The sequence below is a fragment of the Grampus griseus genome (genome assembly GCF_964374135.1).
Source record: "Grampus griseus genome assembly, chromosome: 13".
NCBI lineage: Eukaryota > Metazoa > Chordata > Mammalia > Artiodactyla > Delphinidae > Grampus > Grampus griseus.
The window spans coordinates 87151641-87439998 of NC_139007.1; the positions used below are offsets into that span (position 1 = coordinate 87151641).

At 49.2% G+C, this 288358-nt stretch overlaps 1 protein-coding gene across 2 annotated transcripts; it reads left to right on the forward strand.

The window, feature by feature from the left end:
* The first annotated feature begins 35274 nt into the window (after positions 1-35274).
* SMOC2 (SPARC related modular calcium binding 2) lies at positions 35275-189434 on the forward strand. 2 transcript variants are annotated; one of them, XM_082668606.1, is made up of 13 exons: positions 35275-35480; positions 80378-80549; positions 89940-90046; positions 91017-91116; positions 105818-105865; positions 108751-108801; positions 110037-110111; positions 138786-138972; positions 145679-145761; positions 176989-177088; positions 178876-179150; positions 185446-185483; positions 187891-189434. In XM_082668606.1, exons 1-13 carry the CDS (start codon positions 35397-35399, stop codon positions 187906-187908), a joined length of 1338 nt encoding a protein of 445 aa, XP_082524732.1. In that variant the 5' UTR covers positions 35275-35396; the 3' UTR covers positions 187909-189434. The 2 variants fall into 2 exon arrangements, with proteins under 2 accessions (XP_082524732.1, XP_082524733.1); XM_082668607.1 differs by lacking the exons at positions 176989-177088; positions 178876-179150.
* Positions 189435-288358: the final 98924 nt, after the last annotated feature.

Sequence of the window (288358 nt, forward strand, 5' to 3'; positions counted from 1 at the left end):
CCAGCGTTCGGCCGGCTTTGCCAGCAGAATCCTCACCTCAGTCAGACGCTCTCAGAGGCTGGCCGGGCAGGCTTTCAGGGACCCTCTGCCTCCGGCTGGCGGCGTTTCCAGAAAGCTGTCTGCTGGGCGCACCCCTGGGCTGATTCCGGCTCTGAGGGGAGCCCTGTGCTCCACAGGCTTCTGGTCTCTTCTATCGAGGGGCGGGGTGAGGCCGGGAGAAAAGACGGGTGTGACTGAAAACCAGGTGAGCTTTCTGCAGACCTTCCTTCTGCTTCGTGGGTTCCCAGAATCTAAACGTAGTTCTGTGGATGCGAACACATAATTCAGCGCAGGCCGGAGGAAGTACGGGGCGCGCAGAGACGGGGCCCCTCACTCCTGCACCCGTGGAGACGGCCCTGTTGGGCTCATCTACGGGGGCTTCCAGGCCTCGCTTCGCAGCCTTTCTGGAGCAGGGCGGCCTGAAGCGGTTTTTGTCCGGCTTTAACTTGTGAAGCCTATGTTTATAAAACAGCACAAGTGCAGGCATAGTTTGGTCTGAGCCACACCAGGCCTGGTTGCTTCTGCTCTTCTCCCTGCCCACCCGTCCCATCCCTGCAACCAGCACGTTTGGGGGAGGGGGGAGGGGGAGGGGAGGGGGAGGGGGGAGGGGGAGGGGAGGGGGGAGGGGTAAGATGGAGGGGGAAGAGGGAGGGTCCCGCCCACAGCACCTGGAATTTAAGTGTCATTTTAAGTGTTCCCGTTCCGAGTTCGGATTCAGAGCTTACGTCAGGGTGACACGGTACAGAGGTTGGCTGTGTTCCCGAGCGTTTCTTCTTTCGTGGACGAATGCTCAGGAAGGGGGTGCCGCTGTGATGGACATCGGGGTGTGCCACCGTGTCCCCAGGGCCGGTGGGACAGGAAGGTGTCGAGCAGACTTCAGCCGCTTCCCTTTCTGCTCTCCGTGGCTCGCAGGGCCCTCGGCAGCGAGAGGAGCTGGTGGGCACGGCAGGCAGGGGACCCGGAGGCGCGGTGGGACGTTTCCCAGCACCGGCCGAGCCCGCGCTTTCCCTTGAGGCGCGCTGGCATCACGGCCGCCCCGCAGGGTTCTCAGAGCTTGTGGTCTGCACAGCCCCTGAGGGGCTCGCCAGCCGGGAGGTCCCGAGGAGAGCGTGTGGGTGAGCCCGGACTCCAGACGGCGCAGCCCCGCTTTCTCTGTTCCATTTGTTTCTACTTCTAGGCTGGATTCCTTTGGAGAAAACAGTCTGATTCTGAGGCTAAAGATGTGCAGGAAACCCCCCTCTAGATTTCAGATGACGCTGTGTACTTGCTGTGCTAAAGTAAACGCTGTCTGCTGCATGTCAGCTGCACACGCGCCAAGTGACCGCGCGTCCTCTGACAGCTGTGGGCCTCGAGGGGGTGTCCAGCCCGAGGTTGCAGGGCTGTCAGAGAATTGATGTGGCCTCGGGGCACTTTGCCCAAGAAGTGAGTTTTGAGTTAAAAAACCCCAAACTTGAAAGCCATACTAACCTAAAATATTACCGTAGACCATGACAGAGAAACACAAACATGGGCACCTTCAACCATACCCTCCTCTTTAAAAGTGCCCGTCACAGGTGGGCTTTGTTGGCAACGCAAATCGAAAACAGTTTTGGTCTCTGCCCTTGAAACAACATTGAATAATATTCTGTTCTTTAAAATGTTCTAATCTCCTATAATAGCATGCCATTGGATGCATCTGAAAAGTCAGCTGTCGCCAGCAGTTATCACACAGTAACATTCTTTCTGAGGGCTTCCCGCCCTCTGCTGTGCATTTTGTGACGGGTGTGGGTGACACACTGGCCTCCGGTCCCCCAGCAGCAGAGTCTGGGCCGCCCATCGGGCCGAGGCTGCTCGTCTGGCCCGGCAGTGCTGGGCATTGGCCCCTGGCCCGTGAGTGGCCGGTCTGCAAACCCCGGCCCGCTCAGCCCTGCTGGGGCAGCTCTTGGGGCATCTTCTGCCCTGGCTCCCGTGGGCTGGGGTTTGAGGCCCCCTTACTGCCCCACACCCCCATTTGGCTCTCCCTGAACCCCTGGTTCGAGGAAGACACACAGGCATGAAAGCCGGGGGCACAGAGCCCCTCACTGTTGGCACAAACGCACAGCAGGCAGAAGAGTGGGCACAGACAGCACAGCCCCGGCCCAGGCCTGCCGGACGGCCGGTCCTGGCAGCACCGCGCCCGCTCTCTGAGGCTGAGGACTGCACGTCCCACTTCAGAGTGTAATCGGAGTGACTCTGGGGTCCCGGGTGTGTGGGGCTGGGCTGTGCGGGGGCCGCGCTCACCGCCGGGCTCTCGCTCCTTCTGCACGGGCACCTCAGCCGGGCGCCCCGCCAGACACACTGCCAGATGCACTGCTGGACACACTGCCGGACGCCATCCACAGCGTGCGATCCCAGGATGAGAAGAGGCTTGGGGGTGTCTGCGTGCCTCCCTGGCCCGCGGGGAGCTGAGGCCCCGGGGGGTGTGTGGAGAACTGATCCGGGCGCAGGGTCCTCTCCTGACCTGAGAGCCTGTTCCCCACCCGGTAGTCGGGGCCACAGACCATGAGTCGGGGGACCCTGGGGTACTCACTGGGCAGCTATCGGCCTCTGACCTCACTGGTCACTTCAGCAGGATCCTCCGGAGCCGGAGGTCTGAGCTGACCCTCTGGTGGGGGTTGAAGCCAGCTGACAGAGTGCTCTGCCCACCCCGCCCCAGTCCACCAGCCTCCCCCCTCTCTGGGGCTGGGATTAAAGACTCTGCTGTCAGGCCCTCCCTGTCACCGGCCTTGCGTCTGGTTACAAACCTAGCATGTTCGCTTAGGGAAATGAGGGCGTGGGGAGTACAGCAGGAAGGAGGGAACTCCTGTAATCCGGACACGGAAATTTCTGAACACTTCAGAACGTTTCCTACACCGCGTGCACGCCTGCACGTGCACACGGCAGGCCCACACACGCGAGCACACTTGTGTTCTGTGGCCAAATGGGCTGAATTCAAGCCTCAGGGGAAAGTGCACTTTCTCTACTCCGGTCTGCAGTTTGAAGATGGGGTGATCATAACGGTAATGACGCCAGGGCGCTGTTGAAAATGTGGGAGAGAAAAGCAACGCGAAGCGAGCCCCCGGGCTGCCTGCTTTCATGGTGAACATGCTGCAGTCACACCTGCGGGACAGCACGGGACCGCCTGCCCCAGCGCTGTTTGAAGGTCGCCCGGACGGCTGCCCTGACGTGTATCTCTTCCTAATCTTCTGTGTGAGTAGAGCTTGGGGGCTTCCCTGAAAGTCCCCCTCAGGGACAGCGTGGGTGTCTCCGGCCACTCCCGAGGGCGCATGGGCAGGGACACCCGAGGTTGTCATCCGTCCGGCCCAGTGGCCTCAGCAAGAAGTGGACTTCAGGCCAGGCTCCAGGGTGTGGCCTTGCTCCGACAACAGGGCCTTCAGCTGCGGGGGTGTGCACTGACCCGGTCCTCCTCTGTCCAGGGGGAGAACGGCCTGCAACACGTCCTCACTCTCTCGGCCCCGTCCACCCGCTCCCGTCTCCTTCTCACCAGAACCACAACTCTGTGCACGGGCCACCAGCTTGCGACACCTGGCTGTGCTGGTGATGAGATCGAGGCTGGGCTTGGTGCCCCCGTGCAGGAGGCGTGAGGGTCTCCGTCCGACAGCCAAGCTGCGGGAGAGGTGCCTGGGGACCCCAGCTGGCTGTGCTGGCCGGGGTGCTCGGGGGGCTCTGAGTCAGCAGGCCGGGCCCCTCGGGCTTAAGGTCCAGGCGGCGCACACTTGGATGGAACCCGAGTTCTCCACATGCCATCTCCTCCTGCCCAGCCACCAGCACAGCGTCCCTGTCCCTGGAAGAAAAGCAGGAATGGTTACCCAGTGAGGACTCAGCTAACGCCCTGGGCTGCACAGGGGGGTCGACACTAGGCCCTCCCCTGCCAACCTGACCCCCCAAATGCACTTGCCCCTCCTTTCAGCTGCTCATCCTTCACTGCCCCCGTGGGCCGCAGTCCCACAGGAGAGGACGGCATGGCCAGGTCCTGCAGAGACTTTGGGCGAGGGGCTTGGGATGCAGCCCTGGGCCCTGGAACAGAGCAGCTGTGTGAGTTTGTGTTTCCTGAGGTCCTCGTCGGGAGCACAACTGGCAAAGCAGCTGCCCCAGGTCTGCTTCAGAATCTGAGTTTGGAGGGTTCCTCCTTGTCAACGTGCATGTGTGGGGCGGTGTGACATGTGAGCGTGTGTGCATGTGCACGGGGCGCTGTGCGCCTGTCACCTCTGAGCTGGGACCTCTCCACAAAGGACCATCCAGGTGACTGTCAGAAAGGCACACGTCAGGCCGGTCTCCGCCCTGCATCCCACGGGCTCTGCTGGGAAACTGGAACAGGGAACACACGCGCCACATCTGTAATCCCCTGTAATCACTGCAGACTTGGTTTGGGGCCAAACTTGGACATTTTTGATGTTTTGTGTTTGTGCATTCTAGGCAAATCACGAGGTTCTGCTTTGAAGAGAAAAGGATTAAAAGGCCATTAAGGGGCCTCTTTAACGTTAAATAACTTTAATATTTCAAGGAGGTAAATGCAAATAAATTGGAATCAGACGTGAGGCTCCCATCGGATCTACCTTAAACATTCAAGGGCTGAGCACGCGGTCAAAAACGTGCCGAGGTCCCAAGCCCCCCAGGTGAGCCCTGCGTCTACATCCTATGTCCTCTGTCGTCAGGAGGACATACGTGTTCTCTACAGTTCCATACAGGTTTTCGACGTGACTCTGGGGACAGTGAAGCCACACTACGTCTCTCCCGGAACAGCCCTCCTGGTGGCACCAGCAGCAGCCACGTGAAGGACGGACCTACTTCCAACTGAAGCCCATCCCAAGGGATGAGATGCTCTCCCTTCCTCATGGAAACCGAATTTTCAGTTTTGTTGCAAACTGAACATTTTTTCTTTGAGTGAACCTACTTTGCAGTATTATTGTTCAGTCATTAAAAAAAATATGTGAAAAATCTTAGGTGGAGGGCTTCCCTGGTGGCGCAGTGGTTAAGAATCTGCCTGCCAGTGCAGGGGACACGGGTTCGAGCCCTGGTCTGGGAAGATCCCACATGCTGTGGAGCAACTGAGCCCGTGTGCCACAACTACTGAGCCTGCGCTCTAGAGCCCATGAGCCACAACTAGTGAGCCCTCGTGCCACAACTACTGAAGCCTGTGTGCCTAGAGCCCGTGCTCTGTAACGAGAGAAGTCACTGCAATGAGAAGTCCCTGCACTGCAACAAAGAGTAGCCCCCGCTCGCCGCAACTAGAAAAAGCCCGCGTGCAGCAACGAAGACCCAATGCAGCCAAAACTAAATAAATAAAAGAGATAAATTTTAAAAAATTATTTAAAAATTCTTAGGTGGGAAGGAGGGCGTCTCTGACGATAAGTAGCTCATGTTCCATATGGTGCATCTGGTCTTCGTGGCCACAGTCAGGGCTCCTCACTGTGGCCCACTCAGAACACCTGGGTCTTTGTCAGACTCTGGGGTCTCAGCTGCCTGCCCACTCCCCACCTGCTGTCAGAGTCTCGGGGGCTGGGGTCCAGAAATGGCATTTTTAACACGTCTCCTAGGCGATGGACCCAGTAACATTTAAGAACCGCTGCCCTAATGGGTGTTTTTTAGGGTTAACTCTTCCTGAGGAAGGAAGGAAGTTTGAGGTCCAAAATATCTTTGAGTCCTTGAAAATTATCACAAATTCTTTCATTCAAAAAATATTTACTCTGTGCCAGACGCTGGTGGGTGAATTCTGAGATGACCTGGGGGGGTCCCCCTCTCGGATAAGCCCCTCCACTTGGGTGAGGGCAGGACCTGCAGACATGACATGTGACAGACATGACTCCCGTGGTTATGTCCTCAATCAGGAGACTCAGTCCACAGGGCAATCTCGCGGGGGTCTGACCTGATCTGACAGCCCCTCAAGGGAGGATCTGGAGGTCAGAGTGGAGAATGCTGGGAAGACCCACCCAACTGGCCCGGAAGGAAGCCCAGGTCCCTGTGTGAACCCCCAATGGGGTCCCATGACAGGGAGCGTGCAACCCCAGGACGTGAAACCAGCCAGATAAAGACCCAGGTTCTGCCAGCACCTGAGGGGTGCGGACCAGAACCTCCATCCTCTGAGGAGACCTGAGCCCAGCGACCCCTTGACCTCATCCTGGTGACACCTGGTGGGAGGACCTGACGTCACCAGCCTCCTGATCACAGAAACCGTGAGATGCTGCTGGTGCTCATTACGCGGGGCAGGTAACTCGAGCTCAGGCTCCAGGTGAGGAGACAGAAGCCTGCGTCCTCACGGGGCTTGCAATCTAGCAGGAAGACACAGCAGAAAAGATGCCATGGTGGATCTTAAAAAGGTTGTGAAGAAAATAAACTCAGGTAAAAATACAGGGAGTAGCCGGGGTGCAGGTGACCACGTGAGATTTGGAGATGAGAAAGTGTCTGGAATGGTGACACCCGCTGGGGACACAAGGGTGAGGGCAGTGTGCCTGGCGGGGCCGTGACAGGGGCATGGGGGTGTGGGTGGGAGTGCAGGCTGGCCCCTGGCCCGGGCCGTAGGAGGCCGCCGTGCAGGCTGCAACCTCTCTGGTTCACTTGGCCCCGGGGCTTTAAGCATCTAAGAGTGGTGACTTACAAATTGCCCGCGTTTGTCATGTTTAGTGCTCAGAAGGGACTGGTGTTTGTGAGGAAAAGTACAGGCTGTTGCCGTGAAGGTTTCTCCCTGTCTCGTCCTTACCTGTTTCCTCATCCGTCAGACGAGGCGTCTCAGCGGTTCCAAGGCGCCTTGCTCTCCCCAGATGCTGTGGTTTGAGTGCCGCCTGCAAACCAGGAGCACAGCCGCCCAGAGGGAGGGGCCCAAACGTTCCCAGGGCAGGTGCCGGCCTCACCTTCCTCTTTGCCTCTGCTTGCCCGGCGAGGACGTGTGTCCATTGGAGCCCTGCCTGAAGGACAGCGTGGACGCGCAGGGGCCCTGAGGCCATCCTGTCCTCCTGTCTTGGCTCCGGGAACCTGGAGAAAGTGACGTGGGCTGGGTCGAGCCATGGGCCCCAGGGCCCCTGCAGCTGCCCAAGGGTCCCCCAGCTCTGCTGCCTGGGCAGGCCAAGGCCCTGGGGCTCCATTTCCTGGGTCCTTGTGTGTCCTCATGAGAAGCAGGGAGTATGGGGCCCGGACAGAGCACCTGTCCCTCGGGCCGGCAGGTGGAGGGGCCCGGGGCTGGCTGGGCGTGTGGACATGCGGCCCTCGGACGGGACGTAGCATTGGGGGATCCATTTCCTCCACTGACAGAAAGGAAAGTGAAGGGCCGGCCTCGTGCTGTGTCCTGGCCAGAAGCAGTTAGAAGTTTTAAACTCTGGGTTTAACCTGCACATGCCAGGCAGGCTCCATCACTCCCTTCCCTGCCCCGACTCCAGAGACCCTGTCCCTCCAAATGTGGCCAGATCTGGGGAGAGGGCCGTTTCAGATGTAACTAGATAGCACAGGTCCTGCTGGGGTGGGGAGGCCTGACCCAAGGTGGCCAGAGTCCTGATGAGGTGAAGAGGTTCGCCTGCGGTGGTAGGGCAGAGGTGCGGGCCTGGCAGCCCCAGACCCAGAGAGAGGCAGACCCCACCCCCGGGTCTTGGGACGGGGTCCCACTGCTGCACCCGCTCTCGGGCTGGGAAGGAGAGGGCCCCCCGCTGCAGGGGAGCCGGGCAGCCTGACACCCCCTCCGTCAGCTCCACTTTGAGTTGCTGTCCACACCATTCGGCACGTGGTCCCTGGTTTGCCCTCATGACGATTCTAGATCTCTTTCTTCTTCTCCACCTGCCAACATCTTACATCCTCAGAGCCTCGTCCGCTCAGTTGTGAATCTGATCCAAGCTCTGCAGGAGGTATTTCTTCTTTGGCTCCCACCACGACGTGGCCTCTCACTTTCAGGCTGGAGTCTAGTTTAGTCGTTACGAGGGTCCTCACCCCTCGCTCCAAGCCCTACCGTCCCGCAAACGCACGGGCCTTCCGGGCACTGGTGGGTGTGCTGGTGCCGCCCCGGCTCCAGGTCCGAGGGCCTAGCTGGGCTGCTCATTCGAGTGCCTGGCGGAGCCTCCAGAGCCAGAGCGCAGCCATCGGGAGGTCTGGGATGGGCCTGGAGGGCGAGTCCCCAGGACCAGGGCCGTCACCTCTCAGAGGGACTTCACCCCGAGCCCTGCGGGGGCGGCAGGCTCTGGACTTGCACCGCTGTCATCTAAGCCCCCTGAGACCTCAGGCAAGTCGCCTCCCCTGTGAGTTTGCCCGGCTGCCCGTCGAAGTACCTCAAATGACGGACAAAGGAAACAACAGAAACGTCCCCTCCCGCGGATCTGGAGGCTTCGAGTCCGAGATGTGGGTGTGGGTGGGCCCAGGAGGGTGCCCCGGGCCGTGCTGGGTCCTGCTAGGTTGGCATCCACACCCTCCAGCGTCCACGGGGCGCGCTCCCTGTGTCTGCATAAGAACCCTGGTTGTGTAGGATTAGGGCCCTAACGGCCTTGTTCTGACGTGATGTCTCAGAAGGCCCTGGGCCCAGGTAAGCTCACAGTGCCAGGAGCAGGCTGGGGTCAGAACCCCCGTGCTTCCTATCAGTTCATCCCGCAACGCCCTCCAGTCATCAGTTTCTTCCTCTGAAAAGATAAATAAACTAACGCACAAGACAGTTCCAAGCATTTCTTGAGACAGTGGATATACACTCTTTACTTCTGTTCTGAACCCAGGAATATAAGCGATTCTCTCAGAGACGCACTCAGGTCTGGAAGCTGGTCATTGGCACAGAGACTCTGAGGCCACATGGCTGGGTTTCTACCGCGAACATCCAAAGCTTTAGGCCACACGCCTGATGGAGCCGAGAGCAGAAGGAACTGGAAGGAACTCTTTTAATCTGAGGTCCGATAACTGGACTTGCAATTTCCTCCTCAGGGGCTTAAGAAATTCTTGACAACATGGTTATTCCCAGACAGTACAGCCGTGGAAATAAAAATGCAATCAGGGGCTAGGACATGAATATAAAGATAAACAGATCAGCGGGAACACATGTGTCATCATGCTGAAATGAATCTATTGAAAAACGAGAGGCCTGCGAGGAGACGAGGAATGTAAAGAGACCTTGTTGTATAAATGACACATGAAAGGTCCTTCAAATAGAGCTTGCGGACCGCCTGCGTGGGAAAATTTCCCAGTGGTCTTTCCGGTCCTGTTGAGATCAGGCCCCGGATATTTCCTGTTAAATAAAAACCCTGGGATGTGGAACAGATTCAGTTGAGCAAACAGAAGACATTGCTGAAGCTGATAACTGGTTCCTGGGGGGCCGTGTCTCCGAGTGGATGGAATTTTGGATGGAGGAGAGCAGACCCAGCCAGGACGCATTGCTGCCAGAGGACCATAGACTGCGCGACGGACCGTGACCTGCTTCTCCAGTCTCCCCAGTCGCCTCCCAGCAAAGCCGGGTGCCTTCTGAGTGTGTCTGATGGCAGTAACCTGGGCAACCAGATATGCAGAGGACGCAGAGGGGCAAACGTGTTCTCACTACGCCCGTGGGTGAAGGCGGCAGCCTTGCAGCTCGCAAACAGATGTGTCCTCGTTAGGCCGGTGCAGATGCATCATCGTACGGGCACGCGCTCCCCGAGTTTCATCCAAGAGCAGAAGTGGACGTGTTAATCCATCTTCATGTTCACATCTTACGTCTCTTGTGGTCAATGAAATGCGTTTTCCAGGTGACTGACTGGGGTCAGAAGAGTCAGCTGGGGAACAGAGGGAATCCATCGTCCTTCTGCAATGCATTCAAGATGTTACAGGAAATGAGTACATGCTGATTCGCCTACTCAAAACAGCTGATACTCCACTTTATGCTTTAACCTAGGAACCGACTCCCAGACTTTCTGTGGAGTGCCGTGTTATGTATCCCCAGAGAGAGAGAGCAGGACCCCCTACCCCCCGCCTTGGAATCCCTTTCTCTATGTGAAGCCAAGGCGGGTGTGCCTTTCCAGTTCGCTCATGGTGGGCCACCTTTTGGTCCACGTTTTAGTCACAACTCACCCAGCACGCTCTCAGAGTCCTTCTGAGCTCCATGAGCTGTGGCGTGGAATGTACTCTCTGCTCAGTGGGCCCTTATCCATGAATTCGGCCGGATCTAACTTTGTGTTTTTTCCACCATTATCCACATGTTCCCTGGATTTCTATCTGTATAATTAGAAAAATCAGGGAGGGAGGGAGGAGGGAAGGAGGAAGAGAAAGAGAGAGAGGGGCCAGTGAGTGACAGGAGCCGTGGTGACTGGTGGCCAGGGTGCAGAGCACTCAGGCTCCTGAGGCCACACCAGAGATGTGGACCTTTATTCTGTTAGCACTGGACAAGTGTTTGACCAGGGGACTGACATTAGGAGACTTGTGTCCTGCTGTGTGGACAGACCGGGGTCATGGGTACAGAGCACGGGCACAGGTAGAAGCAGCTGGCTAAGATGTAGTCTCGACAATCCTGTGGCTCAGGGCAATGTGGCAGTGAAGGTGTGAGTGCTGGTTAATGCCTGGATCAAGTTTCAAGGCCGAGCTAAGAGAGCATCCTAACTGATGGGGTGTGAGATATAAGACAAAGCAAGGAATCATGAGTAACTCTGAGATTCTTGACTTAAACAACGGGAAGGATGGAGCCGTCCGCAGATGATGGAGCTGTCCACGGATGATGGAGCTGTCCACAGATGATGGAGCTGTCCACAGATGATGGAGCTGTCCCAGATGATGGTGCTGTCCACAGATGATGGAGCTGTCCCCAATGATGGAGCTGTCCACGGATGATGGAGCTGTCCACGGATGATGGAGCTGTCTGCGGATGATGAAACTGTCCACAGATGATGGAGCTGTCCACAGATGATGGAGCTGTCCCCAATGATGGAGCTGTCCACAGATGATGGAGCTGTCCACGGATGATGGTGCTGTTCACAGATGATGGAGCTGTCCACGGATGATGGAGCTGTCCATGGATGATGGAACTGTCCTCAGATGATGGAGCTGTCCACGGATGATGGAGCTGTCCCCGGATGATGGAGCTGTCCCCGATGATGGAGCTGTCCATGGATGAGGTGGGTTAAACCATGGGAGGAGCAGCATGGGGGCTGAGGGGGATCACAGGTTGGGTCTGCGGTGCCGATAGACACACAGGGAGAAATATCCCTGGGCAACTGGGTGTGTCAAGAAAGAGGGAGGGACGCCTGCTTCCCGTCTGGTGCCTTTTGCACGTGATGAAATTTTCTTATTCTGTGTTCATTATTACTTGCATAATTTTAAAAACTTAGAGTTGCAAGAAAACAGGGCTATGTAATCCACTGTTTGTTTTCTCGGTTGTACAATGAATTCCTGGCACCCGGAGAACTTCATTGCGACACCTACTGTGTGTGAATGCCTTAGCTCTGCTTGATTTCAGAGGAAACTGAAAAGGTAAACTAGTGACTATAGACCGTGAGTGGCTAGTGAGGTTGATTGGGGCTGGGAGTCGGCCTCAGAGTCAGAGAAACTCTGTGGGGCTTGGGATGAGGGGCCCTGGGGAGCACCTAGGCCTCGGGGAGGAGACCCCAGGATGATGGGGCAGAAGGACCTCGTGGTGCTCCCCTGGATCCTTCGGAGGGGAGAGGCCCTCACTCTGCTCCCTGGAGGTGAGGTCGTGTGGGGATGTAAATTTGCTCACAGTGAGTCAGGCTAGACGTCCAAGACTAAGGTCCGCAGGGTGGCTTCTGGTGGGGCCCTCCTTCCGGCTTGCAAAGGCCGCCTGCTGGCTGTGTCCTCACGTGGCCTCTCCTCTGTGTGCAGAGAGGTCCTGGGGGGGGCTCAGGGTCTCCCTTCTTCTCACGGGGACACCAGTCCTACTGGACCGGGGCCCCACCCTCATGACGTCACTTAACCTACTTGCCTCCTGAAGACCCAGCTCCAAATACAGCCACGATGGGGGCGGGGCTTCAATGCGAGAATTTTGGGGGCCCAGTTCAGCCCATAACAAAGGCGCTAGGCGTGAGCAGGACCCCTGCTGTGGTGCAGTGTCCGGAGCCCAAGGGCCTGGGTTTGACTCTGTGTGAAGCAGGCAAAGTTTTCTCCATAAAAGGCTAGCTCTGTCTTTCACATCATGATTCTGTTTTGAGGATGAAATAAATTTCAATGCAGACAGAATGCTCAAAACCACTGCTAATGCCCACAGGCCGCCGACACCAGCAGCAATAACCCAGCAGTACCGAGTGTGCAGTGGGCTATGTGTGTCCGTCCTCTGCCCCTCGCCCCACCTCCATCCTCCTCGGGTCACAGCCGGTCCTGGTCACAGACACGACACAGCCAGGCCTCTGCTGAGCTGCAGGGGAGGGCGGTGCACACGGGAAGCATCGTTCAGACCAGGAAGCCTGGAGAGCTGAGGTGGGCAGAGCGGCCTTCCTCGCACTGGGAAGCTGGGGGAAGGGGACCCGGGTTCCCTCACAGGCATCCCTCCGGCTGGCGGGCCTGGCTGGGTCGGGGTTTGAGCTGGGCCTTCTCTCCCCAAGTGGGGGTCTCTGGAGAGCATCAGCCCTTAAACCTGGGGAAAACAGGATCCACCTGGCTTTTCTTTCTAGTTATATTATAAACATATGCCTGCCTTTCCTAATCTGCTCAGAAAACTGCTTCCCCTTCCCACGGAGAGGGCTAGGGGTGTGATCTTTGTGTGAAGAAGCAGGAAGAGGGGGTACACAGGGTCCCAGGGACCCCAGGGGAGAGCAGCGCCCGGCCAGCCCCACCCGGGCTGGGCAGTGCGATTTCACGGTGATTCAGGTCTCTCTATTGTAGGCACTGCTCCTGATTTTACCTGAAGGTTCTCTTTTACGTCCAGAAAATATTAAACACTAAACGATTCACTGAGAAAACTGAACCATAATTACGGAATGAATCATATGCAATTTAATAAAGACTTAACTCAAATATTTATGAGAAAAGCTAAAAATAGGCTCTAGCTGCCGTGTGGTTCTGATATTCAGCCAGGAGCGCGAACGGAGAAACCTCCCCGCAACTCTCGCTTCTGTGTCTCCTGGGGGAGGAACCAGCGATCCCAAGGGTGCCGACCTGTCCCCCTCACAAGTCTGGGAAGATGCTCACACGATTCTCCAGCCCTCAGCAGCGGCTGTGTGAGGTTCAGACCGCGAGGTGCCTGCCGTGCCACACACTGCCTTTCTCTGTCTCGGTCCTTCTGTCTCTGCATTAAATAGCGAGCAGTTCCTCCTTATGAAACGTCTGTTTCAGAATGATTCCTTCTATGTGCGCAGTGAGACGAGATTTTGTGGTTTTCCTGGATTCTGACAGAAAGATAAATGATACTTGAAACAGCCTGGACTCTGGAAAATGCAGGGAACTACACTAGGAGCATCTTCAGGGCTAATCCCAAGCCAGGTGCTGGACAATTGGGCCAAAATGTGACTCCTGGGTCACTGCTCACAAAGGCCACCCGCCCTCTAAGCGACACGGCGCCTCTGCTCGGCTCCAAAGCAGAATCCCACAGATGGGCGGCTCCCACGACAGACAATATTCCCCCCACATCCTGGAGGCGGGATGTCCGAGACGTCCAAGACTAAGGTCCACAGGGGTGGTTTCTGGTGGGGCCCTCCTTCCGGCCTGCAGAGGCTGCCTGCCGGCTGTGTCCTCACGTGGCCTGTCCTCTGTGTGCAGAGAGAGAGAGAGATCCTCGGTGGGGGGGGCTCAGGGTCTCCCTTCTTCTCACGGGGACACCAGTCCTATTGGACTGGGGCCCCACCCTCATGACCTCACTTAACCTACTTACCTCCTGAAGACCCAGCTCCAAATACAGCCACGATGGGGGCGGGGCTTCAATGCGAGAATTTTGGGGGCCCAGTTCAGCCCATAACAAAGGCGCTAGGCGTGAGCAGGACCCCTGCTGTGGTGTGTCTCCTTGGACTTCCCTCCCCCAACCTGGGCCAAGGACTCCGTCCTTTACTGGGGTTACCCTCCTTGGGCTGTGCAGCCGACCACCCCCAGCCCCGCCCCGGCCTGCCAGCTGATCTCTGTGTGCGGAAGGCAAAGGAAGGCCCAGAGAAGCGTCCTGAGTGCCGCTGCGTGGTCAGATGGGCTGCCCTCTGTCCCCACACGCGGGCGGCTGTGCTGACGAGGCTGCCTTAGGGGACGGCCTGTCCCTCCTGACTTTACACACGAGAGCCTTTCAGCGTCCAGTTCAGCTCTTCCTTCTGGCATTTTCTTCCTCGGAAACGCGAAAAGGCTCTGATATTTGAGGAACACCACCAGTATTTTGGGGAGAGGAAGAACGGATCTGTAGCCCTTTGGTAGATATAAATAAAGCCCGTGTCCGCAAATAAACCAGGCCAGTCACTGGGAGAGCCCAGACCTGCTCCAGAAGCAAATGAAACCTAAATAATTTGTCTCCACCACTTAGAAATTATGTTGGAGGGCAAAGAAGACTATTTTCTAAAATGCTCTCTCTCATGACTCAAAACTAAAACACAATTGTTGTTCAGTCTCAGGCACTCACACAAAATCGCCTCTTCGGAGGAAAAAAAAACAAGACTAAACGGTGTCAGCCAGAAAGTTTTCAGAAAGTCATGAGTCACGTGTATGGGGTCATAATGAGAGTCTGTGCGTAAACCTGAGTGCGCCACAGTATCCTGTCTCGTGTGCGACGTCACACGTGCGCAGAGCGTAGAGATTCTGTGAAACTACTGCTCGCTCAGGGCTTGTGTGTATCTTGGCCCGCGGCACCTTCTGCTCCTGGCTTTGCCAGGTCCCGCCTGTTGCCTGAAGACCCAGCTCCAGGTTCAGCTCCTTCAGGACGCTTCGCAGGTTCATCACCCTCACCGGACCCGTTCATACCCACACACCCTCAGCGACAGGCTGGCTTTCTACCGTCTCATCTTGCAGCTGCTGACATATTGTCTTGTAAATGTTTTCTCACACGTCCACAGGCGTTCTGAGCTTTAATCAGACTCAGACTCATCTCTGGGGTCCTTGTGTCTTTCCCACAGAGCTGATGACGCGCTCTGAAGACAAGGGCTCCCGATGCCTAAACCAGCTGCGGGCGGCGTCCAGATGTGCCGCCAGCTCCCCGGGGCAGCTCCTGCGAGGTGAGAACAAGTAACAGTGGCGGCAACAGCGTCCCAAGAGGGAAAGAGGGGCTTTTCCAGGAGATGCCCCAGTGAGCCCAGTGGGCAGAGCGATGGGACCGCGGTGGCTTCTGCAGGCGGGGCTGGGTTGGTTGGTGCTGAGAGAAGGGCGCTGTGGGTGTGAGCCCCCAGGCGAAGGTCAGGAGGTCCTGGGGCTTGGACGGGGGGCCGTAAAAGCCTAATAGTGAACTGTAGTCAGAAGCCAAGGCGGGGCCATGCCTCCTGCCCTGACACATGCCTCGTCCTTCCACTGTGGGCTCTGGTGAGCCCGGGCCAGACCCAGCCGACCTCTGGAGGTCAGGGAAACATAAACTCAGCAGGGAGGAGGGAGCTGAGGGGCTGCGCCCTGCCCGGGACTTTGGGGGATCACGTTTCGTCTTCACAAGCTGCTTCAGGAGGGTGCAGCCTCCTTACTTTATACGGGGGGAGACTGGTGTCGCCTGCAGCGTCCAATCTGGAGGGCGTTTTGCGTGGCTTCAAACTGCTGCCCGAAGCTGCCTGCGAGGGGTCAGGGCTGCCCTTCATGATGATGGCCCTGGCCCCCGCTCTGCCCTAATTCTCTGTGATCACCTCAGGGACCCAGGGTGGACCGAGGGAGGCGTTTGGCCGATGGAAGCAGCTCCGGGATGGCATGGTTCGATGCACACGGTGGGCCTCCAAGTCAGATGCCTCGGCCTGCCTCTCCTCCCCGTGCTGAGAACCGGACCCAGATACCCTCGCTCACATCTGGCCCCATTCCCGGCCCCCTAGCTGTTCCTGGCAGCCCACCAGATGGCTCAGCAGCACCCCCTCAGAGACCTCAGTTTGGGGTTACACGGCAAGGCCCTAGCGAAGAAGAAACACATCTTTATAATAAAAGCACAAATGGTTTTCTGGCACGTGACCTCTTCCTTAGATATTTATCAGGTATGTTAAAAGTTGGCTTGAAACAACATGTGATTTACCAGGAGGCTTCCTTACAGCCGGAGGAAAGGAAGAACTCACAGGACGGGTCTGAGATGACTTTGCCCACAGCCCACGTCGCCGGCGAGCGAGCGACCGAGCTCACTCTCACACGTGCCCACGTCCGGTGTCACGTATCCTCCCGTGACGTCTGTTCAGCTTCGGAAGATGCCGGGGTCTGGTCCCTGCAATCTGCGTGGACTGCGGGCCCCGAGCCTGTCTCCAGTGTCAGGAAGTACGCTTGGCTGGAAGGATGGAGGGCAGGGCTTTCTCCACGTGGAGAAGCTGAGCTGGCCAGGAGGACGTCAAGTGTCCTTAAGAGAAAGAAATCAACTTAAGTGCCCATGGGAGTCAAACATGCTAACACGTAGTTGCACCATTTGGGTAGATTTCTCCGTTTCCTCTCATCTTCCCCTGCCCCACCCCAGTGTATCTTTAGAGGAAGAGATGTTAGGCCTCTGCTGAGGATTAACTCAACACTGACTTTGGAAAGGTTCTATAAAAACGCGGAGACTGGGTGTTGCCAAAGACACTCAGCGAATTTTCCCTGGGACCATGTTAGAATTTCAGGCAGCAGGAGGCACCGTGGCTGGTGCAGAAACGGTAGCCTGAGAGTGTTCTGTTACCCTGGTGCACACGTGGGGCAGGCTGCAGTGTGGACAGCAGGTCTGGCAGGCCGAGGGCCAGTGCCCCGTGGCTCCACCCCCGAGCTCAGCTCTGTGGGCTCAGGGAGCCCCGGTGTACAAGGAGCTCTCATGAATCCCGTCTTTCTCCTCCTAAATTCCGCTCCATCTCGCAAAGCAAACTTTCTTTAAGATGCGTCAAAAGCTGCACACATTCCAGGTGGGCCAAAGAAGCGGCAGAATTGGCATGAAACGAGCCACAAATTTTCATTTGTTGATGAAAGGCAAGATTATGCACCTGGCCCTTGCCGTGCAGCGGAGCCAGCGAAGAGCTGGTTTCCTCCGGCCTTTTCTAAATACATTTGCTGTGCTGGGCTCGAACAGAAACGCTATTCACATCTGGCTGAGCAGACCTCACTTCCACCTTCTCTGGATGTGCTCTGAGCCTGGGCTGCGGGCAATCCGGTCCCAGGGAGTCCTTGCCGACTCCGACCAGATTGCTAATATTTTAGAGAGAATAAACATCTTCTAAAGTCTTTTGTCGCCTACAACCAAGACGTGCCCGGGAGCCTTCCGAGAGGATGTGAGAGGAAGGAAAGGCATCCACATGGAGGAGAGACCGGAGAAAGAGCCGGACAGCTGCAGGAAGCATCAGGCTCAGGTCCCGAGGAAGGTGACCTTCATTGCCGGGGGCTCCCCCTGAGCTCAGCTGGAGCCCCACTTGGATGCTGCCCAGGGATATTTGGTGTAGCCTGGGGACCAGGTGAAAGTGCCCCGCCGCTGCGTTCAAGGACCAGCTCACAAGATTCCTGAAGCTTAACCCTGGGCTCTGCAAGCTGACGGCCTCCTTGGCATCCAAGTCATGAATGTGTTCCCCTTTAGAGGCGGAGGAGATGCAGCAGGAGCTCAGGGGCGACCTTGCAGGCACCTGGCATTTGTATTCCAGTGTATCTGCAAGACTGATGCTCTAAAGAGAAAAAAGTGGGAAAAACCTGGTCAGACTGACACAAATTCTGTGGTACGGCAGAGAGAATGAATTTTGCCTGCATTTTCTCCCCTTTACAACAAACTCCCAATGTCCGGGGAAAACACTGGGGCTGTGATGCAATGCGACAGTCACAGGACAAGGAAGAGTCAGACGCCTCCTTGGTTCTAAGAACTGGGCTGTCTTAGTCATTTTAGGCTGATAAAACAAAAATAACCATAGACAGGGGGCTTAAACAACAGACATTTATTTCTTGCAGTTCCAGAGGCTGGAAGCCCAAGATGAAGGTGCCAGCAGATTCCATGTCTGGTGCGGCCTCCCTGCCTCCTGGGTCCCGGACAGCTGTTCTCTTGCAGTGTCCTCGCATGAAGGAAGGGGTGAGGAGGCTCTTATAAGGGCACTAATCTCATTCATGGGGGTCCCACCCTCCTGACCTCATCACCCCCCAGAGGCCCCACCTCCTGACACCGTCACATTGGGGGTTGGGGTTCAACATGTGAAGTCTGGAGGGACTCAGACATTCAGTCCATAACAAGGCTGATGTGATATTCACGGTGGCACATTTCTCATGAGGCCTTTGGGGAAATGAATCCTTGGAGTAACATGGTGTGCTTGGCTTCATAATTTAAGATGAACAGTGACGACCTGGAGTGAAGTCCCTCCCAACCCCACAGCCTCCAGCCCACATCGGGGCTCAGAGGGACCCTCCCCTCCTGTGGCAGGAGGGACACAAAAGCCCATGAGACCCCAAGGCAATAGGATTCCAAACAGAAAAAGACAGGGAAGGGCCAGCATCCTTAAAGTTAACTTCAGCACGAGAGTCAGAGCTGTTCGTGCACACCTGGCCCACGCGTCTCCCTCTGCCTGGAACGTCCTTCCTCACTTTATCCACCAGGAAACTCCTGCTCGTCCTGATGTATTCACTCGCTGTCACCTCAGGCCACGTTCACCCCACACCCACAGGGGCGTGGATGCCCTCTTACAAGCACACACACAAACGTACAGGGCGTCGACTCCCGTGCACCCGCCGGACACCATCCGTCCTGGACATCTTCTGCCCTGGAATTCCCTAAAACTCGGAGGCTGAGGTTGTGTGTCTTTGCTAATGATTCCCTTCTACTTTACTAATCCATCTTACAAACACTTTCTGAGTGTCTGCAGCATGTGATTCCAAGAGCTGGGACCATCAGGGGCCGCACAGGCAGAACCCCCTCCCAGCCCAGAGCTGGCCTCCCTGTGCGTCCGCTGGGCCCCCCGGCGTGGGCGGGGCTTCTCAGGGGGCGTTCTGCACCGCAGTCCCCATGGGGATGCTTGTTCCAGACGAAGATGCCTTGCTCAGTCCAGATCAGCTGAACCAGAGCCAACTCTGTGGATGGTTCCCAGGGCCCTGGAACGCTGGCCAGCCGTCCAGATGGACCGGACACAGGCTGAAAGCTGGGAGCTGCTCCTCTATGGGCTCAGAGAAGGGAAGGATACTAAGGAAGATGCATTTTCACAAAATACCTCCTCCCAGAGGTGGGACAGCATCACAGGGGTAGCTGAGGACCGGAGGAGCAGACCGCTGTGTGTGGGGCTGTGGCAGGTGCCCAGGGGCGGGCAAGCCCAGAAAGCAACCGGCTTGAGTCCCAGAGTCTCCAGCCACGTGAGCCCCTCGAGAGGAGCGACCACGGATCGCTCCCCCAAATCTGATACACAATTAGCTTACTTTTTGGTTTTGAATGGGTAATATACATGCATGGTACAAGTATTAAAGAGGCCCAGTGGAAATGACACCTTTATTCTTTAAGCCGATGATTTCTGGGGTTTCTGGTTACTAAGCAACCCACCCCACCCTAACTAAGACTTCCCTTAACTAAAGCTCCTCTCCCCTCTGAGAGCATCCCCAAGATACAGAGTGAACCAAGCCGTTTCCAGGACGACGTGTACCGGATGCTACCGTCTGCTGAAAACTACGGCGAGTATGTGGGGGGAAACTGACCCGCTGGGAGACGGGGCAGAGGGAGAACAAGGCGATCTGTCGCTGGGGCTGACGCTCATGCAAAACACTGGGACTTTGGATCTTGTACCATGCAATCTACAAGACACCAGAGCTGAAACGAGAAAATAATGACATGTGAAAAAGGACAGAGGCACCACGGTAAACAGTGAGAATCGGCCTCCGCCATTCCTTTACCTCCCTAGAGATGCAGTACTGTGCATGGTGCCTGCAGGCCTCTCTCCATGCGGTGCACCCCAGGGTGGGCCTCCAACCTGGGCCTCAGCTGATGGAGAGGGAACCGACTCAGAGGAAGGAGCACCAGGCGGGGGACACAGTCTGTGCGGTGGGACAGACAGAGGAGCTGGCGGACAGGACAGTTCAAGTTCCCTACAGCGGCTGGACATAGGGTGTGGCGTGGGGCACCCGCCGGCGACCTTAAAGTGAAAAAAGGCAGGGGAAATACAGGGGGGAGTGAGCTTGATGCGTGGGGCCTGGAGAGGGTCCGGGAGGAGACGGCTGGCGCTGAGCTGACTCTGTGTCTTTAGAGCATCAGGCGTCAGCAGTCAAGTTAATGAAGGAAATTTTCAAAGTTTCTGGAAGCAGGAATCTCAGATTCGATCCTGTGCCCTGCAGAGCCAGGGAGGGAGACTGGGGGCAGGTGAACTGTCACATCTCCCCTCCGCCTCAATCGGTTTTCCAGCATGTCCACTGTCTGCTCCTCCCAGCGGCGGTGACTGGCCCCCCTCCTCCTCCCCGTGCGCACTGCCTGCACCCTGTCACTGTCTTTATCTTTTATCCCTCTTGATGGTGTACTGTTATCTCAGCTGGTTTTAACTGGCGTTTCCCTGCTGGCGGATGGCACAGGACATCTTTCCGTGTGCTTATTTGCACGGGTCTATCATATCCTCTTGGGTGAAACATCAGCTCGTGTCTTTTGCTTATCTCTTCACTGGATTTTTTAAACGGTTCTTTTGACAGTTCTTTGCATATTCTGGTTACAAGTCTTTTCCTTTGTTGGATATGTGATTTGTAAATATTTTGGGGGGTTCGAGTTAACTCTTTTGCTCCATGATGAATTACCACCAGTGCGACATCCTATTCATTATACATTTCAACAAACATTCACAGACTAAACAAAATTTCAGTTGATAAATGGACACGAGTGATTGAAAGTCTGTACGAATCGCACACGTACAGCATGTGGCTGGCTGAAATTGTCTATCACGTAGCGTGTAGATGTGAACAGCCCCGTGCTGGTTGTTGAACAGCGTGTAGATGTGAACAGCCCCGTGCTGGTTGTTGAGCAGCGTGTAGATGTGAAAAGCCCCGTGCTGGTTGTTGAGCAGCGTGTAGATGTGAAAAGCCCCGTGCTGGTTGGTTGTTGAGCAGCTCTCAGGCAAGGCTTGGCTCCCCAGATTTTGGAGTAAACATGGCGCTTTCGGACAAGACACAGAGATTGCACTGGGACCAGAAACCCAAACCCTGAAGGGAAATGTGAATGAAAGGGCAGTGGTAAATTATGAGCATATACATAGCGTTCAAAGTGTGATGAACTTGTACACAACCAAGATCCAGAGAAAGACACCCTCCCAGCCCCCAGCGAGCCCTGCCCCAGGAGAGGACGGCATTGCCGAGTCTCTGGCCAGCACTGCCCTGTGCTTCTCTAAATACGACCTTAGGCCACGCAGCTTAGTTTCATGGCCTTCACTTTTTTTTTTTTCTTTTTTTCTTTGCGGTACGCGGGTCTCTCACTGCTGTGGCCTCTCCCGTTGCAGAGCACAGGCTCTGGACGCGCAGGCTCAGCGGCCATGGCTCAGGCCCAGCCGCTCCACGGTATGTGGCATCTTCCCGGACCGGGGCACGAACCCGCGTCCCCTGCATCGGCAGGCGGACTCTCAACCACTGCGCCACCAGGGAAGCCCGGTCTTCACTTTTATACACTTAAAACAATGTATGTTAGTACTTACATTGACTGTTCTTTGCTACTACAGCCAAACCTACTTTCGAGTTATGAAATAATGCAGAGTGGGTGCTACCATCAATAATGAGCTAGTCGAAACTTCAATTCTCCTTTTTACCTGGTCAAGGCTTTCATTGCCTGTACCTCTGACGGGACCCATAGGGATCCTCCCTTGATGAAATCATTTTATTCCCTGTCCTCCCTGTCGACCCTATTAAGAAGCAGGAAACATCAGAACGAGATAAAAGCAGAGGATGCAGACAGTTCACGGAGTGAACTGTCCACTCCGACTTCTAAGGACGGGATTGTCTTATCGGCTCCAGCGTTCCTTTGCAGGCGGGATCTCCCTTGGGGCAAGTGCCTCGTGCAGTGCCAAAAACATCGTGGTCCTTTTATTGTGTTTGTTTACGGTGCTGTTGATAAAACTCTGTTCCGTCAGAGAGCCCTTCCTCAAGAACCACTTTCACCATGTGCCAGTCTACACTTTTACTGTCGTTGTCACTTCCACCTCAAGGACGTATGGTGACCGGGATGGTGAACTTTACAGGTCCACTTGGCTGGGCCATGGAGCCCAGGGCTTGGGCAAACAGCAATCTAGATGTTGTTGGATGTCGTTGTGAAGCTATTTCTAGATGAGATTAACATTTAAATCAGTCGACTTTGAATAAAGCAGAGGACCTGCCATAACATGGGTGGGCCACGTCCAAGCAGTTGAAGACACTAAGAGAAAAGACTGAGGTCCCCAAGGAGGAAGGAATTCTCCTCCAGACTCAGCTGCAGCATCTGCTCTTCCTAGGTCTCTGCCTGCTGGTCTGCCCTGCAGAGTTCAGATGTGCCAACGCCCACGATCATGTCAGCCAATTCCTCCAAATCAATCGATCTCTCTCTCTCTCTCTCCCCATATATATATATATATATATATATATATATATATATATATATATATATATGAATGTATGTATATGTTCTGTTTCTCTGGAGAATCCCAATTAACACAGGCAGACCTCAGAGATAGGACAGGTTCAGTTCCAGACCACGGCATTAAAGCCAATATCACGATAAAGCAGGTCACAAGAACTTTTTGGTTTCCCAGGTCATATAGAAGTTATGTTTACACTATACTGTAGTCTACTACGTGTACAATAGCATTATGTATAAAAAACAATTTTTATACCTCAATATAAAAATACTTTATTGCTAAAGAATGCTAACGGTCACGTGAGCCTTCAGAGAGTCGGCATCTGTGCTGCGGGAGGGTCTGGCCTCGACGTTGAGGCTGCTGCCTGGTCAGGGTCGCGGTTGCCGAAGGCTGGGGCAGCCGCGGCAATTGCGTACAGTAGGACAAGAGTGGAGTTTGCTGCACAGGTTGACCCTCCCTTTCTAGAACACTTAGGGGGCACTGTAGGTCTGTTAGTGGGTCTAATTTCAATATAGTCAGGTCTCAGGGAACAGGGAGGCCCGGGGAGAGGGAGAGATGGGGGAACGGCTGGTCAGAACACACACAACGTTATCGGTTATGTTCACCATCTTATATAGGCACCGTGCATGGCGCCCCGAAGCGATTACAACAGGAACATCAAGTATCACTGACCATGGATCACTATAACAAATATGACAATGAAAGTGGTTGAAATAGTGCGAGAATTACCAAAATGTGACACAGAGATACAAAGTTAGCAAATGTGTTTGGAAAAATGGCCCCGATAGACTTGCTTGAGGCAGGGTTGCCGCAAACCTCCAATTCGTAAAAATGCAGTATCTGCAAAGCGCCATAAGTAAGCACGATGAAACGAGGTCTGCCCGCACAGTGACTCTCTACTGCCTGCTGCAAAAATACAGGATTGTCTTCCTGAGATGTAAGGCTCACCACAGTTGGGTCTGACCTTGGACAAGGAACTTGATTTACCGCTAGCCTTGCATGAATTCTTCTATCTGGTCATGGAACCACGATCAGCTCATACTTTCATGAACCGTTTTCCTGCTGATGGGAATACCTCTCTTTTCTTATCTAAAAACTAAAAATAGAGCTACCATATGATCCAGCAATCCCACTCCTGGACATATATCCCGAAAAGACAAAATCTGTAATTCAAAAAGATACATGCACCCCAGTGTTCATAGCAGCCCTATTCACAATAGCCAAGACGCGGAAGCAGCCTAAGTGTCCCTTGACAGATGAATGGATAAAGAAGATGTGGTACAAATATACAATGGAATATTGCTCAGCCATAAAAAAGAATGAAATAATGCCATTTGCAGCAACATGGATGGACCTAGAGATTATCACTAAGTGAAGTAAGTCAGACAAATATCCCATGCTATCACTTATATGCGGAATCTAAAAAAAATGATACAAATGGCTTATTTACAAAACAGAATTAGACTCACAGACACAGAAAACAAACTTACAGTTACCCAAGGGGAACGTGTGGGGGGGATAAATTGGGGTCTGGGATTAACAGACACACACACACTACATATAAAATAGATACACATCAAGGACCTACCGTACAGCACAGGGAACTATATTCACTATCTTGTAATAACCTATAATGGAAAAGAATCTGAAAAAGAATATGTGTGTGTGTGTGTGTGTGTGTGTGTATCTATATATCTATATATATATCTATATATCTATATAAAACTGAATCACTTTGCTGTACACCTGAAACTAACACAACATTGTAAATCAACTATACTTCAATAAAAAATAAAGTAAAAAAAAAATCCTCTGCACCCTTTAAAGTTACTTCAAGTTCCATGCCCTCTGTTACTGTATCTAACTTAATCCACAATGGTACTTACCTTCCATTCCTCCCTTTTTTAAAAAAAATAATAAATTTATTTATTTTATTTATTTATTTTTGGCTGTGCTGGGTCTTTGTTGCTGCACACGGGCTTTGTCTAATTGTGGTGAGCCGGGGCTACTCTTTGTTGCGGGCGCAGGCTTCTCACTGCGGTGGCTTCTCTTGTTGCAGAGCACGGGCTCTAGGCATGCGGGCTTCAGTAGTTGTGGCTCATGGGCTCTAGAGCGCAGGCTCAGTAGTTGTGGCACACGGGCTCAGTAGTTGTGGCTCACAGGCTTATTTGCTCCGCTGCATGCGGGATCTTCCCGGACCAGGGCTCGAACCCGTGTCTCCTTCATTGACAGGTAGATTCTTAACAACTGTGCCACCAGGGAAGCCCCAGTACTCCCTTTATAATCCAATAATCACTCCCAGAGAAACCTCGTGTGTGCCTGGTGGGGACACGAAGACACAGTGTCTGTCATAGCCTCCCAGCATAGAAGAAAGCTTGTGCTATAATGAGGTGGGATGGAGTGGCAGGGGACAGGGGACAAAAAGATGAGCTGCTGGGGGGCAGGAGGGGTGTGAGGGGCTGGCCTTCGGCCCAGGCCTGGAGAAGCAGGGGGCCAGCTGGGAACCAGAACAGCAGATGTGTTAGTCAGAGACATTCTGGGGAAATCCAGCTGGGTGTCAAGTTCGATGAGTGCCTAGACAACTTGGAAACACGCAAAGGACCTGATCTTCCATCTGGTCAGCCAAAGACCCTTCTCCCAGGGACACGGACGCCTGAGGAGCTCAGCCCAGGCTGACAGTGAGACCAGGCAGGCCCACAAGAAGAACTGTCCCTTTGAGCAGGGATGCAGACAAGAAATGAGGGCCAGAAACTGAACCCTGGAGGGACATGGAAATTCTAGACGGATGCCCAACTGCAGATGCGATTGTATTTGTGACTGTACATCACTTGCACAGGCAGCTCTGAGCTGAAGGAACGTCGTGTGCTCCGGATGCCTGTGTGCTGAGCCCACGAGCGGGGGCCAGGTGCAGCGTGGGCACGGCTGTCCCTGTCACAGCCAGCACCCAGCAGAGCAGTCACTGGTCCTGTGCAAGATTTAACAACCTGGGGAGCAGCCGTGCCCTGTCAGCCATCACGAGCTGGGACCCCTATTCTCCTTTCCTTTCCTCTCCCTGCGAGAGACCAACTGACCAGTCATTTTATCCTCCCAGTGTCTCAGTCAGCCTCTGTTTCTAACCAGGCGCTTTTTATCCTGCCCCCGATTCTGTGGAAAGTTATTTAAAATCCTTCCCCCCCACCGACACTTGTGCCCAGCAAGGTTGCCCTCTCATTTCCTTGTCGTAATCCTGTGCAGTGGGAATCCTTGCAAGGGGTCCTGTGGGGTGGGGACAGCCCTGGATAGGGACAGAGGCAATGACACTCTGGGACTACCCAGCATGCTGGACATGTGACATTCTCAGAGCAACCTGGTGGAGACACAAGTGTATGTGTGTGTGTGTGTGTGTGTGTGTGCGCGCGCGCATACAGGCATGTGTGCATGTTTGTGTGTCTATATGTGTGTGCGCGTGTGTATGCGTGTGCGTGTGTAACTCTCTTATCTCTCATTACCCTTGCATGGCTGGGCAGCCCGAGACCAGCCTGACTGGTGCTTCCCTGTATAAAATCTCCTTTTCCTTATGGCTGTCTGAGGGGCTGTGTCCTTGTTTGTCTGCTCTGCTGGCTCCTGGGGAAAGGCCTGAATTTTCAGACTATTTTCCTTCATTTTTCGAGCCCTTGGAGGTCCTTGCAATCTCAGAACGTGTTTGGGGGTCCCCAGGAGAGTGTGCAGAGCGCCTGTCCTGTTAGCAGTTTGGAGGGGTCCCTTTTGTCCACTCTGTTTCCTGGGAAGGATGTTCAGCACCAAGGGCTGGGGGAGCAGGTGGGCGAGCCACTCTCTCTGTAGCTGGGCATTTGTTTCCATTTCCTTATTTAAATTTAAAATGTATTTAAAATTAAATTTTATTTAAATGACAGAATCACTGCTTTCCTCAGCAACCCCATCCCAAGATCCTGGTTTCTAAGGAATCTTTGAAGATCCCAGCATCCCCCACTTCTCCTTCCTGCCCACCCACTGCCCACAGTGTGGCCCCAAGGGCACCCCTCCACCCCACACTCTCCTCAACAGGTCGGGGTGGGGCACAGCTGGAGGGAAACCAGGAAGGAGGTTACCTCTGCTGCTACTTTTACGAAAGTATCTTTGGTGGCGACAGTCTTCTTGTCCCTCTGACTGTGAAGGACCTAGTTTTGTGTCCGTAAATATACTAGCAAGCAAGTCAGACTTGGGTAGATCAATTAACGCCGTTTGGGCAGCAGGATGCCTGTTGTGAGCGCACCGGAGGGACGTTGGGCAAGGAGTGCAGCAGTTACAGGAGGAGGCGCTGGGGTCAGCCTGCCCCTGGGGCGCCCTGTAGAGGCTGGGGCGCCCTGTAGAGGCTGGGGCTCACTCCTGAGGGCTGAGGAGGCCGGAAGAGGGGGCCTCCATCCTGTTCACTTCTCCAACTTGGTCTGGGGGCTGGGGAAGCGGGAGCATCCTTTCAGCTCCTGGCCTCAGAGTACCTGCCTTTCTGCAAATCTTGGTGGGCTGAGGTTCCCGGGAAGCCTCCTTCCTGGAGGAGCCCCGCAGAATGTGCTCCCTGGTTGCTGTGGTGAAGGCGGGGGGGGGGGCTCTCTATTGCGACTACCCCAGATTCCCACCCAGTGGGGGACAGAGGAAGGAGGTTTGCCTCCCTAGCCAGCTCACCTCCTGGCCCTGGGATGGAGGGGACAGCGTTTGCTCTCAGGACCAGTTAGGAAGTCCAGGTGGGTCCTGCCCTCAGCTCCCCCACTGCCATCCCCCGACCCACCTCCTGGGGGCCAGGCGAGGCCTCTGTGCCCGGGCCGTGGGGCAGGAGCAGAGGTGGTCAGCCTTAGCCGTGTGACCCTGCCCGCCATCCCCTGCTGTGGACAGTGTCAGGCACACAGCAGTCCCCAAGCCCTGGTCCCGCTGCCTTGAGGAGGAATAGGTTCGCTCTTCTGCGGGAGAGGATGGGCTTCTTGGGCCTGTGAGATTTCAGCTAGGCCAGAGCTTTCTCTGCAGACTCCAGCCTCCCGAAGCTCCTCTGGCCTTGCCCTCTGCCATCAGTCAGGTCATTATCACATGGGCATTTGCCTTCCCACTTTTGCAATCTTCCCCCACGTCGCCTCCTTTTCTGCTCTCTTTTCCCTTGTAAATTTGTGGCTTCAGAAACTCTACTGCCCTCTCTTTGGAGGGATTTCTGTAGAGAGGAAGGAAGTCCCGACCACGGTCGCTGAGTGAACTGGGGCTGTGGAGTGGGATGCTCTTTTGTTGGTTTCTTTTTTTTCTCTTTGCTCTAACGGGTATGTATTTCTCTTATTTTGACCAAAATTGATAAACCTACATATAAAACAAACCCATCATTAGCTATCGCCATTGTTCCAACAGCAGAGGGCAGACACCCGATTTTATACATCTGGGCATCTCTGACGGGGATGGATCCTAAACCATTTGTAAGACTGTGTTGTGTCATGACTTAACTGGAAACATTTTTTCCCTTCATAGTGGTAGAAAAAATAACAGCATGCTTCCAATTGACTGTGTTTTCTATGTTCCAATATTTTATAGGTGGAAAATAAATTAGGAATGTAAAAAAATACTGAAGAGTTATAAAATAACCTGACAAATTCTTAAAATGACAAAACAATTCTACAAATAAATAAAGGACTAGAAACAGCCCCTGATGATCCCCATCACCAACACTAAATAATAAACAAAAAAATAAAATTTGAGGACATTCTGTTTTGGCTGAATCTTTTCAGGCATGCTTTCATGTTGACCAGCATTCCAAATGATGTTCTTCAAAAGCTCCAGCACTTACAAACTCTCCCTTAATTAAACATTAAGTGGATGGTTAAGAGATTGTAATATTAGTTGCATTGTCTGATTAAAGCAGATTTCTTTAGTATCCTTGAACCTCCTTCTAGATAACAGATTCAATCTGAATAGTCAAGATTCTCTCCTAGTAAATCAAGATGTGTTTCCATGGAAATAGTTTCCATGGATATATATATATATATATATATATATATATATATATATATATATATATATATAATCTTATCTCCCTCTCTCTCTCTCTCTCTCTCTCTCTATATATATATATATATATATATATATAGAGAGAGAGAGAGAGAGAGAGAGAGAGAGAGAGGTCTCCTGTGAAACTAAATGATGCATATCTTCTTATGTTGCACATCTTCTTATGTTGAACATCTCATAACCAAGAACCCATGTTAAGCAGCTTACCATCTGTTTTCTTCTAGGAGTTTTAGGGTTTCAGGTTTTATCTTCAAGTCTTTAATCCATTTGGAGTTAATTTTTGTGGAAAGTGTAAGATAGGGGGCCAGAGTCATTCTTTTTCATGTGGCTGTCCAGCTTTCCCAACACCATTTGTTGAAGAGACCGTCTTTTCCCCATTGTATATTTTTAGATCCTTTGTCATAAATTAATTGACCATATATGCATAGGTTTATTTCTGGGCTCTTTATTCTGTTCCATTAATCTACGTGTCTGTTTGTATGCAATACCATACTGTTTTAATTACTATAGGTTTGTAATATAATTTGGAATCAAGAAGTATGATGCCTCCAGCTTCATTCTTCTTTCTCAATATTGCTTTGGCTGTTTGGGGTCTTTTATGGGTCTGTGCAGATTTTAGAATTGTTCTATTTCTGTGAAAAATACCATTGGAATTTTGATAGGGATTGCATTGAATCTGTACATTGCTTTGGATAGTATGGACTTTTTAATAATATGAATTCTTCCAGTTAATAAACACAAAATATCTTTCCACTTATTTGTGCTTTCTTCAATTTCTTTCATTAATGTCTTGTTTTCAACATATAGATCTTTCACCTCCTTGGTTAAGTCTGTGTCTAGGTATTTTATTCTTTTTGATACAATTGTAATGAGAATGTTTTCTTAATTCTCTTTCTGATAGTTTGATATTAGTGTAAACAAAGGCAACAGGTTTTTGCATATTGATTTTGTATTCTGCAACATTACTGAATCATTGATTAGTTCTAATAGCTTTTGATGGAATCTTTAGGGTTTTCTATATATAATATTATGTCATCCGCAAATAGTGGCAACTTACTTCTTCCTTTCCAATATGGATGATTTTTATTTCTTTTTCTTGCCTAATTGCTGTGGCTAAGACTTCCAGTACTGTGTTGAATAAAAGTGGTGAGAGTAGACATCTTTGTCTTGTTCCTGATCTTAGACGAAAAGCTTTTGGCTTTTCACCACTGAGTATGATGTTAGCTGTGGGCTTGTCATATATGACCTTTATTATGTTGAGGTATGTTCCCTCTATACCTACTTTGTTGAGAGTTTTTACCATAAATGGGTGTTGAATTTTGTCAAAGCATTTTCTGCATCTATTGAGACGATCATATAATTTTTATCTTTCATTTTGTTAAAATGGTGTATCATGTTGATTGATTTAGGGATGTTGAACCATCCTTGCATCCCTGGAATAAATCCCACTTGATCATGATGCATGACCCTTTTAATGTATGGTTGAATTAGGTTTGCTAACATTTTGTTTTGGATTTTTGCATCTATGTTCATCAGGGATATTCGCCTGTAATTTCCTTTCCTGGTGGCATCCTTGTCTGGTTTCATATCAGGATGATGCTTGCCTGGTAAAATGAGTTTGGAAGTGTTCCCTCCTATTCTAATTTTTGGAAGAGTTTGATGAGGATTGGTATTAATTCTTCTCTGAACGTTTGGTAGAATTCACCAGTGAAGCCAGCTGGTCCTGGACTTTTGTTTGCTGGGAAGTTTTTATTTACTGGTTAAATGCCCTTGCTAGTAAGATTTTCTATTTCTTCATGATTCAGCTTTTGTAGGTTGTATGTTTCTAGGAATTTATCCATTTCTTCTAGGTTGTCCAATTTGGCATATAATTGGTCATAGTAATCTCTTATGACACGTTGTATTTCTATGGTATCAGCTGTAACTTCTCTTTTATTTCTGATTTTATTATTTGAGTGCTCTGTCTTTCCTCTTGGTGGGACTAGCTAAAGGTTTGCCAATTTAGTTTATCTTTTCAGAGAACCAGCTCTTAATTTCGTCGACCGTTTCTATTGTCTCTTTAGACTCTATTTCATTGATTTCTACTCTTTGTTATTTCCTTCCTTCTACTGACTTTGGGTGGCTGCATTTTAATATTCAGCTTAGAGCGGGGAGAGGAGGGTTTTAATGGAATACCATCCTGGCATGTGCACTAGGCTAAGGAAGGGTGAGGGGTTTCCGAAGGTAATTGAAATGTTTCTTAATTGGAGTATCTTCTTACACTGCTTTCTGTTGGTATAGCTCACATCTGTGTGGTCCACAGGCCATGGAGTGTTCCTGGCAAGTCATATTTCTGTTGCCATTTAAAACCTTTTTCCTTCCCCTTAAAGGCAGGTCTCACAAAAAGAAAAGATGCCTCCATTGTGGTTAATAAGGAGGGAGACTCCAAAGGTAGTTTGGGTCATCTGAGTTAGGAGTTCGGCTGCTACACGTTTGACTAGCTCTGCATCTCTCCACTGTCACACACCTGCCGTCATTAGTCTTGGTAGTGATGGGCTCTTTCAATTATTATTACTTTAGCTCTGTAGCTGTTATATTCTATACATTTCATATACTAATACATGTGATTTCATGAATGAAAAGGCAAAAACCGCTTCTGGACGTTCTGGATACAAACAGATTTCAAGGAGCCTGTGCTGGCTCTCGGTAGCTGTGCCGTGTTTGACCTGATGGAAGGTTGGTTCCTTAGACTGGGTTTGTCTCTGGCCGCAGAAATACATCCTTTCGGAATGATGCAGTCGTGTCCTGTCAACTTTAGAGGGAACATGCTCGCCGTAAAAGTAGCAATTTTGTATTTGGTTTTGCGAAACAGAACTTTCTTCGAAAACGTTAAACCTGACCTTGGAAAACACTGCAGTGGGACTGAAGCATCACCAGTGAATCAAAAACAACTGCAAAGTGCTTTTTTGTTACCTGTTTGGTGGTGGATCTGAAGCAACATGCCAAGCAGCGCCAGGCGGTGATGGCGTCTCTGTGGCTCGAAGGTGTGGACGGTGTGGAGGAAGGATCCGGCACTGCGGGGTCAAAGCTGGGCTAGGGTCCTTCTCCTACCACTTACTACTCCTGTAAACCTGGGCTGGCCCTGTAATCGCCTTGGCCTTATTTTTATCTTCCGTAATATATGGGCTTTGCTGACTTTCCATCGAGTTAATTAGATGACTTGTATCAAACACCCAGCACATTCCAATCTATTAAAAATTTCCATAAAGTGTCTGAAAACTGTTGTCACAATACATATCGTAAGGCATCGTGAGACGGCAGAAGAAATTTGTCCACATGATTTTATTGAGAACAGAGACAGATTGAAGTTATCTGTTACTTAAATGTCTACAAATAGGGACAAGAGGCTTGGGTCAGGCTAAGGGTCCACCCAGTCTGTGCCTTAACAGAACCTATCCCGCTGACTTAGTCTCACGGTCACGGTGAAGGCCAGCTCCCCGAGCACTGTCGAACTGTGTCAGACCACAGTCAGCTCTGTCTGTCTGTGACCCCCTCTTTAGCCCTCGGGTTTCTGGAGCTGGGGGCTTGGGCTAAAAGCCCAGGACTGATGTGAGGGTCATGGGCTGAAGAGAACAAACTTAAGGGAAGACACAGCTCATCCAGGTGAAGAGGCAAAGAAGAGGCCAGAGACTCCAGAAACCACCGGAAATGGCCAATTCTCTTGTACAGAGGTAAACTCTGGGGGTAATTCTGAGAGTTGACAGGACACACAAGGACACAGAGGGGACAATTATCCAGAATTCACCCAGGGGAAAGAGAGTGAACCTCAAAGACTCTTCTTGCCAGAGTTAAGCAGAAACTGGGAGAACATATTAATAAGTGATTGACGGTGATTGGTGGGTGGGGTGACATCCGGGGCACACACACTGGCCAGGGCTTGCTCATGCCCACTCAGCTGACCCTCAGGATGAGTGACTCCCGGGTAAGTTCTGTGAGACACCGAATCAGTAGGGACATTTGGTTAAAGATCTCATGCTTTGCCTATTGAGGTGGGAGAATGAGCTGAGAAAAATTTTCTGGCCAAACACGAATTAGCCAGAAATAATAATTAAATTATATCATGCCTACAGCAAGAAAAAGAATCCTTCTGCAATTTTAGCATAGTAAAATAAATAAAAAAGTAAGCCAGTACGCCTTATACAGCATTTTGCTAATGGCCTAAGAGGGAAAGTCAGTTCAGAAATGCGAGGACGGCTGGAGTAGTGGGTCATTAGTTTCTCTTTATCATAAGGTTCATCAGTGACAAAAATTTAAATTCTGAATCCATCACCCACGATTTAGAATGGGCCCTTATCTTCACACTTCCAGGAGAAGGGAACTTCTTCAACAGGCTTGTCTGTCCTGTAGGGACTGTTTGGAAAACACTGAGCTGATTATTTCCTGTCTTAATTTTGAACTAAGTGAATGTATTCTTTCTAACACTGCACCCATCTGGTATCCATGCCAGTAATAACTTTCCTGGAGACGTAAGAATGACAGACAGACATAACTATTTCCCAGTGTTTTTAATAAATGTATTATTTTTCTGCGTAAAAATGGAAACTGCTTGTCTCCCAACTCTACTTCCAGCTTCTCTCAGAAGCTAGCACTTGGCATCCAGGCCCCTGTGAGCACCTCCGGCCTGAACTGACAGTCTTTGGATCTTTGGACGATACATTTCATTTATCTTTCTGGACTTCCTGAAGTTTTGTTGTGAATACGTGAGACATGTGTTGAGCTTCTTGAATCAAAACCTAGAGAGCCATGGGGGTTTCTTCTGCCCCCTCCCCTGCTTCTCCCTACCTCAAAGGAGGTGCAGTAGAAAAGCCAGAATGGCAAGTTTTGGCATCTGGGGTCTGGTCCTGCCTTTGTTGCTCATGTGCTCTGGCTAAGACATTTGCCCTCCTTTGCTTTGTTCTTCATCTTGAAGTTGTGAGGGTGAATGAATGAACATGCGTTCAATCTTCTGACTTCTATAGAAAAGTGCACAATAGCAAATAAGTATTTCAGCCATCGGCTTGTAGTTCTCTCAATAAAGCAGAAAGGAAAAACAAAATTTTAGCGGCGAATGCTTTGAAAGGTTTCACATGCAAATTTTCCTCTTTGGATGATCTTAGAATTAGCGGTATGCAGTATTTCCTTTGTATTTTTACCTCGATTTTTGATGAACGTTTCCTACCAGTGTTCCTTGGTTACTTTGCCATTTACAGCTGCTCTGCTCACCTGTTTCTCAGACCCAAGAGCAGTCCCAGTTTTATTATAATTTCCTTCTCAAGCCAGGAGGAATGTGTTTAAGTACTTAATAGATCTTCTGGGCTCTGGAATTTGAAGGAGAATTCCCAGAGCCGCCCTCTCTCAAGAGGAGATACTTTCCTTCCCCATCTTTCCATGGCTCTATGTGTGTCGCTTTCCTCCTGAAAATACCAAGATCTCTACCTCCCTCCCCTGTGTGGGACCCAGGGGTTGGAACAGCCCTGCCTTTGTCTCAACAGCCAGGCCCCAAATCTGCGGATACAGCCCTGCCCACCCCCCAACTCATTGCCAAAGCTTCGGATTAAACATGGGGTTAAAAAATCCGATTTGGATTTTCTGTTTTGTTCTTTTTCTCAGTGCCCCTGACAAGTCAATTGAAGCATTGTTCTTGCAAATCTTCACTCCTCTGGTTTTCTGTGGGAGCTAGAATTAGGGCTCTTTCCTGTAAAGCCGTAAGCCAAGGAGAAACTATTTCAGCAATGTTGTCTGCAATGGATACTGTCCAGAGCGCAGAATTCTCTTGGTTTCCCACCAGTCTCCACCGACGAGTCTGCAACCTCTACACCCCCCGTGCTTGCTTCAGAAACACCTGAAACGCTTTCAAAGCAGGCACGTTCCCGCCAGCCACACTTGCCCCAGGTCACTGCTACGTGCAAGTCAGACCCGAGATCTTTAGGTCCCTAAAAGCCCCCGAGTGGATTCACCTGCAGAAAAATGCTGTAGGTGCGCCACGCTCCTTGAACCTTTTGGGTGGTGTTGCGTGTTGTGCTGACAGCTGCCCTTACTGGAGAGCCAGCTAATCACTCAGCAAATTTGAGAGGCGACAACCTGGGCTGGACGAGGTAGCATGAGAGCCCAGAGTTCCAGGAGACCGAGGATGGCTGGGGACTGACCTAGGCTTCGAGTTAACTCTGTGGGATGCACCGGTCACTAGAGCCGTTCTTGCGCGGACCGGGTCAGGGCCCTGGGATGGGAGGAGGGCGATGCGCATCTTGTGGTCGTGCCGGGGATCCTCCCAGGGTGCGCGCGCGTTGGCGTGGGCACGCGTGTGCGTGTGTACACGCGTGTGCGTGTGTGTGCGCGCGTCTGCGCGCGTGCAGGGAAGGAGGCAGGCGCACGCAGCACCCGCGGGATACAGCACAGCCCTGGGGGCCCCCTCTCCATCTCCTGCTGCCGCAGACCCGCGCCGGGGCGGCCCCTCGGCAGAGCGGGCGTCCAACCTCAGCGAGCGGGGCGCGGCGGCGGGCGCGGGGGGTGGGGCTGGGGGGCGGGGGGGAGGGAGGAGGGCGGGCGGGCGGGCGGGAGGAGGATCCGGGAAGCTCGGCAGTTATTTGACAGGAGCCAGGGAAGCCGCAGAGGACGCGGAGGACCGCCGGGTGCCGGGAGGGCAGCTGGTTGAGTCCGGGCCTCCCGGAGCGCTGGGGAAGAGGACCCCGAGCAGCCCCTCCGCCGGCTCCCCGGCCGCCGTGCCAGCGCGCAGGGCGCGGCCGCTGCTCCGAGCGCCGCCCTCGCCCTCCGGGGCCGAGAGCCCCGCCGGCCCCGCGCCCGGTCACCATGCTGCTCCCCCGGCTCTGCTGGCTGCCGCTGCTCGCGGGGCTGCTCCCGCAGGCGCCCGCGCAGAAGTTCTCGGCGCTCACGGTGAGTCCCAGCCCGCGGGGACCTGGCGGTGGCGCCGTGCCGCCTCCTGCCGGGATCCGGCGGGGTCCCCGCGGTCCCCTCAGGCCGAAGCGCCCAGGCACGGGGAGCAGGTGACCCTCGGGGAGGTGGCGCCTCCTTCCGCCCGCGCGGCCGAAACAGGTGGGGCCTGGGCGGTTCGGCGGCGTGTGCGCGCGCGGGGCTGCTGGGGTCCCCCCGGCACGGGTGACGGGCCGGGGGTGCGATCGGGGATCCCGTGCCGCCCCAGCCACGGGGGGTGGGCAGGGCCTCGCGCGGAAACCAGGTCTCGGGACGAGGGCGCCGCCCGGCGGATTGTCCGAGGGCGGCCCCAGCGGGGCCTCGGCACCCACCCGGCCCGGTGTGTCCCGGGCTCGGCTCTCGGCGCGCGGCCGCGCGGACCGCGTGGCGCTTGCCTGCCGAGGGGGCCCTGCTCGTGGGCCCTGCAAGTTTCGCCTGACCCTCCCGGAGACCCTCCCTACGTGAACTTGGAGGAAGCAGATGACACGACAAGTGAACATTGTCTTCCTTCCTGCTTAGAGCAGGCAGAAATTGGGGGCCCCCGGGGGCTCCGCGTCCTGCGCTCCCCGGCCCCGGGGCCCCGCGCCGGGTGTACCGAGCGCCAGGGTCACCGCGCCGACCGCGGCGGCTTTTGCTTTCTTAGCTGCGACTTCTCGGCGGGGCCCGGCCGCCCGGCGCGCAGTGCCAAGCGCGGAGCTCCGCGCAGGGGCCGAGCCAAGCCGCCGGCCGCCGGCTGGTCCCTGGTGTCCCAGCCCCCGGCTCGGGCAGACCTCGTGGGCTTGCAGTGTTTGCAAACCCATAATTAATGCAATCTGCAGAAACGAAAACATTCCACTTAAATGTGTTTTTGAACAAGTGCTTGAGAAAACACGAAGGGAGAGAGAACACCTCTGGTGGGGAGATGCTTTTAAGTGGCCGGGGACTCGTCCTGAAGGCGTTTATTGTATCGAAAATACCGACGGGTGAGATGGGCTGCAGTCGGGTTCTGCTTTTCAGCAACGCTCAAGCAACCCCCGAGTCTCTTTTTCATTTTTTTTTTTCTTTCCTTTCGAGCAGTACCAGGAGGGAGTTAGTGAGTTCACGGTTCATACCTAAAATTCTTCTGGGGTCCCTGCCTTGTGTCTCACAAATGACTTGTAGATTAGAAACTGCTAACTGGAGCTTGAAGGAGGTTTTCACACGCTCAGCTTTCCCTGTAGAGCCTTTATCTCCGCAGAGGGGCGGTGGAGCAAGCCTTGCTCGATGTATCCGTGTGTCTATCCATCTATACACACACAGGCGCTTAGACGCCCTCCCCCGCCATAGCGCATGCAAGGCCGCAGAGAAACAGACCAAGTCTCAAAATGAGACCCCACGTTTCTTCCAGAGATGAAGCAGCAGGTTGTCCATGGTGGCCACAGATGTCCTGAAAGTGCCCAGGGTACACGTCATCTGGGTGCTCCCCTGGGGGAACCTCCTGGGTTGGAAAAGCAGAATAGGGCGTTAGTTATTGGAATAACTGAAATCTCTACAGGTTTTCTTCTCTTTTCTGCCCTCCACTCTTCTTCGTTAAGCATTTACTTTAAGCCCCTCGTACTTTGCCTTCCCAAGGCTGCTCTCAGGAGTTCCCGGGTGGCAGTGATGCCAGCTACAGGTGGGATTCTTGTGCAGAAATGGTACATATGTGGCCCCCTTTGACTGTACTTCCTGAGGAAACCTTTTGCCTTACAACTGCTTTTGCAGATAAAGCGCTGTGCTGCCTTCGCGCCCAGGAGAAAAGCTTAAAGCCACGACATATTTTGGCAAACTCCCCCCGCCCCCCGCTATCTAAGACATCAAGAAGTTTTGCTGATGGGCCGTGAGGGAATGTCGGAGGTGCTGGATTTTCTGTGGTGCTCATCTCTTTTCAGATCGTTTCCCAGTATTGGGGGATCTCTTGTTTCCAGAGCAATGGCTTTCTCTCGGCAAGATTTACATCTGATCTTTAATAAATCAGAGAGACAGTGCCCGTCCCTGGGAGACTGGGAGTGACCACTAGAAGTCGTCTGGACGTGTGGCCCGAGGCGAGTTACTTAGCTTTCTTCATTTTCAGTGTTCCTATCTGTAAAGTGGGGATGAAGCGATACCCTGCGTTTAGCGCGTTGCCGGGATTAAAGGTAAGGCGTTTGTGCACGAACCCGGCATGTGTCTGCTCTGTAATTCACCTTATTCCTGACAGCAGCCATGCCGCTGGGCCCGATGCCATGGTTTTCACAGGTGTCTGTGTCACTCAGGTGTGGGGACACTGGCCTCACGGGGGTTCTGTCTGTCAGGGGCGTGTGTGTAGAGCACAGGGCTTTGCTCTGGGTGAGTACGAGCTTTACTGAGGTGGATGGTGTCCGCGTGGACGGGCAAGTGAGGAAACTCGCCCGTCTGCCCCCTTCTGTACCACCCTTTCTTCTCACGTAGAGGCAGGAAGAGGCACTGCCTCTGGGGGTTAGAAGCTTGTTGCTGGCTCCCCTGCATGACGCCTTTGTTTTCCTCTCCCTATAGAGAAAGGTCTTAGTTTGGGGACAGTGTTGCCGGATGTGTCAGTGGGTTTGATCACCTCTGCTACTTGCTGTTTAAGACTAAGAGAAACTGCTTTGCTTGATAATTGTCTTTTTTTGCCACCAAAGTTATTCTTCAGAAATGGCACCTTTGTGTGTTTTCCTAGGACTTTCTGAGGGTTTGCCTAATCGCCTGGTCATCCGTGAGCCCCGTGTTGTTTCCAATCAGCAGACGGTGCTGTGAAGTGTATCGACCCTTCCCGAATCTTGGTCCCCCTCTGTTTCTTCCTTCTTCTTCTAAGGCCGGATCATGTCCATTTTTTCATGAGAATGGTTGACTTTTTAAAAAATTTCTGCTCATGGCCGAGACTAGGGAATACCTGCCAGTGTAAGTGGTCTGGTTACACATCATTCTACTCCTCAAAGATGATCGCATCATAGGGGCGGTTATACGGACTTAGACAGCCAGTAACCCTGGCCCTGGGTGTTTCCTTCCGGGCTGTGAGGCACAATGTGCCCCGTGACCCCTTCCCCGGAGTGTTTGCGGGGGGCAAGTGGATTGATTTTAGAGCTGCCTGAGGGGAACTCTGCCCACACTGAGGACGCAGAGGCCGACGGCCCCCCTTCTCATGTGGCTTCTGGCCACCGTGTCGATGCTCCCCCGGTTCCTGTCCACCACTGAGCTTTCTTTGCTCCCAGGGCACATTGTGTGTGTTTTCTCGTTGATCTCCCAGCAGCCTAACCAGCAGGGCTCTGCCGTGTCCATATTCCAGAGGCCCTGTTGGAGCCCCGGACACTGCCCTGATCCAGATGCTTAGAAATTCAACCCGAGGTTGTTTTTCTTCCCTAGGCAGGGTGGAGGGCTTCCCTGCACTGTTTGCTGCTGGGTCTCCTGTGAGAATGGTCCAGCTCGACCCTGCCCCTTCCCTCCCAGCCTGGCTGGCCTCCAGCACACGGCGAGGGCAAAGGACTTGTCGGTCGGGGAGACGTGTACCGACAGAGTTGAAGTGGCTGTTTTCCACCCCTGTGTGTATCTGTTTGCTTTGAAAGAGAAGGAAGGAGTTGGGAAGGCAGGATTTGCTCCCATATACATGTGACAGTGTGTCATTATTGGCACGAGAGGGTCTAATGTTGATGCTGCTGGGATGTTGGCGTGGCCCCGCCAGCTCCGGGCGACTGTGGACCATCCTGCTTGACGCTGTTCTCACTCACTGCCCGGGCTCTCAGGGAACGGTTATGGTTTCTTTCTTCTCCCGCTGCAAATGCGCTGAGTACATTTGCTGCTCTGGGAAGGCTGCGTTTCATTCATCAGCAGAAGACGGACCACGGAGGTGGTTAAGGGAAAGGAAACTAAACATCATCAAAATTTTCCAACCTAGAAGCCCATTTACATGGCGACTACAAACCCAAACATCTGGAGGAGTAACTTTAATTTTGATTTGAAATCAAGACCATAAATAAAAGTATAAGCAACTTCAGGCTATAACAAGACTGTGCAGTAAACGGGCATTGATCTAACCAACACAGGTCGCGATGGTTCAGAACAGAGCAGATTTCTAAGTAATTCTATATCAAAATAAGCCTTCCTGAGAGTCTAGGAATTTAGAATGAGGCTGTTATTAAGACTGGCAGTGGAACACTGGCTTAGAGGGCACGGGTAACGTTTCATATGTTTGAATTAAAAGGTACACTATTCCGCACATACGAGTCATAGACGCAGAGTGATGAACTTCCAGGTAGATTTTGGAATTGGAGAAGAAAAATTAAGAGATAATTTTCTGAGTTCATTTATAGGAAACTAGAACGGTCACCTTTATGTTTCCCCAGTTGACGGTGTTGGTCATGGCACAAGATCCCCCTATTAATATCTGTCTCTCTCTAGAGCTTAAGTAACACTTAGTATATTGAGTATTTAACTGAAGCCCCAGAGAGGAAAGTTTCAGAAAATGAAATCTTAGTTTCATACGGGCTAAGAAGAAGTTACTCTAAAGGGATAATCACAGGCATTCTTGTGTGGGTCTGTAGTCCCAGGCCGAAGACCAAAGAGCAAGGGTTTGTAGTAAGACGCAAATAAAGAGGCCAGTGAGATGGCCCCTCACGTTTATAGTGTCGTGATTGAGAAACAAGAAATTATAACCGCAAACTTGTACTAGCTGTCCAGATTTCATGAGAATTCTCAACAGGGAGGCCCTCTCGGGATGTCTAGTAACACTGTAATTATATTCAGGTTTTTATTACGTATGGCATACTGTGGGATATTAACCAATTAAACTGGCAGTTAAGGGAAGGTGCAATGTCAGTACAGTAAGTGAACTTTTTCTTCCTTCAACACGTATCTTCCCTCTTTTTACTTTCTTCTTTTCCCTGGTCATCTTTTTTCTTTATCTTTTAGGCCTCTGCCCAAATTACAATGAACTTCCTTTGCTTCTCCTGTGACCATTAATGTTACTGTTTCTTTTTTAGCGCTAGCTGAGATCCGTAAGAGGTTTTCTAGTTTCTTCCCCTCATACGCTTGCCCCTAAGAGCATCTGTAGGCCCCTCTACCGCGCTCCGGCCTGGTGCTGTGGGCAGGCCACTGCAGTCACTTTATCCCCAGCATCGTGTTACCGGCCCTGTCCATCAGCAAGCCCACGCCGACGGCAGAGTTTTAAAATGTTTTCGTCGGGGGGTAAGCCAACTCTTAGCATTTGAGGTTGCTGGCAAAGAGTCTTCCAATAATAGTGAAGTCCCAGAAAGCATGACGAGTTTAGATGCACACGGTCGTCTGTGGTGTTTGGTCCCTGGTCCAGAACACTTCAGGATGCACGGCAGAATCTATTAGGTCCATTTCATTTGGGATGTTCTCACATCTGTTGGGTTTTAGTCACAGCTGAAAGAACAAGTTCGTCACCTTGTTAGCCCCCAAATGCTCTAGTCTAGAGGTGGAGCTTGCCCGAGGTGGGTTGTTTTGTGTATTTATCTTTGACTCTGTTCCGTATAATCAAGGCTCCAGGAGCAAATGGGTCCAGCCTACCTACGAGATGACAGCATGGCAGACACGAGATTTCCTTCCTGGGATTAAGAAAAGCTGTCTCATTTCCCATGGCTTTGCCTGTCCTGGTCAGGTCTATCCCATACCAGCCCCCAGCGGACTGAAAAAGACCGACCCTTCCCTAGCCCAGGCCACGGTGGCTTGTGGGGTGGGGCCTCGGGGCCTCGGGGCCTCGGAAGAGGGTGGCACTGGCTCTTGTCTGATCCAGACGTGAGTGCTGACTGCTGGGCAGTGGACGCCTTACTCCTGCCAGGGAGACACATTTCTCCGTTTCAATGAAAAGTGCATAAGAAATGTTTTTTTATTACTCTGAGGAATGATGAAAAAGTACATTGCCCAGTGGGAAGACTGTTGATTTTAATTTCTTAGGGCACCTTGTCCGTTGAGGACGGTGAGATGTGTGGTTGCCATGGTTACCTCTGGCGTGGCTGACCCGTCTCGTGACAACTCTGAGCGTGTTAGGTGTTGTCGCTCTGACGCATAACTCACGACTGAACCCTAGTGTTGAGGTTTTGACGTGTAATTGCTCTTTTCTCCCTTTCTTTGCTCATGTCTAAGTGCTTCTGGGGCCCAACTTCATCTTCTGAAGAACCTGGCGTAGACTTGCCTTTTCCTCCTCGTATCTGGTTAACTGTTTCTGGTTACTCACATAACTAACTCAGGCACACGTTCATCTCTCTTCACATGAACTCCATCCACATAATTGCACTTTCCTTGCGCTACGATAATTTTTCTTATAACGTTGAGAAAAAGAGACAAATGCAAAGACACATCACAGAGCCGCTCTGGGTCACTTCCTCAGTTTCGGACGTCACTGTGGGGTCGTTCCCTACATGACACATCAGAGTCACATAAAGAGACGTCATAAGATACAGTCACGCCATTGATGAGAAACACTCTTAAGTATGGAGCAGAGAGTACAAAATAAAATAATTCCGTTTATGCTTATCATTCTAAAAAACAATTCAAGAGGTCTGAACGAAGGTATCTAGCGGAATCTAGCGCATTGTCTGTTTTCAGTTGTCTATCAATTCATTCCGCAGAGGACTTGGGTCTGTGTCATCAAGACTTAAAAAAAAAAGTACATTTAAAATTAATTTAAAAACTTGACCTTTGAAAGACAGAAGTGACTGTCCTGCGGTTTTGTGGTGGCTGCAGGCTTAAGACGGCCGAGTGAGTGGCATTTGGGAATTTCATGGCCAGCCTTGGGGTCAGGGTTCTGGGCAGCATGGCGCCCGGAGCCCTTCCTGTGACGTGACATCAGCTTTATACAGCAGGAGATACATGTGAAGGTTTCCCTCACTCCTTCTCAGAGATCAGCCACTTAAGTGTTTGCTGCCCCTGTTTTAAGGGACTGTCACCTTCTTCACAGGGAGGTGGCCGAGTCGGGGGCAGACAGACGGGGCTCAGTTCCTGTCATGTCCACCGCTGGTCAGGGCTCTGCTCTCAGGGCCGGGCCCGTCTGTGCCAGAGGGCCAGGAGCTGTCGGCCAGGCCACTGTGGCTGTTGCGTTGCACGTGCTTGTGTCAGAGGAGGAGGAGAGGAAGGTCCGTTTCTCCCGTGGCACCAAACTGACCGTGACATCAGGGCCCTCGCCAAGGAAAGTCTAGGCCAGGAAGACCTTTGTCCTTGGGAAACAGATACGTGGAAAGTTTTAAACATTAAAAAGAGAGATAAGGAGAAATTCTGGTGCCCTGCACTAATGCCGTTGACTATGGAATAAAACCTGTCATCGGGAGGTTCTCCTTGGACCTGGGTACCCTGGAGGACCTTGCTTTTAATACAGGCTGAGAAGCACATAATCTTTAAAATTGTCATCTACTGATGAATCAACAGTTCACATCATCTGCTTTCCTTGGGCCACGTACTTAGGTATTTAAGGAAGATCACTAGGCCTTTGAAGCCCAGATGCCCTCCGTGCCTCTTCTGTATCTTCCTGTCCCGACCCTTTCCTCCCAGGCCCGGTTCCGTCTTCCCGTGTTGGAGGGACTCGGAAAGTGAGGTGCGTTACGGACATCCATGCCCACCTGCTCCCACTTCCCACCCTCCCTTCTAAGGCATCCCCGCAGGTTCCCCCTCTGCTTTCTGAACCAAGCTCCGCTCTGAGCCCTGGTTGGTCCACACCCTTTGACGAGCCCTCAGGATGAGACACGAGATCTCAACAGAGGAGCATAACCTTGCTTGATGACACTGGGGTGTGGTTGGCCCACTTGCCCAAGTCACTTTCTGAATCTGAGGTTCCGTTAAGCCAGTTCCCCCCCCACCCCCGCAGCACTGTTTCTTTGAATGTTTTGAACCCGTAAGTGGTGTATACATTATTCCTGTTAAAACTAGATTTGCGTCCTGACCCCGTTACCAGGTTGGAACTGGCCCCTCAGGCTCTCGTAAATCTGAGCACTCCTCCACCTTCCTGTAAATGGGTTGGCCTGGGGACATTGAGGGATGGGCTGGGACTCACTCCCAGGAGATGAGACCCAGGGCCTTTTGTCTCTGCTGCAAAGATTCCCTGCACCAGGAAATATCCCCAGGGGATTTGGGTACGTGCTCCGGAAAGAATCGGTGACTTAGAAATCATCAAACACTAACTTGGACTCCCAAGTACGCGTCCTGTGACTCTTACTCAGGCCCGGTATGGACACTTTGTGAAGGAAGGTGTTGGACCCGCTGCGAGTACTCAGGCAGTGCTGGTCTCCACCCGTGCTGCACCGCACAGGGCTGCCGTCTCCTGGGCACACCGACTTGCTCTCCCAGCACCGGCGTGAGAACATCCCGCACGCGGACCGAAACTTCAGTGTAACGCAGTAAACGGTCTTTACAGCCTGCACTTTTCTCTTGTAAAGTAGAGAGAGCCGGTTTCCGGTGCTGCTAACAGCCCTGCCAAGCCGCCCTGTTCCTTTCGTGGGTGCGTGTGTTTTAAATTTTTGCAAACACCTCAGGGCAAGGAAAGTGAGTAACAGCTCTGACCTGAACGTACACGTCGACTAAGCTTGTAGCTTTGCAGGATCCACACATGATGGGCTCGTGCTCATCAGGTCTTCATTCTTCAGAGGTTTATCTTTTGGAGGGAGTTGCCAAAGCGAGATCTTTCTTTTCACTCGGAGATATAATCCAGGTGGAGTCACGAATCCCTTTCTCTGCGCCCGTGGCATCTCTCCGCCGTTTACACCCGGCTTGAGACGCAGGTGCGGCTCCAGCTGAAGCGCCTCTTCGTACTGTTCCGTCGCCGGCCACACGAGGGCGCCCGAGAGCAGCCTGCTCCGCCGGGGCGGGCGGGCAAGGGTCCGCGGGTGGGCTCGGGCTCCACCCCCCGCAAAGCTTCTGCCACTTGGCGACTTGGGTCGTCACCTAGCCTGGGTTCAGGCGCCACGTTCAACTTTACAGTTTTAGAGGTTTGACTCATGATGCAGGGACACTAAATTAGGGAATTAACAACCAAGGGACGTTTTTATTTGAGGTTTCCAGCAACTTTCTTTGGAAGTCTGGGATATGCAGGTTAAATTCAGGGCGATTACTCAAATACCAGGTAAGAGTGCTGTGTACCCGAGGCAGGATTTGGGCTTTAATAAATGAAGCCAGGAGAGATGCCCCAGTGGGCTGTCTGCTGGGCCCGGCTGCCGGCAGATGCAGCTTCCTTTCTGCCGCAAGATCTGGTCACTTAGTGAATGGATTTTATTTAGAGCAGTGGCTTCCCTTACTTGCAGGCTAAATTAATATTGTATTTCAGCGTTCTTTGGGGGTGGACGTTCTTAGACATGTCCATTTTATGATGGATTTTAACCCGAAAGAACATTAACTGCAGAAAATCAACAGTCTGTGCTCAGGCTTTCAAACCCTGTCTTCCAGCCGAGCCTTTTCCCAATAAAATCTGCAAACTCGCTTTGTTGGGGGAAGGCTCAGGGGAGGTGCGCCCCAGCCCCCGCTTCCCTCAGACACTTTCTTACCAACCTCTGGCCAGAAACCAGTTACATTTCTTTGCATCCGAAGATCTGAAGGTGGTTTAAAAAGTCCTAATTGGCCCCATTCAAATCCTCACCAACGTTCCCTGCCCTCGCCTCCTTTCTGCCGCCGTTTTCTTCCCTTGTTCGTTTTTTACATGACAGAGGAAGGCCAGCCTCACTGCCTGCAGCCGCGGCTGCAGGTCGTACCGCAGACGTTGGGTGGAGGGGCCATGCCCGTGTTCTGAGGTCCCTTCGCAGCTGTGACCTTTTCAGAACCTGGCTTATTTCCAGGCTCAGCCCGGCCTCGCCGTGGTCCCCGTGTCTATGAGGGGGACTCGGGGAGCCGGCAGGTGATGCTGGGTCCCAGAGGCTTCCTGAGACTCCGGGGGGCCTGGACGCCCGGCATCGCCCCTCTGCCCCCAGATGGCAGCGCAGTGGCGTGGACACGCCCCGGACGCTCTGTCCTGTCCCTGAGTGTGGAATCCTCGGTGTGGGCACACGTGCAGTGTCCCCCGAGTGCTGAGGTCAGGAAGTGGGCTGTGGGCTTAGGCCTGGGGAGGGGCCCCCTCAGGCCTTTCTTCCTGGGGACTGTTGCCACGTCAGCCCTGGTGCTCTTCTTATCCAACCCCCTAATTTAACACAAAAGGGTACAAGAATTTCATTGGCCAAGACATGGTAGAGAGTTAGTTAACCTCTGTGTCCCTCCTTCTCTGTGTGTCTCTGTCTCTCTCTGTCTCTCTCCAGCCCTCGGGCTTTCTGCAGTCTTGCACTGTGTGCACGTGGTCACTCCCAGCTGGCCTCGCCCTTCGTCCGCGCTGTGACCCTGCCAGGCTGCCTCCTGCCCACACCAGGGAGCTTGGCTCTCCGGTCAGGGCAGGGAGGACAGACAGGCCCGAGGACTGGGGCTCAGTGAAGTGGAGGGTCTGAGAAAATATGTAAATTAACCCAGAACTTGACTCAAAACCAAATTCTAACTTTTTAAAAAAAAATTACAAATGGTGTTTTTTTTCACTTTTTCTCCTTTAATACTACTTTCTGGGTTTTCCAGTTTCACTGAGCGCTCAGAACAGCCCTCTGTACCTTTGCAGCAGTGAGATCCAAGCTCGTAGGACTCAGCATCCCTCGCTGTCTCGGAACTCCCAAGGTAGAGCAGGGGACGGGGGTTGGAGGTCTGCCAGTGGGGCACCCAGCTGTGCCTGAGGTCGGGTGCAGGTAACTGACTCATCCTTCAGCCCAGCGCTCCATCAGTTTGCTTTTGGGATTCCCTTAACGCACATCCTGGGGAGTGGAGGGGCTTTGATGGAGAAAAGGTAAGCAAGAGCACCGTGAAACGTGTAAGTAAAATCATCGAATGGCACTCGGGCTGTGTCTGGACGTGCTTGGAGGAGTGATGGACCTGACCTCTCAGCTGGGTGCCCGTCGCTGGCAAACAGGTCACTGTCCAGCGTCATGCGGCCTTTTGTCCAGCAGACACAGCAATGGACAAGGGTTGGGGCCAATGTCCAGATGTCACTGTCAGAAATGTGGCCCAGAAGGTGGCTCTCAGCTGAGCCCTGAGGGTCTGGGAGGCAGCCAGGGGTGTGGGAGGGGGCTGGGAGCATCCTGTGCAGAGGACCACCCAGCAGACGGGTGGGGGCCTCATTTGGGGCCCTGGAAGGATGCAGGGGGTGAGCGGAGCATGAAGGGCCCTGAGGAGGGCTGGGCAGCCAAGAGGAGGCTTCCCAGGTGTCAGAGCAGAGGTGCAGGCAGGCTCCTGGAGCAGCCCTGATGCTGGGCGGGGGCCAGGCTGGTGGTGCAGGTGTGATGCTGGGTGAGGAGGCCCTCGGCCTTTCCAGCTGTTCCGCTGACTCGTCTTCACTGCAAGGCCATGTTCTCTCCTCCACCCACACCCTGGACGGGAACGGGGCAGCTGGCTTGGGGCTGGAATGTGAGTTTCCCTTAAAATGTGAAAGAAGTACACGGCGAACTTTGTGACAGGCGGCAGTCTCCCCCTGAGAAGGAGTGGCAGTGCCGGGAGTCTGTCAGCCCTGGAAGGTCCGACGGGCGTCCCACCCAGCGGAGGGACCCAGGGCAGTGGCCATGCTTCCTCCCGGTGACGTCCTCCTTGTGCTGACCTCCGTCGGGTTGGCCTCGTTTGAACTGGCAGCAAAGCCGTGCAGCCTGGTGCCAGATCAAGGTGAGATGGGAGAGAAGCCCCATCACCTTTTCAGGACAGTGCCTTAGAGTCTCGGGCGACAGGTGCAGTTGGTCAGAGGAGGGGTGAGGCTTCTTCTCCTGGGAGAAGAGCAGAGATTAGGTCCCCTGAGAGTGGTGGGAACGGCTGGGCCCTGGGGAGGAGCTGGCGAGAAGCAGAGGGGGCTTTAACAGCCCACGTGGGGACCAGGCAGGGAGCTCATCACGAGGTCAGGTTAACGAGCGCTGTCTTCACAGTTGTGCCTGCAAGATGTGCGCTCAGGGAAATAAAAGTGAAACTGAGGCAACAGGACTTGTAAGAAGACCTGGCCAGGGGCACGATTACGCACGTGAACGTAACGTGGCTACTTCTCCACGTCATGCTGGAATTGTTTCATCTGGGCAAACGGTACGAAATTCGGAAGAGTGGTGCCCCTCCTGGACGGCCTCGGTCTCCTGAGGTTTCCCGTCGCTCAGCCCCACTTGCGAGCTGTGGTAACCTGGGCTCTCCCGTGGGCTGTCGAGGGGGGTAGATGCTTAAGTACTTTGAACCAAAGCACGCGAGGCTTCGGGTTAACTGCATCCCAGGAACCAAAACCTCAGAGCAAACGCAGCCACCGCGTGGCCGCCGCTCCACGGCCTGTCTTTCAGGGAAGCCGCGTCCTGGGTGAGCCTGGAGGCCTGGGGACCATGACAGGCGGTGACAGTGGCCCTCCTGTGGGACTCGCTAAATGACAGTGATTCATTCCCTGTGTTTGCCTCTGAATTATGAAGTGACCCGGAGACACCGTTTGTAGAGATGCAGGATGCTGGATTCCAGTCTCACGTATGTGGTTGAAATCATCCTCTCACAGCATTGCGGTGGCCGAGGACACGTCTCCCAGCCGCCTCGGAGAGCCCTGCGGGACGGGGGGTGGGATGGCAGTCTGGCCTCTGCTCCCGGAGCCCGAATTCCCTCAGGGTCTTGCCGGGACTCCGTCTGGACAGTAGGCCCGGCGGAGGGAAGGCGCTGGCTTTTCCAGAAGCTTTGGTTTTCCAGAAGCTCTCTCCTTCTCTTCCCTTTAGTCTAAGAGGAGCATCCCTGGTCTGTTTCGTCTCTCATTGTAGCTGTTCCTGGCTCCCTTGCCTCGGGTTTGCTGTCCTTCTCTGTAGACACTGTAGGTCCTGTCATGAGACACACTCGGATGTGGGATTTAGGACAACTCGGGCCTCTAGGACTTGTTTGGAAAAGACTGGAGGGACCTTGTGATGATGAGATCCTGCATGTGTGTCCCAAAGACAAGGACGTCGCGGCTCTGGTGCAGGAGGACGCCTCGCTGCGGCCCCGTCTCTGGTCCTCAGAGGTGACTAGTGGTCACGGCAGGAGGACTTGGCCGGCCTCCCCAGGGGGCGGTGGTCTCACGGTGCCCACCCATCCTGGGGGTCTGGGGCTCAGGGGCCACCACTCCGGCTGTGGTTCCTGGATTTGCGGATTCTGGAGCGTTGGGTGAACCACAGGCTCAGCCTCCAGTGCTGCAGGAGGCGGACTGTCCTTTTCTGTCACCACATGGGTGACCCAGGCTGCCCTGGTCACCTTGTCCCCCCTGGGGCTCTGGCAGAGAGTCCGGCTCCTGGGAGGGAAGCAAGGCCCCGGGCTGGACCAGCACCCCCAGGAGCCCTCCCCCGCCTGGCTCTTCTCGGCGTGGAGGTACCGCGTGCCGTCCCTTCTGCTGCAGCCTCGCCTGACGCCTGCAGCGAGCCTGTGCTTTGCGGGCCTTTGCTCCCTTCTGCCCCTCGCTCTCCACAAACACCAGCTCTTTCCCCAGGAGGCCTTCCTGACCCTGTGGTGGGCCAGGCCAACTCCACATGCAGGAGCAGAAAGCTAGGGGTCTTCAGTTGTATATTGTGTATACAATGTTGTATATTGTATGCATTCCCCATACACAATATACAACTGTGTATACAGTGTTGTGTATTGTATGCATTCCCCAATATACAACTGTTGTGTATTCTTATTACCCTTCTCCTCTTATAACTAAGAGCTCATTTGTTGGGTGTAGCTTGGGGGTCAGCACGATGCAGCAGTTTAACTTAGGGAGCTTGTGAAGGGCTCCCGCTGCTGTGGTTGGTAGCGTGGAGGTCAGGGTGGAGGTGACGTTTCCTGCGTCCAAGACCTCGTTCGCAGTGACACCCCCCTGCCCCGTGCCCCATTTTGCAGATAAGGAACTTGGGACACGGGTGATTAAGCCAACCTGCCTGGGCCGGGTTGGCTCCTGGCACGAGGGCTCATGTAAGAAGGTGCTCTCAGCTCAGGTTCTGTTGAGTGAGGCACTCAGGCGAGAGGCTTGAGCCTGGCCAGCCACGGCCAGAGTGTGTGTGGCTGATTCCACTGGGTCCTCGGACGAGGACTCTGGGTCATGGGTGGGAAGCTTGCTGCGGCGTCTGCAGGGAACATTCCCCAAAGGGATCCTTGGAAGATAAGTTCTTGGAATTAGTCACATGTCGGACGACCCCAGGGAGGGCCGTGGGCGCCGTGGACCCGTGGCTGGGCCCTGGGTCGGGGTGTTTGCTGCCTGGGTGTTTGCCTAGGGGGTGTCTTGGCGGGAGCAGCCCCGAGTCTCCCGGGCTGTTCCTCCCAGTCCTTTCGTTTCCTGGTGTCTGAGTCACACGTAGCTTTCAAATAGCAGGTGTTTGGCTTTTATTGTCCTGATTGATCCATGTTTCTCTCACTGAGATTTTAAACTGTTTAGAGACCCTTTGAAGATACCTTTTAATTAATTGTAAATAAGATAAAATTCACTCTGGTTTACTGATAGCACAGAAGATTTTCTCAGGTGCACTTAACGTGCCTCATACTTACAAGGCTACACCAATGCGGTGCGTGCTTGAGACGCGTACAGTGAAACACCCTAGGGCTCCTCAAATGGAATAACCCCTAAACTCCAGTCCCCCAAGCAGTTTCTTAGGAAGAAATGACGGGATCTCCTTCTCAGGAGACTGGGGAATTAGAGGGAGCTTCTGGGGATCTGTTCATCAGCCCCTTCCTTTTATAAGGAGAGCCCTGAGGCCCCTGGCGGCTGGGGGCAGCCAGGTGTGCAGCCCAGGTGTCTGGACTCCGCATCCCCCGATTTCTGACACCCGCCTCTGCTGGCTGAATGTTTAACGTGAAACTTAATGCCAGATTTTAACAAAAATGATTTCAGCATCTAAATCTTCCTCGTGTCCTACATTCATTATTATAAAGAACTGATTTTGGTGGAAACGTGGTAATAGACAGTGACACTACTGCTTGAAATTAACAGATGCAAGATTTTGTGAATGTCATTGTGGCTCTTCTTTGGAGAAACGTTGGGTACGTGACAAAGTAGTGACCTGTGCCCTGGAGGACGTAAGGAGGGGCTGGAGGAGCCCCTCGGACCCTGGTTCCGACTCTACGAGCCCTGCACGTGTCCCCAAGATGCCTTACGCGGTGTGTGGTTGAAAGGATAAGGAAAACCTAATTGCATCCCCGATGGTGTTGAGCCCACTGTGAATTTCAAAGAATTTCTTGTAAGATCTTAGGCGCTTTTTAGAGAAGACCTAAGAGCAAGGTATGCAGGGTAACTTGCGGGTGTGTCTCCCCTTCACTGGAGGCAAAGGAAGGGTTGATCTGGTGGCTTTTCATTTGGCTGTTGTGCTCCACGTCTAATGCTTCCTTTCGATATTTAGTAAGAGCCTGATGTTGAGTTTCAGTGCAATTGAAAGCATTTTGGATGTTAACTAAAATCTTTGCTGTAGTAGCACCTTTCATGCAGTAGAATCTGCACCTTTAATTCCACAGAATCCATCTTTACATGGAGACCTACAGTTCTCATCGTTAAATTAGCAAATAATAGACACGTCCAATGGGAAGCTTGGCAAGAGGTGTTGGAAACACGCCCCCTCCCATGACGTCGGCTCTGCGCATGTGTATAGGGTGCTCAGGCCGTCCTGCTGTTTTCTAGGTGCTGGTACTTGAAGCTGTGATGTTCCAGGTCCAGGACGTGATAGGCATTGAGATGACACATTGGTTTCTCAGAAGGGTGGTCCCGTTGGCCACCACCCACCCCTGCTTTCTCTCGCCTGGGCACGGCTTCCCTTACAGGCGGTCCCATGGCAGGTTTTGTCCAGCTGCCCAAGAGGCCTGAGCTGTGCCCTGCCCACACCCACTCATCCTCTGATTCCCCCCTTCACTGTAGGCCTGAGTGACACGGGTCCCCAGAGCCCATCAGGGTAGCCTGCTTCTTGGGTAACCTAGGGATCCAGTGCCCTGAAGTGTAGTGAAGTTCGTGCTGATCGACCTACGATAGGTTGTCCTCGGGGAAGCTTGGCTTTGCCGTGAGTCAGGAACGCACTGATGTCTGCGGATTGAACGGTCCTTCCTCTGCGAGACGTGCTCCCTCTGTCCCAGGCCTTGCCCAGGTGGCCTTGGTTCGAAGGTTTGGGGCTCCTCAAGCTAGGGCTGGGCCCTGTCCTCCCTCCCAGCGGGTCCGTCGTGGCCCAGGCCTCGCCTGCCCCGTCCAGTCATGGTGCTGGACACACATGAGGCTCCCACTGGGGCTCTGATGACCGACTCCAGTGCCCACCAGGGATGGTAGGGGAGAGGAGTGCACGGTGGGCTCAGAGGACATGGGGGGAAAAGGCTCACTGAAGAGGCACCAGTGTGGGACAGACCTGAGCTCAGGTGCTCCCCGGCTGTCTTGTGCACTCAGGCTGTGGTGTCCTGACACTGCGAGGCACTGAGAACAGGAAGTACCCTTGGAGAAGGGCCAGGTGGGTGATGGGGAAGTAGGAGAAACTGATCTTCCTGCAGTAGCCTGATTCAGATGACCTCGTTGCAGGTTACCTGTAATAGTACAAAGCCGCTGGTACAAAGGTCCCCATGTTCATCTGAGGGTGCTCTTTGAGTCCCATTCCTGCGGAAAACAGACGTGGGACCCCAGGGACATGTGCTTCTGAGTCCTTGTGTCCTCAGGGGGTCACCACCGCCCTCCCCGTCTACCCAGGCCTCAGGTTCTCTGCCTTAAAATACTCCACTGACCCAAACCAGAAAACAGAAAATATCAAAATGCAGGGGGAAATGACCTGCATAATATTAAATAACGCGCCCCTTTTCTCCCCCTATATTTACCGTAAGGATAATCTCATCTTAGCACGTGGACACGTTCGTCGTGAAGACATCAAGCTGAGGTGCTTTTGCAGTTCTCGGCAGAGTGAAACAGGGTCAGTGGTTGCGGTGGCGGTCTGTTGACCGTTCTGCGTTCTAGCAGACGGGAAGAGTGTTCCCTAGTGATCTAAAGGGAAAAGCCGTGATTTCGAGTGGTTGAGAGGTTCCTAAAGTCCGGTAGTTTGATTTTTCCATTTGATGCACGTAGAGGGTTAAAGGCATCTGATATCAGAATATGAAGGGACGTGAGGACTTGGGGAAGGAACGTGGCCCCAGAAGGAGGTAAATCTGATGAAATGAAGTGAGGCGTCTGGACAGGCACGAAGAAGATTAATGTCCTGCTGGGTAATACCCTGCACTCTGGGAAAGCACCGAGCTGAAAACTTTTGTCTTTCCTAACACTTTTCAGACGACCTCAGGACACGGCAGAGGGCCAGGCGGGGCCCCAGGGCGTGTGCTCAGATGGCATCACCCGACGGGGTGGCACGAGGGTGGGGACGGAGACTTCCCCTGGTGGGGCCGGCGAAACAGGGCTGGGATTGGGCTCTGCCGTGCGGCAGTTTATCCCTGGTGTTTAAAATCTGCTTCACGTTGATAACAGCTCTGGGAGCTGGCCCTGCAGTTAATTCCTTCCTAGACAATTAACTGTCATATGTCCAAAATCCACCCACAGGGCCGCTGTCTGGGGCCGTCTGGGTGTGTTATTGTCATTGTGGAGCAATAGACAGGTTCTCCAAGAAGGAAACCAACACTTGGGGGTGATTAGCACGTGACTGGCTCAGACATAATCAGTTCTGTGAATATTCCGTTCCCACTGTTTTCTAACCTACCTGTTCCATGTAAGGTTCAGAAACCCAAGTGCCAGATACCACTGGCACGATGTACCCACCAGCCACAAGTAGACGGCCCTGCAGATATCCTGTATCCAATGTGTAACAGACTGTTACACGTTGATTATTGAACTTGTAAGTAGTCATATGTTGCAGGTTTCCAGATTTCCCTCCGGACCGTACTAGTTAACTTTATTCTACCATCATAGAAAAGGTATCTCTGGGATAACTTTGTGTTAAAGAAAATCGTTTGGGAAAAGAATAAAGAGCATGAAAGTACCAGAGAGTGAAATTGCAGATAAGCTGCCCAGAAGCCTGAAGTCCCTTCAAGCTAATCCCAAGGTGGATTAGCTGCCGTCGTGCGGTCAGGTCACCCGGACCCCAAGGGTGCTATGATCTGCATAGACGGGACCAGTGCTCTGAGGAGGGCGAGGGCTCCCCAGCCCACAGGAAAGCCCGGCCCGAAGCGTGGGCTGCTTATGTCTGGAAGATGCCCTCCCCATCACTGCATTTATCAGCGCTAGCTGCCCACCCCCATCACAGGAAGGGAACCCACTAGCTTGCCAGTGTCTTGCCGCTTCATTTATTCTGCAAAAAAGTAAGCTATTTGCCAAAGCTTCAACATGCTCATTCTTTTCTATTTTTAATAAAAATGATTTTCCCCATGGGTTTATATACTTTCTACTCAGGAACAAGCGGGCATAAATCCGGCAGCTCTCACTTTGCAGAGTCTTTGTTAAAAAATTCTTTTGGTTCCAGACCGAAGGCCAGCTTGCTCTTAACTTCCGGACACTTCTGAGTCCCCCCGCAGAAGTGCTGGGCTCCCCGTGGAGAGGTGTGCTCCAGTTGTCAAGGTGCAGACGCTGCTGGGCCGTCAGCTGAAAGAGGGTTTGTGGCCAGTGCCACCTGGGGCAGAGGGTCCCTCGGCTGCCGGTGGACCGGTGACCTCATGGCTCTGTGAGCTGTAAAAACCGCACTCGTTTCTCACCTCGACATTCTCTGCTCAAAGGACATGTTTTGTGAAGCCTGATGTGAAATGAGATGAAGTTGGGGTCCTTGGGAAAGTGGGGTGTCCCCCGAAGCCAGCCGCCTGGGCTGAATTCGGGGCCTGTGGTGTTGGTGGGGAGGGGCTGAAAGGACCTCTGGGCAGCGTCGGAGGGAAGGGTGAACGTGACCGTGGCTGGGTCGCCGCCTGCTGGATCTGTGAACCAGGAGGCCACTTTTCTCATTCAGAGTCAGGGAACCAAGGTCTGGAGGAGAAAGCACGTTTTCGGGTCCTGTGCACACGCCCTGCGTGTGCTTCCGGCCGTTGTCCCAAGGATGGACTCTTCACCCCTGGATGCGGGCGCACATGCCCTGTTCACCCCTGTGTGGGTGAGGCTCCTACAACCCCCTGCGGCTGCAGCCTTCCGTCCTGAGCCAAAGGTTCAAACCGAATAGGACTTATGTCTCGTCCGCGCGTCTCATGGCAGGTGAACTAGGCTTAGCTCACCTTGTTGTGAACAGTTGAGTCTTACTGTCAGATGCCCCCCTCCTGAGTTTATCCGGACCTTTCCTGTGGACCAGGGCTGCTTTTCCTTTTGATCTGCTGAGCATGGTATTATTCTTATTTAGACTTTGCTTAAATTCAATGTGACGCCTGTTATGTGAAAGGGTTTACTGTGTCTGTGATGAAACTACGGCAGAAGGTTGTAAGCTAGTCTGTGTTTCTGACGAAGCGCCACTAATTATGTTTTTTTGTCGTTTAATGGATGCATTTCATTGGTAATTATTCCTGAAAACCACTCCAGGAAGCTGGTAGGTTTGCAGCCTTTGACATTCCCTGGCTTAACTAAGACACTCCCTGAATCAGTATCAACAACACAGAAGAAAATGAGGAGCTGGAAACAAAGTGCTTGGAATACTGACCCGTGTTTGTCTCCAGGCAGATAAATGAGAAGCTCTGGGGCTTTCACGTCCCAGGGGCTGAGAGCAGATACGGAACGTGTGAGGTCAGGGCCCTGCGGGTCCTGCCGTGATTCTGGGAGCCGAGGTCCTGCAGGGAGGGACGCCACTAAAATCACTGAGCGTTGGTGCTGATAATGGAGTTTTCTAACCGCAAAGCTCATGTCTGCATCACAGGCTACATGTTTCCCAAGCGCTGTATTAATATTTTAACAAGTCAAGCAGTTTTATTGATGATTCTGCTCTCCCGTGTCTCAGAAGGAAACCGTCGTCAATAGAGAGCTGTAACAATCAAGTCTTAGAAGTTAGCGTTTTGTGCTGATTGCATGATGCAGGTCCGGCTGCCCTTCCCGGTGGCCCTGCTCATCCCTGGGCTCGGGCTTCCGCTGCTCCAGGACCAGAGCAGGGCCAGGGCAGCCCCCAGGCCTCCCAGGGGCCGCGCTTCCTCTCCCTAACTGTGGGCTGGCTCTTCTGCGGCCGACTGCTAGAAGGATCTTATCCCGGGGTAAGAGCTGTGTCTTCCAGGGTTGGTCTCTGCTTACGTCCTGCCTTATTCTCTCAGAAATCCCAGAGCAGTGCATTCCCCAGTGAGGCACATTTGGCAAGACCGACAGCAGGCAGGTTTTGCGAGGGGTAATTGAGCGTGTTTTGTAAACAGGTCCTGGGTCACTAGTTTATATAAACATGAAGATTTGGTTGGTTGAGCGTAGAAGAGCAGTAGGATTCTAAGGGTCAGGATTTGAACACAGAAGCAATTTTCTAGACCTTTCTTTTTGTAAACCGTGTCCTGAAATCAATAAACTAGCAATTCAGAGCATACGCAAGTTCAGACCGGTACCAAAAGCCAAATCGCATGCCTTTGTGGTAAAAATAAGCAGGGCATTTGGTCCCTACTGGCTTCGCTGGTCACTGCAGATGACATTTCAAAGACAAAGACCGTTTACCACATTTGAATGTTGCCAAGATTCCCAATTTGCAGTCTCATTAGAAATGCTTTCTCATCTCTTCAAGAAAATTGAATGGAAATTTCCAGTTCATTCAATGAAATTGTGCTTATGTCTCTTCTCCTTGTCTTTGGGATGGAGGACTAAATTAGAAACAATAATTTTCTCTGCGCTTGATCTGTTCATAGGAAATACATACGGAATTTTAAATGTATTCATTTTCTCAAAATTGGCCTTTCTCAGTGACCGTGTGTGTGATTTCGTGCAGAATCTCTCATAGTGCGAGTCAAGGCTGACCACCCACTGTGCCAGGCAGAACTGTGGGTTTGCACCCACTCTCGGTCCCGAGTGAAGGTCTGCAGGGTAGAGACATGCTCTGTTTGAAGCAGAATCTCCAATGACCCTTAAGGCCACCAAAGTTTGAGAATCACCGACTTACATTAGTTCTGTGGAAAGTCTTCTAGATGTATGGCATCTTTTCTTTTTCAAGAAAAATGATCTGCCTGTTAACCTGTTTTGCCATATCTGTATAGTTTATTGTTTAAAAAAAATCCGATTTTTAAACTTGGCCACCTGTGGCATGACTTTATTTTACGTTGAACAGGGATGGCCAAACTTGGAAAGATGTTTCTATTCCAGTATCCGATAAAGTGTTTCTCTGACCTTTTATTTCTTAATGAAGCCATAGTTGTTGCATCTGAGGACACAGAGGCCAAGACCCTGAAAATTAGCGAGAAGTCTGAATTTTCTCTTCCGTGGCCGTTTGAGGCACTTCCGGGATAATTTTTACCAAAATATCAAAAAAGAAAAATACCAAATGTGAGATGCTGAGAGTTCATCATATATACATTCTGTTGTATCTACTTTATTTTATAATAATACTGTGATTTCCACTTTACAAATCATCCTTAAAAACCTTGAAGATATGTGATGCATGTTGTAGGGTGGACCACAGACTCCCACCTTGGATCCTGGGTGTGGGCTGTTCAGGGTAACCCTGCCTCCTGTTTGTGGGCAAGGAAGTTTCCACATCAAGGTGATTTTGCCTTCGGGCATCTTGATTTGCTACTAACAGTATAAGCCTTTTGCCAAACAGATATCATCATAGATCTCGTCGCTCATGAGACAGCAGACATACAGGCATCCTGCCCTCCAAGGTTTGAATGAGGCCAGGCTGCAAAAGGAGGTCACTGTCCTAGGAACAAAGCCATTTTTCCACATTCCATTTTTCACAGCTACTGTAGGGTCAGTGGAGAAGTCCTCACAGCTTATTCAGAAGGCCAGGACCGGAGTGTGTGTTGTGTGTTGGGAAGCGGTTCCCTCGCCCCTGCTCTGCCCCGGACGGTCTCCTCTGTCCTGTGAGCATCACGGGCAGGCGGGCGGGTGACCTCAGGGCACCTGGGCAGGCAGTGACTCGTGCACCCAGACAGGCTTCAACTCCCCCCCGGCTCTTGCCCAAGACGGCAGGACTCTCTGTCTTCTGGCGGAAACGTGCTTTGGCGTGTGGGGTTGTCAGTCCAATCTCGACACCTCAACGTGACTATAGTCCAGGTGCTGCCAGGTTCTGGGGGGCGGGGCAGGGGCCAAGGATGGCGGCCTGCTGAGCAGGTGCCGGGGGGGGGGCGGTGTCCGAGATGTGAAGTCCTGCGCTCTCACCTGGACAGTGAGATCGCGGGTTCAGAGGTCAGGGCCCACAGTCACAGCGATGTGATTCCTTGCTGACCGACTGGGCTCCTGTCCTGCATCACGGCCCTTCTTGATATTTGGGTCCCTTTAGTGAGTCTGGGGGCTCAGCACCGACCCTTCCCGCCTCCTCTCCCAGGTGGAGAGGACGGCCTAGGCCTCTCGCGCTTCTCTCGAAGGAGAATGCTACGTAGACCCCGAGTCTCCCTGAAGCGGCCCCCAGACGCCGGCTGGCTGGATTGCGCAACCTTTGGAAGTTCGCGGAGCTGTGCGGTAGGGGCCACGTGGCGGGCCCAGGACCCTGGCGCTCAGGGGACAGCAGGGCAGCTGGGAGATGGGTGTGGCATGTCCAGCCCCGCCCCCTGGGAACTGGGCGGTGGGGGCCGTGCCCGGCTGATGGTCCTTCATCAGTTCATGCTGTAGGTAGGGAGTGTCCTGTAACGGGGTGAGTGCACCCCAGTGAGTGTGTGTGTCTGTGTCTGAGCACCACACACACTTACAGTCCAGGCCTCGTCAGGATCGGGGTGCCGCGTGTGCCCCCCGCACCACGTCCACACCCCTGGATTGGCTGAGGCCTCCTTCCCACGCACGGGTGCTTAGCAGCATGGGGAGGGGCGGCAGGTGGCCGGGAGGAGGGCGGCCCGGCTGGGCCACTGTGCCGCCCTTCCTGAGCGTTGGCTCTGTGCATCTGTGCCCAGGGGAGGGTGATGCTAACGGCCCCCTGGGCCCCGGTCCTGAGTTGGGGGGGCTTTGGGGCGCCTTGGATGAGTGCACAGCTTCCTTGTCACCAAACATCCTGCTGGCCGCCGTGGCCGCCACCCGCTCCTGGATTGTGTCCCAGCTCTGCCTGGTCTTTTGTGTCCTCCCCTCCTGTGCTGAGCTCTCTCTGTCTGTCTGCCTGGTGCTGGGCGGGGCCCTCTGGCCTCCCCACACCCTCCCTCCTGGTAAAGCCGCACCACACGTGCCGTTTAATACCACCTGCACTCCAGGTGTTTCCAAGTGTCTCTGTCCAGCCAAATTCCAGACGTAGTCCCACTGTCTCCCTGGTCTCTGCGTGGCTGAGGCCGCCGTGCACAGTCACACAGGCTGCGCACTGCACAAGTCTGCGGGCGTCATGCGTACGTGTGACAAAGCATGTGACCAGCCTGGGGTCACGGCCCAGAAAGCATTAGTTATTGGCGCCGTTGTTGGATTTAGAAAACGTGGAGCAAGTGACCGGGTATCAGCTACGCAGCTCAGCTCCGGGGCATCTTAACTCTCAGCACTTAGCCATGGTTGCATCTGAAGAGGCTCAGGCTGTGGAGTGCGGCTTCTTAAGTTGCTGGGATGTATTAAAGTGTTACTTTTAAATGATAGAAAACTAGCTTCTAGCCATAGGACTAAGGATTCAGATACATCTTTAAAGAAAAGAGAATGTAGGATAGATGTAACTGTAATTTCAGATTCGCTTACTTTATGTTGAGTCGACACTCATGGTACAGAATTTCATCCGATAGTTTCCCGTGTAAGAAACCCCAGAGAGACTGGAATCAGAAAGGTCACATCCTGGCTCTGTCGCTGGGTGACTTTGGCCTGTTAGCCTCTTCAGCTCTTGGTCAGCACCGTGAACGTGATGCTGCTCTGGGCAGGTTCCGGGGAAGCTCCAGGGATGGCCCCCGGGAAAGCCTTTTCGCCCCTCCAGACGTGGATGACGGTCACTCGTTTACTTGTTTATTCCTGAGACGTCTGTGAAACGACTGCCACGTGCCCAGCGCACGCAGAATTGCTGGATGGATAGGCTCTGCCCATCCGGCTCCAGCCTGTGACTCTCAGGGGAGTGCCCGCTGTCCCACCCACCAGTCGGATGTGCAAACCAGTGGCCAGTCCTGTAAGAGATCCAGGGAAGCCTTGGGGAGAGGAGACGAGGAGCCTGCTGGGAAGGGTATGGGCAGGAGGCTGAGGTTACGTGGGGGGCGGGGAGAACCCCGGGAGGCTCCCAGACCCGCCGCACACAGCCACCCGGGCTGGGAGGCTCGGCGCGGGAAGGACAGTGGCCGGGCCGGGAGGAGGTGAAGATACGCCTCAGAGGTGCTGCAGTTCAGGTCCAGGCCACCACAATAAGGCGAATATCACGACAAAGTGAGGCACATATAGAAGTGATGTTTACCCTACACTGTAGCCTATTAAGTGTGAAGTAGTACATCTAAAAAGGCAACATGTGCACTCTCATGAAAATACTTTATTGCTAAAAAAATACGAACCATCGTCTGAGCCTTCAGGGAGTTGCAGTAGCAGCATCAACGATCACTGATCACAGAAACACAACAAATATGATGCTGACGACAAAGTTTGAAATATTTCGAGAATTACCAAACTGACGCAGAGACACAAAGTGAGAAAATGTTGTTGGAAGAATGGCGCTGATAGCCTTTCCTGATGCAGGGTTTCCTCAAACCCTCAATTTATCAAAATTGCGGCATCCACACGGCACAGTAAACCACAGTCTGCCTGTACCGACCAGAGGGGTGAGGCGCAGGCAGGAGAGAGGGGGGGTGGGCTTGGAGAGGGTGGGGGCAAAGGGGTCGGGGCGTTGGTCCCTCCAGGCACGTAGAGGTCATCCATGGTGGGGCTGGGGCCCTTGACCAGGTGGACAGGTGGGAGGAGGGGAGGTTTGGGACAGGGTGACCTTGAGGTGTCAGGATGTGATGACTGTTGTCTGCTGAGTGACCGTGCACATTGACCCTTCACAGGTTTGGTGTCCTTAAACCTCCTGCCAGTGCCCTGGAGAAGGGATTGTTGTTTCAGTTTTATGGATGCAAGACACACAGGTGGGAAGTCCAGGAATTTAAGTATTTCTGATCCAAACTGTTTTGTTTTGTTTTTAGCTGTCCTAAACTGTGCAGAGGGCAGCTGCAAGTACATGAGAGTTTTGACTACATTTCAGAATCGGGGGAGTCAACACAGACACGGTGGTGATAGTCACGGTGGAAATTTGTTTTCGATCCCTGGTTTTCGTTACATGTGATCAGTCACTCATTAGACGAGAAGTGACATCTAAGCTTGTCCGAGGGGCATAGAACACGTTTTCTGTGTCTTGTTAGGTGTTTGGGGTATTTACTTTCTGCTATTGTTTTTCATAATTCATTCTTTTTTCTTTCTTTACTATTGACGTGTCTATTTGGGTGATGGGCATATAGTTATACATTTTCAGTAGGTTTTAAGTGTTTTATAAGTTAAAAATAAAATACATAAAACGTAATTTTTTAAAACGTAGCTCAGGTCCACTATAGAAATTTGAAAATAAAAGAGCACATGAGCAAAGTACCAGTTTCCTGTAATACTGTTGCCTAGAAATTAAACAGTGATACAACTTTGCAGTACTGACGTTTTGCAATCTTTCCTCTAGGCTGGTGTGTGTGTGTGTGTGTGTGTGTGTGTGTGCGTGTGTGCTGGATATGGTATATATGTATATGTGTGTGTGTATGTAAACGTGGGATCGTGTTCTACATTTTCATTTTAAATAATTTTGTTTAAAAATATGTTCTGCCTCTTTTATATGATTTTTAATGGATTAACACATTTCTGTTGTATGGATTTAGAGTAACTTGTTTATCCAAACCTCTATCGTTGAATATTTCATTTCCTTCCGATTTATTTTGCTATTAAAATAGTATTGCAGTGAGCAGTGCTGTGCATGCATAGTTCTGTGCTCTTCTGGTGTTTTGCATCACATATACTTTGGATGTGGGATTCCTGGGCTTCAGGATTGTAAAGGTCTCTAATACAGAGCGTAGAACTAGCCAGGGTTTCTGTGAGATGGAACGTTTGGCACCGATGGGCCGGACCGAAGCAAAGCACTCCTGAAAGTTCGGCATCAGCAGCTTGATTTCCCTCGGTTTTGATCTAAGAATCTATGTTCATTATAGACTTCTGTTTGCAATAACACTGACGACTCCAGACCTTTAACCAGAGTTGCATTAAATTAGATGCGTGTCGAGTCTCAGTTAAGGTTGGTTCACTTTAAAGGCTCCGGGCTCGGCAGTTTCATTTTCCTGTGATTCTGCACTTTTCGAATCCTCGTGTGGCCTAGGAGCAGATGAGCCCAGATCCTGGAAGGACCGTCTTTCCTGTGGACGCTCCAGCTCCACGGCGGAACGGAATCGCTCGGCTCGATGGCCAGACCTCAAGCACATGTGTGACCGCCTCTGAGATCACTGACCACAGCCCACCCTGCCCTTCCCCCGCCAAGCCTCCAAGTCACTGCTCGTCACCTTTTCAATTTGCGGAGCCTGGAAATGCATACTTTGGGCTTGTCACACGATCCTTATTATTAGACGTGTGCTTAGCTGGACTTCCAGTCATCTGTTTCTCTCCCCTGGAAAGTTTGACCAGTTGGTATTTTTCTAACTTCCTTTTTCTGCTGCGAGAACGGACAAGCACGTTTGGAAGCTTTGGGCTTTCTTCTGGGATACCTCGAGGCCCGAAAGGAAGAAGGTGATGGGACAAGAAGTGATGAAGAGTGGTTTTTCATATTGTCTGTGAGTCCTGGCTGTTTGAGGTTGGGTGGCAGCTGGTGGAAGTGTGTGTGTGTGTGAAGGTGTTGGGAGGGAACTCGGGGAAAGTACTTTCCTGTGTTGTTCTAAAGACTTATCTCCAAATATACTTGCCTTTTTGGGATCTACTCCCAATGAAACCCAGAACACACACCAGAGCTACCTGACAGTCTCCAGCATTGCATGTTCTGCAACGCGCCCCACCCCAGGTGGACCTTCTCAGGACGCAGTGACCATGTGTTACTGCTCCAGCTTCTCCCATTTTCTCCCCAGAATAACTGAGCACGTGGGAACGCGTGAGTCTTTGCTGAGTGGATCTCAGGCCTGCCATGCCTTTGATGGCCTGTAAGACCTGCGAAGCAAAGTGGGGCCCTCGACAGCGGCCGCATGCCCACCCATTGATGGATATTGGGGTGACGTCCAAGAGTCACCCACCACAGTTCCTGGCCTCCGGGGTTCAGGCCAGTTGGGAGCACAGGGACAAGGGTAGAGGCCAGAGCACCAGTTGTACCGATGTGCTGGAGAGATGGGTTGTGTGGGATAAAGGATATTGTAGCTGGGGACGTGACCGTGGCTAGGGTAGCCTGAGTCTGAGTGAGTCCCCAGAGAAGTGCAGGATCTTCCCTTGCAGAAGCGGCCAGCATGGCATCGTGACGTGGTGGGAAAGTGGTTTTAAAATGAGTGTTTCTGAAGGAGGGTCGAGGGCCATGTGCTGAATGGGGTCTCCTAGTCCGGTGCTGCGACTGGCAAGGCAGACGGGGAAGGGGGTTCACCTGAGGCAGAGAGCTTTTCCTCGACACCCCGCCCCACTGGAGTTTCAGGTGCTGCCATGTTGAGCGTGTCTCTGTCCATCTGAGCCCAGAGACGGGTGTCAGGAGCATCTGAGGAAGTGCAGTGTCTGGTTTTGAGCAGCCCTGGTTTATAAATGGTGTTGCCGTTAATTTGCAGTTTAAGATACAATACTTGACTTATCCTGGCAATACTATTATGTATAGCTGATCATTTATAGACATATTAAAATGTATTTATCGACTGCATTTTAAGACACCTCTCTTCCATAGGGTGAAGAGTCAATAAATTAAAAGTGCTCGTGGTTTCCGTGTATTAGCAATAAAGTTCGAAAGGCAATGCGACTCTTCATCAAATTCAAGAGTACTCCGCATAATAGAATGATTTTCTAATATTCTGAGCGATCCGAAGCCCACACGACTGAGCCCCAGAACACGTGGACAGTTGGGGCAAGAGTGAGGAAGCTCCTTCCTGATTATTCTGGGCGGCTCCTGCCTCGGATGTATCATAACTGACCTTCTTACTTCTTCCTTTCTCTATGTGCCTGTAGTTCTTTCTTTTTCTTTTAAATTGAAGTACAGTTGATTTACAATGTTGTGTTAGTTTTAGGTGTACAGCAAAGTGATTCAGGTATATATATATATATATATACACATACACATACACGTATATCTATTATTATTATTTATTTTTCTTGCGGTACACGGACCTCTCCCTCCTGTGGCCTCTCCCGTTGCGGAGCACAGCCTCCGGACCCGCAGGCTCAGTGGCCACGGCTCACGGGCCCAGCCGCTCCGCGGCATGTGGGATCCTCCCGGACCAGGGCACGAACCCACGTCCCCCGCATCGGCAGGTGGACTCTCAACCACTGCGCCACCAGGGAAGCCCCGTATATCTATTCGTTTTTAGATTCTTTTCCCTGATAGGTTATTACAGAACACTGAGTAGAGTTCCCTGTGCTATACAGTAGGTCCTTGTTGATTATCTGTTTTACGTATGGTAGTGTGTATCTGCTAATCCCAACCTCCTAATTTATCCCCTCCCCTTGATCTCCTTACTTCTTCCTGTGGGTGCTATTGTTTTGGCAGCTCTGGTCCAGCCGTTTCTGGCTCACTCACTGTGGACTGGACTCATCCAATGAGTGAAAGGGTTTCATTCCCAAAGTCCCTGAAACCAACCGAATTGCAGAACTCAAGCATCCGGTGTCTTGATCCTCAACCGCATGGGACAGGATTCATAGATTTTACGCCCCGTCACCTTCTGTTTGTGTTCTGTGTGATGGGAGGCCTGCAGTCCCCCAGTCTCTGTGCCATGGAGCAAAAGAGAGGGGGAAAAAAAAGACAACTTAAGGAAAAGAACTGCACTGTGTCTTTGCTCCTTATTCAAAGACTAGCAGTGAGCAGTGTCGCTGAGATCACAGTTTGATTGGCATACTGTTAGGCTTAAAGGGCTGTTCTCTATCAAGTTCATCCCCGAGTTGCGCCCGTGGCTTCCTTCCCCAGAGCGGTATTGGCTGCGAGCACATCCAAACCCATCGTGATTCACCATGAATCAGGAACAGCGTTTTGGAGGCTGATCCATGAAAACCTATCTGATTCCCTGTTGAGCTCGTTCAGATTCTATTGTGGTTCTGCACTGTTTTACAAAAACAACAGTCCTGGTTCCAACTCTCTGCCATCCAAATCCACAGCTTGTAACATTTCATTACAGAGTCAAGGTCCAGGGTGAGACCTCAGCCTACACAGAGCTGCCTTTTCCTGGAAAAGAAGCATAAACAAAGGCATTGATTCCACCACCCCGCAGGGTGCGTCCGTGTGTGTAGGGCCTCGTCCAGGGCGGCTCTGTGCCCTGAGGTCCTGGCCAGCTTTGGATGTGGCTGTGACCAGGCCAGGGAGGTGCAGGTACTGGAGAGTGAGTGTTTGTCTTTTTAGTGTTTAGGTCACTCATTCATTCATTCATTCATTTTTGGTTTACCCTTTTTGTACCACATAGGAGCAGATAGAAGGTGGGCAGCTGGGGCTGGGGACTGAGAAGGTCAGAGGACGCTGCCGGCCAGGGCATGGGGCCCTTAGACAACTCCCTGCCGCTGCTGCCCCCGCCGTGTGGGCACGTTCCCCCTGCAGGAGGCATCATGCTTGTGCTGGGCTGTGAGGAGACTGTAGGTGGCATCCGCCTTGTCCCTGAGCAGCAGTCTCTGTCCCGGATGCATCCTGTCCCCTCTCCTGGGCACGCCTGCCCTTCTCTCCACCTCAGCTGCTCACTGATTTCTGCCACGCGTAGCAGACTCATTGCCATTTGTCTCTGCCTTTTCCTTTCCTGCCGGTGGAGCAGTCTGAGATCAAGGTGTCTGCAGGGTTCGTTCCTTCGGTGGCCGTGAGGGAGAATCTGACCCAGGTCTCCCTCCGGCTCTGGTGGTTCATTGGCATCTTTGATCTTCTCAGGCCTGTAGGTGTATCACCCCATCTCTGCCTCCATCTTTATATGGCATCTCCCCGTGCTCATGTCTGTGTCCAAATTTCCCCATTTTATAAGGACACCAGTCATACTGGATTAAAGGCTCATTCATCTTCCTTCAGCGTGACTCAATTTAACTTAGCTGATTGCATCTGGAATGACCTTATTTCCAAATAAGGTCGTGTCTTGAGGGGATGGGAATTAGCATCTCACATATAAATTTTCCGGGGAACACAATTCAACCTACAGTGTCAGTGGGTTTGAGGTCCACTCTCATTGAGTATAACCTCATCTTAAATTGATTCTATGTGCAAAACCCTTGTTTCCAAACAAGGTCATATTCACAGGTACTAGGGGTTCAGATTGAACATATTTTTTGGGGGGCACCTTTCAATCCACAATAATACCTACACCACGTACTCCCTTCCCTCAGCTTTCAAACTCTCAGCCTTGCCGAGGCGACAGTCTTAGCTTTCTGAATGTTCTTGTAGGGGGAGGAAATAAGGTTCTCAACCAAGTCATCCCAGCCCCTCCCAGTAAAACTCTGTTTTAGAGTAAAAAATATTGGGGGGTGGCGCCGGGAACCAGGAGAGCTTCCTTTGAAGGCCATGGTAACGTGTATAGAGGTAACTGCTGTGGACCAGAAGGAGATGGGCTCCAGGGTGGAGGGTGACCCCTTTCCAGGGCTGATGCCCCGCAGAGAGCTTCCTTCATGCCACCTCCTCTACGGTTCATGGGGGGGGCACTCTGGTGAACTTGATGGAACCCGAGAAATCACTCGATGCAAGCCCCCATTTTATAAAAGCTGAAATCAGCTTTGAATTAGGGAGAACTGTCACCTGGGTCACCAGGCACTGGCCCGGGAGCTTTGAGACTGCAGGTCGGTAAGCACGGATGCCAGGCTGTACAGGGCTGGTCCTGCCTCACTTCACCCCACATCCACGGTTCTCAGTGCCATGTGTTGTGGCCACGGCTTCACTGTGACCGTGGCAGCAGGGTCTGGGCTGAGGCTGTATTTGGGATTTGAACTCCCTGCTCAGACTGAGTAGGTGGGACATGGTGGGGAGCCTGCTGCCTCGGCTTGGGCATGTTCACGGGCCACTTAGAGTGGGGAGCACGCCTTCCCTTACGAAGGGTGACCCTGTGTGATTCTGGGCAGTTGACCTCTGACAACAGGACATATTTCTGGATCATCGTGTATAATTTACAGTGGGTCGGCCCAATCCATCGCATCTCTTTCTCCTATCAGGCCATCCTTATCGTGTTTCTGCGTAATGCAGGGCTTTTCATCTGAGTCCAGTTGAAGCTGGATGAGTCTGAATTCCAAAGAGGCCAGAGACAGACAATACTGGACAGAAAATTGACTTTATTAAAATCACAAGTGAACTTGTGCACGTGAAGTTATGGATGCCCAGATAATGTAGAAAAGCTATTTCCAGAATGTTTGAAGGGTGGGATGAGAGTAAAGGGCGAGAACTGGGAAAGGATGCTCCTGAGACCCGGACAGGCTGAGAAGGTTCTGGAAGGTGGAGGCTCCTCTGGTTTAGAGTCTTGTGATGAGATCGTCCACAGCACCTGTCTTTCAAAACAAGGTCAGTTAACCCTAAAACACTCACGGACGACTTCCGCCAGAGTCAGGCCGAGCTCCAAGTGACTATCTAAAGATCAACATTATTATTACTAATAACAATAAAATGCTTAATGAAAACTTAAGCCAAAACATTAATTCTGTACTTGCATTAAACTATCTGCACATAGGAGCTGCAGGAATGTTTTAATCTTATCAGATGGACATAGATGCAGAAGAGCTGTTTGCATTGACTTAATTGTAATTTTATTTTGTTAGGAAATTGAGACACTGCTTTTAACCATTTTAGGGCCGCCCACTCATCCTCCCTCAGTTCTCTTTCTTTGATGAACCTAATTTCCTCACTTTAGAAGCGAGTCTTCTAATTTATTGAATACCTTTTAATTAATCAATCTCTTTGAATTTTAAGTAGTTTTGAATTTGCTTCTGGAATTACCAGTGAATTTATTTAAACAAAATAATGTCTCCCCCATTTTTTTACTTGCACGTGAAAAATGACAGGTTGTATTTGAAGAGAACATTTCTTGCAGAGGCAAAAATAAGGAGCCTTCCCTATCTAACCCGAAAAACTCAACTGTACTTAAAATGAAAGCTTCAATCTGCTGTTCAGGGGAGAATACTCTTGGCCTGGAGCCAATCCTCTTAAAGGTACACACACACACACACACACACACACACGCACCCGCATGCGCGTGCGTGCGTGATGTTTATTTTTAATTCACAAGACTTTCATTTTCCCTACTCTGCATCCCTTTTAGTTCACCTTATATTTTAGAGGCAAGAACTATCAGAGGCGTCAAGGGAGACCCTCATCCCCACGACCAGCAGCGGCGCCAGTGGTCAGGTTCTCCAGCGACTGGCCCATCAAATGCGGTTAATCCGAACCTGGCATGTTCCCCCTTCTGGGTTGTCAAGCCCGTGACACAGGCCACTGATGGGGATGAAACCACATGGCTGAAGTGCAAGCCTGGACATCAGTTACACGTTTCATTGTAACCGCAGTGTGGGATGATGTTACTAAACAGCAAAGTTGGTTTATCTAAATGAACTTTTCTCTTGGTTACGAGGTGACCATGGTGGCTGTGGGGTCAGTGACACTTTGAGGGATAACATTGTCTCGTAGGACAAAACGTGGACAGTGCGAGAGGCAGCCGTGTGTTCTGGCCTTCCCTCCTCCCTACATGAAACAGTGTCCTAACGGCATCATCTTTCTCTGGTTCAGTGTCGCCACCTGCACAGTGAGGGGAGGTTTCTTGATTTGCTTGTTGAGGGCTTGTTAGTTTCCAATGAGATTATTTAGGAGAAAATACTCTGTGTTTTGGCATGAAATCTTCCTGAGTCCTTCATAACTTTGCGTGAAGGTAGTTTTGAAGGAAGACTTCACAGATTTGAACAAAAACTAAACCAGTGGGAGATTTGGATGTGCTCAGAAGTGACCTCTTTGAAGGACAACGGGCTTGAACTTTCATCCTTATTGGTACAGATTTGTTACAAATCCAATTCCCTTTACTTCATAATCTTACCTTGTGCAAGAAGTCGTGTAGCTTTGCACAGTGACGGGGGGAAATGTTTGGTGAATGGTGTACAAACTTGAAAGTAAGTGACAGGTTTCCAGAACCAAAGGAAAAGTCCTGTTCAGAAAATGGCATTCAAAATATGAAGGCCAAGGTATCTGCCGCGTGGACCCCGTTACGATAAGATTTGGTCCTGTATTAGTGTTACAGTTTAACCTGATAATAGTTTGATATATTAATATCAAATTTCCAGGTATAATAAATCCTGGCTCATTAAAGTTAGCTTTAGATGAGCAAGTTGCCAATGTGGATATAATTTATTTTCAAAAAAATATATAAATCCTAGTTTCCTTTTTCTGGTTAAACGGCAGCTAAGGAAATCTATTTCAACCGGCTCTTTCATCAGACGTGTCTTCTGGTTTTAAGCTGTCTTTGTGCTGCTGCTGTTTCCGCTGGTTCTTGCCCCTCTGTGTTTTCTGACGAGAACTGAAGGAATTGGATCCTGTGCAGTAGCCCCTTTCTGGAATTTTGCATGTCAACAGCATGTGGACTCAGTAACTTCAGAGTATTAGGAGTGTGCAATCATTCTCATGCCTTTGGAACAATCCTAAATTAAAGTTTTGTTTCTGTTTCCATTATAAACCTCATTGTTTTCTTGGTTTGAGTTTATTCCAGTCATGTTGGTTGAAATCTTGGCGAGTTTGTTCAATAGTTATACCAGATGTTATTAAGAGTAGCTTTTCCACTTAAGCGTTCTGAGTGAATTTATTCTTTGTGAAACGGTCAACTCCGGGGTCTGGAACCGGGCAGCTGGACAGCAGGGAGTAAGGCACCAGGGTAATCCTGTCTCTCGTTCTAATTAGGAGATTTTAGGGGTACAGAGTGCTAATTCACTTAGAAATACATAAAAATAGTGGGTCTCTTCATTTCTTCCCTCTACTCTTTTTCTGAATTGAACACCTAGAGAACATTTCTCTGGATTTTCCTTGAAGCACTTTGCAAGGGTCAGAGAACCCATCTGAATCCTTTTGGTCAGTGACCACGTCCTCACTGTCAGAAAGGTGGGAAAACCTTATGAGTACACCGGAGATTAGCAGTGCCTCTGACGTGTTCTGCTCAGAGCTCAACAGATCTTCCCGGGGAAGACATAAATGGACAAATGTAGCTTCCTGACACTGATGTTCGGTGATTCTTTCCCCCAAAGGCGGTGGAGCTCCAGGCTGGAGCAGCCCTTCCCGGGACAGAGCCCGCAGGGGTGGAGGAGAGGGGTCAGCCCCGCCAGAATGGGGGCACTGGTTCCGGGACCCCCAAATCAGCAGCCGGCGTGTGTGTGTGTGTGAGCCGGGCCTGCGTGTGTGACACAGGCTCCCGTCAGGCAGGGAGGGATTTCTGTTGCTCTGAATGGACCCCGGAATCCAGGATGCTGCAGTGAAGGGAAGGACCAGCGCTGCCCCCTGTTTTCCTGGCCCCTCTTTCTGCAGGTTCCCGTCCCTGGAAGGGAGCCCACGGCTGCGATCTTGGCTGCAGTGACCTCGGGGAAGCAGCCAGGCCCTTTTCTCTGTCTGGCATCTGCTGGTGGCCTCGCCCTTCCGGGCTGTCTTCACCTGACCCTAGGCGCATGGCTGGGGTCCCTCCCAGGGCTCTGAGTTCTCCTCTGAAAACCGCCCGTTTGTCATCCTGTCTCCTGGGAACGTTTAATTCTCTGGAAAGCATGGGATGCTTTGAGCACCTCGTGGAGAGCGGTGCAGACATTTGTGATGGGCTAAGGTGGCCGTCGGGAACACCAGTTTGGAAAAGGCCGAGGGTCCTCCTGGGACAGAGGGTGGTCTCTTCCCCCTTGATCCCCGACCTCACCCCGGCGTCCCCGCACCCATTATTCATGGCAGGGGTCAGCCTCCCCGAGGACAGGGCCCCTCTCACGTCACCCTTCCCCTCCCCCTGCCCCCTCCGTCACCCCCTCCCCAGTTTGGGCTTTTCCTGGGCAATAATTTGTCCCCCCAGGGGGAGGGGAGCTCAGGCCTGTGTGAGGGTCACACATCCCCACCCCCCGACTGCCGGCCTGCCCCCCCCACCGCTCTTTACCACCATCTTCTTGTACCTCTCAGGTCCCTCAAAATCCTCTCTCTTCCCTCCAAGTTTCTCCTCCTCCTGTCCTTATTTATCTTTCCTCTCTAATTAAAGGTGTGAATTCCAGGATGACTTTTTCAAAAAAACGATTCTTTTCTCAGCATTTTGTATTTGCCTCATTAATACTGTAGCCTGGAATGCATATTGACTTGTCCTTCTGCCACTGGTCACTTAAAAATTGGGGTTTAGGAAGTGAACTACCCTTCCTCACTGCTTCCAGAGCAGCGTCTAAGGGCCGCCGGTGATGACAGGCGTGTGCTCACACTGCCCGGCGCCGGGCTCCAGGGGGTGCTGAGAGCGTGCACGCAGCCAGTGCGGCCTAGCAGCTGCATTTTAAATTCCTTTTCACTTGAATTAATTTCAGGGCAAGCAGCTGTGTGTGACTGGCGGTCTCCGCGTGGACGGTGCCCCACGTTCCGAGGTTCGGGTTGAACTGAACGTAGGGCAAGTTGTGAGCTACCTGACGCTGGACTTCAAGTCCTACCAGCGAAATACCTTGTGTCTGGATGACGCACACAGATGAGGGTGAGAGCTGTCCCCCCTGCGTTAGCACCTGGGAGAGGGCGATGCAGACACCCGCCGAGGGCGTCGGGTGATGGACCCCAGGAGCGCCGGCAGCCCGTTCCTGCCAGTCTCCGAGACTGTGCTCGTGCACTTCAGTGACGATGACAGCTTTGAGCAGTGATGTACCAGCATCGGGAGATGCAGATGGTCCGTTTCAGAAACCTGGGAAGAGAATTCCCCTTGAAGGCCCCATGCCTTGGCTATCTCCTAACGTAAACAGGGCCTCTTAAAAACGTGAAGAATCTGTTGTAACGTGTAAGCCGAGGTGATGGGGGAATAGGCCACTTTCCACTCGTGCAGATGCTGACGTGAACCACCCGCAGGCCCGGAGGGGGTGGAAACCTGCGAAAGAGACGAGAGGGCAGAAGGGGGCGTGCCCACGGCGCCCCTCCAGCCCCTCTTCCGTGCGCCTTTCCAAGGCTGCTTTTCAGAACTGGGTCCTGTGCGTGGGTGCAGGTTGAAGCCTTTGGAGCGGGTGCCCTGGGGCAGGAAGACACAGCCCTGACCCCCGGGTCGTGTTCACAGCCGTGCATGACTGGAGTGAACAGCAGGGACCCGGGCCCGAAGCCCTGGACTTGGTTTTAGCTTGTCCTGGACGAGCTGGGTGACCTCCACGGCGAGCCTCCAGCTCTTCTTTGGTCAAATGAGGCAGCGGGGCTGGTGTCCTCTGGGACCCTCCGTGTCTTTATCGGTGCCCTGACGACACTCCATGCTAAAGGGGCATCCTCTGCCCTTGCCCCCAGGGCGTGTGGACCAAAGGCACCCGGCTCTTATCTCCACAGAGAAAGGGAGTCAGACTTCCTGCCATGGGTTTCTTTCTCCTTGGGGCTGTGGCTGTGTGGACGGATGGAGGGGCACATGGGGGAGGGAGGGTCTTCTCTGTGCCTCCTCGTTCCCTGGGGACCCCTCTCTGCCTGGCCCAGCACGGAGCGTGCACGTCCCTCAGTGCTGGACGGTGAGGTAGTCCAGCCTCCAGATACAGAGGGCTCTCAGGGCTCATTCCCTTCTGCTCCTTCACTCAGCAGACCCTTGTTAGGAACCTGCTTTGTGCTTGGACCCGTGGGGAAACCCTGCAGGAACCAGACCAGTGACCGTCCTGATTCTCATGACCCCGGTCTGCAGCTAAACATCCTTGCTTTCGACACCGTGCTTGGGTATACGTTTCACCCCAGAAAGGGCAAGATCATGAACACAGGAAGAAAGATGAGGTTGGGGTGTGGTTAAGGATGCAGACGATGTTTCGGATGCTGTGCAGGTCTCATCAGAGCTTGGATGTAGACTTGGAACTGAACTCTGCCTGGTCTCTGTTGGGAGATCAGAGGCCCCTGGCCTTATGCGATGTGTTCATTCTCACTTTTAAAGTGTAGAAATGGCGTGAGCGCGCTGGAGACTGGGTGGCGCGTCCCGGTTCCTCGCCCAGGGAGCAGTTTCTCTCTACCTGCTTGGCCAGCAGACGAGACCGTCTCACTGCGACATTTTCACCTGTTGTTTCCAGCGGGGTTTGTCCTTCTCGTTCCCGCTTTACTCCTTTCGTTCTGTCCTCAGTGGCAACGGTTCCACCCTGTAGCTCGTCTCCTGAGGTTTGGCTGAGAAGCCAACTATCTGGTGTCCCTGCTTTCGGATGAATTGCCCCTGCTTTGCAGGTCTCTTTAATATTCTCTAACATGTACTTTAGTGTAATTTGCTCTAAATGCTTTGAAATGAGAAGGAGCCTTAAAAAAGACACCCTGGCTGAATGCCTTTGGAAACGTCACCTCATCAAGGAGCGCGTTGATCTTCCAAGGGAAGGATAGCAGGGAGGGGCTGGGGACCGCGCGCGGTGCGTTTCACTGCTCCAGAGACGGGGAGGCTGTCAGGGGATTTATGAGCGACGTGTCGTGACAGAACACAAAGGATTGGCCACGTCCGGACACACGGAGGCGCCAGCTCTGCGTCTCTCTCCCTGTCATCCGGCCACGTGTCAGCGATGCCACCTGCAGGCCCCTCTCCAAGGGCTGGTGCGCAGAGCACGGTAGGGCCCCAGGCATCCCCACGCCCTGTCCGTGTGCACAGATGTACCAGGCACCGTATCTGGGGTGGAGACTAGCGACCCTGGGGCTGACCCCCAGCCGACGGTGACGTGGCCAACTGCAGTGTGTAGAGTGGAGGCTTTGGAACATGGAGTCAGACACGAGCTTAATACTTATTTTCCTGGTTGATTTACGCTTTTGTTTTTAGACACAGACAGGGCGTCTGTATGATCTCTGTGTACTTCAGCCCGGGGGTGTTTGAAACAGACCTGAGAGCGGCGCCCGCGCAGGGGGTGGCGATGGGGGACGGGCCTTTCAGGTGGTAGGGCAGGTGTGTCCCTCCCAACACACTTAGAGTGAGAATGCCAGCGTTTCGATGTCTGTCCTGAAGTTTCAATATCTGTCGTGGCCTCTGCTGTTTACTAGTCCCGAATCCCTACACCTATTAGTTCAAACATCTTCTTTTCCCTGCCACGTGCCCCGGTAACTCCATAGCGGTCCCACCTGGTCATGTTATGACAGCTCCTCAGACAATGAACATTTATTGAGCACCGACTGTAGACCAGACGCGGTGATGGGGCGCGAGGCCTCGTGGATGAGCACACGCCGTCTCTACCCTGAAGGAGTTGTGGTCCCAGGTGCTCTAACGCGGTCGGTCGAGGGGCCACTGTAATGTTCTCCCATATCCCAATGTGCGTTGTCTCACAGAGCTGTAGCCTGAGAAAGACATGGAGCTGTTAAACATCCATTTTGCCTATTCCCTGGTTCTTTTGGGGGTCCTGGGTGAGAACGGGCACTTAATTGTAGGTAAACTCATGAAGATAGTGCCTGCCCCAAGTCCTGTGAACCTTCCTTACGCATCTTCAAGTCATCAAAAGGGTGGTGACACCTTCAGAACTGGCATGGCTTGTATGAGCAGAGGTTCAGCTCCACTGCAGAGTTTAAGGCATTTGTAGAATCCACTTTCTGCAGACGAATCGCCTCCGAACCGTAAAAGTAACGGTTGAATGTCGTCACGTAATTTTCACGTGAGGCTCAAAGATAATTCTTGCACCGAGGTAGCGCTATCCACGTGATATTTTATTCAGAAGACTTTTAGAATAACGAAGTTCTGACTCTCCGATAAACTTAAGTTTGGAGCAATCAAAACCCCGGAGTTTCTTGAATTACCTCCCAGATGTACCAACAAGGAGAAAAAAGATCTGCTTTCATCATTGAAATTAACATTGATGTGGAGACAGGGAAGGAAAGTGAATAAAAAAGAAAGGTTTGGGGGAAAGAGCCGAGGTTTGCAGAGCAGGAGGTACAGCCGAGCATCTGCCCCTGGTTGTGGGACCAGGAACCAAAGGCCGCCGTGCGAACAGTGACCGGGGGCCAGAGCACCAGAGAGAGGCTGGGTCTGGGACCCGAAGCGAGCAAAGACTCCCTGAAAACACTTATAAAAAGTCTCATGTCCACTCAAACAAAATGCGAAGGCAGCCCAGAGATAAAGAAAACAGTCGCAACGGCCTGTGTGCCCCGGGGGGTCACTCCCTGCCAGGCTGCTGGCGCTGCATTTCTCTGGGTTTTCTCAGTCCTGGGAGGGCTGTCTTTGTGCCCTACACGCGGTGGACGACTCTCCTGTGTCCGGTCCTCCGTGGGGTCCCTGCAGCCTTTGCTGCGGCCCGTCTGCCGGGCCCCCTCTCCGGGCACGGGCACCCGCTTCCCATGGACCCTGCGTGTGGAGCCCACCTCCCTCGCTCTGTGCATCGTCCTGCAAAACCTGCTTCTTGGTCCTGACCACCTAACTGAGCTCCCTTTCTACTTCATGCTCCGCAGTTTCGTTTTGAAAATGACCATAGATGGGAGGGTCGCTTAATGCTCCTACCGTGGACTCGAAACCTTTATGGCCGTGTAAAGGTTTACCAGCGCGAATTCGCCCTGTGTTTGAATACCTGCTTGGGAGAGCTTATTTCAAGTGACATCTGCGTGCCTTCTCCAAGCATGCTCTCCTGCACTATTTCATTTCACTTTCCCAACAGGCAACAGTGCTACCACCTCCATTTCACAAATGAAGAAGCCAAGGATTATTGGGCTAAAAGGACGACCGTCCCAGGTCACACAGCCAGCTGCCCGTCTCCAAAGTCAAGGCCATTTCTTTGACCACTGAGCCCTGCGGTGCAGACCACCTGCCACACATGCTGGCATTTTCCAGCACAGACTGTTGGCCACTCTCTGTCTCTTTATTGGGTTTATAGCTTTAATCTAGTCATAAAACCTAAACAAATTCATCCCAATAGTTTGCCCTTGGTTTTTAAATTCCTACAGATGTCCCATAAATACAACGAAAAGGCCCAAAGAGGCCCAAAGTGATGGTGGTGACACACGTTATCACTACGTTGCTATCTCACTGCGTTACTTCACTCAGGGTCTTAAACTTGCTAAGACAGAGCCCCCTTTGCAGGCCCACAGTCTGTTGTCTTCACTTCACGTTGCTGGCTTGTTTTTCAAGTCGGGAAGGCAGGGGCGGGGACAGGCACCTAAGGGAGAGCCGATCCCACCGTCTCTGTTGGGGTCCGATCCTCCTGGTGCCACGCCTGCCTTGCAAAGGAGGCAGCTCCCTTGGGGGACAGACGCCCTTCCCACCCGCGCTTGTCTTCATCCTGTTCTCCACAGTGTAAACCCCGTTATTTTAGTTATTCTCACAGCTACCTCAAAGTCGGCAGAGAAAGTATCATTGCTCCCGTTTTACAGACGAACAGACCGAGTCGACACCACACTCTTGTAATTTTGACGTTTGCTAAACGTCCTGAGTAGCATCGAGCAGCGGCAGAATCCAGTTTTCATTGGTTTACAGTTAGCACCATGAACGCTGCAATTGGGCCGAGTTAATTACAAGGGACTGGAGAACCGTACTAAGTGGGTTGCTTTCTGTAAGACTCCGTCCGCTGGCGTCATCTGTGTGTAACAAGGGGAACACAGGGTTGGGAGAGTTCTGGCGGCAGGAAGGGGACCAGCTACCCGGACCCCTGGCACCCCTGAGCCTCCCCGGTCCTCAGGGTGCCTCCCAGCTCGTTGGTCTGTAGGCCAGTCGCCAGACTGACCCCACAGCAGACCTGCCTGACGTCACTGTTCCTGATTTGCTTCTGGTGATCTGTGCCCTGGGATTCCAGGCCACATCCCGTCTCATTCCTGGGCTTTTCCAGTCTTCTCAGATGGTCTCTCTGAGGAGCGTTTTCACAGCCCACACCAGATTCAGCAGGCTCTCGCGCAGGGCTCTCGGACACTGTTCTGCCTCGTGTGACCCGGTGATCGTGCGTCGTCCTGCACCGCATGATAGTTATTCGTTGGCCCAGATGCTGTCGTGATGCTTTGTGGCGCTGTGTTTGCTGCCCTCCGGAACTTAAGCTCTGTGAGGACAGGACCGCCTTTGAACCCTACCCCACGCCCCTCCTGGAGTCCAGGAAAAAGCCTGGCAGAGGGCTGTCCCTCAACACTTACTGAGCAAGTTCAGTTCAAGCTGGACCTGACTTTTGATCTACCTTAGAGATACCATGTCCTTAAAGAGTGTGAAAAAGAGGCAGACAATTAAAATACTGCAGGGGAGCGTTTGTAAAACACGCACGATTGGCTTTTGTTGGTTCCAGCAAACGAATGAATGAGTGAGTGAATTGATGAGTGAGGGAATGAATGAATGGGTGAATGAGTGAATGAATGGGTGAATGAGGGGCAGCAGCTGTGTTTCACTCAAACGTCTCAGCTTCAGGCTCGAGGCTCTAGAACACCATCTCCACGTTTGTGTCGTAGGTTCGGGTTCTCTGTTCCACTAGAAAGCAGGGAACTCTTTCCTGAAATCAGCGAAAGCTTAGCCTCTAAAGTGGAGAAGTTGCCCTTTAGCAGGTGTGTTTATAACCGTGTCCCCGGTGTCCCCACCTTCCCCCCGTGGTACAGGTCACTCACTCTCTCGAACCCCCCAGACTCACCCACGCCCCAGACGCCCTCGCGGCTCTAACCCATCTCACCCCCAGCGTATGAGCCTCGTGCTCGCGTCTCGCTAACACACTTACTTGGAAGCTACGTGCATTTCCCGGCGGCTCATTATTTAGAAGGTTCTCGCTTTGGGGAATCTTACAGCTGCCGGATTATGTAATTCAGAAGTGTTTTTCTTAATGTGAACCCATACCATGTGTTATCCCATATTCTAATCAGATATCAGTATCACAGTGAAGAAATTCATCCGTATTAAGAGTGTTTTAACCCATTTCTTACATGTTTTCATTTTGTTCCTGCTTAAACCCATGCATTTATTAAGCAGAAGACGGATCACATCTTTAATCCGTTTGCACTTGACCTACTGTTTCCACTGCAGGAGTCGCATGACCTCCAGGCAGGCACTGCACATGCACCCCCTTAGCTTCCTTCTGCCCCTCCCCCGCAAGGCACCTGTGCAGACAGCCCTGCTTCGTGAAAGCAAAGGAGACGGGGCCCTGGGACGCTGAGGTCGTTGTTTTAATAGTGTTGTTCAAGGTGTAATTGATTTCCTTCTAAATTTGACAAAGTGCCTTTTATCTGAACTAGTTTGAAGACCCTCAACCCAGTTCTTTAGTGAACACTGAATTCTTTAGAATAGGACTATTTTATTTTCCCTCCAGGGCTTTGTTTAGCAAAGAATCCAGCTCCCTTAAAAGCTCATTTTCCTCTGTACACTGTCTCCCCTTAATTGCTGTTAAAAACGGGGAGGGGCAGAAACCTGCAGAAAGTGTGAATCCCCTCATTTCTGAGAAGGAGCAGTTCCACTGTTTGTTCTACATCATTAAATTACTGAGAGTTATGGTCACATTGCAAGCGCCTGAATGCTCAGCTTTTTTAAAAAAAAAATAGAGGCTGCGTCTCTGCATTTAGAGGAAACGATAATTACGCCGTCTTTCCTAAGTCATCCGCATTTCCTCGCTTGGGGTCTCAGGAATACAAACAGACCACCTCTTAAACACAAACATTAGCAGAATTTAGGTTATTTCAGGTTGTCATCTAAAGTGGAAGGGAGCTGCTTCTGGGCGGGCTCCTGTGTGCACTGGGCCTGCGGAGGTCCCGAGATGTTGCACGGTCAAGTTTGCTCCCCTGGTGGCCTCTGTCTCTCTCTCTCTTTCTTTCTCTTGCACAAAACCGCTCTGTTCCAGGCCAGCTGCGAGTCATAAGAACAAGTCTACGAAAACTCAAATGCTTGTGAGGAGAGGAACGAGGTGAGGCAGTGACTTTGTAAGGGAGCAGCGTTTCGCGCGGATGGAGTTCCTCAGGTGCGGTGCTCTGGGCGCTCCTGTCTCCTGGGAGCTGCCGCTGCCTGGGGTGTACCATCGTGGCCGGAGAGTTGATTCTCATGAATCAGTTTCGGGGAAAGAGAAACAAGGGGTTGAAACCCCTCAGTGACAGAATTCAATCAAATGTGCTTATGGCCTTGCTTTACCCATTTTTAGTAAAAGAACACTTCTGTTGTTGCTGCGAAATCTTGGGAAGGTAATGATCTGTTTTCACTTTTGCCTCTTGGTTAAAACAAGCACAGATCATTTTAGCAAGTGAACTTCTTAGGGAAAATGAGAGCCTGCAGAATGTCTCTCCTGTGTCCCGGGGCCCCACTGAACAAAGAACCGTCCCCCCTCAGGCGCCCATGACCTGCCTCCTGGCTGGAGCCTTTCTCCAGAAATCCGGGAAATGGCCAGGGACCTCAGCTCCCAACCAAACACGCCGAGGGACTGTCCCTCACACCCTCCCTGCCACGGTGCACTTGCAGCCCTTCCTCCCCAGGACCCCAGGTGGGGCTGTGAGGACCCCGCCTGGACCCCGGGAGCGATGTGGCTCCCTGGACAACTGTCCCCCCATGGGGCCTTCCTCCCCCTGTGGCTTCATCTCAGCTTCGGTAGGTCTTTCCACATCGCCAGCTAGGACACTCAGAGACACAAGGGGAGAGTGTGGGTATCTCTTTAAGGAGTGAAGCACCCTGAGTTTGAGAACGTCCTTTCTGTCTCTTCCTGATGAGGGAACAAGTTGATGAGGTCCCTGCAATTTTGCTAAAGTCCATTCCCTCTCTTCCTCCAGCTCAGACTGGGACAGGGGAGGGGCTGCTGTGAGTAGAGCTCTGCCCCTGTAAATATCACCAGGGCAAACATGCCAAATAAACCTGTTCAGACACACCCAGAGCCCAGGGCTCTACACACTGCTGTGGAGTATTGAGTAGCAGCCACAGCTCGGGGTTTTCTCTCTTTCCTTTAATAAATCGCTGTGAAGGGCAGGTGACATTCCAGCGACCAAAGGCTCGCGATGGCGCCACTCCCCAGAGCTTGAAGCTTTATTGGATTCATCTTCGTGTTTGTTGCTTCGTCTGGGTTGAGGAGGCCTACACACGACAGAGGGTGGGACGCACGGCGGGTTGGGAAGCCCGGGGGGTGGGCAGGGCGCACCATCAGCGGTCCAAAGAGGACAGGTGTGGGAGCAGGTGGCCGGATCTAAGCCCCACTGGGAGATGCTGCGAACTCTGAAGCCCTGTGTCCGGGCCGTCAGAGGATGGGGACCCCAGAGCGGTCAACGGGGACTGCACGGAGGGGACCCTGGGGCAGGGGCTCCGTGCTCACACCACCCCAGCAGCCCTGGGTCCTGGGACGGAGGTGAGATTGTGTGGAACTGTCCGACAGGGAGAGACTGCCCCCCAGTTCCAGGCCGGCAGGGCACTTCTGATGCCCACGACTTCCAAGGTGATCGCAAAACCTGGTGAATGCAGGAGTCAACCAGGCACTGAATTCACAAACTCAAAGAAAAACATTGCTATTCAGAGTGTTAAAGGTACGCAGAACACGTGCACCCCCGTGCAGACCTGGACGGCGTCCCAGGCCAGTGGTGGGGCCTTCAGGGGTCCAGCCACCAGATGCCGGGCAGAGAAGTTACCCGTTATCCAGATGTGTGAAACGGATGGAGGTCGGAGTTTTCAGAGCTTCCCACATGTGTCTGGGACATCCCCTGGCACTAAGTGGCCTTAGATAGCCTTATGCTTTCCATCGAACACTCTTTGAGATGTCTGGCTTCTTTTTTCTTTGCTCCTCCAAGTTTTTGAGAGTCGACCAAGACAAGGACAAGGACTGCAGCTTGGACTGCGGGGGTCCCACCCAGAAACCCCTCTGCGCCTCGGACGGGAGGACCTTCCTGTCTCGCTGTGAATTTCAGCGCGCCAAGTGCAAAGACCCCCGGCTAGAGATTGCTTACCGTGGAAACTGCAAAGGTAAGTTGCTTTCGATCATTTGTTCAAGAATCAGTCACTGAAGTGTACACCCATGTGCTTTATTTTCATTTGGGTAAGGTTTTCTACGTAAAATGTCAAGGGTTTATGTTGAGAGCACGTAGCGAGAAGAGTCATTTCTGAATCATTTTTTTCTTGTTGAATGCTCTCTTTTCTTAGAATGTTTTATGACATCATGACACAAATTTATCCAAGGGTTTCACAGAATGTTTCCAAAGTGTCTTAAAATTATTCTCACCAGTTTTTTTTTATTGGTTCTTCCAACTCCTTCTCATTTCACCTTTCAGCCTGTGGGGAGTGTGTAATAGCACCTGTGCCGTTTTCAGTGATTTTTTTTGGGGGGGGGGTGCTGATTTCACACTTGTAATATTCAATTTTCCTGATCTAAGAAGAAGATTTGGAGTTAACAAGCACGCTTAGAGCAAAACATTGAAATGCTTCCCACGTTAATGAAGGGCTTGACTCAGCAAAACACGCTGATGTTTCAAGCACAGATAGAGTCAATTTCAGAAAGAGATTTAACCTTCTTTTTCTTATTATCTAGGAAAAAAAGCCACACAGGCTAAAACACCCTTGAGACAGTGTTCTGCGGTGTTTAGCTGTTAGCGCCAACAATCTGCCCAAAGAAAGAAGAGCTACTGTCTCAACTCCGTGCTTGGCCAGGTTTTGAGTAATTTGCTCTTCCTTTCATAATGCGACACATCCTAAGTAAACAGGTTGGGGCCACTGCTCTACGTGACAAAGACAGAGTTTTGCCGGTCCTTGGACGTGGGCGCCACTCCCGCTGACACCCTGCAGGACACTCTGCCCACAGGCGTCGGGGCAGCCCAGCACTCACCCCCCACGCGCGTCTGATTTGTGTGCCCTAAACACGTCCCTCGGAGAAAAGTTTGGATGTAACTTTATGCCTTGATTGTTGTAACACACCTCGGGTATCTGTGCTGAGAAATGAGAAGTGACCTAAGAATGAATTCAAGTATCAGGTGATCCACCTTTTAGAGAACCTTCTAGAAACAATGGCCTGTGCTGACTTAACTTGTGAGAACAGGTGCTGTGGAGGTGGCAGTAAAGTTTGAGTTTTACGATCCTCTTTGGTGACGTTCCTTTAGAGAACCCCCGCAAATGCCCTTTAGGAGGATAATTCCCGTCAAACACTCTGTCGGAGGACGATGAGGAAGCCGCTGTATGAAGCCTCTGTGTTGGCCATAGTCTCCGTGGGCGTCTGTGGTGGGTTCATTAGACAGAGGCCAGAGGCCGTCCATCTGTCTGGGTGGACATTGACACCAGAGGCCTCTGTGTCCCACAGTTGAGGTCGCTCTCCCGGGCCTCCCACTTCGAGCTCTGCAGAGTCCACGGTGGGTTGCTTTTGCACAGGGACGGTAAACTGGAGTTAAGCGCAGATGGCCTTTTGGGGATGTCACTGTTAGCTTATTTGTGTTTGGATCCAGCCTCATTTTTTTCTGGAAAATTCCCTTGGTTGGGATTCTCACACCTCACTGAAGAAGTTTCAGACCATAAATTTGTGACACAAAAAGTGTGATAAGGGATGGGACTTCCCTGGCGTTCCAGTGGTTGGGACTTCGCCTTCCAATGCAGGGGGTGCAGGTTCCATCCCTGCTTGGGGAGCTGGGGTCCCACGTGCCTCATGGCCAAAAAACCAAGGCATAGGCCAGAAACAATATTGTAACAAACTCAATAAAAGACTTTAAAAATGGTCCACATCAAAAAAAAATCTTTAAAAAATGTGATAAGGAAGAAGTAGGTAAAAACTAAACTTATTTCCTAAAAACAAGTTTAGTTTAAATCAAAAGGATTAAAATAAAAAGAATGCGAAGGTACCTGTAAACGTCGAGGTCAAGGTTATCTGGTGCTTCGGTTGCCAAGGGTAGCAAATATTAAAGTTACTTTAAAGAGACATTGTTAGTTGTACGACATAGTTTGAGATAACTGGGCATCAGGTACCTCTGACACTGTAGGTTTGGGGGAGTCGGAGCTCTGAAGCGTCTGCTTTCAGTCCTCTCCTGTGGGTGATCTGAGTCTGGTCCACGCTGGGGCTGCCCGGAGAAGGGCTTCCCGGTCTGCAGACCGTCTTTTCCCACAGACGCAGCCTTTCCCTGGAGCCGAGCTCTGAACGGGAGCGGACCCTCCTCAGGGGCGGCTCCTTCATTCCAGCTGATTTACTTTGCCTCGTTTCCCCACCCTGTCCCTGTGTGTCCAGCATTTAACACCCCCCAGCCTGCCCCGGGACCACGTGGCAGGAAGGGTTCACGGTGAATGGGAGGGGACCCTGGTGCTGATGGACCAGAGACAGGTGTCCTGACTCCCCGGGCAGGTGCTGCTGTTACATCCCTCTGTCCCCAAGGGCACAACCACTGCCAATTCCGCGCCACACCCAGGTCGAGAGCTTTCTGCTGTGAAGGTGAGAGCGGGGGAAGGAGATTGAAATGGCACTCCCACTGCACGGAATACGCATATTCATCCGCCTTTGCTCTAAATTATTCCCGGTTTTGAAATTGGCTGGTGTATCGTAGTATCAACTTGGCAAGTGTGAAGCTGCATATATATATATATTTTTTTGCGGTACGCGGGCCTCACCCGTTGCGGGCTCTGGACGCGCAGGCTCGGCGGCCATGGCTCACGGGCCCAGCTGCTCTGCGGCATGTGGGATCTTCCCGGACCGAGGCACGAACCCGTGACCCCTGCATCGGCAGGCGGACCCTCAACCACTGCGCCACCAGGGAAGCCCTGCTCTTAACTATTGACCTTGAACAGAAGTACACTGGTTTACACTGATGGATTTTTCTCATATTTTCTTAGAAATTTGTGGAGTTTGTGTTTTTAGAACTCAGCAAACCCATTAATATTTTTCTTTTGATCTGAGACCATTGGGCCTTTCTTTTCAAGAAAAATCTCTGACATTGAATAAAAAAGCCAAAAAAAAAAAAAAAGGGAGAAGACGGAAAAGAAGAAGAAGAAGAAGAAGAAAAGTCTAGATGCCGGTGGTTCTTGGAACTATTTTGAGATTTCTGGAAACAGAATTATAAAGGATATCTGACAGAAACAACTTCCTGGAGATTTCCGAGACCTGGCTTTTTAGTGACCAGTGAATAAGAAAAGAAACATGGTTACAAAGTGCTTCCTGATACCCGTCGTCCCCTTTCTCATTCGCAGCCCGAGTCTTATGGCCACCGTCCCGCTCGTCATTGCAGAGCGACCCCCCGGCAGCGTTGGGGTCTCTGTGGGTCACAGCGTGGCCGGCATACGAGTGCACAGGGGTCCACAATGTCGAGGAGACAGACCCCTGCCCCTCGACGGGGGTTATTATTAATATCGCGATTATGGCGAGTTTCCAGAGCCCTTGTTCTCTCCTTGTGAATACCCTGGGCTTTCACTCTGGACACATAGTGACCACTGGCCTAGAAGCCTTGGCGTGCCTTCCGGGCCCTCTCTCCCTGCTGGGCTGCTGTGACCAGGCGTTACCTTAGCGCTCGCTGGGCAGGCCTGGCCCTCAGGACCGCGTGACCGTCCTCTTCCCTGTGTGTGACCCAGGCCACTTGCAGGGGGATCCTGCTGACCTGGGATCGATGTGCACTCCGCTGAGTCCTGCATGGAGAGAGCTCAGGCTCCCAGCACTGCATTTCCGGAAATTCCGAGGAAGGCGTAAACCACACATGTGGTCAGCAGGGCTGTCGCCCCTGAAAGTACCGAGGTTTTCAAGCAGAATTTCTGCGAGGCCGGAGGGTGCTCGTCACCTCCAGTCGGTGCAGTACCGCCCTCTCTGAGGTGCTCTGTGTACTTTAATTTTATTAAAACGCATGATATAAAACCTGACGGCGGTGGGGCCTGCGGCCCAGCCGCAGTACCTCTGATGCTACTGGCGTGGCCAGGCAGGCAGCTGGCCGTGGATCTCCACGTGGGGCAGAGATGGGGTCGGGAGGGCGAGGTCTCTGTTCTCTTTAGCAACCCTGTATCCTCCAAGGTTAGTTCATCAGAGGAGCTGGGGCAAGCGCAGCGCGGCCTCAGTCAGTCTGCCCTGTGAACGTTTGTAGCCAGACTTCACACAAAAGGACCCTGGGATGGCTTGCACGGGGACCTGGGGTGATGCGTTGATGACACTGTGGCGATCAGTTGTCATAGAGCTGCTTCTGATCAGTTGTTCCCCGGATAAATGTTGTAAGAAACGTTGGAATGCTTTTATATGTTCTTGCAGTCAGCTGTACTTTATCTTACTCTTTTTCCTTTAGGACTTGGCCACCCCGATTATGTACCCTGGCTTTTCCTGTTCTAATTTGTTTCTGTCTTGATGCGTTTACAATGATAATACTTACAATGAAAACTCAGTTTCTTTCTCCTCGGCTCTAAGATGCTCCCTCTGGTCAAGGGACGGTTTGGACCCTTGCCGTGGCTCTGCCTGAGCTGGGCCGCTGCAGGTGGGTGGACGGGGAGCCTTCCTTGGAGTCCCGCTGGTCCTTTATCAGAGCACAGCCTTCTGTATCATTTATGCCAAAGAACATTGCAGCACAGAATTCCTCATTTTCCTCGGAGGCTGCCCTTCAAAATTACGGGTGGGTACAGTATTCCAACTTTTGAAACACAGGGTCTGCCTTCATTCGATGCCAATAAAACTAAAGGCCTGTCGCCCTCGGGCTATCGTTTCTGCAGCCACTACTAAGGGAGAGCTGGCTTCCTCGTCAGCTTTGTTTGTTCAGACCCCAGCCTTGTCTGAGCAGCCCCCGTGCTGGCCACGGGGACCCAGCAATGAGAACTGTGTCCCCAGAGAGTTGACACCACCGTGCTCAAAACCATCACCATGTAGTCGCCCTGCTAGGTCCAGGGTCAGTAGGTCTGTTGACCTGAAAAATACCCAGTGTGGCCCTTTATTGTACGTTTCATAGTGGGACTCTGAAATAATTCCATATCCGCAAGGGTTTCTGCCTCAGTAAGAAGCTTGCTGAGTGGCTCTGTCTCTGGGGTGAGGACTCACACAGGAAGAGTTAAAGGACACGCAATCCACTTTCTTCTGGGTAATGTTTCCATGTCATCCTGTGTGTGATGGACAGAGGACCCCACAAGAAGAGCTCCCGGGCTCAGGGGCAGTCAGGGTCGGGACCGCCTGTACACATCAGTGCTCCATGACCTTGTTCTGGCTGGGCCTCCTCGGGGCCTGTTAACTCTTCTCCAAAATCTTCTGCATAAAATGTGCAGCAAATCTGTCTCTTCCAATAATTGCTTAAACCTGTTGTGAGTGATGTTAGCAAAGTAGGAAATGATTTGCTTCCTGTTTAAATGAAAACCATCATTAGAAACAACCACTATAAAACATGGCCGTTTATTTCTAGTTTAGAGCAAGCAGTGCATCTCGATAGTTTCCGTGACTAACGTATCTTGACGCATAGACACGTTTTGTGATCCCCTTGGAAAAGGAATCTCTTTCACTTTGCAGTTGAGAGAAAACAATTAACAACTAGGTAAATAAATTGCTTACAAAACTCATTATTACTAACAAAAAACTCATCCCAAAATTTTTATTAAAAACCTGTTGTTAGCAATGCCTTGCTAAACACAGGGAAGAAATTATTTGTAAAGTCTCTGCTCTTTCAGATAACAACAACTTTCTAAAAAATACGATCAAATTTGCATCAAAGCAAAAGTTTTTCTTTGGTCTAGTAAAATGATTGAAATCCTTGATTAGAAGGAGCTTAATGCTTTGATTTAATTAAAATATTATAATTTTCAGTTAAGCTGGATTTTCCTATGAGGTAAAAATTGGTCATACTTTAAAAATTACTATGAACCAAAAAGTTACGTGATACCACTTCATACCCACTAGGATGGCTATCACAATTAAAAATGAAAAACACAGGAAATCATTATTGGTGGGAATGTGGATACATTGGAACGCTTGTCCATTTTGGGGCAGGAATGTAAAATGGTTCATACACTGTGAAAAACAGTTTGGTGTTTTCTCTGTGAATTGGACACAGAATTATCATAGGACCGAGAAATTCCCCTCCAGGTATATATATCCCTAAGACTTGAAAACGGAGGTTCAAACAAAAGTCTGTACGTGAGTGCCCGGAGCAGCGTTACTCATAATCACCAAAAGGTGGAAAGAGCCCAAATGTCCATCAGTACTAGAGCAGATACACACGCTGCGGTGTGTCCGTACGATGGACATTCCTCAGCCCTAAGGAGGAAAGAAATGCTGGCACAGGTAACGCCGTGGATGGACATTGAAAACACACTGTCACACGCTTTGATTCCTTTTATATGAAATGTCCAAAACAGGCAAATGCACAGGGACGGAGAGCAGAGTGCTGTCGCCGGGGAGGGAGGGCGATCGGCTTCCCTGTGGAGATGAGAATGTCCTGGAGCCAGGTAGAAGCGGTGGTTACACAACATTTCGGATGCACTAAACGCCACTGAATTGTACACTTTTATGTTTTGTGTAGTGGCCCCACAGTAAGGGCAAATTATCGTGCCCACGTTTTGAGGCTTTAATTCTCAAACAGTTAAAAATAAATTGTCCAGAGTAAAATCTCAACAAGGCCCCTGAACAGTTAAGCACCTGCTTAATTTTTTTTTTTTTTTTTTGCGGTACGCGGGCCTCTCACTGCTGTGGCCTCTCCCATTGCGGAGCACAGGCTCCGGATGCGCAGGCTCAGCGGCCATGACTCACGGGCCCAGCCGCTCCGCGGCATGTGGGATCTTCCCGGACCGGGGCACGAACCCGTGTCCCCTGCATCGGCAGGCGGACTCTCCACCACTGCGCCACCAGGGAAGCCCCCTGCTTAATTTTTAATCTCACCACAGGAAGCGTAAAGAGAGAAAATATAATTGGGGAAGCAATGTATCACCTGTAAATTCAGCTCCAAGACTGTTGAACCTTTCTGTTCCACTTAAAAGTGACGGACAAATTGGAAAAACTGAGAATAATATAGTTCTGAGGCTCTGCTTCATAGTTTGATTTCTACAAAGAAGGGCATTGAGTTTAGCCTCCAGAGTGTATCTGTGAACCACATATGGTTTACAGCGATGTTAAGGGCACAGGGGAGCGTTCCAGCCGCTCAGGATGAGCTGTCCCGGACCGCGGCCGGGGGACACAGCACAAGGGCGTGTTAACGACAGTGCGCTGTACATGCAGAAACTTTCTGAAAGGGTCAGCCTCGTGTTAAGTGCCCTAACCAGACTAAAATAAAAAACAAAGTAGAAAGAACACTAGGAGATGTTACTAATTGGGGGCGAACTCCCTAGCGTGTTTCTGTATTTCCGTAGGATGGATGTGGAGGACGCTCTTGGACCTCTTCTCAGGAGCGAGGGCCCTGCCCCTGACTCACGCTTTCCGGGATCGGGGAGTAACAGGCAGGTTGGTGTGAGGCACAGAGCGCTCCTGCCTAGTCGGCGGCTACAGACTTGCTCTCAGGGATGCTTGACACGGTCCCTGCAGTTCCTGCTGCAAAGTCTTCCTGGTTTCCTGTGGCTGAGTCCTCAGCCACGTGCCAGACGTAAACCTGAACGTGCCGTCCGTGTGAGAGGTTTGAGAGCTCTCCCGCCAGTGGCAAATGTGGAGTCTTTTCCAGAAGACTGGAGCCCGGAACGGGGCCCGTAGGTGGTTTGGGAAATGTCTGCGTTTTTGGCGTGTTCCACAATAGTTCAAATGTTAGAAGTAATTTGTAACCCCGTCCGTACCCTCGTGGGGACCTCGCAAGCTGAGAACTCATGTCACTTTTCCTTTTAGACACAGTCAAACCACAGGTTATGCTAAAAAAATGAGGACAGAAGTCCAGCAGAGCAGTGATTTCTCCTCAGCTAAAACACAGGCTACATTAAAACCACATGTTGCCGAGTGCTGGCAAAAATGCAGATCAAGACGTGAGGCCTGAGCCTGCCTGGACGTGTTCCGCCTGACGCGCAGGCCCATCTTGCGGGAGGCGGCGGCCACGGGGCTTCCACAGGGTCCAAGATAAGGGTTTCCGGCAGCAGAGTCAGTATTTAGACATGGTCGCTGCAGGACAGGCAGCCCCGAGCCCTGGAGCTCGCGCCCAGATGGCATTTCGTTGTAGCTAAGACATTTTACTACCAAGCAATCAGAAAGTCACCATCTAAAAATGCTGGGCAGTGGACACGTTTGAAGCAGCATCTCAGTGTCCAGAGGGCCTTCCAAATCCAGACAACTTGTAATTTAGATCTGGAAACACTTAAGAAAACTGGGGCAAGCCATTCTTTGCAACTTCTAAAATTCCAAGGGGCTACATCAGATGACGGGTCTAAAGAACTAAGGCATGTGCCTGGGGTGCCGCCCGAGGGCGTGAGGCTAGCGGTGGCAGCCCTGGGGACGCGCTTCCCCACGGTGGACGCAGATTCTGCAGAACATGTTTTATTGGCCTTTGGTCGTGAGAAGAGGGGCCCCTGTCGGGGGCTGGCCCACCTGTGTAACTCCTCCCGGGTCCTGAGACAAGCAGCAGGAGTGAACAGGCTCTGGTACCGCTTCAGATGGAGCAGGCTGGCGGCTCCCCGGCCCTGCCTTCCCACCATCGCAGGTCTCCACGGTGGGTCTTGGTGTCTGTTTCCTCATTCCTGCCATCCAGAGCTGGGTTAGATGGGCTTGACTGGTTCAGTCTTTCCCTTCTCTACTAGTTGATGGTGTCCCAGGGGATCTCTTCCTAAGGAACAGTAGGAACATCGTGCTTTGTATCAAATCATCATGTTGTATTTTCACGTGAATGGGTGGAAATTTGTGCTCAGCGCGAGGACTGATAAAGGTATTTGACCTTTAATCTGATTTACTGTTGGACTTGCCTCTTGAGGTGAGAAGCGCAGGAGCCTGGTATCACTCTGACATCCTAAGAAACTCAGATGCAGAGGAAAGAGGCTGCCGGGTGGACAAGGGTGGACCACAGATGGGACGGGTCCCTGGGCTGCAGCCGAGGGCAGGAAGGCACGTGCCCCCAGGGTGCCCGCCTGCCCCCCTCCCTCCAGGGCGGTGCCTTTGTGCTGAGTTTCACCGTGGCTCCTGGACCCGGTACCCACTTGGCGCATGGCCTGGCCCCTGTGCTCCGAAGGACCTCCTAGGATCTGAGAGTCTGTCTGTGACCGGCGGGGCTACTGCCCATCTTGCATTGTCTGGGAAGCAGAGTCCACATTTCTCCACAGGCAAGCGGAGTGGCCTTTCAGAGCCGCGGCTTCTGGGAGAAGAGCGTCCCTTCCCGCCGAGGCCCGGCCTCCCCACGGGGATCCTGCTTGCTGGCCGGGCGCCCGCCGGGCAGCCAGCCTCCGCGCCGGGCCCCTCTGGCCCCAGCCCCTCGCGCGGGCGGTGCCTCTGCAGTGCACCCCGCGGCCTGACTGCCGCCCTCGCCCTGTGCCTCCCCGCAGACGTGTCCAGGTGCGTGGCCGAGAGGAAGTACACCCAGGAACAAGCCCGGAAGGAGCTGCAGCAGGTGTTCGTCCCCGAGTGCAGCGACGACGGCACCTACAGCCAGGTGTGCAACCCGGGGCGGGGCGGCGGGCCTCTCACGGGGCAGGGGTCTTCCTTCCTATCTCACAGTGGTTCCTCCCGAGGGGGTCGCTGTCACAAACAGGGCGAGTCCTTCCCCGGCGCACGTGCTCTTGTCACGGCCGTGCCGTCCCCCCTCACTGCTGGGAGACGGACCGCACGGCTTCCTCTAGGCCGGCTCACGGCTGAGCCTCCAACTCCGATTCGCTGTTAGTTGCGGAGGAGAACACGCCAAGGTCACATCTGGTTTCTGGGGTCACCTCGTTAGTCAGTGGTGGCGTCTGATCACCCAGTGCTCTATCTGGAGTGTGTCAATATTGTTATTGCCAATACTATGATTTCTTATTAAGGGAAACAAATTCCTGAAATACTACGCTAACTGACATAGCTTTTGGTAGGAAAAAAAAACCACACACAAGACAGGATCTGCTGTGAGCCATCCAATAATGATGTGAGCTCTGTGTATTTTCACAACAATCATTTGACCTTTGAAAGACTCAGGAAGGAGAGAGAGAGACAGAGAGAAGCTGGAGCCGTGGGTGGTGTCCACGCTGGCTGGCGGCGGTGGGGGGAGCTGGGGCAGTGAAGGGACATCCCGCCGGCAGCCGGACCGCAGTCTCCTGTCTGTCCTGACTCCTGGGTGACTGGGTTTCCCTCTTGTTAAGATGTGGGCTCAGGCCCCATCGCAAAGATGAAGGAGTAGATACTGAACGGTTACGGGCTGGCGCCCACCGGCGTTCACTGTACAACACCTCTGGTCCCTTTTGTCCCTAAGATCCCAGGTTCCAGAGCATTCCAGGTTGTTTGCCGGGTGTTCAAACGCAAGGACTCAGGAAGCACCAGGCCTCCTGGACCTGCGTTGGAACTGAGGCTGGGCTGCAGGTGGTGGAGGGGGCCTCACGGAGGGCGGGCGCCACTCGCACTGACTGCCCCGTCCCATGCCGTCCCTCCTGCAGGTCCAGTGCCACAGCTACACGGGGTACTGCTGGTGCGTCACACCCAACGGGAGACCCATCAGCGGCACCGCCGTGGCCCACAAGACGCCCAGGTGTCCCGGTAGGTCCAACTGAATTTACGAGGTGAAACTGCTGCTGACATTATTGGCTGCTTTCTGATCATCTTACAAATGTTTGCTCATAACTGAAAAGAAATTCAGTTTAGGTGGAATTATGAGGAATGTTGGGAATGGATTTGAGTCACTGGACAAAGCCCAAAGTATTATGAAAACTTTTTTTTTTTTTTTTTGCGGTACGCGGGCCTCTCACTGTTGTGGCCTCTCCCGTTGCGGAGCACAGGCTCCGGACGTGCAGGCTCAGCGGCCATGGCTCACGGGCCCAGCCGCTCCACGGCATGTGGGATCCTCCTGGACTGGGGCACGAACCCGTGTCCCCTGCATCGGCAGGCGGACTCCCAGCCACTGAGCCACCAGGGAAGCCCGAAAACTTTGTTTCTAAGAGAGCTTAGGAATGGAGGATCTGGGTCTGAACCACAGTAGGTTATGGCAATTCGGGGCTCTTAATGGTTAGAAATAACCACAGGGACCGTGGTCATCAGTGGAAAAGACCAAATGCTTTCATTGGCCGAGAAAAGCAAACATTTCTGCGTTTGTATGTATATATTTGCAAAGAAAAAGTGGCTCATTCCTCACAGATCCCTTTCCAGGTGGTTTATTTGTGTTCTTTTATTACTCATAAGAGGGCCTCGTGTACTGAAGGTAATAATATTGGCAGGAGAAGAATCTATAAAATGGTCTGTTTTCCATTAATATTTTACCAAAAATGTTATAAAAGATTCAGATCATTTTTATTTGAAAATGGTCTGCAGCTTGAGTTTTGATTAATTGGTGAGGGAGACCTGTCAGACCATTTATGAAGAAATTTCATGATCTTTGTGTCACAATCACTAGATTAAGCTTACTAGGGAAAAACATACTGTTATGTAACAATACAAAACATCTTCCTGAATTTTCATGCAAAATATTGAAACGTGTATTGACAGTTTACTTTCAGACTCCTTTTCTGTTTCAAGAACAGGCATCTTATAATTAGAAATTCTGTTCGTGATTCAGACATTTATACCAGGAGCCAAGGCACAGGTCAGAACTCATAACTGCCTCAGAATGATGATGTACGTACGTAATTAGCAGTAACACAAAACCTAATTTTAAGTGACTGGTCATCACTTAAAAGCCAGGGGGTGTGCATAATGTGGAATTAAAATATACTTATTTTTAAAACTGTTTTGTCATCCAAGATCTAAAAATTGCTGTAAATATATTTTTAGTGAGCTTACATTTGCACCTAATAATTCTTTTACAAACCCATGGAGTAAATGAAAGAGAAACAAATTAGCATAATGAGTTGGCCTCTGTGTGTGTCCCTCACTCTGAAAGTTACTTGCAAATGCTTATTTCAACCAAGTAACAGCATTTTGAGTCAATCTGAGCCTTATTTTACGAAGGAGACAGCAGAGGAGATACCTATTTCCATGATTTTAGTGACACCTTTTGAGAAATTAAGTAGTGTCTGAAAGAACTTTCTTAGAAAACCATGAGCAAAGTTGGCTGGATTTCTTATAACTTCCCTGTAACACTTCGTTTCTAGAATCAAACCACTGCACTGTTCACTCACATTATTTTTTCCAACCAGGTAGCAGCAATATTTTGCTGTATAGAAATGCTCCATTTTTTTCACTGCCCATGTGGATTTTTTTGTTTCAAGTGATGGGTTATGGAAGGAAGAGTATTCTTCCCCTTTGCTTAGAATCTGGTGTTTATTGCATGGAAAATGCCAGCGGGGGTGGGGAGGGCGTGTCTCTGAGGATACTTGTGGTGTGGGCAGGGCAGGCTCCCTCCCAGACCGAGACCGGGCTCCCTGTAGGAGTGCCTCCCTTTTCACCCCTGTGGCTTGCTTTTGCAGCTTGGCCAGAGTTATGGGAAAATTCTGTGAATCCCCAGCTGTATTCATGCTTTTATTCTGCAGAGATATGGGTGGGGGAGAGCAGGTGCCTGTGCTCGGAACACGTGTGGAAACTGTGGCTTGCAGGGCGTTGTTGAGAGAATCTTGGTATTTAAAGGGAGAGTGTTGGGAGAACTGAGTGCGCGGCACACACAGTGTTTATGATAGACTTTTGTAACACAATGTAACGTAACTTCTTCCCAGATATTGACACACCCTCCCCAATCTCGTGCAAGAGTGTGGCAATGAGCATCACCTTGGAGAGATTGTGGTTGATAACGTGCATGTCAGCTGGTCAGTTTCCATCTGCAAACCCCCAGGGGCATCCTCCTCCCTTCCCTGGGACCCTGGCTGACACCTGCTGGGGCTGATAGCTTTGTCTACGGGAGTGATTTCCATCTAGCTTATTACAAATGATTAACCTCAGCAGTCAGCAGTGGTCTTTGGCTCCTGGGTCGCACGGAGCTGACCATACAAGCACATTCTATAGAAATTTGAAAATCAGAAAAAGATATTAAAACTTAGCAATAAACAGTAACAGTCACTTAGAATGCATGTGTGTGTTTATTATGAACTGGTGCAGACACACGTTGCAACAGCCCCTGGGGAGCGCGGGGGGCGTCCGCTCACAGCTGATTTCAGTGGAACAGAGGGGGCCCCAGCATCCACGTCCCCCCGCCCACTCCTCCCAGAAAGACCTTCAAAGGGAAGGATTCTTTTATTTCACAGTCACGTGTTTTTAAGCCATTAACGCAAAGCACCACACTCCTGTGGATCAGTGAGAAGAATGGGATAATGAGGCCATCTAGCAGAAAAAGACGAAAGTCTTGAACAGGCAGCATTTTATAAGTGAGGAAATCCTAGGGACCAGGGCACATAGGAAGAGGCGCTTGTGCTCATCGGTAGCAGGGACATGCAAACCAGCCTCCCAGGGAGACTCCCTGACACCCAGGGTAGGGGCAGCAGCGGTGAACCCCGGGGGCCCCCGACGTGCCATCCGCTTGCCCCTGCAGACGGGCCCGCTTTGGAGCGGGAGGCGTGTGAGAGAGTGTGCATGGCATGCTGGTGGTGATGACCAGATCCTGGAAGTCAACGAGCGTCCACTGGTGTCTGAGGGAGAGATCACGTGCTCGCCTGGCCCACGGGCAGGACAGGAACGGCGAGAACACAGAGGAGCTGCTGCAGCGAAACGCGGCTCCAGCGAGTGTGTCTGCGTGAGGGGGCGGAGCCCGGAACACCGCAGCCCATTTAAGATTCAAAAACCAGACAAAACTCAGCTTCAGCTTCAGACTCTCAGGGCGGCGGTGAGGTGTGGAAGGGGGGGAACTTTGTGACGGGAGAGAGGGCGGGGCCTGGGGGCTCCTCCCCCTGCCGGGGCACTGTTTCCCTGGACCTAGTGTGATAAGTCACTGGGCTGTGCGTTTGTGTTGGTGCACGTCGTGTGTGAGTGTGGTGTTTCACAGGTTCAGAACGTTAAAGTTGCAAAGCCCATGGAAGGGGTAACACACTGATTTAAATTCTCCCCGAGGTTATAAGTTATCTGACATCCTTTCCCGAGGATTTTGACAGAGGGAAGGTGTTGGATGTCTAGGAAGCGGCAGAAGGGGAGGTGGGGTCAGGACGGCCGCTTCCCTGCAGGGCAGGGATGGCAGGAAAGAGACTGTAGGAGGGTTTGGGGAAGACCGGTGTCAGGGTCAGCATCTGCCAGGGGATGTGTGGGACGAGCGGGGAGAGCAGGCTGGGAGCCCATGTCGGGGCCGACGGTGGCCGGGCTCACGCTCACGGGGCTGTCGTGTGTCAGCGTCACGCCCCCGAGGTAGACGTGGTCTCACCTTCTATTTACAGGTGAGAGCCTGACCCGAGGCCCCTGTGCATGTAAGTGACGGGGCTGGGATTTAAATCTATGCTTTTGTCTCCATTGCCCACGTTTTCTGCCAGATACCATAATGTGACTTCATGGGCCTTGAATTCCTTATTTATAAGAAATAATGAATTGGAATATGTGTAGCTCCCAGCTCTGAGCTCCATGACCACGGGGCCGTGTTGTCCAGGCGCCAGCGAGGTGCCTGAATGACAAGGAGCGCCACTCCCCACCCTCTGCAGTGACTCCTCGGTGACCCTGGAGCCCACCACCTGCTTTACTCAGCTTCCACCAGGTCAGCGCACTTCCTGGACCACTTGCTCGGGGGCTGACAGGTAATCGCACAGATTTTCACAACGAGGGGAGGATCTGCCTTGTCTGTCCTTCCGGCCACGGACTCGGACTCGTGACTCTCAGTGGAGCTCAAGCCTTAGGGGGCAGGGAGCTTCGGTCAGAAATCAGCCCCTTTGGCCCCTGTTGGCCCCTGCTTCCTGGTGACGGGATCATTCCCACATGGCGAGGACCCTGAGAATGGGATCAAAGCCGTCCCTTTAGTGAGCGGCAGCGGCCAGGCCCCATGACGCTCATCCTCGTGGCTGCTTCACCTTCCCTCCCTAGAAACCCACCCGTCATTTCTCGTTAACGAGCATCTCCACCAGCAGCGCTTACCGAACCTTTGCCGGGCCAGGCGCCCACAGCCGGACACACCCGTCGAGGACCTGGGAGTTCCCTGCGGAAGCCGCGGGCCCCCAGAGAGGGGCGACTCACCATCCAGAGAACGCAGGGAGGCATCTGGAGGAGACAGTTCCCAAAGAAGAGGGCAGAACTGTCTCCTTCCACTGCTTCGTCTCAGGGGGCCCTGGGTCTGCTCTTCCCCTTACCAAGTCCGGTGGGGGGCTGAGCAGGGGCTGGAAGGCCTTTCCCTCTTCTGGGGAAGCAGCAGCGTGTCGCCCTGAGACATTATTCAGGACCAAACAGCTGCTCTTTGAGCTAAATCCACTCCCAGCCCTGCCCTGCCTGACAGCAGGCGTTCCTGGAGATTATGCCCCCAGCCCTGCTGGTCTAGACCCCGGGTCTGCTGCGGGGAGGGGGCTCTTCACTTGCACCAGGGATGCCCAGGAGGGTCTTCCCTCCGTCCTTCTTGCTGCTGAGGGGCCGGGTCCGCAGGTCTCCATCCGGGCACAGCTGATTTATATTTATTCTGCAGGGATTTTCTCTTGTTCTTCTTTCTAAAGATTTGAAGACTGACATTGCTGGGGGCGGGAGGAGAGCTTAAAAACAAAGGACTTTTTTCCGAGGGAGGATTTCTGTCGCTGGCCCATTCTCGATGAATTGGAAAGAGCTTCGGGGTTTTAATCTCATCTCCCTCTGTTACCGTGTACCCTAGCCAAGAGTTCATTCCTGGCGTGAGTACAAAGCAGTCGAAGACATTGTAAGCCGAGCCTCCATGCAGGAACCCTTAATATTACGATATCCAAAGGATCTTCATATGTAACTCAGCTTGAGGTATGCGTTTGAAGTAAGCTGCAGACCTCGGGTTATAGAAGAGACGAGCGACACCCACAACTGCGGCTTGAGATTCTGCCCGCACCTCCACGCACCCCTCTTTAAACCAAGGCCAGTCGTAAGGACAACATTTCCGGGGAAGGAGTGGAACTCTTGTTCCACCGGCCGTGGCCACATCGAGTGTTTGAGGAGTTCCTTCTCAAAGTGCAGAATACGATCTGCTCTTTGACTTTAATGATGGAAAGCTTTGCAGGAATGAGCACATCGGTGGTCGTTTCTGGGAGTTTACTCAGCTCATGCATTCTGATGACAGCTTCTCGGACCAACTTCTAAATTGGGGTTTTGGAAGACCTGGTTATAAATGACAGAGAAGCTTGGATTAGACTGAATCACTTTTCTATATGTTATTTGCATTAATTGAACGATGATCTTTGCATTTTCCTACCATGCCTAAAGTTTTGGCCTCTACCTGAAATGGTGGAGCTCCGTGTTTGTATGACTATCCTTATGATTTCTGAAAATTTTCACTTTATAAAGAGAAGCTGTTTTTTTCACCAGTGAATTTCCCTGGTAATAAGTTAAGGGTCCTCCAGAACTGAGGAACTTGAAAGAAACATCCAGAACGACTGCATTCCCAAATATTGAAGTCAACAACACAGCTGTGCCTCTGAAGTACCTCTTTATGAGAATTATTCAAACGCACGTTCAGAGTCTTTTGCTTGATGGGAAAGGTTACAGGTCAGAGGGAACATTTTTTTCCCGTCAAAATGGTTTTTTCTTCAGGCTTAACAATTCTCTCCCTGAAAACGGTATTTGTTAAAATAAAACATTTGAGTACCTATTGGCGAGGAAATGTGAAAACAAACAACTGTAACAAGACGTAGAAAACGCACTGAACGGAGCCCGCGTTTCAGATGGAGGTGAGCCCCGGGGGAGGGGTCAGCTTTGCTGCCAGCCTTCAGTGCAAACTTCTCTAACGAAGTGATTTTTCAGAGAAAAATATACATTATATTACTGTCTAACACCTACTGTTATGACGATTTTTGAAGTATTGAGGAAATTCATTTTACATCCATGATGAGAAAAAATAGTCATTTGATACAGCCAACACGGGATATGTAAAATTTCTGATAAAAGTTCCACACTGTGGAAATTTCAGAAGGTGTTTAATTGACACTGAAAGATTTTTAAAAGTTAAGTCAAATATTCAAGGAAGAGACCACGAGGTGCGGTTACTGTGCTAAACAAGACTTAGAAGCCTGTTTGGAATCAGTGTTAAGGACCCCTGATGACCCCGTCTGACCAGCAGCAGCCAGGAGGCAGGTTCTCCCTCGGCCCTTGCCTGGCTGTGGGGCGAGGGCATGTCTGCGCCCAGAGCCACAGCTGTCTGTCTGTCTGTCTTTTCCTTTTCAGTTTGGACTTCTTTTGAATTATTTATTTACCTGATGGGCAACATTTTGGTGTTGTTAGTTTTCCTTTCTGGAAAAGAGTACTTTCTGGTGTCTGATAGTTGATTTACATTATCATCTGCTCTGTTATTGTACTCCATTATACATTTAATTTGGTGGCTGCTTTATAGCCGCATCTTTCATTACTTTAAAAGGGTCCTCTTCCACACTTAAGCCATAAATAGCTTTTTTCTCATATTTTCTAATATTTAACAAAACTTCATAGAATAAATTAAAAGGTCTTTTAGAAGTAAATGGTCCCAGAACATGTAACTCTATATAAATAACAATGGCTAATCTCTTCCAGAGGTATCCCACATCTCCGCATTAAAAAACAAGTCTATGTATCTTCCTTATTTTTTTAAACAAACAGAACAATTTTTTACGGCACCTTTTTTTTTTTTTTTTTTTTTTTTGCGGTACGTGGGCCTCTCGCCGCTGTGGCCTCTCCCGTTGCGGGGCACAGGCTCTGGACACGCAGGCTCAGCGGCCATGGCTCACGGCCCCAGCCGCTCCGCGGTATGTGGGATCTTCCCAGACGGGGGCACGAACCCGTGTCCCCTGCATCGGCAGGCGGACTCTCAACCACTGCGCCACCAGGGAAGCCCTAGGGCACCTTTTTAAATGTACAACTGCCATGGTCAAACGTTGGGAAGATTCATGAAACTATTGACTGTGAACGACCCTGTTGCAAGAATGACAGTGATGTTTGTTTTCTCTGGCCATTGAAATACGTGAACATGCAGACATTAAAGTAAAAAATATAAAACAAAGACATGAAAGTGGACACTGATGGAAAGTAGATCCAGAAATAATCGCTCAATTGTTTAAAGCAAAATTGGTGATTTACTTATTTCTTCTCTTACCATCTTGAGAAGGGGTTTCTCAGATGTGGGACAGTCAGGGAGCTCAGCTCAGAGTGAATGAAGTCTGAACATCCCTTGTGTCTGATGCCCGTCTAGCCAGGAATCCCAGCTGTTCAAAGGCAGAATCACTGGGTAAGAAAAAAGACGCAGGGAGAGGAAACCCAAGGTGACACCCCCTGTCCTTCGGACGGGGCGGGCCTTCTTCCAGCCCATCAATTGTGCAGAGGCTCAGTGCGGGCAGACGAGCCGACTTTGTTTGGTTTCTGGGCCCACAGAAATATAAAAGTAGGAAAACAGGAGACATCGTGGTGGGTCTGAGGGGGCCGCTGGGGCTTGACAGACAAGACATAGACAAGTTCATAATAACGAAAAGAATACAATAATAATACTCACGGCAGAGAGCACAGGCCAAGCCCTTTTCCTTAGAGCTCTGGTGCCCAAACTTTGGTCCACAAAGGGCTTGACAACACAGATTCCTACTTCCCACCCCGGAATTTCTGATTCCATGGGTCTGGAGGGAGGCCTGAGGTCTCGCTTTTCTGACAAGTTTCCCAGTGAGGACGCTGCTGCTCCTGGGCAGAGGGGCGGCCGAGAGCCCCTGCCTGCAGTGGCCCGTCTCCAGTGTCAGCGCCTGGCCATCCCTGGGCGAGGGACACAGGGCCTGGCTCCGTCTCTCCTCCAAGTGGCCTGACCAGCCGGCTGGGGTCCTAGCTCGGTCACACCACCCGGACGTCACCTGAGCTGAGTAGGAGCGTCTGGTCCGAGCCCCTTGGGCATCTGGTGGAGGAAGATGCGCTTTGGCGGGTGTGCCTGGATGCTGAGAAGGTGGGTGTGGCCGCAGGGGTCCTCCAGGGGCTGCGGGCAGAGCTTCCCCCGGGGCACCCAGGTCTCGGAAGGATGCCCGAGGCCTCCCCGGCACAGGGCTGGGTGGGCAGTCTGGAGGGGGCCTGGCCTGAGAGCCCCAGCGTCGGCTCCGGAGAGGCACGCACCTTTGCTCCTGGGCCGGCCGGCTGTGCCCCAGAGGATGCCCGTGCAGCTCAGGGGGACCACTGCCCGCCCCCTGGGCTGTTCGCTCCACTGGAGGCAGAGGGACCAGGGGCCCCGGCGCCCAATGCAGATGATCCTGTCTTTGCTGCCCTGTAGGTCAGGCTGCCTCACCCCTTGCCCGGCTGGGCCCACCTTCCTGGAGCCCATCCCCCAGCCTCTGGCCTCGCAGGGCGGCCCAGGGAGGGCCCTGGTCATGGCCTGGTCACTGGAGTGTGTCCTCAAGGGTTTTGACTGCAGAGGGAAGGCCCTCTCTTGTGTCGGAAGCCCTGGGTAAAAAGCTCTGGCTTTGTGGGAGGTTTCTGCCGAGGGGGAGGCTGGCGAGGATGGGAGTGAACGATGAAGGTGGCTGAGAAGTGGGCTGAGGCGCCCAAGGTCACGGGCGATGCCTCACTTTACTCGGCCAGCGGGGTCCAGCTGGGGAGGGGCCGGGGCTGCCCTGGTGCCGTTCTGAAGGCCAATGGAATGGCCCACGTGGTGCTCGGACTTCCCAGGTTTTCAACTGCTTTGACCCAAACGTTAACTGAGTTGCATCCGCATCAACTTTGGGAAGTAAACTGTGGGACGTAACGCCATACTGATTGATTAAAAGTCACCCCAACGGCTCCCACTGTACACGCTGGTTCAACTGTAGGGCCGCCCCCGGCACCGACAGAAGGGCCCTGGGCCTGGGCTGTTTTCAGGAACTCTGGCTCCAACGTGGACTCGGCGCCTGGCCCTCGCATCCCCAGCACGTGTTCCAGGCAGGGCCTGTTTCTGCCTCTGCTCTGTAGTCCCTGGGCTTGTCCACAGCCAGGAGTGTGTGAGCACGTCTGAAGTCAAGCAATGCCATCAGGAATGGCCAGGGTTGCCTTAACCTTCAGGTTACGCCCAGGCCTTCCACACGCGGGCCCCACGCACTGGTCTCTGCAGAGGCCGAGGTGAGAGGAGAGCCTGCCTGTGTCCTTGCAGACAGAGGATGTGTGTAGAAGGACACAGACATGGTGTTTCCAGAGAGACACCTGGAGCCCGCTCGCTGGCTGTGCTCTAAGACCTGCTGTGCTCCTCTCACTGCCAGCCTGTGCTCTTGGCTCCCCTCTGCTGTCCTTTCTGCCTCATGGGTGTCCTCCTGCCAGCCTCCTTGGGGAGGCCACCTTGACTGCTCAGACCAAGTTAGTTCCCCTGCGGGCTAAAGGCACAGGCATGGACCCTGGGTCTGCCACTTACTGGCCAAGTGACCTTGGGCTGTTACGCATCTCTCTGGGTCTCAGTCTCCTTATCTGTCTAATGGTATAATAGTGGCACCTACTTCAGGGTTGCTGCCATCATTAGATGACTTAATGTATGTGCTGTGCGTAGAATGATGACCAGCACACAGAAGGAACTGTATAGACTCTGTACACAGTTGTAATATGAGTTATTTGAATAATTTCTGTTTAATGCCTACCACTCCAAAGTAGATGGAACTCTTTCTTGCTGTACCCGTGAACATGTTGAATGAATGAATGAATGAGAGCAAGTGGCCACAGAGGGGCCGATGCCACGCAGGTGTCCTGCCAGTGGTTGCACATTTTAACCATTTGCTCCTGAGTGGAGACAGCATTGCTCTTTGCTGCAAGCGGCTGTTACCCTCTTGACCTATAAAATATACCTACGTGAAGAGACAGGCTACAGGAGGAATAAACGACACGCAAATACCTGAGTGTCCGGAAATATTTTAAGTGAAAATCCATTGTGGCCTCTTATGTGTTGCTCTCTCCTCTGGCTTCTTCCAGCCTGTGAGGGAGGTCCCCACACTGCCATTTTCCGGATGAGGGAACTGGGCTTTGGGCAGGTGAGGGCACCTGCCCAGGGCACAGAGCTGGTAGGTAGTGATGTTCGTTCTGTCACCCACGTTCTGCCCTCTTCGCACAACACACAGTCGCCGTGCTTATCCACTTCATCCACACATGGTCCTGACCAGAAAGTACGAGGCAGAGCAGCCAGACAGCTCCTGAGAAAAGCCAGAAGTCCTTACCCTGGAGGAAGAGCCTAGAAGGATGGTGAGACCTGGTTAGTCCTCATCCTGGAGGAAGAGCCTAGAAGGATGGTGAGACCTGGTTAGTCCTCACCCTGGAGGAAGAGCCTAGAAGGATGGTGAGACCTGGTTAGTCCTCACCCTGGAGGAAGAGCCTAGAAGGATGGTGAGACCTGGTTAGTCCTCACCCTGGAGGAAGAGCCTAGAAGGATGGTGAGACCTGGTTAGTCCTCACCCTGGAGGAAGAGCCTAGAAGGATGGTGAGACCTGGTTAGTCCTCACCCTGGAGGAAGAGCCTAGAAGGATGGTGAGACCTGGTTAGTCCTCACCCTGGAGGAAGAGCCTAGAAGGATGGTGAGACCTGGTTAGTCCTCACCCTGGAGGAAGAGCCTAGAAGGATGGTGAGACCTGGTTAGTCCTCACCCTGGAGGAAGAGCCTAGAAGGATGGTGAGACCTGGTTAGTCCTCACCCTGGAAGAAGAGCCTAGAAGGATGGTGAGACCTGGTTAGTCCTCACCCTGGAGGAAGAGCCTAGAAGGGTGGTGAGACCTGATTAGTCCTCACCCTGGAGGAAGAGCCTAGAAGGATGGTGAGACCTGGTTTAGGTGCGGAGCTTTGTGGGACCTCTGCTTTCAGAGCCCAGGGTCAACAGTCTAGTGACCTAGCTCAAAGGAGCAGGGAGAGAAATGCTCGTCCAGAAGATATGGTGGACTGTAGCCTCTCTGCTTCTACTCCTTTCCTTCCTCCTTCCTTCCTTTCTTTCTTTCATTCCTTCTTTCCTCCTTTCTTCTTTTCTTTCCCTCTTTCTTTCTTTCTCTTTCTTTCTTCCTTTCCTTCTTTCTTTCTTCCTTTCCTTCCTTCTTTCTTTCTTTCCTTCCTTCTTTCCTTCCTTCTTTCTTTCTTTTTCTCTCTTTCTTTCTTTCTTCCTTTCTTTCTCTCTTTTGTTCTTTCTTTCCCTCTCTCTTTCTTTTTCTCTCTTTCTTTCTTTCCCTCTCTTTCTTTGTTTCCTTCCTTCCTTCCTTTCTTTCCCTCTTTCTTTCTTTTTCTTTCTCTTTCTCTCCTTCTTCCTCCCTCCCTCCCTTTCTTTCTTTCCTTCCTTTCTTTTTCTTTCTCTCTTTCTTTCTTTCTTTCGTTCTTTCCCTCTCTTTCTTTCTCCCTTCCTTCCTTCCTTCCTCCCTCCCTTCTCTCTCCCCCTCTGGCTGAAGCAAAGCCACGTGACATTGCGAATCTGCTCCTGGACATGAGATTCCAGAAAGGAATGGATCACTGCAGCTTGTTTAGCTGTGCTCTGAAGGACCATCAGTGTACTTGCTAAGCAGGCGCCTGCCTGCGGTGAGCTGACCTCCTCTGGCTGCACACGTTGCAGCCCCTCTGCCCCTTAGTCATTTCTAAAGTACATCGAGTGCTTGTGAAAAGGGCCCCTCTTAGACCACCTACCCTTTCAGCAAACGCTGCACCCTGCTTGGCGCTGTTCTGGCAGCAAGCTGGCGTTGTGAGTGTAGCTGGATTTGAACCAAGGACTCAGGACTACAGGGCTCATTATTCTTCCCCTTGACTGTAGACGGTCTCCTCACATTGTCTTTCTGTGGTTTCCTCCACCAGAAATGCATACCTTAATTGCTAAAAAAGCCACCCTTTTAGAGTAGCATTTAAATGGGATGAGATCTCACAAATGGAAGGAATTCAAATGTGTCCTTTGAAATAGGAATCTGAGGGGCAGAGTGTGCCTGTCTGAAGCTTCAGCCAACCAGCCCATGGTCTGCAGAGCTGTTTACTGCCATCCACGCTCCTATTTCTAGGCTCCCTTTCTGCACTTACATCCTGGAATCTCACCTGCTCCAACTCCTGGGAGTTCTTCAGTGAATTCTTACCTCCAGAAAGACGTAATGAAAGAACAAGAGTGGCGTCGTGGTTCTGGGTTCCTGGATTCTACTTGGCCCAGTGGCACTGCTGTGTGGAAAGTGATGCTTACCTGTCTCCCGAGCCCTTGAGGGCAGGGTGCTGGGGGAAGCTGGGGCAGGAAGGCATGGAGGGGCTTCTGGTCCAGAGGCAGTTGGATGAGGAAGTACACACGCTGTTGGGATTGCCCCCCACCCCACCCCGCCAGTTCTGTGCAGCAAAATATTTGGAGCAGGTTATCCAGGGATGCTTGGTTCTATGTTAAAATTATTTCTCCATCTTAGGAACAAGATGGAATTAATTTCGTGCAGGTTTATTTAAGTGAACACTGATTGGATGGGGTGTGGCTGAGGAGCAACAAGCCACGACATTGGTTGGTTCAGAGGCAGAAAGGGAGCCAAGGGAGTACATAGATACTTTCTAAACGTTGTCTTCAGACCTCAGCCGCTAATCAAAGCGTGAACCAGCAGCTTGCAGACTTCAGGCCCTAGGTTACAAAATATTATCTTGATTCAATTGAGAAGCTCTCTTGGGGTGGGGGCTTCTAATTTTTATTTGGGATGTTTGCATTTAGCTCAGAAGACTAAAACCTACATAGTCGTATTCAGAAATATTACTGAAATATTGTCATTTCCCAGTCAAAATAGAAAACATTTTTTGACTCACTGCAGAAACACATGATAAAAATAAACCGATGACTAAGAAACTTAAGCCCTTTAAGAAATCTGGATTTGTAGAGAGATGCTACAAAGGGAGAAATGAGCAAAGTAGGATCCTGAAAGCTTTGTCAGAAGGCCACACAACGAGCTCCCTCTATATCCCTGGGAATTCTCACCAGAAGTAAAACCCTGTGTTTTGACGCTGGAAAGCACGTAACATTTCACTGCATGGTACCGGCCACAGCTGGGAAATAACCAATAGCTGCTTTGGGGAGCACCTCAAATATTGTGCAAATAGATGCACCAGGAAAATCTGGTCCTTTTTATCTATTGACCGAACTGCATGTCCAGATGCCTATGATTCAGGTATTTCAGACAACAGCTGGCGGGGAGGACAGGCTGTGTCTTCTGCAGAACCACGCTCGGGCCACCTAGGGTTTACTGTTGTATCTTGCTCCTTCCTGTAACCCCTGGGCTGCGTGTAGGGGAACCCACGCCCTCAGCATCATTACTGTCAACACTTGGAGAGTATGCACAGCATCCCTGACTTACGCTGTCTGCCCCGTCCTTCAGGATTGAGTCTACAACGATCTGCTCGTACAGTTCCTGCTCTAGAACCGTGATATTTCCAAGACAAGATAAACATTCTCAAACTGTCCTAAAGTTTATCTCTTTAGTATAAATACAAGTCTGTATTTCAATGTGATATTCGAAATTGAAAAAACAAGCAATGAATTTCAAGTTTTATTTCATGAGATGTTTTAGCTGCGGAGTCTTGCTAGCATATGACTAGGGGAATTCTAAATGAATCCTGGATGGAATATTCTGAACTGGACGGGCAGATAAACTCCAGATTAATGCTGAACAGAATTTGCTGATTCCTTTGAGTAGGTGTGATAACGGTGAGGAAAATGTTGCTGCCATGACGGTTTCAGTCTATGGGGAAGGCAGAGCAGTGCCTCCTGTTTGTAATATAAACCTTTCAGTGTAATATAATTGTTAAAATTTTATTATAGATGAGTTAACCTTAGCGTATTTGCTGTACTCCCCTTACAAAAAGATGGTTCCTCAGTTTTCCATAAGTCAGAATTCAGCTGAAACCAGGATTTTTATTTATCTTTAGTTGAATAACTTTTTATTACTTTTTAAAAAGTTTAAAACGTTTTAAAAGTTTAAAAAAAATCTAATTCACTCAAGTATCCCCACATAGTGATGTACGTTTAAAAGGTTAGTATCATATTTTTCATGCGGAGAAACCGCTATATTTTGTACCCTAGAGGCTCTCATGTACGTCACAGGCCAGGCGGCCAGAGAAATGGGAGTTAATCTTACATTTCCTAGTTTTGGGCTTGTGATTTCAGATGACAGAGTCACCCCAGGGCACTAGGTAGCTTGTGTAATTTAACTAGAAAGTGACAAAACCCTGTGAATTAGTCAAAATGGAATAAAATGTTTGTGTAACAATTAGTGATGACCATTTGGGAGCCAAGAATAATTTTATCCCTTATTTTCCTCTTTTAGGTTCCGTAAATGAAAAGTTACCCCAACGGGAAGGCACAGGAAAAACAGGTAACTATCTTAAAATGAACTTCCTTGATATATTACTACAGCTAATCCAATCTATGCCTTAAAATAACTTCTCAAGTTAAAATGTCAATGTATATCAGTGATGGTAATGAGAGCGGAAGCTCTTTGTTAATTATTTATTCATTCAGCGAACGTTTATTCGACCCTTAGGGTTGTTGGGACCAGGCAGGTGCCGGGCACGTGACCTGCTGGGTAACCCACTCGTGTCCGCGTCAGGGCTTCTTAGACGTGGCTTGTGTTGGGACCGCCTGTGGACGGTGTTAGGCTCATCCCGGGTCCATATCTGTGCAGGGGACTCCAGGGCTGGCACGAGCCTCTAGCATAGCAGTTGTCGGAGGTCACTAATGGAGCTCTCCTCATGAGAAAGAGGCGGCTGTTTCCATCTATGACAGTCACTCCTTCTGGGACCAGTACCCACAGGAACCTGACGGAGCAGGGAGCATTTCCTTTGGAAATCATCCCACAGCTCCTGGAGCATCTCCGCTGGCCACCGCAAGCCCACCGTGACCCCTTTGCCCTTTCCTCAGCTGTCACCCGTTGGTCCCAATGACACATTTTCTGTCTTTCTATCAACCCGTGAAGTCAGAATTTATTTTTAAGATGAAATAAAAATAATGTACCAACATCTTAAGTACTTTTTTTCCCTGAGGTAGGTTATAGTATATGAACCAGTAATAGAGAAAAGTGATACGGAGTCAAAAGACCCCAGTTTTATTCAGCCCAGGTCTTTCAAGTGTGCATTGAAGTCACGGTGGCCACTGTCCTTGCCCTGGAAAGACTGTAGAGTCTTTGTATCATTAAGATAAATCCATGAGCTCCACACAGATTGGCACACGAGTAAATGTCAGCTGTGTAGACAGCACGCAGGGCGGGCGCAGACGAGGGCGGAATTGGAGCGGTTTCACAGAGGAGGAGGTGAGTGGAGCACGGTGGGTGTGAAAGCTGGGACAGGTGTGACCTGGGCAGAGACCCTCCCAGGTGGGGAGAAGAGCCCAGTTTGTAGGCGAGAGAGGGACCGGCAGGTGGGGTCAGGACCCTGGCTCGGACGAGGGTTTCCGTTTGGGAAGGGGGAGATGAAGATGGGGTGAGCATTCTGGTACGTTTTAGAGGAGAGGAAGTATACATGTTCGTGGTGAGAAACAGGAGTCAGAGGCTGAAAGGGAGACGGAGGGAAACACTCTTTCAGGCGCCCGCACCCAATCCTGTTCATGGTGATACAGGTCGAATCCACGGGAAAAAGTTTTAAAACATCCCCAGGGAATTGGCACGTGGGCTCAGAAGTGGATTTAAGGGAAGAACACATTCCTTCTACTGAAGCCCCTTGATCTCCAGACGTGCCTGTCAGAGGAAATACCTGAGAATAAGTAACGAAGCTGGGTGACCGGGAAAAAGAGACATTTAACAAACTCCCCGGAGGGAAAGTGAAAGGCACCCAGCTGCCCGTGGTTTGGCTTCATTTTCTGAGGCTGAGCCCAGTAGGTGCCAGTGGGCTAGTTGCACCGGGACAGACTCTCCGGGGGCCAGAGCCTGGTGGTGGGTTAGGAGGACCACGCTGCCCAGGGACCTGTGGCCAAGGCAGGAACGTAGGGGCCCCTGGTGCTGGCGTTAGGGGCGGGGGAGGGACCGGAGTGGGGGCCGGCACCTTCATTGTCCCTCAGGGACGCCCCCCGCCCGCCGTCACCTCTCGCCCTGGTTAGCTCGGCTGAGAACTCAGACTGGCCTGGACGCAGGGGTCAGACGGGGGCTGCTGGCGCCAGCGCGGTGGCCTGCTCAGGCCTCAGCAGAAACGTGCAACGTTAACCGTGCACTTTCTGCTTGTCATTCCAAAGGTGTTTAAATATGCTAAGACTTTTCTCAGTGTGTTCTGTTAAGACTTTCAGATATGTTTTAAATATGTTCCCCGTTTCATTCTTGGAAGAAGATGATAGAATATTCGATAGCGAAATACTTCCGGTTTATTGCTACTATCACTATTAGACTTGCCTATTTCAGATAAATGATGCTACGTTTTGTCAGTATTTTGACAGATAACAAGCTTCTTTTCTGGAGATGGTTAAATGTTCAAGAATTTAAAAAATATTGTTTTTCGTTTTCCCCTGAAAAGAACTCATTTTTATTCTTCAGAGAGCTGGGATAGTGATGGGTCACAGTTAACTACATAAGCCATGTGGCTGCCCCTTCCCTCTACCACTGCTTGCTGTATTTTGATCCCGAAATTGTTAAAAAAAAAAAAAATCACATGAATAAAAACACTAGGCTGGTTCTCGAGAGCCCCCCGCAGTGTGCCTTGTAACAGCGTCCCTGGCTGGGGCCCCCTTGCCTGGGGGGCTTCTAGAGGCTTGCTTACCAGGGAGCCAACGAGTGTTTTTCAACTAATTCAATAAAGACTGTGTCCTTGGAATAATGTTTTCAGTGAAATGGCGTAGAGCTTTCTACTCCACACTCGTCCCTCTGTCCTCTGACGCTCTCACCGGGTTCCCCACCAGCCTCTCACGTGTCGACACAGGAGGGCTGAGGGGTCGAGAGACCCACGGGGCACAGCCCAGGGCCTGGGTCTCCATCCCTGCCTTCCACTCTGGAAAGCAGGGGCACAGCAGGGAGGCCAGCCCCCCAGCCCCCCAGCCCCCCGTTCCTGCGGACCCTCCCTCATCCGTCCGCTTGGCTCCGGTGCTTTGCGTCACACCTACCCCGTCCCCGTGGGGTCTGTTTGGAGCTTTGAGCCTCTGTAGGGTTTGCTGAGTGCTGGGTTGTGGTTTGGTGGATCGTGGGGGTGTATGCAAGCCTTAGGGTCCATCCTGTATGCACACTTACTTCACTTACTCTCATAATTGTAGTCTCCTTGCAAATCTTTTCCGTTCTGAATTCAGATGATGCCTCAGCTCCAGCGTTGGAGACTCAGCCTCAAGGAGATGAGGAAGGTGAGTGTCGGTGGGGAGTTGTGTTGGGGGTGGGGCGCGGGCCTGGGTGTGCAGCCACGTCCTCTTGCGAGGACTGTGCTCAGGACAGGCTGGGTTGGCCTCTTCCACCTTTATGAGGCCCCGCCGTCCCTCCTGAGGGCCCCTGAGTGTTGCCGCGGTGCTTTCACACAGCACACGCAGAGGCCTCTCTTTAAGTACAAGTCTCTGAGTTGAGATTTTATCTGGATAACATGAAATATATATTTCCAGAGGGTGCGCTAGCATATGCCATTTCCCCCGCTCACTCTTCATGTCATGTGATCACCACCCTTACAAAGACCAGTTTTGCGAAGTCACATGTATAGAGATGTTTCAGAGGCTTACTGAATTTTGTGGTTACGAGAAGGATGGATTGCCTACTCTTAGCCTTTTAATACATTGTTGTAGGTATTTGCCACTGTATGACCAATTCTCGGGTCGAAAGGGGGGTCAGGTTTGAAGACCAAGTGTAAGGAGTGCACATAATAAATAAAGATCAGAGGGTAGGATGACATCGTGCCTTGAAAGTAATAATAACAAGGATAATCATGATGACTAACTTTTGCTTGGTACTAAATGCCATGGACTCTGTTACTTGAGCCCACTGAGCCCTCAGGACGTCGTATCACAGATGAGAGCGTGTCCGACGTCACGAAGCCGGTAGGGGACAAAGGCACGTGTGACCAGCTGGTCGGCCTCAGTGTGGCTCTCGGGCACGTGGTGTACTGATCGCACCGTAAATATTCAGTTACATTTGTTAATATTACTGCCAAAGATCTGTTCCCAGAATGCTGTAGGCAAAAGTTACGCTTTACATACTGCACTTTGTGTTGAATCTTTCAACTGAGTGACGACCTTGTGTGTTACATGAATATCCATCTTTACCACACAAGGGTATGTTTCTATACTTTGGGACTTTTTGCCAAAACCTGTTCTTTCCAGTGGAGCCTGTCTGGACTCATATCACTTTTATTTATACTTTTGGATGAAGAAAGAAAGAAAAAGGCATATGCTAAAGTTTTTAAAAATGTATGTTGTCATTCCCTTTTGTTTCCTGCACATAATCATTTTATTATTTTAAAAAAATCTCTACAATGTGTGTTTACTGATTGTATTGATTTTGGGGGCTTTTCGACTGCCTGCTGAAATCTTTAATTCAGAGACTTTGTGTTTTCATGATGAATTAAAATAATCATCATTTTATCTTGGTTCATTAGATATTGCATCACGATACCCCACGCTTTGGACTGAACAAGTTAAAAGTCGACAGAACAAAACCAATAAGAATTCAGGTAAAAAGGAGCCCAGTGTGACTTAGTTAATGGACCTGGAAAGTGGTCTTGTTTTCTGGAAGTTACGTGCAGAGCACATCTTTTTCCCTGGCTACCAATGAGTCACGCAACTAATGCCGTGGCTTGCCCACCAGAATACAGTTCAAATCTGAGTGTTTTATTAAATATGGTAAGTTATAGAACATATTATAGAATAGTTAACATCTTTTGCTCAGAAATTATCATTATGGATACGTTTTCCTCTTGCATAGAGACATTAACCTGTACATTTCTCTTATGAACTTTAGAAACCAAGTTAGTTTTGTTCCGTCTTGTCACCGTATTTCCAAAACTTGCCTAATTTGGTTTGCTTCTGTACCATATAGACTAGTACATGGGAAACTGGTTCAAACATTGAATGTTTCAGATTTATTGGGGGACCTTGAAATTCAGGGGATTTCACTGATGCCCAGGGGAACATCAGTGTGGCAGTACTCCAAGTTAATTTGAGAAACAAATATAAAATTATTGTAAAAATGTCATTGGAAATGTACATTGTTTTAAAAAGCAGTTCTAATTGTCAGTAGGAAGCTATTCAGGGTTTGACAGAGTTAGTTCCGTATAAGTTCACAGAACAAGTACGTCTGTATTTCACCCATTACTTTCTGTTACCAGATTTTCAGGCCTTACATGACCTGTCAATTATTAACTAATAAAAACAGTGCAGACTTGCAGTACTTAGTGGGACTGAAAATAACGCTTCAGGAAATTCCAGTTTACGTAAGTTACCCTACACTGTAATTTGATTTAAATCAGCCTACATGTGTAGAACACAAAAAGATGACATTGAGTTGACTTGAGGACATGGGGCATGAAATTATGAGGTTGTATCTCTATTTAATGCCAGTTGTTCAGATACATGCTCTTTCTGAGGGTCCAAAGAAAGTCAGCCCTAGTGAGTATTTTAAGATGTTAAATATAGTATTTACTTTATTAAGTTTAGTGATAAAATGGCAAACAATCATAGATTTTACGGAATGACCACCATTGTCACTGAGATTTCAATGTCGGAAGAGTTTCCTTTGTACTTAATTTTTATTTTTAAAAGATACTTTTAGTAATAATCTTTTTTGGTAGAAGTAGACACATTTATTTAACAAAACATAAATAAGTTGTGACTTTTTGTTATTCTGTGTTTTTAAAAATTTACCTTGTTTGTTGGTACGCTTTCATGTTCCTTTATAGAAGAAGCCAAACTGAGAATGCATTGCTTTTTTTCTCTGGTGTTTCTTCATATCAGTTAAAAGTCCTATCCCCCGTACCCCCCCCCCCCGCCAAGTTTGCACTAAGATAACATAATATTACTTACGTGACCAAACTTGGGGAGTATGATTGCCATGCGTAGTGAGGGAGGCCGTGTGCGTATATGGGCAAATGTACTTTGGAGCATAAAGTGATAGTCGTTTTCAGAAGGGACCTCCCTGTAAAGGAAACAAAATAATCCGAGTCTATGAAAATTTACACGTGCTAGGCACTCAATACCTGTTTAATTTATTCCATGTGTTCCACGGCCACTTTGATGGTATCACTGCATTCTTATCTAAAGCAAACTAAATGAAACAAAGAATAAATACATAAATAACTAAAAGTTTGATCTAATGTACATACCATGACAGTTTCACTGCTAGACTTTTAGTAATTGAAGTTCAATATAAATATAAATGGAATATTCTTCTGTTGGTTCATTATGCAGGAAAAGCATCATTTTCATTATATGGTTCAATATACATTGAGTGAGTGACCAAAACCTAAAACTGCATTTTACTTAAGAATGCGTGACTCGGTTTTTTTCTATTAATATATAATTGACAGTGTCTATTTCTTTATGTTCTTGCATCATCTTATTATATTCAACTTGATCATTCCATTTATGGAAGTTATAAAAATTGATTACGAGATTTTACCAGATAAGAGATTTTCTGACAGTTTAATTATATCAAATTAATTTATATCTGTTTATTAAACTGATCCTCTTGCCCTGCGGTACGTTAAGTACCTTCTAGATTTCTGCCTGATTTCCTTTAAACCAATCTAGAATACTAAAGAATGCACTTTCTTTGTTAGTTGGAGCAACAGTGATAATAGAGCGGCTAACGTTTCTCGTGCTTACGACGTGCTGGTACCTCACATGCCTCGTTGCCCCTCTGTCCTGCTCCGCCGACACAGCAAGCCAGTGGGGCTGCTGCACTTCCCATCCCCGAATCTCAGAGGAGGAGAAGGCAGTTACAGCCAAGCCCAGACGGCATGGGCAGGGTCTCTGAGGATGGGAACTGCAATGCCACCTGACCACCCGACCCCGGCCGTGATCCTCACCACTGTCCTTCAGAGAGGGGACCTCCTCTGCCCCACTGAGACATGGGGGCGCCTGGCATCGCTGTCCGTGCTCACCTGGTGACGCAGCCGGGCCCCTGTTAAAATGCACCTGTGCTGCCTACAGCCATTGTCAGCCGTTAAACCTTCAGTTCGAATCCTTCATCACACTGAGGGGACGGGGCAGAGAAAGCTGGAGGAGTGGGGACACAAGGGCGTTTCCCACGGTGGCTGCGGACGAGCGATGCGGATGGACCCTCTTGTGTCTTCCAGCCTGACCCTGCCGCTCGTCCCCTTTCTCATTTCCCCGAAGACCCTTCTTCCTGGCCCTCGTCCTCAGACCTCAGACTGTTCCCCGAGCAAACCGCGCACTGTCTTACCTACATTCTTATTTCCTATCCCTGCTCCTGGGAAGGCACACTTTGCTTTTCAAATATTCTCAACTCTCGGTCACTGCTGGGTCTGCTGGGGGCCCAGCTCCTGGCGCGCAGACGGCCTCGTCTCGGCCCTCTGCGCACACCCACGTGCACGCGCCCCCCGACGCCCTCCCTCTGCGCGCACGCTCAGTGTCACTCCTCCCGTCTGCTCCGGGCTCGTTTTGCACGCTTAGCTCCGCCCTCGTGACGGGACCCAGCACACAGAGCCCAAGCGTGCAGTCCACGCCCGCAGGTCCCCAGGGCAGGGCGGGGGGCTCCTCCCTCAGCCCTTCAGGGAGTGGAGGGGCCGCGTTCCAGGGAGCTATCCCTTCTAGACTTGGGACGGAGGCTCCCGTGCAGTCCGTTTCCCCGGCTCGCTATCTCTTCATGAGCTGGGTCAATAACCCATCCAGCAGGTCCCGACTGCGCGTCACCGGCCGAGCCGTGGCCCCCAGTCTCTCGGTCAAGCACAGGTGTTCCCGTGAAGGCATTTTGTAGAAGAGAGCGCCGTTTAGATGGGTGACTTTGAGTAAAGGGGGTTCCCCTCCACCCTTCGGCATGCTCACCCAGCAGGAGGGGCCCCCATGACGGCCCGTGGGGCGTGGCATGGGCAGGCGGACTCTGAATCTTTTCCATCAGGAGAGCACAGAGGGCTCTCTGTTGTCTCATTGTTTGTTTCACATAAACAATTTATCCGCTGAGTGGGCCCCTGTTCTCCAGTGCAGACACTGCAGTGCACCAGGCGTGCAGGGCTCTGCGGGGACCCAGGGCTTCGCTGGGGTCCACGGGCGGGCAGCGTGCAAGATGGGTCCTGCATCGGCGTCTCTGCCCTGCTCTGGGGAAAGAGATGCGTTCTGGCTTTGCCCCACACCTCCAACGGTTGCCCCCGGAAACGTGAGCTCTAAGGTCCCGGAGTGGGTTGTCCTTTGACGTGTGCTGTGTGACAGTCCCCCTTGGAAACACTCTTGTTGGCCTCAGCCGTGATGCATGGGAACCCCCTCGTCCATTTGCTTTAGGAATCTGCAGTTTGGGAAGGCTGAGGGTCTTCCCCACCCTCCTCCGGCCACTGTCACCATCTGGGGTCACGGTGCCTCCGCAAGGCCCAGCCTGGCCAGCTAGGAGGTGGGCACTGGCGGGGGGCACTAGCGCCCGCTCCCAGCGGCTTCAGAGTGGGTGGTGCTTCCTGAAGACCAAGAGCGCGAACTGGGGCATCATCGGGCGTTTGGTTTCATTACTTATTCAGATCCCAAGCTGGCAGGGGAGCATGTCTGCTTTCTCTCTCTGCCTGTGGTCGAGCCAAGGAGATGGGCCCTCGGAGGCCTCCAGAGGTGGGCCCTGAGTTCCAAGGCGCTGCGGATGGCTGCAGACCCAGGGCACACGCAAGCCGCTCAGCCGGCTCTGATAAACAAGCCCCTGGCTTTAGTGGTCTTCCGGTTTGCGGTCTTTTTAAGGTTTGCATGTGAACTGGAGAAAACGTAGAGGCCCCGGTTTTGCCATCTCTGAAACCCTCCTCCCACTTGGAAGAAAAATATGTTTTCCTCCCTAAACCATTAAAAATAGCTCTGTTTTATATCCAAGAGATGTTCTGTATCTCAGGATGTTCCACAATTTTATGGGACCCCCTCAGTGGAAACATTTTTCTGTTTTATTCGGGATTGATAGTTTTGTTTTATTGCACATATTAAACTTATTGCCAAAAGATGATTGTCTTTTGATTCTGCTCTAAATCATGGTAAATTGCACTCCCTGGGGGAACAGAACACCAGTTCTATTTTCTTTCTTCCTTTTAAAGCCTTAAAGTATTAGTTCCTCATTTCCCTTTCTATTCCATTCTTCAAACATGACATTACAAAACATCAAGGTGCCAACTACATTCTTATAAAGTGTTGGTCCCTTGAAGAGATTAAAATAAATCAAATAGCTCCTTTTAAACGGGCACTGTAAAAGTGTGTTGTTTACCGATATTAATGAAGCTACCTAAAAATGTACAAGACAATTTATCCAAGTTTCCTAACTATAAAAGGGAGTTTTAATTCCAATCTTATTTAATTCTTAGATTTCAGTATCCAAACTCTGGTTAGATCATCAGGATGCAGCATTTCAGCAGAAGTACAGAAAAAGTAATGCAAGTAAGCAAATTGTATCTGAGCTGCTTGAAGGCACACACCAGCCTCTGTACACACAGACACCTGTACCCTCACCGTGTGAAAACAAAAAGGGCGTTCGACCTCTTTATCCTCTGGATGAATGAGATTCAGCCCATCGTTGAGTTACTGAGGTTAAACAGTGCCCTTTGTGGAGCCACAGCCTACAAGTCGTGGAACGCTTACTTTGCATCAGGCAGAGCCCTCTGTGATTTAATGCGTAACATAGCCCACTTCTCCCCGTCCTGTGGGTGAGAACACCTTTCAGAATCTCCAGGTGGCTGGCAGGGGTCTAGCCCGGATCTGTGACTGCACGTCAGACTCGCGTCCCTTTCAAAGCCAACCACCTTGCTGTGATGTGACTTTGGTCCAAGTTTCCGGAGGTGCCTCTGTTGTTGACGGTGGGTTAGGAGCCCGCCTCGCCCCGGAAGCACCTGGATGGGAGGAGCCCGCCTCGCCCCGGAAGCACCGGGATGGGTTCTGGCAGTTCTCGCCTGGCCAGGCTGTCCTCTGGGGAGGGCGGTGGGTCCAGAAGGGACGTGATGGGAGGTGACCCTGGGCAGAACTGCTCCCAGGCAGGCAGAAGGGGCGCCGCACACGAAGCCCCTCTTCACGTGGGATGGAGCACAGGGGACCGGGGCGGGGGCCAGATGGACCGCTCACGGCGCGGGACAGAGTGAGCTGAGCTGCTGTGGGCCCAGCCGTCCCTTTCCCCGAGCCCCTGGGTCTAGCGCAGGCTTCCTTCTGACTGGAGTTATGGCTGCTACAGCTCGGAGCCCCTGGGGCCTCGGGAAGGGCAGGGGCTGAGCTGGGCTCCCACACGGCACGGCGGCCCCGATCAGCCTCTCTGAGCACCAGTTCAGCACCTCATCTCCACGGCAACGGTGAGCTGACCTCACGGGAATCGGGGCGTGTCCCAGGGAGCCCTGGCGTCCAGCGGGGCCATCAGAGTCCAGTGTGTAAATAGGACTGGGGTTAATATCCACTTGTTCACATGCGAGCTCAGGCCTGGACTTTGCAGATAACAAGAGGACGTTTCTTGAGAATCTCTGTCACTCGCGCGCGTGTGTGTTCACTACAGAGGTTCCTGGATACCTGCTTTGGAGATTCAGGTTCTAGAAAGTGTATGATGGGACTGGCAGCGCTGAGGAAAGGTTCCTCTGTGGCGGTGAGGTTCGTAGGCTTGTGTCCTGTACTGGGCTGCTTTGCTGCATGAACCAGACGAGACGTCTCTTCTTTGCTCTTCACACGTGTGAGCAGAACGTTAATAGACCAGTTATCGCCGTGGCCCTCTTTCTGTGGTCTTCCCATCATTGGATTAGAGACTGAATCGGGACTGATGCGGCTCATAAACAGTGGAGGGGTCTTTTTGGAAACGACTCACATGGTGAAACCCAGACTAGAATTCCCGCCTCGCCCGCAAGGACAGTGGAAGGCTATTCCGCCGATGGCCGCCTCTTCTCCATGGGCCCTGTCTTGTCATCCTCGCCGTTTACACTGCTGACTGATGCCCGGCTCTTGCCCAAGCATGATGCATGGCCGGTGACAAGGCCCTGCGTGACCTGGCTGTGTGGCCGGCGAGTTTGGAAAACGTTCATCAGTTGTTAAGGATTTTGATTCAGTCCCGGGAATGGTGTGGCGTGTGCAAGTGTCTGTATACGATCGAGCATGTATGAAGTACTTATTTTCTATCAGAAAATTACCTTTGTTTTTTGACAGATGCAACCTTTCCCCTTACCTTCATTCGTCTTCATAGTTATCATTTTTCTCCTCTTTGCTTGCATCCTGAGTTTCTCTCTCAGATAAGCCCTGGTCTGGAAGCGTTCCTCTGGTTTTGCCTGAAAATCCCATTAGTGGCTAAAGCCAGCATACGTCAGGCTATTGTGTTTCAGATGAAAAAGCCTGTTAAAAAAGATCTCGTTTAAGTTATATATTTAATAAAACAGCTGCATCAAAACACAGAATATCTAAGTAATATTACGGTTCTGTGTACTAAGACGTAGACCTGAAGATATTAGTAGTTTCTCAAACTACTTAGATCTTTTGTACCAGCCTATCTTACCCCAGACATACAAAAAGTGCAAAAATTTACCTAAGCAGCAAATCCAGGTGATTCGCTTAACGTTCCGGTTTACTTTGTATGATCATCATGGGGGCACAGGTCTCTAAATGACACACCGGGGTTTATCAGGAAGGGTAGGTTTAAATGTTGGAAGAAGTGCACCCGCAATCCCGTGTCTAGACAGGACGCTCACAGGTTCACCCTTGCTCTGGGGACCATCCCGGGGGAGCCCCTGTCTGCGGCCGTGCGGGGACCCAGGGGCCTTCTCTCCTGGGCTCTGTGGCCTCATCCGTGGATCAGTTTCAGGAAGGGGAGAGCCACACGGAGGGCAGAGACCCCTCCTGCAGGTCCAGCCTGGCCTTGGACCCGCCGCCTCTGCTCCCTCCGTCCTGCTGCCGGAAGCCGGTCTCTTGTCCAAGGTCTCTGCGTGTCAGGCGCTGGTTGAGCCCTGGATACAGCCTCTAGGAAAACAGTAAATATGATATAGCTTCCCTGCGTGATTAGGTCCTGTGATTGTCTCACTGGTTAGCTTATGTTTCCTTTTGCATCATTCGTATGGTTGCACACACACACACACACACACCCCTGTGAGTGTGTATTCATGTTACGTATACGTACGTTTCCGTTCTGCTGCAGATGGGTGTGTGCTTGGGTCCCGTCTCCCCAGCCCTGTGCTCACGCCCCGGGAAGCTCAGTGCTGCTTTGTACTTGCTGGTTGCCTGTGCTTCCCACGGCACGGTGCTGCCTGTTGAAACTTGTGCCACCAGACCTAGAATCCTGATTACAATGCACATTCCTTGTCTCACCCTCGATCAGAACACTGGAGCCTCTGGGGTGGGGCTCTGAAGCTGCCTTTTAAGCAGCTTCTCTGGTGATTTTCATTTATGTGAACATTTGGGTCCCACTGCAAACACGTGTTAACTATTATCAGCAGGGTTTTGGCCATCTTTAAGTGTTTTCTTGTAATTACACATGTATGTAAAACAAAGCACTGTTTCTGGAAGGCATCGGAGGACTAGGCCAAGGCCACACAGATATCAGTTGTCCTCATGCTGTGTGCCCCTTCCTTTCACACCTCCATTCTGTCCTGCCTTTGAGGTGTGTCACGTCGTCCACTTCCCTCCAGGCCCGCAGCGCCGGGCCCACTGAGGCATCTGGGCTTCGCTTGGCTTGGGTCACCGCTCGGGTTCTGAGGGTCTCCAGGCCTCCCCACCTGTGTTTCTGCTTCGGTCCTTCTCCCCACTGCAGCTTTCTCGACATTGAGCTTTTAAAGCAAGAGCCACGTCTCTGTTCAGAGCTCTGCAGCGGCTCCCTGGGTCACCTCACCATAAGGCCGAGGGCCTCCTAGGGCCTCTGGTGGCCTCCAGGTGGCCGCCCATTCTGCAACCTCTTAAGCCACCTCTGCCCATCCACACTCCATGCTGTGTGTTTTCTTTAAGCAGCTTTACTGAGATGGGATTCACATACCGTACAATTGACCAGTTTGAAGTGTACAAGTCAGAAGTTTTGGTAAAGTTACAGAGTTGTGCGATATCACCACAACCTAGTTTTAGAACATTTCATCTCTCCAGAAACCCCAAGCCCCATATTCATTAGCAATCGGTCCCCATTGGCAACCCCCAGCCCTTGGTGACCGCAAATCTGCTTCAGGCTCTGTAGATGGACTTGTCCCGTCATTTCAGGTGTGTAGAATCGTACCACATGGCGTCTTGGTGACTGGTTTCTCTCACTTACCATTAAGCTCATACGGGTCATCCATGTGGCAGCGTGCGTCTCAGGACCTCATCCCTTTTTATGCCTCAGTAACTTCCCCTTGTATGTATGGACCACATTTTATTTATCTGTTCATCAGCTGATGGACATCTGGGTCGTTTCCACTTGTCAGCTATATAGTGCTGCTATGAACATTCCCACACAAGTTTTTGTGCGGACATACGTTTTCTCTTGGGTTCATAACTGCTCCAGCAGTTGAATTGCTGGGTCACATCGTAACTCGACATTTAACATGTTTAGGGGCTGACAAACTGTTTCCCAAAGTGGATGTACCATTTTGCGTCCTCATCAGCAACGCACAAGGATGCCGATTTCTCCACATCCTCTCCAGCACTTGTCATTTTCCATTTTTTGGATCACAGTCATTCTGGGAAGTGTGGAGTCGAGTCTCCTTGTGGTTTTGCCTTGCGTTTCCCTGATGACTAAGGATGTTTAGCACCTTTTCAGGCGCTTACTTGTAAATCTTCTTTGGAGACATGTCTGTTCAAATCCTGTGCACATTTTATTGTTTGGTTATCTGCCTTTAGTTCTGGAGTTGTTAGACTTTATGTATGCTAGATACAGATCCCTTATCCAATATGTGATTTGCAAGTATTTTGTTCCATCCTGTGTGTTATCTTTTCACTTTTTTGATAATGCCCTTTGAATCACAAGGGGTTTTAATTTTGATGAAATCCAATTTATCTATTTCTCTTTTGTTGCTCATGCTTTTGTTGCCTAACTAAGGTCTCCCTTTGTCGCCCAGAGTTGAGACCCCCTTTTGGGTAAGACAGGGAGCTGCCGCTGCCGCCCACAGAGCCTCACAGAGGCCTTCGTGCCCCCAAAGCCAGCGGTCTTCCTGCTTTGCCAAAATATGCCCTTATACCGTCCTCTTCCATAGACTAGCCTGAACTTTGAGGGTGGAATTTGGTGTTAATCCTGCTGGAAAATTTCCTCCCTCTAACTTGAATTTTCTTCTTTCAGCTGGTGAAGTTGGCCAACAGTTACAGCAACAGCAGGTCTGAGTGGGGAAGGGTTAGGAGAAAATGTTATAAAAGAAAAAAGTATAAAACTTGCATGGGATATACTTATACTAAAACTATTCTTCGTTTATCTGAAATTCTCATTTCACCCGGTATCCTGTATGTTGCCTGGCAACCCTGCCTGTCAGTGAACACACTTCCCTGTTTTCAACCTCTGTTGGGCTAATCTTCAGCAGAGGAAGGTTCCTTGGGCTTCAGAAAATCGAGTTTTCGTACAATGTATTCGTCTGCGAGGGCTGTCTTAACAAAACACCACAGACTGGGGCGGGGAGCTGTTTATTTCTGGTCCTGGAGGCTGGGAGTCCGAGCAGAGGTGCCAGCAGGATGGGTCCTGGTGAGAAGGCTCTTCCTGGCCTGCAGACAGCTGCGTCTTCTCTGTGTCCTCACATGGCCTCTGCTACGGGCTTTCGCAGTCCTGGTGTCTGCTTCCTCTTGTAAGGACTTGGGTCCCATGACCTTTATGACCACATTTAACCTTAATCACCTTCTTAAGAGCCCTGTCTCCAAATACAGGCGTATTGAGGGTTAGTTAGGGCTTTACCCTGTGGGTTTTGGAGGCAAACAGTTCAGTCCATAACATACAGAATAGAGTGATTTTACTGTGCTTGGATTTGGGTGTTTGCACTGAAAGCAAAACCTATCAGGAAAACGGCTCAGCGTGGAGGTAAAGGGGCTGTTGGTGTGCCCCCTTTATGTATATCTCCAGCCCCCCTTCTGCATCCTTCTTTTCTGCAGTCACCCTGGGCTCCAGGCATCTTTCTCTTGAAAAGTCCCCTTACAACAGGAATGATTTTGTATTTGGTTAACGAAGTGTAATACTCATGAACGCTATCTGGGTAATTTCTCATCAACCTTTGATAAAAGTTTCCACGTTTCACTAGATTGAAATTTATTCCAGTGTACCAAATGTTGGCTGAAGACAAAATTGAGAATTTCCTCCAAACTCAGTATGGCTTCAATGGCCACAAATATCTTATATCAAGTGGACATTCTTCTGTTTGAACATTTTTATTGAGGTCGAGTTGATTTACAATGTTGTGTTTAATTTCTGCTATACAGCAAAGTGATTAGACATATATAGATACGTATTATATGATTATACATATTATACATATATATATATATATATATATATATATATATATTCTTTGCCCTTATGGTTTATCACAGGCGACTGAATATGGTTCCCTGTGCTGTACAGTAGGACCTTGTCGTTTACCCATCCTATATGTAATAGTTTGCATCTGCTCATCCCAAACTCCCAATCCATCCCTCCCCCACCCGCCCCCCCCCCCGCAACTTGGCAACCACAAGTCTGTTCTCTATGTCTGTGAGTCTGTTTCTGTTTCATAGATAAGTTCATTTGTGTTGTGTTTTAGAGTCCCCATATAAGTGATATCATATGGTATTTATATTTCTCTGTCTGACTTACTTCACTTAGTTTCATCATCTCTAGGTCCATCCATGTTGCTGCAAGTGGCATGATTGCACTCTTTTTATGGCTGAGTAATATTCCATTGTATATATGTACCACATCTTCTTTATTCATTCATCTGTCGATAGACATTTAGGCTGTTTCCATGTCTTGGCTATTGTGAATAGCACTGCTATGACTTTTTTTTTTTCCGTGGGATCTTAATTCCCTGATGAGGGATCAAACCCATGCCCCCTGTGATGGAAGCGCAGAGTCTTAACCACTGGACCACCGGGAAGTCCCCAAATAGTGCTGCTATGAACATAGAGGTGCATTCATCTTTTTGAATTATGGTTTTCTCTAGATATATGCCTAGGAGTGGGATTGCTGGGTCATACGGCAATTCTATTTTTAGTTTTCTAAGGAACCTGCGTACTGTTCTTCACAGTGACTGCACCAATTTACATTGCTACCCACAGTGTAGGAGGGGCTCCCTTTTCTCCACAGCCTCTCCGGCATTTGTTATTTGCAGATTTTTTAACGATGGCCATTCTGACTAGTGTGAGGTGATGTCTCATTGTAGTTTTGATTTGCATAAAACGGGTGATGCTTCTTCATTGTGATGCTTTTTTACTATTTTTTTGAAAACCAGCCGAGTACAGCTTTACATTAACTAAGAAGAAGTGTCCTGTATTTTATGAGGCCACCTCAGTGTCTGCCGCTCCTGCCAGCAGGGATGTTTGTTTCCAATATTCTCTGTGCCCTCTGAGGCCACCCCGAGTGTTCACACAGCTGTGCAGGTTCTTAAGAAATACGTGATCTTCATGCCGTAATGGATATTATAAACGCAACGTGCAAGGCTTTATAGACTCTTGTAATGGACGATTGCCTTACTTTGTATGCCTGTGGACTTCATAGAGCAGATTTTGCAGATCACAGTGTGTGGCACATTCGGTTGTGCTGGAGGACGCACACATATTAGATGAGTAGCTGGGAAGATGTGTAGAGAAGCCTGGACAGCACACCGGCCAAGGGGGGTGGTCCAGCGTCTTTATCTACAGCTGCTCCCTTGACTAGGAATGCCAAGAAGCACTCCCTCTGACCCCCTGTTTATATTGCTCATGACTTTTGGAACTTAACTTGAGAAACACATTGTCCAACATTAGCCTCAGCTGAAAGGCATGCTTTCTTTCGTTGGACACTTGGAAATACTTTGTTTTTCTGTTTTGGTGTGATTCTGGATCGAGAGAAAGATGGGTTCTTTCTTCATTTTAGAAGTCAGTTTTTAAAACTAAAAGAGAGGAAAAGAAAGAAAAATTCCTCTAAAATTCTGCTTGGGAAGAGAGTTTTCATTAACTGAAGAGTTTTTAAAAAACATTTTAAGTGTTTTCCAATCATTATGTGTTCTCGTGATCACTGGACTGTTTTATCTAAAGCCATTGCTTTAACTTTTGAAATAACAACATGTTATGACCAAACTGCCTAGGAAGAAGAGGACTTACGGGTTGAAGCAGATGTTAATAAATTATTGGGATATTTCTCCTTGTTTCATGTCTTGCCTCTGTTTAAAAATTACTGCCTGCTATTTCCTTGTTGTGCCTTTTTATAATTTGTAAGGCCACAGTGGACGTCTAATAGATGATTAAGTCAGTACTGAATGCCTGTGAATTTCCTATGTGACTTGTAACATTTTAGATGTGACATAAGGTGGAGATTAGAGTTTTGAGCCAATAAGATGGTAGTGAGGACCCAGAATGACTGGGGGTCTTGATTGTGTCGGGGACCAGTCCCGTGGGCATAAGTGAGAAGCCGCTCAAAGACTGTGGGGGAGTCAGTTTCTGTTGTTAGAATTTCACACTCACATCTTTTCAGATGTGGAACAGTATTTTAATTATTTTATGTTTAACATACTTTATTTTTACAGTGCTTTCAGGTTTACAGAAAGCACCGAGTTCCCGCGAGCATAGGGAACTCACTTGGGTAAATACCAAGGAGTGTGATTGCTGGCTCATATGGTGAGGGCATGTTGAGGTTTGTAACAAACTTGCCACACTGTTTTCCAGGGTGGCCATGCCGTCTGCACCCCCGTCAGCAACGTGTGAGAGTTCCTGTTGCTCTACATCCTCACCAGCGTTTGGTGTTGTCCGTTTTTGGGTGGTTTTTTTTGGATTTTATCCACGCTAATGGGTGTGTAGTGGTAGCTCATTATTGCTTTTATTTGAAGTCTCCTAGTGACATATTATACTGAGTATCTTTTCACGTACTTACTTGACATCTGTGAGTCTCCTTTGGTGAAGGTCTTCTATTTTTCCCTTGGATTGTTTTCTTATTTTTGAATTTTAACTGCTCTTTGTGTATTTTTGTAAGTCTTTTGCAGACATGTGTTTTGCAGATATCCTCTTCCTGTCAGGGGCTTATCTTTTCATTCTATTAACAGTGTCTTTTGCAGAATATAAGTTTTCTATTTTGATAAAGTCCAACTTATCAATTATTTTTTCATGGATCATTGCCTTCGGTGTTGTATCTAGAAAGTCATCACTAAACCCAAGTTCACCTAGATTTTCTCCTATACTACCTTCTAGAAGTTTTATAGTTTTGCATTCACCATTTAGGCCTATAATCCATTATGAGTTAATTTTTGTGACGGGTGTGATGTCTGTGTCTAGATTCGTTTTTTGGCACTTGGATGTCCTCTTGCTCCAGCACCATTTGTTGAGAAGATTATCCTTATACCACTGAAATGTCTTTGCTCCTTTGTCAAAGATCAGCTAATTATATTTGTGTGGGTCTATTTATGGCTCTGAAACAGTGTTAAGACTTAAAAATATTCAGTAATTGGCTGTGGATGGGTCGATGACTGGGAATAGAATTAATAGAGACCAGAAATAAGGTCTAAAAGCAAAGAAATGAGAGTTTAGATGTTGTACAGGAAGATACGGAAAAGATGCAGGTTCTCGGCCAAGTCTTTCTGGGAACACCCAGGGGAGCCTTGACAGCTGTCAGAACTGGTCTCACTCGGGGGCTGCTTCCCCGTCTCCGTGACCCAGGTCTTTGCCGTGGACCTTCACCCTCAGTCTCAGCCAGAAGGAAGCATCTCTCCCTGTGCTCGAGGCCGCCCGTGGGCCCTGTTGCTGCCCCTTTGAACAGAGCTGCTGAAAGACGTTCTGGGAGACGAGAGCGTGAAATAACATGTTTCCGACAAGACACTTGGAGCATTCACGAGCCTGGGAGAGAGGCTCCCTGGGACTTGGGAGATATTTGAAAAGAAAACTTGGGTATTGGGAAGAATTCAAGATAACATAATTTTAATTACTAAGAAGTGTATTTGAAATGCTCTTCTGTGGGTGGAAAGTGTAAGACAGGTATTATTGGTGGGAACATCTCTAACCCTTTGTTGCATTTATGTCTGCTTTATTTATTTATTTTTGGCAGCATATTTTATGAAACTTTTTCTTCCTTTCACTTTTCATCCCTTCCTCTTGTCCAAGTGCCTGGGAAAGACAGCCGAGCCAGCCTCTAGCCGGTGTCCCCACGGCCCTCTCCTCCAGGGACACGGTTTCTGCCGGTGTCCCCACGGCCCTCTCCTCCAGGGACACGGCTTCTGTGGCTGAACACCCCACTTTGTGGGCGGGCTTTGTGCCTGGCCCTCAGAACAGCAGAAGGAGGGCAGGAAGTGGGTGGAGGATGCTGGGGGTTGCCTGGTGCTGGGAGTGTCCGTGCTGGGGTCGGTGGGGGGATGAAGGTTGGTTACATGGGGTGTCCAGGCCCCAGTGACACAGAAGGTGTGGCAGGGAGGGAAGACGAGCCGGTCCGTGGGGCCTTGCGGTGTGAAGACGAGGTGCCCTGAGCCTGGACCCTGTGTCACAGGCCGGAGGTCACCATGAACCTGGGAGCCCGGGGCCTCGCAGGATGGAGGAGGTCCAGGAAAGGGTGGCTCGGAGCGGGGCCTGCGTGGGGTGGGGTGGGGCAGGGGAGCACACCTTTCCCTGGGGAGTCAGCTGGCATCTGGAGCACCTGTTTTCTGCTTCAAGCTTGCGGGCAGCCATCTGGGCTGAGGTCAGGCGTCCGGCGTGTGTGCCATGTGACAGAGCGGCTTTTCTCTTCACTGCCGACCTGGGTCTGGCCTTGCTGACCTCTGTGGAGGTCACACTCTGTCCCCCACTTGGTCCCGACAGCCGGAGGGCTCTTCTCTTGCAGGTACTGCAGGCTCTCAGCCTGTGGGATGGCAGGGGGCCCTCTGCGTACACTGGGCCCAAACGTGGCCTTAGTAGGTAACGTGGTGCCAGGCGCGCCGTTGGCTGGGGCTTGGCTGGGGACCTGCTCTGTTGAACACTTCTGCCAAAACGCGTCTTCAGATTCCCTCCCTTGAGAAAGGAAGGGCTTCTGGGGAATGTTTGGCCATCAGGGCCACCAGCGGGGTGAGGCGAAGCTCCGGGCAGCGTGGTGTCCGGAACCGTCCGGAACCCAGGGCCCGTCGTCACGGGGACCGCTCTCCACTCAGCTACTGCTTCTCACGGCTGCACGTTTAAATACGGTTATCGTGGGACTTAACACCCAGATTATGAAATGGGCACGACACACTTCAGTAAGACCTGCCCTCCTTAGAGTTCCGTCCAGCATCCTATTCGCGTCCTGCTGGGAGACGTACACTTCGTCCTTCACTGCACGGCGGTGGGCACAGAGCCCCCTGACCAGGGCGTGGGGATCCCGCCAGCAGCCGGGACGAGGCGCTCGGAGACAGAGGGAAGCCTCCCTTTGCTCTTTGTGTCTTGGCGGAAGATGAAAGTCCCGCACAGGTGTGGGCGTCTTCTTGAAGGAGGCGCGGTACGCCAAGGGTCTGGCTTGACTGAGGAAAGAAAACGCAAACAGAACCGTTTGAGCCAGCTGCAAACATCTGAAACTAAACTCCCCCAAACAGTGTGAAACCATCACGGCAGCTGCAGGAAACTGCCCCGGGCCTGGGACCAGCCCCCCTGCCTGGTTCTCCTTCGAGGACGCTCAGCTCTGCCAGTTCAGCGGCTCCTCAGATGCCCCCTCCGGGTGTCCCCACCCCTGGGGGTGGATGGCCTCTCTTCTCCGCGTCACTCATCTGTGGGGTCAGATCCTCCCTGAGCATGAAATTTCCCGGATTTCAAGGCTCTCACAGCTGCCCAGCGCTAAGTCGGGCTGTCCACATCTGTTGGCCACACAGCCGAGGCAGCCGGTCCTGCAGGCCCTAGACCGGGCTCCTCCCCGGCCGGCCTGCTTGGGGTCGGGGTGTTGTCTTCCTGACGTTTCTTTCCTCAGCTGTCCGACGGGCAGAGCCGTGTGCAGACGGGGCCTTACGCGGGTCTGCTGCCATCAGGAGGGCCTACCACGTGCTCCCTTAGAAAATGAACGTATAGCACAAGGTTCTTAGGCTCAAATAATTCAAGTTTATGGTCTACGTCGGCAGCTCTCAAACCTTCTGGTCTAAGACTCCCTTTATGCTCCTAGAACTTGCTGAGGCCCCCAAAGGGCTTTTTAAACATGGTTTATATTCATCAGTATTTATGCTTAGTATCAAAACTGGGAACTTTTTAATACACGCTCCCTTAGGTGTCATCATGAGTCCCTTGTGAGCCTGAGAAGACAAAGGGCACCTCAGTATTTACAGAAATAGTTCTGACCTCGGGGGCCTCCTGGGAAGGGGTCCTGGGGCCGTCCTCTGAGGACCACTGGTCGGAGTGCCAACAAGACAGACGCCTCAGAGCAAAGAGGGAAGCCCCAGCTCTGCAGAGCCATCCAGGACGGCTGAGAAATAAAGGGACAGACGAGGCGCCGTGGAGATTCGACAACAGCGTGAACCCCTTGCTGGTGGACCGATGGGGAAGTGTCACTGCAGATGGGGACAGAAGTTTTGTGGCCAGGCCTCTCCAGCCCGAGACCCATCTTGGATCCAAACAGCACGAGGACTTACCTCCCTAATCGGAGCACTTTGCTGCCCAGCCCCAGACGTCGACCTCCAGGTGACGCAGATTCTTCTCCCAAAGCAAGTGTGGAAGTTCACGCTATGTGGGGCATGAAGCATCCTTTCTGAAGGTTTCCTTAGAAGAAAGCCCCCCCGGAAGGTGAACTCACGCCGCTCTGACCTTGGAGACACGCGTGGGTTTCAAATGGCTGTTTGCCCATTGAAATCTGCCCACGTTTCATCAAAGAAAAGTCTTAAGGCCGAACTTCGGTCGGGGCACTTATCGTGCGTGAGGTCTCTGTGCTCCCAGTTCCAGGGTTTGCCGGAACTTGGACTCATGACCTTCTCTCTTTCCCTCCCACCCCGATTATGCCTGATGGTTCTGGTTTCCTTTGGGATGGGTATTTCGGGTCCAGTGATTAGATGGAGAGGAACTGGAGAGTATCAGAATTCCTCGCTGTGGGCAGTCCCGGGGGAAACACTTACCCGCGGGACCGGCCTCGCTAAGATCCCCAGTGGCTGATGGAGGTGAGGGCGTCGCTGTCCGGCAGCCATCCCAGCAGTGGTGCCTGGAGCCCTGTTCCTTTCCAGGAGCGTCTTGCTTCCCCTGGGTCAGGTACGGGCGCCTTCAGGTGGGGCGTTGACCGAAGGCTGGACAAAGGTGAGGCTGTGACGGCACGGTGCCTCCCATGATGGGTTGGTTCCTGCGTGTCCTGGGAGCTGAGCCAGGGCTGGGATGTTGCCCGCGGGAGACCCGCCGTGGTTACGGCTGACCCCACTGCATCAGGCTTTTCTCTGTTCGGGGCTCCGGAGCATCGACTCAGGGTTGGAGATCTGGCTTGTGTCCTGCTTCTACTGTAACTGTTGTGAGGCCTTAGGAAAGTCACTTAATTTTCCACCCTGACTCGCAAGAGTTGGCCTGTCATTTCTTCCCGGTTATGAGGGTTAAAGATCTTTCAGTGCAGGGCCTCTCATCCTGAAGTAAGATGCTTGTTTGCAGGGTCACCTCCTCTGAGCAGGCATCTCTGCTGCGCTAGTCGTCTGGGCCCTTACTTATCAATCCTGCCCCCCCGGGGAGAAAGGGATGCCACGCTCGGAGTGGGGGCACTGTGTGCCAGGACTGTGTGCACCTTGCTGAATCCAGCACTCCCGGGGCGATGCAGATGGGCCCCGTTCTCCTCACCCTGTAGATGGGGAGACCCCCAGAACACTCGGTGAGTGAGTACTGGAGCCTGGGTTGGCATCCTTCCCGGGCCACGGTGTGTGCAGGACACCAGGGTGGGCAGTGCACCAGAGGCAGTGTCGCTTGGGTCAGAATGTTGCTTTGTGTTTTCTCTTTCTCATCTCGGTTTTGTAAAACCCTCTTTTGTTTGTCCACTTGCAAAGAGAACGAGTTTGGAGAAATGTGGCCACCTCTGGATACTAGCCTGAGTGGACACAGTGTTTTTTAAAATAGGTTGCAATCAGCTGCGTTAGCTTAAACCACTGGTCTTAATGTGAGACCTTCTGGACAATGGGAAATATTCTGATTTCTTTTGTAAGGCATCCAAATATAAAATCATCCTGCTTTTCTTACCTTCCTTTTGTCACGTCTCCTGACTCTACAGAACTTAAAGGGAAAAACAGGCAACATTTCTAGGGCACATTTTCGGTGCAGTGATGTGTTTACCCCTCGCTGACTGCCCACAGCTCTGTGAGTGAGAGAAGGACGCGGCAGCTGTCTGTTGTCCTGGAGAGAGAGGGGTGCCGTGCTAGGGCTGACCCAGGTCTCGGGGTCCTTGAGCAGCGGCAGGAGAGGCTCCCGCGGTGGAGACCTTGGTGAGACTCGCTGAGGCCAATGCGGTGAGGGTGGGGACAGGTCAGGGGTCCAGGGAGCACCCTGGAGAATTAGGGTCCATGCGGAGGAAAGAGCGGAATAAAAGGGACCCGGATTCAGGTTTTCAAGAGTGATGTCGGTGAGACTGTCACTGATAAAACAATCTAGAAGATGCAGAGAGAGGTTAGGATGGAAGCGGGTGTGTTTTGGGCCATTCTCTGTCAGGGGCTCTGAGGTCCTTCTGGGGTGGGTGGTCCTCGCCGGGGCTCACGGCGCTGGGTCGCTTCCCTCCCCTGTCTGGGACTCGGGTTCAGGCTGGAAACGGTTACTTAGGTCTGTTGCTACAGGAATAAACATGGGAAGAAAGCAATTAGAATGGACACCCGGGGTCACTTTTTTCTTTCCAAAGAAACTGTATCTGTGAATTACATCCAGATCTTTATTTTTTTGGAAATATACGTTTGACTGTGGGCTTCCCGTGTTACCTGTTTATACCATTTTGGGGATGTTTCTAGACAGGACGGGTATGTGGCTTCCAAGGGCAGGGGGGCAGGGGTGCCGTGTGTGGGATGTGGCGTGTTTGCCTTGGTGTGAGTGTGAATTCTCACCCAGCTTCGCCTGACTCTGCCATCCTGAGTGAGATACAAAACTTTTCAGAGCCCGTGTTTCCTCACTGGTAAAATACACATGGTAATACGTATACCTCGGTCTGTTATTACCAGGATTAAAGGAGAATATGCCTATAGCTGGGTTCCCTGCCCACCATGCCTGTAAATGTTATGGCAACAATCCTGGATTTAAAAGCTAATCTTAAAACTCTTCCTTTGGCATTAAATTATACAATTGATCGTAAACATGTGTCACTTATGCGCAAAGCCTTAGCACCATGAATCCCAGTTCGATATTTTACTGAAAGTGGACATGTGAGTAATTATATTCCATCAAAACTGTAAGTTTCAAGGTCTCCCCCCACCCACTCTGCCATTTCTAGAAAATCAAATTCTACAGGGGAACTCTCTTTTTTTTTTTCCTTCTTTGATCATCTGTGTTGTGCAATTAAAAAGAAAACCACAGACAATTCCATGACTGATGAAGACAACATATGTAAAAATTAAGTAATGGATTCTAAGAGAGCGGGCCTGGCCTCAGACCAGGACTTCGAGGCCAGGATGGCTCAGTTTAAACCCTGTCTCTGACACTCTGTCTTTACCTTCTCTGATTCAATCACAGAACTTGCAAAATGATAACAATAATCCCACCTCACAGAATTATAGCAAAGTGATTCAGTTATACATATTTTTTTATACATTCTTTTCCATTATGGTGTGATCAAGCAAATTAATACCTGAAAAGCAGGTAGTCATAAGAACCCACTAAACGTTATCGAGTATCACTCTCCGATCTCTGCTGTGTGTGAAACTCCTATGCTTTCTTTTTCTTTTCAAAGATTTCTTTGATGTGGACCATTTTTAACGTCTTTATTGAATTCATTACAACACTGCCCCCGTTCCGTGCTTTGGCCTTTTGGCTGTAAGGCATGCGGGATCCCAGCTCCCCGACCAAGGATCGAACCTGCACCCCCTGCATTGGAAGGTGAAGTCTCAACCACTGGACCACCGGGAAAGTCCCTCATATGCATTTTATAAGTGAATCCTACTGGACAGATTGTTTATTATTTTATCCCCGAAATATTTTTATATGTGAAGTCCTTTGTAAACCTCAGAATACTTCACAGACTTCCATTCTATGTAGCAGTTAAGCTTTTAGTATCCACCAGCTAAGCAATGTATAATCACACACAGCAGTTAGGTATCTGTATTAAAGAAAATAATGTCCACCTTATGAGCCCCAAGAGCAGTCATATACATTTTAAGACAAGTAGAACGAGGGTGCGAGTCTTCCTGCTGATTCAGTGTCCTGACGAGGTTAGTATGCACGTCCATGTGAGGGCCTCTGGAGGTGACGGCATCCTTGGTCCACGGGGGCATGGTGGTCCCGCCTTTAATTTGGTACTCGTCATTGCTTTGTGCCGAGTTACCTGTGCATTTCAATCGGCGCTTACTAACGTTCCAGGATTTGTTATTTTCTATCATGTGTGTCTGGTAGCCTCGGATTAAGCCCTCGTTATCCCTTGTAGGGACTAAAGACAGCCTTGAACTGGTCTTTTGTCTGCAAGCTTTGCCAGCAGGGTTTTAAAGCACAAATATGATCCTGGCACTCCTCCTTACAATGCTTTCCGCTGCTTGTGGAAATCGCTTTACCTGCTCCAGAGCCCCCACTCTGGCTCCTGCTGCCCGGCAGCCCACCGCTTGCCGTGGACCCTCCCTCTGAAACCCTGCTTCCTTGTGGGAAGACCAGCCCCGCATCCACCGTATTTGCTGAGCACATGTTAATGTGCCATTGTCCTTATGCATGTGAAAGGCAGGGGCCGTGTACTGATAAGGGCAAGTGGCAAAATGCCAGGAGAAGCAAGATATTTGGTGGTTTAACTAGGTGTAGTTTTTGAGAGAATTCTGAAAATACTATAAGGAAATGCAAAGAAAATAGAAGATGCTGATTTTTGCCCTCTGAAGCTGACACCAGAATGCCTATTGTACCTGACAGCTACTGCTTCATAACAAATAGCCCCAGGATGTTAGCTGTGATCAGCGACAAGTGTTCATTTCTCATGCATCTGCTAATCATGGCTGGGCTCTGCTGGGAGGCTCCAGGCTGCATGTGGGTCTGGGTCTGTCCCATACATCTCTCCTCTGAGTGAGTGAGGAGTGAGGAGGATGTGAGTGAGGAGACCGGAGGATGCCCTGCTCCTGGCAACACCTAAGGGCAGGAGAGTGGCCCACACGCATACAGGTGTCCAGCCCCAGCCTGCAGACACCCCACGAGCAATGTAGTTCCCACGTCTGAGCCCAATGTCACAGGACAGGGGAGACACCCTGCCAGTGTCTGGGGGAGCCGCAAAACCCCTTGTGATGGGGAGAGAAGACGGATTGGGCCAACGTGTCATCACTTATTCCTGGAAATCAGTACATAATCATCCCGAGTGAGAGAAGCTGAGGGGGTGGGGATTGAGGGCCCAGCAGAGCGCCGTCCGGATGGCCGTGAGTGTTGGATGGGGAAACGATGCGTTTCCGAGCCGTCCAGCTGGTGGCTGCCGTGGCAACTGGACTTGGCCAAGGCCTTCGAAGATAAACAAACTAGTCCACGCAGGTCCTGGCAGTGCAGCAGGGTGGCCAGAGCAACAGGATCCCGGCCAGCAGAGGACACTGAGGCAGAACACAGGGACTGCACCCAGAAAGCTGGGAGGAGAGCAGGGGGACAGATGGACTCACCTGGTCATTTCTGCAGCAGATTCCGCTGGATGTGAAAACTGCCCGTAGCTTAGATGTTCCTGCAGAGCAGACTCATGCCCACTGGACACGGGACCTGAGCAGATTCTGCACGTTCTCATAGCAAAAACTGTCCTCACCCAATTAAGTCAGTACTTAGAGGCCCGAGACCTTATTATTATTACTATTATCATCATCATTGGAGTCCAGTCGATTTACAATGTTGTGTTAGTTTCCAGTGCACTACAGAGTGGATCAGTTATACATATACATCTATCCCTTCCAGTTCAGATTCTTTTCCCATATAGGTGATTACAGAACATCGAGTAGAGTTCCCTGTGCTCTACAGTAGGTCCTCATTGGTTATCTGTCTTATATGTAGTGGTGTGTATATGTCAATCCCAATGTCCTCATTTACCAAGAGCCTTCTTATGAACAAGGCTGGCCATACTGGTGTAACGTCAAGCTTGCTGTGTTTGTTTAGTGGGTAATGGAGCACCACATCCTGTTGGACAAAAAGAAAGGAAAGACTAAGCATTTGTTAAGTACTGTTCCTGGGAGCCAGCGATGGACTCGCACGTGTATTTGGTTTATCACTGAATCCGAGATACTGTCCATCTTCAGATAGACCAAAAAGGCAAATAAATATATTGCCCATTAAACTGTGGTCGCTTTTTTCTCATATCTTAGGATCCCTATTTTATTTTTATTAAGAGAACTTTTTACGCGTCATTTAGGTGTCGATTGTCTATCAGGAACGTGTGCACAGTGAGGTGGGCTGCAGCGTGTGTGTCCCCCAGGGCAGGAGGTCTTCACCACCGCCGATGCTCTCAGGCTCTCCCGGGCCAGGGTGCTCGGAGGCCACCTCCGCTTAGGTTTCCATCACTCGACGATCCTTTTACCTGGGCTAGAGTTTTGTATAAGTGGAATGATGGCATCATATAAGTCCTGGTTTCTGCCTTTTTCACTCATTATAATAGTTTGTAGATTCACTCTTGTTGGTCTTATTTGTTTCCCATTTATTCTCTAGTTTATATGCACAATTGTACATTGTATGCGTATACCACGATCTGGGCGTTTTCCAGTAAATGGCTCTTCTAGTTGTTTCCGTTTGGGGGCTGTGATGAGCAAAGCTGCTGTGTGCATTCTGCACCCATCGCTCTGTGGATGTGTGTTCTAATTACTCTTGGGTAAACACCTGGTGTAGACGTCACACTTGTGTGAGGAACGCAGGAGGGTCCGCACTGCACCACATCGTCGCCAGCCTCGGGGGCCTCTGGTGTGGGTCCTCAGGGCCCCTCCCGCAGGCCCACGGAGGCACCTCCTGTGGGTTTGCTTTGCATTTCCCTGGGGACTGGGGACGCCCGGCGGTTTTCTCACTGCTTATTGTGGAGTCACATACCTTTCATTTTGAACTGTCTGTTCAAATCTTTGCCCAATTTAAATTAGATTATTTGTCCTTTTTATTGATTCGTAGGGGTTATTGACATAACCTGAATCTTTGTCAGGTGTGTGTGTTACGAACATTTTCTCCCCGTCTGGGGCTCGCCTTTTCACTTTCTCAATAGTGTCTTTTGGTGAGTGTAAGTTCTAAAATGTATTAATAGCATCCAGGTTACCAGATTTTTCATTTTGTGGCTAGGGTTTTCTGTGTCTGCCGTAAACCCCCAGTATTCATGGGAAGCCCTTCAGAAGGAGAGCCGACCACAAAACTGACAGCTGCCATGGGCATCCTTCTGAAATGCGGCCAAGTCTGCAGACCGTGTTTTTAGAATGGACACGATTTGTGATTGCTGCCTATAAAAATGCTTCAGGCTTTATTCAACCCAATTAGTCAACCCAATCATCAATTCCAAGTCATCTCTCAACGTTTCCTTTGCCCGCAACGTATTCCTCAAGTGGGGACTGTCTTTGGGTGGTTTTTCTTGGACAAATTCAGTGGCTTCTTTCGACACAGCTCACCTTCCTCTGGACGCCCTCACATTAAAATTCCTTCTGTTCATTTTTTCTCTTTCAATTCTTCTTCTTTCACACATTAACTCCCCAACATTCAGTATAAGAGAAAATTACGTCGTTAAAGCCCTTCTGAATAGGAAAGAAGTCATGGTCGGTCGTACCACCCTGCACGTGCCTGATCTCGTCTGAATAGGAAAGAAAACGTAAATATTTTCATGTGACCTATGAAAGCGGGCGGTATACTTTGAATTTTGTGAGCACCAGTTATTTTATTTTCACGCTGAATTATTTCCAGAATCCCAAACTCCATATTTATCCATTGGAGGACATCCTTTTGGAATGGTTTCAAACCTAACTTTTCGTGAGATAGTTACTGTACAACGCCAGCTTTGGTACCCTTTGCGACGCTGACCCACCAGCCAGCTGCAGGCGTCTCCACTGGCACACACACTTTCACCTGGTCCTCAGCCAGTCCTGACCAGAACTTCACAAGCGCCTTCCAACCGTCCCTCCTTCCCTCTCGCCTATTTCCACCATCGTTGTTTGGCCCTCTCCATTTTTACTTTCTCTCAAGAGTCCCTTTTTCTGTGCTCTTTCCCACCATGTGATGAGATCTCACTGACATTTTTCTAAAACGTGGTTGGGACTTGTCTTTTTGGAGTCCCGTTCCCGTGTGTCTCAGTGATGGGGTGAGTTTCCAGTGCGATGAAATGCGAGTTGTTGGCCGTTCATCTCCTTTTCCAGGCGCGATTAACATCCTGCGCAGAGCAGGGGAGTCTTTGCTGGAGATAATCCCGCTCCAGGAGCTTTTCCCCTCAGCCATCTCGTTTTGGCCCCGGCGGGATGGGGCAGAGCTCAGCTGTCTCAGGAGGGTGACCGTTAGACAGATGGGACAGCCCCTTAGCCTCTGTTCCCTTGGACCATCATGAATTTGTTTAAAGAAGATCCACTTCCTTCCATATGGCCCTAAAATGTAAAATGTAATTGCATTTCTCCCGTAAGAGAAACTGAATTCCCCACACGGAGCCAGGTTTACCAAATAAAATTGCATAAGTGAACGGCTCTAACTTCAGCCAGGATGTTTATATAAACAAACACGGAATCTCTTCTGACTTGGCAACGATGTCTGCCATATTTTACAACATTCTCAGCCAATTTTAAGAGGTGGTTGACTTAATCAATACTACCTTGCTTATGGTGAGCCTTCAAATATGATGTACAATCCTCAAAAGGGCCATTTCAGGAATTTTCCAGAACTATTTCTATAGATCAGTATGTTCTTGGATAGAGCATGGAAAGCATTTTGTGCCCAGATAATCACACCATAAATTCTGTTCACTAGTAAAGCTTCTGAAAAAGGGCCAAGTGCACAGGAAAGTAAGCAATGTGTCTCCAGGAGAGCTTCCTGGAGCAGGTCCCGCCATCAGCTGAGCCACCTGCATGTGGAACTCCAGTGAGGGACGGACCAGCTACTTTGAGGGTTTCAAAAGACAGGAACCAGTTGCCTCTGAAGCCGTGTAGCCCAGCCTCCGTCCTCCTTAGGTTGCCCCCATGATCTAAAGTAACGAATCGGTCACTTCAGAAAGAAACGTGAGTCATTGTCATTTTGATTCCAAGCCAGTTTCCTAGTCACAGTTGGAGCGAAATGCTCGTTAAATTAACCCTGTAACACAGGGGGCCGGTTTGATTTATGTATCTGCCTATTTGCTGAGCAAAATCTAGAGTGCTCAGAAAAGTACAGAACTTAAAGGAAACGATCAGTATGAATTTTTAAAAACTTGGGTGGTGCTTTTATAAGAAATGCAGCGCCATCCATTTTTTGTGTGTATTAGAGATGAGCCGTGTATTAGAAAGCCCGTACCCGGGTACCCTGTTGGCGCCCAGAGCAGTGCCTGGTGCAGTGTTTGTTGAGTGCACCAGTCAGTACAGTGTGACTACTGGTGGAAACCAAGTGCCCGATCCGGAGGTTGGGCTGATTTAGAATCATGACTTTGCTATTTAAAATTCTTAACTTGCAGACGGCCCCGACCCCCCCAAAAAAGATCCACTTCTGGAAATGAAAGCCACAGGGAATTTAATGGAATTGCACGGATGCCTCGGAGAGCAGAGGGCAGCTCAGACAGCTCAGGGTCCCGGAGTGGGCTCGGGACCTGGTCCACATGCTCACAGACCACATTCCTTCCTAAAGGGGGCGGAAGCTGAGGGTGCAGGGCTGTCTCTGTAGCAGGGACCAGGGTCCTCACTGTTAGGAGCAGAACCGCACGGCGTGCCTCAAGGGCCATTTCTTCCTTCTTCTCTCGTGTTCCTTAAACAATGTAGAATGACTGTGAGATTTGAACCAACCTGGGCTTCGAGATTATCCTACAAGACGTCAGTCTGGACACACAGCATTACAGCTTCCACCCTCCTCGTCCATTTTCAGGAGGCTGAGGTCAGCCAAGGAGGAAGCACTGTGAGTGCCTTCTGAGTCGGAGTGAGGGGAGAATCCCAGGCGCCCCGTCCCTTTGTGTTCTTCCAGGACGTGTGCAGGGATGCTATGCTCACACGATAGCAGCATTCAACGTACCTGTGACTATCCTCAGACTGCAAACGGAATTACTAGGGAAAGACAATCTAGGTGGTTTTGTAACTGCTAATGCCAGGGCTGTGAGTTATCTCAAAACAGGTTTATTGAGCGCCTGTGATATGCCAGGCCTTATTTTTTCTTTTTTAAATTTATTTGTTTTTAACCTCTTTATTGGGGTGCCAGCCATTTAAAAAAAATTATTTTCAGGCATTTTTTCAGTGCTGGAAAAATAATGAAAATGAGAGCTAACCCTTATGAAACACGGTTTCTGTGACACACTGCATGGGGAGCCTCCTTCAGTCTGGTCACCTGCGTTGTCACCTGCGTCAGGTGCCTAACTCCTAAGTACCACACCCCCATCGCCAGCCACAGCGGCACTGACACAGCACACCCCTTCCCAGCTTTCGGGGGTTCCCCACCTGTGCGGTGTCACATCTACAGTTATAACCTCCCTGTAAACTGTAGTTAGTTCGTTTCAAAGCAGGCTAAAACGTAATTTGTGGAAAATTACTTTCTAAGCAGGAAATTGCTCTAAAGATTTTATTTAAAATATATTCGTCCAATATGTTGTCTGTTTTCTTTTCCCTTTTACGGGGAAATATGAAAACAAAAGAATCTTTAGATCCCAAAAGACAGCTCAGGTGAGGGAGAGCCTGTTCTGAGACAGCCCTGTCCGAGGGTGAGAGGTCTTGCGGTGGGCTGTTTGTTCGCGCTGGCTCTGATTCGGTGCAGAGGCCAAGCCAGAGAAACCCCACTCCAAGGGCGGAAACTGGAAACAAGCGCCCACATTTGGAATTCTTTCTTTTTTTTTTGGCTGTACGCGGGCCTCTCACTGTTGTGGCCTCTCCCGTCGCGGAGCACAGGCTCCGGACGCGCAGGCTCAGCGGCCATGGCTCACGGGCCCAGCCGCTCCGTGGCATGTGGGATCTTCTCGGACCGGGGCACAAACCCGCGTCCCCTGCATCGGCAGGCGGACTCCCAACCACTGCGCCACCAGGGAAGCCCCTGGAATTCTTTAACACGGGTGAGGAGGAGGTTTAGTTCGCTGCTGTGAATTTTTAATGCCATGTATTTGGGCTGGAAGGATGCAGAACAGGAACATTTGAATATTCTGTGCCCAATGTTTTCTGGATTATATTTTGAAGCTCTTGTGAATCTCTAGTGAGGGATAAAGTGGTCTTCACCTTCTTTTGACTCAAATTCATTACCATCTGAGGATCACTGAGTAGGATGGACTCGTTTATATGGTTCTAAGGCATTCTCGGTCTCTTTGGGGCAGAAGGTGGATCTAAGTAAGCTCATGTCCAAATGCAAAAAAGAAACTGAATTTATTAACCTAAAAAGACATAAGGCTTTATACATGGAAATAGCCGGCCCTGGAAGTTTTTTAAGTGATCGCTTAGTTTTCGTCTGGATGAGTTTCAGCGCTAAGCCCTGGACACAGCTTTAAAAAAAAAAGCCCCTCGTCTTCTTCTTGACTAATTTCCAGAAACGCAGACTGTTTCGGAAATACTGCAGCTGGGATTTCCAGACTCAGCCTCAGTCAGCCCTCGGGGCGAGTGGGGGGCTGCTCTTCCAGGACCCTCCTGGGGGGTGTGGGTAGTGGTGTCAGCACATCGCGGCTGCAGCGGGAGGGGCCGCCAGGACTCGCTGGGACTGGACCACGTGCCTGCTGGCCCGGGCCCCTGACGGGGACCCAGAGCAGAGGACCGTGGCTGTCCCTGGGGCCTGGGTCCCACTTGTGGACTCCGGGCATCCACGGGGCGTCAGATCCACCTGTGGACGCTGACCGCCCGCCCTGACCCTCCTCTCCGGCCCCTCCGTTTCCTGTTCAGTCTCATCCCCTGTAGGCTCCCCGGGTGACCCGCCGCGGCCTCACGCGTGTCTCTTTCTCGCTGCAGTGTCCTCGTGTGACCAGGAGCAGCAGTCAGCCCTGGAGGAGGCCAGACAGCCCAAGAACGACAACGTGGTCATCCCTGAGTGCGCCCACGGCGGCCTCTACAAGCCGGTGCAGTGCCACCCCTCCACGGGCTACTGCTGGTGCGTCCTGGTGGACACCGGCCGCCCCATCCCGGGCACGTCCACCAGGTAAGTCTCCGTGGGGCCGGGAGACCCCGGAACGCAGAGCCCCCATGGTTCCCACCCGCTGCAGATGCGATGCCCGTGCCCCGGACCTCACCCCACTTCTCAGTGCGGAGTTAACGCCGGTGCCGGCAGGAGCCCATCTCCCTGACGTCACCAGGAGCTGGCGATGCCAGCGATGCCACGAGGGTGTTGAAGACAGACTTTTTAGGCAATTTTGCTCCTATCTGTATTCACGCAGGCTGGAAGTTTGAAAAATGGCTCTGGTATCCAGGCTGGGGTGGGCACCTAGAATGTATCATCTATCACCTCAGCTTCTTTTGTCCCCGGTGTTGGCAAAGGGAACCTCGCATTTCACAGGAACCGATTGCCCAGGACAACTCTCTGTAGTCCAGAGATACCTGTCTCCTGAAATTGCCACTGAAAAAGAAAGAGAGTACTGAGGTCAGGGGCAACAGTAGTTACTCAGGGTCTGAAATACAAACCAACCCATTCATTCATGTTTTGTGCGAGTCCGAGCAAAGAAAGTCTTTTTTTTTTTTTTGCGTACATGGGCCTCTCACTGTTGCGGCCTCTCCCGTTGCGGAGCACAGGCTCCGGACGCACAGGCTCAGCGGCCATGGCTCACGGGCCCAGCCGCTCTGCGGCATGTGGGAACCTCCCGGACCGGGGCGCGAACCCGTGTCCCCTGCATCGGCAGGCGGACTCTCAACCACTGCGCCACCAGGGAAGCCCAAAGCAAGTCATTTTATAATAGCACTGGGAGAAGACCTGATATTTGTTCCTGGAAATAGTGTGAACAAGTAAAAGGATGTTTTTGCGACTCTTGGTCATATGAATTGACCTTTGGTTTTTCAGAGATTGGTATAAAAGTAGTTTACAGGTGAAGGACACCATTACCTCTCACATGTGATCCAGTTTAAGCCCTGGTTCCCGCTGCAGCACTGAGGCATGAGCACCTTGATGCCTCCTAAGATCCTTTCCCCAATTTCTCAAGGGTGACCATGGTGCGTGTAGAAGGGAGAATGCACCCATGGAGATTCTGGGAGCTGGAAGGACAGGTAACCAGCTGACTTTTCCTCATGAGAAAGTCCAGCCACGCCCCATCTGGCTCATTTGGGAGACCAGGCTCCTTGGGGATGGGAACCCCAGGCCCCGGCCGCCCTGGACCTCGACGGGGTGTCCAGGCCAGAGACTGAGGTTCCCTCTGTGGGTGGTCGTAGGAGATTGTTTCAAACATAAAGAGAACATAAATCTTCCCAGGGTTTTGTGTGAGAAATTGCTTTGCTCATTCCTGAATGCATCTGTATGTAGGGAGTGATCTTTTCTAAGAAACCTTTCTTGGGAAATGACATTTCCATTACTTCAAACTCAGGCTTGTGGACCCCAGGCCCAGCTGCAGGGGCGCTCAGAACGATCTCATAGCTCCGGCCAGCAAAAGTCCTCACGCTGTCAGAGCCAGGCTCCGCAGACTGGCTCAGATGCTGAGATCCGCTTTATCACGTTGTCCCTGTAGAACCTATAGACATTTTTATCTTACAGTCAGACGAGAAACACAAGAAGCCCTCCTCCCTCCTGTCCGTCCTGATTTCATTCTGTCCAGACTTTTTTGGAACAGAGTACCAAGTTCTCATTTTCCCTATTTTTTGTATAGGAGGGAGGGACTCCGTCTTCTTTGAGTTTCAAGAAACAGACTTAAATTAGACCCAGGGGAGGAGACCCCTCAGACTCGAGCTGTACTTTTCTCTCATTCGTTCATTCCTCTGTTCATCCTCTCCGATGCTGACTGTCATGACCCCGACACCATCAGAACTGAGGCTAGTAGCGAGGGGGGTGTCAGAACCCGCATGTTTCCCTCAGGGCTCCGTCCATCGAGGCTGAGCTGTCCTTACGGCCCACCAGTCTTAAACGTGGCCGCACCCAGTGCTCTCGGGGACAGAGACTCCGATTATTTCCGCGGTTAATGGACGTGCTTTTCATGAGCCGTTATTGTTCTCCCTGCTCTGCATCTTCAGCACACAAGCATGCTCTGGCCTGATTCCTGTCCTGGCTTCTAGAAGCACCACACGGCCGTGACGACATAATATGGCTTTTCTGACAGCAAGAAAGGCCTTCCCCATGGACCCTCGGTGGGCCTCCCCTCGCTCTAACTGGCCAGAATGTCACCCTCCGACCAGGCTACCTCCCGTCAGGGAGGGCCCTGGGCCCCATCATTCAGCACCCAGGCATGGACGGGGCCACCCCTGGGCCCCCGAGGCCACACGGAGCAGGTTCTACGTGTTGCAGAGTTTACACAGAAGGGATACGATCTCTTAAAGCTCCGAGAAACACTCCCCTCCCTGCCACCCAGAGGTTCCCTTTTTATTCACTAAACGTTTGAAATCCCTCAATGTTGAAGGTGCCGCTCTAGGGGTTGGGGGTATTCAGGGAACAAAGCGGACAGAACCCTGTGTCTCCATGGAGCTTATGTTCCGTGGGGGGAAAGGGACACAGAGCAAACCGCAGAAGCAGAAAAGCTGAACGTGAGGTCATACGCCGGCTTGTGATAGCTGCACTGGAGGACGACACACAGGAAATAGGGAACGGAGGGGCAGCTTCAGCTGGATGGCCGGGGGCTCCCAAAATGCTGAGGTCGGATGCAGGTCCAGAAGGATCTGGGGAGCAAGCCGATGATGTCTGCAGGGGGCAGTCCAGATGGAGGGGGGAATGTGGCCCCCGACAGCGTAGGTCCCAGAGCTAGAATCTAGTTATGTTTTGGTCAAAGGGGAGGATGTATCGATTAGGAAACTCTTCACTTCTGTTAGTGGTAAACCTGAAAAATGGGCATAAACAGGGAGGGACTATGTAACCTAAGGAAGGGGTGCAGAGATGGAAGGAGTTCCCTTTCAATGGATGCTGTGACTTGGTGATGTCACTGAGGACATAGGGTCTCCCAAGTCTTTCCTCTGACATCCTCATGTGTTGCCTTTGCCCTTGGACAGACTCCCCTCATGGTCACAAGATGGCTTCAGGGATCCGGGCATCTCATTCAGACACCACATGCTCAGAGGACACACAGCCCATCTCTCTCTTTCTTAGGAACCAAACAACCTTTCCTAAAAGTCCCCTAGCTGACTTAAGTCATGGATTATTGGCTGTAATTGGATCATATGACTACAGCTAAACCCATCACTGGCAAGAAAAATAGAATTGGTTTAAACAGATTTCTACGTGGATACTGGGAAATCAGTCAAAATCGTCAAGTTTAAGGCATATCTTATGAGACGCTGGCCGGCGTCACCAGCCCTCACTTACCCCTGCTTCTGCTGTGACTGAGTAGCAACGTCACAGAAAGTCTTCTGCATTATTGCTTACATACCTTCTGGTGCATAAATGCTATTTTCTTGCGATTTTTCTGAAATAAGCCGTTCCAGGGAGATGCTTTATAGTTTTGATTTATATTTGGGTAGACAGTTCAAGTCCCCCCCACAATCGTTCTCTATATTTTCTGATGGAGAAGCATAATTTAAAAATCCAAGAACAGTGAGATGACATAAATATAAAAGCATCCTCATTAGAAGCTAGTCCTCCTTTCCTGTGTCATCAGGAAAGGTAATTACAAAGCACACGTTTTGATACAGGCTTGTGCCAAAGACAATAAACGCACAGAGGCAGAGAGCAGCTACGGGGCAGAATTTCTAGGTGGGCTGGTCGTCAGGTAGAAACATGAGTTGGACCGCGTGCTGATGCATCTGCTGGTCTCCCTGCCTTTTTGAGTCAAAACTGACATCTTAGCCAAGGTATTCAGAGCCCCTGCAGGCCGGAGCCCAGGCCACGCGTGGTGGGACAGGACCTGGGAGGAGGGGGGCAGGTTCCAGCCTGGTCGCTGATTCATAGAGGGGAGAGCTGGCGTGAGCTATCGGGTTAAGCGTGGATCAGGCTGACCGCCAGCTGCTACATTAGCGCCCAGAACAGAGGGATTTCTCTTTCACTTTCTTGTTGGCCAATGAGGGTTTGTCCACCTGCCACCAGGCTGCAGGCTGCTCTGACCTGGCACGAGGATCCCGTTCCCAGCGTGTGGAGCCCACGCGGCTTGCTGGCCGTGTGAGCATGAAATCGAATTTCTCCCTGGCAGAGAGCCTGGTATCTGATGGGCAACCAGATGATTAAGAGATGTGCTTTTTCATCTTATACAAATAAGTTAAAATAAACACTATTGGAAAGGATGCTGACAGATGTCAGCACAATTTAAACGGCTTTATCTTCAAAGGCACTGATTCTGTTTCTCGAGATTGTCATTTCCGCAAGTCACAGTATTCCTTACAAGGAGCAGAATGTTGCCATTTAAACATACATTTTTGTATCAACGTCAGTGCTGGGATTCTTGAGACATCTACAGCCCAGATATGGAGCAAAACCGGGATGATCACGCAGTAAGGTTAATTTCCAGGCGGCTTCGCAGATTCAGGTTGGGGTTGGCAGTTCTGTGGTTTCTCATCACCACGTGGGGGTACCGGCGTTGACTCCACGCCTTTGACAGGCTGTACACAGAGCTCATACTAACGGTCCAACTTCTTACCATGACAGAACAGCCGGTGGCTGACGTTCTCACAGATCAAGCATCCCAGGGGTGGCTGGGCCGTCCGGCCTCCCCGGGAGCCCCGTCCCTAGCTGTACCAGCTTGCTTAGGACCTGGGACTTCGCTTGTTCTTTCACAGCTCACATTTCACGGGCTGCTGGCTGTGAAGGTGTCAGCTGTAGCGTGGGTACCATTTCCAACCTCCCCAGCCCCACGGACGCTGATCTAGAGTCTGAAACGAGGAGTTTTCAGTCCTGAGCATGTGCTCCGTTTCCCCAGATTTAACAAGCGTGAGTAGCAACGAGCTCTTAGCCGTCTCTCCGTTACCTGGCTTCTCTCCCGAATGTTCCCCTAGGGAATTTCTGGCTCCTTACCTACCTGTCTCAGTCCCAGGTGGGAGAGGAGACACCAGGTGGGTAAGAGGTCCCTTCACCCCCGTTCATTCCTGTGACCGTGGTTCCAATGCCATCTGCACTGAACCCCACTGCATTTCAAAAGGATATGAGTTAATGGCTTTTGGCGAAAATGTGATAGCTTAACTGTTAGCCGGAGTGTGTCAGGGACTCTTTAATTTCAAAAACAACATTTCAAAAAGGCATATTAAGTTTGTGTGAGTGGGGTGTTAAGTTTTCTGGTATCAAAGAGGCTATTCAGGATGTGAGTGGCTGGAGGAGCTCGTGGTGCCCTGGCTGTGTTTCAACCGCGCTGGACCCGACCCTCCAAGACCGGCCCCGGCTCCCCGGGCGCCAGGGAGGGATGCTGAGAAAGGATCCCTTCAGCGAGGAATTTCATTCTTCTATTTTCTTGGGTGGGAAAGCAAGAAATAATGAAAAATAAGAATCAGAAACGATCCCTATGCAGTAAACCTGATCTCGTATCTCTTTCTGAGAGAGTGAAAAGGAAACGGGCAGCGAGAGAGGGTGAGGCCTCGAGGGGACGTCGTTCATATCCTGGGAATCAGCAGCCCCCGGGCCTGACCGTCCCTCCTGCGCCGCCCCCGAACGGCTCTGACTGTCGTTCCCATTTGCCAAGAATCCTTCCTGACCCCTGAGACTGCATTAAGAGCCCTAAGGGCAGGTTCTCACAGCTGCCAGGCCCGCTACTGAATTGTCGACGTCCCCGTAAGACTGGGCGCTTGCCCCCAGGGGATGTGCATCTCCCTGTGTCTCCCAGCAGAGGGGCAGGTGCTGGGAGTCTCTCCACGTATCCCGCCCAAGGGGCTTTATAAAGAGCCTTGAAGGAGGCTCTGCTGGGCAAGCTGTCCACCTGGGCCTGGATCTGGAGCCCAGCCGGCAGATCCATCCAGAATTGCTGTCAATACTGGTATCGCCGAAGTGAAGTAGCCGCAGGCACCCGGCCCCGCCTACTCAGGTACCAAGGGCCACCCTGTTCCTGTTGACTCCGCGGGCCCAGAACATACTCTTTATTTTATTTTATTTTATTTTTTTGCGGTTCGCGGGCCTCTCACTGTTGTGGCCTCTCCCGTTGCGGAGCGCAGGCTCCGGACACAGGCTCAGCGGCCATGACTCACGGGCCCAGCCGCTCCGCGGCATGTGGGATCTTCCCGGACCGGGGCACGAACCCGTGTCCCCTGCATCGGCAGGCGGACTCTCAACCACTGCGCCACCAGGGAAGCCCCTCAGAACATACTCTTTATTCTTTGAACCCTGAGACAACCTTTTGTAGCTTCGGGAGTTAGCTTTTGAATTCGTTGGTCTTTGAGTAATGTAGCAGTCAAGAATTCTGAGGTCCTCTCTGAGACTTTGCGCTCTTTCCCGGGGGCTGTGACCCTGCCCTCACGTACTGCCTGTGCTTGCATTTCCCCTCCTCAGCCCCTCCCCCCACGCTGAACCGTATCAAGATCCCGTCCTAGGCAGGGGCGTTCGGCAGCCACTCTACAGGTTGTGTTTCAGAAACTGGATGGAGGGACAGAGCCCTGTGCCTCCTGCTTCTTCCTACTGACTGTGAAGAACGTACTAAATTGCCACAAAGGTCACCAAAGGTCCTCCATCCCGAGCACTGTAACGTGAGGAAGAGATGCCCGTGTGTCCCGGGGACCGAGGAAGCCTGCGGTGTGAACACTCGGGTGTGGAAGGCAGCGCCCATCTCGATGTCTCTAACTGGCTCTTCTCTCTTCCCTTCCCCTCCTCCTAGGTACGAGCAGCCGAAATGTGACAACACGGCCAGGGCTCATCCGACCAAAACAAGGGATTTGTACAGGGGCCGCCAGCTGCAGGGTGAGTGGAGCGACGGGTTCGGTCGGACGCGCCAGCGGCCGCTTCGAGTTTTCTTGCAGATTCAGGATGAGGAAGGATCTCAAGCGAATTTAGTTGCAAAGAATGATTTCAAAGTAACAGAGGCAGTGAGTTTAACCTTATGATTATCGAAAATACATTCCCAGAAATGTTTTATGGATGTTCTCTTTCATCAGAAAGCCCGTAAGTGTTTGTGATACACCAAAAATGATGATTCCAACAGTTAAACCTCAAGCCCCGCCTGGACCCAGCGTCTTCCAGGAATTTATGTGAGGTTGAACTTGGTCGTGTGGCGTGAGCCCCGCGCCGGCCGACCCCCGCCGGGTTGCAGTTATCTGATGAGATCGCAGGGTAGGGACGTGACTCCTGCATCATGGCGGTTTCAGCGGCGTCGGTGGGAGGCGGCAAAGCTTGCAGTTATCTGATGAGATCGCAGAGTAGGGACGTGACTCCCGCATCGTGGCGGTTTCAGCGGCATTGGTGGGAGGCGGCAAAGCTTGCAGTTATCTGATGAGATCGCAGGGTAGGGACGTGACTCCTGCATCATGGCGGTTTCAGCGGCATCGGTGGGATGCGGCAGAGCTGGTGGCTATTTGGTTGCATTTCCGTCCTCTTTCTTTCCTTTAAATGCCTCCAGATTGTGTCCACGTAGCCACAGCCTCAGAGACCATGAAAGCCATTCTCTAACGTCTTTCTTCTAGCGCGAGTGGTGGATCTTGGTCTTACACAGAGTCTGGATAATTTCCTGTTTAGAAAAGCTCTGTGGTCCTTGCATGATTTGTACTGTCAATGATAAAGAGGGTTTTACAGTCCGAAAGGTAAAGATGTTTCTCTGCTGTGAGCAGAGGTAGAGAAGACTAGAGGGTCACCCATCCACCTCCGTATCCCCCCAGCCATACCTGGAACGAAGGCACTGGACACAGAAGGAGCGGAGAAGGCAGGACCTGGTCTGGGGGCGGGGGGAGCAGAGCACAGCCATGCTGTCAAAACCACTCTGCTGCCCCATGCTTGTTCTGAGACATTTGTCGTGGGTCTTCCGCTGTTTCCCCTCTCCACACCTTCCTTTCGACGCAGGTGGAGGAATCTCTGACATGATTGTGATCATCGCACGATGTCTCTCTGTGTGCGTGGTCAGTGGGGTTTACGTTCATGCATCAGGCTGCTTTCTGGATCCTGGAGCTCCCCGAGTGGTGTCCTCCAGTCAGAAGGGCGCTCTCTCCCTCCCTTGTCTGGTACAATCTCTTGCCTCTGCAGTCAGGTTTTAACACCGGTGGACAATAGTTTTCTTAACAGGGAAGAATGAATTTAGCATGTGCTTGGTCCATGGCAAGACCCCAGTGAATGTTTGCTCCTTTTAGCTAGTCTTAGCCGTGCCACAGAAACTTCAGGCAATCTGTTCTTTGTCTCTGAGGTTCCAAGACTCTCGATTTTTTTTTTTAAGCTGTTTTTGATGTGAACCATTTTAAAAGTCTTTATTGAATTTGTTACACTATTGCTTCTGTTTTCTGTTTTGGTTTTTTGGCCACGAGGCATGTGGGATCTTAGCTCCCTGACCAGGGGTCGAACCTGCACCCCCTGCATTGGAAGGCGAAGTCAACCACTGTTCCCTCAATTTTTTTTTTTTTTTGATAATCCAAAACTGCTTTACTTCTAAATTGAGCTGCATGTGGTTTTTGCACATATAACATGAATGTCATTAATGAATGTGTGGTCAGGCTCTGCTCGTCACTAGTTAGAGATGCTACGACAGACAGAACACAGCCCATCCCATCTCCGCTTGGTGGGTGTGCTTGGCTAGGAAGGAATGTGCGTTCATGGTGGAATCCAGCACATGGAACCCTGGGCTGGGACTCTGGATTTGAAGGCTGCAGTGGTCACTCATCTTCTGGGAAGCGCTGACCCTGGATATTGAGAAGTACCATGCGACATCACTCCTGGCTCGTCTGGGAGTCAGATGGGCCATTTAGAGAAAGAGCCTCTAGCACTTCAGGGAACACCGTGTGAAGAGGTGCACCTCAGAGCTACAGAAACCGCACCCCGTCGGTGAGGAGGTCGGTTAGGCTGAGCACAAAGGTGCCCTTTCCTTCCCCCACCTTCAGAGAAGCCCAAGTCCCCAGGCACGAAAACCATCTTCCACAAGCTCGGTAAAGGTCAGCTTGTTTTGCAATTGTAGATGTTTGGGAGTGTACCGTTCATGACCACTTAATCATTTTGCTTTTTTGGAGATAATTATCCTTATTAGGGAAAAACAAGTAGGTCTTAAAATAACTCCTGGATCGAGGCTGTTCTTATGGAGAGGAGAAAACAATTTCCAGGATAACACAGCACCGTGGTGGGTAGGCAGACACTTGTTAAGTCACGTGCCAATGAGTTTTCTTCTAAAAAGGGATGGTTTTCATTTTAAGCAGTTTTTCTAAGTTTCGGCCAATAAGGGTCCTTTATTTTTCAAGCCAGGCTGATAACATCCTCACACACAATTCACCTTTTCGGGGCTTTGTTGATTGCCAGATGTTTATCTACGTGCAGTATAGGAGAGTGCGCGATTCCCCGGCTCACACTAACTGAGGGAAAATGAGCATTTAATCTTCGGAGGCATTAAAAAGCATTTAACCTTTTACCCCATGGACAGATCAAGCCCCAGCCTGAGGGGTCGCTTCCTGAGAAATGGGTCATGATTTTGGCTCTCGAAGATTCTTCGTTTCTTCTGTAACTTTCCACACAAGACTCATACCAAGGCGTCAGACCACACTTTCTCCCTCTGCAAACCTGCCCTGCCTCATTTTGCACTGGCATCTCTTAATCTCAGCGGCTTTTGAACCAACCTATGTGCCCTGCTCCCAGGCCTGCCCGTCACTTCCTTCATCCCCTTCCGCCTTCTCTTGTCTCAGCTGCAGGGCTCCTCACGGCTACGGGGAGTCTCCGTCGCCAGGACCTTGCCCATCACCCCCTTCTGCACCTTCCCCGGTCCTCTGTGCACCCTGCAGGACCCGGCTTCTTGGGGAGGCTACCCCTGGCTGTCGCCAACCGTGTGTGCTCCCACTGCATCCAGGGTACCTGATGCTGCTTTGCAGGTGTTGAGTTACAAGCTCCACCCTGTGTGCCCCGTGGTTCTCCTGAGAGATGGGCTGACCCCTGGGACGCGCACCAGCCAGCACAGCAAGGGGCACACAGGAGGCGCTGGACGCCTGGAAAAGAGGCTGCAAATGAAGGGCACTAGGCAGGGTTTCTTTTCCTATTCTGACTCTTCTGTATTGAGTGATAACTGGTAGACTTAGATTTACCTAGTGGTTTTCCTGACTTAAAGGGCACAGAGCATGACTCTTCAACGAGTGGGATTTCTGTGTGGGAAGAGGGTGACCTGATAGACAGAGTTCATTGTTCTGATTTGACGTCAGGGTGCTCTCTGACCAGGAGAAGGAGGGAGAGCCCACCCTGTTCTCTCTCCTTGGTGGAGAGCCTTGCACACCCACGTGTGGCAGCTAAAGGCCACGGGAGGCCACACATGTGACCGTTGCAGAGATGAGATGCAGGCAGAGGCCACGGCGGATGGAGATGTGCCTGCACTTGGCGCCCAGAGAGCAGCCCATCCGCACACCTGGGTCTCCCATCCCCATAGAGGAACTGGTTCTGGAGGGAGCTGGTGGGAAAGATTGATGAGGGAAGGATTATTACAAGTAAAGTCAAAATAAGCAAGCTTTATGGCTTAGAGTTTATGACCTCCTCTAACCTGTACCGATCAGATGATTTGTGTCTTTACACTTAAATACATTTTTTTGTCCGATTGTCATTCTGGGGTGCGATTTTAGCAGGATCAACAGGCTTTCAGTCTCCTCTGGGCTTTTGCTTCATTTAATCTCTTCTGATGGAGCAGTCACTGGTTTTGTTAGTTATCAGTCATCAGTTACAGTGCAACACAATCAAATACTTGTAGGCATTTGATAAGGAAGAACCCAAAGATAGGAGGGCAGGTAGAAAGAGTTCTGAGAGCAGGTGAGTCCACAGGGAGAAACCTCATTCCCTACTCCTAGCCCTTCTTTCCTCCATCAATTTTGGGGGAAGCTCTGATGTCCTCCTGGGGCTTCAGAGTGTTAGTGGTATAGCCCCAGGACCAACAAGAGGGTGGTGAAAAGTGTCTGAGGTTTTCTGGTACCAGAAAATGGCCTCCTTACTTTACTGCTTCATCCCCCAAACCAGAGCCATCGACTGTCCCCTGCCCCACAACTCTCCTGCATGCTGGCACCCAGATCTGCCACGTGTGTTTATTTTGATTAAACAGCCCCGCCCATAGCATCTCCAGCAGCTCTGTGGACCTCACAGCAATCAACAGCGGTCAAAGGCCCCTCCCTAACCTAAAAGCCCCTCTGAGGGAGAGTTAAGCCACCACACAGAGCCTTTTGAAGTCAACAGCCATGAAAATCTCTTTTCTCAGGGCCTTAGTGATTGCAGGCACAGTAGGGTCTTTGATTCCATTAGAAGCCCTCAGAGCGCCTCCCGGATTTTCCAAGCAATATTTTAGCACAACTCTAAATGTTTTCAGAATTAATTATGATTTCCTGAGGCAGCATAAAATGATCCTTACGTTGCCCGAAGATACTTTCCCAGAGGTAATTAGACCCTGAACCTGGCATCTGTGCCGAGGACTGCATGGCACTCAGGGACCGGTGTTTACTCTCCTCCAAAGTGGCCTGGGCCTTTGAGGCGCTTTCAAAGATAATAGGAGATGTCAGTATTTCACCCGTTAGAAGTGTCAGCGTCTGTGGTTCCGTGTCACATCAGGTACTGGCTTCACAGACAGTAATGCTTTGAGCTGGGCTGGGAGCACGCTCGCTGGGGACCCTCCATGTGCTCTGCACCCGCAGCGAGCTCCTCACACCCCCAGCTGGGAGAGGCTTCCTGGTACCTGTCTCCCAGCACAAAGCCTCGCGGAGGTGAGGACAGGTGTGCTGTGTGTAGGAGAGGGTTTTAAACAGCGTTTTGCTCTTAAGAGCTGTCTGATGACTTTTTAGCTAAACATCATTGCTGGTTCACTCGGTGTCCAAGTGTGGGTTGGATTCCGGCGTGGAAGGGACAGTTCTGCAGTGCTTGGGACAGGGACTGAGCTCCGTTATTTTATTTTTTGACTGGTGAGCTTGGTGATTAAGTGTGAAATTTAAACTATAAATCTGTACCTGAATAAGATGACTAATCCTCTAGAAGAAAACTGCATTTTGTAGAAAGCACGACAAAGAAAGGGACCGTTAAATCCAGTTTCCCCGAGGACAGGATGTTACAAGTAGAAACTCAGTTAAAAGCACATGTGTAATTTCCATCCTAGAGACCCATAAGACAGGGATCCAGGAACAAGGGAAGCCAGGGGACTCCAGGGCTTGGGAACATGCAGTATCCTGCAGGGGTGTCCTGAGACGCGGGCTCTGTCTCAGATGTCACAGAGAATCACTCACAAGGAGCTGGGACAAGCCTGATCAGACACGAGGGAACATGTGTGAAACAAATCCTTTATTTGGTACTTAGCTGTTTCTTTAAAAAAAAAAAAAAGTCGATAAGATGCTAGGATGTGCAGAGGCATCCAGAAGACGAGAACTAAAACGTAACCGTTGTACTTGGCAGAAGCCTTAGGTTTTTATTAGAATATTTAGTTCCGTTGATATTTTTCTCCATTTTTAAGAGAATAGGAGAAATTGGAGAAGGCTTGGAGGAGATCATGGGAATTACTCATTCGCAATAAAGTAAGAACAAATAAAGGCAAGTTGAGGAAACAAAGGCTATTTTTTTTCTTAACATGAAGAGGAAAGAAAAATAAAGGTCAACTGAAAATGTTGTGACTTACAAAAAGGCGTCGGGCGCTTCTTCCATTTATTAAGGCTGAGCTGAATGGAGAAAAGGGAGTGTTGAGGTTATTTCTTGAGTTTTCTGAATGAACCCAAGAGGAGCATCCTTACCCTTTAGGATGTACCTGCACGGGGAGCTGAGAAGTCTAAACTCATGGAAGTCTTCGGTATTAGGTAGAAATGTGCTTTAAAAGGGGCAGGAGAGGGGAGAGACCATCTGTTTCCTTCATACTCTCTCAAGTGAAATCTACAACTCGAATTCACTAAAAACAATTTACGCACTTGTCCTGTGCCCACAGCTGGTGGGCAGCCTGCTCTTTGCGACTTCGTATTCTCTCTCTTTGTTGCCGGCGGCGCTGACTCCCTCCAGCCAAGTTCCCAGACAGGCGCTGAGCGGATTTCTCATCCCTCGTCCACACCCGCAGCAGAAGCCTCTTAGGAGGCGCGGGCCGGCGGGCGTCCATCCTGACGGTAACGGCCGTCGCTGCCAGATGAAGTCGAAGCTTGGATGAGGCCGTCGCGCTTCACCCTCACCCCTTGCCTCTTCTCCCCACCGTGGAACCCACATCTCAGCCCAGCCGCTCGTCTGCTCCAGAAAAGGGATGCGTGCGTCCAGAGGCCCAGTTCTCTCTCAGTGACTGGCCCTTCATAACCGTCGGCCTTGTTGGAAACTTCTTTACGTTTTCTGCATCTTTGTTCCCTTCACTGTAGATGCGCTGTCTTCCGAGCCTTTTCTCAGCACACGTAACCATTCCTGATTTGGCCTTGATCTTGGATAGGCTGTGGGCTCCGAGGTTACAGCCCGCGATCTGCAGACCCCCCAGGCCCGGTGGGCACACGGGCCCGAAAGAAAGTGTTCCCTGGTCCCTCCTCATCACCGAACGAAGCGGTTCAGACCCCGTCTGTTGCCCTCGTGCTGTCTGTACTCCAGCCCTTTGCTGAATCTTTCTCATCGGTCCCATTATCCTCCTGGTTATGCCGTGTTTTAAATCCAGAACTGGTCTGAACCCTGCAACCGCACTTACCTTCTCTGTTGTATCTTCCTGTTGTTAACTTAGGATTCCTTCTTTATAAACTCAAGCCTATGGAGCAGCTGGCCCAAGGCCAGATGCTTTGGGGGACGCAGAGCTCCTCAAAACCCAGTGCCAATCCCCTCCGGAGGAGAAGATCGCAGTTTTATGATCCCAGGACTGGTGCTCTTAAACAAGACAGCAACGCTGTGACAGTTAGAAAAATCAGGGAGATGGAGACTGGTGCCTAACGAAAGTTTCCCCTTCTATCTGAAAACGTCATGTTATCATTCTTAAACCTCTTTTCCAGATTTTGTGCCAACGTCAGGACTACTTGCCCGCCCCCTGGATAGCACTTTTTGGGTTAGAACTCTCTTGGCCGTCTGCGGTCACCCCAACGCTGCACAGTCCTGGGGAGTGAGAGTTAACAATCACTCCTGCAGAAATTCTGAAGGGAGTGGAGACAGGCAAAATCCCATTATCCGGGTTGGATATTGGCCAGGGCACTGGGGTTATTACTCTTAGAATAGACGCAGGTCTAATGAAAATGGCCCAGTGATGGTAGAAATTGAGTTCTATTCTTCCTGATAACTTAATTCCCTGTGAATTTAATTGGACCAGCCAAGACCACAGAGCTCGAATACATAAGCCGTGTGTTGGGCTGTTGGACACTCCCCAGTGACCAATGATGGTGGAAACTCCTCAAAACCTGGTTTATAATGAATACCAGCAGTCCATGGAAACTTCTAGAATGTTTTCACTGACAGGATGATTTAATTTTTTTCTTCGCTCTCTTCTGACTTGTCAAATCGAGAACAATTTTTCAGAAAAGTCAAGGGTTTCTCCCTCTGAGGGAAAAAGATAAATTGACTGCGCTTTGGCTGTTAATTAACTTTTAGAAATTCCTGAGACAAACTGTTCAAGAGTGATTTCCAGCAGAAGAGTTTGGGGTTATGAGCTCTCATCCCACTTATCCGCCTTTTCTCTGTGCTTTTGCTTATTGAATTAGTTAACTTATTTAAGATGCATATTGTCCTTATTTACAGAGAACCTGAGGCCCCTCCCTCTGTTCAGAGTCAGACATCCCAGAATCTGACAATTGATGCAGAACGGTATTGTCATCAGAGATTCCTTAAATTCAGGAAGTGTCAGATTTCTGATTTTTAAAAAATCTCCTGAGAAACATGTGTCGTCTGTCATGAAACAGCACTTTGGGGAGCACCTCTTGACAGGCTCTAGAAAGTGTGGTTGAAGTCAAGGTTTTGTTGAATACTTTGCCCTGTTAAATGATCCCCACTTGTTATCTTACAGAAGGATAAATTTGCTTATTCAAATGCAGCAGAATAGGAATTTTATCTTTGTAATTTCTCTAATGGAAAAAAAGTTTTGAAGAAAAGAAAGGAGCAAAATAGATACCAGAAATACAAAGGGATAGCTGTGCATGCCCCCGTTCCCGGTACCCTCCCTTCTTCCTAGTTGTGCCATGTTGTTTGTTGACCTCACTCTTTATTGTTGAGTGAACCAACTCTTTTTGCCCATCCTGTTTCCCCAGAATGCATCAGTGGACTAGAGTCCACTTCTGCATGATATCTGATTGACCACTTAACACCTAACTCAGTAGAGGTGAGGAGGTTGCCCTGTGTCCCGGAGTGGCTGCTATGCTTGTCTTCCCACCACTAATCCAAAGCCCCTTCCACCGTGTGACGCTGTTTCTCATGTCAACAACTCTGCAGAGAGTCTTCTCCACTAAGGAGAAGCTGAGATACAAAATGCCTTAGGGCAGAAGTGGGTTGCTTTTATACCCTAGTCGAGGAAGTGGTGAGGATGTGACATGGGAAGCGCCCATGACGTGCTCCCTTCACCTCTGACCAAGCAGAGTTGTGTGCCTGAGCTTCCTGGCAGTCACCTCAGCAAACGCTGGAGAGCCATCTTTTTTGGAAGCCCCTCTCTAGGGAGAAGGTTTAAATTCATAGTGCATCTATCGGACAGTCACTTCGCTCTGTTTTCACATAAATGAATATGGATGAAATGATCTCTTTGATTATCTTCTAGCTCTACCCTCCAGAGCATTTCTATAGAAATTCTTTAAATATATGAAACCAAAGAGGCCAGTAGAGACTCATGCTGCAAACCGAGGTCATCGTACAATAAGCTAAGACAGGCTGGAGGCTCGGTGAGTTTGAGACCATACCCATTAAGGAGTGTGGACTATATCCTGCAGCAGTGTTGCCTGAGAGGTGGAGAATTCATTTTTTATTTTAAAAAGCCACTGACAGGTTTGTGGTTGACGGGTCAGAAGTGCCCAGGACAAACCAGCAGTTGCACCGAGAACCACAGCAGTGTTCGCACTGGCAAGGATTTATTGAGAACTTACAAGGTATTGGTCTTGAACCTTTACACACAGTATTACAGTTAATCTTCACTGCAGCTCTGAGGAAGGGTTATTTTCTCTGGGCTCTATAGATGAGCATGTTGATATTAAATAGACCAGGTCTATATCATTGAGGTATCACCACAGTGATACCTAAATTACATAGGTGACACCTATTTAAGCTAGAGAAATCATGTTGATGCCAATCAGAGTCACACACACACACACACACACACACACACACACACACACATTTACATGAATCTTATTGGACCCAAATTCTCTATAGTATGGCTCTCGTTATAAGGTGGACTGTATTGAACGCCTCTGTGATTTAGTGTTAAAGGAACCAGAAGAAACTTGTTATAAAGTTGTTGTGCTTCCTCGTGGAACACAGACAGAGACACACACATATGCACACAGACACACCCACCCACCACAGACACCCTTTGTGTCCAGTCTGAATGAGGCTTAATTTACCAAAACTAATAGAAATGAGTGGAATCTCTCTCCACCCCACCTCGTTCCTTAGATCTGTGAAGCTGGGCTCTTGCTTTTCTTCCAGAGGTCCCTGCACAGGGTTTGCTCCTGGAGGCCCCCGGATGCCTGCACCCCTGGCCATGGGAGATGCAAAGGGGTCTGACCTGGTTCCCCCTTGGTCTGGCTCAGGTGTCTGGGACGGCGCTTAGGATGAGGACACGTAGGGAGGGATGATACTAGAAGGGGATTCTCCAGGAGGCCTCACCAGACCGACAGAGACAGGAACTAGAATGTGAGGGGCTGGAGCCGAGGGTGGGCTGGGGAACAGACCCCACTCTGCACCCTGAAGGGAGGGTCTGCACGAGGCGGCAGCCAGTGTGGTTTGGACTACAAGTCGGTCCTGCTCTCACACCGGTGTTCTTAGGCGTTGTTTCTTCCATCTCGGCCTTGGGCTCTGGGGGTTCTATTTTTCACGCGCTTTCCTCCTATCAAGAATAAGTAGGATAGGTTCAAGTCTAGGAGGCAGTTACCTTGTTCTAAGTTGGCCATTAGCTTTTGTGCACCCTCTCCTGGAAAGTGTGATTTTCATCCTGGACGCTGCGAGGGTGTCTTCGCAGCAAAGGCGGGCGGGCAAGGGGCGGGTCATCTAGGACTCCTGGGCCTGGCAGATGGACGTGGCCTTGCGTGTCTGCCTGCCCCGTGCGGAGTGCCCACTGCAGTCCCGCCGTCAGGAAAGCAGCTCGCGGCCCAGAGAAGACAAACGGAGGTCTTTGGACTTTCTCATCACTGAAGGAGGGAGTGAGTCTGTGTTTACAGCCTGTCACACACCTTCCCAGACGCCACAGTGAAGACACCGATCTGGCTTTCATGTCCGTGTGAGCCAGGTAACTGCTGAGATAAGAGCTGCCTGACAAAGAAAACGAAAAATCATCAGTCTGCGGCTTTGGTGATTGCAGAAGCCTGTCAGCCCGACCAGGGTCAGGTTCTGAGTATATGACATGGAGAGATCCTGGTGCATTAAAGAAGCGGGGTCCCTCCACTGGTTAGAAAGGAATCTGGATCCCATAAGCAGTTATTCTCCTTAAGCGTAGGTGATACGAGCCTACCGCCAGCTCGGTCTAGGCTGCCCCACACAGCACGATGCTCTGCTCAGGGGCCTGGACCGGACTCGCCATTTCTGCCTCAGGTGTGGAGGCAAGGCCACTGCAGCTCGGGGTGCTGGAGACGGAGCCCTCTGAATCCTTCTTTTGGCCCCTGAGGTGTTTCCTCTTTGGAAAGGATTGGCCACGTGTGCAAGATTTCCGCAGACAAAGCTCAGATGACTTGAGATGGCCAGGAACAGTCTAGGAGGGAGCTGCCCTTTTATGTGTGTTCTAGTAAAGCATCAGTGTTGACACAGTTAACGGGGGAGCTTAGCCATGATATCCCCACAGCATGCCTGTGGCCACTTGGGTCTCACCTCTGTTGGCTGCAACGTTCTACCACAGTCTTGCATCTCTTGGCCATAGAAGACAATGTCCCTGCTCTCTAAATACTGCCTCCAGAGACGGGCTCTGGGTCAATCCTCCTACAGCTAAACGTGATCATTTACTGGTGTATAGTTAGCAAACCTACAGAGAAACTTACTCCATCTGGTACCTAGGCATGTGTTTTCCAACCTGCTTACCGTGGAGGGTCCACGGGGAGGCCACGTCGCTTGGAATCAGGGATCCTTCCTAGCCTTGGAGGCGACGGCTGAAGGAGGCGTTTGGCTACACCCGCTTAAAATCTGTTAGGCCGAAAATATGGTTGTGGAAACTCAGGACCTTCTTGCCGAGTTCTCTGTGTGCTTGAGTGGAGGCAACTGCTTCTTGAGGAGAGCCCCGTCCCGCCATCTCTGTAAAAAGGGGACATCCTTCTATCCGGTGTCTTATTATTAGGCGTCTTATTTCATGTGATTCTCAAGGCCAACAGCTCCTCGTGTCACCAGCTTCAGAGAAAGAAATACACTCCAGGCCCCCAGTGTCTGGGAGGAGCTCAATTTTTATCAAAATCTGAGAAAAGCATAGACGATTTGCATGAAAGAATTGCCCCCCACTCTTGGTCTTCTAGCGCCTTCTCCTTGGGTTAGCTGGAGGTGAGAGTATACAGACCACCGGCCTCTCCTCTACTGAGTGATTCCGTCCACTTCAGGGCTGTGCCGCAGGCCTACACTGGACATATCTTATAAAATTAGCCCCCTGCAGACTGTTGTTTGCCAAGATACAGGTGCGTGTACTGTCGGCCCACCTGCACAGCTGCGGTTAGGGCCACGAGGACGGGTTCTCTCTTGTTTCAGGATCAAGAAGTGGCCCTTATCTCTGTCCAGTTCAGTCCACTCGGTGCTTTTCTTTCGATGGGCTTCCCCTCCCCGCAAACACGAGGGCCGTCTACACCAAGGGCGCGTTGAGTTTAACCTCACCCTCACGCTCCACTGTCTTTACCCTTATTTTGTCTCAGTGTCGATATCCTTCCCGTTTATTAAATTTAACTTTATTCTGAAGCAGGCACGTACTTTGCCGGCCTCCTGGAGTTAAGTAAATACTCGCGTCTGCACGGCACCTAGAAAGCACGACTGCTCTCTGCTGAATCTGCACGTTTACCAGTGAAGACGTGCAGAGTGTAGGCTGAGGCCACAGTGAAGTCACAAGGAAGACAGGCTTCACCAAGGGTGGTTGGTTGTGTCACAATTTGTGGGCAGGACACTGAGAAGGAAAAACGTGTTTCTTCCTGACAAGGCGACTGGCACATACAGAAGCCAGTGACACTGGTGGTTGCTCTGTGACCAAATCCCAAGAAGCAGGAGATTTAAATTTCTTGGTCCTGTCCAGGTTCAAAGACCCTCCAGCTCCTGAGAGCCTGTGTTCTAGTGGGGTGGGGGGCGCGGCAGGCTCCGTCGTACCCCCAGTGGAGACGGGGTGTGATTAGCCCAACGCCAGAGGGGGCGTGTTGCAGGGCCTGTTCCGGCCTCGGCACCGTCGTGCTGAGGACACAGAAGTTCTTAGAAAGAGAACAACACGATCCTGTGACCCCCTGGAGGACAGTTAGCTGTTCTGTGGCCGTCTCCCCAGTAAAAACATTGGTTTGTAGAAAATATTTCTGCCTTCATAGAACCTGAAAAACTATAAATAGACATTGAAACGTTGAGTCAAAGCATTCCATTCCAGAGTGACACTGGATGTCTGTTTCTCCATGTCAGTGACAGTCTGTGACAAGCTGTTTAAACAGTCTCGGGAGCGGGCTGGGCCTGCAGAACATCTGTAGGAGATAATAAACCCAGATGCAATGTTCAGAAAGAAATTGAGTGTATAGTTTAGAGAAGTGGGTCTGAGTCTGGACACGTGAGACCAGTGGTGTTCCCAGGATGGCGGGCCACGTTCCTCCTTGTCATCTGAGTTTCCTCACCCCTGGGTGTTCACTTGGTGGGGTTTCCAGAGGGTTTGCGGACAGATCACTGAGCTACGAGCAGAGCTCCGAACGGGGTCAGGCTGACTGGGGTCACCTGCAGGTCACAGATGCCTCTGGAATCTGCGATGGGGCTCGTGGGCACTGCTTCCCCATCGTGGCTGGTCCATCCAGGGCTGCACCTCTGGGCAGCCTGTTCCTCGGGGGAGGGCAGCCTCCTGACCTCCTGTGGCCGATCAGGGTAGGTGGGAGGGAAGCAGGTCCATCCCTGAGGTGAAGGTCAGCGAGGGCCCAGGACAAGCCCCGTGCAGGGATGTCTGTCCCAGCCTGGGCCAGGGGACGGGGAAGGGCGTTGGACCATCTCTGTACCCCCTCTTTCCACGGTAAACGTCTTCTCACAGCCCAGCTCGCTGCCGTGAAAGGAGTGTCCTCAGTTCCTAGAGCAGCGTGCGGCTCGCCGGGCGTCCCTCGAGCTTCGTGTACTCAGTGTCTGATCTCGTTCATACTCTGGGAACAGGCACAGTGGGGGGAGCCTCTCACCCAGGCTTAGCTTAAGCCCTCACTTCCTGCTTTCTGCTATCCCTCTGGTCGCCCACACATGCTTTCTCTTGGTTCTTCCCCTGTAAAAACCAGGCAGGAGCCGGACACCTGGAGACGCCCCTGGATCACTTTCTTCCCAGCATCCCTTGCTGTCAGTGCCTCTGCACTCGGGTGGCTATATGATTGCTGGACGTCGTGTCCTCAGAGGGTTTGGGCTGATCTGGGAGGCGTGGACTACCTGAGCCCTGCTTTCTGAGGATATAATTAAATTGGCGTTTTGTCCAGCCTGGCTCATGGTACACAAATCATTCGGCCAGACTTTCCACAAGAAGGGGTGCCTTTACCTATACACCCGCTTTTAGGGTTAACAGCACTGCTCTGTGTTACAACCCTGGGCACCTGAGCGTCATCAAGGTCAGTCGATTGTTCAGACCTTTTGTTAAACAGATGCACTGCCGAGTGGGCAGCTGGACGTGTGAACGGAGGAGTAGGTGGAGCCGTGGAAGACAAAGTAGGTCCAGAAGCTTTCTTTCGTGTGTGTCGTGTCACGTGCTTGAATGTCCATCGTCGTTCCCGTAGTTTGATGTCAGTAATTTTTAAAGCCCTGCTGAAGAGCAGGTGTTCCCAGTGCTTATGCGGCTGACTTGCTGGTCCTTTCAAAGCTTTTACTCGCTTGCTTGAAACGGGCAAGTGACCCGGCAGAGGTCGACTTTTGGGAAACAATAATTACGCTATGAGAAGGTAGGACTCCTGTGCTTGTTCTGCAGCGAAACCTCACTGCTCAGGGCCCCCGGGTCAGGGAGCCGGGTAAACCTCTCGCCAGCTGCACTGTCTTATTCCTCTCCAGCTCAGGGCTCTCTTCCCTTCAATAGCCGTCCTAGTCAAAGATTTGTAGGGTAGAAAGACGAAATATACACAGCTTGGTCTGATTCCCTAAACTCGACAAAAACCTGTGCTAACAAAACTGACCTCTGTAGCCTTGGAGGTGACCCATGGAAAGCATCTGGCACTGAGCTCGGATCCGGGAAGTATGAGGTTGCTGGTGGTGTCGGGATGTCGGAGGAGAAGAGGGTCCATGCCTGCTGGGCTAGGCAGTGGGTGGTCCTGGAGAAAGTGGGCTTTGAGCTAATTTATTAAGAATGAGAAAGATACAAGAGGGCAGAGAATGGATGACGTTTCAGGTGTAATAAACACTTGGGCATAAAGCAGAGGTAAGAGCTATGCGATTAATAAACCTAAGAGCATGTTGGGAAGAGCTTAGATTCCAGGAGGAGGGGGATGCTGTTTCTTCGGTTTTGTTTTCACATCGAATCATATCGTTATATTTTTCCAAAGAGGATAGGATTTCCAGTTCCAGTCATCGATCGTAGATCCAAGTGAAAAGCAAATATGTCGTCTTTTCTTCAAGGATCCTGCCCTTTACCTGAAACCCTACACTGGAGCCATGGCTTCCTGGGTCAGGCGCATACTCGTTTATGGTCTGGGCGATGCTGACAGGAGAAGGAGAGAGCTGCTATCTGTTTAACCAGTTAGCAAAATGGAATCTGGGTTGCAAATGTAGTTGTAGGAGATCAATGCCCGTCGTAACGGTCACGAACGACCACCGTTCCTCTCATCTAGCATTTCCAGACTTGATGCTTTGTAAGCATGAAATGGAATAATTCCAGAATCTTAAAGACATCTTCATTTGAATCTTTCAAATGACAGGAGGCTATTTAACACCCAGTTGATTAATGTTAACTGGGTTGGTTGGTTAATAGTTAATGATTTAACTCAGGAACAAAAGAAGTAACATCCCATATTAATATTCCACACCAATAGCCCGTGTGTCCTTAATTATTGGGCTGCCAGAAAGTTCGTTCTGGTTTTTTCCATAATATGTTACCTTTGAATTTCCAAAATCTATTTCTAGCCTTACACAGTACTAGGACAGATTTTTCACAATATACTTATGCCAGACGTCAATAACTTTTCTATTTCTTGACAACTTATTTGTGAGACATTGTTTTTAAAGGTACCAAACCAAAACCAAGCATGGAAACAATCACTCATTCCTTACCCTTTCCCTTTGTTTCTTGCTGGATCCGAAGGTTCTTCCATGCTGCATAGCAGATCAGATTGTCCAGGCACTTGTCTCTTGCTGGATGTTAAAAACCAGTGATTATCTGTTGTGTAAAACACTGTACATCCTGAACTTGCACATTCGAAGTGCGGGACTTCCTTGGTTATATTTCATCTTGATAGTGGTTCAACATACAGCCGCCATGATCGTCTTGAATCATGATTTTTCAACTTCTGCTCTGCAGCCTATTATAGTCTATCCTCATTTATGTGCTCGTTCCAAGCTCGATATGAGAGCATTAAAGTCTTCTCCACCCACGACATTGCATAGATTTTTTGAAAATGAGAAAACCAAAGGCAGGACCTTGCGGCCCTTCCTCAAGAAGCTCCCTAGAGATCACTGCTATTCCATTGACTTAACACCTTGTTCCTGAAGCCTTTGAACCAGAGGCAAGTCCACTGACCTCTGTCTGAGGAGACATAACAGGTGGTCAAAGGTGAAGCCTGGGAGGTCCCGTCCATTTGGATGCACGTCTCCTTGGAACAGGGTCTGCTCCAAACCGCAAGGAGTTCATTCCCTCTCTCTCACGTTCAAAGTGTGGGTGAGAAACCAGACCAATCCAATTCCCTCTTCTCTCTTAAGAATGTGAACTAAAATAGCTTCGTCCTTCTTCTCTGGATAGTTTCCTTTGTGTTTCTTCTGCCCAGAATAAGCAGGGTTCTGGATGATCTGGAAAATGAACTTTGGGGAATTTGGTATATTCAGATAATCACGTGGACATTGAGAAATGCATATGTAAGAAACCTTTGGATATTTGAAACCTTCAGAAACCATATCAGACTTGCTTCCTCCCCAGAGGTTTGAAATACATTTTCCCTATTTCTTCATTTCTGGGACAAACACCCCCATCTCAGAAATGATGGGAAGGTGAGCCCAGGACGGTGTCCTCGGTTAAGTGATGGGTGCGGGCGTGCCGTGACATAGACCAGGGGTAAGAGGACATAGACACACTGCCCTCGTCTGTGTGGATTTGGGGAGCCTGGTGCGGCCACTGTCCAGCAGCGTGTCCTGTAATCGCTCCCTTCTGAGTCTCTGTCTGCTCATCAGAGAAAAGGGGGTGATGCACACCTGCCCCCCAGGGCTCCTGCAGGTGGAGCTGAGCCCATGTCGTAGGTTTGCTCAGCACCGGCTCAGTGCCTGTAATACTGCACGTTGGCTGAAATGAGCTGCTGGCCACCTTCACGGGGACTTTTCTCTCAGGGACCCTGTAGGCTGACAGGTGGGCAGGAGACCCCAGGACCCCACCACTTACTGCCCAGGCTGTAATGGACATCTCCAATACTTAGCTGTCACCAAAAAAATCCTCGTTTTATTTTTTTTAATTAAAGAAACAAATTCGGGGGTCCCATTGGATTATAACGTTATATAAGTTTCACGTGTTCAACATTATATTTCTACTTCTGTCTACACGACCTCGTGCTCCCACCAAAAGTGAGTTTCCAACTGTCACCACGCAGTTGATCCCTTTACCTGTTTCTCCCCTCCTTCCTCCCTTCACCTCTGGTAACCTGTTCTCTGTATCTGGGTGTTGGTTTTTGTTTTGTTTTGTTTGTTCATTTATTTTGTTCGGTTTTTGTTTGTTTTTTAGATTCCACATATGAGTGAAATTATATGCTATTTGACTTTCTCTTTCTGACTTATTTCACTAAGCATAATACCTTCTTATTCCATCCATGTTGCTGCAAATGGCAAGATTTCATTCTTTTTTATGGCTGCATAATATTCGTGTGTGTGTGTGTGTGTGTGTGTACACTACATCTTCTTTATCCATTCATGTATCGATGGACATTTAGGTTGTTTCCATGTCTTGGCTCTTGTAAATAGTGCTGCTGTGAACATTGGGGTGCAGGTATCTTTTCGAATTAGAGTTTTCATTTTCTTTGGCTGAATACCCAGAAGTAGGATTGCTGGGTCATATGGTAATTCTATTCTTAATTTTTTGAGGAACCTCCATACTGTTTCCATAGCGGCTGCACCCATCTACGAGGAATCATCGTTTTGCAAGTATTCAGAATATATGGTTCTCAGAGAGGCCTGTAACTGAAATGGGAGGTGAGCATTTGCAGCTGGTTCTCAAGGGTTAGGCTCCTAGACTGAAGACTGGTCGAACTCTGAGCACCCCATCGTTTGGGGAGTTTCCTTGCGGCAGTTGTACCATTTACACCTTACACAGCATCAGGGATGGGCGCCATCTTGGGCCTTAGTGTGTGACCCCTGCTTGAATTCAGGCACAGCAGAGACATCAATGCCGTCGGCTTCCCTCCCGGTTCCCTCCTCTCGTTAGAAAACGTGTGTGTGGCCCTTGGTCAGTCTGTGAGCGTTATTCCAACATGACTTCATGTGATGTTTGACTCGGGTCCATTGCCGTCCGCTTTTCAGATGCTCACTCGAGGGCGACTTAGAGGCACGGCCTGCTCCAGGGGCTGGGAAGTGAAGGTCCTGAGTGGAGGAGGGCAGAGCAGTTGCCCTGGAGCCAGAAGGCGGCCCCCAGAGAGCTGCCATCGGGGGGGGGGTTCCCCTCAATGCCCCGGGGAGAAGCCCCGCGAAGGCCTTCAGGCCAGCCTTCAGAGCTGTTTCCCTGGGGTGCAGGTGGTACTCAGACTCCATGAAGAATGTTACCCTGCTCCTCCGATGGCATCCAGGCCCTGCGTGGTGAAGAAGGTCACTCAGAAGACATGTCGCCAAGCTGGGCAGAGCCAGCAGGCGTGGTACTGAGGCAAGGCCTGTGGGGATTTGGAGTTCTGGGCTGGGTGGGGTTCCAGGGCAAAGAGCCCCTCAGCTCACCGCATCCCCTGGACCGCCCTCTCAGTGGTGCTTTGGTCCTCGAGTGGCCATCCAGCCCTCCCGGTCAGCATTTCATTTTGTAAGCCTTCGTTTTTATCAGTGTTTTGTGTTAAAGCTCTCTCTCTCTCTATTTTTGGAGGCAGTTGTGGTGCGAGTCCAGCTGTTTTAAGGCAGCTTTGAAAGCACAAATCTTCTACATATAATGTTCACTGGTTTAACAGACAGTTTTTGGTGAGATAGGCCCAGGGTTTCTGCTTCAAGTCTTTCCAGGAGGTACGGGAGAATAAATACAAACATTTGCTCCCTAATTAAGGCGTATCCTAATTTGAAAGCAGTGTGACGTAGAAGGGACAGCTGGCAGGGAACCCTGGGCGTGGACTCTGCCCGGACACACAGATCCGGGACGATGTCTGTGCCAGGGCGCCTGCCTCTCACCGGAAACCTCAGCTGAATTTGTCCACGTGACACGTGGTCCATGGTTCCGGTGCAGCCACACCAAACCCCAGAGGGTGGGTCATCAGCTCTGCAGTCGCGGGTGAGTTTCAGGGCCCAGCGTGGGTGTCCTGCTCCCAGCCACACCCCTGCCCCCGCTGCCCGGAAGGAGCGTGCGGCTCCACCAGATTCCACCTGACCGAGACCCTGGACCCTTCGGGACCTTCCGTGTGGTCACTTACGGGACAACAGGCTTTAGTCCCAAGAGAAATGATGCTGCCTTTGAATGACGTTAGTATGCATTTTATGACAGAAACGAAGTATAAGCACAGACCTCTTTTGACTTTGTGTTCACTCCCAGAAGCCAGCTCTATCACGCCTTGTCAACCCCAGAAAACCCCATATTGTTGGACTATAGCTTTAAAGAGTGCCTGTCACTGAGTTAGACCTGAATTAAATACGTTTTTTCAGTGTTTCTCGTGGCAGGGGTACTCAAGTGCTCTATTTTACAGTAACAGTCCTTCTTTGTTTTTGTTGGGAGCTTGGAGGAAGGGTGGGGATTCCAGCTTGGAGGGTCCTGGGCAGACATGGTGGGAGGAGAGCCCTGGAGGGAGGCTTCGGTGTTGGGGGGGGTAGGTGGGCACAGAGGACCCTGTGTGCAAAGGAATGAAGCAGAGGGCGGCTGTGGAGCTGCAGGGCTGGTGATGAAAGTGGAGAATTTCCATCAGGAGGGCACGTTGGAAGCAATGTGGTCCCGAGTCGCACGCTACCCATCTCCTCACTGACACGATGCCAGGAAGATGATGCATGATTGGGCGAGAGAATGAGTCTGGGGAAAAGCGTAGGGTCTGTAACAGTTTAGGTCACAACATCAGAACGACTTTGAAGTCTGCAGTGTTGTTTTGTTATCATTCTATTTGTGACTCAAACAAAGAAAAGAATTAGAAATTTAGGCAAAGATTAAGTGATATGAGGAAGAAACAGACTTTTTTTTGAAAAAGAGAAAACGACTCCTGTGTGCTCTTGTTTATACACATTTACTGGGAGTTGGACCCGGCAGACCTTGGGGTTGGCTCCATCGCCCTAGAAATGTTTCAGAAGTTGACACTTTCAGGATAGAGTATTCCTTGTTTAGATTCAGCCGTAGTTTCTCATCTCATTCATCAAATTGTCAACTGAATTCACCATTTTTGGCTCTGCATAGCTGGTCTAGACGTAGAGAAAAACAACAACAACTTTTTGCTTCCAGAATGTGGCCAGACCTTCTGCTTCTGCAAGACCCCACCTTCGGTGATCTGCCCCAATTCTGCCAAGTGTGTAACTGCTTCCATTCCACAGGGAAGAAAAAGAAAAATCCTTGAGACAGCCGTTTCTTACTGTATTTATCTGTGAAGGTTTACAATAACCTTTGCATTGAAAATTGACTAAAATTGGGACTTGTTCCTAAGATGCAGACATTCTAGCAAATTCCTGGGATGGGTCCACTCTCTGATCCGGCTGAGCAGAGAGTCTGCAGGGCCATTAACCGGCACAGAGGCTGGCGAGGCCATTTCCTCAGAGGCGGTGTCGTTTCTACCTCTTGTCCCTCACGTCTGTTTAAAATTCCCCCCAAATCATGAGATTACAGAGCTTGAAGAGATGGCCCAGGTCCCTGTTCTGTTTGATGCCCGGGGCGGGGTCCCTGGAAACGTGAGCGGGGGCGGCCCCAGCCCACGTGGAGAGCCCTCGGCTCACGGGGACCATTTCCCTCCCCGGCGGCAGCACAAGAATCCCCCTCTGTCATCACCTTGGCTTTGTTTCTGTGTCTGGGTCTCTGAGGAGGTGATTGCGGCATGCACTGGGGTGATTAAAGCCCCAGATGGCCCCAGAGATTGGCTGGTGGTCGCTGGCCGTCAACGGCGCTGTCTCTCGCCTCCTGTTTTGTCTAGTTCATCAGGGACCGTCACGTAGTTTCGTTGCTGCTGTTGGTATGTGGTTCCCAACGGGGATCGCCTCCCCGTGTCCATGGTAGGGTTTGCTGGAGATGGGGCATCTGAGCGGCCAGCTCAACGGGGCGGGGGGTTGTGGGGGGAGGAAGAGAGCGAAGACAGGGCAGGCGTGGGGCCTCCACTGACGCCGGGGGCGCCGGCGGCCGAGCCCAGGGCTCCGTCTCGGGGCTGTGGTGACTCACGTGCTGGCTGGCAGTTAGGGAAGCAGCAGAGGCCACCCATCCCATCGTGGGATGGCCACAAAAACACTTGCTCACTCTTAATATTTTAAAGTTTAGTAAAGTGCAACCTCACTTAAAATCCAGTCAAGGTCGCAGGTGCTATAAAGTATAATTTGCAAGCACATCGTAGAGCAGAAGCTTATTTTTTTTATGACAGAGGTGAATGACTTTTTACAGGTGTGTGGTTTGAGCCGTCTATCTGGTTGTTAAGCCCGTGTTCCTTCCTGGATTCCTCGTAAAGGATATGAAAGAGCCTGTATTGTAGAGCAAACTATCAAAAGTAAAAGTAAATGAACTAGGAGTTTGGAAAGAAAGGTTTCTCCACTGAAGTGGAAAGCAGAGAGAAAGCAACCAGCCTGTGTCTGAACACCTGGCCTGAGTCCGGTCCTTGCAGCCTGTGTGCTGGGGGGACACGTCCGGTCCCGTCGCTGGGCCCAAACCACCTGCTTGTTCTTTCCTCGCGGCCGGGCCAGGCAGAGGCTGGGCTGCAGGGTGAGGGGCACTGCGCCCACCAGGGTTCCCACGCCGAGCTCCTGGAATAGAGGAGAGCTGCCCGCACCGCCCGGACCCGCTCACCTGTACCTGGCCAGGCCTCTGTCTGGTTATGCAGCCCGAGATTCCATCCGATGTTCCTCATCCATCCGTCGGACATCAGGTTAGATCCCGCTGGTCGGGGCACAGGTGTGGCCGCTCCCTCGGCTGCAGGTACTGTGGGCAGTGCAAGCGTGCATGCCCACCGGCCGCATGGCTGTCCTCCCTGGGGCTGGAGCAGGAACCGTGCTGCTGTTTCTGTTCTCCCAGGCCTAGAACGCGTGGTAATTAGCAGCTGTCCTTACAGGGACAGCCCGGCTCAGCTCCCACAGGAACGTGGTCCATTGTCTCGGGAAATACTTCAGAAATCCTCTCAGAAACACACGCCCACACTGCTGGGTGCATTGGTGGACCGCAGGGCAGAGAATAAACAAACGTGCGTGTCCAAAAACGGGAAGCGATGCTTCCATACACAGCACAGCATCACAGCTCTCTCCCGAGTTTCACATGCACACACGCAGTTCTTGGGCACAGTGACCTCGGTTTTCCGAGGGATGCTGGGACGCTGAGCACAGGCAGAGCTCCTCCCGTGGTCCTTGGCGCCACGTGGACCGGCTGTGTCTCCACAGGAGCCTCATCTCTGCATAAGGATGCGCTCTCTCCCCTTCGTGGCTCCGTCCTCTGTTTTGTGGAGTTGTGTTGAGGGAGGTGCCTGCACAACCTCAGGTCACAACTACTAGAGTGAGGATGGCTTCCCGAAGGGCCGGGGTGTCCCAGCCTTCCGAGAGAAGACAGTCCACGCTTATCCCTTCTCCGTGGTCTTAAAGATGCACCACCTAAGCATTTCACTGTCGGTTTGGTAACATTCAGAATATTGTGCTCTGGAGAAAATCCAAGCAAAGGTAGTTGTTTTGTTGCTCTGAGTGACAGTGAGAGGGAGGGAAGCCGCCTGACTCAGGAAAGCCTTGAAGGGATGGTCAGAAGTAACCCTAATACTGCTGACAGTATCTGCTGGTCAAAACACCTCATTACGACGTGGACCCGTGTCCTCAAATGCTTCCTGTTCCTCGGCCGACAGGAGACCTCCAGAAAGTCTGTGCTTCCCACAAAACTGACATCTGTCTTACTTTATCACCATAAACCCTCCTCTCTTGTCACCAGTATTTTACTTTATAAGCTCCTTAAGGGTACAAGCGGTGCTTTCCACCCAGCATGTGGTTAATAAGTAGCTATCAAACGAATGTTTGAAGGACATAATATTGTCCTTGAGAAATGTAGGGAGACTCAGGAAACATAAACACTGTCTCTGAGACAAATATTCACAGTTAACTTATCAGCTATTCCGAATTCCTAGTGCACATGCTGGACTCAGATGACCCACCCAAGAGAGAAATAAAATCAACGGCAAAGAGTGTCTCGAACATCACAGCTGAGGGAACCTCAGGGCATTTAGTGAATGAGAAGGCGGATTCTCTGAGCCCCAGCTCTCTCTGACCGCATCTCCACGAGAATCATTTCTGGGGGCCCTTTAGGCATCGACTTTAACCCAACTCCGATATTACTAAATGTTAAGTAATCAAAGCACAACCTCAAGCTACAAACCTCTTTGTTTAGAATGATGAAAAGCTGTGTTGAAAATACGAAAAAATAAATACAGTATATAAAATATGTAAATATAGAAAAGATTTAAAAAATTAGAGTTAATACATAAGAGTAGTGATTTTGATTTTATCTTAAGAGTGGAAAGTTTAGTGCTTTTTCTTTAGGGTTTTTTTTATGGTATGTGGGCCCCTCACTGTTGTGGCCTCTCCCGTTGCGGAGCACAGGCTCCGGACGCGCAGGCTCAGCAGCCATGGCTCACGGGCCCAGCCGCTCCGCGGCATGTGGGATCTTCCCGGACCGGGGCACGAACCCGTGTCCCCTGCATCGGCAGGCGGACTCTCAACCACTGCGCCACCAGGGAAGCCCTAGGGCGTTTTTTGAGGATGAATTTTCCTCATTGTCTCCCATGTAGATGTTTTAAAGGATGAATAGGCGTCCTGACTATGTGCTTTCCTGCCATGCAGGGGCCACCTGGTTGTAACACCGTCATCTTGACCATGACACTCAAACAGTTCCAAGTTGCAGGGAGGATTTATGAAGATACACTTTATGTGCCTTTTATTAGCTATAGATATTTTACGGATCTTACATTAAGCGTGACCAAAGAAACTTTTCTAATTATCTCTTTAACTTTTTTAAACGTTTAAACTGCATATAAAGTTAAAAATTAAGAAAAAGGCACTTATTAAATTAAGGGAGAGACATAAAATGTTTCACAGAGAAAGAGTAACAGGACACGTCATCTTTCACTCGTGCCCGTAGGAAGCTCAGCGTGAGCAACTTTATAAGAACGGATCTGGGGACTGAATCCAAGTGCGCCCTCTGCTGAGAATGTCCTCTGTCCTTGTCGTGTTCGGGAGGCTGTGTGACCTGGCCGTAGCCCCAGCCCTGGAGCGCTGCCCCCTCCAACCCCTGATTTCCCCTGAACCCGCTTCTCAGGTCTCTGGGCTCCACTCTGACCTTGGTCTCAGCAATCTTGTCCCTGGACCACAGGCCACAGCCTCAACCTGGGCTCCCGGGGACCCCACTGTCCATCGAAAACCCACAGAGTGGGCTCCGTGCCACTCATTAATCACATGGTGCGGCCCGTCCGTATCTTCCAAGGGCTGCGATTTCCCTCCAGATCAAGTCCCAGCTCCTTTCTGTGGCTCCGGGACCCCGCGGTGCCTGCACCCCACTTCTCACTCCCGCCGTCCTTTCCCGTCTTGTCCCACGCGCCCGGGCTTCCTCACAGCCCCTCAGCACGCCTTGCCCCCAGCCCCGGGGCCTTTAGGCGAGCTTCTCCTTCTGCCTATTCAGAAGGGCTTGCTCCACGCTTCAGGGCCCGGGTCCTCAGCAGGGAGATGTTAATTTGTCTGATGTCACCGTCCACCCGCAGGAGAGGGCAGGGCCCTGGACTGTTTGTGCCCCTCTGCCCCAACACAGCGACTACGGCCTGGCAGCCTCTGAACTCCTGATCAGTGAGGACGACGCAGGGCCCTCCCCCCCGGGGTTCCGGTTCTCCAGCTCAGCCAGAACCTCGGTCTTCCTCTGACCGCCTCCTTCCCTCCCTTCCCCCCGCCCCTCCTCCTTCCTTGGCAGAACCTCGCCGTGATCCCCAGTTTGGCAGGTTGTCCTGAGGCGGAAGCATGGGGGCTGGAAGATGCAAGTCGGTGGAATAGTGCAGACCCCAGGTGCGGGGACCCCCCTCCGTGGACCCCGGGGGCCCCAGGTGGGATGCGTGGACCCCATGGCCCGAGATGGGCGTGTTGCACGTGTTTAAGGGAAGTCAGTGCTTGGGAAACAACCCACGAGCTCAGTGTTTAATTGAGGAGAATGTGGACTCGGAAGGAGGCCAGCGTTTCGGCCGAGGGAAGACGCAGGGCTGCCGTGCTTGTGGGCTGTCGGCAGGGTCAAGCAGGCTTCTGCAGTTGAGTGCTGGCAGAGCCCGCCGCGGAGCAGAGCGGGGGTCACACGTGCTACTGGGCCAGAGAGTCCCTCTGCACCTTTGTCTCTGGGTCTCAGAGGCCCTTGACTTTGTGGCAGGTTCTGTAGAGCTTTTCTTTCTCTTCACCGGATTGTTGTGCTGTAAACGTGACGATGAGCGTCACAGCAGTTTTATTTCCCGTTTCTCGAGACGATCAACCCCGTGGATGGTTTTATTTGATGCCTCACTTTCCCCTCCTCAGCTGCACGAGGAGAGTCTTCCACCAGGGAACAGACCCACCGTGTCTGCACGTGCAGACCCAGGCAGTATCCAGGGTCCAGGAGGTGCGTGGGTCGCACCTGGAGCACTTTGCAGGCCTCTGGCTACACACAGGGAAAGAGCACAGCACGGTTCATCCTGTGTTTACACTTACTTTCAGGTAAAGGTAATTGAGAAAGAAATTACACACCACCCAGCTGCTTTTATGTAGTTCAAAATGTTGCACATTAAATAAAGGGATTTAAAATCTGGTGCCTAAAGTTCACGCAGAGTTAGCAACCTTAAGACTGTGTTAGTCTTCAGGCAAGAGTGGCTCTAAGCCATTGCAAAGAGACAGTTATCAGTGCTTTTCTTCATGTTCCTAGAGGAGCGGGTGTAACTTTATTCCCGTTTCTCACAACCCCTGAAGGCAGCGCATGGTGGGTCTCAATTCTGACCCACACCCTACAGGTAAAATGTGTTCATATTACTCTGGGGGAAATTGCACAAAACTGGACTTCCCTGAAAATTGCTATGATACATTCTTAAAACTTTGGGAGAAAGACAAGCCTTATGTGTGTTTTAAATCCTGGCTTTATTACCATAAAACTTTGATCTTCAGGGATTTGGTGTTGCAAGGAGAATTTTCTACCTGCCCAAGTTCTTCTCTGGTTTTTTTCACTGAAGACACTATACAGGCCTTTGGGAATGTCCAGTTCCTCCATTAAAGTTCTGACCAAGTCCAGAAAAATACAACGCTTCCAGGCTTCTGCTCGGCCCTGTTGTCACAGCCATGGGCCAAGGGAGAAGGGATGCCTGCATCTCACCTCCTGCATCTCACCTCCTGTATCCCTACCTCCCCCATCCATGTGTCTCCCTACTGCCTCCTCACAGGGAATCCTAAGATGCCATGCCAGAGTTCTTTGACAGACGTGACACATACCTGATAAACATTTAGAGAAATTTGTTCCCCATTGGTTGACTTCCAAATTTGAGGAGCTAAACCTATAAACAGAAAAGTAGGTAATTATAATGGAGTTAATAAGTGTGCAGGTATAATACAGACACACACACACACACACACACACACACACACACACAGCTCCTCAGACAGATACGAAAAAAATCAGAGAAGGGTGTGATTTTTGTTTCCATTTCATTTTATTTCTCACCTATCAGTTTTCTAGACATTTGAAATAATAAACCAGCCAGATGGAGATTTTAAGCTGCCCACTGTTAGACGCTTGAAAGCCAGATTAATTAGTGTCACTGTCCTGTGACACTTTTCATCCCATCCAGTCGCCTGGTCGTCTAGTGGGATCCCCCCTCCCGGTCTCCCTGCCCAGCAGCCCACAGACCTCACCTGCTGGGTGATGCTCAGACTACGGTTAGGGACCGATGCTGGCTGACACGGGTGCAAAATTACGGATTGCCACCGTTTCATGCCTTCTCTCGGTACGTGCAGGAGGACGTTGCCACCCTCCGACTTCCCTTCCTCTGGTGTCGGGTTTCCTTTAGGGGTGATCCTGAGTGCTCACTAGTCACCATATGGAGTGGGGTTTCATGATGTGGTCCAGGTAGCCGTCCTGAAAATGTTTCAATCTGTACTTTAAAGAAAAATGGAAAAGACGAAACTGTATAAGTAAATTTGCTGAAATCAGTCATTTCTATACCAAAAACTTTTGCTTTTTTAAAATAAGGATGTTTTGTAGGCAGTGTAGAACACATTCATTTTAAGAGGTATCAAGTAAAGTAAGTTTTTAAGGCATCACATATGACCCAGTTTCCCTGGGGCCGAGTGGCGCCTGGCATCTCGGGAGCCAGCAGCCAGTCGGCTCATTGCTAACAGGCAGCCGGGGTTGAGGACGGGGACAGGCGGGTGGGGGGCTGCCCTGGGACGGGGCCGCCAGCTTACTGGGGGACAGACCAGGATCAGAACCCAAGTGTTTGCACAGAAATGCAACAGGATGCCGAGTATTTTCCTTGGACTCCACAGATGAATGAAATCAGCTAAGCATCTTCAACACAAGCTGGCTGTTTTATTTTGCCTCAGATTTGTAAATAAATGGCTGCAGTCATTCTGCTTCCAGCTTTGAAAAGGACAGTCTGGTTTCCTCTCTCTACAAATGTTTCTTTAACTGGCTGTCAGTTCTCCATGGAAGTTCCTGGCACGGGGCCGTCCCTGCCCTGCGTCTCCCCTGACCCAAGCCTTCTGAGCTCTACTCCACTCCCACAGGGAACAAGCTTGTGGGTGGACACAAATAAACAGTGACTAGGTGTCCTGTCACGGAGCCTGCAGGCTGTGGTTTCAAGGACACAAGATTTATGGGCGCTTCTGGCCGCATGGAGGCCGTGCAGGCGGAAGGGGAGGTGAGCTGCTGGGAGGAGGTCGGAGGTCCCTGGGCGCTTGACGTCCCCGGGGGGACAGCTCGATGAGCTGAGCCCAGGACACAGGAGGCTGCGTGGCCACAAGCATGGTCTGCGGGCAGGGCCCAGATCTCCGCGGTCGTCACCGTGGCCCGAGGGAGTGACTGTGGAAGAGCTGAGAGCGCTGCTCTGTGCCTTGCAGGGAGCCCGGCGGTTTGGGGGGCGCGTCCCTTTCACCGCCAGCCCCGTTGTTCCTTTTCGAGGCCTGGTCCATTTCACGGTGGTGAAATTTGGATTTCATGGTACTTATGTCATTTCTCATATAATGAGAATTCACTTCTTAATAATGTGCTAATTTTTCATTCTGATTTCTTCTCATTTTTACAAACACTGTACTGGGATGAGCGTGCCTGGGGCTCTCGTGTCCCCCCGAGGAAGCACCCTCTCAGGATATCTGAGTAAAGGCACGTGAGCTGAAGTACAGCTAGCGAGCGAAGGCGGAGGCCCTTTCACCTCTCTGTCCTCAGTCCGGTCGGCCGTCGACCCCGCCCGACCCTGGACACGCAGGGACTGTCTTCCCGGAGTGCGCGTTGCTGTGGGTGCCGCCCCATCCCTGTGTATCCACGCGCTTACTTGGAAATGGCGCTGCTGTTGCTATTTCAGGAGTGGTTGTCCTGAAAATCAGGAACCACACTTCTCACAGTGCGAGGTCACCCTCCATCTCCGTCTCCCCGTCAAGCCAGGTGAGGACCTCGGCCCCGAGAACCGGGATCTGACGGGTCTGGGAAGATTGCTCACCCCCGGACCCCAGACCTCCGCCTGGGTCCCAACAACTGTTCGCTCCGAGCGGGCTTTCCCATCAGCAAGTCGACTTCGTGTGTGCACAGAGCACGGGGCGGACATCACTGGAGGCTGGTCTCAGGATGCAGCAGCTCTGCCTCTCTGAACCTAAACCGTTTTTCTCTTCCCTTTACTTAAGTGAAGTTCAGTGTCTTTGCAAATAAATATGAAAAGTATTCTTTGTTGGACTAGAGTAGCTCTCAACTGCGAAATATGATCCTTAGCAGAAAGATCTGTGCTCTTCGCCGTCTGTAGCTTATACCACGTTAGAAACATGCTATAGCAGGATTGATTTAATATTGGTTAGAAGTCGATTAAATTTAACTGCTTGTTGTGTTAAAGCCTTCTGAAGCCTTTAGGTGCCGTTAGTCTTGTGTTTCCTGATGCATACACATCACTTTCTAATTAAAAATCTTGTGTTGCTTTACCTCCTTTGGGGGGAAATGATAAAATTAACAGCAACAGAATAACCGGGGTGCGTCCCCACTGAAGTCATACTCACCGCACAGAGCACAAGCATAACGCTTTCCTACAGCTGTTCACAGCCCTGAGCAGTTTCTCATCAGCTCAGCCTTTTCCCAGACACCTGCGTGTTTCCTACCTGCACCACAGCCCTCCCGGGGTATCTTGACGCCAGCCGGGGTGTGGGACTTCACGGGGGCAGCTGGGACCGGGGCGGGTTATGCCCACCCCCTGACACATCCCTGCCTGCCTGCCTGCTGTTCTCTGTTCCTCTTGGTGGTCAGGCGAGCTGCTCTCAGAAGCATTCATTACTGTGACAAAGGGCAAAGGGCGCTGCCCTGTCTCAGAGCTGGCGCTGACAGGGCTGCAGGAAGTCCCCCAGGTCCCCAACGGCCCCAGACACGCCTGCAGCCTCAAGTCTGCCATTGCCTCCCCACGGAATAGTTAATGAGATAATTATTTTTTTCTTGAAAAGTAACATTCTTGCAGTGGTCCTGGGGGTTTCCCTATAGATTATAATCTACCTTTCCAGTTGCGTTCAAAGGGAAAAGGGGAATAACACAGCTCTACGTTCGCCCTTCCCCGACCCTTAGGGATTCGCATCTGTTTTCTGATATGTGTATTTAACGAAGTGGAAACTGGTGTAAATGGATTCCTGCTCTAGGCAATTAACATGTGCTTGAATAATAATAACAAAAACTTGTGTCAAAAGGAAATTTATGAAACCCAGAGTTCTCTAACTGAATAAACACGTTGGTCTTTGAACGACTTGGCTGTCGTAACACAGCGCCACCATCCGATCCGCGTGGAATGTTCCTCCTGCTTCCCAGACTCCAGGAAGACATGTCAAGCTGCATCTCTTTATCCCGAAACGGCGAGGAGGGTGGAGGGGGGTTTAGGGATAGTTAACTTGTAGGTAAAGTGTACTGTAGAATGTTGAGCTTCCAGTAAACTCAATTACAGAATTACTCGAAGGCCCTCCACTGCCTTCGGACTCAGGCTCCCTTGACAGGACTCTGGGGCCGTGTCTTCTCCAGCCACGTGAGCTTGGGGTGTTTTGCAGCACCCGGGGCCCCCTACGTAATGTGGGGCAGTGATGCTATGTACTGGGATTGCAGCTTTGGGACCAATGAGATGGTAATGCCTGGGAATCTCTTAGTCTCACATAGTAATAATTCAATAAATCTTAGCGATTGTAATTCACAGAAACTGTTTAAAATCAACATATATGGATTGCAGCATGCTTATAAGTGTTCAGATGAGCTCATTGGTACAGGGCGCCCGACACACTGATTGTTTATTTAATTTTTATTTTATATCGGAGTATAGTTGATTTACAATGTTGTGTTAGTTTCAGGTGTACAGCAAAGTGATTCAGTTATACATATACATATATCTATTATTTTTCAGATTCTTTTCTCATATAGGTTATTACAGAATATTGAGTAGAGTTCCCTGTGCTCTACAGTAGATCCTTGTTGATTACCTATTTTATATTTAGTAGTGTGTATGTGTTAATCCCAAACTCTTAATTTATTCCCCCTGCCCCACCTTTCCCCTTTGGTAATCCTAAGTCTGTTCTCTATGTCTGTGAGTCTGTCCCTGTTTCACAGATGAGTTCATTTGTGTCATATTTTAGATTCCACATATAAGTGCTATCACTTATGATATTTGTCTTTCTCTGTCTGACCTCACTTAGTATGGTGATCTCTGGGTCCCTCCATGTTGCTGCAGATGGCATGATTTCCTTCTTCTTTATGGCCCAGTAGATTCACTGTATATACGTACCACATCCTCTTTATCCGTTCATCTGTCAGTGGGCATCTAGGTTGCTTCCACGTCCCGGCTATTGTAAACAGTGCTGCAGTGAACATTGGGGTGCATGTCTCTTTCTGAATTAGGTTTTTCTCAGGGTATATGCTCAGGAGCAACACCCTGATTTCCGAATCCTACATAAGCCTTTCTTCCCATTACAGAGGAAAATCTGCTGTACTCTTGGAGTTCTGGGAAACATGAAAAGATGTCCATACTTGATTTTTTTCAGGCTGTCCTGGTGCCAAAAAGAACGAGTTTCTGACGAGTGTGCTGGACGCGCTGTCCACAGACATGGTCCACGCCGTCTCCGACCCCTCCTCCCCGGGCAGGTGCGTGCGCTCAACTGCAGAGCAGGAGGCTGGAGGGCAGAGCCCAGACACTGGCATCTGAGGCCTGATCCACTTAGCAGACACGGCAGGGCCTGCAGGAAAGAAGTCCCCTCCCCAAACCTGAGGTCACTTCCTTTGTCTGGAGGACATTTGTTTAGCAGGTTCTCTTGTAATGCGATCAACCCAGGGAGGATGTTGCCATCAGGGACAAGGCCCAGACCTTGGGATTTTCCCAGGTTCCATCAGGCAGGGGTGGGGGTGGGGGCGGGGGGAGGGGAGGGGATGGGAGGACCCTGGTCCAGAGGGCTTCCTGCTTTGGAATCACATTTTAGAGCTATTGACTGGATTTTAAATACTTTGAATTAAAATGTTCAAATTAAAATTCTCAAAATAGGATTTCTTTACAGTAAAATATATATGACATAAAATTTACCATCACAACCATTTTCAAGGCTGCAGTTCAGTGCCATTAATTACATTAACAAAATGTTCAAAATCTGACTTCTAAAACTCTGGAAACTTGCTCTGTGTACCTGGTGGAAATTCTGCAGTTCTGGGGCTGAGGCTTTGAGCTTTGCTTCCGGAGAGACTGTTAATTCCCTGAAGCCGTTCGTCTCTGTGGGTGACGTCCCTAGGAGGGTAGTTTGCAGTGTTTAATGGATATAGTGTTTCAAGTGCTGGATCTCCCCTGTTAATTAGTAATAATTAATCTCTCTATTTTAAAGCACATTTTCTGATTGGGAATCTCGCTGTCTTTATTTCCTTAGAGCACTGGCCTTCTTCCCTGCCTGCCCCAAACCTTGATTATGTCACCTATTCTAGATGATCTAAAGCTTCCTGGTCTTCTTCAGCTCAAAGCCCGCCTCTCTCTGTCTCTGTTTAAGAGTAAGACTGCAGAAGAAAAAAAGGCAGTGCTAGTGAATCCAGTAGTAAATTAAATGATGAAGCAAAAAAAATATATAATCACCCAATTTTCAAATTGACCTCTTATATTCTTGGAAAGATAGATCTTCTCTGTAAAACTAAAACTGAAAGCAGTAAATGAATTTCCATCCTAGAAATTCATTTCTGAAAATTTGGGAAATAACTAATAGCATCAGAAAGCCCTAATACCTGGGAACTTTTGGTGTCTGACTCACTCTTTACGCCCATGGAAACGCAGAGACCAACAGCCAGACAAGGAAGGAAGGACCAGGGACTAGGTGAGCACCTGCTGCACCTTCCACCTGGTGAGAAGGCCCAGTGTAACATCTGGGATGGCTCCAAGATCAGCCTCAAAGCCAGGCCTTCCAAAAGAGTTTTTTACTTATATCTTAAAGCATCAACCTTTTGTTTTTTTTAATCCAGGGAAAGATGTCTGGTTACCACTTTAAGATATATGTTGTTTTGCACCTTTTAGTTTATCCGTGGCATAAACAACCTGCCCGTGAGTCACAATTAAAGGAGCAGAGATCCTCTGGGTCCCAGGTTGAGTAGGTGTGCGATGTGTGGGCCGATGGGCCATCCCCACGGGGCTTTGTCCGCGTGACTTGCCAACGCCCAGCACGTGATTGGCCTGCACAAGTTCACTGTGCCATTTGCCATTTTGAAACCAACTTGAAAGTTTTTTGCCAAATTTCTATTTCTAAGTTATTTTTAAAAATCATTATATCAAATGGCAAAGCCACGCAGCCTTAGGCCCTCCTTCCAGGAAAGTCAGAGCACGGGAGCCCTCGCTGGAGGGACCAGGGCCGGGTGGGGAGGCAGCCAGGCTGCCGGGGGCCCCTGACCACCCGTGTGTCTTCCAGGCTCTCGGAACCTGACCCCAGCCACACGCTGGAGGAGAGAGTGGTCCACTGGTATTTCAAACTGCTGGATAAAAACTCCAGTGGGGACATCGGCAAAAAGGAAATCAAGCCCTTCAAGAGATTCCTTCGGAAGAAGTCCAAACCCAAAAAATGCGTGAAGAAGTTTGTTGAATACTGTGATGTGAATAACGACAAGTCCATTTCCCTGCAAGAGTTGATGGGCTGCCTGGGCGTGACCAGAGAAGAAGGTGAAACTAACACGAGGAAACGGCACAGTAAGAGCCTTTCTCACTCTTTTGCTCCCACGTGTGTCCACTCTCGACGGCGTCTGTTGAGTCTTACGATGTAGAGACTGTCCTTGCAGTCTGAGGGTGGAGGGAAGTCTGATGTGTCACATGACTGTAGGTCACCGTCCGTGGAAGCACTCACAGACCGTCGTAAGCGGTCAAGGGGAAGCCGGGTGGGAAAGGTGGGAGCTGAGTGGTGTCTGGAGACAAGTCTCACTGTTCCGTCTGGGGGGCGCGGGGTAGGGGGTGCCCTTCTCCAGGGGCGCCTTCTGATGCTGAATAGCAAACTGGGCACCCTTGGGAGTAACTCGGGAACTCCACGCATGAGCCCGACCAAACATTCAGCCCGGTTTATTAGCAGTTCAGTAATTCCTGTTTCCAAACCAGTTATTTCAATGGTTGAAACAGTGTTTCAGCTGCGTTACCAGATGTGTGTATCTCTTCCTTGAACCCAAACGCTGTCAGCAGCCCAGGGGCCGTGTGCGGACTTGATGGTTTGCAGAGACCTCTCCCATCTCTGCTAATTTATGATTCTGTTATTCTGTTACCAAACTTGCAGCATATTTGAAACATGAAGCAAGTTTGAGAGTAGGTTCCGGAGCATCGGTAGATGGTGGTCTTTACACGTCCTCGTAGTTGCAGCTCCGCTGGGACGCGGAAGTCCTGGCCGCTGACCCCGACTGTGGGCTTCGGGAAAGGACTGCATCTGTGTTATCAGTTTCTGTGTCCCGAGCACTCGTCATGATAGTCGTTCCGCATGATTCAGCCGAACTTGGTTCCAGGCTAGATCCCTGTAATTGTGAAAGGACTCTTGCTAATTTTCCTGTGAGAAGTTACTCCTGGAAGAGTTGAGTTTTATTTTGAAGACCTCTGTATGGGGTCTCGGAAGCTAAGTGCACTCCATGTTGCCTCGAACATATCCAGACTGCAAACAGCGGTAAAAATACGCGGCCGCCCACTTTGCTGACCTCGTGGGGTGAGGATGACGTTTCCTGGCAGGATGTGGGTCCTTGCTGCTCTCTGATGGGGGTCAGACTCAGAAGACTCTCGTCGTGGAAACATTGTGTGCAGCATTCGCCACGCTGCTGTGTGTCTGCAGGCGGGGTGTGGGGGGCCGAGCTGGCGGGTCAGGGGGTGACCAGCCCCCATCACCATCCTGCCTCACGGTCCCCGTGGCTCCTTCTTTTCTCCCAGCCAGGCCGGGGATGGGGGTGAGGTTGCCCTCATTCTCACTTGCAGATGAGAAACCCAAGAGCGTCGTGTGGCTTCCAAGCCCTACAGCCACCCGAGGCGTGCGGCGGGTCCACCCTGAACAGCGGCCCAAGCGCACGGGTCCGCCTGCAGGAAACCGGCACCTGCTGGGCTGCAGCTTCTGTCGGGGTTTCCTCAACCCCGCGCAGCCCTGCCCTGCAGCCCCCGGGGGGGCCTTGGACGTTTCCAGTCCAGGCAGTCGCCCCCGCCCTTGCTCTCCTTTGTTGGGGCTTAGGGTCGCTGTCTGCCGCTGTCTGACACTGCCTGTGATTCTTGGACCTGGACAGACGTTCTCACTCACCCTATGCTTTTTTTTTCGATTTTGGTCCCCATAGGGTCCCAAGAGACAAGTGACCTATTGCAGTTTTAGGACATCCTGGCAGCCCGGCGTCTCGGAGGCCCAGGGGATCACCATGGGAGCCAGCGGGGAGCCGGTGGCCGGCTAGCTGGAGGCTGGGGGACTGTAGCTCCCCCGGCCCTGGGGCTCTGATGATTGCCGGGGAGGGGGATGAACGCTGACCCAGTGACTCGTTTCAGCTGTTGCCAGGTTGGCTTGGGGCCGCGGTGGCCCTTCCTCCGTTCCAGAACCCAGCCTTGAACTTGTGGAAGAGTCCAGTTTTGTGGTTTCAATGAGCAAATTAAGTGCAGGCTCAACAGTGTGTAGAATCTGCTCTTTTCATCTTTAATCATCACCCCTTTCTGAAGGGCCCAGGCCAGTCCATTGTTTGCAAGGATCCCCCTCTTGGTGAGCACCCAGACCCCTGAGCCTCGTCCGCGTGCCTGAGGGACGTCCCTCGCCAGGGGCACGGTCCTTTCTGCGTGTTTACTAAATACAAAGGAAGTCAGCAAATGGAGATGCTGGGCAGGGAGAGCGGGCGGGGTTGGGGTGGGGGGTGGGGGTGGAGGCCCAGTGCGTGGCGGCTTTGCCAGGAGCATAATTGGCCTCAGAGCAGCGGCGAGTGTGAGGCATTTTGAGATGGAACGGGATCCCTCCAGTAGTTTCAAGTTGAATTCTGAGCAGTGGGGAAATCACTCTCCTGGATGCCACCGCCTGACCCAGCCCTCTGTTCTACAGAGAAGGCCGCGCTCTCCACCCGCCCCCACTCTTCGTGGCTCAGTCCACAGCGTGGATGGGTCATTTCCAGAAGCGTTAACCACGAGTGGGTGTGTTGTTTAAACACCAGCACTTGGTGTGAATTGGTAGCACGTAGCCTGTGTTGAGCCCACGGGTTCCGGGGCGTCAGGAACCACTGCGCTCGTGGGTGAGTCCTGAGTTTCTGCAGAAGGTACAGATCGTGCTGAGAAGGGTGTGCAAATCCCAGCCCTCGGTCAGGTACAGGACTTCTGACTTTGTGGCTAATGAAGTGCTCAGTTCTCTTAGTCATTCATTCGCTCAACACAAACGTCGAGGATCTGCTGTGAATCACGGGGCGGAGGTGGGAGCTGAGTCTCAGAAGCTCCGCAGTTTGTAGGGAAGATAGAAAAGCCCTAGAACGGCCCGCGCGTAAGGCGTGGGTGTGAGTAGGCTGCTGCCCGGGCCCTGAGGAGGCAGCTCCCAGCTCGAGGACTCGGGAAAGCGTCACTGGGCCAAAAGGATGGACGGGACGGCCCAGCCCCTGTGCCAAGCACTGGGACACTGGTGCCTCCCCTGGAGCATCTCCAATGCAAAGCCTCAACACTGCCCAGTCAGAGCCCGAGGCATGAGGGGTAACTGCGTGACACCCGAGGACAGCCTCGTCGGAGAGCCCAGGGACCGTGAGAAGGGGCTCCTGGTCAGGCGTCTGCCAGCCAAGGGTGCCTTCGTGGGAGAAACGGGATCGGAAGCTGGTCTTCCTGGAAACTCTGAAGGTCGGTCGGTCTTGCTCTGCTCTGGGGACACCATGACAGCTCTCACCCCGCACGCTGAGGCCTCAGGAAGCTGATGTGAATCCAGCACCTTCAGGGTCACGATCCTGGACACCTACCCTGTTGTAAACAAAACTGTCTCAAAACCCCAGCTCCCTGTCAGCACCAGCGTTGGACCTCTGAGTTGGCTCCAGGGCCTTAGCCGATCACATGCCCTGTTGTTTTTTAATCTGGTTAGATAATGGAAAACTTGAGGTGTGGCCAGTCCAACAGATCAGGAGCCAGTGCTGTGGAGAAGATGGTGCCCACAGAGGAAGTGCACTCCCCCGGCCCCAGCTGCTCTCGGGCTGCAGGATGCTGCCCTCTGCCCCTGGGTGGGGGGCGGAGCGGGGGCGCCTCCACACCTCTCCTCGGGGCCGGGGCTGCGTTCTCACAGAGGACAGAACGCACGAGGGGAACAGAGAACAGGTTTGTGGGCAGAGCGGATGCGCAGAAGGGGTGCAGGCCACGTCCTCTTGCCGAGAGGGGTCTAGGGTCTCCGCACAGCCCTACAAGGGGACACAGAGAGGGTGGGTGTGTAACCCTGCTATCAGGGGAGCGAATAACAGCATAACACCTTGATGTCATCATCATTTAGTAGAAATGTTTACATGACTGCAGAATCTTGGGTTATCAGTCATCTTCTTTACGTGCCTCTGACTAAACCGACGTGTCTGGATTTTATTGTCTCGCTAATAACCAGGAAGATAGCGCGTGTGACCCCCTCTCTTCCCCCACAGAAGCTGACTTTGGTAAAAGTGGCAATTTGGTCAAAAATGAGCATTGGGAATTTAGATACATTATTAGCTGATCTTGCAACCCTTTTTTTTTTTATCTTGCAGAATTTCTCTAAGAGTTTTTCAACTCTTACCTTTTTTCAACTTTATTATCATTTATTTTTTACTACCCTGTGTAATTTGAAATAGTGAAAAGTCAGAAAAACCTAAGTATTCAGGAAGGGGTTAGTTGGGACAGTCTAAATATCCAATTGGCTGCCAGTTTCTTTTGTTTTCTTTATTTTTGCTCACTAGTTAACAATACATTTTTTATTCTAAAAAATATGAGAAATTAGATAAAGAACATAAATAACACATGACCTTTTATTCTGAGACAAAATCAGACCAGATCTATAGCTTTCCAGAAAATATTTCTATGCACATACACATACGTGTTTATGTACTATGATTTTCACTACAAAATGGTGTCATAATGTACATACTTCATTAATCACACTTGTTTTAAGCAAGTGCACAAGATTTTGCATTTAAAGTTTTGCAACTAAGACATGTTATTGGGAGCTTGGTCTCAATTTTCACCATTACAAAAAATGCAAAAATGAAAAAAACCCCTGAAAACTATTGAGAACTGATAGAGCCTAGAAAAAAAAATTTCTGAAGAATTCAGAAAAAAAGTTCACAAAAGATGATACCATGCCCTCATGATTCTCCAAAATGACCATTGTGCAGAAAATCAGCAATTAGGAAATAGTCACTTTTGACCAAATTATCCTTTTCAGCCAGACTGCCATGCCAGCTACATTCTCTCAGACATATTGCCTTACAGCCAAATTGCCGTTTGCCGTGTCACCTGGAAGCAATCACTATCATTCGATACCGAGGAAGCCACCCTTCCCGCCACGCACACACACCCATCGCTGAGCTCTGTGGTAGGAGCTGGGAAATACTTACTCATTTTCTCACCGAAAAGTATTTTTATTGATGTGGCATGGCTTCGTGTTTATTTTGATGATGTACATTCTGTTTCATTCAAATTAACTAACAGTTTATTACTTTTCTGCCCTTCACGTATTTTAAATGGAACTTTTCCCTACTCCTTCTTGAGTGGAATATTCCATCCAGTGTCATTAATGAAATGTATACTCTTTTCATCTACATAGCAAAGTTCTAAACACCAAAAAACGTTAACTTTTCTTGCTGTAACCTAACTTTAATGTGTAGCTACCTCCAGTGACCAGTAGTCTGATGTTTGCCATAAAAGAAACCAAGAAAAATCTGGGAATTGTTGCTAGTGCAATTGGTTTAGATTAGATTCAAAGTATCAGTTTAAAATTCTTTAAATTTGAACCAATGGCGCAAAAGCCTGCTTTCTCTGTAAAGTAGTCATTTCAGGCAAGGCAAAGCGGAGAGTGGCAACAGAAATTATCCCGATCCCTGGATCATTCAAACTACAATGGAAAGAGATAGTCCATTTAGCTACCATTTATTTAATATTTTTGCAATTTACTTAATATGTTTGTGTTTCAAATTTTCTTGCTCTATTTCTGTTTGCTTGAATATAGCAAGAGAAGAAGTTTGAACACAGAATAATTTTGCTCTTTATTTTTTTAACTGAATGGATAGACGTCAACAATTAAGGCATTGGGATGAGAGATGCTGCCCTCCGTCTACTGATTCATTCGAAAGATATTTACAGGTGCTCCCTGCTCTAAACATTGGCAAAACCACAGTAAATAAAACAGACAAGAGTTCACATCTTTCTAGAGCTTACATTTTAGTGTGGATGCAAGAAATGAGATAAATAAGAAAAATCCACTGTGTGATGGGTGATGCTAGCTAAGGTGGTGTGGGGGGAGGGGAGGGGCAGGGCTGAATTTCAGGTGGAGATTTGGGGCGGGAAAAGTGCCTCCACAGGTGATGTCCCAGGTCCCAGTCTTTAAGGAGGCACAGACGGAACCAAGCAGGATTTGGGAACAGTTATTTTGATCCAAACAAGTTAAATGATTCTCGTGATTTAACCATAAAACCAAAAGATTTCAAAGACCCGGTGCTGGTTCCTAGACTTCCAGCTGCCTGGGTCCTCTCTCCCTGGGAGAGTTTGAAAACTCGGGGAAGGAGGTCTCCACGGCTAGTGGACACGCCTTTGGAGTTTTCGGTAAAATGGAACCGTCTTCTAAAGTTGGGCCAGAGCATTTGTATTGCTGGGAACTGTTTACATCGTGACTTTTATGATCCACTATTTATAATCTATGCTCAGCGTATGTGCAGATGCGTATTTTCTTATGTAAACAAGTCTGCCAGTGGACGACGCTTTCCTACAGTGATGTGGGTTTCTTCCTGAAACATTCTATTTACCTTTTACTAAATAAAGAATATTTGGTTTTTAATCTTTCTTTTTCTTTCCCTGTTAGCCCCTAGAGGTAACGCTGAAAGCACTTCTAATAGGCAGGTGAGTATGTCTACATTGTAGCCTTAATCATTTACTGTTTTAATTATAGGCAATAAAAGTTGAGGTTCTGTCAATTTGTAAAGTGAAGTTCCTTCCAAGAAAAGAAGCAACTTATCGTGTCTACACTCCTGTGAGGCCCCAAATAGCCATGCAAAATTCTGTCAGAAATTACCAACTTGCTGAAACATCAACATTTTGCCCTAATTATTATTTTCTTGCTACTTGAAATTTCAATTATTTTATTATTTTTAGAAAAATTTCTGAGTCCCCTTATTTTTGGAAATATTTACTTTTGAATAGTTCTGCAGGCTGTGGATTTGTAATGTATTCCTTACGCTTGGTTAAGGAGATTGCAGGAACGGGGAGTCTTCTTTTTTCATCTAGGGATCCGAGTGAGACAAGCGGCAGCTCCAGAGGGATTTTTCACTTCCTGCCGTGTGTGCTCATAAACATACTTCTATGCTTCTGAATCTGTATTTCTGCCTGTGCAATTAAAGGAGATAATTGTGGTGTCTCTCCGCAGCATCCCAGGCCACAAGCTCTCCAAAGTCTAGCATATTTTCCAGAAGATGAACACGAGCGATTCATTTCTCCCTCTCTCAAAGCCAGGGCTACATCCTCCTTTTTTTTTTTTTTTTTTTTTTTTTGCCGTACGCGGGCCTCTTATTGTCGTGGCCTCTCCCGTTGCGGAGCACAGGCTCCGGACGCGCAGGCTCAGTGGCCATGGCTCACGGGCCCAGCCGCTCCGCGGCATGTGGGATCTTCCTGGACCGGGGCACGAACCCGTGTCCCCTGCATCGGCAGGTGAACTCCCAACCACTGTGCCACCAGGGAAGCCCTACATTCTCCTTTGTTAAGACCACTTGTCAATTTGTTATGTATTTTGTCTTCACCTGCTTGATTCCAGGTCTCTGGTCCCTAAGGCAGGCCCCCGTATTGGTGGTGGGCTTGAAGTGGAGACCTTCCACGCGCACCTTGGATGCAATTTAAAGCCATTTCATTAGGAAAGATGTGTGATACGGTCGGTCTTCTTTGTTTAGCAAGTGTTTATGGTTTCAGCTTTTAAAATCCCACTGCAAATCACTTGTGCTCTAGAACAGGGCTGGTCTGAAAGCAATGACCTGGGCTGAGCTCCGAAGACTTCCAAACGGTTGTTTTCCTAAGATAACGCCAATGACGGCCACATGGGTGCTGCCTCAGCCTGAAATAAACTCTGTTCCAAACACAAGACTCACTCAGCTTTTTCCCAGAAAAGGAATCCAGAGCGGTTTCCCCAGCTCTTTTGATGGTGTTTATCACTGCAATCTGTGATCCTGGGATGATGTCCTGCAGTGGCCGGCACATGATAAAGTGATTGAAGACCATACAGATTTCTTTGAAGAATCAGAGTCCCAACCACCAAAATCTTTCACTATATGAATAACCAAACCCAAGAACTATGAAATGAAGGGCAGCAAGTAGGATGCATGAAGCTTAGATTTAATCGAAAAGTGAGCTGTCTTTCTTGGTATCTTCTCCAGGTTCCATCACGGCTCAGCAGTGATCAGAGCAGTGCTATCAGCGACTGCTGACGTAGCTTAAAACGTTAGTGCCACCCCTCCCCTAGCAAGTCTGACCAGCTTTCGTTGCTGGTAAAATACATTGATGGCTTATCTTTATCCTCAGCTAATTAAAACAAAACTTCTTATTCACTTAATGCAGGAGATATAGTCCCTCTTCTCGTCCCCTGTTCATATGTTTATCTGGGGAATAAAAGCCAACACAGAAGCCTCCTGAACGTTCAAGTGTAATTATTTTAAATAGACCAACTTGTACTGGTCGGAATGGGTCTACGTGGAGAAATGAACCTGGAAGATTGTACTTTGCTTCTCCTTTTCATTCTATATTATTTTTAATTGGCACAGTGCAGAATTCCAGTGATTTAGTAGACAAAACTTTTCAAGTTATATTTCTTAGAGAGGTCAAATAGTGAATGGAAAGGATGAAAAGAAAACTGTTAAAAAAAACACATGCCTTTATCAAATTTGAAGCATAAATTAGTATTAAAAGTATTTTTATATGATCAATCCATGGTGATTGGAGATTCTGCACAATGTTTAATATATTGAACACACTTACAATCCTTGAAATAAATGCTTTCTCAACGGACATATTTTTCCTGATATTTCTGATCATTGAGTGGGAGGAAAGTGCTAGAAGTTGAGAAGTGTCCGCAATGTTTTTATTATTTTTTAAAATTCTTACACCCCAAATAAAGCACTCTTCCTTTCACATCTATTTAAAAATATTGCTTTTTTTCCCTTGTTGTTACCAGCTGGGTTTATTTTATTCCTAAAAGGCAAGTCTTCGTCTTCAGAGATGAGTGATGCAAATGTCTAAATACATCTCTTTTCTGTCTTTTTTTCAGCCAAGGAAGCAAGGATAAACGACTGACACATCCACGGCGGGTCCTAGACACGTGGCCGACTCCCTCACCAAAAAGCAATTAAAAAACCCCAAACAAACATAGTATATTGCACTTTGTACTTTAACTGTAAATTCACTTTGTAGAAATGAGATATTTAAACAGATGGCTTTAATCTGTGAAAATGGAAAGGCTGGCTTCGGAAAAGTAATCACATACAATGTATGTGTCCTTCTTTGACCTTCAAAATCTGTAGTTGGTGGAGATGTATTTTGAGTGGATTTAAGCTTAGTTTCTTTCTCCTACGCATGTTAACCTGGCAGCAGCCTTGGCCTAAGGCGCTCTGGCTCCAGGCCCGTATCTCCTCACCAGGGCCGTTACTAACAGCCTCGCCAGGTTGGCGTCGTTGGAAATCGACTGCCCTGGCAGCATCGCTGAGTCCATGTTGGAAGCTTCATGGCGCCGTGGAAGTTTGTAATCAACGGCTGTCTCCGTCATGCAGTTAATGAGCGCACGGGTCTTCTTGTTTCTTGGGATCTCGTGTTAGCTTGTTGGTTTTCCCTCCAGAGTTCTCGCTCACGCAATGAGTTACCCAACCACTGAAGCCCTCTTTACAGGTAGTGCCCTGGTAGAAAAGAACGTTTTGCAAGCCCTTTTGGATGTGCCTGCTTTTTCCATTGCAAGCTTCTGTTTGAGTTCTGCCTTGGGCTCAGAGCATTCATGCAGCAAATGCTAGAGAATTCTTTCTGCCTTTCTGAGGCAGCGTGAAGGGGTCCATCGTTCAGAAAAGTAAATTTCGTCATGACCTGACCAAGCCGGCTAAACACGTGTGTCAGCCTGCTTTTTCTCTTACACCTGGCCCCTACCCATCCGACCGTGGCCCACCCAGGGGCCCCCTGGAAGGTAAAACTGTCCCCTGAACAAATTATGAAGAGTCCCCTTAAAGAAGGCACAGCCAGGCGAAGCAGTGCCTGGGTCTTGACCTCGGCAGCCGGAGACAAAGGCTTGTGGGTCCCCCACCTTCCCTTCTTTCCTGGAGGCCTCAAGGGCTCAAGGGTTTGCCGATGGGAAATTCATCCAAATGGGACTTGAGAGGGGCGCGTGAGGAGCTGAATGCCCCCCTGTGAGCATCAGGGCGGGCCCTCGGGGCAGCCGGCTCCCCGTCTCAGAGCTGGACCCCGGCTTCCGCAAAGGTGCCCGTGGGCTCCATGAAGCATTTAGGGGACAGGCCCGGAGCTGGGGTGACACGCTGTGACGCTGTCTCGGCTCTAGCTTTTGGTTTGGGAAAAAAACCTTCGCGGCCCCAGACCCCCCAACACATGTCAAACGATCTTGAATTTGCATGAAGACGTTTCAAGAGGCGTCTCATTTAAACCGTGCGAAAGTCAAAACGGAAACTTTGGAAACACAAACCCAGCTCCAGTGTGTATCACCATTGTGTAAGAAACAGTTAGGATCCTAAATTTATTGGATGATCTTTTATATTTCTGAACTTTGAATTTAATCCTTTTTCTTAGATTAAAATAAAATATGCTATCAAAACCGTACTTGGCCTCTGGCTTCATTCTGAGGGTGTTTACCATTGGGAAGCAAGGCAGGGGCCCTGGGCTGGAGTGAAAGGAACCTTGGTTCTGCCCCTCTGGCCATGGGACTTGGGACAAGTGACTTAGCCTTTGGGGGCTTCAGTCTTCTGCTCTATCAACAGGGACGACAGTGGCATGCACCCCTGGGTGAAGGTTACGTGTATCCATGTGTGTAAAGGGTGAGGGCCTGGCACAGAGGGTGCAAGCGTTTGCCCTCGTGATGGGAGCAGCCGTCTACTCACTAGGTACCAAAGGCTGGGAGGACTTCCCGTCCTGCCGGAAGCTGTGTGGACCAAGGAAGAGACAGAAAAGGTTCTTATTGTGGTTGAAGCTGATGCGGTTCACAAGTCGCACCGCCAGAGACCCCGTCAGGCCACGTCTTGGTCCCCAGCCCCAGTCTCCAGACCCAGTGTCCGCCCTTGGTTAGACTCTCATTATATCTCCCCTGGACCATTGCAGCAGCTGCTGCTTCTCTCAGTTTTGTTGAGCTGTAATTGACATACGCCACTGTGTCAGGGTAAGGTGCACGGCATGACGCTTTGACTTCCACATACTGTGAAACGGTTGTCACAATAAGTTTAGATAACAGCCAGCACTTCACATAGATACAAAAAAAAAGTCGTTTTTTTTCCCTGGTGATGAGAACTTTTAGGATCTACTTTCTTAGTAGTTTTCAAATACACCAAACAACAGCATTAACTATGGTCGGTCATGGTGTGGTCACAGCAGCAGCTTCTTAGCTGGTCTTGTTTCCTCCAGGACTCTCTATTCCTTCCTGGTAAATCTCCCTGTGCCCCACACTATTTTTTTCTCTACTCAGAAAAGTGTGATCTTTGTAAAACCTTAGCATTTCAATTGTGCAGTCAAGATGTTGCTGGAAAGGAATTAAGAGAGAGCGCTCCCGACGGGGCGGAGGTTGGACTGCTTCTGGAGCAGACGGGAGAGGGCACGGAGCCCGTGGAGGCAGCGGCCGGCGCGCCGGGGCCGGAGCAGGTGGCTCTTACGGCGAAGTGTTAAGATTTCAAAGCCGAAACAGAAATTGTTTCCCTTACGTTCCTGGTGTAGCTGTTTTCAGGGATAGTTGCCTCCCCACAAACCTCCCCTTGCCTCCTTCTCATGTTTAAAAATGCTCTCCTGCATCCTTGTCAGAAATCTCCAAGTGGGAGATTACTTAGAAGTGCACCGACCAACTCGTAAATCGTGCCCGTGAACGTCACACCCAGAACTTTTTTAAGTTGTCGAGATGAAAGGTGTCAATTTTTGTAATCAACGTGCAGAAATGACCGACATAGTCATAAACTGCCAAGTGGACACCGAATCATGTAAACAACAGAGCTACTGCAGAGAGAGTAAGAATGTAGACAGCGCTCAGCTCAGCGGTCTGTGGTGATGGTGATGGTGGTAGTTGAAATGGCGGTAATCATGACGATGACAATGATGACGATGCTGATGATGGTGGTGGTGGTGATGGGGATGATGATGGTGATGATGATGATGGTCGTGATGATGGTGATGATGGTGATTGTGATGATGGTGATGACGGCGATGATGGTGATGATGGTGATAATGATGGTGATGGTGGTGATGGTGATGATGGTGGTGGTGGTGATGGTGATGATGATGGTGATGATGATGATGGTCGTGATGGTGATGGTGATGGTTGTGGTGATGATGAGTGTGAAGATGGTGATGATTGTGATGATGGTGATTGTGATGATGGTGATGGTGATAATGATGGTGATGATGGTGGTGGTGATGATGGTGATGATGATGATGGTCGTGATGGTGATGGTGATGGTTGTGGTGATGATGAGTGTGAAGATGGTGATGATGGTGATGATGGTGATTGTGATGATGGTGATGGTGATAATGATGGTGATGATGGTGATGGTGGTGATGATGGTGATGATAATGATGGTGATGGTGATGGTGATGGTGATGATGGTGGTGGTGATGGTGGTGATGGTGATGATGGTGGTGGTGATGGTGAGTGGTGGTGGTGATGGTGGTGATGATTTTCTCCCTAATACCATATACTACTACATGGGCCAAACTTTGTAAAGATTTTTGACTCATTAGATATTTAGGCACTTTTGATATTTCTTCATTCTAAAGAGCTTCATTCTTCATTTACTATAAGGCGGTGAACAAGCCGCCCCAAAGCTCCATTGCCTAAAACCACCCTGTTTATTCTTGTCACCCTGTGCGTGTTGGCTGGGTTGTCTGGGCTGGCTGGGCGTGTCCCCATGCCTCACACCCGGCCCTGGACGAGCGGGCCTTTGGGGCGTGTCTCTGTCGTCGTGGCTAAAGCACAGGGTGAGGCGCCCAGCTGCATGAGCGCATTTCAAGCTTCAGCTTGGAACCTGTCTGCTCACGTCTGTGGACCATCACGGGGCTCCGAGCAGGTCGTGGGCAGGGAGGCACACACCGCCCACCCGGAGGCCCTGGTAACTCGTGGACGTAGACGCTATTGAGTGTTGGAGATCGTGCCCACCTGCAGTCAAGCACATCCTGAACCTGGGGCAGCAGAGCTCCACGCGTGGTGGTGCAGATGGAAGGAAGGGGTGCACATCGGCACGCCGCCTCGGACGGAGAGGAAGCAGGGGTCATGCGGGGAAGCGGAGGGAACTGGGCCACCCACCCATAAAAAGAGGTTTCCAGCCCTCCCTCTCAGGGCTGTGCAACCAGCATAGGTCAGGCACGCAGCCCGCTGTATAGACAGGCACTCCACAGTGGCATTGTGGAGTCACATGTGTGTCAGAACAGCTCTGTATCACATGGTTCTGAATCTTCCTCTTCAAAGAGTCAAAGGACGGGAAAGCTTGAATCCCAAACCCTGAAGCCTGCAGCTCAGGATGAAGCCTGCAGGCCTTTCCGTAAAGGAGGAGACACTACACATGGCAGGGATGGAAGTTTATTCAGACTCCTCTATCCTGGGGAATTGACTTCAGTTATGAGAAATAGAAAATAGGAAGCCACGTCACAGTGGCAAAAGAGCCATTTTTCTCACTCAGGAAGCAGACAGACAGGAATCAGTCAGCTCAGGGTGGAGGCAGCCAGCATCCCGGGCCTTGGCCTCCCAGGCCCCTTGGGTTTGTTCTGCCGTCTTTAGAGCGAGGCCTTGTCCCGGGCACTGGCTGGAGGGGCAAGTGTCTTCATCAGGGACCGGACGTGGTGGAGGGCCTCGGGCCAAGACAAGAGGCCAGCGGCATGTGGCACATGTCATGTTTCATTTGTCCTGAGCCGCATTTAGCAGGTGTTTGCTGAATTTCCTTGGCCACCGACACCTCTTCTTTGCATCTCCAGCTTCAGAGCTTTAACTGTACACTTGCTGCCCAGGACAGGGTGAGACAGAGGGCTGGCCGCCCAAGAAGCAGGAGGGGGCATTGCCATGAGACACGCCCACTCTCTGCCACTTAACAGTGCATTCAGGACATGTGGCGTTTACTCCGTCTTCTACATTTTATGTGAAATAAATGTCTTCTTTCTGCCTAGTTTCCCTGGGCATCTGAACGCTTGCTCTTTTCTGATAAAGCTGGCCGGTTAACTCAATCCACGTGTGTTTCATAGCGGAAAGGTTTCATACACCTTGTTATTAATATTTTACCTTTAGAACAAACATTTGGTTTCTTTCAGTTAAAGCTGAAATTATGCTCAGTCAATAGATGGCTTCTTTGTTAATAAAAGATGGATTTTCATACTCCTGACCAGCCTGCCTACGTGTTGCCTTTCCAGTCTTCTATGGCTGCTGTAGTTCAGAGGAGAGGTGCCTTTTTATCGCTTCCTAAGATCTTTTAAGTGTGCCTGGGGGAACCACTTTGAATGTTTCAGTTTAAATTTACATATTCATGATGCTCTGAGAATTAGAACAGAGAAGCTAAGTTTTATTACTCAGACTATGTCAAACTCTTTGCTTTTTCATCCAAGAAAATGGTCTTTCTAATTTGGTAAGCAATTTTATTAACTGAGCCCTGTTATAATAAAATAAACATATTTCTAGAAGTAAGATAAAGTAAATAATTTAAATGTGTTTTGAAATAAGTTTAGGATGTTGGTTTGGTTGGTGGTCCTAAGAGGTTTCTGCAGACAACTTCTAGACTTTCTGACACTGACTCTATACTCTCTGAACCTTAAATTCAAGTCCTCCCCTGGCTTGGGAGAGAGGAATAAAATAAACGCAGAACTATCAATTCTGATGTTCAAACCTGTAACGAAAGGCTGCTCTTTCTGGTGGTTGCGCAGCACTTACCATTTCCCAGTTTGCAACAAACCAGAAACACTGCACCCTGGTCATAGAATCCTCCCTAAATGTGCACTTGTATGTTGTCAGGTCCCTGAAGCAGAGCCTCTGACTCAGACATTTCTATTCCCCACAGCACGTGGTAATCACATGAAAGGCTCAATAACTACTTTTTGGATGGATGAAAATGGTCCCATTATGCCATGAACATTTAAAATAATAAATAGATTTTATAGTAAGATTCTGTCTTCCATTTTATCCCTTTCTGTCTAGCTTTAGTTACTGTTACTTTTTACTTTTCCTAATATATTTGCCTGGAAGATACGAGTATCCAAAGAAATCTTGAGAAATGAGTTATATCCTTTCATTCGTTACTTCTATCAAGACAGAGAAAGGAAAGAGAAAGGAAAATAATAGCAGAAGGTAGTTGGCAACTTTGGTGGTGAAGCTTTTCGGAGATCGGCGGACCCCCAGCACAGCGAGAAGTGCTTGTTGCTGTAACTCCAGCTTCCGTAACTCAGACCAGCCATCTCTGTCACAGGTTCCACAGATTGTGGCATAAAGGCTGATCTCGGAGACGGTTCTCCATGTTGGTCAGTCAGTTTGACTACTTTGTCACCCAAATGTGAACAATTTCACTCTTTCCCCCATATCCGAAACATTCATTCCAAAGCGTGCTGTTTTTGTACCGGGGGAGCTGAGTTGTAATTCACTGTAGCTCCCTCAGGGCTGTCGAGAATTCCTTTACCTGCAAATTTTGAGATGAATACATCCGTCTGTTATTTCTCCCTTTAAGTTTGAAAATCCATGTGCCAACTGAAGAATATAGTTCTAGATACCACAGATCATGTTTGTAACAACATCAGTTACGTCATTAAATCAGGTCACGATGCCCACTGTTTTGAAAACCTCAGATTCAGCAAAGAATTGTCTGTAGGTCGCAGTTCACATCAAATCAAGACCTGCTTCATGATTAAATGAATATTTTCTTCTCAGTAAGTTTGTTTCCGTTATCTTCACTTATCTTCTCTTAGTTAACAGCAGGTCGCAGTTCACATCAAATCAAGACCTGCTTCATGATTAAATGAATATTTTCTTCTCAGTAAGTTTGTTTCCGTTATCTTCACTTACCTTCTCTTAGTTAACAGCAATTGTTTTCTTTTGATTTTTCTGTTTTTCATATTCTTCCTGAGGCACAAAAATGCTATTTAATACATTTGCAGTGGGCTCGCTATTTTTCATGTTATTTAGTATTTCATGCCTGAAAAACATGTACAACAACTTATCTTTTTGTTAAATGCTAAACATACAGATTTTCCAGAGTTTCCCCTTTGCAGAGTGAGGCTTGGAGGCTGTATTCCATCTTGTTGATGAAACGCACGTTGACTATTAAAAAGAAAATCGTTCACGTAAATAAAACTTGGAAAGGAGACCTTCCACCAATCCCAGCTGGTTACCTCTAGGGTGCTGAAACGCCCCATAGATGGCTATCCTAGGGCAGTGGGCCCAAAGGGCCCTTATTTGATTATAAATTGGATGCGTTTTAAATCAATTAAAATGTGTTCGGTTTGGACACTTTCTCTTCTGAGACAGATCCACACATGCTGAGAGCGAGGTGGACCCCAGTCATACGGCCTCCGGATCCCAGGGCTGCTCCCAGGGCTCCTGTGAGCGCCCCAGGACTGGGTGTGCCCCGGCCTCTGCCTTTCTCTCATCAGTCGTAACATTTTCTTCTTTGAAGCATTTCTAGTATCGCGAGATGGCACGGAAGGCTCTGTTCATGTGTGTCAAGGGCTACTGAGTGAATACTGCCCTTCTCTAAAAGAAGGCCGTGGAAGTCTGACCCCTTCCTGCAGGTGGACCGCTGGCCTGGGAGGGGGCTGTTTAACCTGCATTTGCTCTAGTAGTTTGTGATCTTGGGCAGAATTTCTAGCCTCTCTGAATTTCCGTGTCCTCCCTGGAGAAGGAGAACATTAATGTCTGTCCCACGGGGTTACAGACGACCCTCTCCCATGGAAGGCCAGTGTTGTCCTCCACGACATGTCCACAGCCTTCCACTCAACCCCCTTAGCAAGGAAGCCCTGAGGATTCTACCATCTGGTCCCCCCTCCGCATCCCCCAGTGGACAGCCTCTTCCTGGTCACCCCGTGCCTTCCTTGACCGTTTTAGCCTCAGGCCCACCGTCTTCCCTGCAGCCAGTTCCCTCCACGCCTGGGTTCTCGTTGGGTATTTTCTGCCACGAACGTCTCTGCTCGTCCTCTTCCATAGACCTGCTGTGCCTACAGACGGCTTGCTTCCACATCCCTAAATCCACGTGCCCACTCCCACAGCTTCTGCTCCTTCCAAATCGAGGGAACCCTTCCAATCCCATGTGAAGATCCTGCCCAGCCTGTCCGGACTCATTCGGCGTGTCCCCATTTGGACCTTAGCTTTCCTCTCTGCTCAGGGCAGAGTCTCTGGCTTGTCCTTAGAACTGCCCCTTTGCAAATGTCCTCAACCTTTGCAGCATCCTCTGTGAACCAGCCAGGCAGAGTCCCAGTGCCGAGCAAACCCAGATGTGCTGTACCTGCGCCCTGATACCCAGGCGGCGAGGCATGGCCGGGGAAGAGTCAGAAAATCACTCCGCGTAGCATCATCCTCTGATGACACTGGACTGTTCCGACTCAACTCTGCGTCGCATCTCCTCCAGGATGATTTTACACCTTTTTCTGGGTCCATCTTCCCCGCTCCTTCCCCGCCCCCCAGCGCTTCCTGTGCGCCTCGGGCAGGGCACTTCCTCCCTTCAAGGCTGTGGCTGGGAGACTTCCTGTCCTCCATCGCTCAGATCTCCGGGTTGATGTCCTTCTCCCCGCTCTGTGGGGTGGGCTGGCCCCCTCCTCCCCCGGTGGGCGGCGCCCTCGCCTGCTCGGGGGCCGTCCCTCCCTCCACACCTGTCACCTGGCTTCCTCCTCTCATGGTGGGCCCTCTTCTCATTCTGCTCTCAGGTCTCCCAGCTGAAAAAAGCCTCTCTTGATCCTCTCCTGGGCAAGTCCTTGTGAACAGACCTCTCGACTCAGAGGCGGGGCTGCTGTCAGTCACGCTCCGGCAGGACAGGGGGACGGGCTGAGGAGGGCGGTGTGTCTGGCGAGTCTCTCTGGCCTGAGGCCCCAGCTGGTGGCCGGAGTGCTTTCTGCCCTCCCAGCCCCCATGGGTGTCCCTTTCTCTCTCCCTGGGCCTCCATGGCAGAATCAGAATGGAACCCAGGAAACACCATTTTCTCAGTGTCGGCTGTGTTTGTGTGGCCCGGGACTGGCCTGCCTTTTTCTGTGAGCTTCATTTCCTCCAGCCCTGAGCACAGTCCAAACCTCCTGAGGCCAGGCCTGAGAAACAAGCCCTCACACACTCTGCCAGCAGGTCCCGTGGCTTCGATTCCAAACCCAAACACTCCATGCAGAGACTCCCATCCTGGGTGAAGCCACTCCAGTCCAGCTGTCACACCGACTCTGGGCGGGGACTTCCCTGTGGCCACTTCTCCTGCCATTGACATCGTCCCCCCGGAGTCACCTCGGTCCTTCAGAGGCATCAGGTGTTGTGAACGGCCATCTCCTCCAGGAGCAGACATTTTTAACCCCTTGATCCAGTGACCCTCCCATTTCCAGCATCGTGGGCCCTGGAGGTGCACCCTCTTCCGGACGGGGCGTACGTGTGCCAACTCATTTGTTTATTCCTTTTGTCCTCTTCCGACGCCCGTCCAGAAGTCCAGGAGGGCAGAGCTTCCCCCCGTCTCGCTCATGAGTTTCCAGCTCCAGACGCAGAGGCTGGCATGTGGTGGGCACTGGGTGAATGTTTTGGGGTGTCTGGGACCTGTTCACTTGCTTGGCTGGTTGAGTGGGTGAGCATAGTGCCTGTGCAGCCCAAACATTACTGTGAAAAATCGTCCTTATCACACAACACTATTTCCTTGTCCACTCGGTTCTCTTATCCTGAGATGAGCATCTCTGTCCTTACAAAGAAAATCCATACCCGCCCCCATCGCCCCACAACTTACGCACAGGGGTCTCTATTTCTGCAGCTGTCTGGGGCAGTCTGATCACCTACACCCCGGTTTTAGCCCTTGACTGTTCCTCTTCTCCTCTCTGGCCTGTTCTTTTTCGTGCATCCTTGTATTATCATAGATGATATGGGAAAATACAAAACAAATAGAAAATACATATCTGGTTCTGTGCTGTTACTACTCACAACACTTCTGACGCCAAGCATGTGCTGTTTTACCAACACTAACAAAGGCTTCAGTGCTCTGGACCCGCCTGGGTGTCCTACAGTTCAGTTCAGGTCTGACACTACCTGCAGTTAGCTGAGACCTCCCGATACTCTCACACTGGGGGTTAGGGCTTCAACATAGGAAACTGGGGGGGTGGGGTGGGCACGAACATTCAATCCATGACAGATTCTCTAAATGGACTGTTTGTATGTCAACTCACCAAGCAATGAGAGACGTAAGTAAACTTGTGGGGGGGCAGGTGAAACCCTTGGGTGAAATGTTGCAGAAGAAGCAGATATAAACTGAAGCAGGCAGGTGAGCGGGGTTTGCACAGAGTGACAATGATGGATGAGAGGGCCAGTGGGGAATCCTGGAGGGGGAGCAGACAGGAGAAGGATGGACGGCAAACTACGCGAGGTCGAGTGTGTGACCAGAACCGGCGCCTGCATTGAACCCCGCCCACTGCCTGTCACACAGCCCTAAGGATTCAAGACCCTCCTCAACTAACCTACCTTGACTCTTGCCCTCCACAGGGACAAACCATTTACATTGAAGGCCAGCTCCCAGCTCCCATGATGTACACGTGCAGGATAGGTAAAGTTCAATATGAAAAGCTAAAGGAGACACCAACGTATATTTGCAAAAAGTCAACAGCAGATTCCAGCAGGATGAGGGGATCTGAACCACAGCAGATGTGAATTTCTCTTTGTAAGTTTTATATACTAAGGGTTTAAGCAAAACCTAATTCCATAATATATTTTTAAATTCCATTTCCTATAACAATAGATCTTTTGAATGTTTGGCTGATAGAGTAATTTTATTTATTTGTTTTGTAAACCTATTGATGATGATGGAAATAGCCAAGTGTTTATTTTAACTTTTTTTGGTGGTTCCCAGAAGTCTTTGGTCTGTCGTAGTTAAAAAAAATAATTATTTCTTAAAAGCAGAAGTTCCTGCATAACTCATTTTTGTCGAAGACATCCCATTAGAGGTCCTTTCTACTGGAGCCTTGTTGGAATTGAACGGCCGTATTACCAACACCCTACCGTGCTTGAGACGCCCGATACCTGAGAGTCTTGGGAACTGCAAGAGCAAGATGTTACCTGTGTTGATAATTTTTCCCTAATCTTCTTTCTTCTGCCCATTCGAATCCCTGCCTTCCTTCAGAGTCAACACCAAAGCTCAGACACTGAAGCCTGAGAGGCTCCGTCCTTTTCTGGAATCACACTGTTCTGAGTCTGAGCTTCAGTTTCTGCATCTGGAAACTGAGCCAAGATCAGGGGGGTTCTGGGTGATTCAGTGGGATGTGATATATATACAGCATTTAGTGAAACAACAGGCACCGACTAACTACTCCATTAAAAACGGCTACTGTGAATTACACCTGCAGCTGGCTCACCATTTTTCACTCTTAGATTATACATTGTCCAAATGCTCACAATAAACTTGCAGTGCAAAGCCTTTGAGGCCTCAGGGGACCAATGAACTCAGGGACTGTGGCGTCCACAAACTCACACAGGGAGGGCTTACCCGGAGCTGGGGATGTGCCCTGCTAATCAGGACTCAGCTGCCCCAGGCCACTACCTCCAATGTGGTCACCTGAACTGCAGGGCCATTCCCAGGAGACCAGACGGGGTTCGACCAACTCGGGAAAAGGTGGAGCAGCGTCCACCCCCCTGGCAGCGCAAACGGCCTGTGGTCCTGGGAAAATCTTAGTTTCCCAAATAGAAAATAAACCAAGGAAGGAAGAAGGAAGGAGCGGGCTCAGACTGCAGAGGAAGAGAGGAGGGGACGGCCCAGAAGAAGCGAGAGATGCAAGAAGCCTTCGGACGCCGTGGAATCGAGCAGTAGGGGAAACCGAGGCAGAAACAGGTGAGAGATGCCGGCCGAGCATCTGCTCTCCTGCAGGGTCTCACCTCTGGGTGCGCGAGTCTCTCTTGCCTCCCCTGGTTTCCCGGCTTCCCACAGGTGCAGAGGCCGTGTTCTCCTTGGAAATCTCCTAGGACCCTGCTTGTTCAAGCGGACCCCAGAGTGGCGTCTTTCTCTGGAGACCCCGGCCTGGGCCCTCCTGGGAGGGGAGGCACTGTCTCCTTTCTTTCCTTGGCCTGGACCTGTCTCGGTTTTTCTGTCTCACTCACCCTGAGGCCCCTAGGCCCTGCCCGCGTCCGCTGTAGACAAGGCCACACCGCAGCCAGCACCGCGTGCAGGACAACAGTCCCGTGAGTCCTGGCCCGAGCTGAGTACGAGGGCGGGAGGTGGCCTGCCCACCATCCCGTCCCCCCTCGCGCCCAGGTGCCTGTCCTGTCACTGCAACAGGACAGTTCAGGACGACAGAGGTCTGTGTTTGCATCAGAAAACCGTTCTGCAGGAAAGGACTCACTGCTCAGCCACGACCGCCACGGCCTTCTTGCTCAGTTTCCTTCACACACATCTGACCCCAACTGTTGCCCCTGCAGTTCCTAGTCTCTCATTCGTCTTTCAACCATTGTGAATTATTCATATTTCCTAGCAAAACAGAAAAGCATTTCCTAATGAAACTCCGGTTCCCTCCCTCTGTGTATTATTTCATTTCAGCTGAGGAACATGGGTCTTTCTTGTTTCATCACTGTGCTGGGCTGGGAAGCCACATCAGAGGTCAGCTGGCAGAATTCTGGGCACAGAAGCAAAGACAGGCACGACTTTTCCCAGCTGAGTGTGGCCCGGTTTCCAAGGAGACGATCAGAGAGGCACGTATCTCTGGTCAATCCAGGAGCCGTGTGTCCCTGGGGACGTGCGTGTCCGGGTCCCCTCTATGCCTGGGTCCTGTGCCCGGGGGCACGGCCCTCTGGGTCCCTGCGCCTCCGAGGCCACGCGAGGCCAGAAGCCCTCAGCCGTCCCAGGACCCGCAAGGCCCTCAGGATCTGCGAGGCCCCCAGCATCCCGCGTGGGTGGTGCCCCCCATCCTGAGCTGACTCGAGCGACGCCGTCTGTCTCTGGTTAAACGGGGTGACCCATCAAGGGTATCAGCTCATCGCAGATTCGTAACGGTCTTCCCTCCTCTCCGCTCTGGAGATAATAATCGGTCTCGGGCTCTGACTTTCTCGTGGTCCCGGGAGGCTTCCCCAGATACAATTCATGTAATTCCATTGTGACTCAGAAATACCCCAACGAAAACAGCCCATTGAATGCAAGCCTGAAGGCCAGGGTGAGTCATCCCAAGGCACACTCACTCTTGTGGGTTATTTCAAACGCTAAGAGCATTCTGGGATCACAAGAGAAAATGGTTACAAGACAATGAGTTCCATATTTCACTGCCCTGGAATCCTTTAAAACATGCAAATGTGAAATGAGGGCCCATTGACAGCTGTGACTGTTTTAAACGGAACTTTGCCTTGGGTTAGCATCAATCGTATACGTAAAACACGCAGCATACGGCTCAAATTATCACATGAGCGTTAATGTATATTTTTCTTAGGTCTATTTTCATGTTCAAATGCTCTCATGCCCTGCTATAGATCCAGAGGTGAAATAATAATAATGGCCTCTCTGTTGCCTTGACATTTTATTGAAACATTTACGTGGAAGGCATGACAAGTCTTGCAAAAAGCTTGGAGCCAGACACGTTAGCTAGGCTGACGGCAAACAAAGCTAAAAGGTTTCACTTTTTAACTGGTTTCTCGTACAGACTCCACACGCTTGGGATACGGAATTCCCATCAGATGGCAAGAGTCGAGGTGGCGATCCGTTTCTTGGTGATGGAAAGGGCCTATTAGGTAATTTTGCCCTTTCGTCTGTTGTTGTGCTGTTTACCCATAAAGACTGTCTGGACCTGTCATGTACCTGAGCCAGGCTTAGGATGTATGAGGTTAAATGCTATGTACGGTTACGTAGAGCTAAATTACGTATTCAGTCAGAAAACTGTGCTCAGAAATGAAGTGATGGAATAACTTTCGAAGGTCTTCATGAGTGTAGGAAGGTTGGCACTCCTCTATATTTCTACACTTTTGTGTCATGTTCTTCCACATTTCAAAGCAGGGAGTTGCCGTGGACACCGGGCTCGCGGGGGTCAGTGAAGCAGCCGCTGTTGATCGTGTCCCGTGTCCCCCTGGCCCACAGCTGAGCTCGTCCGAGCAGGGCTGGGACCCTTCAAGCTCCCGGCTTCCCACCAGTGAGGGGCCTCCTGCTTCTCTGCCACAGGCCGGCCTCACGGTCCACGATAATGCCCGGCCCCTCGAGAGGCAGACCAAGGCTGCGGTGGGGTAACCCCGGAGCCGGGAAGGGCAGAGGTGGCTGGATCAATGCCCACCTTCCACAACTCAAAGCGGAGTGATTTTGAGGAACATTTTACAAGATCCCTCAGAGGGTCCTTGGAACTAAATGCTGCCTCCTCAAGTTGATTACCTGCCCCACATCCTTCCTCCTTGGTCTGCTTCGAGGACCACAGATGAAGGCTGCGGGATCTGCACTTTGTCCTCTCGTTCAGTCAACAAATATACCTCAAGTCTCTGCTGTGTACAGGTCACGATCGATGCCAGCGAGCGGGCCTGTGGCTGGGCAGGCCGGAGCCATCTTCCCCTCGGTGGAGATTTTAACTGATTTCTTACTCATTGTATCAGTCACCGTTCTCCAGAGAAACAGACCTATTGTGTGTGTGTGTGTGTGTGAGTAGCTGGAGACTCGGGGAAGAACTGAGCGTCTGAAGGCCGTCTGCTGGCAGAATTCCTTCCGCTTTAGGGAACGTCCGTCTTTTCTCCTAGTGTCTTCAACTGCTTGGATGCGGCCCACCCACCTTATAGAGTCGTCTGCTTTATCAAAGTCAACTGGCTTAAATGTTAGTCTCATCTAAAAATACCTTCACATCGACATCTCGGCTCCTGTTTGACCCAAAATTGGGTAACATGGCCTGGCCAACCTGACACATGAAATTCACCTCACACCCTTTTACCCATTGACCAGGCACTGAGCCCTCACCACATTGAGCTCCATCAGGAAACAGAGGGACTGGCTTTGCCAAAAAGCACGCTCATTCGGCTTCTCCCAGCTAAAGGCACCCACTGCACTGACGTGACCAGTAATGGCAATGGGACCACGGAGCTGAGAGCCAGGGAAAACAGTGGCTTTGTGTCCATCCAGCCAGGGTTAGTGTCCTGCCCGAGCTGCACGCTCGTAATCTGCGATCCCTCATGGAAGCCCAGGCGTCCCGCGTCCAAAGAGGAAGATGGTTCTCAGGCATTTCACACTTGCACCACTGTTCTGGACTCTTCCACCAGGAGACGGCTGTAAGGGAACCCTGGCAGGATGTGGTTCACACTTACTGCATCTCGAGGGTGAATTTATGATTGATTGGCTGTGCCCTGTGGGTCTGGGCACCTGGACCCGGTCCCCGTGTTCAAACTCGCAGCCCACACACCCCTCAGACCCCCGGGTCACTGAAGAAATCCAAGGTGGGCCATTTGGGGCCCAGGTGGCACCTGCGGCTTCCTCTGCCTTGAAGCGGGGAGCTGGCGGCTCCCGGCCAACACGAGCGACACTCGCAGCTCAGGGACAACTCTGGGCTCATCGACCCATCATCCCCCTGCCGTCTCTGGGCTCCGACGGCCCATCTTCACAGGGAGCGGTGGTCTCCGGATGGCGTGGGAGCACAACAGGAAGGAGATGCAGCCTCCAGGGAAACAAGTCCAAACTCTCTCTCTTTCGCCCTTTTCTTCTCCAAACCCCCTTTAAGGCCACTGTAGAGGGAAATGACTTTTAACCCAAAGGTACTTCCAGCGTTTTGCACAGTCACACGCAACCCCTCTGTGGGTGAGGCACCAGCATGTGAGGAACACTGCTTGAGGGATTTATTTCCAGCTGAACGTAGAAACTTAAGGAAAAAAGAAAACACGTAGTGACCCTAAAGTGCGCCATCATTCACGATTGCTTCTGGGACTGACGTGTGAGCCTCACAGCTGGAAGCTTCTCGACTCCGGCTGCCGTGGTTTTGGTGACTGTTTAGCTGTGGGCGCCACACGTCTTCCACAAGGTGACCTCGCCCCAGGGCTGGCCCACCCGCTGCATTAATGCCGGTCAGGCTCCTAACCCCGTGTGCGCGGTCCCAAGCCTTCCTCCACAGTGAGACTTTCACTCAAACTGCTCAGGATGTTCCCATTTTCGATGCTGCTGCGTCTTCAGATCTTCTTTAAAAGCACTGCAGTACATGGGCTTCTCACTGTTGTGGCCTCTCCCGTTGCGGAGCACAGGCTCCGGACGCGCAGGCTCAGCGGCCATGGCTCACGGGCCCAGCCGCTCCGCGGCATGTGGGATCTTCCCGGACCGGGGCACGGACCCGCGTCCCCTGCATCGGCAGGCGGACTCCCAACCACTGCGCCACCAGGAAAGCCTCTGTGACACTATCTTGATTGAAACTTCTGGTTGACCTCCCTGATCTGGTCTCTCGTGATCACCTTACAGGTCCCGAGGTTGTGTCTTAAGGAAGCACAGAGCATGTCCTGTGTGGCGTTTGCGCTCGTGACTCTGCTGGGGGAGGGGCGTCCAGCTGTCCTTGTCCTTGGGGTCCAGGAAAGTGTGTGCTGTGCAGGAAGGGGAGTAGCAGTTGGCTCAGCGACAGTGGTGCTCGGGGCCCCATACACAGGGCCTTTGTCTACAGCTGCACTAGTACTTCAGCTTCTAAGCATCCCAGTCAGATTCTGGTGGGGAAGACTCAACGCTGCCTCTGACCAGTACATTTTCAAAAATCAATGAGTTTAACTGGATCAATGGATGAGTGGACGCTCCACCTACAGACGTGGTACCACGTGCCCTCATGGCAGCTCTGACGCAAAGCACCCTTTGGAGCCGCAGAGATGACCTCTACCCCCATCCAGACCAATGGGATTATGTGGGCGGGCAGGTGGGCGGGGGCAGGGCCGTGGGAGTGGTGCACACGGATGACAAAAACGACGCATCCCTTGGCACTGGCGGAGCCCTTGAGTCTATGACTTCCTTTTGCAAATACTCATCAAAGTCAATCCTGAAACAGACCAGGTAAGTATTATTATTTGCATATTTCAAACGAGGAGAGGCAGGGCTTGTACGTTTGATTTGTTTGCCCAAGGTCACAGAGTTACACATCATGGGATCTAGGACTCAAACCCAAGTCGTCTTTCCTGACACCCTCTGCCTCTGGGTGTCCAGGGTGACACAGACACAGCAGCCTGGGAGGCTGGGTCTCCATCCGCCGTCTCCACCTTTGTGGACGGAGCTCCTCGGCAGCCCACCTGGAAGGAGGTATCATTAAGGACAGTTTGCCGTGGAGACAGACACAGTGCTAGCAAGACCCCCTGCGGGGATCGGAGAGATAACCTGGCCAGATTCTTTATTTGAAGTAAAAGATTCTTTTTTGTGAAAGAGATAAAGAGGAAGAGAAAAAGCTCCTCTCTCCATGCGGGTCACCTTTATCTACATTATTTATTACATTAATTTTCTGCTTCTAAACCCAGGTATCCCTGAGGAATTCTAGTTTAAGGGCAACTGAAGAGAAAAAGCCTTTGAAGTACTTCCAGCCCCTGAGCTTGCTTTCCTTCTTCACATTTGGGAAGAAACTAGTAACATGCCCTCTCCTGTAAGGGGAGGAAACACCCTCAGTCTTCATAATTCTCCGCAAGTCTTTGTCGACCCTGACCTCTCACTTCCAGAAAAACAGCATCTCTCCTCCAAACCCAGCACGAAGACATTTGGAAGGGCCGTCACCCTGCAGAGATCCAGTCCAAACACCAGTCCGGGCCGCTCCCAGGCCCAGCACCGCCTGGACCCCACCGGCCACCAATCCAGGGCCCGGAGAGGCCGGGTGGAGGGGTGCCAGTTTCACAGTCGTGTCTCCTCAAATGCTGTCCCAAAGTCTCAGCACAAAGCTGCCATCCCTTCTGCTCCCACAAATCTCCTTGGTCCTTACCTACTGCCACAGGGAAAATGGAATTCAATGATTTAATCCCCAGCCATTTGTCGAGAATAACACTTGCTCATGTATAAAAGTCATTTCAAACCTTATGAGTTCAGATTTGAAATATGTAGGGTTTCGAGCTAATTGTTTTTACAAACATAAGATCTTGACTTTGGGAAAACAGTTAAAAGTTCAAAAACTCTTGAACATCAGATAAGTATTACAAAGCAACGTTTAGATAAGTTTCAGTAAGACTAAAGGAATTAGAAACATATGAGTCATAATTTCCTTTAAACCCCACTTTCATTTAAAGATTAAGGGGCAGAGAGATACTGATTAACCAAATGTGTTCAAGGACTTAGTAAATCCAGAATATTTAAAACATAACGAGGACATTTAGGGAGGAAAATAGTTACTGCATTTTCTCAACGCCGTTTAGGCCATGCAAATAGAGCCGTGTTTAGAGAGTTCTTACAAGTTATTCATGACTCAGTGTTACTTAACTCGGGCCAAAATGAACCATGAAAATCTGATTTGTGCTACCTTTACACGACTTTTCAGATTTCCAGTTAGAAAAGTTATATTCAGAGTCTCAGAGTTAGTGATTAAAGGTGCTGATAGCTAAAGAATGAAAAATAACGTGGCAGGCTCTTTTATCATTCCCTGACAAATTAGTGTGGCTAATTTAGATTTAATAAATATTTATGGGGTACTTTTCCTTCTGTCAAAGGCTCATTTTTTTCCTCAGTAAAGGCAGTCCAATATAAAACTGTTTCACAGCTTACAAAATACATCTATTATATGAGGAAAAAATGGATACATTAGAATATCAGTGCAAACAGAATATACTTTTAAAAGAAATAAAATTAAAGCTTCAGACGAAGTTGTTGAACCAAACACACACAGAGTGGACCATCTTGGTGGGAAAACAGCTATAAACGTGGTCTTTCTAGCAACCAAGGCAAAGAGGGAGACGTGGTACTTTGTCAGTAGTGTCTGGAGAAAGGAACCCTCCATCCCGGCACGGGCCAGAAGGAGGAGAAAGGAGGCAAGTGTAAAATGTAAAATGAGATTCCTCTAATTGCACCAGTAACCCCAACAAATATAAATGGAGCTGTCTTACCTCTACGACGCAGAGAAGCGTTTTGAAAAATTGAATTACGTCTTTATAAAATTGGAATGGAAAATGCAGCTTTAGGTGGTTCATGAGGGACATGGGACATTAATAAGATAAAGAAACACAAAATAATTTGAAACTAAGAGGAAGGAAAACTATAACGAGACTGTGATACAGCAATAATAATGTTAAGTAGAATATAAGCAAAATCAAGAAGCAGACAAAGAGGGTGCGATGGGTTGAACTGTGTCCTCCCCAAAATGAGATGCTGAAATCCTAACCCCAATACCTCAGAAAGTGGAAATATTTTCTTTTCATTATTTTCAAATATTGTATAATTTGGACATAAGTGTTTAACAGAGGTAATCAGGTTAAAATGAAGTGTGACGGGTGTCCCTATGACATGGGGATACGTGGACCTTTAGGTGGGAATAAAATTCTAGGCTGGACGCATCCTTCTGGTGCAAACATGGCTCCCCAGCCTCCTACCAACATTTACTTCTTCAAGTGAGGGACAGACACTCAGACACTAATGTGTCCCCTCGTCTGGGGACCTCGTGTGTGTTCTAGGCTACGCGCTTCCTACCAGGCCTCTTTGAAGATCTTAAACATACATAGTTTTAAATCCTTTTCAGATTGGTTACAAAAAATTTTGTTTATAAACTTCCTAGTGAATAGTTAGTTTTTTTTCAAGTTGACCTTCATGGTGTTATTGGGGGTCTGCATTTTGAGATTCTGTCGCGTCTCACCTCTCCGGAGTCCCTCCCTCCCTCCCTCCCTCCCCTCCTTTGTCCACAGGCTTGTATCGTGGTCGGAGGACTGTCATCCCTGCGGGATGTTGCCGTGTCAGCCTCCTTGGGTCTGTGCTGCCTTCTGGTTGCTGAGCCGTGTCTGCTGTCTCTGGAGACCCTTTGCTTCCCTCCCCAGGTGCTGCTTCTCTCAGCCTTCAGGTGGAGCCTCCTTCCTGAGCCCCTGTTTCAGATCATCGCCTTGCTGGACCCCTGAGTCCCTGTAGCTCCCGGTCCCACAGCCCATGGGGGGCGGAGAACTCGGCCAGTCCATGGGGGGATATGGATGTCGGTCGTGAGTGAGACCGTGTTCAGTATATTTTTCTGTGTCATCTAGAGTTCCTGAGTATTGGAAACACGTCTAGGTAGGTTCTCTGAAAGTCACATCTACAAAAATAGCAGCCCCGTAACCTGCTGTCTCCTGGGCACAGAGCGTGATGCCTTCCTCTCCCAGGATGGAACCGATCACTTCACCAGAGGGAAAATGCAGGGGAGTCTTTGTGCTTTTTAATAGAAAATTTTCTGGAGCACAAAAGTGGACTTGAGGGGAAGAAAGGGATTTTTTTTTTTTTTTACATTTTTAGAAGAATGAACATCTTTGCACTCAGAAGGGGATAATGGTATATGTATATAATATATGTAATGTACATATAATGTGTGTGTATGTGTACATATACACACACACACACATATCTATAAAGTAATTTTACAGTAACATTAACCCCTTTTGTCCTCTGGTTTTAGAAATGTTCTTCCATTAACTCTTCCATAAAGTGAGGGAAATATGGAATAACTGTCAACCATCAGCACCAAAAAATAATAACTATTAATATTACATGTTTTCATTAATTAAAATAATACTGAAACCTACTGGAGGTGCAAGCAGGAGCGTGAGGTTGGCTTCACAATGAGGAAGCATTTCCTGTCTGTCTTTCATGCATTGCCACCTGTCTCAGTAAAGATATTTCCTTTCTCATTGTTTCAAGAAAGCTTAGTTCAAAAGAATGAGCGATTCAATAGACGCATTAACCATTAACGCTACTAACTCACTTAGTCTTTCGCTCCAAAGATCTTTGTATGCATTTTCTTTCCTTTGTTTTGCTTAAGACTTCTGTGCTCTATGTAAATTCATAGAATTATAGGGTGGGCTGTAAAACACTTCAACACTAATGAGGAAAGGGGGAAGAGCCACCGCTGGGTATGTTACACCAAGTAGCGTTAGTTCAACGTACTCAGAAGACTTCATACACTGTTGTCTGCACACTGACCTCTCAGACTACGGGTAGGAGGCCTAACTGTCCAATCCTTTCTTTCGGGCGCCAGTCTGGGTCAATGTGGCTAAAAGGGCCCTAAGCCAGCAGACTGGATTTGCGCATCTTGTAGGAATTCACTGTCCACAGGACCTTCTTAGGGGCCTCCATCTAAATAACTTTTCTTCCTGACGACATTCCCTAAAATATACCCTGCTTCTTCAGAGGAAATCTGTGTCTCCCAAAGGAGTCAGCTCGCCTTGTTGATCCAGGTAGATACTCGCCAGATACATGATAGCGGCAGAATGAAGAGACCTAAAATGATTTAGTTGGTAAGTTCAGCGTTACAATTTTCAGATGAAAACGTTCACGTTTATTTTTAACGTCACCATCCACGTGGAAACCTGAGACCTGTCACTTGCCATTCGTGTGATTTTGAGCAAGAGATTTCTCCTCCTTAAGCCAATATCTTGCAGTAAAGTGGGCATTTTCGCAAATCACAACGCCGCAGTCAGAACTATTGTACTGAAGGAAGATGAGGAATACGGATGCTCCCAGAGCAACGTCTATTCATAGTAGTCAGCTGGGAACCAGGGTGTCTTTTCCTCTAGTTCACACAGAGCACTTCCTAGCCTCAATTTTCCAAAGACACTCTCCAATCCCCGCCCAGCATCACTTATCCGTGTGTTACTGATGGCACCGGACTCTTCTCTAGAGAACATGACCCAGTGATGACCCTGCGGGTGGCATCACACGGAGGCTGCAGTGTAACAGATAGAATCCCTTCCATCAGAAAACGGTTCCTGTAGCCACACAGGGAGCCAGCAGCGGCTCAGACTCCAAATTCCAGGATCAATGCAGGATCAAGGGTACAACACTTCCAGAATAAGGACCTTCTGCGGAGAGGTTATCACATCCTCAAACCTGTTTCCAGCGATATCTGGCAGCCTCACTGGTCATGCTTCTCCATCCAGGGAATCGGAGCCCTGACCTGAAGGAGACGTGGGGTCAGAATACCCAGGAGGGGACCCAGACCTTGCGCTGGTGACTGGGGCTACCCTGGAAGGTCCCCCGCGCTTCTCCGGAGGCAGCCAGAGCAAACTGCCCAGAGTCTCTGCACCTCCCCCAGAGGAAGATGACACAGTTAAGCCACACAGTTGCCCAGCAGACGGACTGATGCGAAGCAAACAAGATGGTAAAGAAAGCTATGTTTCTTTTGTATTCAAAGGGAGTATTCACAAAAGCAGTTACTTTATAAAAATAGCAAAGGGCACTAAATATTCAATAGGTGGCCAGTTCACGATAAGTTTTGGTCCCCTCTTTTCTTTTAATTCGGGAAAAGAACTCCCACACCCTCGGTAGGTGTGATTTGCCACGGCTGTGCGTTTGCACACGGGAGGTGAATACAGGCTCAGTGTTTCTCTTGGGTTAGAAGTATGGGGACTCGCAGCTCAATCAGCCCTTGACAATTTCCCAAGAATGTGAAAGCACTTGACGTACACTCAGCATCTGTGTATGAGGCTCTGGGGGCTCTGCTGCAGGTGGCCTCCCTGGACATGCAGCAGGCGCTGAGCTCGAATAAATGCATCTTTTTGTTCTGCTCTTGGCTTTCGGAGACCCTGGGGACCTTGCCCTCACTGTGCTCCTTGGTTTTCAAGGAGAGGGTTTTATTAGGAGCTACGGCAGAATATTTTGCTCGTTCCTTTCATTGCGATTTAAAAAATGTTTAGTATTTTTAAAATTCATATAAAATGAGAAATTAAAATGCCATTTATTTTCAGTTTTTAATGGGAACTATAAATCTATCCTCCAATGTGCTATAAAACAATGAATTGTACCCACCTCGGTGTTGCTGTCTGCTCTGCAGGTCTGGGTGAGAGCACTTCGGTTCTCTTTGTGGTCCAGATAGAGATCTGTCTCCCCCAGAAGACAAATTCCTTGAAGGCAGGGCCTGTGTCTTTTTCAAATGTGTATTCCCGGTAATCAGTCAGGTTACTAATCAGTCAGGTACATAACTGATGAAGTGCTCCAGCTCAGGCCACCACCGACAGAGGGTCCAGATCGGTTTTAACAGCATTTTAAGGGCTTCAGATCAATTCAGCTGGTCTTCAAGACACACTTAAAAGTGGAGAAATCAAATATACAGGCTCAGAATCCATGAAAACCATGATACGGTCCTGCTGTAGAGCGAGAGACGATGTCACGTCCAGGCCTTGGTCCGGGAGTGATCAGAGTCAGGGTCGATGCCCGGCAGCGGTGGAGACGGGTCGCGGGCATCTCGCTCTGAGTCGAGCAGTCCTCCTGATGAGAGGGGTCCCTCCCTGACAGGCGTGGGCCAGGAAAGTGCGTTCAGTGTAGCTCAAATCTACACTCACACTGGGTACGTTTTACATTTACAACTTAGTTATGATTTTATTTCAACTTCCGTGTGGCTGAATGAAAATGCCTGCCTCATGTTTTGGTTCCAAAACCCTCATTTTGCGTGTGTGTGTGTGTATTCCCTCTATACGTGTATCTAGAAGGAGGGTGGGAATACTTTTGTTTTCCCAGGGTGCCTTTGTGGGCACACTGTTAGTTTTTCCATTCCTGCTATGGGCAGCATCCTTCAGAGGATGCTGGACCCAGAGGAACACGACAGAAAAGTGTGTTTTGAGCAAAAGGCAGAGGGAAGGCAGACAGGGCCGGTGAGACAAGGAGGTGGGATTGGGGAGCCAGGAGAGGGGAGGGGGAAGGCAGGTTCCTCCGGGCACCTTGTCCACCGCAACTGTCGAGGTCCCGGGACGGCAGGGATAGTGTGGCCGGCAAAGCAGCAAAGAGTCCACGCAGCGTCTCAGAGGAGGAGGCCAGCGGCTCAAGGGGAAGCAGCTTCTCCCCCGGCTGACAAGCGCAGGGGACGGGTGGCTGGCTGGCTGGTCGCCTGCTTCGCGAGCAGCGATGACCCGTCCTCCCCATGCTTCACGTGGTCCCCTGTCCTCAGGTTGGGGACAGGTGGGGCCTCCTCCCTGTGGATTCTAATGAACCTTGTTGAGTTTAGTCATGAGATGGTCTGGAAATAGACCATTTGTGGTGACCCAAATGGGAAGGAAATCCAAAAAAGAGGGGATATATGAATCCATATAGCTGATCTACTTCACTGCGCCGTGGAAACTGACACAACATTGTAGAGCGACTATACCCTAACAAAATAATAATAATAGTAATAAAAGGCAAAGGGAATCAGTCACTCATTGATCTGATTTCAAGTATGGCTCTTAATAGAACCAGGAATCCAAAACTTTCAAGCCATCTCTTAAGGTTTCGCACATCCTTTCTCCATCTTTATGTTAGCACATTTTCTTAGATTTTCTATGCTCTACGAATTGATAGGTTCTAAACTCCTAAATCAAAACATGTTTCATTTCATTTTGGAACTTAAAAACTACTTTTTTTCCTTCGTTTTCTCCCTGGCAAACAAAAGTTCCTTCCTTTCCTTCGAATTCCAAAGATGTGAGTTTGCGAGCTGAGCAGACATATTTACACGAGCTTTCAGTCCTTCTTGTAAATTTGTTTCTTTAACGTTGAGCATAGTTATTTCTTGATCTTGGTATGAGTTTCCTCAGATTGTTCACAGCTGACTAACATGACCTGCTGATGAGAAATCAAAACACAGATCATCTTTCTGAAAACAATATGCTTTGCTTATGGGTAAAATACTTTGTTTATGGATTCTCAACTTCTTTTTTTTTTAAGATACAATTCCATTTAAGAAGTTTCAAAAGATAAAAGAGATTGCTGAAAAAATATTTTTAGGACTTAATAAACCTCGACAACATAACTAGTCTACCTTTTCAATGAATCCTGTTACCTGATGCGATTACCCAGCTTATAGCCCCTCACCAAGGGCGGCTCTCATCGGATGAGTAAATGAGACAAACTCCACGAACTTCTGCGACACACAAACGCAGAGGTTGGTGCCTCACTTCACGGAGGGACCTGCGTTTTGAATGTGACCTGAAAGTCTCTGCTCTGGACACTGAAGCACGAGTTCTCTGCTGCTGTTTAGCCAACGAACATGCTGCCTCGGTCCAAGGGGCCGGCTCCCTGCAGCCCGTCAGCCCCGCCGCGTCCAGCGGAATCCACCACTTTTCGCCATCTGTTTCCAGACGCGGTAAAACTGTAATACTTCTTAGCAGACTGAGCATTGCTACTTGGATCCCACAACATTCTTTGCACGCGGGGAAGAGCTGGCAGCTCCTGAGCCTGGGGGCAGCAGAGACCTCGTGAAAATCTAGGCTGAGTGACTTGTTCCAGCGTCAAAGCTTCTGAGGCTGAGGTTTGCTTCTTTATTTGCTTTTAGAGAATGAGAGTCTGGGGATTGAAGGTGGAGGGCCTGCCTTGGAAAATCAAGGGATTTGTCGATTGAGAATCGTTGCAGGTCTTCACCAGAATTGGTCAAGTTACTGACTAGAAATTCTCATCTATTTTTATATTGTTGTAGGTGCCAAGTGAACAAGCTTAGTATTTCAACCTGTAAAAATATTTGAAAATGTTCAAGTTTTGAAGCATTGAGAGACAGTAGTGAATATTTAAGACTCTGCAACATGCTAGAAGACCCCCTGACCTCTCTAAGTCTGACGGTGTGTAATGCACACCTGTGATGTGGGAAAGCGCATGTGGCATTGATCACCTATGTGGGTGCAATGCCAACTCCACATGGCTTTGCAGTCTCTGATTTTTGCAAGTACTTTTCTTCTTCTTGAATATATTTTGTGTTGATTAAACTATTCATCATCCCCCCCCCACAAATAAACATTACTCAGCCTGTACCACTGACAATCAGCTGAGAGAATTCTACCTAAATTTTTTTTAGAGAAAGAAATTAAAACTCACCCAATTATTTGAGAACCTACGGGCTTTCGATGAAGAGTCTGGTGGAAAACTAGTTCTCACACTGGTCAGTTACTTCCCCTTTTTGGATTTTTATTCTCTGCTCTCACATACAAAACCGGCTTGCTGTGCATCTGAAGTCACCAAAGGAGGCCTGAGCTTGTCACCCCTTTCCAAGGCCTTCTTTGTCTGCTTGGGCTGGGAGTGACCTTCACCTGGAGTCGTGCTTCGTGTCGGACGCTGGCGTCTACCTTTGCGCCTCTGTAATGGGGCTGCACAGATGGCAGAGCTGTGCTCTCATTTACGAGGTAGGAGCAACTTCCATACGGCACTTAATCTCTCATCCTTTTGGCTCTGATCTGAAGTGACTGTGGATTGAATCTCTCATCCCTTTGGCTCTGATCTGAAGTGACTGTGGACTGAGTGATCGGATGAGACCCTTGGCCCTTCCAGGCCTCCTACAGGTTCCCCAGTGTGATTGGTATTTGCTGCAAACAGCACTTTAGTGCGAGTGTTATTTTTCTCACTGAAGAGGCGGGTTCGGGTACGGGATGAGATTTATGTAGGGTTTTCTTCCTGAGAATAGAAATCAGAAGGAACAGATGCTGGCTCCCAGGCCAAGCAGACAAAGGCTCAGTGCAGAGGGAGCCTGCGGCCTTCACAGAGTCCAGACACGGAGGTGATGGTGCGTGGGTGCTCCTGGGATGTAGGCGAGGGACCGAGAAGCAGGCTACCCTGGGGGAAAGGTAAAAAAAGAAGCAAAAATAATTCAACTAAAGTTAACAGAATAAGAGCAAAAAGAGTAAGAAAGAGACAAATTGTAATGCAGGGAGGAGAGAAGCAGATGGGAAGTGAAGCGATTATTTTTAGGATGGCTCCAGTATGGGAAGCCAAGGCATCGTGGGAATAAGCATGAGATAACCCAATTTATGCAGCTATTTTTAAAAAGTCAGCATCATCTTTAAAAATGGTCAAAGCACTGGGTGGGCTTTAATCAGCACTGAAGGCTGTGCAAAGTCCCACAGTGTAAGCCGCCCACGGCCCCTAGAAATACAACCACGACTCGGTGACACTGGACCACGGGAATGACCGCCCAGGCTCGTGGGGCAGCTGGCGGGACGTGCTCCCCATCGGGCTGTCGGGCTGTGGGATGAAGGAGGGCTTCCCCCGACAGGACGAGCAGAGCGTGGGCTCCCGGCCCCGGCAGGTGAGCGGGCCCCACAGGTCGTGTCCCCATCCGGACAGGAGGAGGACAGACGGGTTAGCAGGTGCATCTCAAACCTCTGCTGTGCTGCATCTGCTAACACGGCCTTGGCTGCAGAGGCAGCTGTGGAGCCCGGCGCCAGCCACGGTGGACGTTTTCGCTCCCGAGGGGGGTACCGGCAAGGTGTGTGGTGAAGCAGCAACATCCCAGGGGTGACTCAGCCCACCTACCAGGACCCACCCTGCTGAGCGCGTGTGCTGGGGCTGGACCCACCAGCAGGCTCACTCCCCGCGCCTCCGTCCACAGTGAACATGGACGTTTGGCTCTAGGGTAGAGTAATTTGGGATACCTTTTTATTTCTAAAGTACTTGGGTGATGAAGCACGAGGCAGTAGCCTTCAGTCTGCAAACCGGTATCTCAACACCCCCTCTGAGCCTCGAAGGTGCCGGAGCCCAGGGTGGGCACGGGGACCTTCCGCGACGGTGCGCAACGGCAGTGACCTGGGGCCAGGTGACTGGCCAGGCGGCCATGACCTGGCGGCCGTGACCTGGGCCAGGAGCAGTGGGGGGCCGGTCGGCACCCTCACGCCCGTACACCACACAAAAGCTTTCAGCATCTACTGAAGTCTGTAAATAGTCCCACCGTGGTCGGCACCAAGCCACCAACACGGCTTCAGCTGAGTCCCACATTTCTGAACTTCTCCTGGTTGGCTGGTCTGAGCTGGTCGGGGACCGGGCACTCCAGGTCTTCCTCACTCTCACTGAATTTTTAGAGCCATCACTCGGCACGTTTGCAGGTAAGGGCATCCCTGCCTGGTTTCTCCCCCGCCCAGCTGTCCATGCAGGTGTGGGCTGGGGTCAGTAGCATGTGGGCGTGGGCGTGCCTGGGCCCCCCCTCGGGCCGGGACGCTCTGCTGTGTGAGGGACCACCTGGCACCCTCTGACCAGGCCCTCTGGAGACCCCGCGGTCCGTGGTGTCAGGAGCTGGGCCCCGGGTGCTGGGGAGGCGGCAGGAAGGACGCACGTCCAGAGAGCGGCGTTAGGGAGCCTCTGTGCTGGGCCACGGCTCTTCTTAGGTCTCAGCGCAAGAGCCCACGAAGCTGCCCTGTGGCCCCACATACATGATCCCCGTGAGCCCAGCAGTGATATTTAGAAGGAAGGAAACTGGAGTCAAGTATTCCCTCAGTCAGGCATTCTTTTGCCGAAGGCCCTTCAGGGACCTCTTCCAGACCCCCTGATGGGCTCCTCTGTTAAGGCACCTGCCCCTCCCCCATCCCCCCACCCCCACGCAGCACTCGGCACGCAGAGCACTTTGCCTAGTGGTCTCCGAGACCCACGACAAACATGTACTATTTTCTGTTTAGAGGGAGGGGTAACCTGGGGACCACATGGCCACTGGAGGGAAAGCCAGGTGGACGTCAGGCTGGGTGGTGACCCTGGGGGGCAGAGATGAGGTTGGCCAAGAAAGAGGAAACACTTTGTTCTTGTGTGTTCTGGAGGAAAAGTATAGCCAGCGCCAGTTCTCAATAATCTGGACTCCAGACCCTACTCAGTCCATTGTCCCCTGGGATTTCTTGGTCCAAATTAACACGTTTTGTCCAAACTGCCTACCTGCACCCCAGCATTATGACCTCCTGTCTCCCCACTCAACTCCATTTCAGAACCTCTGCCAATAGCCATCACCCGGGGCAAGAAGAGAGAAAAAAGCAAGGATGACAGATTCTCTTCTGCTGCAGGAATCCCTGAGGGCAGCTAAGGACGGCAACCGGAGCCCCAGCAAGGGGAAGGGCCTCGAGGCCTCTGAAGAGGGGGCAGAAATGAATATGATTGTCTGTGTTTTGCCGATGAGAAAACTGTAAGAATCTATAAGAAATGTAAATTTATATCATTCCCCAAGGCAGGTAAATGGTCCCAATAACCAAATGCAAGAGACCGGACCTCAAAGCCACTTCTCCTTTGCACTCCTTTGCCCCTGGAGGACCTTCCCCTCATTGCAAACTGGACATTTTAAGCATAATCGGGCTGCTCCAGCATGATGCCGCTAAGAAAAGGACTGATTTATTCTGACCGTGGTTAGTTTTGAAAAGGTACAGATTAACAAGCAAACAAAAAATAGCATCACCAGATGGTCGCGGGGATTCTCACGGCCCATTGAAGACAGTCACCAGAGCAGGCAGCTAGTTCTGTGCCAAGAACCCTTAGAAGGACCAGCTTGGGGTTGACGCTTGGCTTTTATCGCCCCCCAGGGGCCCTGGGACGGTTTCTCAGCATTTCTAGACCTGGACTTCCGGATCCATAAAGTGTGAACATCACAGAGCTGTTGGGAGGATGACAGGACAGGAGGGCGTCGAGCCTATAGCACAGGGCTGGGGAATGAGCCGGGGTTTGTATTTTGGGCGATTGTTCTGGGGACGCTTCCCTGCTTGAGGAACGGTCAGTGTTCCGGGGCTCGTGGGTACTTGGGATTTCATAAAACGCTCTCTATGCCTCTGATTATTGTGTGGAGGATATTCACTCATCTAATCTGTCCTAGAGCCTCGGCAAAGACTGACCCTAGCAGTAAACAATGAGTTGAGTTGAGTTAAGAGCTAAAGCGCAGTCTTGCTGTTTTGTAAATTCTCAGTTGCTTTGGATGCAAAGGTCAAGGTCAGTCTTGAGATCTCAGCCAAGGTGACCCAGCAGGATGCTCCTGGAGACGTGGAGGGGTGTGTCCTACGGGGAGAAATCTATCAAACTCTTGGTCTAATTCCTCCCAAAATATGTTCTCAGACCCGTTGAATGGCCTGTACCCTCCTTCCATCCTGACCAGTGTGTTGAGAACGAAGACACCCAGGACGATAGTTCAGGAATGTTCCCTGTCGGCATGTTCTGGGCACTTCCATGAGGCAAAGAGTGTTCCTTCATGAGCACCAGCAGGTCCAAGGATCCACGTTCTTCAGATCATGGCACAGAGCTGGCTTGTCACAAATGTTCAGGGTCTGGAATCATCTCTCCAGGCCAGGATGGGGGCCCCAGTCCTGTGCACACCCCACCTCAGTCCCCTGGATGTCAGGGCCCCCAATTACCCTTGATGGGAACAGCTCGGGCAGCTTTTCCTTCAAGAGGGCCCTTCTCCTGCCAAGTCTGTCCTTGCATCCTGGGACCTTCAAGCCCAAATCTGGAATAACTCTTTGCAGACACAGTGAAAGCGAATATGTCTAGAGTGATTTATGCGTCTGTTTGAACTTACATTCCTATGTTTCGCTGCTTGCTGTGGGCAAGAATTTTCTGATGGCTTATGATGAACAGAGTTTATATTAGAAGCTGCTGTTTACTTTCTGAGACATGAAGTGGTAATTTCATTAAGGGCTTTCATTAGATCTTGGTAACTTGCAAGTTTTCTCCAGTTTCATTTGCATACAGAACGTTATAAATATAAAGGGAATTCTGGATTTGTCATTTAAAGAAAGATCCAAAATTGCAGAATTGAGATGGATAACATTGTTTTTATATATGTACAGATTGTCGCAAAGGTGTTCGTTAAAGTTTCCATGGGAAGAGTCCGTGCTCCTTAGTCGTGATATAAGTGGTTTCAATGATCTCACAAGCTTATCCATTATCTTCAAACAGGTGAGTGGGGGAGATGCGAGATTACCGTGGAATGCGAGAGTCCCTCAGAGGGTCATGGACTTGCAAGATTGTGTTTAGAGCCTTCTCATTTGTCTTTACTCAGATGAAATAAAACCTCCTCCACCTTGAATTCCTGGAAGTAGGATGCAGATTTTAACCCTTTCTTACCCTCCAAGGCAACCATTTTAGAAACAAAAATATATTTGTCCTCTGGGGTAGAAGTGAGATTTCCCCGCTGGCCTGTGTGTCTGAGCACACGTGCCTACAGGAAGCTGCTGCTTCAGAATCTTTCTGGACAGGATCCCATCTTGATCCCAAGAAGATGACTTAACTAGAAGTAAGGCAGACAGGTGCAAGAAGACATTTAAACACCATCCTTTGTTGCAGGAAATTTGTTTCTAAGCTCACCCTCAAGTCATTGCAAAATATGATGGGAGGAGATCAAAAGGAACCGAGGCACAGAAACACGAGACTGGTTTCAAAGGCCCTGCCTGTTTCCAGGACAAGGTTCCTTTCACAATGAAGCTTGCTGGATAGTAAAGTATATGTATAGCTTCTCTGTCGGGAATGAATTTGGGGGAGGGTACTTCTCAGTAGTAAAATGACTACAGTGGCATCATAATTTTAACAAAATTAAGGCAATAATTAAAATAAACACATTTTATGCTATGAGCTTTTCTGGAAATTTCCTTTTTGTTTGTCACATTGTGACTCAGTAACTAAATGCTGGAAGGGTCTCGGGGCACTGTGAGGAAAAAGTGGGAATTGGAGACTATTTGCTGTTAGGTATGGAGTACAAGGATACAATAGTGATTCAGCCAAAAAAAACTCACTAGCAAATTTATATCTCCAGTGAAGCTGAGTTCATTTCACATAACAGAGCCTGCTTCATAAGCTTATGTAAAGATTAAATTGTTAATAAATACAACTAAAAATTAAGAATGTAATATTAAAATTTTAATAAAGACTGAATCGTTCGTAAAACTCAGAAGAATATCTGACACAGTTTAAGTGTATCAATCAATGTTAGTTATTATGGTTGTAGTTTAAAATATCGATTTATAAAAATTGGAGTATATGTAGAAAATATTTGCAAATGATATGACAAATAAGGGGTTAATATCCAAAATGGATAAACAGCACATACAACTCAACATCAAAAAAATAAAAAATAAAAAATGGACAGAAGACCTGAATAGACATTTTTCCAAAGAAGCCATACAAATGGCCAAGAGGCACGTGAAAAGATTCTCCACGTGACTAGGCATCAGAGAAATGCAGATCAAAATCACACCGAGATGTCACCTCACACCTGTGAGTATGACTATTATCAAAAAGACAATAAATAACAAATGTCAGCCTGGATGTGGAGAAAAGGGAACAGTCATGCACTGTTGGTGGGAATGTGAATTGGTGCAGCCACTGTGGAGAACAGTACGGAGGTCTCTCAAAAAACTAAAAATGGAACTACCATATGATCCAAGAATTCCACTCTTGGATACATACCTGAAAGAAACAAAAACACTAATTCAAAAAGATACATGCGTCCCAATGTTCATAGCAGCACTATTCACAATAGCCAAGATATGGAAGCAACCTAAGTGTCCATCAACAGATGAAAGGATAAAGATGTGGTGTGTATATATATATATATATATATATATATATATATATATATATAAAATGGAATATTACTCAGCCATAAAAAAGAGTGAAATAATGCCATTTGCAACAACATGGATGCACATGGAGGATATTATGCTAAGTGAAATAAGTCAGAGAGAAAGACAAACACTGTATGATATCACTTACATGTGGAATCTAAAAAATACAACAAACTAGTGAATATAACAAAAAAGAAACAGTCTCTTGCATATAGAGAGCAAACTAATGGTCACCACTGGGGAGAGGCAAGGGAGCAGGGTCAATAGAAGGGTTGGGGATTAAGAGGTACAAACTATTATGTGTAAAATAAGCTACAAAGATATATTGTACAACACAGGGAATACAGCCAATATTTTATGGTAACTATAAATGGAGCATAACCTTGAAAAATTGTGAATCACTATATTGTACCCCTGTAACATATAATATTGTAGGTCAACTATACTTCAACATAAAAAAGTAAATCTGAATTGGAAAAACATTAAAGTGCCCATTCAATACTTTTTCAATTTTTATTGACAATGTCTAGAATATTAACATAATCTAGTTACAAATTTAGCAAGAACACTTCCTTAACTATACCCATCATTTAAAAATTCATCATAATATCAGTTCATTAAATCATCCCCTACTTTCACTTGCTACGACCTTTTTTTTTATCTACCACATGTCTCTCTGGAATTATGTTTATGATTTGATATTTCTGTTATGGGAAAGAAGCCATGCTGGTCAATCGAGGGCCATGAGAGGAGCTCTAAAAACCGGTGTTTATGATAAACACAGGTCAGGGAGGCTGACTGTTACATTACTTTCAGACCAGAACCTCCGCAGCACTTTGGCAATTATGAAATGAAATTACTGTGTGTTTTGTTCTCTGCATTTTCTTTTTTGACACTTATTAGGACGGGTTTGACGTCATTATTTTGAAAGTCTAGGCTTATCATTTCGTGTCATAAATAAATACAACTGCTATTTCAAGAAAACACAGCACAATCAGTTCAAAATCAGAAAGCAAATCGTGGCTCCACGGAGAAAAGCTGAAATGTTGTGACGATGTAAAGTGTGGAGAAAAAGGTTGGCACTGACAAGAGCAATGAGTCACTGTAATGACTCAGCTCCAGGCTGAAATCTTAGGGGGAACATGTAGGTGGCAGAATAAGGGAAGGAGGTGCTGTGGTTTCAGTGTCTGTGCCCCTCCCCACAACCTGTGTGCTGAAGCCCTAACCCTAAGGTGATGGTTAATGCGGGAGGTGATGAGGTCAAGAGGGTAAAGCCCCCCGAGAATGAGATCAGTGTCCTTTCAAGGGGACCCCACACAGCCCCTGGCCCCTTCCAGCACCCGAGGACATGGTGGGAAGATGTGGGTCTGTGAACCAGGAGGTGGGCTCCCACTTCCTCACCAGACCCTGAATCTCCCGTCCAGCCTGCAGGACTGTGAGAAACCAGTGTCTGCTGCAGACAAGCCCCCCAGTGTGTGGTATCCTGCTCTGGCGGTGAACGGACTGAGACAGGAGGTGAACGTGGAGGGGCTGGTGGGCCCGCGGCGAATGCTATTGGGACCAGGTGTTTTCCTGGAAAACAGAGGTTGAGGAAGGGGTCGCGCAGCACTGCGGAGAGATGCAGAAGTGGGCGGCGTCGGGGCTGCTCTGCTGAGCACTGGGTCTGTGTGCGCGCGCATGTGTGCGTGTGTGTGCGTGCGTGTGTGCGTGTGCGTGTGCATGCATGTGTGTGTGTGATACCCGACAGCTTTCCCATCACTGAATGCAGATCCCAGGGCTTCCGAAAGGACAGTAGAAGGTCCTCACCCCGTGTGATGCTGTGTGTGCTCAGGACACGGCCACCATGGCTCTGCAAGGAACTGTCAGGATGGCTGAACACCGCCCGGGTGCTCCGGCAGGGCTGAGAAGATGCGATGGAAACCGACACTGATGACCTGAGGGGACGAGGGCTCCAGGTGGGGATGGGAGCCCTGCGCTCTGGCTAGCACTCAGGCCTCCACCGTCTGTCAGCGGGCAGGTTGACTCACTGGGAGGATAAGCCATCGCCCCACCTTCACCCTCCGACCTCTGCCCACCATCATCTGGCCCGACCTCCAGGAGGGCTTTCCCCCTGTGGTGCCTTCTGGCGTCCCTCTGAGTCCCGGTTTCCCTGTCCCCCCTAAGTGAGTCGCCCACAACCTGCCTTCTTCTCCAGCCGGGGCTCAGCTGGCCATAGACTTTGCATTTGGGCTGACAGTTGTGTCCTGATTGTTCGTGTGTTGAAGGCCCAGGTCCCAGCACAGGCGGAGGGTTTACGGTGCCCCCCAAGCCCCCCAAATCTGAGAGACAAACAGCCGATCACCCGTATGCAAAGGAGGACACACCGCATGACTCCCCTGTCCAGCCACGTTCAGATCAGTTGTCTCACTCCCCTCGCCCTTCCCTCCCCCGGCCTCTCCCTCCTGCCGCCTTCCTGGATGTGAGAAGGATGTGCTTCCTGGACCCCCAGATCACAGATGGGAAGCCAGGACAGCCAGCGGGGGGGGGGGGGCCTTGGGGAACCCTGGGAAAGGTCCAGGCATTAAGGAGCTTGGTTTTGAGCTCAGGGAGAGAGAGCAAAGCTGACAGACGATGATTTTCATGGAGAAGTTTGAATCTTGCAAGAAAGTGAGGTTTCGGGAAATCTTCCTGGGGCTTCGGCGGGGACGGAGGTGGGAGGGGAGCTGGGGGAGGGGCGCGAGGGGCATCGAGGCCAGAGCCCCAGCACACAGGTGGGAGCCCCTCCTCCCATAGCCAGACCGCGTCCCTGCCTGGACCTTCCACGCCCTGTTCAATCAGGCGATACGTGTCTGCATTCACCCTTCTTGCTCTGGGACAGGAGTCCTTTCAGGGTTACTGCTTTAATAACAGCCCCCGAGCTGGGTGTCTGAGGTTTTGCGCACAGAAATCCGTCTGGCTGAAATGTTTGGAGACCAGATTTTGATCCAAGTTCCATTTCCTCACAAGAATGGGTAAACTAAGCTTTAATAATCAAAGGTGACCTTTCCAAGGAAGCTGCGGCGTTTGGAAAGTGTCCACCGGGTATCTGAGAACAATGTCGAGGCATCTTCTCCGCTGTAGCTGGTGGGGCTGGCGTCCCTCACCCCCCGGGGATCTGGGCGAGTCTCGGAGGGGCCGTGTCGGGTGGGAGACTCTGGCTGGGCCTGGGAATGCTGCCTGCTGGGTTTTCCTGCTTCTCGGAATATTTATGAAACCATGATTTTCGTTAATCTCACAGCACGGCCTGCCACCCTGATGGGCCACAGGGCAGCCTGGGGATGGGCCCCTCTCTAGAGAGGGCAGTGCCAGCAGCAGCCGTGTCACCCTGGGGTCCCGGGCCGCACTCAGATGACCCACCGGCTGGTGGGGTCTCCAAACCCTTCATTTGGTCCCCGGGTTAGTTTTTGTCTTAATTTGCATGGTTTTGACTGAAGTCATCTGGCAGTATTGAAGCCCAGAGCAAAACCAGCGATTTCATCTGACATTATTGCGTGTAGGTTCATGAGGTTTTGTGGTTTCTTCATCAAGCATGTAGTTAAATGTTACAAAATGAAACCATAAAAACCTTGTCTAGGAAAAATTCATGTCTCTCCAGAGGCGCCAAATGTGCTTTAAAACTAAACGGTTGGGGAGGCTGGAAAAGGTTAGTCTCCAATTTAGTAAACTTGCTTAGATGAGACATTAAATCTAGCAATTAAATTGTTTTTAATAATTTAAAATTTTGAAATAAAAATAAACTTGGAGAAGAGGCTGGTACAGAAAAACAGTGTCCTTCTGAATATTTCAGACCCTCCAAAGGTCAGATGTTGAATTACAGCTTTGACCAAGATCCGTGGGATCGTTTGACATTAAAAAAATAAATCACCCCTTTCCTCAAAGACTGTGAGGCTCGGACACCAGTGTCTGCACCTCCTGCCCGTCTTGTGCCTCTACCACGGGCCGTCCCTCTGTCTGCAACACGGATTCTTTCATTTTTAAACATTTTACTTTTACAGTGAAAACTTTAGACTCGTTATTGATAATAAAAGTATCAAGTGCCTTTAAGTTCTAGGAACTTCTCTCTCCCTGCCCCTCTTCTGTAAGTTAATATGCAGTGGGAAGAAATGCTTCTGCTCCACAGGAAACCAAAATGAGAGCATCAGCATTCTGCTGAGTTGCTGAGTTGACTAATTCCTCGCCTGCACTTGCCATGCCTGCCCTGTGTTGGGGGGGGCGGGCGGGGGGGCGGGTAGAGCTCGTCTCCCCTCTCCTCGGGACCTTAAATGTTAGTAATAAAGGACAATCAACCAAGGCACACAAAATACATCAGTGCTGGTAAGAACCACGGGGAGCGGTCAGGGAAGTGGGGGGCAGGGTGTTATTTTATACAAGCCCAGGGCGGCATCCCCGCCCCAGGCGGCGACATCCAACTTCCTGCAGCTCCTGGGGAGACATGCGCCAGGCACAGGGACCGCTCATGCAAAGGCCCTGGGGCAGGGCAAGCCTGGCTCCCTTGGGAAGCAGCGAGCAGCCCAGCGTGGCTGACAAGCAGTGAGGGAGGGGATGGAGCCCCAAGGTGGTGCCTCGGGGGGACCTCGAGGTCTCTGTCAGCGAGGGGTGGTGAGCAGTGCTTAAGCAGAGGGACAGGTTTGCAGGCAGTGCCTTGTCTGCAGGAGGACTGGCCGAGGTAGAAGCAGGGGTGAGAAAGGAGGCGCTGACCCAGAAAGGGACCCGGGCCTCGGGGCCTCTAGTGAAGATGAAACTCTGGAAGGTTCTGGCTTTAGCAACCGGACAGTGGTGGTTTTCTGGGAGGAGGAAATGGTCCCCCCCCAGGACATCGGTCAGAGGTCCACACCCTTCCCACCTGCTCGGTCCCCTAGATGCCTCAGGCCTGCGGTCCCCGTCCGCCTCTCCGTGAGGGAGCACCACGTGGGGACACAGTGTGCTGGGGGAGAGTGGTGGGCGAGGTCCAGTGCTTTCATCTTCTCGCGGAAATGAGATCTTGAAGACACCAGATTTTGGATAAATATGTTCTGAAATTTCAGTATAGATAAATATCTCCATTCCAAATGCCCTTCCAGTGTTTGCAAACAGCAAGGCTTCGTGGAGCTGTGTGATGTTGTTAGAAGTATCCTGAGGAATCTGAACTACGAAGGGACGGGGAGTTTAATGTGCAATATCTCCTGGCAGCTTCTTCCCCGCGTGGGCAGCTGCGCTCCTGGCAGCCTCAGCGGGGCTGGGGGCAGGAGGCGGGGCAGCACACCTGGGGCCAGTGAGTCGCAGAGACAAGGTGACCTGATCACGGTCAAGGCAGAGTGGGATTCCGATCTGTCCTAGTGGACGCCTGGACTCCTGCTGTACGCATCTGTCTTTCCAGGTAAGAGTTTGAGAGCAAAACGCCATGTTACTGCGGGACACGCACGCAGACAGACACGGTTGTGACCTCGGGAGGAAACCCACCCCCAGAGCCAGCTGTCACAGACGGCCTCAGGGCCCTCGGGGGACTTGACATCCGGAAGGCTTTCCAGTCAGCTCCTGGTAGGGAGGACAGACCTCCTTCCTCATTTATGTTCAGTTGTTGCCAAGCTCAGCTCGTAGCATCCACCGGGCGCATTCAGGGAGGCGAGAAACACAGACCCCTGCTCGTTGTAGAAGCTGTCACGTCAGTAGAGGGAGGTTCACATACAGATGGGGACGGTACAACGTCCCCAGGGAGGGGAGAGATTCGGGTGAAAGAGACCGCAGGGCCAAGGAACACTTAGTGAATAGCTTGCCCTCTGAAGCAGGAAGAGGAAAGCTCTCAGCTCACCGACCAAGCTGCTGGAGGAAAACCGTCTCCCATCCCAGGAGCAGCAAAGAGCCCGAGTCCACAGAGTCGTGGTTTCCTACCGGTTTCTAGTCTCCCTCTGAAATTTGCACTTCTTATTCTCATTTCATCGCAAAATATACCTTTTTATTTCAAAGGCTATCAAAGCTTTACATTTTCTCTCTGCACAGTTTCTCTAGAGGGAAATGTTTATTTCTACCCTCTAGGTTTACTCCAGATGACTAAAGCCTCAGCCTGTCCTCACCTGGTCACCCATGAGGTCACCTGCCAGGTATGTCCACTCTGCCGCTGAGCCCTCTCGCCGGGTCTCGTAGGTCAGAGCCGTGCCCATGGCTGACCCTTCATAGCCACTTAGCCAACTAAAAACTGGCATAAATATTTGTGGTTGGCAAAATGATACATTCTTGCCGTTGAATATCTAAGAAACGAACTACAAAATTGTCAAATCTCCAAATTAAAAAACAACCTTAAAAACCATCAGTCCCAGTGTTTTTCAAACATCCTAGCCATGCTATCCCTTCTCCAAACTCAGTTTAGTGAGAAAGCCCGGAGTGAAGACACGTATCACCCTTGGGCTGCAATACCGGAAGACGGGAGTGGGTCTGGATGCCCCCCAACCCGAACACCCCAGCTCCGTCGTGGCCCCAGGGAGGCCTCAGGATTTGGAAAAGCAAGGTTTGCAACTACTGCTCAGTTTAATGTTCAAGCCGGCGCTAGACCGTCTCTATAACTGCAGCCTTGCCAAGTGACTGTGTGTCTACACAAAATCACCACCACAAGGAGGGGTTTGCTTCCTTGGATACGTCCCTGTGCTCACAAAACACAGTTGGGCAGCAAGGAAAGAGGAGGCTTCCACCTCCAACTGTGGGCAACGTTCTGCAAGATGGCCGGACGTGGAGCGGTTCAGCTCTAGGTTACAGAGAGGGACAGTCCAGGACTTAGTAGCCACAGAACCTCAGCACGTTACTTAAGCTTCAGTGTTTGTACAGAACTTTGCAGGGCTTAGTTAATAAGTGGTGGCCCTTGTTGGGCAGCCAGTCGACGTGCGCTACGATGATGGTGCTGGTGATGCTGGCGATGAGGACGAGGAGGCCGCAAAGGCGGGACCGCTCGGAGGGGCCCCGGGACGGCGTCCCCGACGCCAGCTGCTGCAGACCTGCAGAGAGCTGTGCCCACGAGCAGAGCCTGGAGAAGCCAAGCGCTAGCTGGCTGTGGTTTCAGACTTTGTAACTCCCTTGTATGAGATCACGATTTTAAATCAAATGTTGAAAATGAAGGCACATAAAATTCTATTTTTAAAACTGAGGACCCTAGTTTTCACTTTGAGGTTTTGATTTTTTAACCCTATTGGTGTAGAGGTGATTGAGAATGCTTCTAAATAATAACGGGCCAAGCTAAAAAAAAAAAAAAAATGTGAACGGAGAATACATTTTGGTAGAAAAAGACCAAAGACAGGTTTCTCTTGAAGAAAAAGCCCCTGGCCCCTGGCCCTAGACACACAACTCTCAGTCCTCAAATCTCAGAAAACCACCTTTCTCTTACTGAAGCCTAAGAACAAGTCCAAAATTCGAAATAACTGAGATTTATTGGTTCACATTTAAAAAATAGTTTGTCTATTTGTATCTATAATCCTTTTCTATAGCGGTAAGTGGCCAGCATGAAAGGGATCAGAGTTTGAATTTTTCTTCTTTATGGAGTGAGGTGGTGAGGGTTTCGCCACCGTGTAGATCTCGATCCACTGACAAAAGCTTCCCTTTTCACCCCCTCCAGCTCCCCCAGACTCAGCCTGCTCTGGTCTCAGCGTCCTGGGTCTACGAGGCCCACAGGTGCTGCAAGGAGTGACCTGGTGCTCTACTGACAGGTGTGTTATGACCATTGGACCCTTTGGACAGATTGAACAATGTCTCTAAGAAACCCCCAAACTGTTCACCGTTCACTTTTACAGGAGAAGACATCTCATACCTGCAGAGGTAAAGGGGTGACGAGCTCATAAAAGCAGGAATAGCAAAATTTTCCTGTTACAAAGGGTTTTAATAGGAGGGAAAGGTTCAGAGGGGAGAGCCCTTCAAAGGGAAAATGACCAAACCCCACAGATGTCAAGGCTGGAGAGGTAAATGGGGTCCCTTGCGGACTGATGATCCCCCCGGGTGCTCCGAGACGGACGTCAGGCTCTGAGCTCACGGGGAAGTTCTGGCTTCGCGTGAAGCAGGTGTGTTACCCTGGAGTCGGACAGGGTCACAGGGAGAGGAGAGCCAGTGTGGACAGAGGGAGCGTGCACCCCCTCGGTCTGTCCACACCTGCTTCTCACGCACCTCACACGACCCCAGGCTGCTCATCCGGACCTCTGCACAGGGTCCACACTCCCACATTGCTCTGCCTTCTCCGTGTGCATGGGATAAACTCTCACACATCGTAACACCCGCAGGCTGGGCTGCAATGCTGGCCTTGGGATGTGGGTTCCTGAAACGCACGGAGAAGGGGAGAGGGACCCTTGCCCGGCATTGTCACATCTTCCGTAGGAGGCATCATTGTCACTCACATCCCCAAGGCTCACATCGCTCAAGCAACGTTTGAAACGTAACAGATAAGTGTTTCAAGATGGCCCCAGAGTCCTTTTCTCCACTGATTTTTCTCAAGTTGCGTGGGTTCGGAGCCCAGCAGTCCCTGGGCAGTCACAGAACATGCGTGTCATGAAAAGCCCTCAAAAGCCAAAATTGTTCTAACTGGTTCCCCATTGTTTTGTGGCTGTCAGAAAATAACCCGTATTTATTTTGAAATAATGTTCCTGCCTTTTTGTTCTATGTAAATGTAATTTCTATTTACTGTAGAAAATACAGGAGAGTATACAGAAGGAATTTAGATGACTTGTATTTCTGCCACCCAGAGAGAACTCCTGTTAGCATCTTGATGTTTTTCTTTCAGGCTTTACGTGCATATATTTACACACTGGAGATAATTCTGTATATACACTTTGAGACTCTGTTTTTCACTATTACATTGTGAGCAATGTAGTCCAATGTGTGCTTACCCCATAATAATGCGGCCCATTCCTCTGCTGAACTTGTAAGTTCCTAATTTTTTAATACTACAAGGAATGCTGTGGCAAAGTCCTGTGTGCCCCTGCCTGACTCGATGGTTATTTTCTTGAAATCCTAAAAGTGTTATGGGGTCAAAGGTCACAAATATGAGGTTCTTGCACAAGAGTTTGGACTCATGGCAACGTCTCACACAAATTGCTGCTAAAGTGAACATTTCAGCTACTTTGCACAATTTTGTAGTTTATTAGAGGTAAAACGTTATAGAAAAAAAGCTGCTTTCTTCTATGCTATTTTTCCTTGTTTTTAATTTAAGTTCAGGCGTCTCTGGGAGAGCCGTGGGCAGGACTCGGGAGGCTCGCTAGGATCGTGGCTGGAACGCAGGACCATCGGGGCATCTTCTGGGCATCCCCCAGAAAGGTGTGCTGAGGTGGGAACCTCGGAGCCCGGGAACCGGCCTTGTTTGGAAATGGGGCCTTTGCAGAGAGAATCAAGCGCAGGCAATGTTGTTAGAGCGGCCCTAACCCAAAACGACTGGTGTCCTTGTAAACCGGGGAGATGTGGACGCAGGCCCAGGGAGAAGCCACGTGAAGACAGGCAGAGACTGGGGTCAGGCGTCCCCTGCGGGCACCGGGGCTGCTGGAGCACCCAAAGCGGAGGAGGTGAGGGCGGAAACTACAGGGTCGGACACCTCGGCCTCGGGCCCCCGGTTCGTGGTCCTTGCTTACCACCCCAAACCCTAGTGCAGCAAAGCCCTGCCACTTCCTGGATCCCAGTCCCTGGAGGGAGGGGCATTTATCCTCTCTGACATTTAGCACGGCCTGCTACCCCCAGGACCTGCCTGGGACTGTGGAGGCTCTGAGGCAGCAGGTGAGCTGCGAGGCCTGGTCCTTCTCTGGGCATGAACGTCACTCAGAAGCTTCAGGGGAAAATGCATTCAGTCATGTTTCCAAAACAGTCCTCAGACCCCTTCGACACAGACAGGAGAGGCTCGACGCTGGCCCTCCAGGGTTACACGGGGGGAGAGAGGGCACCGGAGCGTCCCCAGGGTGTGTCCCCCCAAGAGCGTGTCCGGCAGGAGCGCACACACCTAGGCTCACGGGAGGGAAGCGTCCCCGGCACGTGCAGGACGCTGTGGAGACCTCCGGGCTGTCGGCTGAGAAAGGAGTGACCCAGCGAGATGGAAACGTCTTCCTGTAGTTACCAAGGGCAGCTACCTCGGCTAGAATCACACGGTTCTTTATTCTGATAAATTCCAGTTCTGCTCAGTGACAAGCATGGCAAAGACGGAGAAGGAAGGATTCTCGGCTCCCAGTGAAACAAACATCAGACCCACAGACCCAGCGTCCGTCCATCTTGCCGTGGATCCCGCAGGGGCGGGGCGGGCCGGGAGGGCAGGTGTGTTTATCTCCCTGCCATTATGTTCCGAGTCCTCCTGTCCCACCTCAGGGACCGGGAGACTGGCCTGTCTGCGCCCCAATCGGAGGTCGAGGCCTGTGGTGACTTTACTCTTTCTGCTGAGAAGGGCGATGGAGCGCCCGCCTGTCCCCGTCGCTGAGCCGCTCACGCTGACAGGTCCACCTGCTGGGGCCACCGGCTCCACGGTCCACAGTCCTCAGCCACTGCCGCCCTGCTGGGGTCCTTCCGTGATCTGGGGTGGACCCCGACCCGGAGGCCCATGCCCTGCAGCTGGACTGACACGGGATTCCAGGTGCGGACAGGTCAGCTGTCTCAGGGCCACGGGCTCACCGGGCTCACGGCTGCATGGCTGCCCCTCCGAGAGCGGGAGTTTGGCAGGTGAACCTTGTGCGGGGGGGAGAAGGACGGAAGGAAAGGTCCAGAGCAGGTGCCCTCGGGCTGCGACTCTGGGTCCCTGCAGCAGGGGTAAGGCCCCCTCCCCCTCCCCTCCCTCCCCCTCCCCTCCCCTCCCTCCCCCTCCCCTCCCCTCCCTCCCCCTCCCCTCCCCTCCCTCCCCCCTCCCCTCCCCCTCCCCTCGCCTCCCCCTCTCCCTCCCTTTCCCCTCCCCCTCCCCCTCTCCACCTCGCGCAGCCTCCCCGGAGGCTCCCGTGTCCAGTCCGGGCCCAGAACTCAACCCGAGGACCCTCCTCCTGCTGTTCCGGCCGCCAGTTAGACCACCAGGCCCACACTCGGTTTGCGGCACGAGTACTCCAGGTTGGGTGGGAGGTCCCGGAAGAAGTGGCTTACCGGGTACTTCCTTTCCTCTTCAACTTTTTCTCAAGGAGGGGGAAGCACCTCTCCACCTGCAATTATTGTTATTGCTGCTGTTGCCGCTGTTATCGCTGGCAGCCCCCCGGCGGGTGTTTGCGGGGCCCTTGGGGGGGTCCTCCCAGCCCCCCACCCCGCGGCCCTGAGACGGACGGGCGCGCGCGTGCGTTCCGGCCCAGCCCCGGGTCCGTCGCGGCCTCACACGTCTGTGGGCGTCTGCAGTCGTGCAGGGGGTCGTCAGGGCACCCCGGCAGCACGAGCACAGGCGACTTCAGGCCCCGCAGGAGCCGCCGCGCGCCCCCAGACGAGGCTGGGCCGCCGGGGAGGGTCTCCGCCCCTCGCGGACGGCTCCCTCCGCTGCAGAGGCCCGGACGTCAAAGGGCCCCATTCGCTCGTCCATCCACCCTTCCTTGGCTGGAGCAGCGAAATCCCTCCCCCGGAGCAGCCTACGAGGCAGCTGCCTGCTTTAGTGAACGAAACGCAGACACCGAGGCTGGATGCACTGGGGTCGGAGCTGGCTCTGTGCACACGGGCAAACACACTCAGCCCATAGCTTCTAGAAGCAGTAGGTCCTGCAGCAACACTGACGCCACAGTGTTCGTTACTCAAGCTGCGTCAGCCGCGGACTCCACCTGAACACCCTGAGCGCAGAGGCCTCACCTGGGCCGTGGAACAGCGCCTGCTCCGTGGGCTGTGTGTCCCATCCTGCCAGAGCCCTCACCCCCGGAACCTCAGAACGTGGGTGTGTTTAGAGACGGGGCTGCCCCCCAGCTGGCTCTGCACCAGCTGAGCTCTTCGAGGGCGGCACAGGGTGCCCCGGGCCCTCCCCGTGCCAGCCTGGCTGTCGGGCGCCGAGACCCGAGGGCGGGGGACAGGTCCTGGTTGTGGCCCGATCTGCCCTCTCGGCCTTACCCCTCCGGGGTGTCTGCAGCTGCTGGCTCATCTCCCATGGGCACGCAAGCAGCCTTGCCTGCCACCAGCACACCTTTGAAAACCCTCCTTTCACGAATACCCATCCCAGACCCTGCTGGGTATGCAATCGATTTCCAAGGGTCCACGACTGAGAGACAAGCTGAAAACAAAACACCCGCCGGTCCCAAGCCCCCTGTTGGGCAGGCAAAGGGCACTGACAGCAGCGATGGCGCACGGACTCACGCTCTTGTGGGAGGACGCTCGGCACAGCGAGCTCTGGGGCCACAGGGAGTGGGAACCAAAGGACCACGTGCCTCGTCCACGGGATGCTTGTTTTGGCCCAAAGTATTCCGACCAGGGAGCCCATCGAGAGCACAAAGCAACCCCCTGCAGGGCAGGTGCACGTCTGGGACTGGAACACTGAACGCCCAGGCTCGTGTGTGCTGTCCGTGCATCTGCCCATCCTCCTGCCACTTACTGTAATCACCAACGTAGGTCCAAAAAAGAATGAGTCTAAAAAGCTGGGTTGTTTCCTTTTCTATTACAAATTCAGCTTCTTAAGCAAAACAGTGCAGATTCCGAATGTCTTTACCTAAACCCGTCTTTGAGAGGTTAAACAACATCGCTGTGGCGTTGACAACCGGGGAACGCCTCCCGTGAACCGCGGGGCCAGAAGTCAGCCGTCCACAAGCCTTCGAGCCCTCAGTCAGATGGGACTGTGAAGAGGAGGCATTGCCTGAAGGACGCAAAGCGACCAGATGCTCTCCCCGCCACGCCGCTTCCCACTGCTCACCGACGTTGCATTCAGATGAACTCTGTGATTCCGGTTCTGAAACCACTTTTCCTCCTTTTTGCTGTTGTACTGTTGTCACCATTATCTTCCTACCGGAAAAGTAGGTCGTTGCCTCTATCCTGCCAATCAGGGGTTTTGGAGAAGTCATTTCCTCCGTCAGAGCGACAGAGAATCGTCAGGAGCCATGCGTTGCCCGCCTCCTGCAGACTGGAGTTACTTTCCAGGACCGTGCGGGCAGCCTTCCCTCTGGAGGGCACGAGGTCGGCCCCTCTGAGAACACGCAAGGGCGCAGCACCTACCTGACACCATCACCTGCGACTAAATTAATCAGATGTCCCATTTCAGAGCCGGCCAGCTGAAATGCCGATAATCGTAGTGTCAGAGCCCAGATGCCAGGGGAACCTTCCTCCACCTGGGCGTGTCTAAAACTGGCACCAGCGACCTGATAAAGTTCTCGGGGGACACCTGACAGTGACCGCTGCTCCTGTGGCCTGGGGTCTGCCGTCACCGGGCACCCCGGGGGTTAGGGCTGGAGCCCCACACTGTGCTGGCCCGGGGCAGACCTCCCCTTGCATCCCGGCACCTTGAGCGGGGATGCTGAGGTGCCACCTGAAGTCCCACGTGAAGGGGACTGGCCCCTTTGCCTGCCGGGAGACCCCATACAGGTGCGCTTCCCGCAGGAAGCTCGTGCGCACCCTAGGTGGCGGGCCTGCTACAAAGGCATGACAGGATGGTGGCCACAGCAGCCTCCCTGCCCGCACAGTCCGGCCCTGGGCAGGGGTCCCAGGCCCCCTCCCAGACACGGCCAGGCTCATCGGAGTGGGTCCCGGGGGCACCCAGTGCAGGACAGCATTCCTGTTGCCTGATTAAAGGAATTTTCTTTTGTGAATTAAACCACACTACAGAAACCCCAAATTGTGCTGGTACCAGCCACACATGCAGTCGTTCTCAGAATGCTGGGGGCCACGAGGCCGGTCTCGGACCACCCGGGATTTTAGCAGCTTCTGTGCCTCCATGGGGACCGCCGCTTCCTGTAGGGGATTCAGAGAATCATGGGAACAGCTACAAGAAAAGCTCCTTTCCCTGCTGTTTTCCATAATTGCCCTTTCTCAACCCGACGTGATTTAAATGGGAAAAAGCAAACACATCCCTTGTGGTCAGCCCTTTTCTCTCCTCTCCCTTAATATTTCTTCTTTCACTTACAGTCCGTGAAGGCCGGCTGTAGCTTGTGAGTGAGCGTTGAGGTCCAGTGCACCTGGGGTCCTGGGAGAGGCTGGGTGGGCGGGGGGGGCCCTGGGGGACCCATTCCCAGAGGGAACGGCTCTGAACTGAGAAGTGGGGGCACCACACAGATGCTTCGTGGAGAGCAGATTCCCGGCTCTTCTCCCTTTAAATCAACACTGCAAGTAGCAAGTATCTGTCATTTAAACAGAATTATCCCATCAAATGGGGTCACTGCAACTTGTTAAAAAATAAACATCAGAGAGAGTCTGGCGCCTGGTCTCATCTTGAGTGGATGGCCCGGCCCCTTCCCGGCTCACCAAGGGAGACCCTGGCCTTGGTGAGGCTGGGTGACCTTGCGAAGGTCACGAGGTTTGTCCCTGACAGATGGTCACTCCCGCCTCTCGGAGGAGTGAAGGCCTGGGGTGGGAGCGGTATCTCTAGGGCAGATCACGTGGAGAAGAGAGTTACAGGGCGTGCTGAGAAAGTGTATTTTCTCACTTCACACAAGAATAGGTGTGCCGGGCCCCTGAAATGGGGTCCAGGAGCCCACGCACCCTGCGTGTGCTCAGAGGCTTCCGAGGGGCTGACCCGGAGCTGGGGCTATGGGATGAGCTTGTATTAAATAGAAGAGGTTGGGGAGGAGGGTGTGTGGCCGCCTATGGGGAAGGGCGGTGGGCGGTCAGGGCCGCCCCCTGAGGAGGGCTGGGGGTACTGCAGCTGCTGCGCCAGGAAGGGCCCTGCACTGGATTTCCCCAGGAAGGAGGGTGCTGGCGCTCCGAGGCCCTGGCTCCACCTGGAAGGGACCCAGGGGGGAGCCTGGTCAGCAGGTCCTCACGCCCGTCCAGGCGGGGAGGGAAGGGGATGCACGGGTAGTTCTTCGGGACACGATGAGGCTCTGCCAGAAGCGGCCATTGAGCCAACAGGCTGAAACACCGTTGTGCAGTGATGTTTATCAGTTTACAGAAGCGACGCTAATTCCAGCTCCTGTGATTTCCTTTGCCCTTTATCTCTACTTGTCTCTCTCTCCAACCACGAGGACATTTCTTTCCTCCAGGCGTGTGTAAAGAGTGGTGAGTGACGACTGACTATAGGAGGGGTGGAGAGAGGTAGCAGTTCCTGTCCTCCTGCATTTCCAGAAAGGATCACACCGTGCTGAGCCTCCAGCACCCAGGTGCTTGTACTGAGGCCTGTCTACTCCTGAAAGCTGTAACTACGGATGACCTGCGGTCACCGCGCCGTCTGTTCCGAGTCAGCGGGGTGCGTCGGCCCCGAGGTGACGGGGCAGCCAGTCTGGTCTGGCTGCTGCTCTGAGAGGCCACCTGGGGCCGGACCCGCGAGTTCTCTCCTCCTGCCTCGGACCGCCAGGCATGTTAAAAACCTTCAGATACGTTTAGGCGCCTTATCTTTTGAGAATCTCTGCCTGAAAAATCAGGAGCCCCTGTGGAGCTCTGCCCTGGGCCATCCTTTACGACTACAGCTTTTGTGACACTGGGTCTTGACTCTGTCCGTTGTGACACAGCAGGCAGTTATCAGAAAGATGTGTTGAAAAGCGGGGAGAAAAAGGGGGAGGAGTGCTTCAAACACTCACAGAACGCAAACTCGGTGCCTAGAAACTCAGCAGGAAATGAACTGCTTCCCGGGGTGTTTGGATGAGCGTAGCTACTTTTGTCTCTCGTCAGTCTTAGGAAAACATGAGATAAAATATGGTAGAATATTTTGAAATAACCTCTGGAATTGCTTAGGTCTGACAAGATAATTTTACAGTTATCTCAAAGGGTATAAAAAAAGAAGACACATTCCCCAATTCTTAGAAGCAAAAGGCCATCGCGTGCCACCATGTTGGTAGGAAACGGAAAGAGAAGAGAATCTGGCGGGAGGAGATGGAGGGAGACCCAGACTCTCTGTTGGGGCAGAGACACCTCTCTTCAGATAGAAGCCTCAGCACAGGCCGCTCGGGAGACAGAAGCCACATGTCTTCACGGCCCCGAGGAGTTTCCCATCTGGGAGGCCGTGAGTCAGCGGCTCCGACCAAGCTCGCTGTGTGGCCGTGCTGCAGGTGCAGGAGGACAGCGCCCGCCCCACCCGGGGCTCCAGCTGGAGGAGCATTTCGGTCACACTCCATTGCCAAGAAGTCCTGCGCTCACCACTTCCCCTTGGCCACTGGTCCTCACCGGGCCTGCTGGGCTCAGAGCCAGCTCCGTCCATCGCTCACCCGCCCGCGGCTCAGGCTGGACCTTCGCTGAGCTTTGTCCGCGTGTGGGTCTCAGGGCGCCTGGCCCAGAGCCCGCACTGGTCCAACCTTTGCTGAGCTTGAGTGACAGCTCAATTCTCATCTGTCTCTGTGGTGGGATCCCAGGACTCCTCTATCATTTCTGAGGGTTTTAGGAGTTTAATGGAGATGGGAACTCGCTATATATATTGTACAGAGATGTCTTGAGATGAGAAAGAGGAGAGATTTCATGGTTAGTATTTTACTGATTTCAAGAAGAGGCGGAGAAGTTAACCTTTTCCCGCTGATCACTGCTGGAACTGGAAACCAGACATCATCCTAACTCAGCCACTGCTGATCCACCCCACAACATGGTATTCTAGAAATCTCCATCAGATACATGTACTCAAAAGAGAAATATGCCTTGCATAGCCTCAAATACACGTTCATCAGCGAGAAACACTGATTTAGGCTTTAGTGTTAACACTAAGGGGAAAACAACTTCCTAATCGTTTAACTCACATGTACACTGGAGCCCAGAGGCTGTCAGTCAAGAAATCCTCAGTTTCACTGACTTCACTGGGGCAGGGGTGGAGGGTGGAGGGTGGAGGGTGGAGGGTGGCTTAAATTGCCAATCCTATCAAAAAGTACTCCACGTGTGGACCAAAAGAACCCCAACCTCTACTAGTTCAATAAACATTTCTAGCAATTTGTTTTAAAAAAAAAATCCCTTGGTTGACCATTACATGACGCATCATAAAGAGTGATAAGAAGAATTTCTTTTAGCCATCTGGAATGCTCTTAGAACAATATATTTTATTCAATCAAGTGGGGAAAAATCCACATACTTTTTAATGCACATTTAGAATAAAAAGTTAATATATGGGGCTTCCCTGGTGGCGCAGTGGTTGAGAGTCCGCCTGCCGATGCAGGGGACACGGGTTTGTGGCCCGGTCCAGGAAGATCCCACATGCCGCGGAGCGGCTAGGCCCGTGAGCCATGGCCTCTGAGCGTGCGCGTCCGGAGCCTGTGCTCCGCAACGGGAGAGGCCATAGCAGTGAGAGGCCCACGTACCGCAAAAAAAAAAAAAAAAAAAAAAAGTGAATATATGTATAGCAAACTACCAATTACTTCACTATTTGAAAATTATTCAGGATGAGTACAATGACTCTGTGTATGGAGCGTGGAAATTGTGTTCTGCGGGTTAGTGAAGAGGAAAACAGAGCACTTCTGTTCCTTACAATCCTCTACATAATGTTTATATCCTGTGTTAGTTTCCTGGGGCTGCCATAACAAAATACCATAAACTGGGTGGTTTAGAGCAACAGAAGTTTGTTCCTTCGCAGTTCAGGAGGTGAGAGACGTGAAATTAAGGTGTCACGTTACCTCCGAAGGCTCCAGGGAAAGCTACTTCCTGCCTCTTCCAGCTTCTGGTGGCCCCAGGCATCCCTCGGCCAGGGGCCCCTTCACTCCAGTGTCTGCCTGGTCTTCACACAGCTGTCGTCCCTCTGTGCCTGTCTGTGTCCTAATCTCCTCTTCCTACGAAGACACCAGTTGTACCAGTTGATTGCTCGCCCCAACGACTTCATCTTGCATCTGCAAAGACCCTACTTCCAGGTAAGGCCACCGTCGCAGGTCCTGGGGGTTAGAACCTGAACATGGCTTTTGGGAGCATAATTCAATCCACAACATGTCAGAGCCTTGATGTGTTAGTTCACTGATCCCCAGCAGCTTCTACCGCCAACGCGGGGAGTCAGCTTAGGGAGAAAAGCAAAGCGCCTCCCGGACCCTGAGGGACCACCGGCTCCCCTGGAGGGGCTGGCCCTAGAGCGGCACAAATGCAGGAAGGACTGCAGCCTCTGATGAGAGGACCACCTTGACGGGAAGATCCGGCCTCGTGGGAGCCACCGGCTACTGCTGTCCTGTCGGTCAACAACCACAGCTTCACCGCACCCTTTCAGCCCCTCAGAACCAGAGGGAAATTGGATCCGACCACCAGTTTCACAGGCTGCGGTGGCCCGGGGCCTTGGGCACCCACGTTCTCTCTCCAGCCACCCTGTCTATCAAACCCCGGTGTGAAGCTGGGCCGTCCTCCTGCTTTGTACCCAATTAATAAATCTTCCTGTCCAACCTCCTGCAGGTTACGAATATCATCGTCAGTTTCAAGCAGGGGCAGGAAGTAGTTGTATCAAGAACGATGCAAATTCCTCCTTTCCTTGGCTTCATTCTCCCCTTCTCACCTCACACCCCAACCCCCAAGGGCAATGCATTCTCGCTTTCTCCTCACACAGGAATGTCCACACACACTCAGAACCCCTTACAGACCCACCTTCTCCACCAAAACACCATCCAGATCTGCGTGCACCTGAACACGGCTCTCGTCCACGAAGGGATGCTGGGAGTCCACTCCATCTGTGAGAAGAGGAAAGATACTGCACATTTTGCACTGCAACGGAAAGACACCCTACACAGGAAAATCATTCCGCTAGTATGTTCTTTAAGATAACATATACATCCAGCTCGCCATCCAGCTGTCTAATCTAAACGAGCAAACGCCTATTGCAAAGAATAGAGAAATTGTACCATATGGAAAGGAGTCTAGGGCTTCCAGCATAATGGGCGTGAGGAGGGGGGTGAGGAGGAAGATAAAACTTCAAGTAGGTAAAAGCCAAGTGAAGAACAGTTTAAACATTTATGGTTCCAAAGCATTCCTGAAGGACTGCTTGTTTATTACGCCAATAAAATCATATTTGTCTTAACCACAAATATTTTCCAGTTCAACCTACATTCCACGGGAGACCAAAAGCAAACTGATGTCGCTGAATGAAGACGAGCAAGTTTTGGAAAAAAAAAATTAAATTTATTTCTCCATTTTTACACCAGAAAGTTCTATGAGTGCATCCTTTGAAAACTCGAAGGCCTCGAGATACGTGGGAGATACAACTTTCGGCAAGTTGCAAAGATCGAAGTCCAGCCTAGCGGTCACAGAAACAGCCTCCAGAGTGAGCAGTCTCCCCAGATGCCACCCCAGCCCTCAGAAATCGCAGCCCGCCTGCCAGGGGTCGCTTTGTCAGCTGTGCAGTTCTCACAGGCAGCAGGCTTGCGATCAGCGATCAGCCCTTACAGACTCCATCTGAAGTTAAAATATACTGTGAGTCATTCTAAAACGTCCCTTTCATTCAGAGTCCCAAAATTTTCTCAGTGCCTTTATTAGTTTTTCTATGGATTTAAAAAGTAACAACATGACTAATGCAAAGTCTGCGTGGAGCCAGGGAATCATGGGACCCAGACTGGCCTTACCCGTGCGTCTGGGTGCCACATGCACGGCCCATCTCGGGGCCATGGCACCAGCGCCCAGGCCAGGTCAGGAGTCTGTCCTGCTGCAGGTGACCCTGTAAAATGGGGCTTTGTCACTGTGAAGAGAGACTCTGCAGTTTCTTCATACTTTAAGGAAATAGGGGAAAAGCCAAGATTACAAATCCAATAACATGCCGATTCAGGGACTCATCAAAATTGCCTTTTAGAAAAAACTAGGTCATTGTAAGGATTTTTTAATGAATCCATAATCCCGTCAGAAATGGGTAAATGGATTTAAGAGTTTGATCTTCTGATTAGGAATTTTAGTGGTTACGTGGCGTTCTTGTAAGTGGAGAAGTTGGTTCTACCAAGAAAGTTGTGATTATCTTTTGGAGGATGCTAAAAATACTTTTCTGGAAAACATGGTCGTGATTCAAAGCCAGTGCAGTGATTTGGAGCTCTTCCTCTGGAGAGTTTGAAGATCGTTCCAGGAATGTAGGAATGGGGCTGTGTTTTTAAATGTCCGAATCATAGTATAAAAGCATGTATGTATAGTCATTTTTTTTAGTTCACAGAACGCAGTGGAAATAATAATTATAACATTTGCATTTTGCTAACTAAAATGATATATTGTCAACTGAGATAGACCTTAGTTTGAAATAGGTTATACTGTTAGAATACAGAGATTTCACGGACTCAGAATTTTCTAATAAATTTGAAATTGGCAACATACGGTTGCCAATTCCACGTTTCTATGTATTTGCCAAGTAAACTTTATAAAGAAATTTTTACTACAATCTACTATCATCATCTTTGTCTCATTTTTTTTAAGGCAAAAGCAAAAGGAATGGATTCTAAACATTAATGGTAACCTTTTACATTGAATAGATTTAGCATTTCTTGCCTTCATTTTGTCACAGACCAATTAAAATAGCACCTATTTGTTCAAGTCAGTGAATTTGAACTTGCGATATTGATTGTAAATCCTGGCTCCACCGTTTAGTACCCAGTATGAACTAAGGTACGTTACTATGTGACACGCGTGTCTCTGGGTTTTATTTTGCCTCGCAGATTTGGTTTGAAAATCAATTGAAGAAAGGTATGTCTGCGTGATCAGCACTTGGTAGGTCTTCAGAAAATGTCATTTCCCTCCTCCTTCGCTCTTGTCTATCAGGGTGGCCCATGTGCCACAGAGCACGGCCCTCATAACGAATATCGTGGAGCTGTTCACTACATGATTCCATAATATCTGCTCTTCCCCAAACCAGCTGTGAGACAGACCAAGAGGTGTTCCTCCTGCGTTAGGAATCAAAATAGAATTTATAATTTTAAGTAGTGATCTGTTTAATCTTTCTCTCCTATTATAAAATGCAATCGTTTTACATTTTGATAAAAGAAAAATTCTTGTTGGTATTGTTTCGTTACGACAAATGTTTACAAAATTTGTTAGAAGCTTTTCATTTTTATATGATCTGAAGAGAAGCGCAATTTTCTCATCTCCCCATAGTTTTGAAGCCTCTTATACTTTTCTCTGGCTTTTTATTCAACCCTAAATCAAATGATCTGCTTCTTTCCTCAGATTTTTGAGTGATTGCTTCATAAAAACATAGGTACTGTTATCTACATCTGGGAATTGAATTCAAGCTTCATAGATACTCTTTAAATGAGGTAGAATAGCTGCTTTGAGTTTGAATTTTAATTAAATGGAATGGATATTTATTTAATTAAGACACGTATCAGTCTTAAGCAGACCCACAGAATGATAATCGGTATAATAATAAACAAATTATTTAATCATAAATGTCAATAGTCCATCGAAAAGGAAGGATGGTATATGCTTCCTGATATCAGAATTAAGCATACTGTTTCACTTGGGCGGTATAGTGTCTCTAAGTTTTCTATTTAATTATGCAAACACTTTTAATCTTCTGGGAACAGTAACATTTAAAATTCACCAGCAAATAAAATGAAATAAAAATAAAACAAAGCAGTATTTTTTCCAGTAACCAAATCGACATAGGGCAGATGTTTTGTTTCACTATGCAAAGAACATGGGGGGGGAGGTCTTGTAAATATCATTAACTCTAGTTTTTCAAAAAGGCAGATCTTCTGTGAAAACAAGTCATGGTGTAATATCAAAAGCAGCAAAGGCACATCTGTGTGGCGTCCCACGGTGACAAGTGAAGTAAAGCGTTTTACTACTTGACTGTCTGTGGCTCATCACCTCCCAGCTCCAAGGTGCCAGGAGAGCTACCCATTAGGCCCACTGGACACACAGAAGAAACAGCAAACGCAAAGGAGGTGAAGGGCCCGGATTCAGCACACTCCCGCGGGGGCAGGCAGCTGTTGTTACTATCAGTTTTGTGTTGGGTAACCTTATCTTCCCAGAAAGGAGTTTAAGAACTGCCTGCTCTGATCTTCATTTGGCGCCTGAGCTCGGCATTTCTCTGTCTCTCCCGGTGCTTAGACTCGCAATGAAAATCCCTTCAGCAAAGCACTGCAGTCGCTCTGTGAGGAGCGTGAAGAATCCATGTTTTTGGAATGCAAGCTACACCCTCTCATCTTGCAGTTTTGTAGGCATTCTCCAATTAGCTCCCTTTTAACTGTAAATGGAAGGAAGACAGGAAATAACCCTTCCTGGCACCAGCTGAGGACTCTGCTGGAGGCTCAGTCCTTGGAAATGTTGCTGTGAGGCACCTTAATAATTGTAGCAGGAGGAAACTTTGTCCCCCAGCCTGCGCAGGCAAAGGCTTCTTCACGAAGCCATCCGTGACTTTGCGATGAGGCATTCCATCTATTTACACGCCCTCCACTGTGCGGGGCGCATTCCCACGACTCCTGATCTCACTTCTCTGTACCCCATGTTGCGGGGCAAAGAGCATCTTGATCGATTCTCACAACCAGGCTGTCAGTAGGAGGGTTGTTTTATCATCATCGTCCTACCAAGGAGCAAACGGACCTTCTGAGGGGACACGTGGTGCCCCAGGCCTCTGGTGGGAACTGGCAAATCCACGGCCAGGCTCCGGGTTCAGGACAGCACAGACTGAGCGTCCGAGAAGGTGTCTCATACACACTGATGGTTTTTTTCCCCATTATTTTTATACGAGAAGAAGAAACTCCAGTTTTGCTTGGTTTTACTTCTTCCTTCAGGGTGACAGGACTCTGTGCCTGCTTTCCTGTGCCCAGAGGAATAGACAGGGTACATGTCCTTCTACCCCAGAGCTGCACATGCTGTGTTCTCTTCCTCCCTCCCTCCCTTCCTCCCTTCCTCCCTCCCTCCCTTCCTTCCTTCCTCTCTCCCTCCCTTCCTTCCTTCCTTCCTCCCTTCCTTCCTTCCTCCCTTCCTCCCTCCCTCCCTTCCTCCCTTCCTTCCTCCCTCTCTTCCTTCCTTCCTCCCTTCCTTCCTTCCTTCCTCCCTCCCTCCCTTCCTTCCTTCCTCCCTCCCTTCCTTCCTCCTTTCCTCCCTCCCTCTCTCCCTTCCTCTCTCCCTCCCTTCCTTCCTTCCTTCCTCCCTTCCTTCCTCCCTCCCTTCCTTCCTTCCTCCCTTCCTTCCTTCCTCCCTTCCTTCCTCCCTCCCTTCCTCCCTCCCTTCTTTCCTCCCTTCCTTCCTTCCTCCCTCCCTTCCTTCCTCCCTCCCTCCCTTCCTTCCTTCCTTCCTTCCTTCCTCTCTCCTTCCCTCTCCCTTCCTTTCTTTCTCTCCTTCCCTTGCTTCTCCCTTTCCTCCTCCACTTCTTCTTCTCCCTCTCCCTCTCCTTCTTCTCCTTCTTCTTCTTTCCTCCCTTCCCCTCCTCTCTTTCTGTGTGTCTCTCTCCCCCCGCACCCCATAGCCTAACTGTAGTTCATAATCACTACCCAGTCTTTATATGAGAGGTTTGAAATGTGAGAAAACTTTGCCCCTGCGGCTGTCCAGGGAGTAACCTCTCCTACCAATTACCATAAAAACACCAGCTAAAACCAAGGACTCTGAACTTAGCCAGAGCTGCTGCATTAAGGAGGGAAGTCATAGTTTAAGAAGCCTCCTGCTGGCTGAGTTTCCTCTTTTAGCTCCTGGCTTTGACCTGAAGGCTGCCCAGGCTAGGAACTGCCCAGCTGACATAAACAGTGCATTTTTAGACAAACTCCATCTATCCGTCTGAGGACCAGGAAGAGGATCTCCTGCAAGACTAAGAGTGTGGGAGAAAAATCCCTTTTCTTTTTTTTTTTTCTTTTTTTGGTTATCTCTTCTCTCTCCTGACCCTGTTCTTTTGGTAGTTGAAGTCCCAGGGCTCCGTGAGAACCTAAAAACTTAAGAGAAAACTTGTCTTTCTGGCCAAAGGAAATAAACTTGATAAAAAGGACCTAGTAGTTTAAGAGTATGAAAAATACTCATTATTTATTTTTCCTTCTCTTGCCTCTGGCACACCAAGTGGTCCTTCACAGGCACCTCCAACCCCGAGGGAAAACACAGTGCGGCCCTGGGAACTGGGAAGGATCTCAGGGAAGGGAGCCCTCCAATTCTGTGTGTGAAGTGACACAAATCCTAGGCTCATCTCTAGACTGAACATGTGCAGAGAAGACCCAAAGCATCTTAACAAAGCACCAGACTTTGGGCATCAAACCATGACGTAAACCACAGCCCATGTCCCGGGTAGCAAGGTGGCATGATAGTGAAACTGGGATACTGCCCATAAAGGTAAGACACTTCCAACATAACTGAGTTGATTGCTTGTTAAAAGTGATGACAACGACAGCAAAATTTAGTATTTTCCAGAAGATTTTAATGGAAGCCAGAATTTCATAACATAATATTTTAAAATGTCCAGGATACAATCCAAGAACATTTGGCATACAATAAACCAGAAAATTAAGGCCAATACTCAAAGGAAAAGACAATCAACAGATGCCCATCTCAATGTGACACATATGTTGGAATTGTCAGACAAAGACTTCAGGTCTTCATCTTCAATTCAGGTCAATTCAGGTCTTCAGGTCAGCTACCATAACTATGCCCTTTGAGATCAAGGTAAACACTCTTGAAATGAATAAAAGTGAAGTTCTCAGGAGAGAATGAGAAACTATGAAAAAAAACAAAATGGAAATTTTACAACAAAGAAATGCAATATAATAAAATTGAAAAATCCCTGGATGGGCTTGCTAGTGGAATGTAGATGGTAGATTGAAAAGTCAGAGAACTTAAATATCGATCAATAGAAATCATTCAATCTGAATGACACAAAGGAAGAAAACAATTGAAAAAATTAACACAGCTTTAGGAAGCTGTGGAATAATATCAAAAGTCTCACACTCACAACACTGGAGTGCCAGAGTGGGGACAGAAAGAGTGATGCTTGGAGAAAAATTATTTGAAGGAATAATGGCTAAAACCTTCCCAAATATGGTTCAAGACAAAAATTTATATATTCAAAAATTCAGTGAACTACAAACAGAATAAACTCAAAGAAAACCGTGCCTAGATGCAACCTACTTGGGATGCTGAAAATTAAACATACAGGAAAATATTTGAAAAGTGAGAAAAATAAAGTTTTTCACTAAACACATATGAACCAAAGTGTTCTCATTAAAAAGAAAATCATATGTTACTGTTTACTTTTGCATAAGACATTTAAATCAACAAATAAAGTGGAAGAAAGGGCATTTTGGCTCTGGAAAAGGATGTGCAAAACATGAAGTAAAATAAAAATTAGTGGGCAAATTATCTAAATATTTGGAACCTCAAGCAAATATTTGGTTTGATTTTGAGGCAAATAAACGACTCGGTTGCTTCTTTTTTTATCCCCTCTGGTTCATCATCTGTGGCGATGACCAACAAACGAAAACATTGTAAGGTGAATGATGAAATATAATCGGGATGGCTGAAGAAATTGCCTGTATACTTCTGAAAGCCAGGGGGACTTGGAAGCTTATTTAAAAATGATCATGGCACCAACTGCTTCATTCTCTAACTTACGTGAGAATCACGGCATTTCTCAATTGAAACTTATTAACATCCTGGGATGAAATCAAGGCTTAACATTAGTTCATTGTTAACTAGTTCAGCCTGAAAAATGTGTCTATAATACTTAGGATTTGTGTGGTCCCAAATGCAATCTTCTGCTCTTGTACGAATGGCCCTACATGTCCTAGAGGACATTGTTTCTTCATGTATCACAAATAGTGATGGTGAAATTCCCAGTGATTTAGCCGTATGGTCCGTTATGTACCTGAAATCAGAACGAATCTGCTAGGTGTGTAGAATAGAACTACCGACTGTATGAAATGAGGTTCCCCTTGTTGACTGAAGGCATTTTACTAACACATATTCTTTATGTCTTTTTGAAATGCCAGTTTCCAAATTCCTAAAACTTAGCACAAAAGAGGAAAGTACTATAAAGGTGAAACGTGCGTAGAAATTTAAAGAGAACATAGATGAGAGCCTTTATTTGTTGACACGTGGGTAAAATGGAATTTAATTGTATCTTCATTTATACTGGAGTCCATTTAAAATCTCCACAGGCCCCCTTAGCACCTTAGGTCATGTTTTAGAAGGTCATGGTTTGACCTCTAACATATGTAAATCCAAAAGAAATGAAGCAAGTTATAACAATGGTTTACTCTCATCCAAAGAAGAAAGAACAGGTAATTTATGATCCACTAAATACAGGCTGAGAAGAGAAAGAAAACTATCTCTGTCATCAAAATACAGTTAATATATGTCCTAATTACATCAACTTGAAAAAGCATGTGTTCATAGCTTTGGAGATGGTAAGAGCATTTGATCATTTTACATCCACTTTTGCTGCTTTTAGTGGTATTTTAATAATAAAAATAGGAAATGGGTATACTCAAGAATCTTTAAATGTTTTTTATCATAGTTTTCCTTTTTAATTCTTGTAAAGGAGAGCATCTGAACAAGGACTTAGTGATTTTACCACTGAAATGAGGAGATAAAACTAAGAATTTCATGTTTATTTTGAGGAAAGCAAGAGTGACTAGTAAGTCTGCCTTAACGGTATCTTAATTTCACTCGGCTGTGTAGGAGAGGATGGTATGGTCCTTGCCCAATGTTTTGCATTACACTGCTGGAAACAAACACAGAAAGCCCTATTTTGAAAATATTTATGCATCAGTTATATTGCTTTTGGAAACTGTGAAATTTATGCCAGTTAGTTATTAAAGAAGGCTCACTTTACTTTTTTTTCCTCTTTTCCCACAGCCCAGAACCAAAATGTGTACAATAATTCACTTCTCTATGCTGCTCACACAAGGAACAAGTGACAGTCTTTACTCAAAAAGAGTTTTCTCACTCTGTGCAAATACATTTCTAATATTTTAGTCATGTTGTCATTTCTACCGAGTCTGAAATTTCTGAGAAGTCATCTGAGCAAGAATCCTTGTTTATATTGAATAAAGTCAAGTTGGAAAGATATATAGCAAAAACAAGGTTGACATTTGATAGGCATTGATTATGACTTTGGTAGCAGTTCATCGTGAAAGAAATGAGAATATTTCTATTTTTGTAGACATGGATATATACGAATCTATATATTTTCAGTTCTTGCACTCAAATTGATCTGTCAGCATTTTTAAAGTTGCTAAACTAGACTTTCAGTAGAGAAAACGACTGGTGAAGTTGAGGAGAATGTGTAGAGTACAACATAATGCTGTTATGTATGATTTGAAACCCATATTAAGGTGTTAATAATAATTCACCTTGTTAAATCTCTTCAACCCATAATTACCTTATATCCTGAATCTCATCTGAAATTTCTTTTCTAGCCTAAATTGCAGAACTACCCAAAGAAAAGCAGAGTCGATCACCCAGCTGTTAGGAGAGTTTCCAGGCCAGGACAGAGGAGCCATCAGAGACCCCTCAATCCAGGAGAATTACAAACTGTGCAGGTCATTCCATAGGCCACAGGGCAAAGAATTATCGTACAAATCTGCTTCCAAAGAGATCGATAACAAAAGCTGGCATCTGTGCCCAAGAGGGAGCAGCGCAAAGGCTGATGAAGCTCACATTCCAGCTGTGACTCACTCCCTAGAATTCTCTTCTCCGTCCATTGCCTTTTCTCTCAGTGGGTCCCTGGGCTTCACTGAGGGTCTCAGGAAGCATCCACTGAGGGCACAGTATAACTCAACTATAAAATTGAGTCGAATTATTACTTTGTTTTTTGAAGTGTAGTTGATTTACAATGTTGTTAATTTCTGCTGTGCAGCAAGGCGATTCAGTTTTATACATATACATATATATATATATATATATATATATATATACATTCTTTTCTATATTCTTTTCCATTATGGTTTATCACAGGTTACGGAATAGAGTTCCCTGTGCTGTACAGTAGGACCTTGTTGTTTATCCATCTATATATGTAATAGCTTGCATCTGCTGACCCAAACTCCTAATCCATCCCTCCCCCACCCACCTTCCCCCTCAGCAAGTCTGATCTCTATGTCTGCGTGTCTATTTCTGTTTCATAGATAGGTTCATTTATGTCATATTTTAGATTCCACATACAAGCAATATCATATGATATTTGTCTTTCTCTGTCTGAATTACTTCACTTAGTATGATTATCTCCAGGTCCGTCCCTGTTGCTGCAAATGGCATTATTTCATTCTTTTTTATGGCTGAATAATATTCCATCACACATATGTAACACATCTTCTTTATCCATTCATCTGTTGATGGGCATTTAGGTTGTTTCCACGTCTTGGCTGCTGTGAATTCAAATTCTTCCCTTTGAGCTCCAACATAAGCTTCTGAAAACTGTGGTAGGGCAATGACTCTGAAGTCCCAGGCTTGAATTTGCAAGAGCTTTACATTCTGAGACTCCATCAGTGAATCCAGGAATAAAGCTCAGCACAGAGCGTAGGTTGTACAGGTTGCAAAGCCAGGTTATCCTGCTATCACACACTGGACAGGTGTCTTCCCAGAGTGGGAAGGAGGGGCCTGGGGGCAGGAAGAGGGCTCGGGACAGGTGAGTCCCTGAGCGGTGGCCCTGCCTGCCCTGTCTAACCTCCAGCCCCATGGCACTCTAGATAGAGGAGCCCTGCCTTAGAGAGGCGGGGGGGGGGGGGTGGAAACCGTCTAGCACAGGGCAACGGGAAGCAAGCCTTAGAAGAGACGCCTCTGCCCCCTTGGTGTGGTGACCACAGCAAAGAAGTGACCACACCAGGGTGTAGGCAGAAGAGCTGAGATGGTCCTACTGCAGTGGCCCTCAGAGGGAGACAACGGAGAATCCCCAGGACAGTTCACAGCTTTGGCAGAAATGGACACAGATGACCAAAACCAGAGTGAGAATTCCTCTCAGTGGCTCCAGGATGGTAGCAAACCGGACTTTTCTCCCCACTGAAGGCACACAGAAGATATACAAGCCCCTTTGGAACATACAGACCACACCCTGGGAGGAAAAACAGGAGCCAGTCTCTGAATCAGCTAAGTTCAAACTGGAAATGACTCAGGGTTCAATGACTTGGTAGTTTTTACTTGGAAGTGAGTAGGTTAGATTTTCTGCCACAAGAGATTCTGTGACTCAGTTGAAAAGCACCCTCAGATTTAAAAGAAAATAAAGTTCCTTTTTAAAAAACAAACCTGAGTTTGTAGCTCTTGGGAATACTGCACTGGCTACACGTGATGTTCTGTGGCCATCCCCGCGTGGAGCGTTCACCAAGGGCTTGTTTATTGTACGTAGGGTCAACCAGAAAAGGGAGGAAGCGTTCTCAAAACGTCTCCTGTTGCAGGAACTAGGAAACCCTCCAGAAATCCTGAGTTTATCCTTCTTGATTAGGATGTTAGCCACATGTGCCAGAAACGGTTGCCTCTGGCTTCTGTGAAGCCCTGAGGCAGGATTGTACGGCAGCCCTTTTGGGACGGTAGAGATGCTCCACAGCTGACATACTGAGCATCTGAAATGTGCCCAGTGTACCTGAGAAGCTGAATTTTAAATTGTATTTAATTTTACTTAAGTGAAATACACATGTGGTGCATGACCACCACGTTGGACAGCACGGCAGAGGACTGGGTTCTTATCCGTCAATCCTGTACGTGGCCAAGATTGTGACTGTGTTCCTTTCTTTCCTTGGTAATCTAGTTCTCTCTTCACTGTCAGGTTGGTGTAAAGGATGTCAGGTTACCATCTCGGTTTTCTTTCTGGATCCGTCGTGTCTGCGCATCAGTTGCTTGCCGGGCTGATCCCAGTAGGAAGTCTGGACACCTGGGTGGGTGAGCTGATCCAGGGCTGAGCACTGTGGTGTAGATATCTCTGGGGTTGGGCTGGACTCCAAGCCATGAGGCTTAGCAGAGCTGCAGAGGGAAAGCCAAGCACAAGAGAGAATTGCAGTGAAAGTGGTGGTGATGTCTTGTCTGCTGTGTCTTGGAGGCCTACTTCTCCTTCTGAGCTGCTTGGTCTTATGTAACTGAAAATATCAAGATAGTTACACGGGCTGGGTATTTACATCATGGTCATTGCTCTGGTTCCTTGAGTCCATTCATGCAGCCATGATGTGCAGTGTCTTTTTTTTTGCGGGCCTCTCACTGTCGTGGCCTCTCCCATTGCAGAGCACAGGCTCTGGACGCGCAGACTCAGCGGCCATGGCTCACGGGCCCAGCCGCTCCATGGCACGTGGGATCTTCCCGGACCGGGGCGTAAACCCGCGCCCCCTGCATTGGCAGGCGGACTCTCAACCACTGTGCCACCAGGGAAGCCCTGGACATTTTTTTAAGATTTATTTTTTATTTATTCATTTAACTTATTTTTGGCTGTGTCGGGTCTTAGTTGCGGCATGCAGGCTCTTCACTGTGGCGTGAGGCTCCAGGGCGCGTGGGCTTTGCAGTTGTGGAGCGCGGGTTCTAGAGTGTGTGGGCTCTGTAGTTTGAGGCACACAGGCTTTAGTTGAGGTGCAGGAGCTCAGTAGTTGTGGTGTGCGAGCTTAGTTGCCCTGTGGCATCTTAGTTCCCTGACCAGGGATCGAACCCGTGTCCCTTGCATTATAGGCAGATCCTTTACCACTGGACCACCAGGGAAGTCCCTAGCTGGACTTTTCAAGTTACCCAGGAATAGATGTCTTAATAAATCTCCCTTTATGAGGGAAATAAATATTGTGCCATTGATCACAGCATGATGTCTACAGATGGGAGTGTGTTTAAAAGTAGATAAACAAAATCTCAATTAACCACCACAGCATCTTAAAGGTTTAAGGAATTCTCCAACATCTTCTGTCATGAAGATTTGCAAAGTAGTCTGGTTCTCCCTCATCTCTTGTCTTCAAGAAAATTCTAGTCAGACTTGGAAAGAATCACAAAAGGCAGACAGTGAGATGGAGGAAGGTTGGTCGCACCCACCTTTTCCCGTATTCAGGACCTTTTGGGGTTGATGGTATAGATGTGAACCTGAGGATGTTTTTGACAGTGGATGGAAAAACCAGACTCTGCTTCCCCCTCTCCTACGGCTCCTTTGAGTCACCTACTGGGATGTGGGTGGCACATTTATGGTTCAGGCAGCCTCAGGCCTAATAAGGTCATGGACTTTAGTTTCCCAGTTTTATGCGGAAGGGGGAAAACCACACCTGGGAAGAAACCAGAAGTGGAAATTTCAACTCGTTGTAGCCCAAGCATGGAAAGAGTTAGAAGGGAGGAAAAGAGTAGCTATGAATACCATCCACAGGGAGAGAGTCAAGGCCCAGACACATCAGGACATGGCATCAAAGATGATCTGAGTGGGAGGGTTCAGGTAATAGTTCAGGTCAGGGGCCTGAGGCTGAAACCCATTCACCGTAGGTTGGAAGTCCATCACTGGGGAACAGAAGGAGCAGAACTCAGTTGTCTACCTGTCTAGACAGGCGGGCAGCAAGTAAAATCCGCATCATTTGGGTGAAGGCTTAACGTTAGGTTCCAGACTCCAACGGGACTGAGCCGACATGATGCTGGGTGGGAATCAGTGTTAAGAAAATGCCTTGCAATGAGGGCACAACTTAGCAATAAATGTGTCAGATTAAGTTATCCCATTTAGTGGTGGGACCGTGGCTGACGGGCCCCTTGTTTGTGTAGAAAAGACTCAGGAACCAGTGGGGTTTGAATATCAGCAGACAGACACAATAAACTCCTTTTTGGAGTGTGGAAAGAGGCTGATACAATTGAATAGGACAATCAAATTACAGAACTGAGGAAGTGGAGAGCCTCATACCTGTGGGTTTGTTCATAAACCCTGACGGGCACTTCATGTCAACTACACCATCCAAGGTCAAACCACCCCAATGGTTTGTGGCCATTCCGTGGGGTCAGCTGCATACAGTGGACGTTTTGTCTCCATTAAGATGTTATTCTTCCTGTAATGTTCAACGTGGCAGTAACATCTAAATTTCTAAAAATGAAGTCATGAATCACCACAGTATGATTTTTTCCTACAAAATAATTTTCCCAAGTTGTTCTGAAAAATCTTGAACGTTTTCCTTCTTTTTCTACTAGGTCATATTTCTTTGTGTGGTGTTTTTCCATTACATTTTCTACTTCAGATCACTATAGGAGTGTTTCTTCAATTTAAATAGCAATGTTCTGTCAATTTTAGTTGTATTCTTCAGCTTATCTTTTGAGATAAAACTTGCATACAGGGAAGTGAGGACTTGACAAACAAATACACCAGTGTAATCATTACTCCAATCAACATATAGAACCTGTCAATCACCCCAGAAAATTCCTTATTCCTAAATTTAAGTCCATCTCCATCCTCCATGGTCATCCACAATCCAGACTGCTGTCATTGTAGATTAGGTCTCCTTGCTCTTGAACTTCATACAAATGGAAGCGTCCAGTATGAACTCTTCTGTGTCTGCCTTTTTCCACTCAATATAATATTTTAGAGATTCAAACAAGAAGTTATGGGAATCAGTTCATTCTTTTTATTGCTGAGTCATGTTTCATTGTGTAATATACCACAACCTGCTTATCTATTTCATGGATGTTAGGGTTGTTTCTAGTTTGGGGCTATTATGAACCCCATTTTGTGTAAGTTTTATTTGTGGATGGATGTTTTTATTTCATTTGGGTAAAAAAGATAAGAGTGAAATTTCTGCCAGTTTTCCAAAGTGGTACAACCATTGTAGACATCCATCAGCAGTGCGTAAGAATTCCAGTTGCCCCACAACCTTGTCAGCATTTGGTATTGCCAGACTTAAATTTTAGCCATACTGAGGTTAGTAGAATGGTATCTCATGGTAATTTTAATTGGTTTTTCTCTGATGATGAGTGATGTTGAACCCCTTTTCAAGTGTTTATTGGCAAATTTTGCATCTTCCTTTGAGAAGTGTCCAAGTCCTTTGCCCATTTTTATTAAGGTTCTTGGTTTTTTTATTATTTATTTTGGAAGCTCAATATATGTTCTAAATATGAAACATTTGTCAGATACATGCCTTGCAAATATCTTCTCCCAGTCTTTGATTTGCTTTTTCATTTTCTTAATTATGCCATTTAATGCACAGGAGTTTTTTGTTTCAATGAAGTCCAATCTACCAACTTTTACTTTTATGTGTAGTGCTTTTTGAGTTTGCTCTAAGGAACCTTCACTACTTTGAGGGATAAAAATATATTTCTCTCTTTTCTTCTGGAAACTTTAGTTTCAGCTTTTATGACTCATCTTGAATTCATGTTTGTAGGGATCTAAAGATGGCATTGTGCTTAATTTTTTCCATGTTCATCCAGATGGTGAAACACAATTTGTTGAATGGATCCCCTTCTCCTTCGAGCTACTTTAACGGTCATTGTCTCAAATATAGCACCTTTGTAGTAAGTCATGAAATCACATAGTGTGACTCTCCCCACTTTGTTCTTTTTGAAGTTTGCTCTGGCAATTTTATGTCCTTTGAATTGCTAAATAAGATTGAGAATCAACTTATCAATTTCTGAAAAAGTCTATTAGAATTTTCCAGGGATTGTGTTAAATCTATGGATCAATTTGTAGACAGTTGAGATCTTAAAAATATTGAGTCTGAAAATCCATGAATGTGGTATGTCTGTCCATTTATTTAGTTCTCTTCTAATTTCTTTCAACAATGTTTAAAAATTCTCTGTAAATGAGATTAATTTCATTTTATATTTCAAAAGTTTCACTGTTAATATATTAAAAATATAATTGTATTGTGCCCCTTAGAAGTTGTTTTATTCTAGTAACTGTTTTGCTGATTTCTTGGTATTTTATTATTTTATTAAGTATTTTATTCTTAGCATTTTCTACGTAAGGTGTTATCTTCTTCAAATAAAAGTTTTTCTGCTTCTTTTTTAATTTTTGTGCTTTTAACTTTTTTCACTGCCTTATTTCAATAGGAAGAGTTTTCAGAATAATGTTGAATAAAAATGATGAGAAAGGATATCCTTGTCTCCCAGATCCTAAGAGGAAGACACTCAGTATCTCATCATTACATGCAATGGTGTAGTGTATCCATTACAAAATATATGTAATAAGAGTTGTAGGTTTCCTGTTGATTTTATATATAATATTGGCATTGTTTTCCTGTATTTCAAGTTTGTGTGTGCTGAGATTTTTATAAGCAACACATTTATATTATTGAACTTATAATTTAATAATAAATCGTTGGTGCTGGAGTTGTTAGATGTTTTGATTCTGATAGTGGCAGGATGACAATAATCATTTGCCAAAACACAGAATGATACACAGAGTAAATATTACTGTATAAAAGTTATTCTTTAACAATAATCATAATAAAGAATGTTAGATTGTAGGTTTCTCATTGACGATTTTTATTTCATTGAGAGATTTTTGTCATGAATAGATTGAATTTTGTCAAATGCATTCTCTGAATCTATTGAGATGATCATATGTTTAATTAAAAGAATCCAGACATAAAAGAGTAACTACTGAGCTAATATGAAGCTCAAGAGCAGACTTGAGCAGCTCAAGAGCAAACTCATCTGTGGTACAGAAATCATAAAACTTGTTTACACTGGAGGTGTACTTGACCGGAAGTGGGCACAAGGAAACGTTCTGGTTTAATAGAAATGTATACATTGATCTTGGTGATGATTACACAAGTGTGTATATTTGTATGCATTTCACTGGGATGAACTCTACTTGGTCATGATGTATTATCTATTTTAGATACTATGGGATTTAACTGTCTGATATTTTGTTAAAATTTTTCACATTTATGTTCCTGAATACAATTAGTCTGTAGTTTCCTCTCTCTCTTTCTCTGTATTATCTTCACCTAGTTTTGATATCAGGATAATGATAACCTCATAAAACAAGTTGAGAAGTATTCTCTCCTACTCTATTTCCTGAAATATTTTTTTTTAAGATTGGTATCACTAGACTGATTTCAGCCAGAGTTGAGTAACAGGGTCAGGATTTACCCTTTTGCCTGAAACAGCCATTAAAAATTCAGACAGACAAACTACATAAAAAATGATTTTCAAAACAACGGGGAATGTTTTGAAAACAAGGCAATTCTGTCGTGGGAGAGTTTCTAAGTTGTGTCACAGGAACAAAAAAACAGGCAAAACCTGAAAGACCCCTGAGTTGAGGAGAAAAGGTTGACAGTTTGGTGAGACCAAGGCAACCAGAGTGCACAAGACTCAGTGCTGGAGACACACAGTCAACATATGCAGAGAGAATCCAGAGATCTGCAGAGGCCCCGCTTGAGCATTCCTCAGAGGACTAGTTAGTACATACGCACAAGGTTAAGAGTGAACCGTCCAAAGGGATTGGAGGAAACAGTTGGTTGAAAGACACACATGGCTAGAAATTGTGCCTATTCCCACCAGCCACACTGGAAAAACTCATAATTCATGAGACAGTTGTTAAAGTAGTCAGGGAAGTCTTGTTTTAATAGTGGGTAATAATTATTCTTAGAATAAACACTGCCTCAGACTCACCTAATGAATCATAAAAGTGAGAGTAGAAAGGCTCAAACTGCTTGCAAGTAAATTAACTGCAACCCAGAACAAAGCTCAAGAATATTTACAAGAATTAAAAAGAATCTAACTCCCGATAAGGTAAAAAACACAATGTTTGATATCGAGTCAAAGATTACCAAGCCTGCAAAGAAACAGAAAGACAAGATTTATGATGAATGAAATTATTAATCAATTAAATCTAACCAGTAATGGGCACAGATGGTAGAATTATCAAAGAAGGACATTGAAACAATTACTGTAATAAAATTCAAATATTCAAGAATCTAATAAGAAGCGTAAAAGATATAAAAAAGACAAAAGTCAAATTTTAAGAATTGGTAAATACAATGTCTGAAGTGAAAAATACACTAGATCAGATTAATGGCAGATTAGACACTGAAATATAAAAGATTTAGTAAGCTTGAAGAGTTAGAAACTGCTTTTCCCCTCCAAAAAATAAACACACACACAGAGAAAAAAGAATAATAAATAAAAATGGAAAGATCATAAGGGAACTGTGAGACATCTGCAAGCACACTAACAGAAATGTAATTAGAGTCATCACAAAAGAAGATGGCTTGGGGGCAGAAAAAGTATTTAAGTAAATAACGTCTGAAAATTTTCCAAATTTAATGGAAATTATACACCCACAGATCAAAGACGTTCAACAAATCCCAAACACAAAAAATATGAAGAAAACTACACTGAGGTACATCATAATCAAATTTCTCAAGACCAGTTAAAAAGAGAAAGTCTTAGTAGCAGAGAAAGAACATGTACAGGGGAGTGAGACAAGGATGAAACAAATTTCTCACCAGTAACAATATTTGAAGAAATGATGGCTGAAAATCTCCCAAATTTGATGAAAAACATTAATTTGATAAGTTAAACTTGATTAATTTGATTAAAAACATTAACACATGCAAGAAGCTAAACAAATTTTGTTACAAAGCAGAAAGATCCCAAATAAATAACCTAACACCTACCTTAAGAAACTAGAAAAACACAAAGCAAGCTTCAAGAAGGAAATAATAAAGATTAGAGCAGACACAAACTACCATAAGTCACTCAAGAAGAAATAGAAAATCTGAATAGATTTTTAAAAAGTAAGAGATTAATTTTATAATCAGAAAATTTCCCACAAAGAAAATCCAAATTAGAGATTAGATCTCATTACAGCCAAATGGCTCTAATGGTGAGGTCTACAAAATGTTTTAGAAGAATAAACAGAAATCTTTTATAAATTCTTCCAAAAAATAGAAGAGGTCTCATTCTATGAGCCCAGTATTACCTAGATCCCAAATGAGGCAAAGATATAACAAGAAAAGAAATCTACAGAACAATAACAATTATGAATATGAAATCCTCAATAAAATACTAGCAAACCAAATCCAGCAATACTCAAGAAAGAATTAAACACCATGACCAACTGGGATTCATCCCAGGAATGCAAGCTTGACATCTAAAAATGTATCAGTATTACACATTATATTAATAGAATAAAGAAATAAAACTACATAATTACCTCAATGCATGCAGAAAACATATTTAACAAAACGCTACACATTTTCATGATAAAAGAACTCACATAACTAGGAATAAAACAAACTTCCTCAACCTGATAAAGAGCATCTATGAAACACCCACAGCTTACATCATAGTTAATGGTGAAAAACTGGATGTTTTCTTCCTAAGATTAGAAACAAAACAAAGCTGTCTACACTTGTCACCTCTATTAAACATTATACTTGAGGTTGTAGCCAGGACAATTAGGCAGAGTAAAAAAGCATCCAGGTTGGAAGGGAAGACGTAAACCTGTCTCTACTTGCAGATGACATCAGTTTGTATATGGAAAACCCTACACACACACACACACACACACACACACACACACACACACACACACTATGAGAGCTAATAAGTAAGTTCAGCAAAGTGACAGGATACAAGAGAAATATATATGTTGGTCATATTTGTATACACTAGAAATGATAAACCAGAATTGTGAAATTAAGAGAACAGTTATATTTAAAATAGCATTAAAAAGAATAAAATACTTAGGAAAATATTTAACCAAAGGAGTGCAAGACTTGTATATTGAATTCTACAAAACATTTTTGAAAGAAAAGTTTAAAACTTAAATGAAAAGACATCCCATGTTCATGGATTGGAAGACTTAATCTTTTTAAGAAGATAACAATCCCCAAACTGATCTACAGATTCAATGCAATACATATCAAAATTCCAACTGCCTTTTTTTTTTACAGAAGTGTACAAGTCAATTATAAATTTAATGTGGAAATTAAAGAGACCCAGAATAGCCAAAACAATATTAAAAAAGAACTAACTCAGAGTACTCACACTTCCCAATTCCAAAACTTATTATAAAGCTAAAATAATCAAGACAGTGTGGTACCTGCATGAACTTAGACATATAGATCAATAGAATAGAGTCAAGAGTCCAGAAATAAACCCATATATCTAAGGCAAATTGATTTTCAACATCAATGTCAAGACTGTTCATTGGCGGAAAATAGTCTTTTCAACAAATTGTGCTGAGGTAATTGAATATCCATGTGCAAATGAATGAAGTTGGGCCACTTTTCACACCATATATAAAGTTAACTCAAAATTGATCAAAGACCTAAATGTAAGAGCTAAAATTATAAAACTCTTGGAAGAAAACTTGGAGATGTATTTTTAAAATCTTGGATTAGGCAACAGTTTCTCAGATATGATATCAAAAGCACAAGCAACAAAGAAATAAATTGGACCCCATCAAAATTAAAAATGTTGTGCTTCAAAGGACAATATCAAGAAAATGAAAAAGATAACCCACACAGTGGGAGAAAATATTTGCTATTCACCTATCTGATGAGGGTCTAGTATCCAGAATATATGAGAAAAACTCTTTCAAGTCAACAATAAAAATAAAGAGATCCAATGAAAATAGTTCAAAGGACTTGAATAGATATTGCTTCAAAAAACATACACAAATGGCCAATAAGCTCATGAAAAGAAACTCAACATCATTAGTCATTAAATGCAAATCAAAATCACTGTAAGATATTACTTACACCACTAGGATGGCTATAATTAAAGAAGAAGAAAAATAACGAGGGTTGGCAAGGATGTGGAGAAATTGGAGCTCATACGTTGCTGATGCAGTCTCTATTTAAGACAGTTGGACAGTTGCTCAGAAATTAAGCATAGATTTACCATATGACTCAACAATTTCCCTCCTTGGTATAAATATATATATATATATATATATATATATATATATATATATATATATATATATATATATATATATAGTGTCCCAAGAGAATAGAAAACATATGAATGAATCCTGGCCTTCCGCCTAGCACAGTGCCCCAGGTCTAATGAGGATTCTCTCTAGCTTGAAGGAGGCAGCCTGCTGCTTCTCTGTCCCTCAGCCTCTATGGGTAGGGGGACTTTTCCTTCCCTCTGATCCCTTCATCCTGGGTACTTAGAGGGCTTGGTGTGGGAAGGACAGTCCCAGGCCTCACTTCCCACCGTGTTCTCCTTCTTGATTCCAGCCTCCGTGTCAAGGCCAACGGCAGACGGGGTGATGGGGAGCGACAAGCTGACAACCCAGGACCCTGGCTGGGAGCTCCTTCAGCTATAGTATCCTTCGAGCTGCAGAAAGAAGGCAGAGCTGTATGCATGTAAACTGTAAACGTACATCTTATATAAATGCATGTGTAACACACACATGGCACTAAGACGGGATCACAGGGGGCTGAGATGAAAGGAAATTTTCTCCTCAAACTTAATGGACTAATTTGTGTGATAAATATGTATCTATTTCATAATCAGAACAAAATAAATGATAGAATTCCTCTGTTGAGCTGTCAATGCTCCTAGAAGAAGTATCCCGGAGCACGTAGGCCACCTCAGCAAGGGCCACAGGTTATTCTCAAGACCAGGCTTGCCACTGACTCATTGCAGAGGAAACGCAGGAGGCTTTGTGGCAAGTGCAGGGACACTGTGATCCAACGGCCAGCAGCCTGGTGCAGGTGGCCCGGGATGCCAGGGCGTCCGGATGGTGGCGGGACAGGCTGGGGACTGCTGGGGAGGGAGGGCCTCTGGGGAAGGTCCCTCTGGGCCAGTCCCGCCTGCGGGGACACACTTCTGGTGGAGGTGCTTTCTGGCAGGGGAATGGCCGGCAACCACTCCTGCCCTTCAGTCTTGGAGGACACGGTCCAGATCTCAACGACTCTGACTGCACTAGAAACACAGTTTACACACATGGCACGTTTGGGACAAATTATAAAAGCTCTTAACAACAAGTGCAAAACCTGACTCTTTTTAAATGCAGAGTTTAAACTGAATACAGCTAGCATCCCTTTTGAAAGGCTCCCGTCTCTGGAACGCCGGGATGACAGAATATTTATTCCAGGCTGCATTTTGAAGTGTTTCACAGGATGGAGCATGACTTAGTGTGATTCACTAATAAGAAAACATTTTCCAAGACAAAGGTCATTTCTCTTGACCATCAAAACTCAGAAGAAATGTAGCAGCTATAGACACACATTTTAGGGGAATAATTAGCAATGAAAGAAAAAAATAATCTGTCTTCTTGCCTCCACAGTTCTTCAATGAGTTAAATTTAAATCCCTTCATGTGACAAGATGGTTATTCAGGAAAAAAGTGAAATGTGGTTTTGTGAACCTGTTATGCATTTTCCTAGGACATTTAAAAGTTAAAAGCTCAGGGGGCCAACAGTCCGAATGAGTCCTCTGGCCTGGGGAGGCCACGCCTGGTCCTCGTGGAGCTGAGATCACACCGAAAAGCTTATTTGGAAGTATCCCTCTGTTGATGCGCGGTGCCTGGAGTGTTCCTGGGAGGAGAAGGGGATTCAGGGCCCATGTCCTCCCATGATGCTCACACAGGGGCCTGGGGAATGGGGGGGTCGGCTCCCTCAGGGATCCTGCCGTCTCTGTGTCCATCACCCAGCTCAGTGTTCCATTTCCAGAAGGATGCTGGAAACAGCTAAAACATCTTGAACTTGACAATTAAACTACCCAAATGCCCAGCACAGAAATGAGGTTGAACTTGGCTGAATTTGTCAAGTGCTTGCCTTGGCCTTAGATAAATGTCAATACTTTCGCTGTAGGTTTGGACGGCGCTTCACACCTAACACCCATGGGTGGACACAAAGCCCTGGCCAGGGTTGAACTGGAGAGGATGCAACGGAACTCGCTCTGTTTACGTGACTCAGAGTTGACCACTTTCTTTTGGGTATGTTTTTATAATTTCATCTCTCTTGATATCCACCAAGATATTCCTCATGTTCATTTTGTTTCTGAAAACTTTTGATATTTTGTGTTTTCACTTTAAAAAATTACTTAATACCGTTTGATATTTAGTCTGAATAAACCATCCAATGTAAAGGAGCACTTGATCAAACCAAATACTTGAATATACAGCATTTTTTTTCACATGGTTTCCACACCCTTTCCTAAAACTGGATACAAGAATTTCCAATATTAAGAGGAGAGGTTTCTTTTCCCCTTTTGGATTTGAAGCTCCTTAAGACCATATGTGGTCTCTGAGATGAAAATCAGACTCAGAGCCTTTTGCTACTGCTGTTGGTGGGGACCAGAGGGCTAAGAAGAAAGGCCGAAGTGACTTCTTAGATGTCAAAGAGCCCGAAGAAAACAATTTGATGAGCCCAGTGTAAATGTGTGGGAAGCACATGGATTGCGTTTTCTGTAGAACACACAGGGGCTCACTCGTCAGGGGAGAAGATGCTCCGCCAGGGTCTGAGTACAAAACGTTTGAAGGGCTGGGAGACGTAATAAGATGCGATTGGGCCCAGGTTCACCGAGCTGAGATACGAACACCCCTCTCTGCTAGAACTTATCAGACATCCGTGGGAGCTGACAAGTTATTTGAAGAATGCAAAGTCAGTACCTATAAGAAAAAACTGAGCGAATGTAGGACCTGATCTGTAAGAGAATAAGGGGCAGATCAACACTGCGTGGCGGAAAGTCACCGAGGAGCTTTCCTTCTCCGCCGTCTTCGCCCCGGTGTAGCTGGCCTGTAAGCCTGCTCTTTCTTGTCAGAGGCCTGACGAGATGAGGCTGCACATTTATGTAATTTCAGGCATCTATGAATTATTGGAGTAAACAGAACTCTTAACTATGCAATTCTTTCCTTCAGTGATCAGTGTTAGCGGAACGCCAGCCTTGAGCTGCATTTTGGTGATTTCTGAGGAAAAGGAGCTGACTGCCCAGTGAGAGCAAAATAATACTTACAAGTTCTTCAACAGATGGATTAAGTACATTGACCACGTTTTTATAATTATAATGACTTTTATTTATGTGGTAAAAGCCCAGCTCGTGTGTGTGTGTGCTCTGCTTTCCCATTAGACTCTTACACTTTTATGTAACATAAGAAGACGAAGATAATCCTGTGGTCAAAATGGACAGATTCTGCCCTAAATTACTGGTACCTGCTGAGTTTTTTAAGGGGATGAAACCTTTAAGATATAGGTAGAGTGAAAGCATTTTATGGTGAAAGCTAGTTACCCCCGAACTTATGAGTGTATGTATACTTTCACCCATTTCAAAAAGGATCTAGATCACGGTCCTAATATTACCAGCTGTGTGCCTCCAGAAAATTCCACTTTTAGTGGGATTATCTGGTAGACAAGTGGCTAACAGGGTTCTGAGAACGTGCTGTATGTACTTCCATACATGAACAGCTGGGTCTAGTCAGATAGGCATGAGACTCTGCAGAACTGTAATAGTTCTTTAAAGCCAACTAGTCTTGCATCGGGTAGCAAAGGCATGAGCCTGCCTTCACAGAGTTGCTCCCAGAACACAAGCCAGAACCATCGCTGGTTTTGACGGCTGAAGTGGAGAGATGCCACCAGGAGAGCAGGAAGGCGAGGCACACCACAGTTCACGTGATGAGCAGAAAGCTTGCTCTCAGCTCTCTGTTTTTCCAATAACTGATTTTTATTCGTTCTTACTGGCCAGATGCTTCCCTGTGTGTGGGATGGCTTCCTTCCCCACCCCTCAGGAACCGATCACTGTCACCATGGCTTGTAGAGAATCACTGTGAGAACCAGTCCTTATGGGAATGGTTGGAGTTTTCTAGGGGCACAAAGCCCTAATGACTGGACAATCTGGAATGTTCCAGTTGTCTGGCCAACGGTGAGTATGGTGTCTATAATCCAAACAAGCTTTGCTACATATAGGTGTGTTTTTCTCCGTGAGATAAAGCCCTAAAATCGTTTTCCCTGAAGATGGCAGAACTTGGGCCGACAGCCCCAGCGGGTGTCTTTCTGCAGAATCAGGACCAACTGCAGACCAGAACACAACTTGCCCTCTAGAATCTTGTACTCGAAGTACGACGGGGGACCAGTGGCTCCTGGGAGCTTGTTAGATACAGAATCTGCGCACCCGCTCCAGACTACGTCATGAGACTCTGAGCTTCAAAACTCATCACACATTAAAGTTTGTGAAGCACTGGTCTTCACGATGCTGCTTCGCACGTGATGCAGCTGTGACACTGTGAGAAGGTTGGGAGCGGCATGTCCCAGGTGGCATTTTATTTTGAAAGATGCTTGGATCCTACTCCCAGAGGAAGAAAGCAAACTGATATTCAACACTCACGTTTAGAGAAAAGACCTGAGAAAATGTTCATATGATATTTTCTTCGAATCTACTTCTTGAAGTTTCTTCTGTAAGCATAAATCATAACAGTTGGCCACTGACTTTAGAATTCAGGTCTTTTGTTAGAACAAGTGTGAAAGTGAAAGAAATACAACATGACACATCAAAATAGTTCTTAACAAATTAATATGATTAATCATATATAAATTAGAGGATGGATTATTATAAACCAAATCTAAATAATACCCTGAAGACATGGTTTATATGAACATCTGGCTATGTTGAAAGCACTGATATTTGACCTCAGATATTATGCTCGCTTGTACATCCTCTTCATGTCAAGTCTGGGATGAATATTAACAGGTATTTGGCCATATATGCATTCCAAATATCGGCTGTTATCCAAATCTCCTGTGAAAATGCAGAAAATTAGAAATCTGGAGGATATTTTATAAGACTTCTAGTAGTTTCTGTCTCTAGATAAGATGTGAATGGCAAGAGGCTGAGCCCTTGACATTCTCTGCTTCTAGTTCACTCACTGATGGGCTCCAGAAGGGCAGGAAGGAAAAGAAACACAAGTTAATTGAATGCATTTAGAACCTCAAAAGGCGCTTCATCCAGACCAATAGATTTTACTGTGCTGGTAGATGGAGTACGTGAGACTTAGCGAGACTGCGGTGTTTCCCAGTAGTGTGTGTGATCTACCCCACATCTAACCCGTTTCCATCCTAGATGTATTATCAGGATTTCTGCCAAGTGCAGGCAAGATCCTGCCTCAGAACAGCTACTGGGACTAAAACACTTCTCTAGGCGATCCTGATCAATATATCCACATACCTCTCCCCTGACCCCTCACCTGACCACAGCTGCTTTGCCTGGGGTCGGGTTTGACCAGTGGCCCATGCAATGTCTTGATGACAGAACTCTACACACAGCGGTGCTCAATCTGCACAGTGGGGAGGTTCACCCATCCTTCTTTTTCAGGACTTTTGAGTGAAAGAACCTATCAAGAGTCAGCAGTACAGGGGAGACATACACAGAAGACAGTAAGCAGAAACCGTTTGGGGATAGACCTGAGAACTAAAATGTCACCTGCCGTATCAGTAAACTAAGGATGTCGCAGCCATCAAGCCGTCACGTTATAGCACCTGACAGTCGGCCCTGGGGGAACTCAGGATGAGAAAACACAGGATATTTGCCCCAGGTAGCTGAGGTGCATATCAAAGGAACGATTTCAATGAGCCCAAACTCTTGCATCTTCCCATACATAGAAAAGCGCTACATTCCTTAACTTGAGATGTTTGGTTTTCTCTAATTAACAGTAATCCTTTGATGTTCTGACTACCTGGTCTTTGCTGTAAAATCTCCTCTATATCCTGGCTCCCCCGTTGCCTCTTCTCAGCCATCCCTCAGAGCTGTCTTCTGGGCTTGAAGTTCTAAGAAAGTCTGCCAAATAAAACATAACTCTCAACTTATGTTGTGCATTTTTTTGTCAGTCAACAGACACAAGAACTAATCAGAAGCAAGTTTGAAATCAGAGTCAGCTGGTCATAGCAGAATAGAAACAAAAAAATACATGAATCGTCACATGGTGCAGTATTAGGTTGAGGCTAAATATGGCTGGTTCCAAGGTGCTTCCTGCTAGAGCCCCTGAGGCTGTAAGAACATCAGAAATGCTGTCCTGCTCCATCCCTCTGTCCAACAAATATTGATAAACACCTACTATGTGCAAGGCACAATGGCAAGACAATACTTGGGTACAGTAATTTATGTGAGATGTGGCCCCAGGAAGTGCAGATGAAGGAGCAAGGGTAATGAGACGGGGAGAGAGAACCATGCCGTGATGGAGGTTAATTGTAGAGGGTGCCTCCCACCACCTGTTCACATCAGTGCTCTGATCCACATCTTTTATGGGAATAGCATCACATGAATTCGCTTTAGCCGGGCTGTTGAAATCTGTGAGGATTCATACGAACTTTTAAATAGTTTATTGAGATATAACTCACATGTCATACAATTCATCCAATTAAAGTATACAGTTCAATGTTTTTCACTACATTCAAAGAGTTGTGTGACCATTCCAGTCAGTTTTAGAACTTTCTTTTCATTACAGAAGGAAACCACGGGTTCTACAGCTATCATCTTCCTTTTCCGCTCCCTTACATGTTTCTGCAGGACTAAACAACCACTAAAATGTGTTTAATTGCTCTGGCTGGAACCTCTAGCACAAAACAGAAGTGGTGCATCAGACATACCTGTCATGTTCCTGGTCTTGGGGTGAAAGCATCCAGACTTCCACCACTAAGTATGTTGTTACCTGTGGGGCTTTCATGGATGCCCTTAATGAGGCTGAGGTTGTTTCATACTATCCCCTGCATTTTGAGTGGTTTTTATTTGTTTAAGTCATGAAAGAGTGTTGGATTTTTGTCAAATGCTTTTTCTGCATCTATTGCCATGATCATGTGGTTTTTGTTTTTTATTCTATTGATATGATGCATTACATCAATTAACTTTCAGATGTTGAACTAACCTTGTATTCCCGTAACTGATGCCACTGGTCATGGTATATAATTCTTACATATTGCTGAATTCAATTTTTTAGTACTTTTTGTGTGTGCGTTTTTGCATTCATATTCATAAAGGATACTGGCCAGTAGTTTTCTTTTGTTGTGATGTCTTTGTCTGGTTTTGATTTCAGGGTAATATTGGCCTTAAGAAGAACCCAAGAAGTGCTCCCTCCTCTCTTATTTTCTGGAAGAGTTTGTGAAGAGTTTGTATTAATTCTTCTTTAAATGTTCAGTAGAGGTCAGTGGTGAGGCCATCTGAGCCTGAGCTATGCTTTCTGGGTAGTTTTTAAAAAATTCTTATTACTGATTTAATCTCTTTGTTAGGATTATTCAGACTTTGTGTTTCTTCTTGAGTAAGTCTCTGCAGTTTGTATCTCTATTATTACTGATTTAATCTCTGTGTTAGGATTATTCAGACTTTGTGTTTCTTCTTGAGTAAGTCTCTGCAGTTTGTATCTCTTTAGATACTTGGTTATTTCATCTAAGTTATCTGATTTGTTTGTGTCACATGTTCATAGTACCCCCTTGTTTTCCTTTTATTTTGTAGGGTTGCTAGATTGCCTCATTCATTCACGATTTTAGCAATTCAAGACTTTCTCTTTTTTCTTTTTCTTAGTCTAGCTACAGGTTTGTCAATTTTATTAATTTTTTTAAAGCACAAACTTTTAGTTTTATTGATTTTTCTCTATTGTTTTCCTATTCTCTATTTCATTTATTTCCACCCTGATCATTATTTCCTGTTTCCGCATGTTTTATGTTTAGTTTAGGTTTAGTTTGCTCTATTTTGTCCAGTGTCTTATGGTGGAAGTTTAGGTTATTGGTTTGAGATCTTTCTTCTTTTTTAAAAGTGGCTATGAATTTCCTCAGGTGCACTGCTTTTCCTGAGTCTCATAAGCTTTGTTATGTTGTGTCTTCATTTTTATTTATTTTTAAGTAAATTTAAATGTTAAGTAAATTTAAAATTTCCCTTCTCATACTAAGCAATTCTCCAGTTCTTGGTGGACATTATAAGTGGGTGTACATCCGTCCTGATGTTTGAGAGGCTCCGAGGCGGGGGATGTTCAACTGAGGGCATATAAAATGTGAATTCCCTCATGGAACGTTTCCGTCAACATGAAAGCAAGGAGGGAAGCAATGGGGCCTCCCAGCACCAAGCACAGATCGAGAGACAGGCCTGGCCTGGGATGAAATGCCCAGGACGGTGGCCCCTCACTGGCCCTCTGCCCTTCGCTCTCCTCTGAATCCTGTCCCTGGGGAGGGGGCTCAACCTGCCCCAGGCCGTCCGCTGCTCAGGAGGGCGCCTTCTGCATGTTGTCAGGCCTCTGAGTCTGTCCATATTTGCTGCAGAGCCAGCATCCCAGGACTCCAGAGCACACTCGGCACGTTGCACCAGGAGAGTGAGCGCCAGACCCGCGCGCTCTCCTGTCCTGAGCTCGGCCGCTGTGTCCGCGGCTCCGGGGCCACACAGCGTCTTGCCTCCTGGTGAATCGCTCTGCGTCTGCCCACAGCATCCTTCCTCAGACTCACCCAAGGGAGCTCCGGGCACTTTCTCTCGACCAAGTTCAGAAAGACCTCTTCCATTTACAGTAACAGAGGGAATACAGTGAAGAGCTATCAGGCTGTGTGTGAGCTGGGTCATTACCAACCGCTCAATGCTGTTCACTTGAAATATCCCACATCTTTAGAATTAGGGCTTGCTAAATTATTTTAGAGCAAGAAGTGTGCCTTCAGAAGTAGTAATGCTGTAGATTATCTGACCTTAGTCATTACAACATGCATCCATTACTTAAGTTCTGTTTCCTTGTTTTATCTCATACATAGTATTATGCGTTTCGTGTGGAAGCTTTTATAACAGCTGTGCTTTATAGTTATTATAAGAGCTGTTTATATAGTTGTTTTCAACAGTTCAGTGGATCTGTGACTAAAGCCACTCTTAAAGTGTGAAGTTTCTGTTTCGTATCCTGACTACAGCGGTGGTGACGCACTTCTATTCACTTGTTGAAGGTTATAGAATTGTACATGAAAGGGAATTTCAAAAGTGGAGTTTGAACAGAGTGTCTGCTAGCTATTAATGGTTCTGAAAAAAGCACACACACACACAAAAACCCACACAGCTCTTTTACGTATATGAGTCTGTAAACTCTAAAACTGCAAAGTTAATAAACAGTTATGAAATGATGAAGGGTTTATGAAGTGCTAAACAAATATCAACTCTATTTAACGCATCTTGGGTTACAGCTTTAGAGCAGGTGTTTTTAGGAGTAGTGAATTAATGGGTCAAAACACAGTTCTCCAAAACAAATAGAAAAAAAAAAAAAAAAGTAGAGGGCTTCCCTGGTGGCGCAGTGGTTGAGAGTCCGCCTGCCGATGCAGGGGACATGGGTTCGTGCCCTGGTCCGGGAAGATCCCACATGCCGCGGAACGGCTGGGCCCATGAGCCATGGCCGCTGAGCCTGCGCGTCCGAAGCCTGTGCTCTGTGGCGGGAGAGGCCACAGCGGTGAGAGGCTCACGTACTACAAAAAAAAAAAAAAAGTAGGATTGTCAGGGGAAAAGAAGGTTTCAGTTGATGATCTCTTCTCCAGGGTCAGACATTCTCTCCTAGTCTCCATTTCCGTATCCATCATCATCAAATGACCAGCAGCAAGGGTTTCCCTCTGAAACTGTCAGAGCTGACTTGCCGTCCTTCCCTGCCCTGACATCCTACCCCACTCAGCCTCCTTGCCTGTTAAATCATCCCCCCGCCCCCTGGCCTCATGCCCATGTGAGTGTGGGTTGAAACTGGAGCCCTGCTTTTTTTTTAATTTTAAAATAAATTTTATTTTATTTATTTCTTTTGCTTTCTTTTTTTTTAAACATGTTTATTGGAGTATAATTGCTTTACAATGGTATGTTAGTTTCTGCTTTATAACAAAGTGAATCAGTTATACATATACATATGTTCCCATATCTCCTCCCTCTTGCGTCTCCCTCCCTCCCACCCTCCCTATCCCACTCCTCCAGGCGGTCACAAAGCATCGAGCTGATCTCCCTGTGCTATGCGGCTGCTTCCCACTAGCTATCTACCTTACGTTTGGTAGTGGATATATGTCCATGCCACTCTCTCACTTTGTCCCAGCTTACACTTCCCCCTCCCCATGTCCTCAAGTCCATTCTCTAGTAGGTCTGTGTCTTTATTCCTGTCCTGCCCCTAGGTTCATCAGAACCCTTTTTTTTTTGATTCCATATATATGTGTTAGCATACGGTATTTGTTTTTCTCTTTCTGACTTACTTCACTCTGTATGACAGACTATAGGTCCATCCACCTCACTACAAATAACTCAATTTCATTTCTTTTTATGGACAGAGTGTGAAGGTGACAGAGCCATAAGTCACAGGACTTCCATCCTGGTTCTCTGTAGCTTTGCTGACTGGCTCCCTCTGATAAAAACAGCTGCTTTAGGGAATTGTCCTGAGAGAGACCCACAGGCCAGGAACTGATGGCAGGTTCCGGGCAATGGTCCTGGCAAAGCAGGATCCTCAGGCGATCACATGGGCGAGCTTGGGGTCGGAGCCGACCCCGTCCCACCCACAGATGCCATGGGGACCTCAGACCCAGGCTCCGCTTTGATGAGAGCTTTGTGAGAAACCCCGACCCAGAGGCCTCAGCACAGCCACGTGGAGACTCCCGGCCCCCAGCAGCTGTGAGATCATAAATGTTGCTTCAAGCCACTGTGTTGTGGGGTGAATTCCAAGCCTCAGCTTCGGGGAGGACGTCTTCCTTCTCCCCGAAGACCTCCCCTCCCCTCTTCTCCACGGCAGACTCTTCTCACACCCTTTCTCTCAGGCCTGGGTTTAATTTTTCAACTACACATTCATCAATGTGTTACTGTTTTACTTACACGTTCGTTGACTCACTCATTGTCTATTTCCGTTTTATTCTTTACTGTGACATCACTGTCCGGCTAATGTATACATTCGGTAAATACTAATTGCACAAGTAAATGGACAGGTGGAAGACTCACTAACTTACAATGTTATATAAATCTTTCTGAAAGGGTAGACATTTAATCAGAATCATGATTTAGAGAAATATCTTTTAAAACATTATTCACGCCAGCCTGGATCACAGGAGAGTTTCAACTAGGAGGCCAGGGTCAGGAGTGAAGACAGGGCAGCCGCAGAGGTGGGTTTAGAGCCGGGGACAGTCCATGATGCCACACAGGCCGCAGCCTCTAACATTTGTCACACACAGTGGAAGCCGTTTTATACCTGTGACCTTTTTGCTATTCACAGTGAACCAGTGAAGAAAATCTCGTTCTTCTCCCTTTACTTAATTTCCAGTGTCAGACTGTTTAGTGATTTGCCAGGAGCCACATGACCAGTAACAACGTGGGTCTGCATCATGGTTTCTGATGCCAAACACGTGCGTGTACATGTTTCTGCTCTCCCCCAGTAACTCTGGAGTCATTAGGCCTGGGACTTGCAGTTCTTAACCCCAGCTGTACTTTGGAATCACATGTGGGACACTGAGAAGTGTGAACCAGGCATCCTGCTTAAACTGATTCTTATTCTGAATGTCATTTCAAGGGTCTGCTTTGTGCGGCTCTCCTAGAAACTTTGGAATAACAGTAAATACTATTTTCAGATCATCGCAGGAGGAACCGAGATGGTTGACCCAGGAAGGTAGGATTAAGACCTCCCACCAAGCAGGGGATCACTGATGACCCGAGAGACAGCCCTGGTGGGAGCCCTGACCTCCTCCTGCACGAGAGGCTTCTGAGTGATGGGACTTCACATCAGCACCCCAGAGTCACCCAGCAAGCCTCCCGTTCCTCCAGCAAACATCCAGTCTTTGTTACGATCAACATGAAAGTCTTCATCTGTTAACTTGGAAAATTGATAAAACACAGTGCAGTTAGGAAAATTTGGTAGAATTTTTGGTACCAACTCAGCAGCAGCTAGGACTTTTTGTTTTTCATGCAGTAAGAATTCTTTTTACTTTTCTGTTTTCCTTAACATTTCTGTTTCTCCTTCTTAAGATAAAACATTGTACCAAGAAAAGCTTCTCTTTTCCTTGTTCTTACGGATTATTGACACAATGAGAGACTTCTAGAAATTTCTGCCTTTAATGGCTTAGGTTTCACCTGGAAGCCTTGTCTGTCTCAGAGCGTCCTTCCACCCCGAGTTCTATCTTACACAGGCCTGTGGTTCTAGAACAAAGTGAAATAAATGACAGGATCTCCAGAAAGGAAAATTAAAGAATTAAAGTTTCTATGTGGATTTGCTGTCATCTTAGTTTATGAGCCTTTCCCAGAAAATTGCATGTGGTGACAAAACGAGAGAAATAACACCACATACACCCCCAGGGTCTTAAATTACCCAGAGAAAGAGAGTATCCCCCAAGCCAAGAGCAAAATGTAAGAGCTGGGGCTGAGCTGGAGGATTTAGGGACCGGTGATAGAGACTGCCAAGCCAAAGTCTGTGCAAACCCACACGGCCAGCCCTGGCCAGAGGTCACCAAACAGAGCCCATCTGTGTCTCCTGGCTGGCAGGACACCTGCGGTGGGCCGGGTACCGCCAATCTCTGACCCCAGGTACCCTGGCCCTGCAGCGCCTGCTTGCCCCCTGAACGGCCCTCGGGTTCCCATCGGAATTTGATTTCTCTGTCAGACACGTGCGCAGTGGCAGAAACGAGAGAGGGACAGATGCAGAGCTGTGTGGACGTCGGGACTGCGAATTCTCTGGGCTCCTGGAGCAAACAGATTGCTAGGAGTGACTTGCAGAGGACCAACCTGGGTGCCGGCCAACGTTTCTCGTCCATTTTCTTGGAAGAAGCTGGGGGGATTTGGAAGCGATTTCTGGGCTCCTGCTGTGTTGCACATGGCAGAATAAACACGGCCCTAAAAGAGTCTATTAGGGATAATTAATCATTTTCACCCGAGATGGTTTTTGGAAGGGCTCGTATAACTTCACCGCAGGAGGAATTTCTAAATACCTAGCAAAGGCACCATATTTTTCTAAAAAACCCATTTAACAAGGACTGCTTCTTCAGAAAGCATTTTCTATCTAAATGCACCGATGGCTGGACCTCAAGAAATGATTTAAGTGTTTTTATCAAAAACAAGGCAGGTATTTTTCAGTGCAACTGTTTGCAGGCAGAACACACTGCGCTTTCTGTGGACTAGGTCTTGATACTTACAGAGATTTTAAAAGAAAATATTTGGGCTGTGGTTTAGGAATCAAACAATCTTAAGTATGTCAATAATGAGAGGCTGGAACTCTTTCTAAAAAAATATATACTGACTGTTGAACACAGGGCCAGCGTCTGAAGGCCAGGCTGTGCTGAGGGACGGCACCCCACCTCTGCTACTGCTGCACAGGCGGCCGGAGGGCTGGGCACAGGTGGGGCTGGTCCTACCCGCAGCACCGCTGACCGCTTTATGGGAAACGGCTCTGATAAGAATGTCGTCCGGAGCCATCTCTGGGTCATCTGCGGAGTTAATTCTGCTGTTTAAGAGTCCTCTTGAAGAGGGTATGTTGGGTTAAGACCACGTATTACCTGAATGGGACGACTCACTTTTCCTACTAACGTGGTGGCCAAAGCTGATCGAACCCACCGAGGCATCGCCACTCAGGGCTTGGCCATCTGTTCCCCCTCGTGCACCCCCGGTGCTGGGCTGCAGCTGGCACACAGAAGAGGAGACCTGACTCGGCTTCTCTAGGCCGCACTTTGCAGAATCATTGGCACACGTGTCAATCCCAACTCTTATTTCCCTTCTGGGTCTGGGGGAGGGCAGGGACTGGAGCTGTAAACCTGAAATACCTTCAGTTTAATTAGCACATTGTGGTTTGGACAGATCAACATCCAACGTTGAAAACCAGACCAGATTCTATCACAAATGGGGAATGGGTGGCAGTCAACAGCCCTCACAGGGGTTCAGGGTGAGAGGATTTGGCGACGTTTGGGGTCTGCTCACGAGAGTATGACCTTCCTGGCAGGAATAGTCTGGTGGTTAGGACACTCAGGCCACAGATTTGTTACAAAAGAAACCTAATTTTATTAACCTTTATAATTTAATTCATTTCGAACACACGTTTCAGGGCGGTAGAAACGTGGTCTGAGTTTATGGCCGGTTGCCCATGATCTGCACGGGATGCACCTGCCCACAGGGTGCCAGGCTGCGGAGAGGCCCGCCTGGCCAGGAGCATCACCGCGGGGCTGGCCCTGCTCCCGCTCAGCCGTTGTGTGTCTGCCTGCTCTCAGCTCACAGAAGCTCTCTGCGCGGGGTCACCACCGACTCTGAGGCTCTGGTCACACCGCGTCCCCGCGGACATCACCTTTGTCCCTCTTGGTGACTGTGAATCAGCGGTGGGAGCTCAGGGGTTCTGTCTCCAGACTCTTCCATCCACCCGGGACTCTGGTTCTTTGATCAGAAATGGCACCAGGAGAGGCTGGGCCTGGGGTCCCAGGGCCCTTCTTAGGGATGCATGTCAGCATTTAGTTCTCTTACTTACTCTGGGTTTCCCTCCTTTTCTCCCATATTCTCTGGGAACTGTAGCAAGTCAAGAGGCGCAAACGAAACTGCTCTGACTTTTCTTCTTCTTCTGAGGCCTATTTTGCAGATCCAGCTTTTGAAATGCAAATGTCAAGACTTGACAGTTTCCTTGTTATGCTGCTTCAATAATTTTTTTTTTCTTTTTAACATCTATATTGGAGTATAATTGCTTTACAATGGTGTGTTAGTTTCTGCTTTATAACAAAGTGAATCAGTTATACATATACATATGTTCCCATATCTCCTCCCTCTTGCGTCTCCCTCCCTCCCACCCTCCCTATCCCACCCATCCAGGCGGTCACAAAGCATCGAGCTGATCTCCCTGTGCCACGCGGCTGCTTCCCACTAGTTATCTACCTTACGTTTGGTAGTGGATATATGTCCATGCCTCTCTCTCACTTTGTCCCAGCTTACCCTTCCCCCTCCCCATGTCCTCAAGTCCATTCTCTAGTAGGTCTGTGTCTTTATTCCTGTCTCACCCCTAGGTTCTTCATGACATTTTTTTTTCTTAAATTCCATATATATGTGTTAGCATACAGTATTTGTTTTTCTCTTTCTGACTTACTTCACTCTGTATGACAGACTCTAGGTCCATCCACCTCACTACAAATAATTCAATTTCATTTCTTTTTATGGCTGAGTAATATTCCATTGTATATATGTGCCACATCTTCTTTATTCACTCATCTGTTGGTGGACACTTAGGTTGCTTCCATGTCCTGGCTATTGTAAATAGAGCTGCAATGAACATTTTGGTACATGACTCTTTTTGAGTTATGGTTTTCTCAGGGTATATGCCCAGTAGTGGGATTGCTGGGTCGTATGGTAGTTCTATCTGTAGTTTTTTAAGAACCTCCATACCATTCTCCATATTGACTGTATCAATTTACGTTCCTACCAGCAGCGCAAGAGTGTTCCCTTCTCTCCACACCCTCTCCAGCATTTATTGTTTGTAGAGTTTTTGATGATGGCCATTCTGACTGGTGTGAGGTGATAACCTCATTGTAGTTTTGATTTGCATTTCTTTAATGATTAGTGATGTTGAGCATCCATTCATGTGTTTGTTGGCAAGCTGTACATCTTCTTTGGAGAAGTATCTATTTAGGTCTTCTGCCCATTTTAGGATTGGGTTGTTTGTTTTTTTTGTTATTGAGCTGCATGAACTGCTTGTACAAGCAGCTCGTGCTTCAATAATTCTTGCTTCGAGAAAGGATAGTTCACTGGGTAGCTGAGAGGTGGTGGGGCACGGGAAACAGAAGTTACAGGGGAGAAATACATCGTGATGGGTTTATCAGAAGGGGACCCACACCTGGGTGTGTTGAGTCATATCTGGGATGAATATGAATAACGGCTACAAGGAGGCTATACGGACGAGGAAAGTCATCCAAGATATTAGTGTGAGCGGAGACTAAGAGACTAAGAAACAAGGCAGGAAGCCCAGAAAATGAACACCACCTGCCAAGAGCCCAGGCCCTGGGACAGCACCACCGACTTCGGAGGGGCCGCAAATGGCTCGATTTCTGCTCCCCCAAGGTCATCACGTCCTGCTGGGTGAAGCCAGACTTTTCGGAGAAGAATTAAATCCATTCATCCAGGGGTGGGGGGATCCCCTTGTTCCGTGACCCATTGAGATACTTTTGTAAACACCAGCTATACTTCTCCTTTCCCTGACACAGCAGTTGTTTTGGAATAGATAATTGACCAAATGACTCAATTTTCCACTTCAGCTTTATTTGTAGATTCATTTTAAGATAGGTTTTCAGTTTATATACCAATTCTCCTTGGAGAAGAGAAAACCAGTGAAGCACGTTTTATGAACTGTGCCAATTCCTGGTGATTTTGATTCATGTGTGTATCGAAATAGAAAACGCTTTATTTTTTTGTCATGCATTTTTAAAGAAGAAGAACAGTATTTATTCTTTATCTACATCCAGGAGTCAGCAAGTTATGAAATTATGAACAAGCTGAGATTGAAATCATTTACTTTCTGTTAATAATATGAGAAAGGGAGGCCAACTGGTATGAGTGATACACCCGGGTTTCAGCTCCAAATCCTTTGTCGTGCTGAGCACAATCAGGAATCTAGTCCCACAGATGGGGTGTAGGATGGTAGCACAGACTGATGCTGGCAGAAAACAACAGTGTCTTGAAGGGGGTAGGGAAACAAGATGGTGTCACGGTCACGGCCAGACTCACAGACTCTTAATCTCTGCTATTAGTACCAGACTTCCCAAGACAAGAGTAATAGCATCTTTTGATTTATGACATGGTTATGACCAAGGAAATCCATTCTTTTCTGGCATCATTGCATGACAACTCTTAGAGTTCTGTTTTTTTTCTGGAATTCAAGCTCTGCATTTCTGCCCTGCATCTCAGTAGAAACTCGTAAGTAATTCTCTATTTATAAAATTAATTAGAACTTTCAGGAAAGGTCGATTCAGATATGTTGCCAAAAACATGCTTATCTGTAACAGTAAACCTCTGATGAAGCATTGTTTTGTGTCAGCCACTGGAGACGAGCCCGCACGGAATAATTGCAGGGTGAGGTGAGAACACGTGGAGGAAAAGGCAGGGAGTAAGAGAAGCGTGCCCTGGAAGACAGACTTTCTACTCTGATTCTAAGATTTCATGACTCACGTGCCTCCACAGCAACTTCTCCTGAAATTAATTCCGGCACCGTTGCAACAGGGGCTTCCTGCTGACCGTTTGCATTTCCCGGAATGGTCTGCATTTCCAAACCAGTGTTTGGAAGTCCAGTGTGTCTCTGCCCCTCTGCGCCCCACGGGTGCCTTCTCCAAGCAATTCCCCTGACCCCCTTTCACACTTCTGGGGAGACATCCTGGACCTTAGAGGGCTAGTCACCTCCACAGAGAACAGGAACAGCAGATACGAATAAACACGCTAGCATGAAAGTAAATATTTCCAAGCATGGTCTCTAGACAGAATTAACAAATTTAAGTTAAGCATTGAGCACTTACTAAGTGCGAGACACGTTGCTAGGTGCCAACTAGTTTATACACATAAACCCCATCTCTATCATCTAGAAAAAGTGTTGGCAGAGAATATAAAAATGCACAATGTGGTCAACAGGATTAAAGAGAAGTGGTCAAAAAGCGCAGAAGACGAGATGAATTCTGCTGGGCGTAATCACAGTTAGACTGTGTTGTGTATAATTTAACAAATTATTTTAGACGTGTCAGTTAGGAGACGCACGTATTTTGCAACGCGTACGACTGAAAATGGATCCGATGGGGCCACGCACGTGTCCACATGATACTAACATGTAAAGCAAATATGGTTTCTCCGTTTCTTATTTTCTCTGCTTCTCTCCTAATCAGTCCTTCCAAATGTTCCAACAGATTCTTCAACAGTATCTCCTCAAGGACTCAGACATATCAAATAACAGTCTAATTCCATTTTTCTCCCTGGAGCCTCCTTTCCGGAGCCCACACCCCCCTCCTCTGATCTGGACTGGCCTTGGTGGACCAGCCCTTGCCAGCCTGCAGTAGACACTGAGCCACTGAGAGAGAAGGCGTTTGCTCCCACCACCCCCTGTCCAGAGGGTGAGAGCCTGGCAGACACGCCCAGGACCCTTTCCAGGCACAGCTAGCACTTCCAGGCAGATCTGAGGGGAGGAGCTTGTGTGTGTGTGGACAAAGGAGGGGCTTCAGGCGCAGGTGAGGACAACGTCTACGTGCTTACCACCTGAGTTCAATTTATTTGAAACCACACATTCCGAAAATGATGACTTTGTTTCACCCAAAATTCACTACTACTAAGTTGTGAGTACTGGTCTTTTACTACATTTTCTATTTACTAAGCTATTTTTTACAAAGTGACTGCAGGAATGTTACAAAAATTGATACTTGTTATATATGAGGAAGAAGGTTTCCTATCGTTATAAATAGATCTTTCTTGGGGCCGGGTCAATGGAGGCAGTGTTTTTGCAGCAAAACGTACACGAAAACTTTTACTTCTCTGGCAATAAAATAAATACTTTAGATTGAAATTGTTGTTTAAAATGGCAAGGTGTGGCCATTTCTCATCTAGTCAAGGAGGAGAGTTGAACATTGCTGAGAGGTACAATGGTTCCAGATAAAGAGATTTGCCAAATGGAAAAGACGAAGCCAAATTGTGTTTGATACATTAATGCTCTATTAATTAACTATTAATATAACTTTAATTAGCCTAGTGTAACAATTATAAAGTACATTAATATATGACATACAAATATACTATGTACTTTATTAATTATTCATGGGCTGTATACAGTCCTGTAATATATTAATTAATGTTATATTAATACCTGTACAACATATTGGTTATTTAATTGATACAATATCCATCTCATAATGATTAACATTACATATAATAATGCACATCACACGCATGTAAACCCGAGTCCAGGCTTCTTAAGGGAGCAGCAGACAAAGGCCTTCTTGTCCCCCGCTGCCTGGTCCAGGAGAAGCAGCGGGATTTCTCACACAAGAGGATGCATTGTGGCCAGAGCCTCAGGTAACTCAGAACTTTTTGGCTTCTTACACTATCCAGCTTCTGGCTGAAGCCATAAATATACTTCAGGAGCCTCTTTCAAATCTGTGGATTTTCAGACGCTTCATCCCCAAGCCCCAAAGGGGGCTGTGAAGATCCTGTGAACAGACATCTTCCCATCTGCGGGAAGGATGGCATTTCCAGTGGGCCTGTCCAGTTGTTTCTGGCTCAACAAATGCAGTGAAAGTTCCCTGAACTTGGATTGTCCGGTGTTAGTCTGGAGGCTTTAGTGATGCTCTGAGTCGGTCCTGGGGGAAAGAGGGCACGTGCCCAGGTGCGGACCCCTAACAAGGGCCGTTCAGGGCCAGTCCCTGGACATGTGCATCATGAAGCCAGCACTGCGGACTGTCTGTCCTGGGGGTGGAGAGGCTGTCAGGAATATGTGTACAAAGGGGATCCAGTCCTTGGTCCCGAGAACCTTACGTTCCAGTGAAGAATCGAGCTGCTCTGATGTTAAAAATTGTTTTTATGCAAGTTGCTTCAGTCCATTATTTTCAAGACAGAAAAAATTCCTTGGAGAGAAAGGAAAACCTGCATTTAGTGGTCACTGACCATGTGCTAGGAACTTTGCATACATTATCTAATTTAACCCTCTAAACAATCATACAAGATAGGTATTACTGCCTTCAGTTTTGCTTAAATAACCAACCCAAGGACAAGAAGGGCTCAATCTTTGGTCTGCCCAACCCCAAAGCTTTGGTTCTTTCAGGAGAAAACAAACAAACAAACAAACAAACCAAAAGCAACTAAACTTTCAGCCAGCACTGCTGCTCCACACACGCAGGCACCCGTGGGCGCCCTGAAACCGCAAGCGACTCAGCGAGGCTGACTTGAGCAGCGTCTGTGCTAGCTACGCCATGCTGCGTAACAAATAGCCCAGACATAATAGCTTAAAGCAATGGTAGTAGTTCACTGCCTCTCCTTTTCTGTGGGTAAGGAATGTGGAAGCAGCTTGCTCGAGGGTGCAGGCTCAGGGTCTGTCCGGGGCCGCAGTCATCGGCAGCATCGTCTGGGGTGACAGATGCCCCTCAAGGTAGGTCACTCAGGAGTCCAGCTACCAAGGTTCTAATTGTCTCTTTCATTTCACCCATTACAACATTAGCTTAGTACAGTCACAAGGCTTCTTTCTAAATTCTAGTAATAAAATCAACATAAAATTGGAGAAAAAAAAAAGAGTCCAGCTGGTTCCGCTCCAGAGGAAACAGCCTCTGCACGGGCTGCTTGAGTGTCCTCCTGATGTGGTGGCCGGCTTCCTGCAGAGAGCGTCCAGCAGACCCAGGTGGAAACTGCAAGTCTTACAATGCACACACCACCAGTTTGGTGGCCCGGGCCAGCCCTGATTCCACAGGATGGGACCTGCAAAAGGGAAGAAATACAAGACTTGAGACCACCAGGGGCTGTCTTGGGTGCTAACAACCGTGGTACGTTCCACTGGCTCCCACCCTTGTGCTGGCAGAAACCCAAGGTCATTGAAGACCCCCAAGGGCCCTCTTCATTCTCTGACCTTGTTCCCTCTGCTCCAGACACGCTGGCCCCTTTTTACACACCAGACACGCCTATCCAGCGTGTCCTTTGCAGGTGTCCTTCCTGCACTGGGTCCTCTTCCCGCTGACACCTGCATGGACTATCCCCTCACTCCTGTGGGTCCTGATACCAATGGCTCATCTGCAATGCACCCATCCTCCTGAGCCCCATATTTCACACTGAAATGCCAGCCCCCATCCCCAGCCTGCCCTACACCCTTTCCCTGCTTACATTTCTCTTTAGTCCTTATCACCAATGCTGTGCTGGTAAATCAGCTCTCCCTGTCCCAAAACAAAACAAAACAAAACAAAACAAAACAAAACAAAACAAAACAGCCTTGATTTGTAGAACTTGTGTTTCCTTCTGTAAACACTCTCCCACAACAGACATCGGATTTATTCCTTTCACCTGTTACCGTGATGTCACTGATCACTAAGTTGGGAGAAATTCGCACATTCACCAGTGCTGAGCCAGGACCTCAGCTGCAGCTCTGCCTATCACCCTCCAACACTGTGCACATTTTGCTTAATTCATTTCGGGTCCGTGGAGCAGATAGATCTTTGTGTCTGTTTTGTCCACTGCTGGATCCTCTATGTCTGCAGTATGGCCTTCGTGAAACAGGAACTTGATAAATATCTGATGAACAAATGGTGTTGGAAGGTCTGCCGTTTGCCTGGTCCAGGGCAGTGACCTCATCCATATTTCTGAGACGTGGGGAAGAGGGTGGGGAAGAAAACATCTGCCTTACAGTCATTTGACTAGTGAAAAACAACACCTTACACTATAAACAGAATACTTGATCTCGTACACACGAAGTAGCTACACTGACGATCAAAGAATGACGAAGGCTTAGGGACGATGCTGTTGACTTGTCTAACTATGGCTCCACACTGCTCAGAATTCCAAAACGGTGATGACAGTTATGATAGTAAGTTTGGGACATATTACAATTTGGAGCACAAAAAAGTGAATAGCACTTCATACATACAGACATGATTTTCATATGTAAAAGAATTATTATATTTCACTTGGAAGAGTCAGGAAAGGATTACTCAAGAAATCATGCTGAGAAAAAAATGGCTGTTTATACAAAAATAAATTTTAACTATTTTTAATGACACTTTTCAAAATAAATTGAAAACCAGACCACAAGGAAAACCTTTGAAGAACTGGACACATATGTGGGAGAATAATAATCTTAAATCAGGATGCATAAGAACCTCCCAAAAATAAACTCAAGGAATAGTAAGAGAGATATTGGTCAATTTAATTTTATAAACAAAAACCTTATATATTTAAACTTTATGAAACAAATTAAGTTTGTTATCAAACAATAACTAGAAATAATTTTCAACTATACCTAAATAAGTAACATATAACAACCAATAAGGACAGTAAAATTACATTAAAAGTTGACAAATGACATGAATAAAATATTCACAGAAAAGGACATGAACAACTTAAAATGGCTAAAAACTACAAAATTCATAGCAAAATGTGCAGAAAAATGCAATCTAATACTGTCTTTACCTATGAAGTGAGCAGATGATTGAAAAGTTGTGTCCCTCAAGGCTGGTGTGCGCATGGTGAGACAGGCCCTTCTCCATTCTTCTAGTGGAAAACTTAATATACTCTTTTGGGAAAATAATTTGCCAATATGTATCCATTTTCATTAAAATAGTCATATTCTTTGACCGAATAATTCCACTTCTAGGAAGCTATCCAAATGAAATACTAATAAATGAAGAAAAACACGTGTATGCACTCGTATGTATATTACAACATTGTTTATCATTGAACTAATTTTGAAAGAAAGTAAATGCCTAAATTAGCAGAATATTATATAAATTATACTATAGGCATATGATGGAAGAGTGTAAATATTAAAGCCGGTGTGTAAAAGAAATTCTAACATTGTAGGAACATCCTTATGAATATTCTATTAAGTGAAAAGTTTAGACATCAGGGCATCCTCACGGAAACACCCTGAAATATGGCCTGTGAGGAACCGTTGTACCTCTCCAGAGGAGGACATTAGATCATAAACTACTGTAGGCTTTTCCAGTACCCAGTGACAAACACACTCAATGTATTATTAAACCAAGGACATAAACTTTCCTCTGCTGCCCTAACCTTCCCTGAAGGTGTGTAAGTTACCACTTTGGTGCAGGAGTCTGGCAGTTCCCCCCTCTCTTTCTCTCCTTCCTTCTCACCTCCACCCTTCCCCCTTTAATCTAAGCTGATTATTTTCAAAACTTCCAAACACACGGACCAGGGAACCCAGTAATACAATGAACCCTGAGGACCCAGCACGTGGTTGTAATGATTATTGACGTGAGGCCATTTGCTCCAGCACCCCTGCCACTGTCCCACCTACCACTGGATTATTGTGAAGCACATCCCAGAAATCAGCCTTTGATTTGCCTTGATGTAGTGGCCTCGTGCAGGTGAAGTGGGCAGTAAACCAATGAGCTTCTCCAAAGCAACAGGTACCTGATCGGTACCAGGGGACACCCTTGGTACCTGACACCCGGGTTCTCATTCGCCCTTTGGAAAAGGTGACTGCAGGTAGCTTAACATGAATGCAATTGAGCTGGTGTTCAGAGGGCCGAGGGTCTTTCTCAAATGGGTGACCTTTCATTTAGTGTTCTTAGGATGTATATGATGGATGACGTTTTGAATATACATATACACAGATGATAGATATACAGAGAGATAACAGACAATTTGATAGATGGGTAGAGACAGAGATAGATTCTAAGAACCTCTGTGTGTGTGCATGTCTTTGTGCTAACTCTGAAAGCTTTCGGTAAAATATACTTCAACTTTAATTTCCTTAGGCTATGTTTTATTACCACTTTGCCCTAACTAAACCCTTTTATGAATATTACTTAAAACAATAAACATGCAGTTAATGAGTTCGTCTTTGGATTTGGTGCTAATTAAATTCATTGATTTCTAAAATGTTTTCAATGCATAGCATTTACTAATACCTTTATGATGTAGGTACAGATCCACACGTTTAAATTTATGCTTTTGCAAATCATCTAAAGCACATTTCAATCAACTGACACCTCAAGGACGAGACTGTTTCAACAGATTCCTAGCGATTCCGCCTGCCTCTCACCCCTCCTAGCTCTCCTGTACACACATACTCCCAGACGCCTCTTAAAGATGGGGATTTTATCATGCCAGCACTGCTCAGACTTTTTTTTTTTTTTTTTTTGCGGTACGCGGGCCTCTCACTGTTGTGGCCTCTCCCGTTGCGGAGCACAGGCTCCGGACGCGCAGGCTCAGTGGCCATGGCTCACGGGCCCAGCCGCTCCGCGGCACGCGGGATGCTCCTAGACCGGGGCACGAACCCGTGTCCCCTGCATCGGCAGGTGGACTCTCAACCACTGCGCCACCAGGGAAGCCCTCCTCTGCTATTTTTGACCTTGACTTTGACAATGTACTGTGGAAGAATTCACGAATTCAAGTGATAAACACAGAAGAGGAGAAACAGATGGTGTCGGATAGCCAGGTCCTCGAATAAAGCAGCTCTGTGAACACTGCCTTCTCACCCGAGCTTCCTTTGACTTTCTTGCTGATGTCTCTCTATCACAATCGTGTTCTTACCAAGCAACCATATAATTTATTTTTGGTCCAAACTAGGCCACTTTTTTTTTTTTTTCGGTACGCGGGCCTCTCACTGTTGTGGAGCACAGGCTCTGGACGTGCAGGCTCAGTGGCCATGGCTCACGGGCCCAGATGCTCCGCATGAGCATGTGGGATCTTCCCGGACCGGGGCACAAACCTGTGTCCCCTGCATCGGCAGGCGGACTCTCAACCACTGCGCCACCAGGGAAGCCCAAGGGCACTTTTGAGAATGGAAAAAGGAATATTACTCTGGGACAACAGGCCTAAACCATGAACCTCCCAGGCAAACAGAGATGACTATTGAATGCTGGTTCTATTCTCTAATCAATTAATCCCATTTTCCCCAATTTGATTACCAGAAACTTGCAGTGTAAAAGAAATGTCAGGACTCCACTGTGGGGAAACCTACACTTCATGAAGTGAAATTCATGAGAATGGAAATTGGTTAAATCCTGGAAGCCTATGAATGCTGTGATCATATTAATATTTTAGAGAATAATTGAGAATCTGTTAGATACTCTGCATTATCTAATTTGAATCTTCTACTTAGATGTCATTATCCCAGTCTCATAAAGAAGAAAACAGACTCAGAAAGGTGAGGTAACTTTCCAAAGATTGTGGTGGTGGTACCCCTGGAGAAACAGGGCTGCAATCCGGCAGCAGAGTCTGCAACTGTGGGCTCCCCTATTGTTATGGGTTGACTGTAGGTATTTTGATGTAGTTTATTGCATGCGGGGAACCATTGAAATTATTAAAGCCGGTAATAATGTACTGAGACTGCTGTCTTAGAAAAATAACTCTGGTTAAAGTATAAAAGATTCACTGGAGGAGTTACCAAATTATCGAGCTAAGAGTTGAAGGGAAGCAATTGCAGTAGAAATAGAAAGACAAGATCTGTAGACAGATGGAAGGGCAGCATGAGACTGAGGAAGGAGACAGGTTTCTGATTTATTGATGATGTTTATAGTGATAATAGGAAACTAGAAACAGAAAAAGCGACTTGGACTCTAAGCTAGAGGCAGATGTGTGTACCTCGTTCACCATCCAAGCTCTAGGTGCTTGGCACTAGAGGCACTTTAGCTCTAAACCCAATTTTTAGAATTGATTGATCATCCAAGTCTCAGTGGTTGATAACCGTAGGGTAGGTTTAGCAAAAAAAAAAAGAAAAATAGTTCTTATAACACTCCTTTTTATCATGAGATATTTGGAAGATATTACAAAGGTTTATTTAGTTAATAACTCTAAAGAAATCCCCAATTTTAATTTTAATGGGTCATGCCTAAACTAACTTTTAACTGATTTTTTTTTTTTACCTCTTACATACTGTATTATTTAGAGGCAAGTAAAAGATCTTATTTGGTTTGTTTAGATATTTCCCTTGGTTTACTGGATTATTTTACATTATTCTTTCCAATAACTCAATGTTAGTAAAAGCATGTTATATGTCACAGTAATTTGGAGTAACTTAACAGAGAAATGACTAAATACTTTTCTCACGTTGTTTTAGAACTTCATTGAGATATATTTTACATACCATAAAAATCATGCGTTTCAAGTGCTGGCTGTTGTGACGGGCTTCTTTTACTTGCCGAAATGTCTTCAAGGCTTATCCATGCCGTAGCAAGTGTCAGTACCTTCTTTTCATTGATGAATCTATTGCATTGTTGGGATAGATCTCATTTTATGCATCCATTCGTCAGCTGGTGAGCATCAAAGCTACTTCCACTGTTTGGCTGCTATGAAGAATGCGGCTCTGAACATGCGCGCTCAAGCTCTGGTGTGAGCATACGTGTTCAGTTCTCTTAGATAAACACTTAGGAGTGGGATTGATTATTCACACAGTAACTTCACGGTTGGCGTTTTGAGGAGCTGCTCCACTGTCTCCCAAGAGGCTCTGACACTTTACGTTCCCATCGGCGGTGTTGGGGGGTCCAGATTCTCCACTTTCCTGTCTCTACTTATTATTGTCTGCCCTTTTATTTTGGCCACCTTAGTGGGTCTGGAGGGATATCTCATGGTGGTTTTGATCATATTTTCCTAATGGCTTATTGGCCATTTGTATATTTTCTTTGGGGGAATGTCTATTCAAATGATTTGCCCATTTTTTTTTAATTTGATTTTTTTAAGTTGTAAAAGATCATTCTGGGATTTCCATGATGCATGAGTTGGTACCACAGGTCTCTGAGTTTCTGTTTATTTTTCTTCATTCTATTTCCTTTCTGCTCCTGAAACTGGGTAAATTTTTATTAACTCATCTACATTTTCTAATTATTTCTTCCACCAACGCAAATCTGTTAAGACCCTTTAGTCATTTTTTATTTCAGTTATTGTACTTTTCAACTCATTTTATAATTTCTATTGATTCTCTCTTACAGTTTCTACATATTTATTAATATTTTCTTCTTGGAGCGATATCATTATAATGTTTTTCTTTAATTCTTTGGACTTAGTTTTTTCAGTTCCTTGAATATATTTATAATAAGTGGTATAAAGTCTTTGCCTTTTTAGTCTCAGGGTCACTTTCTGTGGGCTGCATTTTTCCCTGGGTATGTGGCATACTTTCCTGGTTTTTACATGTCTTGTTACTTTGTACTGAAAACTGGACATTTCAGATAATATATTGCAACAATTCTGGTATCAGATTTCTCTACAAGCTTTCCCCACCACATTTGTTACTTTTGCTGTTTTTTTGTGGGTATTTATTTTTGTCGTTGTTTTTCTTATTGCTGCTTATTTTCTTAGTGACTTTCTTCAGCCACTTTTGTAGATTCTCTATTCCTTACAGTATGGGGCAGCTCAGTTCTCTGTCATATTTTTTGTTTTAAATTTCCAATTTTATTTTTAAACTTGGCTTCCTAGGGAGTCCTACTCGGTCAGTATAATTTATCGGTGAACCAACAATTGGTCGGAAGTTCCCTTACATGCTATTCTGCGCGTCTCGGAGCGTCTGGTGAGAAGGCTGGCCTTCAAATGTCAGGCGGTTTATGAGGCAGCCCTAGCTTTCACTCCCTTCTTGAGTAGAGCCTCAAGGTCAGCTAGCGGTGAGTGACTCCTGCCTTCTTTCCAAGTCTGCTGGGCACACACAGTCCTGCAGACAGGCACGGCCTTTCTGGTACCAGGGATGTGCTGGAGCATTTGAAGCTCCTCTGTGTTCACCTAGTTCTCCAGGATCTCCCTTAACTTTCTTCCCAGCTCTCAGTTCACCCCAGTAGAAATTACAGTCTCGGGCAGCTGATACATTGCCATCGGTCCGCTGTTGCTTTTATAACATCCTGGGGTTCGGTCGTCTACTACCACCACCCACAGTTCATCTCTGAGTCAAATCCAGTAGCCACCACAATCTGAAAATAGAGATTTCCCAGGGAGCTGCAAGTTCACACAAAATATTGACTGTGCTCTAGGAATGGTATTTTTAATAGAATTTCAACATTGGTCAAATGTCTATAGTCTGCAAAGCTGCTGGCTTTGGCTTCCACCCCAATGAGCTGAGGAGGAAGGTAGGAAGGAAATAGCCCCCAAGTTAAAGTGTGGCTGACTCAAACTTTCTACTAAGGTTCAGAAAGTTCTCTTGGATAGACAATTTTCAGCTCATCCTATCATTTTGGTTAATTGCCAGAATTCTGAAGTGGTTTATTATCATTGTTTTGCCAGTATTTTTATTGTTTTAGAGGAAAAGAAACTTTACTGAGGCCTTCACTCAGGCATTCCAGAAGCCAGTCTCTCTCAATGGTATTTTGTGATTTCTAATGTAGAGATTGGTAGCAGCGAAGAGGAAAAGAAACAAAACAAACATCGTATGTTTAAAGTAATACTCAATGCATTATAGGAAAACTTCTGAGAATTTTGTATTATTTAAATTTTGCTTTTATATCATGCTGTAAACTTCAAATATTGAATTATTTCTTTATAGATTTGGGTGCAATAGGTTATTAAGATACGCATGATTTGTCTGAAAGAATCCTAATGTACATATATATTTTATCTCTCACACAAAAGCATGTTAATGTAATGAATAGTTCACCATTTCATGTGGCTGATTCTAATGATTTCTTTTTTAAATGACATTTTGCGTTATTATTAGATGAATTAGGCTAAAAGTGTTCCCTGGAGCCTCTGTGGAGTTGCTCAGCCAACGGTACTGAAAGCTTCCACACACACAACTTGTAGGACTTAATGAAAACCAGAGCAATTAAAACCAAGAAAGGAAACCACACTATTGATTAGGTTTAGCAGGAAAAACACCCACGTTTTGTGGCTTGAACAGTGAAAGTCCTAGTGAAACAGATGCTTTTCAGCTCTAACAGTCTTAATCATTTTTCTCAGTGAAATGTTTTTTGTTTCCTATGAAATAAAAAACAGATGAAACACATTAGATGACCTAAACTATGTGAACTATTAAGTTTGATGCAGACCAAGAACTCAGAGCCTTCTTCTGAGATGTCCATTCAAACTAGCTCTACATAGGTTTGAAAAGTTGTAGAAAATACCTGTGTATCTATTATTGACAGTTTTTGTGGAAACCCTTGAATCAAGTGTGGCTTACAGATTAACGCTTTACACACTTTTGGAATTTTTCCCATCTTGGATTGAAATGGACAAACTTTGTCATGCCTTCCTACAGCACTAGAATGATATGATTGGATTGTGTAGGGTAGTCCTGGGTTGGCTTAAGTCCTCCTCTCCCCGTGCTGGCTCTTTAGTCTCAGATATTTTACAGAACACTGGTACATGTAATCCATTTGACAATCACACCTCATCTTGGATTTAAATCAAAAGGTCTCGCTGCTGTATAACTCCCCACATGTTTATATACTATCTTTCCCAACTACACTGTGAATACTTTAAGGACCAAAAAAAAAAAATCCTACCCTTTAAAAAATAGTTCAAATATTTTTAAAGGGTAAGATTGACCTTCCAGTCCTGGCCTTCCAACCTTCCAATCAGCAGAGCAGCATTTAGTAATTTGTTTAAGTAAAGCCTGTATGACTTTCTAAGCAATATCATCCACTTAAAAATAATAATGTTAATCTGAGGTCCCCGAAGGCTGGGAGAAGAAAAGAAAAAAGTTAAAGTTAACTCTATGAAAGATCAAAATGGCTGCTTTACTTAAGAATCACGACTAAGATCATTTGGGG

Bases quoted from the DNA above. Each gene is read 5' to 3' on its own strand.
- SMOC2 (XM_082668606.1), top strand. From the start codon at position 35,397: ATGCTGCTCCCCCGGCTCTGCTGGCTGCCGCTGCTCGCGGGGCTGCTC. The intron at 90,047-91,016 runs GTGTGCAACCCG...TCCCTCCTGCAG, and splicing joins ACGACGGCACCTACAGCCAG to GTCCAGTGCCACAGCTACAC. The intron at 91,117-105,817 runs GTAGGTCCAACT...TTCCTCTTTTAG, and splicing joins CAAGACGCCCAGGTGTCCCG to GTTCCGTAAATGAAAAGTTA.